Source organism: Gavia stellata, chromosome Z, assembly GCF_030936135.1.
Source record: "Gavia stellata isolate bGavSte3 chromosome Z, bGavSte3.hap2, whole genome shotgun sequence".
Lineage (NCBI taxonomy): Eukaryota > Metazoa > Chordata > Aves > Gaviiformes > Gaviidae > Gavia > Gavia stellata.
In genome coordinates, this window is record NC_082637.1 from 24,206,983 (window position 1) to 24,423,343 (window position 216,361).

The window sequence follows — 216,361 nt, forward strand, 5'->3', positions numbered from 1 at the left end:
TGTAAGGAAGGCAATTTTAATAGGCATCCCTGTTATAATTTTGTCTTCATTCAACCCAGTGAAAAAACTTACCTAGCACTAGAGGCTGGCATACACTACAGTATGAGAACATCAGAAATGTGTTAAAACTAGCAGACAGGTGATCTCAGTTAATCAACTGAGAATCACTTAGAAATGGGCTAAGGTGTCTAAATTTTACTCATTTCACTAAGGCAAAAGTAGTGCTGCATTTCATTTAGATGTCTGGAGCAAAGTTACGAAAAGTTGGTGTCAGAAGCACACTCTTAAGTAACTGTCCTTAAACCCAACACCGAAGAGTAAGAACCTCAAAGAAAGAGGTTAAAATGATGACAGTTTTCTGAAACAACTGGTTTGCAACATCACAGCTAGCCCCCATACTGCCAGTAACAATCCTGTTTCCCATACTGCTAGGCTAGCAGAAGCATCTTTTAACTCAAACCTATTTCATTCATCGTCTGATGTTGCTATAGTTATATGAAGTGTTGAATGCTACAGGATTGTGGTATTTTTTATGGCCTATGAAATACATGTGTTCAGAGTTACACCTTTTATTTGTCAATACTGAAAAGCAAGTGGGAAATGCAGTGTGGGCAGGTGTCCCCCTCTCCGTGAAGCAGAAGTCTTGTGCTAGGTTAGTGGCTGAAAACTGAAGGAACAATCAGTTTTGTGGCTGTAGAAAGAATTTGTTCTATGGTAGTGAGATTTTTCACTTAATATATTTTCTTGAATCTTTTTATTAAGCAGCTGCCATGTTCCACCCTGGTGGCTAGCACCTCACCTGTCTGTATAAACGTGAGCATAATTTCTACACAGTTGTAACATACAGTTAGGAACATTTGCCTATGCACTACTAATACAAAAACAGTGTTTTGACATTTACTTGTGAAGTTTTCCTTCGTAAAACATGCTAATTATGTGCACAGATCACCCAGCTTGAAGATGCACACCACAATGCTGGTATGTAAATAATTTCTGTGAAAAAGTCACTGTTTAAAATTGCAGGGTATGCTCCGCTTCCCCACCACCACCACCTGCTTTTTTGATTACTCATTTCAATAAGCTAAAAATGGTGTAAAAGTCCAAACTGTGACTGAATTTTGAGTTAGAGCACAAAGGTCAGGGCTACCTATTTTTAGTGGCAGCTAAATTGCAATTTCAATACATTAGTTTTGCTGCCAACACAGGGGGCCAGTGTCGACAAACAGTTTGTGAGACAAAGGGTCCTTCCAGTGCTGCTTGCCTTCCATGTAATGGGGCCTTTCATTTTGTTAGAGGGAATTAAACTTTCCGAAATTAAAAGAAAGGATGGGGGGAAAGTCTTATGTCCTGCACAGAGCATTCTCTTGGTAAAGTTGACGTTTTTGTTTCTGGACCAGCTGGATTTCAAGTAGATAAAGTCCTTCTAGGCCACATCTGGTAATAGCAAGATCCTCAAGAACAGCTTAAAGGCTTGCCTCGTGAATCCTGTCGGTGATGCCAAAAGCTAGCACAATGTGCCCTTTCTGCTTTGGAGCTAAAAAAACCCTGCCGTACAACTGAAGCTGGTTTATTTCTGCCAAATAGCCAATACGCCTAGGCTGCTAGGGGTGTAGTCTGCAATGCCACATTACGTAGCTTTCCCCAAGCTGCTGGCTTGCAGCGTGAGCAGGTTTGGGAAGAGGTTGTTCCCATACTTTCTCCTTTCCCCCATATAAGGGTGTCTGAACTCTAGTGGTTAAAATAACTGCACACCAATGTTGTCTGCTTTCGTCCAGAGTTTGCAGGAGACACAGTTATGTTTTGGCAACATAAAAACTAGCCTCAGACAGAATGGATAGCTCCAGACTCTGCCTCATTCTGGCAGAGACATGTGTGTCTGTCATTACTTAAATGATGACAGACTTGGGCTGTTAGAAGATGAGGGGACTCCTACGTGTGTATTCTCAGTAAAAGATGTAGACATTTGCTTACATCTTTCACTGTAACAAAACATGAGCTGATCATACAGTGGCTACACTTAGAAGGTTCCTGCTGAAGTATATACAGCACAGAGAATGTAAACCGAGAAGTGAGACTACTTGTCCTGATGTTTCTTATCCTGATGTAGAGTGTTAGACCAACCAGGAATATCTACCAAATGTTCCCAATTAAACACAAGAGGCTGAGTGCATTATATAGACAGGACTACATTGGAAAGAGATAACACTGAGATTCCTTGAGGAGGACTGGGGCCACTAGTGACAAGTATCCATCACTACCCTGAAGTGCAGCCTCCAGCTCCCTGCTTCTCCCAGCTTCTTAGCATACATGTGAAGTCATTCAGGCTGGGTAGGAGGAACTGCCTTACCATGGTGCTGTTGCTGCTCCTGTGGCCTCCTCTTCCAGCAGCTACATTACCCAGGGTCAGCTCAACAGCTAATTTACCTTCCTTTTCAGGCAGCACCTTGGAGCAAAAGGTCTCCTGGTGAGTGCATGCTTGTGTCCATCAACTCTCATTCCATTTTTGAATGCAGGTGATCATCCTTTGATAACACACTCCTGCGCTGCCAGTACCATAAGCTCGCCATGTCCCAGTCTAATGCCGTAAAGTGACTCCCTTTCAGTTATCCTGGTCAGACATGCCACTTTCCAGCTTGCTAGTCAGAAATTCCTCATGCAGACAGACAGAAACCTCGTACCCATGGTGGGGCTCTCAGATCAATAATCTGGTCATAAAATCTGCAAGGCATCCAGGACAGGTGGCACCCAGCCTGTCAGTGGCCAACAGCCTGTGCACCTCAGCTGCTGTCACAACAGAAAAACTTTCCAAATTAATTGTTTTTTTCACAGTACTGTGAAACCAGTACTTGTTTTTCGTGACAGGATTTCTCTTCCACTTCAGTATCCATCACAGATGGGGTTTTCCATTTGATTTTCCACTCTTCTTTTTTTTTTCTTTAAGAACCCTCTCACGGCATAGGTTTCATTTATAAGACACAGATTGGAAGAGCATGTTTAAAAAGCTACTGCACACTTGCGCAGGTCTTTCTTATGCGTCTCACAGAAATGTGTAAGAATTGCTTTTTGCTTCCCCAGACTTCACCACCACACTCTCTCGTCATCATGCCTTCCCTGTCAGCCACTATTACTGAAGGGCCAGAGGAAGGATTTGTACCCTCTTCCTCCTGCTTTCGAAATGGATAGCTATTACATTTATAGCTACGCTCTACCCCACTGTCCTCACAAACTATCTTTATGTCTTTGTGTGCTTGGCTTCCCAATGCAGAGCTGGAGAACCTGTACACCTTTAAAAAAGCCACACTTAAGCTGAAGCTGCATTTTATTTTATTATGTGAATGTTTAGTTTCTGTACATATCACAAATGCAAAGAAAATGAAGTCAAAGCTTCAGTGAGTAGACTTATAATTGATATTCTAACTTTATTACATTTAAAACACTTTCTTCTTGTATCTCACTTTTTTTATTCCTGAAACACATACCAAAATAGCATTGTACCAAAAGTGCTTTCTCTGTTCATTCCTGGTCCTAACTTTAAGTCATACTTAAAGGATGAAAGCTGGATGCTCCTAGAAATACCTAATATGCCAGGCTGAGACACTAAACTGATGTTACTTGACTAGGTATGAAGTGTCTGCTACTCAGAAAAATCTGACCACGGAATGAGGATCTTCTGATTGTAACCTGCAATTGGTATCTGGCACTCCTCCAAAACAGTACAAAAGTCGAAAGCTAATTTTTGGGAAAAAAATTCAAACCTATCGTTTTCCATTTTTTAAAATATAAATTGGTTGATAGTAACCTTCTACTCCTAAAGCACTGTTAAAAAAAGGCACAAGGGCTCTACCTTAACAACTCTAAATTTGCAGACATGAAAGGAGACTACAAATGAGACAGCACCTTCTCAAAAAAAAAAAAAAATCTGTTCTTAAACCTCAATACATCAGAAAAAATCTTGCATTTTTATGAATAAACTCTCCAAATCTAAATGAAGGCATTTTGTAGTATGGGGAAGGTAGAGGGAAAATCTACTGTTCTTGACTTTGAAGATCACATGGAAGAAAAAAACAACTCCTGATATAAAGACTTTCTACTATGGTTCCTATTTTTAACTTATGAAATGCACTGGCTGTGGAACAAAGCAAGATACAACAGTCATATTCCTCAGTCAATGAGAGTCATGAACTTGAAAATCCAGTCCTATATTCATAAGGTTATTTAAGCTGTACACTTGCTTCCCTTTATGATTTTTTTGTAGTAGTAAAAGGGCATAGTTACAGAATAGCCCTAGGTTAGCCTTTTGTTTTGGCAGCTTCATTTGGGTATCAATAAAGCATTAAAAGCTGAAGCTCTTTATATTGAACACATTCTGGAAGATCACGTTTTTGCAGCAGCTATTGAAAACTTGGCTCCAAAATCAGTATGCTCTTCTTCAGAAGTAACTTCTGAGTCAAACAGATTTTAATACAACATTGCACTGGAAGGATACTTCTTTCACCTGCTTGGACTGAGTGCCTCTCTATATTCTTGGCAAGCAGTGAGAGACACTGATTCACAAGTGACCTTGTATTTTTCCCATTTCTTCTTTTTTGCAGCTTCACTGTGTGAATGGCCTGTATGATCTGACCTGTATTATCAGGTATTGCACCCTTCTGTCTCTAAAGTTATTTCACTGGAATGGCAGAGAATCACAGTCAATATATGTATAGTCATTTTAAAAAATATTTCCATTACAGATACACTGTACTCTCCTTACATTTACAGAATATACAAGCCAAAAAGTTTACACATTAAGCACAAGAATTATTTCAAATGATAGAGCATGGGCTGGTCCCATTTGTTCTTATGAACTGGAAAACACTTGGCAACATGGTATAGTAAGCATGAAGATCTGAATAATAATTTAGGGGGATGAGCTGGTGAATGGGATGGTCAACTATAATATCTATCCCTGCCCTACAGACTAGGAAGACAGTTTTTAAGATGACTGACCCTTGAGGGGAAACAGAAATAGGCATGTTTTAGTAGAGAGCAAGATGTTGTCATCTAGAGCACCCAAATAATCAAGTTATCTCTGAATAACACAGAAAAACATTTGAGAGAACTGTAAAAGACAGAGGAAAAAATACTTGTGACCCAACTATTCCAGACTTACGTATATTTATACTTGTGTTTTTATTTTTTACATATATATTATAAAGTAGGCAGAAGAGTCTCCTTCCAGTGTTTCATAATATCAGACAGAAAAACCACAGTAAGCAATGTTTGCCTTTGCCAAACAAAGAATTTACATAAACGTCTGCAACTAAAAAAAACCCCAAAACCCAACTTACTTCAACGTCTAAATCTGATGCACACTACTGGTTTTTGTTTAATTTCAGGTGGTTTCACTGCTACAAGATGAGACCTCATATACCAGAGGGACCAGAATATACTACCTCACTGTCATATAATTTAGGCTCAGTCATACCTCAGACAATATTTTTACAAGGTCACTTTGCAAAAGTATGTCTAGCCTATCCAAATGACAATATTATTTATGCCAAAGGTTTCACTTTAGGGATGGAAGTATTCCAACTACTGTTTAATAGGCTATATGGAGAGGCTAAGAAAACATCATCTGTTGCACACACAGCTTATGTATATAATATAGAACTAAAGAGTACAGACTGATCATTGGCAATACAGCCTAAAACTGGCCTCAGTGAAAAAAGCCACAAAAGCAATGAGCTTTTGAGTTTTCCTCTGTGATATTATTTTTGGAATTCCTGAGCTTAACCAGAAATATGAACGTACAAGTGAGAAATACATCTGAATTCAGTAGCTACCTGGAAATTCAAAATGCAAAAGATATTTTTCAAAAGAGAGTTTGTAGCACAGGCATATGACTTTTTACAAGCCGATAGGACAGCATATTCTCAGGTACAGTCGTCGAACAGGGAATGGACAGGAGAGGAATGGCAGGAACTCCGATAAAAAGGTTTTTAGAAATACTGAGGTGAAGACAATACACTCTCCATAGCCAAAGTAATTAGTACCAGATCAAATGTTTCAAAAGGAGATTAGAAGATAAAGTAAAACAAGGACATGTCTTTCTTCTCAAGCTTTGTTGTCAGAAGACAACATTCATGGACTTCAGTCAATTTCTAACAGTTTTTCTGTTAAACTACACGTCAGGGGCTGAAACCTGCACTGCAAATTCATCATTGTTACTGACTAAAATTATGGTGAGAATGCAATATATTTTTATAGTGTGAAATCTGTCCAGATATTAGTACTGATTCTTCTAACCTGTGCTGTTTAAAAGGTTAATTTATTCACGAAGTATGGTGTTTTATTGCAGTAACAGGATTTCTCATTGAATACTTATCTGTTCATAACGCTCAACACTTATAAACTAGAAAAGGTGTTTGTTCCTGTGACTCTATTGTTCTTATCAAGGACGCTGGCATTATTCCTTAAAGAAAGCCACTTGCCTCCTGTCAGAATCTCTTCAGTTTGCCAAGAAGGATCCTGATTATCATGCTGTGAGTGACTGAGATTACAAAATCCACACCAGACAAGCACTGCCATATGCACCAGAATATTACAGCACTTGAAAATCAACTAGCATCCAAACAATCCCAGTGCATCAGACTCATTAGGATAGTGTAAGGAAGATTTGGAGGAACAAAAGGACAAGAGGAGACCCCACAGATTGAGGAAGGAGCTGAAAAAATACTGCAACTGTGTAAGGATCTTAGCCAGGCAACCATGGTTCGTAGGCATGCGAAAACCTAGCCAGGTATTTTGAGTAAAAGTGCATGACATAAGAGGCTTCACAATATGGAATATATCCACTACGTAATAGTCTATGACAGTTCTGCTTTCAATCTAGAAAATTAATGTTTATTTACCTTACAGAACTGTGGAATAGCTGTTGTTCTTCCTCTGTTACGGTGCCATTTAAGTCCATGGTTTTTGACAGCACCAAAACATGCAGAAATTTGGGGCTTTTTACCGTATGAGAAAAACTACAGAAGGGTAAGCAACCATTTTTTTGGTTTTGAGAATGCTTTTTATGAACTATTAGTCAAAGCAGCTACATTATCAAGACTGGCAGCAGACAACAGAGTGTTGCTGTCCCACATCTGGCCTTTCTAGTGTTTAAGTCTGATCTATATTTCACAAATATCAGTTGGCCTTTCAGTTGTCAGATGACAGGTCTAGTTCAGGTTCCAAACAGGAGGGGGAGAGGCAAGGAAAGAGCTTAGATAGTGACAAACTATTTGCTATTTCCACAATAATACCATGTGGCTTTTGGACTAGTGGCCCCCTGTGACCACAGAAGACCACAAGCATTCAGATTCATTTGAGCAAGCCAGTATAATATCACACAGCTTTGGACAGACAGCATGTAGCTCCTGGTCACCCTGTGTGACTGTAGTTTTAGAAGAAAAATGTGTTGAACTACTCAGCTGAAGGGCAAGTCCAAAGACATCTTGCACAAAGACTCAGTGCCTCAAGTTATCTATTGATTTCTACCTTGAATACCTAAAGTACACATTTTCTGGATGGTATGAACACATATAAAAAGAGAGCTTGGAGGCTGAGGTGATATTTATTCAGACTAGTGAATAAATATGCACTATACTGCTCAGAAATACAGGCAACATTAGGAATGGAGAAAACAGGCAGCAGCTCTAATCATGGAAGAAAGGATGATATTGTACAAAGGTCAAACTTGACTGAACAAAAGTTAAGTCTAGACTCATTTAATACTAGTGAATTAATCAAGAACCTTTAGTGCCAGAGCTACACCAGCAGCAAGTGGGGCTTCATATAACAGAAACATTCCTGAAGCTTCTCTTTTCGTGCTTTCTTGGCTTTGTGCTTACATAGAGCACCCTCTTTTTACTGAGTTTTCCAAATAGCAGTTACATAGCCACTAAGTGTGGTTTCAGGTCAGAACAGACAGGACATAATCAAATGTACCTACATAATTTGAGAGAAGTTTATCTTACCTCTCTCACTCAATACTCCATCCACACTTCCCCAACATGATCTTTTCCAATGTGTGACCATTCTTGTCTTCAGAAATATTTTTCTAAAATCTTACCTAAATCTCCCTTGCTGTAGTTAAGCCTGTAGCTTCTTGTACCACTCTGGGTGAATAACCTTTTCCTCTTTGCAGCAATATTTTGCCTACTGGAAGATTTATCATACCTCCTCTCAACTTTTTCTTCTCTAGAATAAACAATCCCAAATTTTTAGTTCTTTCCTTAGCAGTCATGTTTTCTGTATCTCTAAATCATCCCTACTGATCTTCTCTGGCTTTTCTCCCAGTTGGTCTGCATTCTTCTTTACCTGTGGTACCCAAAGAAGGCAGGACACAGCAGTCTAGCTAAAGCCTTACTAGTGCTAAGAACAGAGGAATGAATCTTAACCTACAGCACCCCTGTCTATTCATCCAAGCATGGGCTTTGCTTCCCCCTTCTCCATTGACAATGTTTTTTTAATTATGTTCAACTTGTGAACCATTATAATTCTCAAATCCTTTGCTAGTAACCTACTGGTTAGCAGTTATTTTTTATTTTAGCAATTGATTATTCCCAAGAGTGGTATCTTGTATTCTTCTGCATTGAACTGCATGCTATTTTTTTGGGGATGTTTTTTCAATTAGTTGCAATCATTATGAACTCTAGTCTTATTCTCCAGCGTGCTTGCAGGCCCTTCTAGCTGTAGGTTCGCCTAGGCAATACTTCCTAGATTGCTTATCAGAATGTCATATGAGCAGGTCAAACTATCAAATAATTAAACTTACATTACTTCTCTGCTGTCTGCAAGCCCTGTTACCGTACACTAGAAGGAAATTAGGCAATCAAAGTAAATTCATGCTATCAAAGCTAAATGCAATTTCATCATGTTCTGAAGAATAATATGAAGTAAAAAAATCTACTCGTTGGAAGGAAAATATTTGATGAAAAGCAGTTTATCCTTAATATGATATAGTCTGTGTAAGATAAAGAGTGCTTTTCATAGTTGACTAAATCCAGCAGCATGAACCAAGTTAACACAGAGTTGAGGCTTAAAGCCTGATTAGCCATTCAGTCCCAAGCATTTCTTTTCCCCAAGTGTGTCACGACCAGTAGCAATATAACCTCTGGCTGCAAATTGCAAGAATATACATATCCCAAGCATCAAGTCCTTTAAACTGGCTGGATGAACATGTGAAACTGAATCAAAAGCCAGGGCTGGGTCTGAACAGACAGTATGATGGAGGTAAGCACTACTGAGTTTTCTCAATCTTTGTATGTCAGCAAGGCTACAGAGCTCCTTCTGAAAAAAGGGAATCGGTAGAGGCTTCTTCCTTGTGTTGACATGGCAAATTGTGTCATCCAGACACAGTAATTAAAAGAAATTAATTTTCTATACATCCTCATATATGTCCTCCTTCTTAGCAAAGAAAAAGTTGAAAAGGCAAACAATTAAAGTGTCAGAACAACTCTTCTCATCTGTCATTTGAAAACTGATCTGCCGTGTCTGCACAAAGGAAGTGAAACGCCTCCAGCAATTGTTCTTAGACTGATTTCCTCATGGCTCTTTACACTTCAGTCAAGTGTACTGCCACTGAAAGGAAGCCCACATGCTACAGAGAAGGAAGATAAGCTAAAAGTGTGTGAAATACTTAGTGGTGACTGTGAATGTAAAACAGCATTTCACATTTGTGAAAGCCAGCTGGACTTAAGGTGAGATAATGGGATGTTCTCTAAGAAGACTCCCAGCCTTGCATGTGAAAACAGAATCTATCAGTGGTCAGGCTGACGGTGGCTCTCGTCTTCATCTTCTCAAATACTGGACACATAATCAGGATGCAGCTTCTATTCAAATTGTTGTAACTAAGCAGGTCCAAATACCTCTGTCCTATGCAGTCTTTGCTATTATCTAGCCCTTGATTGTGGCACCTTGATTTTTCTCTGCACATCAGTGAGATTTTAGATACTGTGATTTGGCTATCTTCTCAGGATCAAAGAACATACTTTTCTGAATGAGGCCTGACAGTATATTAAGCAGAATCCAAGAAAAACAATGGCCTTTCCTCCATCCCTGGAAAGATGATGGAACAGCTCATTCTGGGTGTCATCTCAAAGCACCTGGAGGAAAAGGAGGTTATCAGAAGTCATCAACATGGATTCACCAAGGGGAAGCAATTTCTGACCGATCTGATAGCCTTCTACAATGGCACGACTGAATGGATAGATGAGGGGAGGGCAGTAGATGTTGTCTACCTTGACTTCAGCAAGGCTTTCGACATTGTCTCCCACATCATCCTCATAGGCAAGCTTAGGAAGTGTGGGTTAGATAAACGGACAGTGGGGTGGATTGAAAACTGGCTGATAGCTCAGAGGGTTGTGATTAGTGGCACACAGTCTAGTTGGAGGTCTGTAACGAGTGGTGTTCCCCAGGGGTCAGTACTGGGTCCAGTCCTGTTCAATATATTCATCAATGACCTGGATGAAGGGACAGAGTGTGCCCTCAGCAAGTTTGCTGATGACACAAAACTGGGAGGAGTGGTGGGCACACCGGAAGGCTTCGCTGCCATTCAGTGTGACCTGGACAGGCTGGAGAGTTGGGCAGAGAAGAACCTTATGAAATTCAACAAAAGCAAGTGTAGGGTACTGCACCTGGGGCGAAGTAACCCCATGCATCAGTACAGGTTAGGGGCTGACCTGCTGGAAAGCAGCTCTGTGGAAAGGGACCTGGGAGTCCCGGTGGACAACAGGATGACCATGAGCCAGCAATGTGTCCTTGTGGCCAAGAAGGCCAATGTCATCCTGGGGTGCATCAAGAAGACTGTGGCTGGCAGGTTGAGGGAGGTTATCCTCCCCCTCTACTCTGCTCTGGTGAGGCCACATCTGGAGTACTGTGTCCAGTTCTGGGCTCCACGGTTCAAGAAGGACAGAGAACTGCTGGAGAGGGTACAGCAAAGGGCTACCAAGATGATTAGGGGACTGGAACATCTTTCTTATGAGGAAAGGCTGAGGGACTTGGGCCTTTTTACTCTGGAGAAGAGAAGACTGAGGGGGGGCGGGGGGGGGGGGATGGAACTTATTAATGCTTCTAAATACTTCAGGGGTGGGTGTGAGGAGGATGGGGCCAGTCTTTTTTCAGTGGTGCCCAGTGACAGGACAAGAGGTAATGGGCACAAACTTGGTCATAGGAAGTTCCATCTAAACATGAGGAGGAACTTCTTTACTGTGAGGGTGGCAGAGCACTGGAACAGGCTGCCCAGAGAGGTTGTGGAGTCCCTTTCTCTGGAGATACTCAAAACTCGCCTGGACGCATTCCTGTGCAATCTGCTCTAGGTGAACCTGCTCTGGCAGGGGGTTGGACTAGATGATCTCCAGAGGTCCCTTCCAGCCACTACCATTCTGTGATTCTGTGATACATATTGTCTTGAAAAGTCTGTTGAACTGGGAAGCAATTGCCTTTCTTGTTTCTGCTGGCATACCAGCACAGTTTAGGGGAGTAGTGTTTCCATATACTGCTCTAATCCTGGGAATTAGTAGAGTGATCCGTTGCAAAGTATAAGTAAAAAAGAATGTGGTTGCTCGCTGGTATCAAGACAGTCATTAATGCTCTGCTGTTGATGCTGTCTGTAGGACTATCCCACCCCATGCTCAGAATTTTGACTGTTCTTAAATCAGAAACTTCTTGAACAGAGCCACTGCTTTCCTCAGGCACAAATACAATATCTTCTGACTAAATGAACACTTCTGCATTTCTTCAACAACTCTTTTTCAGTGGACATTACCTAATCAGAACAGATGTAGCTATTGTAAGAATAGTTTATGCCTTAGATCTCCAAATTTTTGTTCCCAGGACAACAAGAAACAGCTGGTCAAACAACAGTCAGGGATGCATCCCCTAGAAACGGCACACACTGGACTCTTTTTTCTGAATTGAGAAATTTTTTAACATGACAAGCAAGGCTGATCCTCCACAGTAGGATCCACAGAAAAGAACCTCTTTTCAGGTCTAAAGAGAAAGATTAAGTGTTCATCTCTTCATAACTGGATGAAAGCAGTCCTGCATCAGGGTTGAACTGGAGTCAGACTGTACCACCAGCATCTCCCCTCCTAAGCAGAGCTTAGAACCTGTTGGGCAAAACATGGCCATGACCAAGCACTGCAGTCTGGGCTGCGCTTCTGAGAAGCATGTTACAGAAGCTCAGTCTGTCTTAGCTGGAAAGACTCACATGCTGCTTCAAACACAGGGCTAACTTATCTGTCTGCTTGCACCTCATTTCTGCTTTGATGCTGCGCATTGAAAAAAAATTGTTTTCTTGTCAGAGCAAAGCACTAGGTGTCAGAAATAAAAAACACTACTTCTTTATACACTGGTTTCACCAAAACAGTTGCTTCTCTTTTACCTAATATTTTTACTTTTTTGATATTACAAGTTATTGTTACCAAGTAGCTACATTTGTTTTGGGGTTTCTTTTTTGGCCAAAACCTGTCTTGGAGGAAGATCAAACAGAAAAGCATATTTTAAACCATCCATCTTATTGCATGGATTTTGCTAATGTGACATTTTTCTCTTTACACATGTTTTTCCATAGCACCCATGCCAAACTTACTCTTAGGCTGCAGGGAGGCAGAAGGCAGACAGGGATAACACTATTGGAAAGCAGTTCAACTCACCTTCAAAATAATGCAACTGTAATCTCTTGCTACATTGGCCCATGCTCACAAACAAAAATTAAATTAAGTGCTTGCGGACAGCACTTTGTTCCGCTGGAAGCCAAAAAGAACATATCCCGCTCAGTACTTGGACCTTGTTTGTTTTTTGCATCCAGGTAGAACTATGGGAAGTCTCAGGTATTGAGTACTGACCCGGTATTTCAAGGAGACCAGCACTCAAGCTCCGGACTTCAATTTTAGACTAGTTAGAGACATGAAAGCCATTCTGAAGTACTTGGGAGTTTCAAAACTGACAGAGTCTTGAAAACTTTAAATATTAAACTATACTTTTTAACATTGAGAAAAAATATAATCATGCATTATCATGGTGTTTAGAGGTTGTTTTCTGAATTCCCTTTCAATGGAGTTCTGAAAAATCTGAAGATTTTTATGGATCAAATCCATTTGATATACATAAAATGAACTGAATGCAAATACCATTAAAATAGATTCAGATGGTTTTGCTTCATTCACTAACTATCTGAAAAATATCATCAAACAGCAAGCTTGGAGATTGCTGAAGAAACAATCTCTGGGCAGATTACAGAAAGCTTTTTCCTCCTCTCCACAATCAACATCTTATGGCAAGATTACAGAGTTAGTACTCAGTATTGCACAAAAATTAATTTTGAACTGTAAGGCATATGAATGTTTTCTCTCTGAAGTGAAATGTTTAATAAAATAAAAACATGTTTAAAAGCTAATGGTACAGAAAAATTCCACTAAGGGCTCACACAATGTGTCCTCATGTAAATCAACCTTCCAGCTGTATTTGTGCTAAAAAAAGATACTGCTTCTGTAGAAAAGAGTTATTCTCTCTCTCCATCTTATTAGAAGCTGTTGAATGGAAAGTCAGCTCCCTCCAAGGAGTGACTGAGGAAAAACTTCATTCCTAGCCTTTAAACATAATTGCTGCATGAAATTAAAAAAATACCATATGAAATAAGTCTTAGTCATTCTTCCAAAATAATTTTCATCATGCTGTCAATTCTGGAGTCACTACTGTATTTCTTTATAGTACAAAAGTTCTATTTAGAGTTATATATAGCACTCAGAAGCAAGAAAAGGAACAAATACGAGGGAAAAAACCCAAATAGATTACACAGCTTCTCCCTCATTTTCTCTCTCTGCTTCCACCTGTCTAGAGTTCTTTAAAAGCCCTTTTACCCTCAGTCTTCCTTATTTTCAAATAGGTTTCTTCTGTTTCTTCTTTCAGCCACTTTCAATCATTTGTCAGCGGTCCTGGCTAACGGGGGAGGTCCCAGCTGACTGGAGGTTAGCAAATGTGACACCCATCTACAAGAAGGGCCAGAAGGAGGATCCAGAGAACCACAGGCCTGTCAGCCTGACCTCAGTGCCGGGGAGTATTATGGAGCAGATCATCTTGAGTGCCGTCACACATGTACAGCACAACCAGGCAATCAGGCCCAGCCAGCTTGGCTTTATGAAAGACAGGTCCTGCTTCACTAACCTGATCTCCTTCTATGACAAGGTGACCCACTTAGAGGATGAGGGAAAGACTGTGGACTTTAGGCACTCTACCTAAACTGTAGTAAATCCTTTGACATCATTTCCCACAGCATTCTCCTGGAGAAGCTGGCTGCTCGTGGCTAGGATGGGTGTACTCTTCACTGGTTAAAAAACTGGCTGGATGGCCAGGCCCAAAGGGTTGTGGCGACTTAAATCCAGCTGATGGCTGGTCACAAGTGGTGTTCCCCAGGGCTCAGTTTTGGGGCCAGTTATGTTTAATACCTTTATCGATGATCTGGATGAGGGGATTGAGTGCTCCCTCAGCAAGTTTGCAGACGACACCAAGTTGGGTGGGAGTGTTGATCTCCTTGAGGGTGGGAAGGCTCTACAGAGGGATCTGGACAGGCTGGATCGATGGGCCCAGGGCAATTGGATGAGGTTCAAGAAGGCCAAGTGCCGGGTCCTGCACTTCGGTCACAACAACCCCATGCAATGCTACAGGCTTGGGGACGAGTGGCTGGAAAGCTGCCCGGCAGGAAAGGACCTGTGGGTGCTGGTTGACAGCCGTCTGAATATGAGCCAGCAGTGTGCCCAGGTGGCCAAGAAAGCCAACGGCATCCTGGCCTGTATCAGAAATAGTGTGGCCAGCAGGACTAGGGAAGTAATCTTCTCCCTGTACTTGGCACCTGTGAGGCTGCACCTTGAATACTGTGTTCAGTTTTGGGCCCCTCACTACAAGAAGGACATTGAGGTGCTGGAGTGCGTCCAAAGAAGAGCAACAAAGTTGGTGACGTGTCTAGAAAACAAGTCTTACGAGAAGCAACTGAGGGAACTGGGGTTGTTTAGTCTGGAGAAAAGGAGGCTGAGGGGAGACCTCATTGCTCTCTACAACTACCTGAAAGGAGCTTGTAGTGAGGTGGGTGTTGTTCTCTTCTCCCAAGTAATGAGCAATAGGACAAGAGGACATGGCCCCAAGCTGCACCAGGGAAGGTTTAGATTGGATATTAGGAAAAATTTCTTCACTGAAAGGGTTGTCAAGCATTGGAACAGGCTGCCCAGGGAAGTGGTTGAGTCACCATCCCTAGGGGTATTTAAAAGACGTGTAGACGTGGCTCTTAGGGACATGGTGGTGGACTTGGTAGTGTTAGGTTTATGGTTGGACTCGATGATCTTAAGTGTCTTTTCACACCTAATAGATTGTATGATTCTATGATTCTACCCTTTCTCTTTGCAAAGTCATATACTTGTCTTCTCTTGCTGCACTTATATATGGCAGCCTGACTCCACCTGACTTCTGTGACTCCTCTATACCTTCCCCTCTGCTTCTTTGCTAAAAGTCTTCTACATCTGGTTACAAAGGTAGAAAACCTCTTTCTTCTGCACCTTAAAAAAAAAAAAAAGGTAAAAAAATCCCAGGACACTGCTGGGGCAAGCAATGACTCTTTGCTAATCATAACTGCATTCTCATAGCCCACCTCACCACCTGTCAGACCTTCTCCCTTAGTTATATCACCACTGTAGCTCCTGGCCAGGGGCTGTTTCTTAAGGGTAAGCCAGCCAATACACCACACACTACTGAAAAGGCCAAGTAAAGACCTCTGGACATTTACCATTCCCCTGCCTCCTTGGCATAGAGCCTCAGCTGGCATCTGTTCTACGGGAGTCTCCAGGCTTGCTGCCAATTTAGGGACAAGACAAGTTAGATGATGCTCGTGTCAAGGTAGAAGCATATTAAGCTTTCCTTTAAGAGAATTAAGACAAGAAATCAGATGCACATTTTCACTTCAGTATGTGCCATTTTCCAAATTGTTTAGTGCAAGCTAATGGCAAAGGCCTCACACACAGCAGCTGCTGTCAAGGAAGATACAATATAATTCTACAAATTTTGTTCGCAAAGCAGACAAATCAGGAGATTTTGTATTATTTACATCCCCACCTTCTCATTGAGACTAGGTCACACTGGTCAGAGTAGCAACAAAATGCATCAGGATAGGCCAGTTCCCATCTAGTTAAGCCATTTCAGAATGGGAAGAATTCACAGCTAGTCATCATTCCTAGGAGGACCACACTGGCTTATGAGGACCAGCTCAGGTTAGGTACAGTCCGGTTGCAAACACTGAGAGAAAGGTCCCTTTTTATGGGATCATCCCTCATCATCCATCCAGAATGAAGGACCACTACTGCCCCCCCAAATGGGTTTGGACAGTGGAAGATGACTCAGAAAGGACACAGAACGTACACAAGGACCATTAGACACATTTGAGAAATAAAAGATGCCCCTTTAACACCAAATGCATGACAGAAGTACAATAAACCAGTCAGGACCAAAAGTCCTTTTTGCTTTTTAACTAGGAATTTCAAATCCAGATAACGGGCCACTGCCCAGGAGCTCAGTGAAACCTGTTCATCATCACAGTCTCCAGAGTGATATAAACAAGGCATTCCACCTTTGGGGAGGGGACAACTTATTTTGAACAATAGAAAGCGACAAAAATAGTAGACATAACCTCCTGTCCCTGAGTGCTTCTGCAGGTTCCTATGACAAGCAGCTACTCGCTCCCACCATCTGCATGTACCAGTCCAGTGACTTCACCCAGTCTCTCCTGGACTAACATAATGGATGCAGTAGGTGCCTTCTTCTCAGGTAGCCTGCCTGGGTTTCCAAGTGCCAATGCTGGTAGGACAGCTCACCCTTTCAGCTGCTCACAGGAGCATGAATCCAAAAATGGGTGGGTGGGTGGGACAGCTCTCCCAAAGAAGAATGCTTGCATTTGACTGTCTGCTCCCAGTCCTGGGTAGTTCTTGCATTCCCCACAATCTTTGTAGAAGCAGCGGAATTCCTAAACGTACTGCTTAGCACAGGTTTCCTCCCTTGGAGAGAGATCATCAACCACAGCCCAGGTGACACAAGCTCCTTGGAGTGGTCTGCAAGATGCCTCTCTGAAGAAAACATGGAAGAAGTCTGCCTTGCTGATTTTACTACTGTGCCCTTCTGGCCACAGGGCCTTCCTGCACGCACATGCAGTTGCTGGGCAAGGTAGTTTGCTGAAATGTGTAGATGGTCAGCAGTTCCCATGGTGGTGGCCCTGTCCTATACTTTGTCGCTACCCTAATGCCTAGCGGATGGTGAAGGTCACTGTGAAGTTCAGTTCCAGGCCTAACATCAGAAGAGCAGCTCCCCTGTCTGCGCTACAGCAGTATCACAGAATCACAGAATAACTAAGGTTGGAAAACACCTGGAAGATCATCAAGTCCAACCATCAACTAACACCACCATGACCATTAAACCATGTCCCACAATGCTTCGTCCACACGTTCCTTGAACACCTCCAGTGAGGGTGACTCCACCACTTCCCTGGGCAGCTTATTCCAGTGTCTCACCACTCTCCCAGTAAAGAAATTTTTCCTAATATCCAGTCTAAACCTCCCCTGGCGCAACTTGAGGCCATTTCCTCTTGTTCTGTCACTCGTCACTTGGGAGAAGAGACCAACACCCACCTCTCTGTAACCCCCTTTCAGGTAATTGTAGAGAGCGATGAGGTCTCCCCTCAGCCTCCTCTTCTCCAGACTGAACAACCCCAGTTCCCTCAGCCGCTCCTCATAAGACTTGTGCTCCAGACCCCTCACCAGCTTTGTCGCCCTTCTCTGGACAGGCTCCAGCACCTCAATGTCCTTCTTGTAGTGAGGGGCCCAAAACTGAACACAGTATTCAAGGTGCGGCCTCACCAGCGCCGAGTACAGGGGCACAATCACCTCCCTACTCCTGCTGGCCACACTGTTTCTGATACAGGCCAGGATGCCGTTGGCTTTCTTGGCCACCTGGGCACACTGCTGGCTCATATTCAGACGGCTGTCGACCAACACCCACAGGTCCTTTCCTGCGGGGCAGCTTTCCAGCCACTCTTCCCCAAGCATGTAGCGTTGCATGGGGTTGTTGCGACCGAAGTGCAGGACCCGGCACTTGGCCTTCTTGAACCTCATCCAATTGCCCTGGGCCCATCGATCCAGCCTGTCCAGATCCCTCTGGAGAGCCTTCCCACCCTCAAGGAGATCAACACTCCCACCCAACTTGGTGTCGTCTGCAAACTTGCTGAGGGAGCACTCAATCCCCTCATCCAGATCATCGATAAAGGTATTAAACATAACTGGCCCCAAAACTGAGCCCTGGGGGACTCTGCTTGTGACCGGCCACCAACTGGATTTGACTCCATTCACCACGACTCTCTAGGCCTGGCCATCCAGCCAGTTTTTTACCCAGAGAAGAGTGCACCTGTCTGAGCCACGAGTCACCAGCTTCTTCAGGAGAATACTGTGGGAGACAGTGTTGAAGGCTTTACTGAAGTCCAGGTAGACAACATTGACAGCCTTTCCCTCATCCACTGTGCGGGTCACCTGGTCATAGAAGGAGATCAGGTTGGTCAAGCAGGACCTGCCCTTCATGAACCCGTGCTGGCTGGGCCCTTGGTTGTCCTGCACGTGCCCTGTGAGCGCCCTCAAGATGAATCTCTCCATAATCTTCCCTGGCACTGAGGTCAGGCTGACAGGCCTGTAGTTCCCTGGATCCTCCTTCCGGCCCTTCTTGTAGATGGGCATCACGTTGGCAAGCCTCCAGTCGTCCAGGACCTCCCCTGTTAACCAGGACTGTTGATAAATGATGGAGAGTGGCTTGGCAAGCTCCTCCGCCAGCTCCCTCAGCACCCTTGGGTGGATGCCATCAAGCCCCATAGACTTGTGAGTGTCCAGGTGGCATAGCAGGTCATTAACTGCTTCCTCCTGGATCATGGGGAGTTTATTTTGCTCTCCATCATTGTCTTCCAGCTCAGGGAACTGAATACTCTGAGGATACCTGGTGTGACTATTAAAAGACTGAGGCAAAGAAGGCATTAAGTACCTCAGCCTTTTCCTCATCCTTGGTGATGATGTTCCCTCCTGCATCCAGTAAAGGATGGAGATTCTCCTTGGCTCTCTTTTTGTTGTTAATGTATTTGAGAAAAACATTTTTTGTTACCCCTTACGACCGTGAACAGATTGAGCTCTAGCTGGGCTTTTGCCTTTCTAATTCCCTCTCTGCATGACCTAACGAGGTCCTTGTATTCTTCTTCAGTTGCCTGCCCCTTCTTCCAAAGGTGATAAACTCTCCTTTTTTTCCTGAGTCTCAGCAAAAGCTCCTTGTTCAGCCAGGACGGTCGTCTTCCCCACCGGCTCTTCTTACAGCACATGGGGTCTGCATGCTCCTGCACCTTTAAGATTTCCTTCTTGAAGAAGGTCCAGCCTTCCTGGGCCCCTTTGCCCTTCAGGACTCTCGCCCAAGGGACCCTCTCAACCAGTGTCCTGAACAGGCTGAAGTCTGCCCTCCGGAAGTCCGTGGTAGTGGTTTTGCTGACCCCGCTCCTCACTTGGCCAAGAATTGAGTATTCTGTCATTTCACAGTCCCTAAGCCCAAGACAGCCTCCGACCTTCACTTCTCCCACCAGACCCTCTCTGTTCGTAAACAGCAGGTCAAGCAGGGCACCTCCCCTGGTAGGCTCCCTTACCAGCTGCGTCAGGAAGTTATCTTGCACACACTCCAGGAACCTCCGGGACTGTTTCCTCTCTGCTGTGTTACATTTCCAGCAGACATCTGGTAAGTTGAAGTCCCCCAGAAGAACGAGGGCTTGCGACTGTGAGACTTCTGCCAATCGCTTGTAGAACGCTTCGTCAGCTTCTTCGTCCTGGTTGGGTGGTCTGTAACAGACACCCAGCAGGATATCCGCCTTATTAGCCTTCCCCCTCATCCTCACCCATAAGCATTCAACCTCATCATCACAATTGTTGAGCTCTATACAATCAAAACACTCCCTAACATACAGAGCCACCCCACTGCCTCTCCTTCCTTGCCTATCCCTCCTGAAGAGCTTATTGCCATCCATCGCAGCACTCCAGCCATGCGAGTCGTCCCACCATGTTTCTGTGATGGCGATTACATCATGGCTGTCCTGCTGCACAACGGCTTCCAGCTCCTCCTGTTTGCTGCCCATGCTGCATGCATTGGAGTAGATGCACTTGAGCTGGGCTATCGATTTCGATTTCACCCCCAACATCGGCACACCGGTCCTAGACTCATCTCTAGGCAGCCTGGTTTCATCCCCTTCCCCCTTCAGATCTAGTTTAAAGCCCTCTCAGTGAGGCTTGCCAACTCATGAGCGAGAATCCTTTTCCCCCTTGACGACAGTTGAACTCCATCTGCTGCCAGCAGGCCCTGTGCCATGTACACTGCCACATGGTCAAAAAACCCAAAATTCCTCTGATGGCACCAGCCTCTGAGCCACATGTTAACCAGGTTCGCTTTCCTGTTCCTTTCAGTGTTCCTCCACACCACTGAAGGGATTGAGGAAAACACCACCTGCACTCCCGATGCTTCAACCAGTCTCCCCAGCGCTCTGAAGTCCCTCTTGATCACTTTTAGGCTTCTTTGCTCAACCTCATCGCTGCCAACCTACAAAACCAACAGCGGATAGTAATCAGTGGGCCGTACCAAACCAGGGAGTTTCCTCGTGACCTCTCTCACCTGGGTCCCAGGGAGGCAGCAGACTTCCCTGTGGGTTGGGTCTGGTCGGCATATTGGATCCTCTGTTATCCTCAGGAGGGATTCGCCTAAGACAATTACCCTCCTTTTTGTCTTAGTAGAGGTGGTTGTGATGTGTGGGGCAGACCGTCTCGCCCCAGGCAGCCCCCTGGAAGGACTTTCAGCCATATCCTCGTTGTCCTTGGACTCCCCACTGCAACTCCCCAAACACCCCATGGCAGATGCCTGGCAAACGCAGCGGAGTCTGAGTGTTCACAGAGCGAGTAACGCCTGCTGCCAGACAGCCTTAAAGGAGGGGCCTGTGATTCTCTCTAGTACCTTGTAGGCAGTAACCCATACTAAATGCACCTAATTGGAAGAGAGGCCATCCTAACACCACCACAAAGTAATCAACACACCACCAGATCACCAGCTTGGCGAAGAGGCAGCAGTGAGTCTCACCATCATCCATGCTGGAGACAGCATGAGAATGGAGGCATGGATGTTCACTTTGAACTGCTTTTCTTCCCCTCCCCAGCAGGTGACAAGGGATTTTTCTCACCCCACAAGGATGGTGTTTTACAGAGTCACAGGGTGAGCAGTGATGTTCTTCCTCCAGCCCTCCTGGTGCCATCTCAAGTCTAGGAGAAGGGCAGTAAGATGTTACTATTCTTTACCTTGGAGAGACTGTTCTTCAGCAGTTCATTTTAGACTTTTTTTTCCCAACTAAGTGGTGTCAGCTGCCTCCAGGCAGTGGTCTACATGCCTTCCTGAGATTGTATACTTGCTCTGTATGGGGCCATGCTGTGCCTCTCTTTTCCCCTCACCAAGCAGGAAGTGCATGAACACAACAGGATGGGCACTTCAGTACCTTACTAACGAAAGAAGAGGCCTCTGCATTATGTCTGTGCCACTGACTTTGAAGAGGCGTGTTATGAAGTGCTGGCAACACAACATGTGAGTGCGCTGGTGCAACTGTCCACACGTGCTGTACACCATGAACACAGGGAGCTCTCCAGTAAAGGCTACACAAACTGCATGTGGGTAGACTCAGTAAGCACAGACTGGTTGCCAAGGCTTCATCCTTGCTCCATCCAAGCATACAGGTGCTCTCACAGTGTCCTAAGGTTGGGACAGGATAAACAGACAGAAAGATTAAACCTCTGGGAGGCTATGTCATTGGCCTCACAGGACAGCTCACCCATGGTCGAAGTTAGGCCTCTCTTGAGGAAGAGTATAAGGATTTTAGGACATCAGTCCGAAGAGGACTACGATTACAAAAAAATTGCAATAAAGGCTTGAAAAGCAAACTCTGAAAGGGTGCAGAATATATGTAGATGCTAAGCACTTATGAAAGGGGATACGTTACTGAAAGTGCCTGGAAATCAAATCATTCTGTTTCATCTGCAAGTGACGGATTACTGTTCATCATTTGATAGATCTCAGAGGGAAAGAACAAGTATAACTAAACCTTTTACAATTCATGCTTTTATAGTTCATTTTCATATGCCTAAATTGGATCTGATCATTTAGATTGATTTTGCATTTCCCAGTCTCCTGTGGGATTTATTTGCACTCAGCCAATTTTCGTTCCATTCCACCTCCCAGACCAAGTAACCTGCTACCACACACAAAAAAAAGTACCAATGCCATTGTAAAATTAAAAAAACAACTCCAAAAAACCGAACCAAAACAAAACACACCAGACAACCAACTTTAGACCATGCAGACAGAGCTTTTAAAATTGCAAGCAATGTGATTCTCTTTCTCACAGAATCACAGAATCATTAAGGTTGGAAAAGTCCTTTAAGATCATGAAGTCCAACCATCAACCCAACACCACCATGCCCACTAAACCATGTCTCAAAGTGCCATGTCTACATGTTTTTTGAACACTTCCAGTGATGGTGACTCCACCACCTCCCTGCACAGCCTGTTCCAAAGTTTGACCACTCACTCAGTAAAGAATTTTTTCCTAATAACCTGTTCCCTTTTGTTTGGATAGTGATAGGAACAGTAGGATTTCTGGCTAAGCCAAAACATGCAACAGCAAAACATAAAAATCTGGAAAAAAGCAGAGCAAGGAGCAGAAAGGAGCAAGGGCAAAGGGGAGCAGGTTGTCAGAAATTCATATTTCTCAGAGAAGGAAATGAATAAATAGATACAGGACAAAAGCGAAACAATAGAACATGTAAATAAAGACAGTGCCTAAATGGGAAAACAACAGAGAAAGGATAGCCAAAAAAAAAAAAAAAAAGCATGCTATCAAAACAAAAAGAAAAGATACAGGAGGAATACTAGAGAATCAAAGAAGAAAACTAGTGATAGATGGTTAATATGCTGCAGGTCTAAATTATTTTTTCATGACAGTATACACAAAAGGAAAGAAGATAACATCCTAGGGACTGCGGCATGTTTTCCTAGAATTGGGGGAGTGAATAATTGAAAGGCTTTACCCTCATCATAAAACAGATAAGAAGGCAATTAGAACTACTGAAAGCCAAAGAAGCACTAGACCCAGATGACTTAAATCCCCAAATTATGAAAGCGGAAGAAAGGGGAACTGGAAACCTTATGGAAAAGATTTATGGCAGCTCACTGAGAACAGGGTATTACTAAGGAGCTGGAGAAAGAATTGATGCAGTTAACCACATTTAATAAAGGAAAGAAGGAGCCTGGCAACAGATGTGTTCAGCTGTAGGCACAGATATAGGAAATACTCACTAGAAAAGACAAAAAATTTGTATGAGGCTGAGCTGATATATGGAAATAATAAGGAAAAAGGGAGGACCAGGAACACACATTTGCAAACCTCGTTATTTTTGGTTTCTTTGGATATCTATGCACCTTCAGTATTGATCACCTAACACTAAGAAAGGACATATGTAGTAATGGCCATTTATCTGGGTTTGAGGCAAGAATATAATGTGCAGCCAGAGACAGTGTCCTCCAGATCTGCATTCGTGGTTGGTAGTTGAAGATAGCAGTTCTTCCTGATAAAGGATCCAGCAGAGGCAGCTGCATCAGTCAGTGGAGCATAAATGTATTCATTCCAGTGGCAGACTGCAACCTCACAGAAGCAGAGGTTAATTGAATAACCTGTCAGACATATCTGGCCACTTAAGAGCAATTTCAAAAGTGCCACAAGGCATGAAGACATGTAAGTAATTCTTCTGAGACTACAGAGCAGCAGCAGAACACCACTGAAAGACATATGAGTCACAAGTCAACATTGAAGGGACATTTTCAGAAGTGCCCTTAATAAGTAAGCACTTTTACAAGTGCAGACACCACAATTTGAAATTATTGGCATGGTCAAGGCAAGATATAAGGGGAAAATATTAAAGAGATTAATTTTATTTAAGTTTAAAACACAAAAAGCAGTAAGCGGATGCTTGTAATCCCTTCCCTCTCTCCCCAAAACACTGTACCAAATTCATCCCTCTAAACTATGCTGTTAATTTACTCTGGACATTAATTTGTACTTTTAATTTGTATTTTCTACTTATAAAGAATTACTAGCTTCATAAAAAGCAAAATCTCTAGGATCAGAAGGTCAAAAATGCCTACTTACACTTTCTATTTGTGCACTTAGATTCTTGAGGGCAAAATTAGAGCTGCCAAATTTAAAAATACTCCAAACACTGATTTTCTTGCCATAATGTGATTTGGCATATGGAGCTGAGAGTCGGGTAGTCCATTAGCCCACTAACTCCTTTAAAGATCGTCTTACACACCACTTCACATTACAAGTTGAGAAAAGTACTATACAATCAGTACACTGAGGATATTTTTCAAAACCAGAAGTATGAGCATTTTCAACAAAATGAGACTTGTAAAAGCATAACCATAGCACAGCCATAAGACAGTCTTTTTACTTAAATAGATGTACAATCTTCAAAGGCCTTCACCTTTCTTATCAGCAAGCCTGTGCACACTCTTGTCCAGACTTTGTCACACAATTTATCTTTTCTAAGGGGGGAAAGAGTTTCTGGGGGAAGTGCTGTTAAACGACTGGCACACTTCATCAGTGTGAAACAATTTAAAGAAATACTACTATTTTTAGTTTCAGTGAGATGTTTAGTTCATTAAGTGACACTTCTAGCTGTCTTAATCACCATGTCTACCTATTCTTATGGCCAACATTTCTGATCATCAGAAAACTAAAATAAACTTGCAACATATACATCGTCCCCAAAAGTAAGAACAGGGATGAGAAAGGGATGGATTCACTGAGGAAAAGAAAATCCAAAACCAAAGAAAGTTTTACCATGCAGCTCAAAATGCTCATACAAGCACTAACAAATTAGAACCTGGTACCACATTGGAGTCAGACATCATGTTTTATTTGTTTTCTAAAAAGTGCCTAAAATATTTGTGTACTAAATCCAGGTACCAAGATCACAGCAAGAGATTTCATAATAAGGTCACACAGCAATTAACACACAAAATCAGCAGAACTACATTTACCAAAAAGAATTCTTGAAATATAAGATAGCAAAAGCAGCATTGGAAAAATTATTAAGTGCACCAAAATAGGAAAGTTAGGACTTACAGGTAAGAGGAAAGCTGGAAGTTCAAAATAACTAATTTTTAAATATAAAGACTGTGGGAAGACAAAAAAGTAGCCATATTAGCATCTCCAATATTTTACAAGGACAGCTCTTTATAGCTCCATTCTGAATAGTCATCATCTGTCATTTAATATCTGTGTATTCACAACTACACAGTCAACCTTACAAGAAGCTAAGAATCTAAGGAGTGGCTCTCCACTCTTTATTCATACCACTGCCTTTCAAAGCACCAATTGGACAAAGAACTTAACACAGCTGGCATTAAAAGTGCTAAAAAACAGTCAGAAGCACACTTGCTGGTTATTTACAATAAGATCAAAACCAAATAAGAGCTGTGATGTTTTTTGACTCAACACAGAATAGTTAGCTGCTAATTCAACTTCTGACACACCCTCTCTGCACAGCTTTTCTTTGCTGTTTTGTTTTTACCTGATATTTTGACTTATCATTTTACCAGGTCAGACCATATCATCTTGGACAGCCTCAGGGGCCTCTGAGCAATCAATGGCACAGAGTACAAAGGTTGAAAAAGCAACTGCAGGTGCAAACTCTGCTATCTCTGATCCCATTTGGTGCACTGTAATCATGCATTGCTTAAGGCTTCAAAAACTCCGAAGCTGACCCTGTGCCTTATAAATCATGCTGCTTTTACAGAACTATCCCCTTCAGCTCTTAAATGAATTGTTTTGTATAAACATGCATCAAATCTTATTGTTCCTTGCCAAGTTTCCAAAATGCATACCTTACCCCAGAGGGGAGAGAGCCTGAGAGAGACTTGGAAGATCATAACCAAAAAAAAAAAAAGAAAAAACAAAACCCCAGCTACTATATATTGGCTAGTCAAAAACTGTACAAAACAATGCTTATCCTCAGGATTTATCCCTGTTAAAACAGTTTCTGATATTATTTGAATGCAGCGTAAGTTTTCCAAGAACATTCAGCTCTCCAATGCAGTAAAACAGATTTTTTTTCTCATTCACAATCACATTTAATTAGCATAAGCACAGGAAAATGCTATAAGGCTGGCCTTCAGTCAAACAAACAGAAGTGTTTTATGGCTACTGTCAGGGCAGGGGAAGTCAGTATATTAGGCTCATAAGGAAGCTCAAGACTTGCATCCATTTAGATGCCCATCAAAACCTAGTTCCTGAACCACCACACTTATGCCTGTAAATAACTAGTTAGCAAAGTTACTAAGAAACTACACTTTGGTTTAGGTATGTACCTAAATACATACCACTTTAGAGGCATTAGGCAGAGGGGGGCTAGGTTATTCCTTATTTACAGAATAGAGATGTTGAATCTTTCTCACTTGTGGGTATATGCGCTCAGACCACATTTATATCCAAACAAGATACAAAGGAAATATCATCATTATCTTCTACCCTGTGATTAAGACTGTCATCCAGGATGTGGGAGACCAGGGTTCAGGGCCCTTATCTGCCTCAGGGATTAGAATCCATACCTCAGCTATGCTTTTTTCTTTTTTTTTTTCCCAAACACCGAGCTATGGAATACCTTAAACAAGGGGTGAAGACAAATGGCACTAAAGGGAGATATCCCGTTACACTGACACAACATCCTCTTGTGCATCTAGCCATTACACACTCTTGGAAATTCCCTCCCCATAGCATTTGTTTACATGGCATTTTGCAGGCAGGCACATGAAAATTCCACCCAAACTGAGCCAGCAGGACACGTGCCAGCTCTGAATGAAAAGCCATACTGTTGCATTTAGCACATCATTGAGCCTCAAATGATAAACTCTGCTCCGCAGTAAGCAACTTTAAATCCTGGCATTGCTTAAGTTTTCACTGTTTAAGTATATTAAAACCAAAAATGCCTGCTTGCAATATATTAAGTAGCAAGATTAGGAATTTTCCTCTGTAGCACTTCCCTAGGACTTGAGCTAATGGTAGTAATAAAAGACTGGCTTTCTTTTTGTGGCCCTATCTGTAGGGGTAAAAGACACCCACCTTGCCAATTTGTTCTACAGTTTTTTGCAAGACACTAATGCAATCTGAGATCTGGGAGGAACAGTTCTGCAGGGAAGCAGGCCATAGTTAATGTGCCAGGCAAAATGATCTAGCTGTTTCTGAGAAAAAGGTTAGAAAACATGCAAAGCTTAAAAAAAAATCATAACCTTAATGAAAACATTTATCATCTTTGACTTCCCTGTTCCCTTACTCACAACAAGATCTATGAAAACCACTGCTAAAACATGCAAGATTCCCAGAGGACAGCGACCTACTCTTGCTGCCAATTACTTGCTTACTTCAAAGAATTTGCTTCTGTATGATAGACCAAAGATTTCAGTCTATTCAGAACCAAAAAAGCACCTTAAAGAAAGTAGTATGATTTTTAAAATCTGCACTCAAGAGTAACAAAGAAATGAAACTAAGAACTGCTTATGGAACATTAATTCAACTACCTGTTCACATATGCTCAGATGAGATCTAACAGGGAAGGAGCTAAAAGGACACCAGCCTTTTACAAAGACAATTCTCAAAGTCAGGGCTAGTAATATTCACTGCAAAATTATTACCATCCAGAAAGTTACAACAATCCTGTCTAGTTTCAGTTAAGAAGTAGCAATGGTTTGTGTATGCTTTTGGAATTTTCAGTTTGCCTATATGAAAAACGGGTTTCAGTGCGTAAAGAAATTATACGTGCACTTAGAGGCAAATCCCAAACCACCAGTCCAACATTCCCCTCACAATAGGTTAACAGTTTGTATATATTTCAGTAGCAGGGCAGTCATTCAAAATTTCTGCTTGCTGTTGGGAGTCTGAGCCTTCCCCAAGGGTCCTTCTAGTTTAAGGCAGGTAGGGGTTGTGAACAATCCACCAGCAGAAGTGTGAAGCCTAACATTAAATTCTGAATGTGCTTGTATTACTAAGAGAGGGGGCTGAATCTGAACAAAACCTCAGAAGTTCAGTATTACATGTATCATTTTATATCCAAAATAGATTTTGCAAGAGGATTGAATCTTAGTCTTGATGTGAAGTATGAAAGTCCTCACCAGATGAGAGATGAAAAAATCCTTCAGGGGTTCACCTAAGTTAACCTTGTAACTATGGAGTTAATACTGAGTTAATACTGAGGTTGGGTAAATACCTAGTTACTTACTTGTCTAACATTTTCTTGTGTAAATGTTGATTCCAGTCTAAGAGACCAAACACCACTGCATTCCTTTCCTGTGAACGTGGCAATTCCTAAAACTGAGGGAAATACAGCATTTCAGCAGGGAGAGCCTGAACCTCAGGACACTCCCTATGAGTCTGCAGCACTCCCTCACTCCCCTCATCTGTCCGTGATGTTATGTTGCATACTTTAATGATCACAAAACAATTTTTCTTGAATGACCTCTGCCCCATTCTGTATGTTCCAGAGTTGGAGGGTGAATCAAGGCTGCACATGCAGTACAAAAGGCTGTATTCTGCAAGTATTCAGTTTGGCCAAAAAGCTGGAAGAAAAATTTTAATGAAGCCAGAACTGCAGAAGGAAGAGCCTGGTTTCATAGTCAAGGCTGATAAGTGATAATCTGGAGCATTTTTCTCTGGACATGTCCCTGCATAACACTTTTTTAAAAATTTTAGTTAGTGCTATACAATGCCAAGTACATGGGGAAAAAAACATAAAAAAAAATAATTCCAAGGCTTCTGAAGCTGGACACCCAAAGTGGCTTATAGCATTGAACAGCAAGATTTAATTCTAGTCTATTAAATTGTGAAATATGGGGCCTTTTAACCTGCTAAAAGTGTTCTGAAAATATTAGTCATACCTGACTAATATTTGAGATTTCTCAAATACCATTGTGGCAACTTCCACATACGAAACTATCAGGAAGTTAATAAATCTGTTTACTTAGCATAACTTTAAGAAAGCACAGTAAATATGGTCAAATTTAGACACTGAATTGCTTGTTATTTCATCATTAGTTATGGTATACAGAAGTAGCACAGCAGATAAGATAGGATAATATATTTGGCCCTATATGCAAAACTGCTACACATTGCATTAAGAAGCTGTTTAAAAATGTTGAGTTTTGTTAACAACAATTCAGAATTCTGAACAGTTTTGCTGTTGTCACAGTCACGTTAGTTAGGCATGATTAAATTTCAAAAATGTAAAAGCAACAGCAGATCTGTGGGGGCAAGTTCTTATTTTTTTATACCATCATTAACAAAGTGTTAGAGGAAGATGAGAAAGAGCCCACTTTCTCTTATTCTATGCAAAGCTTCTGAAACTCTAAAACATCTAAGATGATCTTCTTTATCTTAAACACAGGAAACTACATTTACATTTTTACATGTTGTTCTAGAATTTCATTCATGAAGTTGCTCACACTAAGGAAATACTACTGAGAGGTCTGTTTCTTTTCCAAGGATTCACAGAAAACGTCTTTAAAACTTTGTAAAATCTAAAACTTTTTCAAAAAGTAATGTTAAATAGAAGCAACTCAGCCGTTTTCAGTAAAGATTCTTTCTCAGGACAGAAAGTACATTCCTTCTTTGTGACCTGTAAAACACAGAGAACTCTATCACAAAAATTGACAAGTAATTGCAAGGTAAAAAAAAGATATTTTTTTCTTTTTCTTTGTTATAAACTGCCTTCAGCTGATACTGGTTTGACCACAGGACTTCAGGCTACATATATTCCAAAATCATTGTAACATGCTAAACAATTAACTTGTGATTTTTCTTGTCTTCACAGACAAATTGTGGTTTTCCTACATGGATAAATCTTGAAATGAATTGGTTTCTTCTCCTCCAATGTTATGCTTACTTGACACTTCATACCTTCCTTGCTTTGTTTTTTGGACTAGATCTGGGATAAAGAAACTTTCCTCTCTAACACTAAACTCCAGGCTGCCCATAATTCAGAAAAACCTCCCTAAAGATTGAGAGAAAGTGAAGTGTGTCTTCTTTGGTTTTGTTACTATGCCTGCTAGTGGTAATGCTTAAGATTCTGAGAAGCTTCATGCTGAGTCTAGACTGAAGTACATCCTAATTACCATAACTGTATCAGGCAGTAAAAAAATAAAAGCCCCATACCCATGGTCAAGAGGAACAATTTGTAAGGTACATAAATTACTTTTTCTGGGTGAGTATCATTGTTATGGCTAGATTAAGAGAAAAAAGTTCTTTTAGACTGCAAATAATGGCAAACTTGTTCCAAGGTTTATGAGATTATTTACTATTTTGGATGTTTTTTCATTGCTCAGAAGTTATTATCATATACTCAGAAGCCTTTGAGCATGTGCCAGAGTAAAGCATTTAGCACGATAGTCTTTAACTGGCATATATCCATATTTCATATTTTAAATTATCTTATTTATCATCTTCTTATCATCTTCTTTTGAAGATCTGAGGTTAGATTTTACTTTCTAGGCAAATAACAATGCACAGATTTTTTTTTTTATTTCCAGAAAAATCGGTTACAAATTCCATGTTACATATAAATTTGCTTTGAAAAAGCAAATCCATTGTGTTTGTACTATGCACAGATCTTTAATCCTATTTCATGCCAGCAAAAGGAGACATTTTAACCATAGCATGGAAATATTTTGCAGGTACTGAGAATGAAGTATGATGGAATAGTTTAACTGTTGGAAAGATCCCATTAAAAATTCAAGCAAATTAATATTAAGAAAAATAACATTCTGTGACATTTGAGATTTTGTATATCTTTTTGATCTTTATCCAAATGTGTTATCAGGACAGGATTCCTACCATTACACAAAAAGAAACTCTCAGCTTCTTCAAATCTCTTTCAATTTACTCTATAGCAAGTGTAGTCAGGAATTCAAGAATGTAACCTGTGTGGCATATTTTGATGGACGTATCCTGAGGCTGCAGTTCCATAAGTGATTAACAGAAAGGAAACAAATGCCTTCTTGTCACCTATTGGCTGAATTAATTGCCATCATGGCTGTCAAAGGAAGCAGCAGAAGTTACGGAAAGGAAGAAGAAATGAGCATCTCTCTGGGCATCAAGTTTACAGCGCTAAGCTATTTCACTTCAATATATAGAGTAATTCAAAATCAGATAATTCTTCACAGCATGAACAACTGTATAGAATAACTTTGCACACTAAAAGGATATTAACAATTTCCATAATGTATTATTTAATCCCTTATTTTTTCCTAAAGTAAAGAAAACTGTTGAGAAGAGTCTATCATTAACTAGGAGGTGATCACACACCTGTTCTTTTGTGACTGTTGAAAATGGAAAGGAAATGCAATTTTTAATGTCTTCATCAGAATATTGTCCTGGTTATTGGTACTGATTCCTTAAAAAAATACTGACAAGTCAAATGAAACATCAAAAGAGAAACAGCCTGAAAGGAGTTTACTTTGTGAGGGAAGATTAGAAGACTTATAGATTGCAACCTCTCTTCCCACACCTCTCGAGCGGATGGACCTCAAGACAGGGACTGGAGAAGCGAAGTCCCTCCCACTATAAGAGAAGGTCAGGTTTGTGACCACGTGAGGAATACGTAAGTCTGCAGGACCTGATGAGATGCATCCCAGAGTCCTGAGGGAATTGGCTGATGTAGTTGCCAAGGCACTCTCCGTGATATTTGAAAAGTCATGGCAGTCAGGTGAAGTCCCTGGTGACTGGAAAAAGGGAAATATTGCAGCCCTTTTTAAAAGGGGTAGAAAGGAGGACCCTGGGAACTACCGACCTGTCAGCCTCACCTCTGTGCCTGGGAAGATCACAGAACAGATCCTCCTAGAACGTATGTTAAGGCACATAAAGTACAGGGAGGTGATTTGAGACAGCCAGCATGGCTTCACCAAGGGCAAGTCCTGCCTGAGCAACCTAGTGGCCTTCTATGGTGGAGTGACTACCTCAGTGGACAAGAGAAGAGCTACGGATGTCATCTATCTGGACTGCTGTAAGGCCTTTGACACGGTCCCCCACAACATCCTTCTCTCTAAATTGGAGAGGCATGGATTTGGTGGATGGACTGTTTGGTGAATGAGGAATTGGCTGGATGGTCACATCCAGAGAGTAGTGGTCAACAGCCCAATGGCCGGATGGAGATCAGTGATGAGTGGTGTCCCTCCGGGGTCCGTACTGGGACCAGTACTGTTGAATATCTTCATCAATGATAATCCATAGAGAGTGGGATCGAGTGCCCTCAGCAAGTTTGCAGATGGCACCAAGCTGAGTGCTACAGTTGACACACCTGAGGGACAGGATGCCATCCAGAGGGACCTGGACAAGCTCCAGAAGTGGGCTCGTGTGAACATCATGAGGTTCAGCAAGGCCAAGTGCAAGGTCCTGCACCTAGGTCGGGGCAACCCCCGCTATCAATACAGGCTGGGGGGTGAAGAGATTGGGAGCAGCCCTGCAGGGAAGGACTTGGGGGTACTGGTGGATGAAAAGCTGGACATGAGCCAGCAATGTGCCCAGAAAGCCAACTGTATCCAGGGCTGCATCAAAAGAAGTGTGGCCAGCAGGTCAAGGAAGGTGATTCTGCCCCTCTACTCCGCTCTCATGGTACCCCACCTGGAGTACTGCATCCAGCTCTGGAGTCCTCAGCACAAGAAAGACATGGACCTGTTGGAGCGAGTCCAGAGGAGGGCCACTAAGATGATCAGAGGGATGGAACACCTCTCCTATGAGGAAAGGCTGAGACAGTTGAGGTTGTTTAGCCTGGAGAAGAGAAGGCTCCACAGAGACCTTATTGCAGCCTTTCAATCTTAAAGGGGGCTTATAAGACAGATGGGGACAGACTTATTAGTAGGGCCTGTAGTGATAGCACAAGGGGTAGTGGTTTTAAACTAAAGGAAGGTAGATTCAGACTAGATATAAAGAAAAAATCTTTTATGATGAGAGTGGTGAAACACTGGAACAGGTTGCCCAGAGAGGTGGTAGATGCCTCATCCCTGGAAACGTTCAAGGTCAGGTTGGACGGGGCTCAGATCAACCTGATTGAGTTGAAGATGTCCCTGCCCATTGCAGGGGGGTTGGACTTGATAACCTTTAGAGGTCCCTTCCAACACAAACTATTCTATGATTCTACATCTCAAAATCCTGACTAAGGAAAGAATGTCTGCAAATACTTTGTAATAATTTGTGACACAAGATTATGTTCACTCACTCAAGCTAGACCATCAACATTCATATTCTTGCTTTTTCTTTCTTTCACATCCTTTTCTTCAGAAGTCCACGTGACCATTTATCCAATGTGTGTCCTAGCTGTTTGTTAAGTATCCATATTAGTCTAGCCCCATAGCTTGGATAATGTAAATAGCTTTTGTCCCAACAAAATCCTAGAATTATATGAGTAACAAAACATAAAGGCTGGTCACGTTGCTTGAGGAGCTGGAAGGTCCTTCTTACAGAAGTTCGTTCACAATCTTAGAGATGTTCGGACTCTTCAGCCAAAATAGGGTGAGATTTTCATTAAGGATCAGTTGTAACCAAGATCTTCAAGGTCTTCAAGGGATCTTAGGAAGTTTTTTCCACATGATGGAACACAGTGAGATTTCTAAACATCCCACAGCAGTAGTGAATGTTTTTCTACCTTCCTGTCCCCAAGACTCTGCTTATCAAAGATTAGATACAGACCACAAGATGCAATTAAGTGGAACAGACAGGCCCACCAAATGGAAGAGGAATTGTAGGCAATCATCTGTTACTGTTGTACAACTATTTCCACTCCCACTCCTCCTTCCGTTCCTACTTTACTTTCTCGATTTATAAAAGAAGTAGAATAGGAAAAGTTTGTCATACATACAGTTATCTCCAGTGGCTTACACAGGACAGCATCTAGCAAATGAACAGTTAAACATTTTTGTCCATACCCTCAAGCTCTCTGAAGGTAATAATAAAAAAGCTTGTTCTTAATTTTTTTCTTCCATTTTAGCTTAAGTATTACCTAAATCTTTTTACTAAGGAGACACAACGATCTAATCATCTCAGAGATGACAGTAAGAATGAAGCTGAGATAGCAATAAACAAATCTGGATCCAGGATTTTTCCTCCTTTTTAAAAATAGCAGAGACATTGACTATCCAAATTAGACCTGAAACTCAGGTTTTATTTAAATAAAAGGTACAATATTTAAATAAAAGGTACAATAAATTAAATAATTTCTTTAAAACATGAAAGTTTGGCCACACAGCTACAACATCTGTGCTAATCTAAGAACAGGAGGGTAGACCTATTAAAAAAATGAAGATTGCCAAGTCTCAAAGTGTGGAATACGGTCTGGATCCAGACTTCGAGGAAAAATATTACATCAAGTGATAAGTTCATTCTTAGTCTCTTTACAGTTCAAATTTCATATAATCATTGAAAGATCTTGTGCAACCTGATGCATGCTTAATGCACATACTTCCAAACATAGTATTTTTACATGACTGCACTTACAGAACTTAAAAAGCTGTGTAATTACAAAGACCCTTCCTGACTCATTATAATCTCATTGACAGTTACAGAGCATTATTTCCTCTATTAGCCAAAGCCTCGCATTGCTAGAATGTTTATATATGATCAAAAATATATCAGTATAGTCAAAGAACACATTTCACTTGTGCCAGGCTAGGATGGAGAATGAAACACACCTCGCAGTCTAGACTTTAGTGAGACACTGAAAAGTGGACTCTCTATTATAAAGCCCATATTTTGAATAACAACAGAACTTAATTGTACTAGTAATTTTCTGTCGATTAGCTTACTTTGGGGTACTGCAGCCAAAGCAAAGAAAGATAAGAGATGGGTCAAAGCTATTTAAAGAGGAACAGAGAAATTTCTACTGTATTGTTTGCTCAGACCAGGTGGGATGTATAGGAGACCTTTAAGGTCATTTGGGCAAGGAGTGTTCTTGGCCATTTTAGGTGCTGACATTGTTTTTCCACTAACAAGATGGTTGAGAATGGTTAGCTGGAGTACTGAATAGTTTCAGTAAAGAGCTAAATAAATGTAATGCACATTGATTAAACCTTGAAAACTAAGAGCCATGAGATTGCTTTCTAATCTGCACAGAGCTTAAAGTCATTTGATTTGGTATTGGTATATTTTAAACTTCACCTTTACATCAAAAGACAGATATAAAAACTGGGATGTTTTGCTTGGGTGCCTTAAGCCTCTGGGTTAAAGTACAGGTTAGTTCTTAAATTTTGGTAGTATAGGAAACTTGTACAAAGCATCCCAGACTAAGACATGGGTCTTCATGTCTCAGTTTTACATGCTTTGGTAATTGATTTGAATCACAGGACTGTGTTTTATCTGCAGATGTCACTTCATAGCATGGAGGTAAACATCTGGCTAATTGGGTTGTACTAGACTCCTTTTTTTTTCCCTCCCATTCCTCAAAACCTGTGTCTCTATGTTTGACAGAGGGCTGCCTCCGTTTCTCAAGGCATAGGAAGGTAACATAGTAAACAAATACATAAAAATCCATGTGGCTAGTTCTGAATGTAGAAAGCTGTATTTCAATAAATGCTCCTTAAACAGAAGTTTTCTCCATGTTGGCAACATCAGCAATGCTATTCTTTTAACTTATGGAGAACAGTTCTAACATATATGGTAGACGGACCATTTACAGATGTTCAGTCCCAAAATATGTCTTCATTTATAACACAGTGTAGTATGTTATAGAAGTATTCATCTTGGTCCAAGGTAAACAAGAAGTACAAAATAGGTATAAAATTTGTCACCAAATAAAAGTATCTGCATATATGAATCACAAGGTACAGAGAAATAAAATCAAAATAATTTTCATCAAGTTTTGGTCTGTCATTTACAAATGAAGTAATAATATTGCTACTTCATCATCTTTATCCTGGGCATATCTGCACAGCTTGTTTCTAGACTTATTCTAGACTTGTTTCTGGACTAGAACCAAAGATCAAAAGATAATGCTAGACCCAGATTTACAGATGTTAAATCCCACCTAAATTTTTGTGACATATTTCTTACTGGCTAGGTGACTACCAAGGCCACAGCAGTTGATCAAAGGCTGTACAAGCACCAGGTACTGGCATCTAGGTGGAATGCTTAGATAGAACACTAGGTAGGCATGTAGACATTTAGGTAGAGTCCAGATGAATCTGCGCCCAAGAATCATATTCGAACAAATCTCATCTTGCAAAGGACCCACCTTTTTATGAGACAGCTGCTGAAAACACACCTTTGTCTAATTTTCACAGCTCTGAAATAAAAAAATCTCCCTCTGGTTTAACCTAGTAAAAGAGAATTTCAGTTTAGCAGAAGCGTATTAAGAGTGCAGATTTCCACTTCATCAGGAATAATCCAGAAAAGTCCTGTTTTTCTGTCTGCCGTGTCTGAACATGGGAAGTTGTATCAAGCCAAACCACACTGTGAGACTACTCCTTACACAGTTCTGGTCCTCCCCTTCCACTTAATTTTTTCCATTTTTTGGGAGGGGCTGGAAAAGGTGGTCATTCCTCAGGAGTCCTTGATTTGGATTCCTGCCTGCCATTGTGCATCCCTGAGCTCCTCTGGGCTTGTGCAGATGGGCCTTTAGTGAGCTGCTGGCTCCTGTGATGCACTTGGCAGGCTATTATTTGGCCTCCCCCTCCTGCCATTGTGTCTCTGAGCTCCTTTGTGGGTGTTTTATCACATAACCTACCACTTAGATTTAAAAATAAAGAAATAGGCAAATAATTTTGAAAAAAAATATTCATTTTTAAGGATGTTATTCAGAGTGATAAGACATCTAGAAAATGGCTATTTACAATTTAAGCTTTCCACTTATCCTTACAGTCTCAAGTTGTAATGACTTACAGTTACAAAAGCACTGGTGGAACCAAAGGACGTAAAGTGGAGACAAAGTAGTACTTAAAAACTAAAGTTGCATCTGGTTTTGCACCTTTCGGTTTTTTTTTTTTTTTTGGTCTCATCATAGTTCTTCCTTATTCAGCAGATCTTAGAAGACTTATATTTTGAATGTACTCTGAGCTATATTTCTCCTGAGCTTATCTTACACTTAGCTACATCTTTTCATAAAACTTCTGCCTGTTTCAACATCACATAGCAAGTCACAGATAGATGGTGGTAAGTACTGGCATTAGATGGGATAAATACACATTCTGACTGTAGGTTTCAAATACTGACATTGTGCAACCACACTTGGACACAGACAATCTGATTAGAGCCAAGTGTTTAATTTTTTTTCTAGAGCTCACACGTTCTGGCACAAACAGCAGGTACCTCAGCTTCTTCTACCGCTTTTAGAATAAGACAAAGTTCAGTAACACAGTATAAATTCAGTAAATACAATACCGAAGGATTTTTGGCTTCATATTAATAGGGAATCCAATGAACAGATTATAAAAAGACAAGGAGGGGAATCTCACTTTACTGACTTTGGCCTAAGATTTCCTGAGATAGGGAAAAGAGAAACCATAATTGCTTTTCTCTAATCAACATAGCATAAGCTTGACTGGTAGCAGTGCTTGTTCTTAAGATTACTAGATTTTCTCTGTTATAATGCCTTGCTCCTCAAGTGATTAGCTACTCAGCAAGACAGCAGATTTAAATACTTCTCTGTTTCTTTTCACCAAAAAAATAGATAGCTGGATGATGCTGGGCTTGCAGCCACCAAGAATCTTTGACCACCAAGAATCCAATAACAGATTAAACCTAGCAACATTTAAGCTGCTGCTGTTTCAATTTATTACCAGATGTTTAAAAAGAAATAATTTAATATCCATATGAAAACAGAGTATTAATAGAATTTCTGTCTCTCTATCCCTGCTAACAGGGCTCAAAATAACTAATCACACGAATGCAGGACTTAAGTCTCCTAGACTGTAACAAAGCTCAGTGACGACCATTTGCATTGCCTCTTAATGTGCACACATGCCAGAGCACTGCTTGATTTCAAAGCAAAGACTCCGTCCAATTGACACTATATCTTCTGAAAGCAGGCATGCATTGTCAGACCTAGTCAGTCAGGTCAAGAGACCAAATCTCTACTTATCCTGCTAGTGTTTGCATGAGGTACAACCTCTGAAATGTACATTTTCACCAAATTACCAGATATAAAATACTCGCCTCTCACAGCAGTGAAGTGACCTCCCTTGCTACCCTGCAAAACAACATCAGTAAAACTGCACTAACTACCTGAAGACCAAGAGTATCTCAGCTCTAATCACTGTAGTGCCAAAGGAGCTGTTGGCTCCAACTGCTTTGGCACCATCAGCACTGAAGGTCTGACTGCTGGCAGGCTTAGTAATGAGTTCCCAGCGCTAGGGGATTATCAGACCATGCCTGTTTTACTACCTTTTTAGCAGAGATCTAAGAAACAATTAATTTGCTAGGGAAAAAGTGTTACTCTCCCTCAGTGACAAAGAACTTTTTCTTCTAACCTTTGAAAGAGATTACAAACAGCGACCATACCCTCTATCTTAACCCTTTATTGAATGCCCCCTAGGGTAAAAGATTAACTGTTAAAATTTTATATATATTTTTTTATATATATAGAGAGAGAGAGAGGAAAAAAATAGGTTATAAGACTCTATGACCCCACGGCCAGTCTGGGATCTGCCTGTGTGCCTTCCTATTTGCCCTCATGCAACTTCATTGAGTAATACAGAATGTCTAGAATTGTCTAAACATGGTCACTTCCTCCACACAAATCCCCATGAGCTCTATGGATTTGCTGCTCTTCACAGCTCCAGGTATCAGGCATCCCCTGGGAAATCCAAGCATCCCTATGGACCGCTTTATCATTTCAAGAAGTCAAGTCATGAGACGAGCACAAAGACTTCCCGAAAAAGATTTGGGAGCAACTTCCTCTTCACTGGAATCGTATGATTGAGCTCCAAGTCACAGGAACACCACCAAGAGGTTCAGTCTTCCTTCAGGCAGAATTGCTCCAGCAGCAATTGCAGAAATACCCTTCCAAACTACAAAGAAAGCATCGAAGAGCCTATCGACAACCCTCCTTAACATCCTTTTCAGAAATCTCCCAATGGGGACAGCCACCTAAAGGCAGTTTTGAGAGGAACTGTAAGAGTTCAACCCACTTCACAGCCTGACAGCTACTAGTTTTAGAAAGTGCTTGGGGTTAACTAGGACTAATGCTTTCTCAAAACTCTTAGCAAAGGGTTCACAATTTCCGAACTCTTTCAAACCTTTCTGTGTTTCCAATGCCTAGCTGGAGGATGAGTGACGATGAATTAGTCTGTTCCCTAATACACCCGAAGTAGCAAAGGAAGCACCTACGGGGTGTCAAGGGGAAGAAAGTCTAACTCTGCTTCTGTTGCACAAGCATTTTGGAGTCTCTTCTTTCCAAATGTACAAGTACTTAACTTTGTTTGTATACAGCCTAAAATCTACCTGTATATGGCATTTCTCACAGCAGCGATGACAGCACCAAACCAGGCAGAGTAATACATCAGAGAGACTATTTCAGTGCAACATCTTAAGTGTTTGTAAATTAAGCAAACACGGTACTGCATCTCAAATGTATTATCAAGTCACTTCCCATATGCCTTTTGGGTTAGTCATGCAGAATTACTGTCTCAGAGCTTCCTGAATCAGGAAAAGCTGTTTTGTGCTGAAACCCCTCCACTGAAAGCCTATTCAGCAAGTGTGTTCCCTCCTTTCTATGGCATCACTGCCCCTGTGTCTGCCTCTGCTGACTTCTATACATAAGGAACACAGCACAAAAGTAAGAGTTATGCCTTGCCTAGAGCAGGTTCTTCATAAAGGTAACAGAGGAGTTGCTGTGGATTACACAGAACAGGAAGGTGAGCTCAGTATTGATAGAGACCTTTTAAAGCTGCATCAGGAGTGAGATTTGTTTCTTTTTAGGGAAAAGGGAAGATCCAGCATTGAACTTGAAAGCAAAGAGGAAAAAAACTGTCCAGACATAGGAACAGGCAGTCAGGTGTGTGACCCAGTCTGAACTCATTGATTTAAGTACCTTGAGATACATCATGTGGCATAAAGCCCAGAATAGGTAAAGGACTATTTTAAAATGAGCTCATTCTGTGACAAAGTAGTTCTGTTAAAAAATGTTTGTCAAAAAAAATATATTTCACATTAACCAGAAAGCAGTGTAAACACACCTTATGACACTGTATTGGTTCTTTCTAATCACCAGGAAACTTGTAATGAGTCTGAAGAGAGAAGAATGTTAAAATAAATGTCATAACATGCAACTTACGTAATTTGGCACTTGGTTCCAGGTACCAATGGAATAAAATGCTTATAACTTTTAAGGTCTAAATATGACTGCTAGTGGCCAGTTTTCAAAAAGAGAGTGACAGGGTAACTTCTGGCACAAAATCATTCCCAAGCTGATTTTCTAAAAATGCCTCTTTAACAGGAGAATATACCTGTGACAACGTAGCATAAGATACAGCTGGAAATTCCCAAAGGTTTTGTGTAACATGGATGCAATGCTTATGTAATCATCAGTGAATAAATACCTCGATGCCTGGGTATGCTCATTTATACATGATCTTGAGAACACTGGTGAATTAATTTTCTGAAGCATTAACTGATTTCTGTAAAATGCATCAAGATCCACTAAAGAACAGAGTGAGCTAAGAGTAAAATCACTCAAGGAGCAAAGAAGGGGGGACTGAAAGGAGGCCTTAAGTGGGTTGTACATTTTTCTGCTGTCAATAAACTGCAATTGCATGTTAGTTATGCAATATATCGGTCATGGTGAAAAACTTTTGATTTCAAAATTGTTTCTCTAAATAATGCTTTGTGAGTATTCTTCCTAGTGCATGTATATATTTTTAAAGGAGACTGCTAACAGCTTTTAAAAACTTACTTGTAACTTAGTTCTGTTTTTAGTTCTGAATGCTATCTGTGCTCTTTTTAAATTTGAACTGAAATTCCAAGACATTCTTCAAATCTCTGTACCCCCAACACTTCTTCAACAGCTGCCTATCAGAAAAGTATATTCACTCTGTAACCACATGGTAGGTTGCAAAAGAATCTCAAAGAGAAGAATAAGGAGACAAAATATATTTCACATTAACCAGAAAGATGTCTGTCAGTTTGTAACTAACAACACTGAAGGAAACTCAGACCTTTATCTAACAATTTCACAAATAAGATAAAGAGTTCAACGTATTCCTTTTTGTTAAGTTTTCAGAAAACTATAAAACAAGCCTTCCAACTATTTGTTAATCATTTTCAATGAATCACAGGAGCACCCAGATACCATCATATCATCATAGTCCTTCATCAAATACTTACTTATGAAAATGGGTCAGACTATCCACCCAGAAAAATCATACTCTTCTTTGCATGTTTACTTCAACATTATTACATACTTGTATGGAATTGTTAAACTAATCATATTTTTGCCAAACTGGATATAACATAATCCATCTACAACTGACCAACTACAGAAGAAAAAGTAAAGAAACATTTTGCTGTTGTTAAACCTTTTTGCTGTGGGTTTGAGCTTCTGAAGCCAGAAGGTCACTTGGATTATGTATACAATGTTGGTAATTGCATTCCTTACATCTACAAAATGCCACGAAGCTCACTATTTTCCAAAATAGCTTTGCAAACAATAACAATTACTGCCCAGACATTTTCAAACACAGCAGGTTACTGGCTTAGGCAGTGATGGAAACCCTAAAAAGAAGATAAATATTTGGAAACGCACTGTAAATCAAATCTGTGCACTGGACTAAGAATGGATTATCTGCCTCTAAACAGCAAAAGATGTTTTAGTTTGAGGGTCTTTTTCCATGCTTATTTACTAGAAATGATTTTAAATTGTGTCTCTGTGATTTTTTTTATTCTCTCAAGATTTTTAGCAGTTGCACTGTAATAAATACTCTGCTATAATTAGTTATACATACTTTACTCATTACATTTACTGATGTCCAAGAATTCACTGTTTCTCAATCTTTTAATAAAAAGTACATTTTTCAGATTAAAAATTGATTGGGAACAATGCTATGTCGGCTTCATGCTGCTCTGCAAGTATTTATAGCAGTTGTATCTACAGTCTCAACTGGGCAAATTTGTACCATGTAATTAACTGAGCCCTTGACTAAGAATGAGTCTGTGAGGAGGATTATTATATTGTGATGTACTATATTCTGACACTGCAGTACCAAGACAAAGGCAGACACCTTTTGCATTCTTCATTTCAGAAAGTAAGTATCTGGACAAGAAAAAAAGACAGCCCAAACGGGAATTCATACAATTGACTGTGCAAGCAGCTTTGGCTAGTATTGATAGAGAGGAACCCAAAGGCACTGGTTTTATATATGTACACTCGAAGCTGGTTATTAATTATCAGGTTTCTGACTTCGTGCCAGATTCACATTCTCTGGCAGAGCAAGACTGTTGTAGGATGAAGACAACATTACCTTCATACTCTCCAAGGAGTCCTTCAGCAGACCACAAGTTCAGGTTCACTGGGCACCTTCATGAAGGAAGTCATGTAAGTAAGACAGGATGCTGCTAGCTTTTTCCTGAGGGTTTATCAATTAGCGTAGAGCTGGTATTGCATCCTTCTCTTTTCTAGCAGATCACAGATGTTAGAGACAAAGAGAACGTGGGCAGAATACCCCTGGGCTCTGGCAGTTTGCAGCTGTAAGACAATCCCTTAAAATGACCCAGAAGGAAGCTGCATTTCACTAAGTCAGGTCATTACTTTTATAAAATGGGGATCAAAGCTTAAAATTTTATAAAACAGTTGCCTTCACTGGGAAAGATAAGTATAACTGACACTTCCTAAAAAGTGTAGTGAGCATTCCATTCTTAATCAGAATGGGATATTTATCCCCCCTAGCCCTTGTAATTTTACAATGTCTGAAAGTATTTCTGTTTTCTACTGAAAGACTACTACAATGACATGAATCCAGCTGTTGAGTTTCCTAGCTTTCCTCTCACCCTTAAAGAAGTAGTTTTCTAGCTTTCCTCAGTATACAGAGGGGGAAAAATGTGAAACAAATAAAGCATAACACTTAAAAAAAGGCTAATAAGAGAATAGTAACTCAGAAGTTTGGGTTTGGGTTGGTGGGGTTTTTTTCCCAAAGACAGTTTCATGATTTTTTTCAAGTCCTGGCTCAAGAGTTTTGAGCAGTGGGTCTGACTATTCATCTGTGCATGCTTTCCCAAACTTCCACAGACTAAGTCCAGGTAAGTACGGGCCATTAAATGCAACCTCCAAGAACAGCATGAACTTGATCAAAATAAAGATAAACATACACTGTTGAATGACACACATGATATAAAAAGGAAAACACAAGCAAAACCAAGCTGACATTTTACATGTAACCACAGAACTCCATTGCACAACTCTGGACACCCTCTGCAAGGTGACTGCTTTTGTAATCAAGTTGCTCAAGCCACAGAGGAATGCTCAAAATTTCAGTCCAAAGTTTACCAAAACATGTTACTGCTCTCTTACCCTTTTATTTTTAAAGGAGATTCAAGGTTTATTGTTTTGAAGGCTTTAAGTCTCAGACTGTTAACAAGCAACATACCTCTTGGCAGCTCTTCACTACCCTGATGACCAGCTGAGAGTCAACACACGCTGTAAGCGTTTGTTCATCAGCTCAGCAGAATTACACGGGACGCAGCGAGCATCTGGCGTTCGAGAACACTGCTGTCTTTGCAGCAGGCAGATTTATGGACATCATTTTTGCAACTGCTACTTTTCGTGATCATTTGCAGTTCACTCATCTGCTAAATACAGCATAGCCAATTAAAACAGGCTATCCAAAGAGGTATAGAGTTCAGCTCACTGCTGCAAGTCACCGAGAGAGTCACGGCTTCTTTCTTTTAATAGTATAGATAGCCTTTCAGGATTTCACTGAAGGGATTAAACTGACCAAGGGTCTCCCTGCCGCCGCAGTCCTTGCATGAGCCCTCCTGCTCACATGCAGGGCCTTCTCCCTTCGGAGCTGTGTGGCTGTCCACTGCGGTGTCCCCTTCACTTCTCCAGGCGAGGAGGCAGCTGCCGGGAGCCAGAGGCCAAGCAGCGGCTACTGCTCAGCCCGGCCCAGACAGCCGGCGAGGGCCATGGGCGCTCCCTACCCAGGGCACTCCCCAGACCTGGGGCTTCCCAGTGTGAAGCCAGCCCACACCCAGCTCTCGGCCTCCCCTCGGATGCAAGCTGCTGCCGGAGGGGACCCGTCACAGCTTGGAGCTCAGCAGCTCCCCACACCACACACAAGCTGCCAGGCCAACCCCCAGCCCACCCAGGCCCCGTGACGGGCTTGTGCACACCAGCACCCTGTCCCGGCTGCGGCTCCGAGCTGCCACGGGCCACGGCTGGGCTCCAAAAAGGGCTGAGGGACACCCAGTGCCGTAGGCAGGAAGGCTAAGAGGAGGCTGGTGGCCAAATTTGAAAGATGCCCTGGAAAGAGCGTGTTTCTCGAGTGCAGCCTGTCCCCGCCATGCGTGCCCGGCGACGGGAAGGCCACGTCCCACGGAAACCAATTTGATGCAGTGCTGTCCAAGGCGCCACAGGCAGAGGCAACTGCCATGTCTGAAGCCACATCCACCCATTTTACTGAGCGTCTGCCCACAGCCTGGGAGTGCGGAGGAGCAGCCAGCGAGGCTGTGGTGCCAGAAATCTGTTTTGCTCATACTGCAGGAAAAAGGGCCACATGGCAGAGTTTTCCATCCAGTCGAGAAAGGGAGTAAGGGGACACATCCAGAGCCATGAAACCAAGCCCCCAAACCCATATTTCTCTTTCATTAAAATTTGTGATCACCACAACTGCAAGAAGTGGCAAAAACAGCATAGCAACTTCAGAAATCTGTGGGGGTGGGGGGATACTTTACAGCAGGATCTTAATGCTTGAGACTTTTCTTAGGCTGATTAAGATAAGAAAGTTGAAAAAAAAAAATCCATGTTAATAGAATTCAGGCCATCCTCCTTTAGCTTTACAAACATTTTACCAAGGATTTCAGTGAGCAACCAAAGCTGAGCCAACTTCTTAAACCTCACTGAAAATCCCAAGATAGGATATTCCTCCCTTGTATTTTCCCTTTGTGGCTGGTGCAAAATGCAACTTAAATTCTTTTTTCCTTTTATTTAAATAGGCTGTTCTGCACTCTGTTTCTTATTTCACAAGGACTCTGAGCAAGATATAGTTAATTGATACGTGTAACTATAGCCATCATATGTCCCCTCCTCCCTAGAAACTCAGTTACCAGCCCTATCCTTGACAAAATACTTGTGAAGAATAATACATCTGAAGCCAAATGTTATCTGCTAATTAACAGGATGGTTTCAACAATGTAACCTTATCTTATGTAAATAAACTTCTAAGGAAACTTTGAGCCAGAAAGGCCAAATGAGATGTTTGAGATTCCTTTTTTCTGCAGAAGGTCTTGTTTTGATAGTGAGTTTCAATAGCAAAGGCTAAATGTGAAAGAGAATCTGAGAGACCAAAAGAGAGGCTCAGTTCCCTTTGTTTATATTTGCTCCTAACTCGGTGTTCTTCATAATAGGAAAAAGTGTCTTGAGAGGGTCTACAATTATTGCAGTAGAAAAAACATGAAAAATTATCTTTATCTGGTATCTTATTTGAAAAAAAAAATTAATGCATCTTTAGCATTTGTTTCTTTAAGTTCTCATTTAGATTTTATATTCCTTTTTACACTTCAATAAATAATTCACAAAACCAGCCTAAATTAGCATTTTTAACATACAGCAGTCTTAAGTTACAGATGTGAAAACTCTTAATAACATTCACATTAAAATATCAGATCAAAGACAGCAGTACTGTACACCAAACATGAGATTCACAGACACGTGAAAGTAGCAAGAAAGAGGAGAAGTCATCACCGGGGGTAGACGATGATGGAGGGAGGGGAAGTTCTGTCCCAGTGTGAGGATTCTGATGAATGAAAGAGAACATCCTGGAAATGGACTGCAAACTTTTCAAACACGTTGTCATGTGTGCGTGAGGCCCTGACCCTGTCTCTGATCAGTATTTAAAGATGTTAGAAGGCAGTGACCCTATCAAATGCACTGCACCTCTGTAAAATTATTTGCTTCATAAAGCATAGCTGACCTCAGGACAAATGTAACCATAATAACTTAAAATGCACTCTGAACTTAAGTTTGTCTCCTGAAATTCCAGTTAACTCAAGGGTCTGTGTCTTTCCATAAAAATATAATTGGAAGACATTCCCACACGTGCAGAACTGCTACCTCAGCTTACTTGCACATGAAGCATTACTCAGTACCAATCTGCTTCCAAGGGGAGGGAGATCTTGAATCATACACAGAAGACTGATCTTCATGGCAAAAGATAAATCATATTGCGAGATGAGTTTTCAAACAATATGAAAGATAATTTTGTTATGTTATAAACATTGCAAGAGTGTGTACAGTTATAAAGACTTTGATGTCAAGGTGGAGTGGGGAGAAGAGTAAACAAGTACACTGATTTTGATCTGCTTAGCATTGAAGAAATCCAATTTCCAAAAGCCATGGCTTATCCCTTATCAGCAGGCCAAATCTGATCCCTCTGGGTGGTCATAGCGACCGAAGCCTGGAGCACTCTCTGGCTGAGTCTTCACTTCTAGCTTCCAAAACACTTCCTTTTCTATCTCAAGCTGTGATCCGATGAATTTGTTCCAAACAAGATTAGTAGAGAAGTGAGATTATTTATCTAGTGATCTTGCTAGGTCTTCTCAGCCTGTTTATAGAAATGGCATCTTCCCACTCTTAATGCAGAAATACATACTTAGATCCTTTCCAGGTCAGATTTCAGTAATTTTCTGACTGGCAGCTATACGACCTCTGAGCATAAACTATGTGTCCTGTAGCCTGTCCAGTTCAATGAAAGTGTCAGCCCTGTGCAGAAACAGAAGAAAATAAATGACGTGTCGTGCTTAGGTGATATGTCAGTTTAAGGGACGCAGTATCCTTAAATGCACACCATACCGCATTCTGAGTGGCTCAGTTTCCTAAACTGGACATGAACTCCCCCTTTAGCTGGGCCAAATACACTTGGGAAACTACCAAGTTGCTAGTGCTGTAGCAAACCTTGTTCTGTGGCTGACTGAGCCCTTATAAATCTGTTTGGGATTCCATCCTGATTACTGCATGCAAAGGCTCTTACACCATTCTGTCTAGGACAAAGAGCGGAGGGACCACACAGAAGCAACGATCCACCCCTTCCACCTAATTGTTGTTTGTGGTGAAGGGAAGATGGCCAGATAGGGTGTCACTTCTCGCAGAATGACAGCCTCAGCTTAGTAATGGCCTTCTCTTAAGACTCTTAGATTGATGACTGACTGACTCCAGATGAGGCTCACAGGACTCATCCAAAGTCTATTGCAGTAAACCTCCACAGAAGAGTCCTGGATCTTAGTTCCTAGTAATAAAAAATAATAATAATAAAACAGTCAGCAAAATAACCAAGGCCTATTCAGCATTCTACAGAGGATATTTAAAAGTCCTTCTTGCAGATCATACAGCTTCAGGGAGAATAGGGAGTTTACTGATGAAGGAACAGTTGTGGGGTATAGCAAGGGAAATCAGAGAAAGGAAAAGCAAGTATTTCAGGTAAAAATGGTGTCCATTTCCTCAAGAAATAAACTGAAAAAGTGTAACAGAGAGTTATAATAGGAGGGCTGGCTCCAAAAGGAAGTTCAGGCACAGAAAGAGTGCATTTTAAGACTGAAGGGAATTTTGTGTGCCACGAATTCTATAGTCAGCATGGGTGATGTTAGGTTTAAGGTAGCAGGAGGAGAATAAGAGAGGGGAAACACAACAGCATCTGTTTCAGTGTACCCAGTTTGTCATTATAATCTAAAATACAAACACTCTGGGAGGAAGAATAATACTCAAAACTTAACAACAGTGGGAAAACTATCAGGTAATAACTTGTAGTGTAAATGTACGGGAGGAAAGTCTAAGAGTTTTGGAATGACAGAGAAAACTGACTGTGTTATTTACTGAGGCTACTCCATCTTTAACTTCTGAACTCTAGGGCAGTAAAACCTGGTGATAGAGCACAGGCAGAAATCCCGTACCTTTAAAACAGATAAATGTTTTTTGAATCCTCATTTGTAAATAGAATAAAAAAGAATAACCAAAATCAGTAAATGCGTTATCAAAATATTTAAGGTTCTCTGTACTTTCTTTAACTTCTTACTCATAATAGTGATTAGTTTCATTAAACCAGAAAATAGATTTTAACTGAGAAACAAGAAATATTTCACAGGACTTGATCAGAGATTTCCATACAAGATATTTTTACTGTACCAGGTAAAAAAAGAAGCATCTCTCAGCAAATGACCTAAGCACCAAGTCTTCCAAAATTACTTTCTTCTTTATATTTAAAAACATCATGGCTTCAGATAAACTTCAGATAAAACCTTAAAAGCTCAATGCAAGAAGGACATTTTATTGTTATTGTTATTATTGACGGGCTGTTAATGAAATCATTCCAAGAAGTACAGGATATTTTTGCTGCCATTAATTTCGTTCTTGATCTACATTATTGCTTAGGCTAAAATATTATCTAATAATGTACATGACCATGTTCTTGACTTTTCCTTTTCCTTATTGTTTTGCTTATATATGATCAACATCACTGCTGCCAAGGACAGGATTCTAGCATAACATATAGATGTTACTTGAAAGAAAACATCTCTTATATATTCTGACGCATGTGACGAAGCAAACGTTAAGCATACAGAATTCTAGTAAATTTAAGTCAGGGAATAGACAACTGTACCATGGATATCATTCTTAAAAGCTGCAGTTTTATTTTACTAAATTATCTATGTTAAAAACAAATCTGTGCCTGGTGTGGAATTTCACTGCATCAAGTGTTACAATATTTTTGTTTTCATTACAAGCAGGAGAATGCATGTAGAACAAGTGTTAAGAAACATGACAATAAATTAGAATATAATTTACAAAAGCAAAAATAATAATAATAAAGTAACAGTGTACCACATTAATACTGAGTATAAAATAATAAGCAACTAATCACAATAATACAAAGGTAATTTCAGTCTGTATTATTAAGAATATCTATGTGACATTCACTCCATTAAAAAGTTCCTAACAAAATGGACTGGTTTTGGGTGTATACACCTTGAGGGGTTAATCTATAGATTTGTCTTTCTGTTTTGATCTTCTTCAGCTGATAGTAATGTTTAGTGGAAGTACTGGCACCAGATTGATTTTTGCATTTCGATTTCTACTATTTGATTCTAGGCCTGTCATATTTATAGCCTATACAAATAGTCCTTTTGTCACTATTTAGGAATATAACACTATTTAGCTTAGATTATATAGATGGCTACAGTGTAGCAGCAGCAATGAACTGTGCTGTGGAAACCAATTATTTTTCTTTGAATTAGCTTTCATTTTTCGGTCTTAGTCTGAAACATTGCTTAGTTTGTAAATCCACATACATTCTGTGTTTTGTTCCCTTTAACAATACGATTCAGCGTTGCTCCAGGGAGTTCTTTAAATTCCAATCTCAGTGCTGTTATATTGCAGAGTAAACATTGGACTCCCTAGGGTTCTAGCACCAGTAAGAGAGCAAAATGTGTCTTTGGAATCACTCCTTACAATTTTAATGTCCTAAGTGAGGTAAAAAGCCCAAAAGGTTTCTTTTGAATACATAGAAAACCCTTTTCTTGTTAGCTGAAAAGACACATTAGCTGATAAACAAAATCATGCCCTGGAGAAAACCAGACCCTGATACAAATAGGCCTCTTGCGTAAGGAATGCCATAGCAACCCCTTTCCCTTTCATCATATTTTTGACCTAGCCAGGGCATGCTAGCACCAAGGTGTTTTGTCAAAAGGATATAGAAAGTCGATTCACTTAACAGAGAAGGACTACATACTGCCCTTAATCCCTATAGGCAGCTCCCAAAGATTGGGGTATTTTTATCTACTGGTGTCAGTTTTAACAGGAGTTGTTTACATGGTGATGAGAGCAGGAGATAAGCATATGTGAATACATGCAAGCCAACTGAAAATGAATTCCACTGGTCACAGGCGTATGGAAGTGGAAATACTGGGAAGAGGTAGCAGATGACAGGAATTTGATGGTCATGAATACGTGGGCTACACAAAACCCCACGGATAGATTGTCAATATTTTGGGGGATTTCATAGTATGAGTCCTGTTACCAACATCTACTGTTCCATGTCAAATCACATTAGTAAATAGTGTGCAACACATTTGGCTTGTTATTGGTAAAATACACTGGTACACTTCAATCTCATGATATTTTGGAATTATTTTTCACTGAAAAGAGTACTTTTTTAAAAAAGTGCTATTTGAGTTAGAATTTGTAACATGTTATTATTCATATAATTTTAATTGCACTACAACAAAGGAGGCATAGTTGGACACAAAAGCACATTCACCAAGTACCTGCTGCAAAATGCAAGTGTTCAAGTACAATATATTAATATAAACAAGTACCTACTTTCCTTATCTCCTTGTTGAGTCTGTTACCGAAAAGTGAAGGGGAAGAGGAGCACAACAAATAACTTTTTTATGGTAGATTCTTGAATGTGACTTGCCTAAGTAGTTTGGTTTCTCATTTAAAAAGCAAAGTATTTGGTGAATATTAAAAATATGGTAATATGAAATAAGCGGAGTATGGCAGCAGAATAGTTAAGGCATCTAGCTACTAATCCAGAGGCATGAGTTTGTTCCGGTCTCGTGATGAAAGCTGCCCCTCGCTTTAAATATGTACCTGGCCATTTACACAAAGGTGGCCAGACTTCATTCTAGCTACCGCTTTTCCAGTGTGCCTTACTCGTGATAGCCCAACAGGCCTCTTGGCTCAAGCACACTTTTGACTTCTCATTTGAACAGAACCTAGATACCTCAATGAGTCGCTTATTCTTTGGTTGTAATCCTTCCCCACTCGGACGTGGTCTCCTGAACTGCACATTCACATACTCTTTCTCATAAACGAATGCCCTTCTGCTATGGTATCAAAGAAGGGAACATCTGGAATCCATTTTACATTTCAGCTTTGCAAAGGATTGTTGCTATTACACAGTAGGCTTATCTTTTGCATTGGAATTCCCTAGTTTTGGAGACTTGAAAGTAACATGTAAACCAGACCTAGACGTCCACAAAGGTGTTTCTTCTTTGTGGATGGTGTTGTAAACAAAAGTGAGCTGGAGTCAAAGTGTAAGTTCTAAGCAACCTGTATGGTAGTAGTGAAGGAGCTGGCAATATGGTCTTCACTACTGTTGGGAGTCTGCCTCCTCCATGATATTGAAATATGTTCCCTTTCAGTGGAAATCTCAGCTTCACTTGTACAATGGTAAGATGGCTATAAACCTGCAACACAGATTTAATTTCGTTTCATAGCACACTTGTATTTCATGCACCACTGCAATAACTGTTGCACCTCTTAAAACTAAGTCCCTCATGGATGTTCTGTTTAGTATAGCTTTATATATGGCTCACAGCAGTGTTCAGGAAATACAGACTACTCCAAAGGGAATTAGGTGGAATGAAGGAAAAATACTTTTTTTTTAAAATTTCTGCTCCTTAAATAACATTTCCAAGCTCATTTTATAATTTAAATTGTGGCGCTGTGTCGTGAGATAAAATAGTTAACATTTTTAAGCTATGACTTAACTTTTTTTTGATTCTTCTTTACTTCCATAGTAGACCAAGTCATAACAGCTACATTTTAAACAGTTTTAAATACAAATGGATTCAGTGTCATTGCTAAGTCCATAATAAAAATTATTTTAATGGTCCAAGGAGGTAAACAGACTATTGGATTTAGTCAAAAGAACACAAATGTTCCACAGTAAGCTATTCTATATGAGTTGTGTGCATCTTTCCAATTTGGCATCCCCTCCTTATACTGTGTCCAGCACTTTGGATTAATAAATCCCACTTCACAGAAGTTAAAATAATATTGAAATCCTGTCAGCTGGGGCTGACCAGTGGTTACGTTTTTCCACAGGGTAATGCGTTTGCAAGGACGTCAATCTCATTCCGCTGTGTGGCTCTCTTCGATGGACACTCTTCCACATGATAATAACAAGGCACATTCTTGTGCTTTCTGTGGGTCAGTGTCCTTGGCAGGTCTTGCAGCACATCTGTCTGAAGTATGCTCGACTGCAGAACTTGAACTTCAGCACCAGTGGGCAATATGCCACTTTGTTCACATCTTTGCACTCTAATAATTAAGAGCATTAAAGAGAAAAAATCAGTAATAAAAATTAAAGTACAAAGAAAATTTGACATTTAACATGCTGCTTCTCTATCCATCCACCTTGCCCTCTTTTTAACTACTCTTTCTAGTCCAGCCTAGTGCACACAATATATTTCAAAAAGCCATAAAAATGTTTCAGGGCTTCTCTCCCAGACATTGAGAAGTATGCCCACTTTGTCTTGGAAGAATTATCATTTATTGGGATAAATGATCACTTTAGACAGCTAGGAAATGTGAGTCATTTTTCTTACAATACTTTTATGGCTTCTTTCTCAGGAGTTATTTTATCCATCCATGAGAGGTTATCCAAAATCTAACACTATTCACACTATTTGGTACCATGCCTCTGCATTTGTAAGAATCCTTGAAATAGACTGTGCATTGCAGCTAACAGGGATGGAGAAAAAGATGAGTGTTATGAATAAAGGCACCAACAGTGTGAGTTCAGAGACTGGACTGAATGGTGGATTATACTTTAGGCTTGGTTCCACACACCCACAATTTATTTTATGCAGGAAGAAAAGCCATTTTTATGCCTGTAATAGACATGTAAGAGCTTTTTTCATAGCGGTGTTTTCCCTATATGCTGGGCTTACTGCCTCAGCAGCCCTTGTCATACTGGCAGGTAAGTCTCCCAGGAAGGGAGAACAAGAGTTCAACCATGCGGAGCAAGGATTCCTTCTTTTCCATCCCACACAGGTTGTATCTAAAGTGACTTGTGGGGGTATATTGCAGTAGCACTGCTGGAATATGCTATGGTTCTCCTCTGGCTCAGTTTCCTTTCTGTAGAAAGAAGGTGGGACTAGGGAATGGAACAGTTTGGTCCATGCCCAGTTCTTATTCTGATACAGCTGGAGATACTGCTGTATCTGAGAGCGCAGGGGTACACTCAAGTTCTACAGCTCAGATGTTGCTGATGCAGATTTCCTTTGCACTGGAGTGAGTATTGTGACAGATGCCTGACAGTGGCTTTTTAGTTAAAAGCATTTGCGCAGTTCCTTCCAGACTGATATTAAAATAGGACTTTGGCAAGGAGCTTTGCTTCACGTGTAGGAAGATGGAAGAGATGTATGTGGAGAAAAAGTAAACCCTACAAGTTTGAGTTACAAAAATTAAGTGATGGGAAGAATGAAATTAGATTAATTTCTCAGAAAACTATTTGTCTCAAAAGCATGCTGTTAAGTTTTTACTCTTTTAAGGTTGCATTTGACACTGGCTTCCTCCTACAATCTTTCTCAAATTACAACAGCTATAAAGAAAATGTGACTAAAAAGGAGATGAACTAGCAGTGCTTTGACCATTATTGTATTTTGTATTAATTTGATATCTAGAAGACTGGAGGCCAGGACACTGTTGCTCCAAGGCCTGACAGAACAACAGTCCTTGACTCTGAGATGTCTGTAAGCTAAGTATGAAAGAGACAAGAGACACAACAAACAGGTAAGAAAAGAAAAAAGTAATGGTGAAACAAACACAATCAGCATGTACAATCATTCAGCTACTCCAATCTGTCTTCCTTCTACATACAATCTCCTAGTATATTATTTTTGCTCTGGAACAGGTAGTTATGGACAGTGTGTTCATGTTGTGAACAGACTGTAGTAGCAAGTTATGTGCAGATGAGAATTTTTAGTATTTGAACCTAGGAAAGCATTAGTGAGGCTGAACTTCAGGGTCTGTACTGAATGGTATTTCTGATAATGGCAATATGCATGCTTTTAGCTAGATAAGCAGAGGTCATGAAATGATTTAAACTTTCATTTCATTAACACAAATATAGTGCTTTCACTGCAATTTTTTTACTTCACCTGCCCAATGTTTTATGTACTACATTTCTAATTTTTTAATTCTCAATGTGGAAACAGAATTGGATGCCAGGAGGAAAGACATTTGGGGAGCTGGTTGAAACAGACATATTTCTCTATCAGCAATCACACATGGTCACTGTGTTTCACTCAGTTTCAAAAACTCTTCCCAAAACAGGTCAAATATCTTCCAGAAATATTTCAGGTCCTTGTGTTTGTGAAGACTGGGAATACAGGAGAGACAGATGGTGAATTATAAATGAAGTGAGGAATAAAAAGGTTCACTTGATCTTGATGAGATGTAAAAAGCTCACTCAATCCCAAAAATAACCCTCATACACATTGTATTTAGTTAAATACAGGTAAAGCCACTAACTGCATTTTTGCTAAAAGTAGGATTTGAAATTATCCTATTTCATGTTTCTTTAAGTTATTATTCCTCTTAACTGAAACTGGACCCTGTTCAGCCAATGCCATTTGGACAGCAGTGAGACAATATTCTGGAAGTTGCCCACAACTTCTGTTTTAAAAATCAGTTTTGAAATAGATATGGTGGCTGACAAAGTAGACGATTCTTCACAGGACTGTGGTTGAATGGAAGAGGTTTAGCAGAGCCCGTTTTGTTCCTAGTAACTACTGTTAACAAGTTTCAGTAAGCAACATGTATTAAACTCTCCCTTCCTGAACTTTGTGGCTAGATCAGACAATATTATGGTATTAAGTATCATGTTACAGTAATAGAATCACAGAATATACTGTGCCTTCAGCTACAGAGACTGCAGAGACACACCACACAAAGTACAAGGAAAACTGAAATGACATAAAAAGAGATAAAATAGTTTTTCAGGTAAAGTTTCAGACTGCCTTTAGCAGTCTAGATTCAGCAGACATATATATACTTAAGAGAATAAAATAATTCTGAATACATTTCAAATCTTGTGGTACATGCTGCCTATAGTTCACTTCCAGCAGCAAATGCAATGTTACCCTCATCAGTGGCAGCCCATCAAAACCCTACCCTCTATTCTAAATCACCAATGAAGAGTTTAAAGAAAACAAAGAGCTAAAGCAGATGTAAAATGTGCTAAGATATATCATAACTTTCTTTTACTATTTCTGTATCACCATAATTTTGACTCTTATTTTACATAAACAACCCATACTTTCCCCAAGAAAGTGCTTCCAAACTTTACCAACATGATCATCATACCGCAGAGTGTCTCAAGCTTCCTCAAAAAGATGTATGTTCTTATCTTGCATTAGCAAAATTAAATTCTCCAGAAATCGTTGAATGGGTTCCATAGGCTGTAAGCACTGGAGTTTGACAAGTGAAGGGAATCAGGTTTGCTGGGGTTTGAAATAGGAAGTGAATCCCCTCAGCTAGTCTGACCCTGCTGCAAACCGATGACCTGTTCTTGACGTTGCTTTTGCCCCACAGCGGGGCCCAAAGCACAAGACAGTGCTACTAGGTGGCATGTGGACAAAGTCTCCGTGCGAAGCAAGTATGCTCTGCTATGCACATGCACTCCCCAAGGGGCAGAACCCTCCCTCTAAAAGACCTCACTCCTTCCCTGAAACCCAAAGACTGATACACAGTTCACATCCCACTGCACCTGGAGAGAGACAGAAGCGAATGTACAGGCACAGTATGCCCCTCTCACAATTACATTCACAAGGAAATACCTGAACTCAAATATTTCTTTCTTAGAAAGTATTACCTTTGCAAGAATAGCTGTGCTCTTTAGGATTACTTAGTTCTTGAAATCTTACAAGCTTTCCATCATCTCTAGTATGCTGAAAAAGATATTCCTCTCTGTTTAAAGGCTAACACTTTACTAAGAGGATTTTTTAAGGCAGAAAATGTGCAATACATGCACAGTATTCTGCAAATCCTCAGTTTGTGTTTCTTATATTCAGTATTTAATAGCAGCTCTGAAATGTGTATAAATTAGAATATATATTTAAGAAATCCGTGCAAAAGCATTGAAAAAAGTACCTTGAAGACAAAAATTTTGTCTAATTTTGCGATAGGGCACCCTTAGTATTTCATGGATTGCAGCAAGGTTCTTCTGAAAGGATGTAAGTATTTTAAATTGTATTTACATTTACTTTTGAGCCATTTGAGCCACTTAACCCCTTACAAATAATCAGTGGTTTCCAGTAAATACCTTCAATGCAGGACATAAACAAAAACGGGATGCTAAGTGGCAACGTGCTGGGAACTGTATCTATTGGAGGAGATTGTGCTGTATCTTTTTCCCCTCCATTCTCCCTAACTGCGTTAACAAGGCTTCATGGCTGTCAGCAAGGAGCTGGCTCACACCTGGCCCACTCAGAGTGCAGGCCAAATTGCTGAAGTCCATCTGGAATACTATGTAAGTGATTTTCAACATTTTCTATTTGTAGATCCCAAAAATTTTCCAGTGAAGGTGTAGGTCCCTGAAAAACACTATTGCAATCAAGCTTACTTTTCACAGTTACCCTGCACAGTTCCACTGTAATGAAGTCCATGACCACCCAGCGTACATTGATCACACACAGAAAACTTCTGCTTGTATTAATCTACAGGAGATTAGCCTATTTTCCTGATAATATTGAAGAATTACTAATGTAATGACTATAAATAACAACATCTCCCTGTCATCTTGAAATTAAGAGGAGACTGGGACTAAATCATGCCCACTTATACTTTATTACCTTCCTTACTTCGGAAAAAGTCAACATCTGTGTTTGGAAATGAAATATCATTTAGCCTTTGAGCTTTAAAGGGCACAAAGTTTCCTAGATTGATAATCATCACGTAAAGATTATTTGAGAGCACTAAACATAAAATCGGGAATTAAAATAACCAAGGAAAATTCTATCACGAAGATGTTTTTCAAATGACAACATGGGATGATAAGCCTCTATTTAAAATTAAAACTTCCAAGCAGTAAATTATGGTGCTTATACACTGAATCATCAGTGTATTTCTGGGCAGACTTTAGTATGCTCCCATTTCATCAGAGACATCTCCATTTGACCAACTTTTATAACAACTTTGAATCTATGGCATGAACCTGAATGGATACACTAGGTATTGAATGAACACTAAATTAGGGCACATTGTAACATAAATTTGCCTTTTTCTTAAAATTTAAAATCAGAGTATTTGCTCCATATAAATAGGTTACTGAACTCCAATGTAGTTGGAGAACCTGTGCAAAAGATACTCCATTATTTACTGCACAGAGATTAGTTATGTTAAAAGGAGCAGTGTTAATGACATTACAGTCAAGTACTCAAAATTTAGGGAATATCAAAATTTAGGGAATAGCTGTTTTAGAAGAACTACTATCGCTGTGCAATCTTTCTTGATTTTTGGACATGTGTGTTTTGGTAATTTTTTACTCCTTTTCCCCTTCAACACAAAATGAAATGTACTTACCTGGTGAGCAACTATTCTAAATTTTTACAATCAATGAGGAATTTTTATTTTTTTTTTACTGCGTAGCCCTCCAATTCTACTTTGAAGACAGCATTTCCTAATAGCTTGGCTTGGACAATTTGTGAGTTTGGATCTGGAGCCTTTCATAAACATTAATAAGCTTATTTTGACATTATTATCTAATATATCCTCTAGCAAAAATATGTTATGATGAAGCTAGTTAGTATTCTGATTAAATTAGACTGTATCATGTAAAAAGTACTGTAATTATTTCAAACAGGCATTACAAATCCAAGAAATTAAAAGTTAATTAGAAGAAGCTAAGTAAGTCGAAGTAGAAGACCAGGCTTGTAGCACCATGTAGCATTAAATCTGTGGTCCTAGTCTTTCAATGAACATGTAATTAACTACATTGTTATGTTGATCACTGATTGAGCAGGTAGAAGGTCAGTGGATGAGTAGTATACCATGGTTCCCCTGCTACTATGGACATTTCCATTGAACCAATAAAGAGACTGGAAAACTAATCACACAAAACAATAGTATTTTGTCCATAACTTAGGCTATGTATTTTTAAGGGTGTAAAAACCTGTATTTAAGGGTGTAAAAACCTGTATTCAGGTTTTTATTGAATTCACCTTTGAACTACAACGACTAATTAGAAAATAGTTGTAAAAAATTAATTCACAGTCTGAGAGATGATGTCATGTAGACTTTTATTAATAAATTAATGCAGTAATACTGACCACATCACTTTATCCTTTCCAGAATAAATTATATTAAGATTGCAAACTTACCTTCTGTGTTGGAAATGGGAGTACTGTCACATTTACTTTCACACTGCTGCATTGATGGAGGTCTAAGTGTTTCTGGACATTCGCTGGATGCTTGTCCGGTGTATGAGAGGCACTGCACTGTTCTCATCTGTTGCCCAAGACCACACTGTGCAGAACACTAAAAATAAGAAAGATAAAAAAGTAAAACAACTTGGATCCAATTTTTAAATCTAAAACAAGAAAACAGCAAAGCAATCAGGAACAGTCCACATGCACAAATTTTAAAGAAGACAGGCATCTGAAGAGTTTTGGTTAATACAGAAAATAATTTTCATTAAACAGTTTAGAATTTTTCTTTTTTGACAGTATATGCGAGCACTTGCCTTTCAAAGAAAATAAAACACAATGCAATGTTGGCTCCCTGAACAGTTCAGATTTGAATATAATTTAAGAATATAATTTACACTATTTCATATATCACGTCTGAGTTTAAGTGCATGTTTTCAAGAGAGAAATAATCACTTTAGAATAAAGAAGATAAACCAAGGAGAACAAGAATTCACATCTGCTACAGGACTTTTTTTCAGAAAAAAAGAAACCATCTTTCAAAACAAAAATACTTTGCTGTTTTAAAAAGTTCTTTAATTTCTATAACTAAATGGTGGTTTTAGTACACTATCAATTTAAGATAAATGCACATCTGAAAAACTAAAGAAAAACTAAAAGAAAAGCTGATTAGACTCAAACACCACAAATGATTGTCCCCTGGTTAGTTAAGCTAAAGTGTTTTATTTTCATTAGTGGCAAATTACTCAGCAAACTTAGAAACTAAAATAGCCATTTATTATTTTTAAAACAGGCCATTGATCATAACTGAGCTGCAAAAACATAAAGAAAAAAGGAAACTCAGTATATCATATTTATAAACACTGCATAATGGTAGCACTATTCAGCCCGTCCTGTAACAATTTAGCTCCCTGTCCTGTAATTCAGCGTGTTTTAAAAATACTAAACCTTGCAACATTACTGTATCCCAGAATCCCCTTCCAAAATAACTGTAATAAGAACTATTTAATTTTTTAAAAAATGCATATAGAAACTCATCCAGTAGAAACTAGACTGCTGTCAGCAAATCCTTTATAGTTCAGCAGACAACTATAATTCAGAATCACATTTCAAGCTGAGACAAACTGGAGAAGCTTTTGTTTCAGTCATGGAAACCATCTCTTATCCATCTCCAGCAACACCTTATCCTCAGAAGGTGCAAATGTGTAGGAGACTATCTTACCTGTCCCCAGTCTCCAGTAACCCAGCGAGGAGGAGGACATCGGCCTAAACTACAGCGGATGCGGACTGGCGGCTTGCTTTCCTCTTGGCATTGTGCGGCTGGAAAAGTTTTCAAAAGATCGCTGCTTTTGCACAGAACAATTCGGTGTTTGAATCCTGGGCCACACTTTGGTGTGCACTGAAAAAATATTGATATAAATATATAGTGAAAATCTCAGTAAAAAGTCAGTTAAAGTGTCAGAAATGTTATTATGTAAAACAGGAGAATATATTTATGGTCTTACAATTAAACTATAATCACAATTTTCCCAAGATGATAATAATAACTTAAAATGTTTAGAAACACAAGCATGCTGACTGGTGATTGCTTTATTAAGTTTTAATTAAGTTTTTATTAAGTCTACTTTGCTGCAAAGTAGAAAGTTCTGCCACAGAAATTAAAAGTAGAACTCTCTGTTCTTAATACGACCTTAGTACAGACTCCCTCCACCTCACTTACAGACACTGAGATACAATGAACACGTTTTTCCTCAATAGACATATGGGAAGATAAATGCTTTATTGGACTCCATAGAAACCAGACAATTCAGATAGAAATACTGCACCCTCTCCTACAATGCATGCAGTTTTAGAATTCCCTGTTGGCATGTTAACCTTTATCCCATAAGCATATCTGCAGTATTTGGACTAGAATCAGTTTCTGATAGCATAAACTTTACATACAGATTATGCTAAACCTGTCAAGAGTGGAACTGCCTTTCATACAAAAGCAGCTGTAGAGACAAAACATTATCTGGGAAATACTACTATGTGGAACTGAAGCAATATTCAAGAGGTTGCACACCAAAGGCCTTCCACACATCCAAAACAAGTCAGTATACAACTGGGAAAAAAAGAAAAACCCCTAAGATTAGTTTTCAAAAAAAATACTTGAGTGATCCAAACTTTACTGTTTTATGCCCAATCTTGAAGCATCTCTGCCTAACTTGAAAACAGTTTCACAGTACTACGTAAGATATCAATATTCCCCATACATAGGTAAAGGAGTAGGGGTGGGTGGGTAGGGGGGTATGTGTGTATATACACCTACCTTAAAACAAGATCTTTAAGAAAATCTCTCAGTGGAAGCCACCTAAACTAGTCAATACAGAATGCACAGGTTTATCCTAAATTTATCTCCACTTACATTTAGGGTCTTAAACTGGGCTGCAAAGGCATGGGTCCTCCATTTGCAGTTTATAATCCAGAACTGCAAAATGGATATATAATCCCCTTCCTTAAGATTTAACCTTTCCTTCCCTATCCTTTTCTATCCTTTCCTATCAAGCTACTGCCTCTGTATCTACAGCAGTCAGTGTTCAGAATTCTGATACAGAATAGCCAGGTTCAATCGTCCTCATACTGAAGGGGCTTTAAACCCAAATCTTGTGTACCCTAAGTACCTGCCTCCTAGAAAACTAGGGGAAGGAGAGAAGTAAAAGAAGAAAGTTCTCTATCTCTCTGGCTGAACTACAAAAAGAATATTAATGCTAAATAGAGACCAAAAAAGAATGACAACGGGTATGTGAGGTCTTCAGCATCATGATCATGACTCCTCAGTTCTGGTCCAAATTCCATGGAATGTTGCGTGTACTTTCTCCCACAAATATTTCATGTAAAATGCATGACTTTTAAGCAGGAACTAGAAGCAAGTGCCCCTTCCTAGCTGAGTGCTTACACATCACTTGTGCTCAATCTCTTCTCACTGAGCATGCTGTCAAAAGCAAACAGAAAAGAGACAAGGTTGAAAGGACCTTGTCAAAAATGTCAAAACCCGATGTGCCTATGCTGTTTCATAATCTCTAGAATGTGTTAACAAATAGGCAAGAGTTTGAGGATCAAAATTTGAGTTTAGGTGCATCCATTTTCTAGTCCTGCTTGAAGACATACTCTTTTATCTATGTCTAAGCTGCCATCTGAGAAAAATCTTCTTTCAGCAACTGGTACTGGAAGAAAACAATGTCCCTTAAAAAACCACTTTTTTGGAGTCATAGTCAAAATTCCACTTAATAAGATGGACTACACCCTGTCCCCAGAAATGAAAGTGAAGTAAGGAAATAGGTTGCCTACAATAATACTGAATCACCAAAAATGAAAAGCATCAGTAGAATTTAACAAAAAATGTATGTCTCCAAAACAAATGCAAGACAAAATACCCAGACAAACAAAAACAGGAAAAGGTGTCTTCCATTACTAAATGCTTCTAGAATTTTTGACTCACTCAGTGGAAGTCATGATTAATGGCAATATGAATGCAAAATAAATGTTCTTGTCTGATAAGGCTCTTCTCAAGAAATCCTTAGATTATTTTTTGCCCATTTATTTTATTATCTGGAAAAATATAAAAGAAGTAATTTACAGTGGGCAGAGTAATTCAGTCAAAGCTCAACTACTGCAAAGCATAAAAAATTTTATGGCAAAACCGACGTTACCCAAGAATGACTACATTCTGCTGGGCAAGACACTGCTAGCTTTAATTACTATTCAATGAAAGCACTTTTACATTCTCCTAAGGACTTTATTTAATCTCTGTGTTTCCGAAATGGTTTTGTTTCACTGACCAAAAAGATATAGAATTTCTTGTTAATCATCACTGAAAAGTAAAAAAATGTGTAACTATATTGATGCTCAACAAGTGCATTAGCATATAAGAGTTCTATACTTGTTTAATTTGTATCACGTATTGCCCAAGTATGAAAACAAAACTTTAGAACTTGTATTCCAGAGAAAAGTAGCAAGGTTTGCCATTGTTTTCAATGGCAGTAGCATTCAACTCCTCACTTTGAGTTCACTCTTGCTTTCATTTTCATGCTTCTGTCAGAAAATCATATAAATACATATATATAAATTTTTATATATCTATTACAACGGGGATTTTAATACATTATATTTCTGGGAACCCCGAACAGAAAAAAAAAAAGCTATTTTTCTGATTATATTAAAATGATATCATCAGTCAAGCCAGTTTGCCAAGCTACACCAGGCAAAATTCATACCAGAAAGAAGCTGGTGTTTTTTCACAATCCTGATGAAGTACCATCACAACCAGAAGCTTAGCAGAGCTTGAATCTTTAGATTAGAATGATTTTGTTCAAAATTATAACACGCTCCTGCTGTATAAAAGGTTGGATATGAAGGCCTTAAAAAGTTGTTCAAGCTTCTTATGAGGGTGGCAATGTTGATAGCTCTACGGATGATGCATTAGTGAGCAATGTCTTGAGGAGGTAGCTAAAGGGCAATGGTATATAGACAACGTATATCTATGGCTCTAGAACTTGTCACATGGATACTATTATTTGTTACTAGTGAGATGATGCCTAGATGTTCCAATCAAAAATAAAGTACTGTGATAACGGATGCAAAGAGCTTACAAACTACCAATGCCACAGGTGTGGTATGATAGAGTCTTCAACTGAACATCCCCTCCCACTCATCCATCCTTTCCTTCTCACTCCCTTCCTTTCTGCTCTAAGTCAGACTCATTTTCAAATGGCTGGAATACACTGTACCTTTTCAGGTAGGGACAAGGACCCTTTAATACTTTTTCTGCCTTAATTTTGGTGCCCTACTTCTTGTGTGAAACACTGGCTAACGGTAGGGTAAAAAAATATTGTTCTGCATGTAGAACAACACACACTTTAATATTCACTGTGCCACTAGGCTTCTTGAGGTCCTGATCTACACTGAGAAAACTTGCTGAAAGAAACTGCTTTTCTACAGGTTTCAGGATATAAAGCCAACAATTTTATATAGAACTGATTCCAAAAAATATCTGTTATCTTAAACTGAATAAAAGTAGAGACAGATTGATGTATAATCTGGGACTGACTTACCTGTTTTATGATAAAGGTTTATTAACAAAATCTGGTACAAGTAACAGGAGATTCAGAACATAAGCAAAAGCATCTGTCTAATAAATTAATGAAAACAGAAAAATTTCAGAAGTTCGCATTATATTTTAGAAGATTTTTCTTTGATATAAAAGCTCACTAAAATGGCATTTAATTCATAATTCCTTACAGAACAAAACCAGCTGAACAGCAAATTGACGCATTTTTCTTTTGTTCGAAGAAAAATAATTTGTATAATAATAATAATTTTAAAATTGTCTACAGAAGTAGTTCTTCAGCTAAGAACAACAGATGGAGATTATGCAAGTGTGAAATTCAGACAGCAAGGAGGTGAACAACAGCAGCCTCCATGACAGCTCACAGCACTGTAATTTAACATGCAGATATTACTACTCTTAAGTACTGCCATAATGCTTATATTATTATTAACTAATAGCAGATGGAGTCTCCATCCTTGGATATTAAAAAGCTGTCTGGACATGGTCCTGGGTAACTGGCTCTAGGTGGCCCTACTTGAGCGGGGCGAGGCTGGACAAGGTGACCTCCAGAGGTCCCTTCCAACCTCAACCACTCTGTGATTTAGTGAACTATATCACCTGCATTAACAAATTATGGTAAAAGCTGTTCTGTACCACTTCTATGGGTGCTCACAGGGATGCTAATAGGCTTCCTTCTTCATGCTTTGAATTTCCAGAGACTGTAACAACTTTAGAAGCTAAAAGTATTTGCACATAGAAGAGATCTGTGCAGCTACAGGCACATCAACCTTCTTTATAGTATCCAGTGATATATCATTTACTTTTAATGAAAGACTGTTTAAAGGCAAGCAAGTACACTGAAAATGGGATACAATGAATCATGGGTATATCATTGGCAGATCATTCCAGTTTATTCTAATAGCATCCTTTCGTTTTTTTAGACAAAGGAAGTGGAACAGTTCTAACCTACCTGGGCTTCAGTAAAGTATTTGAAAGGGGGATGAACTGGGTAAAGTGTAGGATTTGAGAGATGCTACCTGCAAAGACCTGCTAGGATCAGTCACAGGACTAATCTGATTCATATTTCTTTCCAGACTACTTAATGATGTTCATACAAAAGCAGTTTCAGTTGTTCACTGTTTCTGAAATTACTGGAACTAGCAGATAGCACAGGTAACTAACTGACTTTGATGCTACAGAGGTATGCTCTACAGAAAGAACTGGACAACCATCAAGACGTTAATAATTGAAATGAGGTGAATTTTGGCAGTATGACATGCAAGAGCATGCATTTCGGGGGAAAAAAACCAACAAGAAATTAAAAAAGAATTATAAAGATCTGGATCTATTAACAGAGTGTAAGATGACTTTACGTAATCAGTGTGTGATAGCTGTGGAACAGAAGCAGCTTATTTAGGGTATACCGATACACTGTAGGTTACGGGTATTTTCAGTAGAGGCAGGAAACAAAAGAATGAGGTACACGTGACAACTCCTCTGGTACAATATATACATTTAACTCTAGTCATCCATTCCCAAAAGGATGACTTCAAACTGAAACATGAAAGCAGAATGTGATCAAGATTAATTAATTTCTGATGAATCCCTGGAAAGGAAGAAGGGCTGTTTCAGATAACAAAAGCAAACAGACATAAACTGGCATGGAACTAGAACATTAAAACACTTCTCGCAATTCAAAGATTGAAGTTCAGGAATAGTTTTTCAAGAAGCAGTGGGACAAACCCGCAAATTAACTAATTCTAAAACATAGTTTAATCAATTTATGAAAGGGATTATATGATATGGCTGCATTTGACAGCAAGGACACAGACATGGAAACACAGGAAATCCTAACTTGTAAGTACTCCAAAGGGTACTTTGAGATAAAAAGTAGGGTGAGATGGGGGTCCAGGATAGCAAGGATTTGAAAAAGTATACTGACATTTTTGCACCTTGATTTGCATGTGATGCAGTCCCGTTCAAATGTATCTGCTTTTCCTTTCAGCTCCACTGGTTCACATTCTTAATACTTGAATCAGTATAAGGTGTAGTATAAGCTTGGCTTATACTTTCATTAAGTATGGTGATACCTGCTATAGTATAAGCCAAAGCTTATACTTTAATAAAGAGAATATACTCTTTAATGAAGAGAATACCAACTTTCAGGTTGGCCTCTTGAGGCATGTTGCTAAGAAAGGTGATGCTTTACATCAGCATGGTTACTTCAGAAAAAAAAAACCCACAGTTTATTCTGGCTTCTGATATTGTAAACCCATCATCTCTACTATCCAGCTATTTGCCTGTTCAAGAAACAATGGAAATGGAAATTGCTTTTTTCTTTAAGACAGTTATCTCATACCAAATGGCTATTCTAGAGTTTTTTTGTTTCATGGGGTCTTTTTTTACTACTTCACTATTCTATTTCATATTTTACTATTTTTCTACTTTGATTCACAGAAACAGGTCATAATCGCTTGTCAGAACAACAGAACTGACAGCACAGAAGGAATGAAAAAAGAAAAAGCTGCTTCAATACTAAATCTATGAGGTTTTGAATTTCTTATTAATCCTTTACTTGGCAAGCAGTGATAGAAAATGTACTAATATTCCACGGTCAGAACTCTTGTCTCCACTATTACAAATGAGCTAACACAGCAAAATTTCCTTACTTCTGACCAGTCCAAAGTGACCCACTGTGGGGGACAGGACTGATTGTTACAGGGCTCTTTTTCAATAGGTCGGTGTGTTAAACAGTTGGTATTGTCCAGCGTCTCCTCCTCAGAAGGTCCAATCTTTCTGATACAGAGAACTGTTCGTGAACGCATTCCTCCATCACAAGTCTTACTGCATTCTGACCAATCTCCTATAAACCATCTGGATAGAAAAAATTAGGAGACTCAGTTAATGAATGCATTTCGGAAACAGATCAGATAACTGCACAAACCCAGAAGCCAAATAGTTTAAATTACTAAACCTAAATCATCATTAACAATACACGTATTCACAGTGAAATGGTCTTTATTATTATAATAAAGATAATATAATATAATTTATGCCTCATGCAGTTGTATCTTCCAATAATAATACTTCTTTGTATTCTTCTAGAGCAGCAATTTCCAGCCTAGGCTACAGCAGTTAGAAAGGACTTGAGCCTGACAAAACTGCAGCTATTTAAGTACATTTGTACTGGACTTGCCTGGAATTATTCCTCTGAAAGTGGTTTGCAACTGGAAATGTTTGGGAACCACTGACGTATGTTACAGCACAAGTTAAAAACCAAGACGTTTGCCTCTCTAGTATCATTACAATAAAATAATTTGATCCCAAAATTGGGCTTTCTGAGAGTTAATTCTCATCTGATTATGAAACATTTCTAAGCTTTTTTACAAAAGGCTATACTGAAATGCAAAATATTCTTATTTATTAAAGTAAAGTGAACACTAGTAAAACTGTATTCATCCCACAAAAAATTACCTCAAGAAATATTTAAAAATTTAAAGCACTGCATGATGGCTGCTAGAGGGAACGTCTGAGTGTTTGCATGTACATAGTAAAAGTCAGGAGTTGTACAGTATATTTAGATTACTTCGTGTTGCCGCAGAGATTAAAGCAGCTGTTAATCTGGCTGTAATGTTTTTTTGGTTTTTTTCTACTGATGAATGGTTAATGCAGCTCAATTCACTGGAAATATCTCTTCACATTGTCTTCACATTTGGTTTTCAATATTTCCTATGTTGATTAGATACACTCTCCTGAATGATCCTTGCAAAGGATGAAGGTGAAGTCTAGTACGCTATCCCGTTGCCAACATGCCAAAAATGCCAGGCATGTCAGTCACTGTGGATGCTCCTGGAGGTATGCTTGGAGCTGCCTCATAAGATTTGTCATTTTCTGAAGGCTCTGTCAAAAAAACATGCGCTGCTATCCTGTCTTGTGTTACAGAATGTGTAATATATTCCAGTATGACCCTAGATCAATGCAGAGATGCAAACAAATATGCCATATTCTGTCATTAATTTCCCAGCAAAAGATAATTAATTTGTGATTTTTCGCCACCAAACTTACACTTTTACCACAGCAGGGAGAATTAGAAGCTCTTTAGAGCTTCGGAAAGGCTGAGGTGTTAATTTTTAGCTTGTACTATGATTTACTTAAATGCATTCTCAGATACCTTTTATGTTTATACTGTATGACAAGACAGTACTGTTCGTGATTCATAGAACTATGACAGTTACCTGTATCAATTCTTGAAATCTGGAACTTCAAGAGTTACTTATCATAGCTGCTCAGGGACATCAAGTATAATGTAACTGGCTTTCAGTTAGGAAGAGTAATATTTTCCTAACTTTTGGTATACACCACAAGGAAAGCGAAATTGTGTTAATTAAAAAAGGAAGTATTTGGCCACTCTGTGTAAAGAGCAAGTCTTACTGGGTGACAGATCTTCCAGCCAAAAGGATCAAAATGCTATGGATAACTATCTGTTATTTGAACAGCCTTCTTCTAGACTACTTACATGATCAGGAATCAAGAACCCTTCCTTAGGAGTTTGGCACTTTGTATTCACTCTGTGGGGAACATCAGAATGGAGGCAGATATGGGCTGAAGTGCTCTGACATATTCAAGCAGATGCTGATTAATACACAGTACCCACTTTCAGAATCTTGATGATTTGAGTTTCACCATGTTCATCAATGTCCCTCCTGTACTGACTGGAGAATCCAGAAGTGTCCTGTTTTGTGGGCTGGGTTTTTTCTTGTTTTTGTTTTTTAAATAATGTCAGTGCAAAAAGTAAAAATTAACTAGTTTGGAATAACTATGTTAACACTACTTTTTAAAGTGCTACTTTGTTAATAGCTAAGCCACACAAAGGCAGGGGATAGGGATGTATTTAGTAAAAAGGAAATGACCAAACATGACCATTTCCCAAGTTCTGCTTTCAGGTACATCATGTGAGAGTTTAGTCAGTGCACTTATAGCCATGCTAAGCATGCTAAACAAAGTGTTACCCAAACAGAATCCATGTGCATATCCTTGCACGGTAAACATATATTTACACATAGACTGTGGGGACAATGATTTAGACCTACTTTAGACCTGTTTTTGAGACAGCAAATTCACATTCAAACACACTCAAGGTGAGAGCAGTGTAATGACTTCACTTCTGTTTATGTCAAATGAGTATGGTACATGACACAGGGTAAGTGTAGAAGACATCGCCCTGCCATCCTGCAACCAGTCACCACACCAGGGAAGCAGCTGATACTAAGAAGAAACTGGCTTCATGAAGACCTGTTGGTATTTTAATGCATTACAGTCTTGTCTCATTCCTCCCAGTGTCCTTCATGCTACAATTCTACAGTTTCTAAGAGACATTTAAAAGAGACCACAGTATTTCTTTATTGTGCAATATCTACATTTAATCAGGATTAATGATTTTCATGCCCAATTAGAACATAGCTACAGATTATCACCAAACCTGTCAATCAATAAACTGTTGTATCTCTTCCATTTCTTCCAGAAGTTTCATTTGTCTCAAAACATAAGAAGGAGCTGTTGTGCATATGCTGAAATTATTTTCTAGTGCAAAATATCACAACTGTTTCTAAACAGCTTTTGTAGTGAGATTAAGCTATGCTATAGGTCCTTGCCAAATTAATTTTTGAACAAATGAGCTGCTGTGTTTTTAATGAACTTTTCAGTATATAGCATACAGCTACCCTTAAAAATAAAACTAAGTAGATGTAACCAAGTAGGCACCTAATCCTGAAGGCACACAGCATTACTGTACAACACTGACTATCCTGGAAAGTTGTTTGACAAAACTATTATCTACTAAGCCGTTTGTATGTTTGCGATTTCTCATGTGAACACCTAACACAAATTTTAATATACTTAAAAATATGGCAAACATTTAGTATGTAATATAAATATCTATGGCAAAATCAGTCTCACCTCAAGATTCTTCTGTCATTGTTGCCTTAAGAATGGTCCCCAGTTCTACTCTGAGCACTACTGACCACATCTGACATTTACACCCTAAGAAACTGCTTTGCTAGTATCTTTTTACTTACAATGTCTGAGCTGTTTTGTGTCATTTAAACACCACCATTCCTCAGTCAAATCAGGCCTCCTCTAGTTCAAAGTACGTATTTTCCACAACTGATTTCAGAGGAACAAAAAACCATAACCAAAAACCAAAACCAAGTATCCTGTCTGGTAAGACAGGACCCTAATACCAGGTCAGAATTTTACACACATTTTGTCAACAGGATTTATAATAGATTACAAAGATTTTTCTATCTATGCAAAACACATGTCCCTCTTAGTGATCAATGACTTACTCAGGTGGGCAAGGCTCAGTGTTGCAGGCTCTTTGGTTTTCTGGAGGCTTACTGTCAGGGTCACAGTAATTGTTTTGTACAATGGAGTTGTCATCCAGCCTTTTACACACCACCTCTTGTTTCTGCACGCCTTGGGGTGAAATGAAACACCATTAATTAATCATTCTTGCTCTTCTACTTGTTGAGTAAAAGTGTATTTCACCTATTGATTATTAATCCTACCATCCAACTTCAATTGGCTGAATGCTGCAGGGGTGTGAATTCCAATTGACTGAATGCCCCCTGACCACAATAAATCTTTCATTTTCCTTCAATTTTAGGCCACCCCACTGACAGAGATTTTAAATTGCTGTTGTTTTCTAAAACAAAGGGAATATATTTATAGATTTACTAACAGATTGTTTTTATTTGTATATTGCACAAAATCAATTTTCTGTCTACCCTCCTCTCCTAGTAAAAGACATTTAAATTTCCAAAGAAAACATCACCAAATAGAATGTGGTCACACTTCAATGCAGAATTGTTTATATGCTCTGCTTTAAAACAAACCAGCAATACTGGGAAACAGTGTTGCATTTTATACATGTCATCCTATAAACATTTTCTTCATTAAAATAAGTGTTATTTATTCTGAAAGATGCAGCTTGTGTCTGTGAATGCTCATTTTATCCCAGCTCCTCTTTCACTGTTAACCATCAAGTGGGCAGTTTAAAATTGATTATTATTCCCAAAACACCATGATGTATCACCACCAAGGCAACATTATAATGTAGCGTATTAAGCAGATTTTCTGATTTTTAAAAAACAGGATTTAAAGAAAGGCGTTAAAGGACCATCAACAGTGCAGCTCAGATTATTGTTGTAAAGAGTAGTACACATGGCCTCCTCTCTTTTAGAACAAGCTGTATGATGTTTGCTAGCATAAAAAGACTGTGGATCTGCAATTCACAGGCAGTTATTGAATGTGAGTAGTCATAATACTGAAATAATAGAATTATTTGTATGATAGAAGTTGCAAAAAACTCTGAACCTTTCTTAAAAACAGAAGCAATTATTTAACTTTTTCCAAAATGTGAAATGCATACAATTAATTAGGGATTAAAACATCCGGGCTTCAAGTATCTGCCAACTTTACTTTACTGCACTCTCTTCATTTTAAGACAAGCTTTTTATAGGAGATAGACATGCAGTAATAAAATTGTTTATGTTTTTCAGACACTAAACATCCCACTAAAAACATGGATTTCTTTCACAAAATATTAGTAGTCCTTTTGCTCATTTTAAACAAGCTAAACAACTTACCTTGCAATTGCTTCTTTTGTTATTCATTATGGACAAGAATCAAATCTCCCACTTTGGTTCCTAAAATGTGACCTATACAGAATTCAGGTATTTAATTCCAACAGTGAACCAAGCCTAGCCTTGAGATGCCTGAAGTTTGGCCCACAAAGCATCCTGCTTGGCTATGAACAGAAGTCTCCCAGTCTACACACAGAGGCGTGTGAATGTCTTCATGATGTTATGTGCAAAGGACATGGGGAAAATGGTAACCTGCTTTTTCATGAGTCTTGAGGATGGCATGCACTCCCCCATGAGGCTGCAGATGCAGGAGTGGGTATGATCCCTTCTCACCCTGAGGGGATTCCTAATTCCAATGAGCACACTGTAACTTCTGTGACTTAGTGGTTGATTTAGCTAAGGTGGCAAGACTGTGGTTTCTAGTTGGTAGATTATTTCTAGTTTTCATTCAATTACAGTCTGATGTAAAATGTTTAAACCATCTTGAGAGCAAGAACCCCTTTCTTGTCCTTCTGCCATGGGCCTCATGAATCTTGCATCCCTGGCTGCACTGTGGTACCCTCTTGGACCCCTCAACTTTCTACAGGACACAGTTAAGAGTAGTCTTCTGGAGACGTATGCCTAGCTGAAATCTCTTCACTCTGCAATAGGGAATGGCTATTTCATAGATAAATGTCATGCCATCCTATAAAACATGGTTTAAACCATCTTGAGAGCAAGAACCCCTTTCTTGTCCTTCTGCCATGGGCCTCATGAATCTTGCATCCCTGGCTGCACTGTGGTACCCTCTTGGACCCCTCAACTTTCTACAGGACACAGTTAAGAGTAGTCTTCTGGAGACGTATGCCTAGCTGAAATCTCTTCACTCTGCAATAGGGAATGGCTATTTCATAGATAAATGTCATGCCATCCTATAAAACATGGGTATTATCCCTCACGCAAAAACAGAGCCTTGTTAATTCAAATACTGGCAGGAAAACCCAGCAGTCTGGATCCTAAGCACATAAAAATGTTCCATGTGTCCTCAACTCTAACGTTCATGTTCCTAACAAGCAGAAGAGAAGTTAGATTCATCACTCAACATACCGTTTCTTACAGGATGCCTGTTTAACAGGTGAGAACTCTGTATCAACCCTTAAAATCACATCTTCTCACCTTACCTCAAAATCATTAACCACGTTGAGACCAAAGATGCCTAATGCTGGAGTCTTCAATCTACTGCAATACCTAAATCCAGAGTCCGGAGCTTTGCTGCTGGGATATCTCCTTTTTGATTACAGCTACACATAACCTTGTCGAAGTAGGCACTTTAAATCAGGTTGTAAATCATTTCACAAATGTCTGACATCTCAGGTTATCCATAAACACTACAATCATTTCAAAGTAAGCTTTATTTATGAAAAAGATACTGATTAATATGAGACATATGTCTTACAGGTGAGCCAGTTACACCAATCAGTTTCTTCTATTTGCTCTTCTTTCTGCATGTACCTGGATGCCACATCAGACAATGGTAGGTACCACTAAACAGCACAGACGGTTGCCAGACTGTTTTCCAAGTGTACCCTATGTACACAAATCTACATGAACAAGCTAAAAAGAAAATACCATTTTTGAACAGTATTCAATCTCAATTTTTTGGCTAATTTTTTTTTTTTTTTTTTGGCTAATTTTGCTAGATAGTTAGGTCCAGTTGGAATAGAGAAACAACTCAAATCATTAGCATGGGGGACCCTCAGGGGCCTGAAGTACATGCCTCCACAGCTTTTGGTTGATTGTGTTAAGATATATATATCACATGTATCTTTCAGATATTCATCCATCACGTACCAAAGATTTTAGAGCTTCACGTAAAGATGTTCCATTTATAGCATTCTCAGCACCTAATATTTCAATTACATGAAACGATACAAAGCTGAAATTCAGTAAGATCTTGCACTATAAGGGCAATTAAATAACCTTGGAGCACAGGAACTTGGAACACACAACTAGAAGCAACACCCTTCTATTGCTGGGAACTACTCTATGTAACCCCTTTCATAAACTGATCAAGCTCCACTTTAAGCCCAGGCACACATATTTTCTCTGACCTTCACACCCGTGACTGCTATAAGAATTTCAATTTCCATTCTAGATGCATTAATTGCCAATTTAATTTTTCCAAGTCAAAATGTCCTTTCAGTTTAAGTAATTTTATGGTGTTACCAAGTCAACTCTTGCAGTCTCTGTGTTGTTAGATATGCCATTGCTTTGGTCAACCTCACAACCCTTCCGTGCATCTGCTCACACCTGAGCTTATTAAAGTCACAATACAAACTGTGCCTAGTACTCCAGAGGGATTTTACTAGTGCCTTATCCAGTGACATTAATACTTTTAAATAATACATCCTAAAATCAAATCATTACTTTATCATGACTGCAACATATCCCAGTCTTCCCCATATGTCTCCTAGCGCTGCACTGTCAGCAAATTTCATCAGAGATTTCTACTTTTTATGCTGCCATCAGAGCAAGAAATACTGAAGTCTCGTGAGTCATGTGAAAGGTCTTGAAGCCGCCCACTAGGCTCACTGCCTTTTGGCCCAGTAATTTACATTTTAAGCATGCTTCTTGAAAGACATAAAAGACTTAAAAGTCTAGACCAATTAATCTACTACATTTCCTTGGTCTAGAAAATTAGTTATATATTAAAATATACCTGGCTAGTCAAGCATGACCTATCATGTTACACTTTGCCCCATTTGTCACTTATTTCTAGATCTTTATACTTTTCTTATGTTGTTTATAAATTTTTATATATATATACACACACATACATACACACACACACACAGTGAGAGATGGTTTACTTCAGTTCTCTACTCCTTTAGCACTATTTTAATAGAGAAAAGACGTATCAATTGCAGCATGAGAGAGAAAAATGTTTACCATATTAGGCTCTCCTTTATAATATCTTCCTCTGGTTCTTGACAAATAAGTGGAAGATCTAAATATTTGAGAAGCTGTGACAAGATGATTCACTTCAAATTCTATAATCTAGGCAAACACTGCCAACAGATGTGAATAATTAAAATCAGATCTGACAACCTAAGTAGGAGTATTTCTTTTGCAATCTTCTACTCAGACTTCACCATGACAAGAAATAGCATTTAAAAGGTCTAGCCAAACAGCAATACTAGTAACATGGAGCTGCTAGTAGACATAGAATTTATGTTCAGCTCTGACTGATGAATAATCATTTATCCTTTCTATCACAAGCTGCCTTAATTCTCTTGGTGGCTGATAAAATATGCTGAATGTTGCCTTCATAATGATATCCACCTCAAATATAATTGCTTAAAAATAATAATTTATACACACTTTAGAATTAAGCATTTTAATGATGCATACCATTCTTGCAAATATATATATGGGATAGCATAGATATTAATGTTATGTTTTCACTGAATTTCCTACTGGCATCAGACACATTTCCTTCTACGCTTTGGCTAAAAATTGGCAGCCTCAGTAAATTCATTTCTGAGGAGCTATGTAATAAGAAAGTATTCTAAAGTACTATGAACACAAAGTATCATTGTGCTCAGTTTTCAAAAAAATTTAAGTCAGACATTATTTATTGAACATTGGTCAGGTAGCATATCACCCATAAGAGAGTATTCACCACTATTCACTCACACAGTGAAGAATCTTTAATCCATGCCAGGAGATATATTAATCCAAAATTCAGATTCTAACTTTAAGACAAGAAAAAGAAATGAAAAAAGCTAGAAGTGCAGTTTTTACACAGACAACATCTACAACTTGCTTAAGCCCTGTGGGCCCTGAAAAAATCTTTTTAAATTATCAACTCTTCCCTGAGTATATACTCTCTCTTAAAATAATCTAAAAAGCACAGCGAAACAAGTTCATTTAAACTCTTGGGGGAATAATTACAAGCAGTTAGACAGAAACACTCTGCTTTCAAATCTACAGATTTATAGTTTATAATAAAAGGCATAAAATGTCCTCATGACTGGTCAATGCAATTCTAATAGAAAACAAAACTCCAGTGGTTTAGTGACCATAATCTCCAGAGAACTGAGATGTTTTGCAGATTTCAATTCACAAATGGTCTGCATGACTTTCAGCAGCCAAATTTTAAATTACATGGAGCACAGTTTATTCTTAAATTAAAATTGCAGGCATGTAAATGCTATATCTATTTTTAAAAGCAATCCCAAAAATTGTGGTTTGCAATTGCAACAGTTAATTATAAAGATGCCAGTACCAATACATGGTGAATCCTGCATCACTAAAACTAGTGCATGCTGGTTAACCCAGACATACTTTCTGAGCTCACTCATCAGATCACAAGATGTTCATCACAAAGCCAAACTTACATTTTCCTTGATGAGGACAAAAATGTTTTATTTGTCTAAAGACAGTTTCATAATTCAACTGAGGGCATGAAAGAAAAACATAGTAGGCACCACTCTACAAGAGTGATGAGCAGCAAAAAAAACTGAACCGCGATCAATTTACTTATAATAGTATACTGACTATTTCATTAAAAACCATTAATATCTAAGACATTTAACTTATCTGGAGATGAACTCTAATAAAAGGAATGAAATCAAAACCAATGCTTAGGATACCTGGTAAATTCCAGCTAATAAATGCTGTCATTTGTTGCCATTTATTGATAGAATTTATTAAGCGTGGAAGAAATTTAAAAAGGGTGGTATGCACTTATTGGCGTTTATTTTTAAATGTATACAAAAGTAAAAACACACAGAAGGATTTTTTTTCCTTTGTTGGATTTTTTTTAAACACCACCACCAGCAGCAGTTCACTTCCTTATTAAGAATACTTAAGGATCTGGGCAAAGTCATACACTTGCCCTTGGAAAGCTACAAGATAACATGTAAGGAAAGACAGGCATGACAGTAAATACACTACAATTCTGTGATATACATCCCCCTTTCCTATTTTAGCACCTTATTCTTCTCTCTCCAGCCCTCCTTTTATTATTTCCTATTTCTACATGTTCTAGTTTTCCCTTTCTCAGACTTTCTCATTAAATAATAAAGTAATCAGGTCCTTAAAGAAAATCTTCTGTTGTTGTCATCAATTTTTTCTGAATTCCACTGAACTGTTCATCCATCCCTTCTGAATTTCCTGTGTTCTCTGCTCTCCCACTCTTCTCTCTAAAGATAAACTTGCACTGTACATTCTGGTATTCTCTGGCATTGTTTTTCCGCAGTCTTGCCCAAGTCTGCCACCAGCTATAAAGACCTATATAAGGTAGTAACAAACTTTCCTTCTGAAAACTCTTGACTTCACAGTTATCAGTGAACTTTCAGGAAAAAAAGGGAATTAATGTGGAGAATACATGTACCTCAGTTTTACAGAACGTTCCCAGAGAGGAAGACCTAGCTCATATACTATAAATTTGTATTTTAAAGAAAAGTTTTTCAACACAGAAAATACTAGGTCTAGTGTACAAAAGAAAAAGCTGCAATTCTGGATTTCCAAGCCTAAGAACAGACACTAAGAGATACTAAAAATGAAGTAAATTATATTCTCATCCTACATATAAGTACATGAATCCAGGAAAATAAAAGAGTTGTCTGTTACCAGGCAAGACTTTTTAACTACCTGGTAAATCTGAAGAACCTAATTTCAGAAAAACTTAAGAAAATACCAAAATAAACCTCACACTTTGGAGACTTGATTTCTGCTTGGTTCACTGTACAGAACATGATGCTTACTAGCAGAGAAACTATGGAATATTTTGTTCTTTTGTCCTTTAACATGAATGACACTACTAAATACACAGTTTACAATCTCACATGAATGAAAGACTAACTTTCTTCTGCTTTTTAGAGGCAATCTAAACATGTAACTGTTTCTTTTACAAACTTAAATTTATCTCCTAAACGACTCTATGAAGAATACAGGAAGAGAGGAGGTATAATGTCTACTGTGGAAAGGGTCCATTGATTTCTGGTGCCTGACTGAGTTTTCAGAATACTATGCTTTACACACACTTCATGCACTGATGAAATTCATTGCATGCTTCAGAGGTCAGACGTTCCAGAGAGGTACCCATATAATGTTGAACTGATAATTACCAAGTAAGACTGTAATGTATGCTTCGAGTTGCTCAATATCACATGAGAACCACACAAGGGAGGCAGGAATGGAATCCAGAGCTCTGGCATCGCATTGAGTTGTCATAAGCAGGAAACCCTCCTCCTCCTTCCAACCATTCCATTTACCATGCTCTTCCTAGTCTGCAAAACTGAGACAGGCCCTAGAACACAGGTCCTGTTTGAAAAGTTAAAGTGCTTCTACTCTTCAGATATGACTCATCAGCACAGCAGAGATGAACAAAATATAGAAGTCCAGTGGAAAAGACAGCATGTTACCACCTAATTAAAGATTGTAGGTTGCTCCGAGCTTGCTCCTTGGCTCCTGACTGCTCTAGTCATCCTTCTCCAAGACAAGGCCTACAAGCAGCTCTAGGAACAGCTGAATGCAATGGATTGCTCTCGAAATACTGTGAAGAAGAGACTGCACAAAGATCGGACACTTCTGCAATATACAATACTCCAAAACTATTTAAACTTTGCACTGCCAAAATGCTGCTCTAGCCTTTGTGCTCTACATCATGGCATTCAACACATATCCTCAAGTTCACAATACAGAAACATCACTTTGGTGGGCTGTAATGCAGTCCTCACTTTTCATTTTTTTAGATTCTTTGAATTAAAAAACATACATCAAATAATATCTATGTTTTAAGAGTCACAGACTTGGTCAAATGGCATGTAACGGAGACACAGTCAGTCTGATTTAGAGAGAACTGACTTAAGTAGTGTGGAGTGGACATGAGCTAGCCTGTGACGCGGCCTCAGAGAATGGTCCCTGCTCAACTGGTCCCTGCTTCACAGAGCAGCCACAATTACCAAAAACAGTTTAAGATTTCATATTCATCCTTAATTCTGTCATTTCCTGGCTTCTAAATACTTGAAAATTTGATGTTCTTTTAAGACAGCTTTTTAAGTGTTACATACACCTAGACATAACAAAATACAGACAAGTTCAGAGATGGACAGAAGTTAAATGCGTTGATAGAATTTAGATTTGCCTACAACTTTGATATAAACCCTATGCTTTGATATAAAAGTATATCTGGCTCTACTTCATCTAGAGCTTTCCTGGATCAAGATAGAATATCATACGATCAAACCTTGATCAATCCATGCACTACATGTGAGCTACATCGACTGCAGTAAGAGTCAGGAAAAGTTGATGTCTTCAACTTGTTCACACAGTCTGTCCCAAAGTCACTACATAATTTTAACCCCATAAATAAAAAATAATTTCCATTCTAATATTCCACACACATGCTTATTGTCCTTTTTTTTTTACTTTCAGTGAGAAGTTGTTTAACTGTTTAATATTTTGTTATCCTTTGATGTAGAGCAAAATGCCTCTTCTAAAGACAGAGTTCAAGTAAATAGAACTTCAATAGCGGACTTCATAGCATGTCCTACACGAATAAACAAAGCCATGCAGTGGTTTCATTTCTAAGTTTTCTCAACACTTCATATTTATATTAGCCAAATTTTCCAGTTATGGTCTCTGTCTCTACAACCTTTGTCTCCCTTCTCTTTTTCCCTGACTCAGCTCCTTTTTAGAATTGTGTCTTCTTTTGGCATATGGCGAAAGGTGTTTCATAAACTGGGGAGACTAACAGGTACTCATATGGAGAAAGCAGATACAATTTTTAACATGAATTATAGCTACAATGAAATATTTATGCCCTGAGCACAGAGCTCAGTGAAAATAAGTGACCACAGTATATCCTCATACTAAGCTGAAAGAAAGGACAGAAAAGTGCCTAGTTTAGCCACCACAGGCTACCGAAGAAAATCTTTCTCCCCCAAAAAAAGTTTCAAGTGAATAAATGTGTGCAGTTTTCAGGGATCCACAAATCTTCCCTTAAAAGTTAATTAAGTCAAAATGCTTTAATCTAGACAAGTGCCTATTCCTTCAGAGCCAATTATTTTTTCCATTGTATATCATCAAATCTGTGAAATGACAATGACCTGCATGACAGAAGATCCGTGGCTAAAGTCTTGTCTCTACCTAAATCAATGGGAGTTTTCCCATGACTTCAAAAAGATCATGAACTCATTGCCATCATAAGAATAGGGTATGGCAGTATTTGTAAAGTTCTGATACTTGGTACTGTCTTTTGCTATGAGCTAGGCACTTCCCCGCTTTGTATTTTTTCTTTAAAACGTTCCTTTTCCTATCAGACTCACGATTACTAGAATAGTAGTTAAAAAAGCAATCTGTCACTCAGGAATCTAACAAATGAACAATAAAAATATCAGAGAAAGTTGGCACCTTCCTCTGTTTTGTTTCAAGACTTTCTCTATTTAGTGGCACAGAAGAAAATTTGCGCTGTCCTTTGTGTATTACATATGGCTAAGCAAACAGCTGTATTTAAACAGCAAACAGCTGGTAACAGCCACAGCAGGCTCCAGCAGAAAGATGAGTCAAAATGGTTCTACACATGAATACCTCCAGCAGCCAGAAAAAAAAGAAAAGGACAAATACTTGGTCTAAATGTTCTTTAAAAGAATACGATGTCTTCCTCTTGCTATGGGCAGTGCACAGTGAAGTAGAAAACTAACATTTTGAGGCGGATTTAAAGCGCTCTCCCATATCTTCTGAAACAGGTATGTTGGGGAGATGATGGTGTCTCCAGAGAGAAGAAAGACACGGCACTTCTACTCACCAGTCCTTGCAGCAGCAATGGTGTTGGCTTTGAAGGAAGCCAACTGTTCTGCTCTCCCAGCCAGAGGTAAAGAATTGCATTGGTGGCCACTAGAGGGAGGATTAGGAATATAGTAAATTGTGGGCAAAAGGCACCCATGATGAATCACATGGGACGACCTACAAATCCCCCACTGCTGCCAAAGGGCAACAATTCTCAGATACTGCTATGGGCTGGGAAGTATAATCCAGCTGTTATCATCTGCTACAGAGGAGCTGCCAGTATGCAACCTAAACTTTGGTGGCTGGAGGATAGAAGGGCTGACTAGGATCATGTGAAGCATACCTACAAACACAGAAAGACACATCCCTTTAATTACAGTTGCCTTATTTGCCTTCTGGTTTTTAATCTCCTTACTTAAAACTTCTGACGTCCTTTATCAAGAAAGCTCCTGTGAAAAACAAACATACCAGCTTCAAGAGAATCTTGGAAGAAGCATCAGCAGAGAGAGACACACTGTCCCAAGATACACTGTATTTAACAAAAACATCTGAACATATTAAATGTACTTGAAAACAACAATAAAATAAATGTTCTTTCACTAAATTAAGGTTTAAGGCACGTCTGAAAGAAATGTTTTCAATTAGTTACCTAGATAATTATGTAGTAAAGTGTATCTTGCAATTCAGTTTACACTGTAGCTTGACTGCCTGGTGTCTTACCTCCAGCACAAGTAGCAGAACATTCTGACCAAGGCAGATGATTCCATGCAAAGCCAACTTCATTGTCTCCACTGCCAGTGCGAGAGATGGGAACATTGAATTTATACCTTATACCCAAATTTTGTTCCTGTAGCAGAATCTGTAGTTGAAAACAACTGGTTATACCATTAAAACAGGCAAGCAGAGGGCAACTACAGTGACATTTAATCTAGGTATGTGTTATGTCCTGTGGAAGGGAAAAAAGTAATAAAGGAAGCCATAGTAGTTCTTTTAGGTATTCCCAAAAGAATCTGAACTAACTTTTAAGACATATACAAATGAAAAGTATTATTGTCTAAGGTAAGCTTTGTCTTTTTTCCCCCTTAACACTACTTTATCACTTCTGTCAGTTCTTTATGCTTTATATAATTGTTCTAAAAAGCCAGTTTTCATAAAAATTAATGTCTTCATGGAAATTAACTTGACAGCTGAATCATTACATGAGGTCAAAGTTGGTTAAGGACATTACTGTGAAAACATGCAACAGTCCTCACTGAAATCTTGTGAGGAGCTACCCACACAGCAGTTATGAACCTCGCTCTGCCCTCGTTTGCACTTCCAGTGACTATAATTATAGTAATAATAGTAACAGCAACAGACTGTGCTGAGGTCATTGTTTTCCCCTAATACACCAGCCAACAGCATTAGCTTGGTGGAATCACACCTGTGATTCTTTTAAAGGAATATCAAAAGTCTGACTGCAGCCATATCACTGCAGGTGATATAGAGAGCAGTGCAACAATCACCATGGTTTTTGTCTACCCTCACTGTTGAACTGCACTTCCACATACCACCTGTCCCACAGCAGCCTTTAACTTTCTATCAAACTTTTTCTTTCTGTTGCTAATAATATATGTCATGTTAGATGCAGCAATCTGAAACATCTTAGAGCTACTTCTCATCCCCTTCTACTTTCTGTGATGTTTTGCAGAGGCGTATCTGCATATCTCCATTGGACAAAAGAGCAGAGAACTTTCAGTAAGAAATTCAGTGGCACTGACTGAATGAGAAAAGGCACTATAATCATTGTGGAACTCATTCTGCATGGACTCTCTAGCTTATCCACACCTACAGCAGAAAAACCAGGATTCAGGTGTTTGAAAATGCTGCCTAAAATGTGAATATCCAGGCAACAATCATTCTAGACAGAAAAACATCCCATCTGGCTCAAGCAATCCCTGAATTGCAAATCTGGCAGCAAACGGAATATACTGGGCAAGTATCACTTTGTTCTTATACTCCTCCTCAACATAGCAGAGCAACAGTAGGCTCACTATTGCCTGCTGTCAGACACAGGGTATCAGGATCCTGGTCACATCTTCTGTTACATTCTCATGATTTGTACAATCTGTTCAGAGAAATGTATCTCACAGCAACATACTTTAACACGGGTCAAATCATGATACTCTTGCTGTGGTAAGAGTATACTTGACACTCAGGCTTAAAACCAGGACATCTACAGCACTGTCACAGATACAATATACACCCCGTTTACAATTTTGGCTACCATTATTCTGAAACACATTGAACAGAGATGGGGCATTTTCTATGAGATTTCCTGGGCCTCATCTGACTTTATCCCTGTTTCATCACAATGTTTGCCAGTCAGTTCTGAAAGGCAAGAAAGCTGTGTTAAAACACAAATGCAAAGTCCCAGCTAGGCAAGCGTGTGAAAACACAACTTATTTTGATTTCATTCATGGCCTTGTCTTTTCTCAGAACACAAATACATATTTCATATTTCAGAAATATATTAATTATAACTTTACCATGACTATGAGATTTTCTGAAGTAGGACCTAGTGCTTCCAAAGACTCTGGTTCATCTGTTGGCCTCTTGTAATGGAAAGCTGTTCCAGCAACATCAAACTTTCTTGGCCAGTCAATAGTCCAGGCACCATTAATATAGTAGTCATCCTCTTCAGATTTTAAAGCTTAAAAAAAAATACAAGCCACCTAAAAATTGGAAGCAGCATTTATAATGGAGAAGCCATAGCAAATTAATCTATTAATCTGTTAGATATATGTGAGCTCAACTCAATATCACTATTTTTTCAAGCAATATAAAGCCTTTTCTTTAGCCCTGGTCAAAATATCCCTCATGCAGTTTGACAATATCACCTCTGCAATAATCTTCAATGTGCAGGTACACTTTGCAGATTTCAACATGCAGATGCTACATGGAACAAAACAGAATGCCTCATGCAACTTGCAATTTATCTTCAACACCGAGCCCATGTGCAATGTATGCTGTTCTACAGAAGATATATGTAGATCTCAAATGTATAATCAATTATCAAACTAATCTTTAGATTAAGAAGTTGGGGCATGGGATAGATATCTCAGATAATTTGCAGAGGAAAAAAAGAGAAAGAATATTGAATCTGAAGTATGACGCCAATCAGCTCTTGCTTTGTTGCCTTTGTCCATTGTTTTTTTTTCTTCTTCTTTTTCTTCAAGCATAAATCCAAGATATTTCTACTACCAACCCAAATACTAGCTACTTAATCTGGTAAGACATTTTATTATTCCTAATTTACAGCCTTAAACCATAAAAGTATTGTAAACAAAACATACATTTTCTAGCTAACCAACCAATTAGGCTGGAAAAGTGCATATTACTCAAGTATTTATATTTGATATTTTATCCAAAGTTCCTAAATATGAAACTGACTTTGTACCTTAAAGTGAATATTCTGTTAATTAGATATTGATTTCTTCAGTTGTAAGGTGAATATTCTATTAATTAGATACTGACTTCTTGACTTAAGGTGAAGATTACCAAGTTATTCAGCATTCATATTTACTTTAAATAAAAAATGTTCTTAAAGGCAAAATGATGGTTGAAAATACATGATCAAACAGCCATGTCATTTTTTGTTGAGACAAATAACTGACTTTACTACACAGGGAACAAACTCATATCACAATCATAAGGAATAAGACAAGTTACAATCAAGGTTTATTCTCAACTACGTCTGTGTGGGCAGACGGTTTACCTTAAACAGTTACAGAAAATGTCTCAATGATGCTCAAATTTTCTAAAACAGATCACAGAGCATTCATATGAGCAGGAGACAGTTGGAGAGGCAGTAATGTTCTGTTCGTGACAGCCATATTCAGCAGGTATTAGTAACCATTTCCATCAGCACCATAAGGTCTGAAAAGGAATGTCCTTCCACAGCATAAATCTTATTCCATTGAATTCCCTGGATTTACTCTGGAAACATTCATGTGCTTTGAGTGAAGAAACTAGCTCTGACACATTCACTTATCTGGAATTCTCAAAGTAATTCAGATTCCTTATTGTCTATATAGGTTATGTAGTACAGAAGGAGATGGTAAAAAAGTGAGTATAGGAGAACAACAGAAATTGCAAGCAGTACTGTACTAAACAAAAGGAACAGTACTTCACTATTTATCTATTTTATACAGGTATATGAAATAACTGTTAGAGCTGAACATCAGTATTTTGTTTTATCAGCAGTCCTATTTCCACATAGCCAAAATTTCTATCCGTCCTGCTTTTACAAAATCTAGCTTAATTAAAAGAAGGTCACAAGGTTTCCCAAAGCTACTGAGACATATTAAAGTCTATCCCGGTGTGCCACTCAATACCAAACATTTTCTTGTCAGTACGTCTAGTATCTACTAAAAGCAAATGATGAAGTGAATTCTTCATTTACATTATTTGAGACATATGAACAACAACAAATGAGAAATATAAATGTGCACAAGAGAACAAATGTTCTCATAAATGTTTACATAATTAATAATTCTGAAATTATATGCTATCATTTGTATGTATGCTATATGCACTTAAACTAACATATAACCAGAAGCAAAGCACTTCATTTTTTACCTACCTGACTGCCAAAGAAAAATGCATTTGCATTCTGTAAATAGGTTTACCTAATGTCAGTTGTTACGCATAAGTGAAGGCCATACAGTTGTGAATAGCATTCCAGTAATATAATTACATGACAATGATGATGCAGTGTCATAATACTATTAACATGTGAGACAGAAGGAACAAGTTAATGTCCTAATTAAATAATTTATGAGAACTTGAGAATGCAGGAAGCCCACAGAAAATTAGTACACAACACCCTGTTGCATAAGGGGAATATAAGGGAAGGTAACAGCATTACTAAACACGTTTTTTCAGCAGCTCTGAAAACAGGCAATTTTGTTGTTGCTGGATTATTTGTTGGACAGATCAGTTTAAAATACTGAATTATTTAAGCAGCTGCAGAAACGTGCTTTTGCTGTCACAACACGAGGAGCAATATTGGTGCAGAAATGATCAGCCAGAGACAGGAGAAGGGAGGACAGGTGCTGATTGAGCTAACTGAATTGCCAAATGTTTAACTGCAGTCTAAATTTGAGGCCATGACTTGCAAAAGAACCAGATCTTAGTTTAAGGAACTGTAGAATGTTTGCTGCAAGGTAGTTTAAATGCCTGCTAACTGAAATGAACAGAGCAGAAACTTTGAAGCCAGTGTGACAGCTACAGAGGAAGAGGGGTTTATTTTTTCCTTTTTTTGTATACTGCCAAATGGAAAAATTGATTACTTAGACCGTGGTCATGTATTTGGCAGCAGTGCACATAAAACAAAATATAGTAATATGTGCAAATGGTTATTTTCAGCTGAATCAGTTGTCTAATCTGGTTCATGGTGTGGCCACACAAACAGGTGTTGTGGAAAAACAGAGGGAACTTCACAAAGGCAGGGAAGGAGCTGTGAAGCTGACACTGCCAGGAAACAAATAACCATAAAACAATACCCTTGAGTTATGTATTCTAACATAATAAACTCATTTTTAACTATCATTGTGCTTGTATAGTTCTTTTAAGGGAGCAGACAAATTAGAAGCCTTCCTTTCCCCAGAAACTGGTGATCCTAAAATAGTGATCCGGTTCACACTCACAGACCAAAACATGCCATCACAAAATGAAATGATCCCTGCAACTTAGTAACAGTATCTTTCATTAGGATATAATGGCACCTTTGAAAGTTGAAAACACAAGAAACTAGCGAAGGACAGGAATCCCCCATTTGTGTAGTCAGGGCTTCTATGGCATGGAGCAAGGTAGTGAGGTGAGAGCCTGAAACTCAGGAAACCCCTTGAAATTGTGACAAGCTCATGAAAAAAGTGTTTATGTACTAGTTTACATTTTTAGATCTGTGGCCAGATTAAATAGCAATGTGTCCGTATTTTTTATTTAAGCCAAAAAATTTACATTTTTCATCCATTTTATACAGATGGTGCCAATCTAAATGCTTTTCCAAATCACTTTCCTCTGCTTATAGAATAGAGGAATAACAAACGTAATTGTTTGTTAAGCTAAGAGTCGTCTTCTTTGTTCTGGTTTTCAGCTGCCCATGGAATAGTTCTGAGCAGAAAACGACCACGATAGGATGCACTGTATGCCTCTCTACCACCACTTTTGTTTGAAATGTCAGTATAGGATATATGAGCAACCTTACCTGCAGTATATTTTGACATGGGGGAGGGGCCATGGGGATTGTGATGCTGAAGGAATAATAAGCACTCTACTGCTGGAGTAGTGCTGTTATTATTTCTGCAGAATGGAGGGAGATTGATTATCTGCTGAATTACAGAAGGGTGGGGGCAGGCAGAAAGTGAAGTAGGCATCCAACAGTAAAAGGTACCATTATTATCAACATAATCGATTTAGGAATTAATGCACCTAGGAGGATAACTGCCCTTCTAACTCACACTTACAGGCATCATAAACCTTTCCAACATGTTAGTGTTATATATATTAACGACATGGAGTACAGACTGACAAAAGCAGCCTTGTCAGCTGCTGTTCAGCCTAAACAGGTAATAGCTTTTGGTTGTGTTAATCTGTTAGTTCACTGTACAACTAAGCAGCTCTCTGATTTATTTTTGATTAAGCAATGGGTGTTCTTGCACTACTGTGAGCTGACTACTACGCAAATCACGGTACAGAGACTTTCAGAAATGCATGTTGTCTTGAGTTTGACAAAGCCAGATTTGTACATATCAGTATTAAAAAAACAGAAAGTAAATTTAACACAGACTTAAAAGAAAGGAATAATAATCTGGGAATTTGAATTTCATTCTGTGCTTTATAACAGGCTTCCTGAAAGATCTCAATTAAGCACCCAGTTTTTCTGCACCTCATTTTCCTTATCTCTAAACCAGGGATGGCACCTAGTCCTTTCAACACAGAAACACTGAGGAATTAATACATTAAATTGCCTTAAGATAAGGAGACAGTATTGTTAGCATTTAAGGAACTATGGCTGTTGATGGATAATCATTCCAAGAATAAAATCGCGTTTTAAAACAGTATAATCCCCCAAGATCAGAGACTTCCCAGATGGAAGACTCTACCTCAGACTGAGACAGTAGATCATTTGAGTGTTCCTCATCCACTTCAGCTCAAGTCTGACACTGTAACTATACTGAAGTTGACCTGATTTTACACCAAGTGGACAAGCGGGAATCACATTATATATTTCATTAGTTCCATTCAAGAGAATACATCCTAACCAACTGCTGCAAATGTCTGATCACAACCTAATATTAACAGCTAACAATTCCCTCTGCTGCTTCTACTATGTGAATGGTTTGGCCAAAGCAGAAAAATGTACCTTCAAATCACAACATAAACTCTGACTTAATAACAGTCTGCTATTTAAACCATGCTCTTACCAATATAGTTCTTTGACATTGCCACTTCTCTTATTTCAATGTGCACAGAACCTCTTGGAATTTGAATCACTTCCATATATCCTATAAGACAAAGGTAAATTTTATTTGTTGTTATTTATGTTAATCAATATTAGTCATGAAACTAACCATTAATAAAGTATTTACTACTAAAAATTAGTATGAGATAGGGGATTCAAATGTACTTGAACATTCTCTTTCACATGACATAAAGGAAAACTCATTAAATTTCATACAAAAATTTGAAAGTGATAGCAAGAACTTACCATGTAGTCAGGAATTCCATTTTAAGTGCTGATAAAGTCTTTTCAACAGTGTATCACAAGTAATTACCGTATAAAATTACCTTAGGATCATAGGATAATTCAGGTTGGAGAGGACCTCGGACATTTAGTCCAGCTTCCTGCTACAAGGAGGGTCAGCTAGGAGATCAGACCAAGTTACTCAGTGCTTTATCCTGTTGGGTCATGAAAAATTCCAAATATGGAACCTTTCTGGGCAACCTGATCCACTACTGGACTGCCTTCCTGGGGAAAAAGTTCTACCTGCCATTCAGTCAGCACCTGTCTTGTTTCAGTTTATAGCCATTGTCTCTTCTCCCACCATGTACCCACCACTGTGATGAGCCTGGCTCTGTCTTCCCCATAACCTCCTCACAGGTATTGGAAGGCTGACACTAGATCCCCCCAAACCTCCTCTTCTCAAGGCTAAATAACCCCAGTTCTCTCAGCCTCTCCTCACAGAGGGGCAAGCGCTCCAGACCCCAATAATTTCAGTGGTCCCTCACTGAACTGAACTCATTCCAGTGCATCAATCCTTTTCCTGTATTCGGGAGCCCAAAACTGATAACACTAAGATCGCAACACTAATATTGTCCTTTCTGAGCTAAGCTTTAAAGTAATTGCCCATATACATTTCCTGAATTCTTAATAAGATGAACTTAAGAGACATTTCTGGATTCTTTCTATTATAAAATTCCATGTATGACTAAGTATCAGATTCTACTATACACATTAAAATCATACACAACATTACTCTTACTATACCACCGTAGCTAAATAATAAAAAATCCCCCACCCACTTCTTTTTAAGTGCATTAAAGACAATGAGAACTAAGAATTCAATAAGGAAACATATTGTTGTATTTGATATATATCCAAAGGCAAAAGGAGTCAAAGAGAATGACCAGCAGCAATACCATGCTGGAAATCAATGCAGCACTGTTATTTGCTAAACAGTCATCTAAATGCATTGTGCAACAGAATGGACATATATGTGCATACCTCCTCTGGGCAATGAATCATTGAAGAAACCTTCAATGGCTTCACATGTACTCCCATCTCCTCCACAAACACGGCATCTATCTTCCTTAGCATCAGACCCCAAAATATTATCACAACCTACATGCTGAGAACAGATAAGAACAAATATTTTAACAGGATGTTGGTCTTGCACCACTATCGTCACAGTTTATCTTGAAGTGTTTCTCTCAAGTTTGAGATACTCAGTTCTTCTTTTTATCTACTCTGTTTTTGATAGCTGTCTGTTACCATAAGCGGGTTTTCACTTACCAGAGAAAGAAAATAAAAAAGACAACAATCCACATTTTGGGCTGTTACCAAATCTTGATTAGTAAGTACTTTGTATTTCTACTATGACTTTCAGGAAGGGATCCCACAGCTTTTTACAAACAACATAATTATTACAGTTATCAATAAATGATTAGTGATGTTTTTATTTAATATTACAACAGCTAACTGTGTTCCATCTATATTCCTTTGTTAAAGTAAACATTTGCTGTGTGCTCCTTAAACATCTATGCAGCACAAATAGTATTATTGTTTCCAAAGGCATTTACAGCTTCATAGACCATATTTCCACATCCTCCAGGCAAAACTTGCAATTATTTTCTTAAGTGTGAATGTAAAGTGTAAATGATTTCACTGCAGGAACAAATACAGAATGAAAAGTAGCGAAAGGCTGAATTAGCTGCTGTATTAGATAAGATTCAAAAGCCTTGGAAAAAAGAGGTGTCTGTAACGGATCATAAAAAGTACGTTACATTTCTGATTATCTACTCAAGAAATCTGTGTACAGTGAACAATGATTAACTCCCTATAACTTACTGATTCAACCTAATAGGGTTGAAATGCTAATGAAAAGAGACAGCTGGATCCTTACAAACACCCCAGAAAATAAGAGAGAATGAACAAGTAAGATGTAAACAGAATGAACATTGCAGCTTGCCATTTTTTTCTGGGATTTATACAAAAAAGGAGGCAGCTACATAACTTTTTTTACTGTCTAGCAATATTATCTACCATTTTGTAAACAGGTAATACCTAGATCATAAGAGAAATTAAAATACTCTAAATAATCAACAAAATAATATTATTCTAACCATTTACATTTCAACTTTCTGATTCACCAAGAAGACAGAGGCCCAACTTTATTACAAAGCTCATTCTCAACTTGAGATTTAGTCTGATTATTAGTTTAAAAAGATTTCTCGAAACTACTAAAATCTTATGTATAAAGTACACCAGAATTCCACAGGTTATTTCTTGTGGTTTTGTTTTTGTTAGTTTACCAATACATGGCAAATGCTTTTGATCTCATCATGTTATTCAATAAACATATATCTTCAGGCCTCCATTTAGCAAAGAACTTAAGCATCAGGTTAAGCTTTAGTTATGTTAGTGGTTTCAGTGAAATCAAATAGTTTTTAGAGTCGCCAGCACTGGTCAGACATCTAGACTTAAGTACATAATTAAATGCTTTGCTAAACTGAAGAAGCAGTGAGATATATAACCAAAAATATGGCACAGACCTCCAATTCTATTCAAATTAATGTAATGCAGTTCTATAGGAATCTTGGAAGATAATCAGATTTTCAGTAAAAGGCAAATATTTGCATCATTATACACTGTTTCTTAGAACTACAGAACAACAGTGACAACTTTCTGTTTCAATTACAATAATAGCAGAATTAGTTGCAAAAGGATGAACTAGTTAGAGAGAAACAGATTAATATGTTCACATTTACTGTTTTTCAGCCAGAGTGGTGTTCTAATTGGAATGATGGAACAATCCTTGGAACAGTGCAAGGAATCTGTTCATCTCCTATTGCCCTTTCCACCAATTCTTCAACAGAAACCACAAAGCAAGAAAAAAGAATACAAAATGAAGGATTCTAGGAATGTCTGTGAGAAGCTACCGAAAACCAAATGATTTATCTAATTTATGCAAAACCTATTTTATCTTTTTCTCTCAATCTTACTCTTTCATTAACAACTTGACTTGTCAACACTCTCGTTTCATGTAAGTAACAAGCAAGTACGATATATAAATGTAGGAGATAGCAGACACAACAAAGTAATCCATAAGTACTTTATAAAACATTTGTAACCTTGCATTCTCCATTGATACAGATATCCAGTGAATCAGCATTGCACTGAGTCCCATCTATTACTGCAGGAGCACGTTCAGTGTAAAAATTATAACCTTCAGCCAAGCAGTTTAATGCACATGGTTTAACCCCACCTGGACAACAAAAACGAATGAAAAAAAACCCGACAGAGATCTTGAAAAGTTAACAATTAGTTAAAATTATATATGCATAAACATACCTGAAATTTATAATCTTATCTCACACCTAACACATATAATGTATACACTTTACTTAACTTCCCTTTCATGATTTCTCTACTTGACTCTTCTTTCTTGCAAAAAAGATTATTTCGCATACTAAGATATGGCAAGGTTGGTGGGCTCCATACTAATTCCATTATGTTAATACAACCCTAATGATTATTGAACAATTTAAAACAGTAAGGATACCATTTCACCATTTGAAAAACAAAAATAACAAAAGAATATAGTGCTAGAAGTATATCAGGGTAAATTTCAAAACCAAGATCAGACTATTTCAACTAGGAATTTAATCCTATTGAATTACATTACAACTTAGACCATGTGATCATAATGATTGTTTTTAGGCTTTTAATCCAAAAAACTAAGAGTAAAACCATTCAAGTTAATAAAATACAAAAACACAAGGGGGAACATGGGCTTAATCACTCTAGGTTTAGAACAGGAAAAAACAAAATAGTAAAAGGGCAGCCTACAAACTTTGAACAACAGAAACATAACTAAACTTGATTAAACTGTCTCAAAGAGAAAAAGAAGTTAGAACCCTCTTCCCTGCTGCAGAATACCCTTCTATTGCACAGTGCAATTATTTATAATTCAATTATTAAAGTAGTCTTTAGAGACTTTTATAAATGCTTTTACTTCTTTCTCCTTTTCCTAATATTCTAACCTTAAGAAAGGAGAATTTATTGTGAGATTGTATGATATCAAACTCATAACTGTAGCATGAAAGGCACTCATGGATCACCTATGAAATCTGTAATTCTGTTGCAACTGCAGGTGGAAAAGGGCTTCATATTTTTAAAGTGGAGTCCCTACAATGATGCTCACTCCCCTTTACAGTAAAACAAAACTCTACCAGAATAGAGATGGCTCTTCTGCAACATTTTCAGCAATTGACAAAAGTACAAGTTTATCAAACTTAGCTCATTATATTCTAATCAAAATGTTCTACTTACAAACATTACTCTCTATATAACATTTATATAATTTTGAAGACCTCACATAGGATAACATTTTTGCAAAGCTAACTATTACCTCCAGTGTAGGGTTTCCAGTTATAATACTTTCCCCGGAAAGGCATATTGTCAAAATCTGCACATTGCTTTTCTCGAAAATCACGGGCCCCTGAAGGACATGGCTAAAATAATAAAGACAAAAAAAGGTTAATTTCTTCCAAACATCAACGTAAAAGGAAATGCTTATATGGTTATATTGCAAACATAATCATGCAAGAGACTAGGAGGTGGTTCCGTGCTTTATCTTGCAGCTCTGATTCTGAAACTTGCTTTATTGCTTTACAGTTGAAGTGTCTATTCTGCAATCTTAACCTGGCATGAAGTAACTGAAGTAGTTTAAACAAAGGTAAGTGTTATGTAACAGTTTCCATGAAACTGGACAATTAGAACCACGCCAAGCTATGCTTCATAGTAAATCCATCAGCTACCTCCTTATACACACACATTAAAAACAGCTGAAAAAATTAAAACAAAATCATTTTGGTCAGAGCTGTAGGCTCAGTTATACTGTACTAAGCAGCTGTACTAAGACATGTTATTAAGATATCAAGAAAAAAATTAAAACACTTTCTAGAGAGCCATATCACTTCTGCTTACTCGAAGCTTTAACAAAAGCATTGTGTTAAGGCTGAGAATGAGAACAGGTATGATGTTTGGCTCTGATTTTTACCAGTCTCCAAGCATGAAGAAATATAAATGGCTATAATTTAAATTTTCATTACTTCCCACTACCAATTACAAAACTGTAAAGTATCTTTTTAACTTGGAATAAGGGTAGATGTAAGTGAAATTCATCTCAAAAAGAATTATAGGAGAAACAGAATTCTTTGCTATTTCTCACATTTTTCATTAGCAGGTTCAAAATAATAATGACAATTAATCTTGAATACACCCAGAATTAAGATAGCACATTAAACATTGTTATCAATGTTTAAGTACCTGCTGAAATTGCAAGCGTCATCAGACAAAGTATCTGAAATGCAGATTAATATAATTTTTAGACTGAAAGAGAAAAGAATTTGTTTCATAGAAATCAGAGATGTTAATAAATATTACTATTGTATGAGCAACAGGAGAGTCCATTTTATGGCAGTTTTACTTGTCTTCCTATGTATCTAAGCCAGTTAGCACTGTTCAGGAATCTGAAATGCATTCAAGTAAAAGGGTGTCTATAAACACGGATGATAAAAATTTATTGCACAATGCAAATATTAACGTAATAATTATGATTCTCATCATACATTAATCAAGCTTTTGTAACAGCCAACCCATTGCAATAGGATTCAGAAACTAGAAAATTTATTGCTGGTTTTGATGCTGTTGCGATATAAATTGAAGTAGTAGACATTAGACAGTATTTAAATTTTAAATTTTCTCTATAAAACACTCTATTATCTCCTTCTAGTTAAAAATACACCTTTGAATATAATATTTACTGGTGAAAAAAACCCCTAGTGTAACTACTTTAATTTAACAATCCTTCAGATGATACCAGCGAGAATAAAAAATAACTATGTAAATAAAATAATATTTTTTTAAAAGTTTTTTTAATAGTAACACAAATTAAATCTGCCTCTTTGCATCATATTCTCTATGCAGTAAAAGGATCAATGCTTGAGTCCAAATCTCTCTGATACTGGTCACTACACCCTATTCTTCAGTCTCACTTGCTTAGGTACAAATTTAGATGACTAGTATTTTAACTGCACCAAGTTCCCCTTACAAGTTAATTAAATCACCCCCCCAAATGAAATCCTTTTTTTAAATAGTTATACTAAGACAAAACAATAAAATACAAAGATTAGTAAAGAAGGATCAAGACTTCCGTAGTTATACTCTTAAAAAAAATTCTCACAATCTGATCTTTGAGATGTAGTCTTACTTGTCTTGTTTGATAGTGATCTTGGATGTACTTTGAGGCAACAACATCACTTCATAAGCAATCTGGATAATGGGGAAGAGCATACCCTCAACAAGTTCGCTGATAACACAAAACAGGGAGGAGTGGTTGATACACCAGAGGGTTGTGCTGCCACCCAGAGGGACCTTGACAGGCTGGAAAAATGGGCCCATGGGAACCTCATAAAGTTCAACACTGAGAAGTGCAAAGTCCTGCACCTGGGGAGGAACAACCCCATGTCCCAATACATGCTGGGGGCCAACAAGCTAGAAAGCAGCTTTGCAGAAAAGGCCCTGGGAGCCCTGGTGGACACCAAGTTGAACATCAGCCAGCAATGTGCTCTTTGGCAAAGAAGGCTAATGGTAGCCTGGGCTGCAATAGGAGTGTCAACAGCAAGTCTAGAGAGGTGATCCTTCCCCTCTACTCAGCACTGGTGAGGTCACACCTACAGTACTGTGTTCAGTTCTGGGCTCCTCAGTACAAGAGAGACATGGCCATACTGGAGAGTCTAATGAAGAGCCACGAAGGGCCTGGAGCATCTCTCATGTGAGGAATGGCTGAGAGACCTGGGACTGTTCAGCCTGGAGAAGAGAAGGCACGGAGGAGAACTCATCAATATATACACATATTTGAAGGAAGAGTGTAAAAAGGATGGAGCCAGGCTCTTGCCAGTGGTGCCCAGTGATGGGACCAGAGGCAATGGGCACAAATGGAAACACAGACTCCTCCTGAAAATCATGAAACATTTTTTTACTGTGAGAGTGACCAAGCACTTGTACAGGTTGTCCAAAGAGGTGGTGGAATCTCCTCCTTGGAGATACTCAAAGGCCATCTGGACATGGTCCTGGGCAACCTGTTTGAGGTTTGAGCAAGAGGGGCTGTACAAGATGATGTCCAGAGGTCCCCTTGTAAGCAAAGCAGTGTCTTTCTTTAACCCTATTAAACATCAATTCAGTTTTTGCCACAGTTAAAAACTGCTAAGAAAGATCACTGTTTGTATCCTCTTTTCTTCTTGAACACAGCTCTGGCAGTCTGACAGAAAACCAGCTACACACAAGTATGTACAGCCTGCAATCTCACTGCTGACAAGAACAGTGGACAAGGCTGAGAATACCTGGGAGCAGCGAAAGGAACTGTGGGAGCAAAGCCCCTCATACAATGTTCCTGCTTTCTTGATATTTTGTATGGTTTTGGTAGTCCTGCAGATTAAATCCTGGTTTCCTACACTGCAAGTATTGTTAAATTAATCTCACAAACTAATATACCAATTATATCAAAGCTTTTAAATAACCCGGTGTCTTTGGCTCTAAAAACACAAATCTGGCAATCCACAGGCAGATTTGGTGACATTCATAATAAAGTAAGTTTCCATTTTAGTGGCAAAGTCCTCTCAGTGAATACTGAGAAATGCTAGCCCTCATCTCAGGGTCTTGCTTTTTGTCCAAATCAATAGTTTGAATCCAGCTTTCAGATTGATTCAGTAAAGTTTTCAGGCAGTCCTGAAGACTTAAGTTACCAAATGATAACCTGAAATCTGAAGCATAAAATGCAACTTGTAAATTTGTTGTTGCTGCATAATTTTCCTATCTTTTTTGGTATCTCATCAATACTTCACAGGAAGTGAAACTAAAGGCTGTGACCTCAAGAAATGCATTCAAAATCGTGCTTGACAAACCTGGTCCATGACAAAGTAACCTGCTCAGCTGATGTGGGGCAAGCAGTAGACATTGACTACCTGATTTCTCCAAGGCTTTCAATACGGTTTCCCACAGCCTCCTCCTAGAGAAACTGATGTGTTATGGTCTAGACAAGCAGTCTGTGTGGTGGGTGGGGAACTGGCTGACAGGCTGCACCCAGAGGGTGCTCCTTTTCAAACTGGCAACCTGTCACCAGTGGGGTCCCCTGGGGATCGATACCGGGCCAACGCTCTTCAATATCTATCTTCATAAGTGATATGCATGAGGGGATCAAGTGTAACCTGATGAAGTTTGCTGATGATACCAAACTGAGTGGTGAAGCGGACACTTCGCAAGGGAGAGCCACCCTGCAGGAAATCCTGGATGGGCTGGAAGAGTGGGCTCACAAGAACCTTATGAAGTTCAACAAGGATAAATGTAAGGTCTTGCACCTGGGAAAACAAAATCCAGGAGTGCAGCACAGGCTGGGATCTACCCGTCCATGGAACAGCTCCGTGGAAAGGGACCTGGGGGTCCTGGTGGACAATAAGCTCAATATGAGCAAACAGCGTGCTGCTGCGGCAAAGAAAGCCAACAGGATGCTAGGTGGCATCAACAAGGGCATCACCAGCAGAGATAAAGAAGTCACTATCCCACTCTACTCAGCAGTTGTCAGGCCACACCTGGAACACTGTCTTCAGTTTTGCTCCCCGCTCTACAAAAAGATGGGGACAGGCTCGAGCGGGTCCAGAGCAGGGCCATAAAGATGATCAAAGGACTGGGAAGCCTACCATGTGAAGAAAGGCTGAGAGAACTGCATTTGTTCAGCCTTGAGAAAAGAAGCCTTAGGGGAGACCTTATCACCATGTTCCAGTATTTAAAGGGTGGCTACAAAGAAGATGGAGACTCCCATTTTACAAGCAGTCACATGGAAAAGGGAAAAGGAGAAAAAGGGATAATGGGTACAAGTTATTCCTGGGGATATTCTGACTGGACACAAGAGGAAAATTTTTCACAATGAGAACAATCAGCTATTGGAATAATCTCCCCAGGGAAGTGGTGGATTCCCCAACACTGGGCACTTCAAGCATTCGGCTGGACAGGGTGCTGGGCCATCTTGTCTAGACTTTGCTTTTGCCAAGAAAGCTTGGACCACATGATCTTTGAGGTCCCTTCCAACATGGTAGTCTGTGATTCTACAAAAATCATGGGTATAGAAATGCAAAAGCATTGCTGCAAGGTAAACTACAATATGCATTTACAAATGTTGGCTCTTTGGCACTGTCTCTTCGTGTAGGTACTCTATTGTCAAAGTAAATGTGCAAATGTTCTCTTTATTGGGTAAGATATTTCACTTTTTTCATGCAGTTACAGTACATGGATAACTCTTGTCAAGCAACAGGCTGCTTGTATTTCCCAATGCTCTTTTAGGAGACTAAATCATGAGGCAGGAATCTAACAAATGTATAAGCACTTAAAATCAGGTCTGAAGAAGGTCCTGAGAAGAAGATGATGAAATAATGAAAATTTTGAGTTAAAAAAAGCGTTGACTTTAATAAGGACATAAAAAATTTTAAGACTTAAGCAAAAATAAATCATCTAAAGAGCGTTAACAGATCATTGAACCTACATTGACATGACACCAAACATCTTATCTCACAGAAATCTGTTTATCTTGGAGCTTAAAGTCAGGTAGACTTCACTGTGTGAAATCATTGCCTTTCCTATTAACAAAGGGCTATACTACACCTCACAGAAGATGAGAAACACAGCCAGAAGGGTGACAGTTGAAATGCAGGTACTGTTCCAAGATGCAGCTCCTCACATAAATATATTTTTAAAAGGCTTGAAAATATTAAAATTATGAAAGCAACAAACAGTATCTCTGAATGTATGTATAATGGAAGGAAGCAACAAAAACCATTAGCTTACATTCTATTAAGAGAAAAGACTGAAGAACAAGAATCTTTTAAAGGTATGTATACATACATACTTTTATATAGATAAACCCTCACAGAACTTGTAAGCAAAACATGTTTCTTATCGTATATAAAAAATTAGAAGGCTTTTATAGTTTTAGATGTATATCAAATTAAGCTTCACATCCTATATTTAAATCAGATGATTATTTACTTTATGTAATTATGTGCCTTGCAATTCTATTAGCATTTGTTTGGGGTTTTTTAAAGATTAAAAATACTTTGGTTGGAAAAATATATTTTTCTTAGAGATAGTGTGGTTGGTGATAGAAAATAAGTTTCTGATGAGTGTATTCTTTCTACAACCCTTTTGTTTCAAGAATTCATTAACTAATGTTCTTTTCTGCTGATCTCAATGTTTCCATTAGTAGATGCCTTTTGAATTAAGAAGTCATACATGGCTTTGGAAGCGTTTGATGAGAAATAAGCCTAGCAGGAGTGTGTGTGCTGTTTCCAAAGAATTAAAATGGTGAAAAGAAAGGGCAACAGAACTAACTTATCTCTGAAAGAAAAATGAAGTCAAAATGAGGTTTTTTGGTTTATGAATAGTAGGAGCTTTAGGGAGTTCTACATTGAAAATTACACATGGGCAATGAATGTTGACACTGCAAAATAAACTTCAACAGAAAAGATGTAAAACCAACACATTTTTCATAAAAACAATGACAGATTTTCATGCTCTTAACACTTACATTAATCAAACATACCATTGTATTAAAAATGTCAAGCAGTAAGGACTATCATTAATCTTGAAACAAAATCTTCTAGTCTCAGCAGTTCTTAGTTATGTAGAACCCTAAATATTACTATAAAAGAAATAGACTACAATTGTCAAAACCATTAAGGCAGTAAATTTAAACTCCTGTAAGTACCAATACGTTTATGCACTTGAAAACCATACCCAAAAAATATGCTAAAAAAATTATTCACAGTCAAACTGTAAGAATGGCATTTCCAAATTGCCTGGCCTGAGTCTGCAATTGTTCAAGATTTGTTTTTAAGATCTAGACAATGAAATAGGAAGTTTCCTTTTCAATATTTTGTTTAAATTATTGATTGAAATCTGAGTATAGGTAGGGAACAAACACTTTGGAATAGAAGACTATAATTTTAAAAGATTTTGATAAATTGGAGCAGTGGTTTGAAATAAAGCAATGGACACAAATTACCACACTTGAGTAGGAACAATCAACTGTGCAAGAACAAGCTGAGGAATGACTTCTAAACAGCAGCTCTTAAGAAAGGGATTTGGGCATTACGGATCAACACAGACTAAATAAATATTGTCATTCCTGCAACAAAAATGAACACACCACTGAAATTAATAAACAGAATCCCACCACCAAGATGACAGACTAAGTTCAAAGTTATAATTACCTCTGACAGGCCTCAGGTAGAATCCTGTGGAGAGGTTTGGGCACCACATTTTAAGAAGATGTGTGCTACTGGGATCCCAAAGGCTATTAACAAAGAGACTGTCTAGTGTAAAGAAGACTAAGAAGAGACATGATAGTAGTCTGCAAACACAGGAAAGGCTCCCCATAGAGGGAATATTATCAGCTCTCTTCTCACTGCAGAAAGACTAAATAAGGGTCTTAAAGGATGGGAAAACATAACACTGTATTTTATGAAAACTGTCATGACTGTAAGGATATTGAAGAATCCTATGATATCCCCCAGACTGGAGGTATTTCAAAACAGGTCAGCTGTCTAACCATCCATTAAGAACGGTTTGACAGTTGATTCTGCCTTTGAGCCAGGGAATAGCCTGAATGGCCTCCTCAGATACTTTCTAGGTGTTCCTTCTGTGACCCTATAAGCTTCCTCTCAGTAATAAACAAATAAAGAGAGAATAAGGGAAGCACAACCGACTAAGAATAGAACTGTCTGAGAAGTGTCTGACAATAAGAAATAAAATACTATAAGAATAAACCAAATTCAGGCAACATTTCAACAGTATCACTAGGTAGCTATGGTACAATTGTTAATAATAAAAAAGCATTAAAAAAGTGTTGTGTATTTGTGAGGGAGCAGGATTACGTATTATGTAAACTTTCTTGTATACCACTTACTGTGGCAGATGCTAAATAGTATCTATTGGAGACAAACATTTTAAATAAGGATGCCTGGACAATTACCACACAAGAGTCCTCAAAGAGTTAAGAGAAGAGGACTCCAGTGTGCAAATGTGAATTTTTTAACAAATCTATGTGTACAAACTGCAACAGTGCTAATGTAAAAATATCATTATTTGAAAAGGACAAATAGAATATTCTAGGTTACAGTTTGCCTGATATCAATCCCAAATAAACAGAGAAGTTGGCAGAGACTTGACTGATACAGGTTTAAAAGAAAGATATATAACAATACAAATCAGTATTTTGTGTAAGAATAGGTTTTATCAACTAAAACTTTTTACAATTCCTGGTTAAATTAAAAGGTTAATGGAATATGCTTAGATTTTGATAAAGCACTTAACTTAGTAGTACACAACATTCTGACTGGAAAAAACAGAAAGAAACCCGTACTAGTTCAGTAAAGCATACATTAAATTTATTAAATATTGAATGACAGATTTCAACAGACAGATTTCATTAAGGAATCATCACTTAGTTGATTAATTCATAGGTGAATTTCCTATCAACTCTAAGAATAAGAAACAAAGTGTTACTCAACATTTTCATTTCTGAATTGGAACTATGAAAAAATTTCATGCTTATGAAGTCTTCCAATTACAAAAAGACCATCTGAGTGAAAATAAAGAGGAAGGTAAATTAATTACAGCGGATGGTCTGATAAGCTGGATCCAATCAAAGAAAAACTGCAGAGAGACAACCGAGCGCAAAGATACACATCTACAGAAAAAAATAAGATGCTCAAAGTTTCAGAATGGTGCACTGTAATTTGGAAGGTTGTATGACTGGAAAAGTTTTACAGCTCATACTAGACAAGCAGCTCAGCTTCAGTTTCTTTTACCACACTGTAGCCAAAAGGCCTAACACACTTCTTGGCTGTGTGAACAGAGCAGCTGTGATAAGCAGTAGGAAAGTAATCTTTAAATTGGAAATTTGTAATACTGCCTAAAAATGAGAATAACGTCCACAGAGAAGTTCACAGAACTAATATTCGTGATAATTAGTAACAATCACAAAAACAAGTTTTTTTTCAAGGAATCAGCATATTAAGTATGGTATTTTTTCCTGAAATAAATCTAAAGATAAACAGGTGAAACAACACCTTTAGGTACAGACTCTCCCACTGTTATGAACTTTCTTGATTTAAGAAGAAAATAAAGATTAATTTGAAGCTAAAATAATATGTTTGTAGTGCTACTGACTTGGAAAGTTACTAGTGAAATTCTTTATTGGTGGATACATTTTTCTGGTTCAATTTTTAACTTACTTGAATTCGTAATTTAGGTTCATATTTTGATTTTATACGTTTTATACTCTGCCCCACCCCCTCATTATTTGATGGGCTCAGCTGTAAAATAAAACTGCATGATCATTGTGGTAATACAAGAACCAGCGGATACCTGATGGCAAAACAGCAGGTTTAAAACACCAAAAGAAATATATGTTCACAGAATGTGTAAGACAATTGTGTAACATCTAGCACTGGAAGTTATAAAGATATAAAAAGGGTAAGAGGGTTTAAAAGTGGATTTATGGAGCATACTTCCATTTGTGGCAGTTAATGTGGTACAGATACAATGTGGAGCTCAAGAAATATTTAGACACCCAACTTCTGGAAACTCCTATGGTATATCCACAGGAAAAGTCATGCCTTGGCTGCAAAAAGTTTATAATTTTCCCTAAACACCTGTTACCGGCCACTGCTGGCAGACAAAACAGTGGGCTAGACTGACCTTTGCTCTGATGTGGAATGCTCCTTGTTCACCTTTAACATGGATGCTCAAATTGAACTCACTCCAGGCCTTAATGTGAAGGCATCAGCTGGGCATCACATTGAGATAGGGATCCTAACATTTAGCAGAACACATAGTGTGCCTGCAATACAGAAGTGCCCTACAGGACTGTTTGCAACAAAATGCAGAATTCACAGCTTTTCTGAACTGGGGAAAACCACATCCATTGCTGCTAAAATGTAAAACAGACAAGTTGATTATACTTTTACAGTGGAACAAAATTTACTTACATCAGTATTACAGGAGCGGTACCGCTTCCTTTCTCCAAGACAATATTTGCCTCCACCTGAAGGCCTGGAAGAACATGTTTTATGTGTTAGTACATGCACTACTACAAACACAAGTTCACGAGATATACTAATACATTATTAATATAAATACAAGTCCAAGAAAATATATATTATATAATTAAAAATAAAAGTACGTGGAAGTTTTTAAGGTGAGATTTTGAATTATTTAATAAGAATTGTAGCACTGACTTGAATTGGAGCAGATACAAAATAATACTGGGTACCTGAAAATCCCCACTTATGCAGTATTTATATAGTCTGCATTAATCCCAAGCAATACAGTTTAATTGTATTTTGAACATACTATAAAGGCATTGTTTTTAATTATTTGCTTGCTTTGTAAAACTAGAATGAGAAATGTGAAAACAACCTATGTGATACTTTTTTTTGTTAATCTTCTCATATTACACTTGAAAATATAACAAAATGAAGAAACACTGCCTGCTGAATCCTGGAGCCATCGACTGCATTTTCTAGTTCACGAATGTGATTCTGATTTGAATTAAGCAGTATTAATCTGAGGAAACTCCAGAGTAAGCAGGTTTCTATTGTGAATATGACATTGGCTCTTAAATTCCAAAACTGTTCAAGAACCTTATCTATCTTCCACACAGATCATATAATAAATTAATATTGACTTAAATGGGAGATTAATCAGACATCAACTCTTTGGCTCATAACTTGAAAGCAGAAAGGAAGAACACTTGGTGATTGTTATTATAATACAGAAATAAAAGAATTTACAACTAACTAAAAAGAAAATCAATACTATTTTTCACATTACAGATGTTTAACCAGGCAATCCTATCCTTGAACCAAAAGGAATTTTTTCCGAATGCAGACATATCTCCCCCTCAAATGCATTTGCTTGCTACACTGTTAAACGTTTAAAATTTAATCACCTTTAAACATACCAACCCATATGGGTGGTGACAGGAGTAGTTATAAAATCTTAGGAAATTACTCATGCTCCAAACAAACATTTCACTAGCATTTTTACATACTGCTGTGAAAAAAATAATGAATTAAATTGATTATTATCTCAGTAATATAATCTGACATGTTATCAATGCATATGGATAATTTCTGCTTTTGAATCCATTCAGTAAGCAGTGCCATTTGCCAGATTTGATAGTTATTGCTAATGATAGGAGGTGAACAGACCACCTTAAGCAGCAGTAATGTGGCATTATGATGTCTGTCTTGCAGAGTGCAGTGGAAAGCTGATGTACAGCCTGGCTTGCAAAACACGGGTACAAGCAACAAAGAACCTAAGTGCACAGAGAGGAGAAGAAAAGAAAGGAGTGACAAAAGCCATAGAAAGGATTTTCATGAAAGATGCACAAACACTTAATGTTTTCACGAAAAAGTGGGCTTAAAAACTAATAATGGTGATGGAAATAGAGATCATGTGACATGACAAAAACAAAACACGAGTAATAAAACCATCCTTCTGCAAAGACCTATAACTGTGATGAGGTAACCAGAGCAGGGCAAGCAGCAACAGAAAAAAACCAGTGATTCATTCAGCAAAGAACAGCAATGGAAACAAGTAAGCATTCCTCATCTGAGAAGAACTAGTGACAGAGAGAAGAGCATTTACCTGACAAGACCTTCTCTGGAACAGTGCTCAGGACATTGGAAAGCAGACAGGTTACAGGACCACTACAGATACACACAACAGATCAAGCTGTAGTGGAGAAGCTGGCCCCTCTTGAGAGAGAGACGATGGACCAATAGGGAGTAGTGGCAAGGAGAGAAGTTGCTGAATTGTTTTAAAAGTCAGTGGAAAGTCACAACTAAGTGTTGGACATGACACCATATGCAAGTATTGTATGCAACATAGTATTACTATTTATTGTTTATATGTAAGCAGTTGTATGCAAAAGCTTGGAAATACTGTGTTGGTTTTTTAGTAAGTAACTGGCAATAGTTACTTTATATTCTAGACAAGCACTAGAGGTAATATGTCTTAAGGAAGAAATCTAAGGCATAATTTCAATATATTTTGCATGAATAGCAAGTTGCAGAAAGAAAACCATTCGGGTTACTGCTAAATATACAGCCAGCTATCTTTACAGTTCATATGATACATCAAAAATGTTAAAAGTATGTCTAGTGAACTTCTCCTGTTTAAGTGGTTTTGTCTGCTATTTTGAAGACAAATGTTGGCAAACTAGCAAAACATTTTTACAGATAACATGTGAAACCACAGTTTTGAATAATTTCCAAATGTGTCTTTTTGTTGGCTCCGGCTTACTTTAGCTACTTACGCTGGACTGTCACAGTGTCTTATAGATGAGGAGACTCCTCCCCCGCAGGTCCTGCTGCACTCTCCCCATATTGACCATGGACCCCAACCCCCATCTATGCTCTGGGGCCAAGTGCCAAAAGGTACGCACTCTCCCTGATAACACCACTGAAAGATTTCACAAGAAAACACAAAATTAGCTTCCAGGCTGACAGAGTTATCAGGACAGAAAAATATAAGGGTCAGGCAATGACCAATTATAGGCATTAGCATTCTCTGTATAGATAACAAGGCTAATACTTTACTTTTTCTAGCCATGTTTAGACATTGGTGAGGGTGTGTGTGATTTGTTAATTGTCTTCACTAAGTCCTGAATTATAGGGCCCTAACACACACCAGAACTTAAAGCAAGCTTAAAATAAAGATTTTTTCCTTTTTCTTCATACATTCTCCTTAACATTTCACATTAAAGGAACTGCAAGTTGCTTACATTCTTTTAAACACTAAGATTCATTTCTAAGATTAGTTTAGTAAAACACTCCACTTAGGATTCATGTAAGGGCTTCATTACACAAAATGAAAAATTCCCCCCAATAGTGTTTTTAAGAAAGTGTTCCATTACATTTTAAAAAAGAAAATTTGGATGAGGTTACAATGGAAGAAGAATTTGTTGCAGTACTTCATTTATACTAACCCTACAGACATAATAAAAGTAGTGCCAAAGCATTAGACATGGTACAGAAAATCATTATATAATATTGACTAGTCATTTGTTCAAGGACAGAATGAACATGTGTACTTCACTCATGCAAACATTTAAACTTTGCAATATCATTACTTACATCGGACATACAAAATGACAAACGATTTGCACAAACAGCTAATTGTTAAAATAAGTTTATAATTTCCTTAGTCAGAAAACCGACTAAGGAACCATTAAACCATTCGGAAATAATCCCGGAGCCCTCAATTTGATCCAAGTTCTGGTATCTACTGCTTCACTGAGAATGTGGAGTAGCTCAGTTAGGTAACCCTTTCCCACCATTATAGGCTTAGATGACAGAGTAGAGCGTGGCCTGAGGTCTGCTGTGACCCGAATCAGAACATTTCACTTCCAAAAGGTGGGCATCTGCTGTTTAACTCGCTTGAATGCACATGACACAGTATTGACCCTTTCCACAAAGAAACGCAGACAACTTCTGTGTCCAAAATCAGCCATATGAATTTGACAAAAAGCACTGAGACATGCACAGAAGACATGGACAGACAGATAAATCCCTGTCCACCCATAAGCACTACTGGAAGACTCAGTGTTGACTTGATACTAATAGGTACAGCAAAGCCAAGTTTTCTCTTCTGCTGAGTCCTAAGGCCTCAGTCCCAGCAATGTGGGTCATAATGTAAACAAGTACATACAGCCATCCACAATGACCTGAATTACTCTAGATTTTTCTGAAAGCAACTGAAAAGATAATTTAACCTTCAGCCATTACTCATGGAAAAAAAAAAAAGAATTAATAGGCGTTTGATATTAAGAATGATTGTACATTGTTAGTTAAAGAAAATGAATAAAAATCCTTGGGTTCTCATTAGAAATTTTATTTTGAATAAAAGGTACTTCTAGATTGTCAAACATGTCAGAGTCTAAGTGTGTAGTGTGCTAGGGGAGGTTTAGACTGGACATCAGGAAAAACTTCTGTACTGAGAGAGTGGTCAAGCATTGGAACAGGCTGCCCAGGGAAGTGGTGGAGTCACCATCACTGGAAGTGTTCAAAAAATGTGTAGACATGGCACTGTGGGACATGGTTTAGTGGGCATGGTGGTGTTGGGCTGATGGTTGGACTTGATGATCATATAGGTCATCTCCTTAATGATTCTGTGATTCTGTAATGTATATCAACATGTGTAGCTTATCAACAGCAAATGCACTTAAAGACAACATAGTTTTGCATACAAACACATGCTACCATTTAATAGAATATTTCCTTATTATATTATTTCCTTGTTATTTCCACATTAATAAATGAAAACTGTAGCATTATTATCCTAGCCACAGTCATTCTTGTTTCTTCTTTCAAAACATTTTTATCCTCCATGACCTTTTTTTCCCTCTGTATGTGCTGTACCTATTTTAAAACACAGCTGTTATAATCCAGCACATTTCTCTTCACAAGCCTCATCCTCTATCCATTAGAGAAACAAAAAAACAAGCATTAATGTGTCTACAGAAAAGATCAAGCGGACTATTTTAAATCTCAAGTCCAAAATGCATTGCCCTTTCTACCATGTCTGGCAGGACAGAATTTTCCTCATAGCAGCCCGTACGGCACTGCATTTTAGGTTTGTGACTAGTATGGGTAACACATCGATGTTTTAGCTGTTGCTCAACACTGCTTGCACACCATTAAGGCTTTCTCAGTTTCTCATCCTGCCACCCAAGTGAGTAAGCTGGGGGTGGGCAAGAGGTTGGGAGGGGACACAGCAGGGACAGCTGACCCAAACTGACCAAAGGGATATCCCATAACTTCATACTCAGCAGTAAAACTGGGGGTGGGGGTGTTTCCAAATTAGCCACTGCTCAGAGACTGGTTGGGCAACAGTCTGCTGGTGGGATGTAGTGAGTGATTGCCTTTGATCTCTTGTGCCCTTTTCTTTTTTTTTGTTTCATTTACTGAACTGTCCATCTCAGCCCATGAGTTTTTCTCACTTTTGCCCTTCTGATTCTCTTCCCCATCCCTGGTGGGGGTAGTGAGCAAGCGACTGGGTGGGGGTCTAGCTGCTGGACAAGGTCAACCAACCACACCTTTCTTCAGAAAAAATACCAAAGACACAAGGTTCCATGGAGTTGTACTGAGGAAAGGAAGGTTTATCCTTCTTGGAGCTCTAAATGTATAAATCAGAGGTTTATGCCAATAAGCAGGTATCCATCAGAGGAACATACCCTTCATATGGAGCTTCTCTTAAATCCAGACTACCACTGAATGTATGCATAACACATAATGCAGTCCATACAGTGAACTCACATTTTTAGCTAATATTGATATATACATATGGCACAGTGTTTCACAATGCCTCTAATGGTACAATTATGATGGAGAATGAAGTACTTCTGTGAATTACACAAGGGACTAATATCTTCTGGTTTTCTTCTCGTTAGAGTGATAAATAAAGTGACAATGATTTTATTAACGAAAGACAATAACCTCCTTGCAGCATTCTATTAAAGATGACACACAAGTACACGAACAGTTATCTAAAGGTAAAGTCAAAAGCTAAAAATTAACATGCTTTTAAGAATAAAAATGTATGCTAATAATTTAATTAAAAATACATTCTATATATTACAAACATGTAAAAATCAAAGTTAAGAAATGAAAGACATTCAAAGTTAAACCCACAATAATATCACATACGTAAAACAGAACATAGAAACCATCCTAACTCTATAATATTATAACTATATACAATAGGCAGGTGCATTTTACCTGCTTTATTTTTCCAAAGCTGTATAAAAATCCCTGTACTCCGTAATATTTCTGCCATGTAAACATTGCCTTAATATTCCCATATTCCCCTGTAAAAACTCCTTAAATGCTGTTTTTTCTCCTCCACTGAAGTTAAATTTGAGGACTTACTGCTCACTTCAGTGTCTCTTCTTAATTTTCTAGTGAAAGTGATGCACAGAATCTCTGCCAGAGTAGTTCAAAATTACCAAAATCTTCATTATTTCTAATGGGACTACAGAAATATGCTTCCTCCACAAATTATAGCAACCTCACCCGATATGATGAGGTACAGACTACTGAGTAACCAGTATATGAAGAAACAGAGGACGTGACAGCTATTTTAAAAGAACAGTCCTTCATGAAAGATTTAAAACTGAAATGTTAATTCTTCTCTAACATTGAATAAATAATGTTCGATTAGTTCAACTAGAAAGACAGTGGTGGTGCATGTATTCATGTATAAAATGTGCAAAAGCCTCTGTGAATAATGTAAGAAGTCTGAAATTTTTCTTATACAGATCATTAACAATAAAATGAAACATGATATTGTGGCACATTTGAGATCACTTTTATATGACTATTAGCTATTTAACAGAACTAAGATTTACAATATGCTTTTAGAAAACTCACACAGCAAGTACTCTAACATTGAGGAAAACTCATTTCATCTTTTGTAGAGGGAAAAAAAGAAGATTAATTAAATTTAAATTTGCCATCTCAATTTTAACAATATATTTTCAGTCATTGCTACAAGTATTTTGCAAGAAAACTTAATGTCCAATAATAACTTAAGTTTACTTTAACTTAATGTCCAATAACAACTTAAATCATCACACAATCTAGCTATTTAAACTGTGCTTTCAGCACACCGTGTTTTCACTTTTTGCACAGTTGCCCCTCATCCCTAGTGTGGATCTGAGCAGTGGTACTAGAAAAGGTTACTTTTTTTGTTACTTTAAATTCATATTCGTATCAGGTTTTTTTTTACTGTTTTATATGCACCATTTCCTCATCAGAGTATTTTTTAAAATCTATTAGTTAGTTGAACTTCACAAACATGTATCTGGATATACCAGAGAGAAACTTCATGTATATTTAAAATTATTATTACAAATTTGGAAGAAGGGTACCTTTGTGAACCCAGTCAATACATAAAACCCTTCACCAAAGCATGAATGTATTAAAGCTTCAAAACAGAACAGAAAAACAAGTTCCATCATCAGCAAGAAAACACTCTGTTCTCTTTCCCTGTATGCAGAAAACAGCTGAGTAACTTCTATGGAAAACACTCTAAAAACCTTCCGGTGTAGGCAGACATCTGCTGTCGAAAATTTCAACCCAAAGAGTTAAAAGTCTGGCAGGTTTATATAAGCAACTGAAAGAAGGTTTTCTAACCCTCCCAACTCTGCCAATAAGATATTAATGCACATTGCATCAAAATTTGCTTCGAGTTAATAGTTACACCAAATTTACATTAGTGTAACTAAACGCAGGAATTGACTCTCCAAATATGATGAAGCACACTGAGATCTTGTTAGGTCTTTAGAGCAGGGAACACTATTTATTATATATTTGGACGGAGCACCGTAAAATAGGGCCTAATTTGGTTGTGGCCTTTAGGCGTGACTGCAATATAAATGTTGCAGTAGCAGTAGCAGTAGCAATAATAATAACAATAACAATAACAATAACAATAACAATAACAATAATAATAATAATAATAATAATAATAATAAATGTTATAGAATTGTAACCTATTATTTTCTCCTTAGCATGTGGTAAAGAGAACTACATGTTTGGAAAGAGCTCATGTTTTCTGGGTTTTTTGCTATCAGGAACTATTAATTTACAGGAACCTTTGAAGGTGCAGTTTACAGATGCAGTTCTCTGCTGTTAACAGGCATGAACGGTTTACGTTTGTAAAACAGTACAGATTTTCTCATTTCCCTCTAAAATCTAATGATGGAACAAGATACTGATGACTGGAAAAAGATGTTTTGTAGAGAGAGAACTGTTTAAAGTCTCTGGCAAACAGACACAGCAACAGTGTCTTAAAGCATCTCAACTTGTTCATTGTAGTCTCATGATTTAAAAAATATAAATTGAGGTAAATTGCTCCTTGTCATTGACAAGGAGTCATGGTTCCAAAATAAACCTAGACTGTTGATTTAAGAGTAGGGCTTTTAACATTTTCTATTACTCTAATAAAAGGTAACATTTTTGGTAGAATGCTAAGGTCTCTCTATTTTCATTGGCTAACTCTAAGCACTCTATTTTTTTAAATGACCCCTTCAATGAATTTATTTAACATGGTTTACTAATATTTCCAAACTCAGCATGGAAAAGCTATCAGTACGATGCCAGGTCACGGGCTCTGAATGAAGCCATCAACAAGCATTAATAAACTGTGACAGCTGCCCAAAAGCTTCCATTCTTTTTGTTTAAACATCAGATTGCAAGTCAAAATGCAGTGTAATCTTTGTTGAAACTAGCCCAGCCAGCATGGCAAAAGTCAGAATGAGAATAGATGCCAGTAGTTGTTGTTAGGAAAAAATCCAATCTGGAGCAGTAAATCTTACGGACAGATGCAGCAACTTGCAGACAGATACTGAAAATTGTTTAATATAATAAGCTCTCTTCACTTTGTACAAACCTGCATAAAATATATTATCTTGAAAAAAGGCATATGGAATTAACTTTTTTCTCTGGTACATGTCCTGTAAATTAATAATTTAAAAAATTTTTCTCTCTTCTTTTAAGATCTGTATAGATTTTGCCTTGTAACTGAGAAACACTCTTTTACTATTCTTAATCTAAAATTAAGTTTCAGAACTTTGTCTGAAACTACTGATATACAGACACTGTTTTAAAAATCAAAATTCACATGTTCAGACAGATACAGTAGCACTAGACTTGTCTATTGCAACATTGATTTTCTGTACTTTTCTGTTAGGTAGAAGACTTTATCAGACTGCACAGTGAAGTCCTTTAAAGCTAAACAGTTATGCAAGTATAACTGAATACTAAGAATAATTCAAAGTCAAAACAGAAAGGTCATTGGGAAATATGGGCTTTTAGAAAACCCTTTCATTAAGGCAACATTTCTTCTATATGCTTATATGATTCAGCTTATATCTGAAGAATAAAGATTTTTTTATCTTCTAACAAAATAACACAGTTCAGGCTCTAGATCTATGTTACACATTTTCATAGTCCATGCCAGACCTAGAGTTGTAACAGTCCTTTATGGAAAAGTGCTATAAAATTTAATAAAGATTAAACTAAAGAGTTCTTACAAAATATACTCAAAAAATACACAGAGAGTATGTAACAGGGTTGGGTTTTTTTTTTGATCCAGGCTATAGAATTTTATAGCAAGGATAAATGTTTTATTAAATTACACGTATAAAATAATTGTGAAATAATTCTGTAGGACACTTACATTAGGATGCAAATGTATTCTGAAATAACAAATCTGCTTTTTAACTCTTATAGTTGCTCATAAGAAGTTTAATTTTCTAGTCCTTTCTTCCTGTGGTCTTTAAACAACAAATTGCTTCTTCTAACAATAAATTATTTGTACTCACCCCCTTTTCAATGCTCCCTGTTTGGCAAAGAGTACCTTCAGCTGCTGGAATGCTGTTGGTAACACAGCGGTTACTTTTGCTGAGGCACCAGAGCTCTCTACACACTTCCTAGGAAAGAAGGCAGAAGCAAGTTGATCAGAATAAAAGCCTAAAATTGCTTCCCATCCTCATACACACATGTATACACAAATTTGTTTTGAACAGAGACTGTTAAGAACTGGGCTAGAGAGATAAATCTATAGATGGTTGTGAAATAATCTGGAGCAATATCAAAGCCACCATATTTTACCTAAGAATATTCTGCCAAAAAAAATTCTAGAAGCATCAAATTGTAGACTACAAGTATGTGTTTTTCACACCTGCCATGCAAGTTTTTCACACCTTACAGTTGCTTTTTTCTTTATTAGTGCTAGTACTGGGATTAGTATATTTTAGTGTTGCTGTAAAAGTAGTCTTCAGATGTGCTGTAGTATCTCCATTACTGTCATTATCTGCCTCAAAATTACATGGTAAAAGGATACCATTCATTTTGAAATATGAAACAGCAACAATTATTTTTGTTTCCTTTAGTTAAAACCAAAGTTTCTGAGCTCAGACTGCTTGCACTCCCTTTCTGTAACACTTGATAAAACAGTGCACATGTATTTAGTACTAATTGAGAGCTATGTACAAAAATACTTCCTTTAGGCTTTTTAGATTCGCAGATGGTATTTCATAAATTATTTAGCCTATCCTATTTCTCTATGTTGTCAGTGTTAAACAAACACAGGTTGTCAGGTCATCTTTTTTCCTACGACATTTTCTCATTTGGTTTTGCACATTTTCTCATTTAAATTAAGCCAGTCCTGTTGACATTGGAGATACATTGTTCAAACCATCTACGAGTTGAAAATTCATAATGTGGGCATGATCCAAAGTTGGCTGGACACCGGAAATCTTCATAGTTGCTTCAGTTGCCCTTGGATTCGGCTATGTATGCAGAATGGAATCAGAAGTGTTTTGCTTTTACAGTAAATGACTTACACAATAATCTTTGTTGTATTTCTTTGAGATCTGTGCAAGAGTTCACAAACTGCTTATAGACATTTTCTATTTTTAAGTATTTCTTAAAATTTGAAAGATACTCAGATCTTTAAAATGATCTTACAATCATTACAATTTCATTTTACTTAACTACTGCTTGAAATCATATCCTACAAATAATCCTTGTACAGATTCTATGGCTGAACCTTGGTACAAAGAGCAAAAAGGAAGAGACAGTGTGAGTAAATTAAAGTTATCAGGTGCCCCCACCCTCCGCCCCCCACGAAGTTCATAGTTTCTCTGAGGAAATTAATGAGTATCTGGCACCTAGGCTATCTTTTCTGTACACGTCAACAAGAACAACTGTGAAGTTTTACACAAAGATTCATGTTTCTTGCATTGTACTGCACATACAGATGGATTTATTTATACGTTATTCACTAGCAGCTGCAGTAACAGTTCAACAGTATAAGCTTTTTAGGAATAATGCAAAATTCATTTCCAAGTTTAAAATCAGCTGGTGCCATTCTTGCAGGACTGTATTTAGTTTCATGATTGGTAGAAGCAAGGTATCTTTTTTTAAAATCCATTAAAAACACACCATATTAGAATGGTCTGAAATTATGAGGAATGAGTACTGATGATTTCTGGAATTTCCATCCAATATTTTACAAGTAGGCCTAAGCTATTTTGTCCTATTTGGTGGGTGGCTTTATGACAACTTTAGGGAATTGTTGAGCCTCTTTTTAGGAGAAATACTGCCATTTGTAAAATCATACCTGCAGCCAATGTAGAACTATCTTACTTTTCAGTTTAGAATTTTTCACTGAAGAAGTGCAAACAGTATAAATATCTACTCACTTAGATCTCTGAATAAAACACTTGCTTTTGCCATTCAGCTGATAAAATTTTTAGAGTAAGATACACACTCACAAATAAATATATGGTTTATAATATTAAATAGAACAAGGGAAGAATAGAAGATACATCACAAAGATTCTTAAAAAATCTAACTAGATGACAAGTTTCACAGCCATTAAGGTGCTAAAATTCAACACTAAATCAAATTCACATCTAAATCAACCTTGGATCCAAACTTCAATACAGTATGGATTTTAAAGTGAAAACCTAAAATTGGTTCTTTTCAGACACAGTATGAGGTGCTCATGTCATAATCCTGCCTTATTTACTTTTACATTTAATTTACTTGCTCATTTTTTGGAGCAAAATTAGTGTAATTTACTTGCTTATGTTTCATGTGTGGTTTATATTGCCAAAAAAAAAGTGTCAGACTGCGACAATTCTGCTTATGACCTTGTGTTTATTTTGCATGTGATCAAGTTAAAATGTTTAAATTAATAGCTGTGCTGACTTTGTGAAGATTGGTTCAATGTTCTGAAAAGCCAAAAATCCAACTGCATTAAGAAACAAAGATTTCAACCATTCCAATATAGACAGAAGCAAAATATCAGATCTGGATAACTGTCTGGAATTTGAAAACATCTGTATTTCAGGGTGATTGGAATCCAGAATTCTGATTTGTGCTCCAGAGTTTACATGCAGAACTTCACTTCTGAAATGCCTGTGCAAGTATACCACCTATATATTAACATATAAGGGGAAGTAATAATTAAAACATGTATTTCACTGGCAGGCTAACGTATCCACAAATGAGAGTATTTAACAATTTCCTTCTGACAGGATTCTTTCTGTATACTCAGGCTTCTTCGTGGCACTAGACTCCTCCAAATTCACTGAAGTAACGTCACCCAAACATTTTAGTTCCAAACAAATAATCAGCTGAACTGTGTGACTTAATGCATACAGCACTCCAAAACTATTTCAGTCATTCATCTGTTTGCAGGATGATTCTAAACATGTCAGCTCAGCTCCCCACTCCACAAAATAAGAAAAATATTTTCCTTCTTCCTAAATTGCTTTGGGAGATAGAATGAAAAGCACATCAAAACTAGATATTATTACTGACATAGTCTGGTAGTCCTTATTCAGACCTTAATTTCAGCAGGAGTTTGCCTCAGCAAATCCCTAAAGACAAAACGAAAGTAATGTAAAATTACTACAGGCTGTATCAGACTACTAATATTTGAGCAGAAACCTCTGCTTAAATCAGAAAGGAGTTCTATTTGAGACAGACATACAATATCCCAAAATCAACAGAATATTTCCGTACGGAAAACTATGTGAAACACAGAGGATTTAATTAACTGAAATAACACAATGTATCAATTTGTAGAAGTAATTTATATTAAAAACAAGAAATCAAAGTATTTTTGTAATTTCTTTTACATATAGCCAAACTTATTTAAGAAGTTGTTTATTTTCCCCTGCTGTTTGGCATTTAAAAGAAAGAGTAGAATCTTAAGTACATTCTCCATTACCCTGTACATGAAATGAAAAATAACATTGATAGTCATTTGAAAACAAATAAAATATCTAAAAAGAAGTGGAAAATTGATCTATGCTGTTATTTCAGTAAATGAAAATGGAATTATACCAGGTACTACTCTGGCTATGTCTTCTTTATTTTCAGCTGATTTGGAAAGGTAACAGAGAAATTCTGACTAAGGTGCATAAAGCTTTCTGTTCTTCAGCTCAAGCCTACACCTGATACTACCTTAGTTTCATAGTTACTGATTTGAGCTATTTCCTTACTACCACCATCCTATCTGTAACATCTCTAAGCAACTGTTTTCAATAAGCCAGCCTTAAAAATATGTGAGGAACTGCCCTGGAAAGGTGAGGCCCAAAATCACTAGTAGAAAGTATACTGCTTTTTTTTCCACACACTAACACACACACATGCACGCACAGCCACCCACCCACACCCACCCACCAACATAAGTTGACCCTTTAGGGAAGTCTTTTCTTCACTGGCGGACACAGGATGAAGCTAACATATCTTTTGCCGACATTAAATTTGTGTGAATAATTTACTGAAACTAAGAGAAAGAAGCATAACCTGCAAATTAGTCAATGACCTCAAAGTCAATCTCCAAATGTGTGGATTTAATAACTATTAATTTGTAAAGCAAACAAGGGAAAGGGTTTTAAAAATCGATGAAACATAAACTGAAGCTGAGGCCTTTCAGAAGATCAAGACAAGATAGATGACAACCTGTAACGGTGTATCTTAGGGCTCCATGACTTCAGTTTGGAATTCGGATGCTTGTATTTGCAGTAAATTAAACAAAGCTGAACCCATCTAGAGAAAAAAAACAGCAAATCAAATTATCTTCCTTTTGCCTGAGTGTTATCAATGATGGAGCCTCTTTCTGTTGTGTCATGCAGAGTTACATACAGGCATTTCAAATTATGTAACATCTAAGCACCCTATATCATAATCATCACAAATGGTTACAATACAGCACAATGAAAACTCAGTAATATGAGCAAAGATCAAATTGCTGTGCTGTTCTTAATGTTTTCAACACTAATGAAAGCCTCCAACAGAAGTTAGCAGTTTGGCCCATAATATTAAAAAAAGAGATTTTAAATACATTCACAATGCATCTTAAACTATGATAATTTGGGAGTTTCATGTTTTGTTCACAAAATTTTAAAATTTTAATTAGGATTTTGTGTTACTTCAGCACGTTTAATCTGTAATATGCTGCACCTCTTGATGAGCATTTGCTAAAATAGAGCATAAAAATAATTAACTTGAATTGTAAGTTACAATTCAGACCTGAAAAGAATCAACCTAGAGTATTTTCAGCCTCACTGCTGAAATACTGCTGGCAACATGATTAAAACTAGAAGACTATAATTATGGGTGAACTTCAGAAGGTTCAAAGTTTAGTTCAGATAAGCACCCAAAAGTTACCATTTCAGTGCTCCACTACCAAATGCTCATTAAGTGGTGCAACATGTTATCAATCACAACATGCTGAAAGGATGTGAAATAGAATTTGAAGCTTAAGTCGTACATTCGTATTATGTTACCAGCATTCTTTCCTAAATATTGGGTGCTTATGTGAACCTTATGGAAACTACAGAAGTCCCACAAGGTCAATCACCTCCAAGTAGCACCTTCCCTTTCAAACCCATGCAATCTATCCCATCTTTATTCAAACCACATTCCAGTATCTGGAATCTCATTGCTTCTACCATCATCTAATCCACTCCTCCTGCTTTGATCGCTAGCTTCCCCTTGCACTTTTTAGACAGCTTTCCTAAGACCCAGGCACATTGGTGTTACGTCTGTGTCTCTTGTAAAAGAGAGAGAAAGAGAAAAAGAAAGAGAGAGAGAAAAAGAGAAAGGGGGTTTAGAGACAAGATAGTCCTAGGAAAGAAGAAAGGGGACTACGGGAACTTGTTAGAAAAAGATACAAAAGGGATGTAAAACTACTTTAGGATTCAGGAAGAGGGAAACAACTGGGATTTCCCTTGGCTATACACATCCTAATCTTAAAAAAAAGAAAAGAACAAAATTCACTTTAAGAATAAAGCTGAAAGTGTTCCAAATGTTCTTCATTACAGCAGGATCCTGTAAGTCCTTATACAAGAAAAGCTCAATACTTTAATCATTCTAAGGCCTGCACAATAATGATGAGAGGTTTTGCATTTGACTGGCAAGACCTTATGAAATAAAAAATAACGTAAAGGTTGATAAAAATGACAGAATATAATACCAGAATCTTCAATTCCTGTCTTCGCCTACACATACTTTTAACACCAATTTGTGAGCAACGTAATATAAATCCATCTGATCAAACTACTTATGCTCTGCTAACAAACACAAAGTATAAAGCAACTTAGCCATGGTATGACGTACCATGGAGGGGAGGGAGGGAAATGTCACTTTTCAGTGCGTTACTAAGTATTATGTACAGATTCAACTGAATGCACAATCCTATTCATAGTATCAACAGGTAAGGGAACAAAAGGAAACTGGTAGCTCTGACACAAAGATACACCAGTGGTTTCTCTGCCTTTCCTTCTGAAAAAACAGCTTCCAGAGTCTGCTTCCACTGTCCTATAAAAGCCCTATATGAAGCTTAATACATCTCTTTATTTAACTGGAGTAAATCACATCAGTGTTTCATGAAAAAAGTGACAGTTTAATTCACTAACATTGACGTTTGTATCACCTGATTACAAGAGTCAACTGTAATTCAGGCTATTTTGCCCTAGATAAAATATTGTAGAACCATTGAGTATAGTAATTTGTTAACTCTCCTCTATTTGAAAGTTAGTTGACCAATGCTGTTTTGTTTTGGTCATTTGTAACTAATTCAGTTAAACTATTCTGTCTCTGAGTTGGCATGTGGGAAACTAGGAATCAGTGAAGGTATGACAACTGCGTGTCCTGTATTTCTGTAGTTGACACTTTCCAGCAACTTTCCATTAATGGTAAGTAACTTTACGGCCACTCCCCATAACTTGTTAAAAACTTCCTAGAGACAACTAACGCAAGGGAGCTATTGAAGGCAGCAGGAGGACTCCTTATTCTGAGAACGTATCTTCATTCTTCCTGTTTACAAGCAGTAAGTTCATAGCTTGAACTCTACCTGTCCCAAAATGCACTAACAAAATGTGACTAAAAATCTGTATTTCAGTTTAAAGCTATCTTGGCTGGCTAACTAACTCGAGAACTTAATTGCAAACATAAGACTATGACAAAGAAAAGAGCTACCTGTCATCAGCTAAAATACGTTACCTGGTGTGTTAAATTCTGTTGTGAAATACAAAGAGTGGTCCTGCTTATTTCAGTGAAGCCATATATGCAAAGGAAAGGCGAGTTTGTCCCCTTTTCCCCCTACTCAAAGTATTTACTGACACCAGTGATGGTGGGAAAGCATAAAATGCAAAAAAATATACCAAAGAATTGTAAGGCACTACTTCTGAAACCCATGCAAGCAGCCAATAGCTTCACAGATCATAAAATGCACCACAGCAGTATCAAGCATATGCATAAAGTATTAACTGCTATTAAAATGTCTGAGGTTTTAGCCTCTGTCCTAAAAATGTGGGGACCAGCTCTAAAGCAAAGCATTATTCTGAACCATGAAATCTGTAAGTTAGTCAGGCATATTCCAGGTATTATTTAAACTCATAAAACAGAGAAATTCAAAGTCAAGACTGGAATTCTTTCCTGAATTAACCCAGAGACAGCCAACAGCCAACTGTTATCAGACATACGCTCAAAGCTGAGGGAGGTAAGGAGTCAATGAAAAAAGTTCTCCTTACACTCACCTAAACAAAAGGATTGAAAAAGGTTCTGAACTATCAGAGGAACTGGCATACAAACAGAGCAAAGAATTGAGACACGCTTGACGACCAGCAGAAGAGAATTCGCTGCATCACCCTAGAAGATGTAGCATATCCAGTAGCTATACAAATGAACAGGAACTAGCACTGTTCCTAATGACCTCAAAATCTCCCACTGCAGTGAATCCAGTAAGATACCTGAAAGCATGTATTGCCTTGAGGAAAAAGCTATGCGTCAGTATTATATGGTGAAATTTCCACCATTACAATTTGGCTCACTGTAAGTCATAAATTTAATGTTCTCTTGAATCTGAAAGGGTACCCAAAAAATGAAATAATTTAAGTAGCTTGAGACATTGCCTCTCAATTCTTTATTCAAAGTATCTGTTTCTTCACTTAAATTCTCTAAAATTGCCCCTGTATCAGAAATGGTGGAAAGTATATTATAAATAACAATGCACACGTAACATTAGAAGGATCACTGTCTACTTGCTAACATTTTTTCAGCTTGAAGACCTAAAGTATCTCTTTGCATTCTTGTCCAACTTAATGTGCTGAACAATACAGGGAAATCTGACCAATAGCCACAATGCTTTTGCTGGAACATTTCTGTCCATAAGTGACTGAACAGTTTAATTAGGTCTAGTACTTACAATAGTATCAAAACAACTACCAAAGAGCTCCTTTTAAGGTCAAATGGGCTTCTTGTCAGTAAACACACACACAGAAAGGCAGAAACTTGCAGCCCCTTTAGTTCTGATGCCTTAATCGTTCAAACACCTCTCCGTGTATTTAACTTCAAGTCCCTAAGTGAGAAAGGCTTCAGGTACTTAAATGTGCAAAATTCTTTGCAGGATTAGGACATGATCTATGATCAAAAGCAACAAACAGTTCAAACAGACGGAGGGAATGGATGAGGAAATATGAGAGAAAAGGCAATGAACCCAGATTAACATTAAAGCTAGATGGTTGAAAGAGGTAATTTTTCTAAAGGTTATTAAGACATTGCGACAGAATTCCAAAGCAGAAAGAACATGAAGATTTTCCAAGTTACTTTAAAAACACCAACTATCTGAACAGCTACACCAGAGCCCAAAGGAAACTTGTAATTTTTTGGCCTTTGATTTGAGAGTTCGACTGTTTCTCTTGTCATGTCTCGCCATCACAAATCAGTAAAGAACATAAACAAGAAAAAAAAACAAGCAATTTTCTCTGAGATTTCCCTTTGGTTTAGAATTTATTTCCTTCGGGGTCACTAAACCTCATGCTGGAAAACCTGTTCTACCCCGTTTTTAGCAGGCATTTAAAATAAAAAGGGCTAAAAGAAGTGCTAAAAAGAAGTTCATATACAAACTAGGTCCACTGTTAATTAGGGATTTTTACTATGTTTTTCTGTCCATAGTTGCACATGAGTCTGTTAGAATAAGATCAATGAACTATTAATGGCGTCTTCATGTGAACAGTACAACAAATAGGAATATCCAAAGCACTGACTGTTTACTTTTGATAATGAAAGAGTTGAGCAGAGTATTCAACTTAGTTTTTTCTGGTATTTAGATCTAGTTCCACTACTCAGTTCTAAAAACCCTTTCACATGTGAATAGGTCTTTATTGCGTGGATATTTTCCATCTGCACTACCAGCTTCCAAAGACTTTTTTTTTTCCCCTTCAAAATTATCACTTGAAATCTGTACTCTCATAATCATCAAGATCGCATTTTCAGAGCATTATGGCCATGGCAGATCATACTTTTAAACGTAGGCACTATTTTAAATGCATATAATTTCTTACAGTGGGCATTACCAGACTTCTACAATAACCTTTTATATTAATATATGCAGTCTGAATCCTATTAATAAAAATAGGGATTTTTTTCTGAGACACTTGTAAGTTTCGCTCACATTGATGGCACACTGATGGAACACAACACACTGCATCAGTTCAGAGAACTGATAATGTCCATGAACACTTAACTTCTTTTAATTATTGCCTCAATTAAGTGCTAACCTCTTTTTTGTAACTCTAAGGGAAACCCAATAAAAACTTCAAAACAAGAAGAAAGCAGAAGGCAGAAAGTCAAGATTACCTACACATCTTCATTACTTCCAATTGTTTGTGGTTTAGAACTGGTTTAAGAGTGTACTGTGCAGCGTGATCATCACAACAATGATTACATAGTTTAACAGTGTTTGAAAAAAAATAACATACATGTGGAAAAGCCAGGTTTTGCACATTATTAACTTTCCAGTTTAATTTAAAATGCAGCATATCTCCAAAGGCTGTGCTATAAATCATGGATTAAATATCTGCAGATTTCCTTAGTCTGAAAATAAAAGAGTGTGTGTGGTGAGAATTTAGAAGAAAAAATGAAAAAAAAAAAAGGTATGACTTAGATGTAGTGACAGGAAACAGGGCCCTTAAAGAACAGTGGTGGGAAGTGAGAACTTAAAGAGAAACAACAAAGGCCAAAAGAGGTTTGATGAGGGATCAGGAGTAGAAGAGCCAGTGAGCTAGTCAGCCAGCTACATAGAGCTTTTAAATCCTTTGCACAATGCAATCTGCCAAAGAGACATCCCAAGAATAATATTGTATTTATCACCCCAGGGATATTAAAAACGGACTTTCTTTGTAGCTAGCCTTTAAAGAAGTAAATAGAGTATAAATTCAATGATTACATTGTTTTATTTGAATAATCTAAAAATTAAAATATTATTAAAACTATTTACTTTTAAATCACTAGATACGTTTTCGTGGTTTATTTAATTTAGTCTCAGCTGATTATTTGATGATAAGCACAGCAGAATGCATCCTTTTACTACATACTTTGGGCTGCAAGACTTTAAGTATTTATAAGTTTATTGCATAATGGCCTAAGTGTGCAGGTTTTTACTTCTACTGTAAATTTATTTACCTTAATTATTGCACACTGGTACTTGCAGGCAAAGCTTCACTAGTACTTAGCTATTCAGTATTCTATTCAGCTATCTAGCTTCATATTCCTCTGTTCCCATAACCATAATTCACCTTTCCAAAAAGAGATGTGAACAATGTGAGAAACAATAAACTCAATGTCAGGAAATAAAAAAGAAAACCAGACCTGACAAATAGATACAAGTACAAAAGTAATGTCAAAATGTAGCTTTAAATTGAGAAGTTAAAGCCAACACAACAGATTTCATGTTTCAAGATTAATACAACATGAACCTGATCTCCTTTAACTGAAATCAAGGAAAATTCTGTAGTACACTTTGCAAGGAGCAGGATCAAGTGTTCTGGGCTCTTTTTTTTCCTAAAATTAAGGAATGCTTTCCCCAGCTCATTGTTACCCACACATTTTGGTGTACAGTGCACAAAAATGACTCAAGCAAAAGATGCAGCATAAGGATTAAAATGTACCCTTTGCTTACGTATGATGACACCAGACATGCTATCAGAAATCTGTAACCCACTACTGCATCTAACTAAAGATTTATGTTATAAAGGAATATATACAAATGACTAAGCAGAACACTCAGCATAAGGATTAAGACTTCTTACCCCGTATTTACATTGGCGGGATGTTGCTCCATACTGGAAGCGACACTGTTCATCAGCATCATACACCTGACCTGGGGCCACAGCTGGATAAAGAAAGTCACGCTTGGGAGGCTCATTATCAAGGCAAGTACCACGGCCCGAACTGTTCAACATAAAGGACCAAATCAATTAGGAATTCTACTGACTGTAAATCACAGTAATGATATCATGTATCTAGTTCTTACTTTTAACAGCACTGGGTGTGAAACAAATATGATTGCAATAAACAAACAGTAAGATGGTACACCCATAGTAAAAAGAAAAACTAATTAGAGGTAATTAAAAGATTAAAATAATTTTTCATCATTAACAAAAATGCTTATTTTAGATTGTGAAATAGATTTCATCTATTATCCTTTTTTTAAAGTGCGATAATTTCTGAGCCACACAAGACTGATTTTCATTTTTGTTTTAAGATTCCTATTTGTTTTCACTGAAGAATAGCTACATTTGGTGATAGAATGAAAAATAAACAAATTAGGCAAATAAAAGAAATTCAGTTTACAATTCTTAATGAACCTTCTGATCCTTCAAACAGCTAAGTACAATCTTATAGATATGAGCAGCTCAATTGGTTTACATAAAACACATTTAAATTTCAATATGACTACATGTTTATAGGATTAGGACCTTAAAATGCATGCTCTTCTTCCATTTGAGTGAACAAAATAGTGAACATAATATTCTGGAGGATTTTCAAATTTACCTATACGAGGGTAAGTGAAAAAATTTGTATGGATCCAAGATCTTTTCTATTGTATTAATAATACTTAGTTCTAACCTGAAATTTTTAAGACTAAGATCATCATCTTTGAAAACTTCAAAAATTTTCTTCTTTTATATTCACAGTTTTGTTTGGTGGTTGGTGGGTTTTTTTCCAAAATATGCCCATATTCAACCACTATATTTTAGTGTAGTGGAATAAATATCAAAGAAAGCCAAATGCAGACAGAGTTGTTTAGAAAACTTTGTATTTTGCTAAATATAATTATTCACTTTTAGTGAATAATAATAATTAGTCAGTGTGCATAAAAGAGGACAGATGCTTTTTGACTTTCATTTCACATGTGAGTGAGGATTTTTAAAGAATTTTTATGCCAACACTTTAAATTTTTTTCCGACATTCCTACAAAATTTGCCAGCACTCATGGGTTTTTTTCCAAATCTTTTCCATGCACCTTGCCAGAGGAACATAATTTCAGAAGTGAATGTTCTACACTGTTTTTTGGAGATCTCCTTTTCTATATTTTTCATCTGCAGATAAAAAAAGAGCAAAAAGTCTCCTTTAACTACATATTTTATGTACTTATTTGAATCCTATTTTATTCAATTCTTTGAAATACTACAATAAACCCTTTGGAAAAACAAAAACCCAAACAACTGCCAACCATTTCAGAAAAAGGCAAACAGCAACTAAGGCAATAACCAGGTAAATACAGAAAAAAATGAGATATTCAGCTATTAATCCCAACGAATTTAGTGTGATTCACCTGAAAACATGGACACAAACACACACATCCCCCTCAGCTGAAATCTGCCTTTAAAATATCAACTGTGTGGTTCTGACATAAAAAAAATAATGTACTTGCCCCTTTATTCCAGTTATAATTATTGCAAGCATACATACTTTCTAATAGCAGAAGTTGGGAAACTATCCTACATTCTTTTGAAATATTTCAGTGTTGTATTTTACGTGTATGAGGAGTACATGTTAATAATTCCAATATGAAAATAACTCAAATACAATCTGATTTTTCTGCATTGTTTGGACCAAACTGCAGATAGGAACTTTACTTAAACAAGCAGTGGGAAGTTTAGCAATTGACATCAGCTTGAGCTAGCATTGCATATGATGGGAACATTTCCATAGATTGCAATAGTGCAGAGTTTGGTCTGTAAAATGCGATCCTGAAAACAGACAGCTAAGGGCACAGCATTTAAAAACCCTCATTACCTTTGGTGACTCTCTCCATAGGCATATGTACCCCTGCACGGATCATAGTACAGAATCAGATCTAAATCTTTAAACACACCAAACTTGTAAATTAAAGTTTATACCTACTCTACAAGACATATAATTGCAGAAATATAAGTCAAAATCCTTGTAGTAAATATAAAAATATACCTCTTCTGCTCTAATGAGAGGATTTTCACCATAATGAAATACTGATGTAGTAGTAAAAAAAGCAAGAAAATTACTACTAAGCAGTCGTTCACTTACTAGCTACATTACATCACCACCTCTCAGACTAAAAACTTGTTTCTCTCTTTCCTTCTGCTTCAGTTCTATTATTTCTCTCAAGTAGTTGAACAAAACTGACACATTTTACAAACCTAGTGTGAGAACCCGATATTGTATTGTGCGAATTGAAGTATTTTGGAAAAGAAATAGCGTGTGTCATAAAACACATTAATAAAACCAGGGACTTTCCATTGGTAATGAAAGGTCTCACCAAAGCTGTTCAAAGGATGAATACAGGCTGAGAACCATATAACCTTTCCAGACAACTTCTACTGGATGTGTAATACTCTTGAGTCTATGTCCTTGTGCTTCTCCCTTTCCCTTTGCTCCACCAAAGCAAAACCCAGACACTTGAGAAAAAAAAATCTGCTAAATCTGGGGGAATGAATGAAAAGGGTGCAAGAAGAATAATGGTATCGGAGCACTTTTTATAAAGAGATATCTAATTGTTATTATCAATCAGGCCTACAAGAGCAAAAAAAGCCCTTTGTGTAAATATAAAAAAGATAATAGAAAGGAAAACAATCCCCAAATACCTTCATCTCTGCAATTTTAGAAAATTTCTACTCACAATCGCTTTTGTGCTTTCTGATTTTGTCTTACATAGGAAGCATATACAAAGTCAAAAAACATACAGGATATCCCTGCAGAGCATTTACATTTTTGAACAGGGAGTGGATAAGTGTTTAGTGTCTGCAATAGAAATAAGATGATCTCAAACTCATCCTTACATTCTATTTACTCCACAAGATACTACTAATACTCTTAAGACTTTCTCATTTTCCTAATTTTAGGTTAATTTCATGAGGTTTTATGGGACACAGTGGGACTGATTTCAATTATAAAATAGCTAAGCTTGATGTCATTTCATCACAGTATTCCAGTGTAGTGTCTCACGAGATCTTTGTAAAACACTCTACAATATAATTTAAACATTGTTTTGTATTTTAATATCACAGGATAGCAATTTAATCTTCTGTTTTGAAAGACATCAGATACTAGGTATCGGATACTACAGCATTCTCTGAAAGCTTAAGATCTCAGACATGCTATCACTGCTAACTGCTTAATCAAAATAACAGCAACCAGGGATTCAATGTTAGAATCTTCACAAGCTGAACAATGCAAAACTGAGGATCATCATCTCTGTACAGACATTGCTGCTGTTTCCAAGGCCAATAAAGAGAAAAAGCAAATCTATGGATGTAGACCTTTCAGGGTTTATGCTTCTGTTACAGTATCTATTCCCAAATATCTCAGTAGTATACACAGTACAACACAACTCCTTCAATGGCTGAAGAAAATATCCCAGAACACTGGCATTGAAAAGAATTTTTGAATGTTACAGAATTGGCTCATTCATAATAATGACGTGGACTATAATGCAAGCTATGATTAACAATCATAAATTAAATTTATTATAAATATTTGTAATTATCTGTTACAGCTAAACAATCATACATCGATATATGGATAGTATACATAGTATTTTATTTAATTGTTACCAAATTACCCATAAAAAATGGAAAAATAATAGTAAAATTTATTAACTATAAACACAATGCATTTTATACATACACATAGATATAAAAGCAAGAATTATTTACATGCCTATATGTAACATTTGGCTCCTAACAGAATCCTTACTTCATCCTTCTTACACACATTTCCTGAGTAAAAACTGATTTTTAGAGTGCACCAGGATACATTTCTGTACAGGTACCAAAGCTGCTTAACTTGACATCAATGAATAAACTCTGCAGATTGCTCAATAGTCTACAGGTAATAACATAAACATTTGCAGAATCAAGGCATAAGTAATGGAAGGGTGATTTGGAGGGGTATATTTAAAATGAAAATGAACCAGAATAGGATTACTAAATGAAAACATTCTTGAATGTTAGGGAAATTCAGATATTGAACCACTCACTCAACCACTCACTCTCATAATAAATTCTACTTCTTTCCAAGCTTTTATGCAAGGCTGGCTCTATGTCTTATTATCTCTTTCATAGTGAAGACCCTCTAATTTTGCACAATCTTTTCATAAAACTCATTTTTTCTTTTGTTTGGTAGTAGATAATTTGCTATTTCTTTAACGTATACTTTCCTCCACAATATGGTCTGTGTTCCAAAGTATTCTTTCATTTTTTTGAATAATTATCCAGCAGCCATATTAGGAAAAATCTATTTGTCCATCTGTCAAAATCATCCATCTACCAAAATCTACTGGTATCTGGCCTTGAGAGTTTGGGAGGTACTAAGCTATAAAACATCATGCCAATTTGTTGTTCTGTATTTATTTCACCAAAAATTCTACAAGTAAGTTAATGGGAATCTGCTGCTGATTCTGCCCTTCACAATTCCTTCAAATTTAAATAATCCAAAAGGTAGGCAAAGAGTAATACTTGCAAAGTTAACACTCAAAAACATGTTGCCAGCCCATGATTACAGAAACTGAGGGGTTTTATAAACTGGGTAGCCTTTTAAGCAAAACATAAGACTTTCAAAGTTTTAGAAATCTGAAGTAATTGGGGACATATGCTTTTTATTCAATTATCTGTTAGCAAAAAAAAAAAAAAAGAAAAAGAAAAAAAAGAAAACTTTAAAGAAAAAAGAAGCAAATCACAATCCAAAGTGTAGGTCAACAGAAAATACTGAATGCAAATTTTCTCCATTGATTTGTAAAGAGAGAGAGGAAATTTTGATACGATTGGTGCAACCTCATCTTTCAGAACTAATCTTGGCTTGTACTGTTTTTAAAAGTTAATTTAGATTTCTGGAGTACCAGGGGACTGACCAACCTGCCATAGATAGCATATGAGGCATATATAGACATATCCTGTATTTATCTTGCATATCTACTTGTACGAACAAGATTCTTGGATAGATGATCTCTGGGCCCAAACACTGGATGATTTTTTATATTATCTACACGGGCTTGCTTAGACCAAGGTAGTTTTGGCTCCTTTCCAGAGTTAGAAAAGTGTATTCTCAGATCTAAAACGTGCTGTATGGCAATCCTAGAGACTCTCTAAGAGATAGATCTTACTTATTCAAATAGTTTAAAGACTCTTGGTTCTTCTTGGGAAAGCTGCCCAATGGTAAAGGACCTGGGAGTGCTGATTGACAGCCGGCTGAATATGAACTAGAAGTGTGCCCAGGTGGCCAAGAAGGCCAATGGCATCCTGGCCTGTATCAGAAATAGTGTGGCCAGCAGGAGTAGGGAGGTGATTGTCCCCCTGTACTCTGCGCTGGTGAGGCCGCACCTCGAATACTGTGTTCAGTTTTGGGCCCCTCACTCCAAGAAGGACATTGAGGTGCTGGAGCGTGTCCAGAGAAGGGCAGCGAAGCTGGTGAGGGGTCTGGAGCACAAGTCTTAGGAGGAGCAGCTGAGGGAGCTGGGGTTGTTCAGCCTGGGGAAGAGAAGGCTGAGGGGAGACCTTATCGCTTTCTACAACTACCTGAAAGGAGGTTGCAGAGAGGTGGATGTTGGTCTCTTCTCCCAAGTGACAAGTGATAGGACAAGAGGAAATGGCCTCAAGTTGCACCAGGGGAGGTTTAGGCTGGATATTAGGAAAAACTTCTTCACTGAAAGGGCTGTCAGACATTGGAATAGGTTGCCCAGGTAGGTGGTTGAGTCACCATCCCTGGAGGAATTTAAAAGACGTGTGGATGAGGCACTTAGGGACATGGTTTAGTGGTGGACTTCGTAGTGTTAGGTTTATGGTTGGACTTGATGATCTTAAAGGTCTTTTCCAACTTAAATGATTCTATGAGTCTCCATTCATCTTCAAAAGACAATCCTGCTTTTGAAAGACAGAGTTAGCCATTTGGCTTCTTCTAACACCTTCTCCTATCTGACAAGATTAACAAACTATGATTCCAGAAATCACCCAGATTTTGTTACTACAAAACATAAAAGTAACTGAATAAAGAATTATTGTCATCCTTGAAGCTGTATTTACCCTCTATCCAGACATCCCGCAAAATAAATTGCTTTCCCAACTAGTGCCTGACTGAATTGAAACCTTCCAGGTGATACTTAATGGCTATTCCTTAGTAGCCTCAGTCTGGAAAATTTGTTTCTGGGTGTAATTTTACGCAAGTCTTGAGGAGCACGATGAAGGTGAGGCTCTACTTTGAGCGTCACCAGGATGACTTCTGTTTCAAAATGCTTCTGCCTGATGATACAGGACAATGTGATATCTACAATACAAAATGGCAGACAGTGCGAAACTGCTGTAGCAAGTGGTGAACCAAGCTGGTAAACTAGTAAATCCACATTAACCTACCTTGCTATACAATAGTGCAAACATGTAATGAGCTTCTAGCAAAATTCATTCCAGGTGCACTATCCTGGTGCCATGACAGCTCTGCCCAAACTTGTATCTAGATTCAAGCCAATAAATCTAAAAGGTGTTGTGGTATGTCATACAAACTCACGGCCTCTCATTTCTGCTTGGGTATCTGCGTTTCATCCCATCATGTTCTATCTTTCTTGTTAGACATAGCTAAACAAATCCTAAACTAGCCGTACTCATTCAGCACAGAAAAAACCACTTGTCCTCCTTCTTTGTAGTCTACTGGGTCCTGTCCCAGCTGTCTTCCCATTCTGGAGGAAAAATGGAAAGAAAGGGGGTGGAGTCTAATCTATCTGCAATAAACATCTGGCAAGACAGATGACAACATCTTGAGGCTTTGCCTCTAAAGCTCTAGATCAGAAATTTCCTCATCTGTTGCTAAGTTATGAAGATGCATCAGAAAAAATTGAATCATTTTTCTTGTCTGGATGCAGACTGCTCTGCTCTTACAGGAACAGTCAAGGAATTGCTACCACGTGAAACTTGCTATTTTTCTTTGCTTCTTGCTCACTGATCATTACCTGCAACAGAAAAGTATCTGCTCTTAAAGCTGTTCTGCCTTAAGGAAAGGTGTGAATTAGTAAAAAGAAGTGATCTAGGCTTCTGACAGCTGTCCTGCAGGTACCTGTGCAACTCTATCTCAACAGCTTCCCGCAGTCATTGAGGAGATGACATGAAAAGCTGGGGAGAAAACTAGAAACTGGAGAAAAAACCTGCAGACTATTCTACTTTATGAAATACTAAAACAACTATTTTAAGAAAAGAAGTATCAATTCATTTATAGGATATTAGAACCACAAAAAATAAGAAGCATAGATTTATAATTAACTGATCATGTTTAAGAAATCTGACATTTTTAAAAATAGACTGCAAAATCAGTAGATGAAAGAGAAGTTATCTTCGGCTCTTAGTACGTTATTTAACACAATATCCTATACAATTGGAAAATCTATTCATAATTGCAATGCATAAAATAATGTTTATCCAAGGTGGCTTTGAAAAAAATAACATCTACATTCCAGGTTACAAAAATACAGCTAAAATATTACAAAAGATAATTTATTATTGAAGCTGCTATGTGTAGATTTTTTTTACTCTAGCTCAAATATCACTTAGTATCTTCAGTAATGATTTTCTTACGAAATTCACAGATTTTAGTAATTTGAGTACAGTTGCAAACACTGGCAATGATAGAGAAGTATCTCAAAAAACCTGAAGATATTAGAACTATGGGAATAGACTCACCAGAGGACTATTCTGGCTTTATGCTAACATAACTACAATTTCACTGGCATCCCACAGACTTAAAAATGAAACTTAACATGAATCAAATCTAGAGAATGGAAAAGAATAACAGAGATGCTAACAGTAAAGCATAAAATAAATTAAAAAATTAAACATAAACATGTTTTCAACTGGCAGTAAAAATTTGAAAGATCACTGCATCCACATGAAGTAAAGAAACAACGAAGTTTGTTCAGGCTGAAATTTAAAACTGCACAGGAACATTATGAACAAATGTTCAGCTCTATTACATTTGCAGCATAACACAAGCCACAGAATTTTACCACGTTTCTTTCTCTAAACTCATACATAAGACATTAATTCTTAGCTATCTGTTGAATTATGCCTTCATCGATACACAACTTATTGTCAGGACAATTATGGGATCAAAATGGAGTTCAGAGGAGAGCAACAAATAGAAGTAAACAAGAAAGAGAACAACAGAACTGTAACAGTAAGGAACAAACCCCCAAATTCTACAAGAAAATACCTGAACTGTAAGCTTACAGTCAGAACTACTAAGCTGTAAAACAATCTCTCAGAAGAGATGCGAAAACCATATTCTTTGTCATAGTCAAAACTAGGTTGCATGACATACTAGAAAGACTACTAACGGGAACAGTGTTGAATTAGCAGAAATTATTGGTAATGATGAAACAAAACTACCTTGTATTTTTTTTTATAATGGTAGTGTTAAATGAATACATATATATCTCTCCTGAGAAAAATCAATTTATATTGTGAGAAACCTGTATCACACATGTATGTAAGGATGACTTATTCAGTGTGCTTTAGTTTAGACACTCAAATGCTCCAGTAGATAATATCGGGTGGGTGCACAGCTCAGTGCGGTGATACAAAATGCCTTAACCTGATACACTAACTGAAGAGAAGTTTTTTTCCTCTGAACAGCGCCAACATTAAACATCTGTCTCTGCCCACTGACTCTATAGGGAGCTCAAACACCTCTTCAGACCAATTCAGTGATCCTCTATATTGTGTGGGAAGCTACGTTTGAATGACCTTAAAGAAAATTTATCGGTCTGCATGAGTGCCCTTCAGGTAAGATTCAGAATACAGCACTTTATTCTGAGGTTAGATCCCTTAAAGAGGAGGAGAAGCTTTTGTTCCTAGTAGTCTCATGCTTAGACCACTTGACTGGTTTAAGTCCATCTCCCAAGATACAGTAAGTGTCTGAATTACTGAACAACCCTTCTTTCTTAAAGGAATTATCGCACTGATCACACTGAACCTACCAACCAACTGCCATTTGCTCCCATAAAGCCTGTCTTATGCCATTTAAAAAAATCCTGTTATTAAGCTGTTCTCAGTGAACTCATAGTTCTGTCTTTGTCTTCCACAATTTAAAATACATACAAAAGCTTCATTATGCCTCATATATACTGATGTATACATTGGTATGAGCACATTTTTGAGACTAACGTATTTCGACTGTTCAAATTTTTTCATACAGAAGTGAAATTTCAGGGAGCAATCTACTTCTGGATAAAAATCACCACAGAAGTATAGGTTAGCAAAATTTTAAGGTATTAATAGAAAGACATATGCCATCCTCTCCTATAATCTTTATATTCTCACCAATGGTATCAAAGAACGTTGATAAATAAAACCCCACAAGACTGCATGAAAAAAATCTGGAGAATGAAATGTACAAGGAACAGGGCTACAGCCTTGGTCCCTTCATTGGCTTCCCTCACATTATGCACGTATTTAAAAAAAAAACTTCCCATCATTCATAGACAAATTCCACCCTTCTCTGTTTCTCACACTCAGATTAATGAAGTAATGAGATATGATCAGCACTTCAAAATGTTTTGAATAGATTAAAAATGAGAACTGTAAGGTGGGGAATGGAACAGAAGAAGCTTTTGCCATTACATAGAAAAATAAATACTTTACTAGATAAAAATCTTAAATGGCTTGCTATATTTCTGTTTGTTCATTCTAAAAATGTAAACCATCGGAACAGGTCACTGTATCTCTACTACTTATCCTGAAAGGTGTCAATTTTTTGAAAACTCAGAATTTGTCTTGAGAGATTACTTACTCTAAAAAACTGGTGATGTAATCCCGACTGCAGGCTGACCAAGAGAAAGGGTTGGTGTTTGCTGTAATATGAGCTGCCATTAGCTTTGCTGCTTCATGACCTTTGGTCCCACAGGAATTTCCAATTCCATCATGATTCATACCAAAACTGCCCAAAAGAGGAGGAGAGAAACAGCCCATTACTCTTCTACAGCATCTCTTAAAACTTAATGTCACCTTTACGGAAATCATGTTGGACATAAAAGAACACACTAAGTACAAGAGAACTCTTAAGTGGAGTATCAGGATTAGTTAAGTTCTGTTTAGTTTATTCACATCTCAGAATACTGCACAATTACATAACTTTCTTTTCTCCCACAGACTTTTGAAAGTATTTTACTTAATTTTTAAAGCTTTTAAAGAAAATTTAACAATATTCCTGCAAGCTAAATACAGAGCACTCAGTCCTTGTTTGGAATTGTACCTGGGTAAGGAATATACATTGTGGCAGTGAAACTTGGATTAGTAAACAAGAACAAACAAAGAATAGGTGATGTTGCTATAACAGTACAGTATAAGCACAGAGCAGCCAATAATAATTCAAGCAGAACATGGGTTTTGCAATTCCCAGGCCCATGCTGTACGCACACTCCCCCTCTGTAACCACTCACAGCGTGACTTGGAGCTCTTCTATTAGAGCTCTGCTTTGTCATGGAACATCGGAATGAAGACGACTAAAAATCAGCAGAAAATACAGTAAGAAACCTCTGGGTGGCACTTGGCCAACAGAGATTTTCAGGCAACAAATTAATTTTCAACAAAAATTATATGACTCTGGAGAAAGAAGTATGACAAAAGAATCCTTATGTCTTAGAAATCCTGCGTTACTGAAATACACCCTTGGAGCTAGAGATTGTCAATATAACCATCAAATTAAAACTAGAAGTAAATTCGCAGAGCATCTATTTGAAAATACTTTCATTACAGACTATCTTTAGTTAAGCTATTACTGTTATTCCTAAACAATCAACAATGTATACCTGACTGGCCTGACATAAATGAAGCACCATAACAGAATATTTAATAGTATACACTTTTCTGTAACTCCATTTTCTTAGTCTGCCTTTGATTAATTTCCATTCAATCCCTTGGGGGGAAAAATTTACTTCTTTAAGTATCCACCTTTGGTGAAATTCATTCCTTCTTCCCAAACATGGCACAAAGCTTATGAAATCAGAGGGACAGGTAGTGAGACACATAGGAGCCTCCCTGACCATGAGACAAAGAAGTAGTTAAAGGGAATGCCAAAACTGAGCTTCTGCACACCCAGGGCAGCGAAACTGTCACTTCTTGGTGTATCATACAAAGAGGTCAGTCTTTGAAGCCTTCTGTATTACAAATGCTAAAAAGACTGACTCCCTGATTTCTTACTCATCATTCAGGAACACAAATGTGTTGAGGGACCCTGTTTTGATTTTCTATAAACTTTCAGGACTGACTGCCAGAAGATACAAAAGGTGGTAGATTAGAGGCTGGCCATTTATTTACTGACAATACCACTTCATACCAGTTCATGCCACTTTCTTTACTGAAAACAGTGATAGTGGTGTTATATTAATCTGAACATCCAGAATGTGGTACAAAAATACAAGACCTTCATGTTACTCTGAGCTTCAATACACTGGATACTCTTTCACCTCTTCAGCTGATCGTAAAACCTAAAGCACAAGGTATAGGCAACCATTCCTCCCAAAACCCATTCATTGCACAGATATAAGAAAAGGAACATCACTGAATGATGGATGTTTCCCACAGACTGGGAAAGGACTTCGTCATCAAAAAAGCATCACTTTTTTGCCTATGGGATGTCTGCCTATGGAATACCTAGTCTGTATCAATGCCTGTATGTATCTAGTTCAGTGTATGATATCTCATAAATGCAGAAAGCCATATGCTATATTATACATGGGAGAGGTCTGACTGACACCTTAGATTATTTTATCATCAAATGAGGAATACCTCTTGCATATAAAAAAATACAGCTTTAAAAACAACTCATCTGAGCAATGTATGTATTATAATGAAAATTTCAGACCAGTGTTAATTATTATGATCAGTCTTCAATAACAATATATATTTTGGGAGGGAAGAACTTGGATGGCCAATGCAACAAACCGAACCAGAGTTTTACAATGAAAAATGTGCTTTATTGATCTAGTTCTCAACTGCCATAATTTCCTAGAATTAGGGGTACTTCAGATAGAAACATTTCCTTTTGAATTGCCTCTGTACAGTTTCTTAAAATAGAAAATCTTAGTTTTTAATAATGTCTATGAGTGACTCCTTTATAGAAATGGGCATTTGGGTATGGGGGAAAGAGCTGAACTGGATCATGCTGACTATATCTGGTATTCCATTTGTCAAAAAAATGACAGACTTCAACTGTCTGGGAAACAAAATTTGTATCTTTTGGGCCTATAAAAAAAAGAACAAACCTTGTAGTTTAAGAGATTTCCTTCTTCTACCAGCTCTCCTTATGAAAAAGATGATGTTGCTGACGGTGGCAGTGAGATGCCTGATAAAAAGCATATCAATGAATGGAAGCTGCGACTCCTGATGCACGCAGGAACTCAATGCCTCTTCAGGAGCTGATGGTATTCTCATTTTTTATAAATATTCATTCACCTAAATCATCTATTCCCTTCCAAGAAGGCTCTTCTACTTGCCCCTGCTTCTGAATTTAGGAGGAAATGGATCATTAGGTACAGGTACAGCATTCTTTCTGATGCTTGGAAAGGGGTTTTGCTATTACTGTCATCTACTTCCAACGATGGTAGTGGCAGTATGCCATTACAGCCCAGTACTTTGCACTTCTATGGCCAGGATTGCAGATGAAAATATATTTCTGTCCAAAGTACCAGTTTTATTTCCATCAGAACATGTTGGTTATATTTGGGCATCATTACATTAAATCTATGTTTTTTACAAAAGCATGTTTGCAATTAGATTGGGGTGGGAAGGCAGGCATTAGAGGAAGGAACATAAAATACTCTTCATGGAGCCACTGTTACAGTTTACTTACCTTTTTAAAGCTCACTAAACAGATGCAGACTGTATTTCTTTCACTGGCTTAAAGAGCCTGTCTAAAACTGCCAGTATAATTCTGCTTTAAAAGAACAGCCAGATGAGCAGGGAGAGAGTGAAAAGTCTTCTCAGGTGACACAGGAGTTTTTCCATAAAGTTACCTCTCCACCTACCAACTCAAGGAAAGATGTTTAACCCAGTAGCTCTATTTTTTCAAGCATTATGGCTCCTCTTTTCCCAAGAGAGCACCTACATTATGTTTAATAACTGCAAAGCAGCAACACTAAGAACTTTAAAACTGTAAATGAAACTTTCCTGCAATTTCTCTGTAGTTTGTATACTTCTTTTAAAATACTAAGGCGGCAACACATCTGACTAGTGCTCTGTGCCTGTTTCATTTACTAACATCTGTAATGGAACAGATGTTTTTTTCCTTGGCAATCCATTTCTCCTTATATCTGAAAAAATTATCTGAGGGAATTATTTGTAATACACATCCAACGTAAGATCTGACCTCAAAAATCACAGGGGACATAACTAGTCTCAGCTGCACTGAATAAAATAGCAATAGATAACCAGAGATCCTGGTATATAAGCAGAGGGAAGGATGGGAATGTAAACTTGTCTGTCCTTCCTTTATCTTGCGAAGAAAAAACACTTCAGGTCCCAACAATTTAATTTGTATTTAAGATGAGGTTACTGATTTGTTGGGTGGTGCTAAACTATGATGGTTATGGTTGCCAAAACACTTACTGCTGCTGTAGCTGAAATGACAGCAGTTATTTTTGTGAGACAGCCAGGATGCTTCCATCCTGATTTATTACCCAAACACTTAAGATTCAGAGAAGACAGATCCAAACCAATCTGAATGCTCCTCAGTACTATTCATTGAGGTTTATTTTGTATACCATGTACTTTTATAGCACTTAAGTTATCTGAAATGTGCTACTCAAGTGAACTGCTTTTTCTTGTTAATGATCAATTAATTATCTCTGCTTTCTAACTGTAGCATTAATGATCTGTATATCAAACAATTTCCTAGCTTTCTTATGGTTTGGAGCATTCAGAACTGCAGAGAACACTAATGTTTCCTTTCTCTAAATGCAACAGAGTATGTTCATTTTTTAAATCACTTATCGATTCATGAGTTACATGGGTTTGACCTAATTCTTTTAAACCAGTGGCTCTTACTTTGTTCTGCCACTTGTTTAACAGCATAAGGAAGAAGTGTACCAGAGACTGAGAATCTTGACTCAGGTGAGGCAACAAAGTTATAGGAACACAAGCTAGAGAAATACTGTAAAACCAAGCACTTGATCTTCCTGTCCATTATCTGAGGCTGATTTACAGCTGCATGACACGTAACTCTTTAGGAAAAATAAGCCTACCTTTCCAAGTGAGAAAAGAAACTTTAACCTTAAGAATTTTCATTATACTAATTATTTGCACTAGGAGAGACAAAAAAAATATACATTCTAAGAGTGAAATGCATCATTTTCAAGCTAAGTATCTTGACCCAGGTACATTGCTAGAACTTACTCCAGTGCTTCAGCATGTTTGTTAGTCACACTGCTCTCATAGCATTTATGGAGAATGAAGCAAAAGGGCAGAGAAGGGTCATAAAGTGCACCAGTGAAGAATACTTTAAAAATTTCTATCAGTAAATCTCCACTACAGTGAGAGGATGGAAGGCATGCTTGAACAATTATTCTTGTATTAGGTATAAGACCTAAAGGGTGAATTACAATTTGCTTGTAAAAACTGCCAGTTTATTTTATTAGATACCAACTTTTTCATAAACTTCATATTCATTTATTTTTTGTAGTATGTTGTACTTAGTCTCATAATTATTAAAAAGGTGTCACTTCAATCTACATATGTCTTTCATATAGCTTAGAATGTCTACCTAAAGCCTACATTGAAAAAATAAAATTGTCAGCTTCCCTGTATTTGTAAATGTTACCATAGCTTTAAATTGCCTTTTCTTAGTGACATTAGAAAATGTACAAGGAGAGAAGAAAGGGAAAATCAGCGTATTTTAGCATTATTTTGTTCAACAAAAAGTGTATGAATGTGAACATAATCTACTATTAAAGGATTTCCCCCTCCCACCCCCAATATCAGAGCTATGAACTACATGTAACAAAGCACAATTTCTGTGGGCATACATGGTAATTTTCTTAATTATTCTCATATCTACTAGCAGTGAAATATTTGTCAATTGATGTGATGTTATGGTAAATTTTTGGAGAAGATACAATCTTCATATTTTATGGTTTAATAGTAATAGGTTGTCAGCACTTTTTCTTTAGTTTTTTAACCATATCCCCCATACCATGTCATAGAAGAAAGTTCTCTTCTTTCTATGTGGTCCTCCATATATTTCTAGCCAATGTTATAAAAGTATTGGTTATAGCTTCATAACAGCATGCAAATTTTAAATCACCCTTAAATGATATTAGAAATAAAAGAAAAAAATAATAAAAAATACTGTCTTGAAAAATCAGTGTATTTTCATTTAGGATCACAAATTTTGACAGCATTTATTGAAACTTGCTGAAATTGCATCGTCCCCCTCAAGGGAGTAATCAAGGTTAATTAGTTACTTCACTTTCTATTTCCATGTCTTAATGTGGATTTTAACCTTAACTTCTGATTTCCTGCATTTAGAGACCATTACATAGTTTGGAGCATCTCAAACTCTTTATTCTGAAGTAATGCAGAATTCAAAAGTTCCCTGAAATCTTGGGAAACAAACTAACTGAATAATGCTAACGTTAAAATAGGTATACTTTTATCATAACATTTTTCCCACTTCCTAAGCGTAATTCTTCTCTGAGTTATGGCTGATGATCAAACACCCCATCAAATAAAATTCATTGTATTTTAGCATAATTTGGTGTTAAATAATGTATGAAGCTCTTAAAAGCTCAGCAAATTCTAGTTTACTAAAAAAAATGCAGCCTATTCAGAAACCTGAAATTTCTTACGGGGAAATGACAGACTTCTATGGGAATATTAGAAAAAGCAGAGCACAAACTTGTCCTCCTGGTTTACACTGCCATAGCTATCCAGCTTTCATGACACAAGAATAACATCAAGTAAGGTTTGTGTGCTACACAAAGCCAGAGTATGAATGCATCAGGTATCCACACTGTAGGTCAAATTGGAAAGTATTGGCTCTAATTAGGAAGCAACCTTCTGAGATCAGATTTCCTTTGGAAATTCATGATGCCTGAAGTTTATGATAACCTTCCTCTTCACCCCTATTTATTCTTCTCACACTTTTGTGAAGGTCTGTGAAGCATTATTACATTCCTTTTCCTTGATTAGAATGCTTTAATGTTGGACAAATTATTTTAGTATTGTAAATTCTAAACTTCAAATAATATTTCTCAGATATTTAGACACAAGCCTTTTTCATATTCTAAATATAAACATGTCACAGAAACCAGAATTGTTTTTCTAGCCTTACATTTATGACATTTCATTTTATATGCACAAAGCATCATTAACACTGAAGTCCCAATGAAGACTTTTTAATAGAATTTGTATGCTTTTATACCTGCAATATTACAAAGGCAAACATAAAACAATGTTCCTTTAACAAAAAAAATGGGGGGGGGGGGGGGGGGGGCCCCAGGGCGGGGCAGGAGGCAAGAATAAGAATATGATTATGTGTGTATTACTATTGCAGCGAGAGAGCAAGAATATGATTATCTATGGTCTTCTGTGGCTTGTCCAGCCAAAAACTGGACACATTTTGTTTTGTTTTTTTTTAACTAAAAAAAGTTACTTCAACTGTCCCTAAAAATTTAAGGCATCGTTCTCAGTCAATTCTAGGCATCTAGCAGGACCCTAGGCATCTAGCAGGCACAAGTATTAACTTGTTCTGGGTGATATTGAGGTGTTCATACACTGTAGATTTGAGACAGTCCGTTAGCCCTGCTATAGTTGAAGATGAAAGACAACATCATCATAAATAAAACAATGATGACAGCATCAACTGGAGATCTCTTCATGGGAGAGCTGACAGGAGGTGGTGTTAGTACAATTCATCCCAGTTGTGTTTCAACTATTTTTGAAAGCTATTTTGAAGTTTGGTATATGTATCCCTGTTACCTCAGATTGGAGTATTTTCCTTCCAGTTGTACAACACATACATTCCTTGTATTTCTTGAAGAAAACACCTCACTCAAACTCAAGTCCTATAACGCAGCTGTGGTTTGACTGATCAAACACGAAGCTCACTGATTGCTGAAGAATGACAAAAAGACAACCAGCCTCTGGAAGTACCTCTAGGATTTCCTAGACTAGAAATTTTTATTCCAACACTGAAGACCAACTTTCTCATATGGGAGGAGGGATGTTTATGCTATTTTTCTACTTTGCATACAGACTAAAAAAAATACTTTAAAAAAGTGCTAGAATTGCAGGAACATTTTAGCTGTATGAACTAATTCAGAACTAAATACATGCTTGAAAATATTGTTGTTGTTCTTCATCTTGAAGCCAGTTCACTCCTTGAGACTGTAATCTACCTGATTATTCTTACACCTCTTTTTCACCAAGATGTGACTGCCAAACCCCTCTAAATTTCAATTCATTACATCTTCTATAAGTCAAGACAATTCTGACTTTTCAGAAATTACTTCAGCCACCAGCCTTTCCTCCCTGCTTCTTCCATACAGCCCTCAATAGCTGTGAAACATTAGTAAATTCTTTCATTACTCCAAGTTTTATGGGCAGCTCTCTGTTCTAAGCGTAGTCCACTACACTCATGTTTTGACATTTCCTTCCCCCCGCCCCCCCTTTTTTTTAATTTGTTCTTTTTCACTTTGTTATTTAGTTTCTGGATCTCAGCTAACTCCATAGGACTGCAATAATGAATGGCACAATGCATTTCTTTGAGTGATATACCCCTTTCAATAGAACCTGGAATTCCTTATCAGTTCAACTAAGCATTCTGTATGATGTGCATGGGAGAGGCTAGGCATTTTAGAAAGTATCCAAATTAAAAAGCATAGAGCAGAAAGGCACCTAACCTAGTTGGCAGGGAAACAGAAAATGGGACTGGATCTTGAATCTTACAATTTGTCTGAGCATAAGACCATATTCAAGCCTGCAAATAGTTCCTTTCTTCACTAAGAAGAAAAAGGCAAACTTAGCTTGACAATGCAGGGGATACACATTCAATTCTCACTCCCACCATGAGAAATCACTGGTTGTGATTTTTGCCTACCAGGAATCTTAAGCATTTCTTCGGTGTGAAATATATAATGTTAGGAAAGTAAGCATTCTGTAAGTCAAGCATCAAATTTCCAGAGACACTATTCTGATTCACAGAAGTATTAAGAGTAATACAAGGCTGTTCTCAGAACCATGCACAGGGAGAAACAACCATAAAACTGTTACTCTAACACCATTCTTCATGCCCTCAAGAAACACAGAGTTAATCACAGTGTACGGTCATCTTCAATAGAAACAGCTGGTTATGAGTCTCAACTGCACACAGCTTATCTGCACCAAAACTGGGTTATACACATATAAAAACTACAAGTGGTAAGGAACAGAAGCCAAAAAAATATTTTAAAAAATACTTACAAGTATTTAACAGAAAGTATGACTGACCATAATAAACACATTCACTTTCAGTCTCTTTAAGTCTTCAAGGCTAAGTGCTTTTCTGGATAACATCCTTCAACCAAATGGAAGTTACTTGGAGCAATACAAGGTTAAATGAGTTAAATTTAATACACTACATTACACAGAAAGTCAGACTGAATAATCTAATGACTTCTCATCACTATGATTTAATAAACGACTAGAAACTAACAACAAATTGAGCCATACTTCCATCAGGGAATCTTACAAATCTGATTTTGGAGAAACTGGATAATCTTTCAAAATATATGTATCATCATTACCATTCTCCTTTAATCACAACAGAATTTTATTCCTCAGTTCAACATTTTTTTAAAAAACTCAGTATTCCATTGCAACTATATAATTAATAAAAACATGATCTTTCAAAGTGCAATCCTCCCATTCTAATTTGAGTGCTTTTTTGTTGTATGTTATATATTCTGTATAGACATGTCCCTTAAATGCTTCTATTTTTCATTTTACAGTGAAGCCAATTTCCTATTTCCCATGTATGTCTGAAGAGAAAAGCAATCATGGTAGCCAAAGAAAGAAGTTTACAAGGCTCCCCAAAATAAATATTTTACTCATATATGCAAGTACCTTCTAGCAGGTACTAGGAAGCAGGAAATTGAGAGGAAATAACAACTTCCTTAATTTAGACATACAGGCATTCAGTCACAGTGTGGGTTAAGGGGGGGGTAATGAGTGGACAGAACAAAACATTATAAACCTTGAAGATTTTTTGCCCACGTATTCTTCCCAGCTTTTACTGAATGTATCTACATGGCATGTTCATTTTTAACACCAAGCTTGCAGTGCAACTTTCTTTAATCACTGTGTATTGGATAAAAGCTAAAGGAATATGATTTCTACTTTCTTTTCAAACCAGCATTTGACATGTCATGCCAGCTACAGGATGAGGTGAAAGCCTCAAAGAGCTGAGATTTCAGAATTTTAAAAGACCTTATATACAAGAAGCCAAAAGATATGGGATGTAATAAAAACAGATGTTTAAAAAAAATTCCAACGATCACAGGATATATGCTATCACTATATTGTTTTTCTCAGATTCTAACCAAAGTCTAAGCTCTTCAAATCAATTCTTGTCATCATGCCAGCTTTGCATGATAAAATAGCTGCATATATTTAAATTCTTCTCATGTATCTGTAGAACAACCTGCATAAAGTATGTAGTTGCATGACATATGGATTAGAATGAATATGTGGTATTGGAAGAACGTTTTTCTTGTTAAACATGTGACAAATTCACAGCAAGGTCGCCTACTGCTATAAGAGATGTTGTTAACAAGAATTTCAGAACTATGAGTAATTTGGAGGAGCTCCTTCCTCAACAGTGGAAATACATTTTCCTTTACCCCATCTTTTTCAACTCATGCAAGTAAAGGAAAAGAAGGAAGGAAATAAAGATTAGGAAAATTACATGTGTTTTAAATTATTTTTGTTCAGATCTTATACAAGTGCTTTTGGATTCCAAAATCCATCTATTTCAGTGCAACTACAGTGGTTTTTTCATACATAATATAAATGAGATCATACTTGCCCAGTGATTATCTCGCATGATAGGTGGGCTGGAAATAACTGTTTACTTCCAACTCCTTTTTTTTGATGAGCAGATTGATAGCTTCCATTTCAGTCTGCATTGGAACTTTTAGCAGTTGCATCAGCTAATGATTGGAAAAACATGTCATCCATAACTCAGTGTTGGTCAACCCATGTAAACAAAGAAGGAAACCTCTTGATAATAGAAGCTGCCTAGTCTTTTTAAAGGCATCACAATGTACTAACAATGCTGTCTTTTGAAGGAAGACCTGAAGTATTTCCAGACCAAACTCTACTCAGATTTTATCAGTCTCATAACATCATGCTCTTTAAAATGATATGCTGATGCTGATAATGTAAGAAGTGATGCTATGACTGCTCTATGACTGTTTTATATACTTCATGCTTGAGTGAAAGATGACTAAAAGCATATGAATACTGAACACAGGATCAATGTTTTAATGAAAATAGTCTGAATTATATTTAAGACAAAATAATAAAAAAAAATTACCTTTTAACAGCTTTTCATAAAGAAAGTTAGACAAAAGTAAGAGGGGGAAAAAAGAAAATTTTCAAAGCCAAGTATTGAAAAATATGAAAAGGAGTAGGAAGGTTGTGAGATAAATCTCAAAAGCACACATTTAACTGGAATCGGAAATCAAAGGGTAAACAATGAGTCTTCAGTTCTAAATTTAAAGCCCTTGGTAATATATACTAAATAAAAGGTACTGCCACTTACGAATACTATATACAGAAACATGGAGCACCAGAATAGAGATGGTACAGCCATGCAGGGGGAAAAAAAAAATCTATTATTAAACTAATATTAAAAAGGTGATACATTAAAACATATTCTTTTTTTAAACTCACTCACTTGTGACCAATCTCATGTGCAATGGTAAAAGCTGAACCTAGGCCAATGTCTTCATTAATGCTGCAGCTCCTTTCAGGCTCACACATTCCAGCCACAGAGGCCAAGCCTGAATAAACAGAAGGAGACACAAAGGGTCATGCCAAGGTGTTTCAGTCTTAAAAGCCCTAGTTATAAATGCCTGGATTCTTTTTAATAACCTCTATGCACAGAAGGAGCAGTTGGCAAAAGGTTAACTTTCTAGTCATTTGCAAAATCACTGGGGGGAATTTCACTTTGCCGGCTAGACATTAATATTTTTTGAACTGCAGTCAGTGCTGGAAAATGTCTAGACTAGGGGTTAGATTTATAAATTTTACTTCTGGTAACTTGGGACCACCTAGTAACTTGAGCCAGGAGAGGGAATTCAAGAAAGCATTTCTATTTTAACATTCTTGAGCCTGAAGAAAGCAAAATGTATCCACATTATTTTTCTGAAGAAATCTGTTTAAGTTTAGTGGGTTCATAAAAACATACAAGCAACTTTTTTAGCTATGAAAAGCCCCACATGGTACATTAAAAAAAATTTAAAAACAAAACTGAATGCATCAATGAAGAAAGAGGAGACACGTTAATAACAAGCATTCATTTAACCACGGAAGTCTTTTCCATTTATCACCCATCATCTTCTGGAATTAAAACCTTATTGTATTACAAGCGCTTTTAAAAACTTTCTTCAGCGAGAGAAAGCCACTGGCATTTACAGAATATGGCTCTTCCATATCTTACACATTCTTCAGCAACAGATTATCACACAACATACTGCAGTCATAATTTAGTGCCACTAGAGAAAGCTCTGAACATTGGATTTATATAATGTATTCCTCCCTAGAGTTTCTTATCTGAAAGAAGAAGTAATCCTTTCTTTAAAGAAATTACCTGCTCAGTTAACTACAGTGTAACAAAAAAATGACTGGAAAAAGTGTAACTTTGGTTGGGGAATGGGGGGAATGGGGCAGAGAGGGGGGAAGAAAGAAATCATACTCTTTGTACAAGCAGGCACTTCAAATAATTCTGTTTGGATTAATAGTAAGCAAGTAGTAAGATGACAAGTGTTTCCTGGCTGTGTCTACATTAGCAAGTAATTTGGAGCTGTAGGAGTGGGTCAACAGAGTGAAGCACTGATATTGAGGCTCCTCACATATCTTTATATATGGGTTGGACACTCTACTTTGGACTAGTTTAATCCCGTAGGTTGAACATATTCACTACAAATGTGGTTCAAAGCTTTGTAAAGAGAAAAAAATATTACAAGATATCATGAGAATACAGCCCATGTAGCCATTTCGACCCTAACATCTCCTGTAGGCGCGTATGGAGCATTTGAGGAGTATGTGTTCTGACTTAGTTTTCTCCAAAACAAATCTAGTTTGCACACAACAAAACTACTCTGCTAACCAGGCTGACATGGGCAAAAGGTGACAATATGTGTCTGTAGAATATGCATCAAAACAGTACTACGGCTATAAACAAATCGTAGGTGTAGACACACCCAGTGAAGACAGGACAAAACATCAGAAGAAAAAAAACTATCCATGGAGAAAAATCTATATTTTTTTTGCAGTGTGCAACCTGTAGAAAATACAATAATTACAGTTCACCTATGCTATTCTAATTGAGTAGGACGTTCTGAAGACAACACGGCAATACTTATATACCAACTGTCATGTTCCCCTGCAAAGTCCACCACATTTGAGTGATAAAGTCATCTGTATCTTCAGATCTTACAACTGAGCACTTGCTTCAGTGACTTCCAGGACCAGATTAATGTAATTCCATACCATGCTTACAGGCAGTGACAGAGACCAAGTCAAGAACTCAGTCTATGGTTCAGATTTAAAAAAGGAGTTGTCCTTCACTGGAGCTACAGACATGCTGCAAAGACATCTGAGGTGTCTAAGAGGTTCCATGAAAGATTCCGTGTTTCAGGGAACTGGAATAGGAGAGAGATGTTCTATGCCACACGAAATCCTTTACCTCTGTTTCTTTCTAGAATACCAATGATTCAGGTTTCTTTTGACCTTTTGAGACCTGTCTGAGACTTTTGTTCACAGACTCCTTAATTATATGCTTAACTTTAGTTACTGGAGGTCAGTGGGACTTAAGCCTATTAAATGCCTTGCAAAGGAGGGCCACAGGGCCTTACCTCTTCTCCAATTCAATGCCTATAGTGTAAATAAATTGTCATGGTTGTGTTGCCAAGGGTCCTACAACACTGAATTGGAACTGATACCATATGTGGGGTTTTTAAAAAAAAAAAATAAAAAAAAAAATCAAGCCTTCTGTTTAATAAAACATTTGCCAAAGTCTATTCTCTGTTATGCTGGATTGAGGTGAAGCAGCATTTGCCTTTATGCCAAAGTCTGCTAGAGTAAGAACTAGTACACTAATGATCTGTGTTAAAAATATCACGTAAAAATATCAAATAGCTCGTGCGTGAATGTACGCTCTTTCAAACTTTCTTCCTTTAACACTTGCAAAGACAATTCTATGACATCAATACAGTCTCTTCAGTTTTGCCTCCTCCACACAGATGTCAAAGAAAATCCATTACATTTAGAAATTCATCAGCATCATTTGCCTTTTACTAAAACATGCTGTGGATATTGTTTATATTTATAGCAGGCAAAATTCTGGTACCTGTCCCCACGTAAACTACATCCCTGTGCCAGAAGTGTTGTGCTGACTTGAGCGGGACTTGTAGAAAAATTAACACAAGTTAAGGCTATCAAAGCATACAGTAATACAGGGAAAGACAAAGCAAATACAATTATGAGCTCTGATGGAGAACAGTACTAATAATATGAACTAGCCAAATTAGAATTGTATCTTTAATTACTTCTGAGAAAGAGGCTTACGAAAAGGTGCAAATTGAAAAAAATGTAAACGTTACATTAGTCTTTGAATAATGTTTCTTTCGTGTATTAAAGCACTATTAAAGATAATAACTATACTATAGTAAATATCTTTTGGTGGCAAATTTAGGTAAGTAGAGAACAATCCATCCTGCACCTAAGGTTGCTATGTGTGCTTCTCCATTGACAATGCATTGTTTTAAGGAGTTTCAATGTTACTGTAATTTATATGACTGTGGTATTTTTCTCTAAGTCTGTAAAAGGAACAATCTGAAGCTGTACTCCCTGTGTACAACAGAGCAACAGCGTAAACCTCAAAGCCTGTTTCTTTTGTAAGGTGTGGGTTTTTTGCTTTAGTTTTTAAGTTCCCTGTGGTCTTTTACTTGTATTTTTCTAACTAGATCATGGAGACAGGTTAAATGGAAATAAACAGCAAGTTCTTTTCTGTAAGAAGTAAGTTTGAGACATCTGCTAGGTTTTATGAGAACTACAGCTGCCAGAGAAGAAATAGACAGCAGAAGCTCACTTAATTTAAACTTCCATCAATGTATCAAAGCCAAAACCCACCCAGGTTACCTTTTATTTTTCATATTCATAAAACTGCAAAATTTTTAAAGCATAAACTTAAAAAGATCTAATCAGTCAATAAATTAATAGCTGAGTATAAAGCAAGGAAACAGAAAATACAAGCTGAAATTTCTCTATAACCTTACCTAGTGTTCCACAAGGCTTGTTCTTGTAAGTGCAAATATCGTATCTGTTAAAGAGAAAAAAAGTAGATAAAATATGTCAGAGAATCAAATTAATAAGATATTTTGTTTATTTATCACATATCTGTATCATAGTTCAAATTGTCAGACCGCAATCAGCTTAATTATGTGCAGCCAGCTGGTGTCGGCATTTTCTACACCCTGGTGTAAACCGCAAACTGCAGTACACTCACAGCCGCTGGCCTCAGGCCAGTGGGACACCTGCCAGTAAGAAAAAAATGGTTAAAGTGGATCTTTGTAATCACCGTCTCCATACAGCAGTCTACCATGCTGTTACGAAGTTACAGCAGCATGTCTACAGACTGCTACTGATTCAAAACACTTAACTTTCACTTTTTGAACATAATTGGAATCCTCTTACAGTCTCACACTTATCAACTAAACAATATTAATTGTAACTCCTACAATTTAAAGTTTGATTCTAATTAAAAACTATAACTCTCAATTATTACACCAACAATTATATAAAAAAAAAAATCTTATGAACTGCCATTATAGTTCCCTTCCCATTACCTTTCAATGATTATATGTGCCTTATGAGTATACTGTAACAAACTAAAATGAAAAACATTTTTGCAAAAAGCTAAGTAATGTCTTTAAAGGAGACGTTTCATCATTTTAGATACAATCCTTCAAATACAGAAGCTCACTGAGTTTTTGCGTAGTTAACATGTAAGTATCTGGAGCTGAAAATGGAATTAAAATGTTTTCTGTAGCATAGCTAATAATAGCAGTGGTCATGCTGCAGTCAATTCATTAATTACACTTTCATATTTTGAATATGCAATCCTATGATATGGCTAGTGATATGAGAACACTCCTACAACGCCTTTGATTTTCAAGGATTTATACAGATTTCCTTGCAGTATGTTTCAGCATAAAAGCTATTCTTTTTAACAGTGAGTGAAAACAAAGATTAAAAGATACTGTCTTTATGCTTTAATTTTTAACCCAAATACTTACTAATTTCAGGCCACCAGACTTTTCTGTTAAAAATAATGCAAGGACTGTTATCACGTAGAGTCTGGTCACGAGATATGTACCTTTCAGTGCTAAAAGAGTTAAGGTCTGTCTGTAAACCAAATCCATGGACCAAATAACAAAGCCTAAAATTTGGAACAAATCCAGTAAACTCTCTATGCATGTAGACTGCTGTGACCACATGGAATTCCTGCGATTTTTAAAGGTATTCAGTCTGGAGCCGTTTGTGGGATTAACCCCTAATTTTGAACTCAAATGTTCATATGCACTGATCTCATCAAGGTGGTTCAAACTCTGCCATTCTATATGCACATAAAGCTCTCACTGATTTCCCATTTGCTGTTTGGAGAGGGGGAAGTAATCAAATCATCATTCTCATATAAAATATGTTGGAATATATTCAGGTTTTGTATGTCACAAAGCCTTAAGATGACACAGATAGAGAGAGAAAGAAAGATTTTTACTGAGTATTTCCTGCCTTTTACATATTTAAGAAAGCAAACTTCTTATTTCTGCATTTAGGACAGAGCCTGAACCTCATCCTATTGAAGTTCACGCAAAATCATTCCTCAAAGAACGCAGACAGGGCTCAGGCTTATTTATTGAGAAAACCCAAACTTGCTCAAATTCTTTCAAATGTAGTTTAGAACTGAACAAAAGGAAATCTATGCAATACATAGGAAGTGTTGGTCTTCTAATGTTTTTTAATATCTCATGCTAATAGGGAAAAAACAACTAAAGGCATACATCCTTAGACAAAATGGATGTTTAAGAAGAAAGCCAGTTCCACTAAACTCAAGTAAAATGTCACTGATTTCAGCAGGGCTGAAAATTTGCCCTTATGGCCTGAATCTGCTTACTCTCATACAGTATGAATCTGAAGTTACTCACCACCTTCAGTTCAGTTTCACAAGGAACTGTGATAAGAGAGAATTATATGAATTAAGTACCTCATTCCTGTTATATTTTTGAAAAACAAAGACCATGGTATCCTTCTGTTTATGCTGGGTAGTGAGTATTCTTCCTTACGCATAGGCTAGCATTTGTAAGAAAACATGATGATAGTAAAACTTAAATTAGACAATAAAACTAAGGAAAACATAAATTTTATTTTCCAACACACTAATTATTTTTGACAGAACATACCCAGGTAGTAATGTACTCTAATTATGGCTTCATTAAATATTCAAATTTTATAGGCAATAATTAATTTCCTGTAAGAAGCACTCATACGCTCTCTTATGCCTCAGTTTAGCAGAAAAAAACCCTTAAGTTTTCAATGTTCAATGACTTACTTTATCTACATCGTCTTCAAGCTCCATTTTTTTCATTTTTTACCTTTCATATGGGTGGGTTTTGCTCATGATTCGTTTGAAAATTCTTATCATTTTTATGTACCAAAATGCTCGATTCCATCATTTGCTTCTCTGTAAGATTTAACCAAACCAGCCTAACTTGTCTTTTTTTGGTTTTGACACCACTTCTTCTAACTTTATTTTGAATTTCCAAGGAATCCATTTAACCCACAGATGTTGGGTTCCAAAATGCAGAAGACTACAAAGTCAGTACTTGCAAGATAGTAGCTTCAAGCCCACAAACCCCTCAAATGACAAATCATCCAGATTACGCATGAGATTAGATAGGTCTAACTGCTATTCAAAAAACCAAACCAAACAAACAAACAAATAAAAAAACCCACCACAAAGGTGAAGATGGGTCATAATTGTCACCAGAACTTCAGTAAATACTTCAGGAGCCAAAAGAGAATGAAAAGGTAAATTCTCAAGTCATCTGAATGTAAGAATACAGATATGCAGGTTGAAAAACACCTTAGGATGAGATGGCAGCCTGATCATTTTGAGACAGCCAAGGAAATCCTTCGCCCAAGTTGGAAGAGAAGATCATATGCCCCCTAATAAAGTGGGTGAGTATGCCACCGAAATGCGATCAGGCTGGGGAAGTGGAATGTGGAAAGAGGTATAAAGCAAGATTGTTGATTACGTGTCCATTTCCACCCTGAATGGATCAGAAGTCATTTGATCAGGCAAATGGGGAAGAGGTCTGGACTTTGGGCACACCTGCAGGGCTGCTGAAGAGCTGCATCGGACAGGTGGGAAATGCATGACGGATGCACAGCTGTCACTGACAACTCTGACACATCAGCCAGAAGGAAACTGCAAAGATAGACTAATGTCAGTTCAACAGGATGGTCAAGAATTGGAGCGGCAACAGCGTCCCTCATGCAATGAATCAAACAGGAAGCATTAGTGTGCCCTCCAAGGGCACTTAAAAAGGAAAAATTTCGAGCCTTTTTTGGCAGGATATGAGCATGCCCCACGCTAAAATATACAACTATACCACTGAATTAAAAAGTGAAAAGGACCACACTACTGGACACTGAAATTCTATTATCTGTATTATCAAACTGATTTAAAAGTCCACTAAATTGTTTAAAAAAAAAGTTCCTTGCACAGATTTGGCCCACGACAACAACCTATCTCAAATAATTCCCAGGAAAAGTTCAGAAGGTGGCCACACACAATTATGAACAGGCAAAACATAAGAAGTTATTCTGTTCTGGAGACGTCAGATTGTTAGTGTGGACACAAGAAGTTCTGTGCCAGTGGTCCTCAGTGCAAGAAAAAAGTCACTGACCTGTTAATTTAATTTACCTGTGTAGATGTAAGCTACGGACTATCTCTTGAAGAAGCCTCAGTTATCTGAACTCTGACTTCAGAAAAATCCCTTTCCTTTGCAAATCTGATGAGTAGTATGATCCTGATCATTTCAACAGGACACTTAAGGCAAATCTATAAGAAAGATGAGTTCTCTGTAAATACTGTAAGCACTGCTCAATCTTGCCAGGTAAGTTATTTGCAGCTACAGCCAATCCCAGACACCCTAGAGGAAGACCGACATTTCTCTCCCATCTAGCAGAACATTGCAGGGAAAGGAGAAAGGATTCTTCCTGATCCCTGCAACCTGTCAGCTTGCGGGCCTAATGCATGTAATTATGCAACTACAAAGTTCACACAGCGTTCTATGCAAGCAAGTGTATTCCCTTATTTAAAACAAACAAACAAACATACAAATTCACAGGTTTGAAGGCTAGAAAGCATCACGATGATTCAATCATATCTCAATCCACCCCTAGCATAAAAAGGTAAGTTATTTATTCTAGAAGCTACATAGGATAAAAAGCTGTTCAATCTCACATTAAAAGATGTTAACCTCAAGCTATCTAACAATTCCAACTCCTATTTCTAAATTATGGAAAATAAAAATGAAAAAACAGTGAATAGCTTGTAGTTTCACCATATTCTTTTGCATACATATATTTGGCTATAATTAAAAAATAGTTATTTGACAAGTGCTAGAGAATTGTGTGGAAAAAATAGTTATAAAACAAATATTGACTTTTGGTCATTTTTTATAAAAAGCATTGTATCACAATTCTTCAACAGTTCATCACTCTTAAGATAATCCATTCGTTCATTAGGTTTGCACAGGTTACAAACAGCAATACTCTTTCTAACACAATACTTTTTGATGTCTTTCTGGAAAGCTTTACTACAGCATATTCTTAGCCATACAGAAAGTGGTACACCGCAACAGCATTCTGCCTTAAAATAAAGTACACGTCTTATTTGGTTTCTTCCTCAAAAACCTCAAACCAAAAAGAGCTATTTAAACCAAGGAAGGAAAAGCATAATATACATGTTACACATCACTCAACAGAAATAGCTTTTTCTATTATTAGTTTTGCATGTCTTTAAAACTGCCATAGTCAACCAAAGTCTGGCTCTATTGGACTTTCTTCTGATACTTAGCTTGGGTGGATAAATGAAATTCTGAGTTACAGCTAGAAAAACTATTACTGCTATTAAGTTCTAATTCTCCTGATTTATATGAAAAGAAATATTTTAAATAATTGCACTGTAGATGAAACATTTCCATACTACTTTTCCTACACTGCAAATGCAGTCAGAACAGTAAAAATAAACTCTGTTCTGAAACAATTTTTTTTAATGCTGTCATTTGCCTTCATCAATTTTGGCAATGTAACATTAGAATAGCAGTTGCAAATTTACCATAATCAGTAGTACTATCGGTATACTTAGGACAGATGTACAAAGCTGATTTTGAGATTATGATTTAATAAAAGATTCTCTCAATGCAAATCCCACCCCTAGAGTGTCTAAAAAAATTTTCAACTAGGTTCATGAAAAATACATCAACAGAGACGTTTTCCTTCAACACTATGTTGATGTGTCATGCAAGCACACAGCAGAGCTATTGCAGATTCTAATTACATGAAAATACAGGACTTCATAGATGAGTCTGTAAACAAAAAAAGTTCTAAAGAAAAAGATGAAGACCCTGAAACAGTTCTCAGCTTGAGACATACCCTAGGCCATGATATGCTGTTTCAAATCACTGATAAAAAGTCATCACACAAAAAAATCAGAGGACTAGCTTTAAATTCTTGTAATTTTGAGGAAATAATACATTCAAGCTTTTTAGTCATCTTCTGCTTTCTAAGACTATCTGCATTATGCACATTTTTGGCACTTTTTAGGGTTTATTCTACAGCCATTCAGATCAAAAGCTTCCTTTTCCAATGTAAGCCATGATTATCACATAGAAATGTGTACTTACCAGCTACAGCAATAAGAAGAGAATAAAATAATGGAAAGTACAGAATAACAAGTACTACGAACTGTTAGATCACAATCTAGTTAAGTATCCAAGACAGACACCTACAGAAACTTAAAAGAACAATGCCAGTATTCTGCTAATATTTAAAAAAAAGACTCAAACAGCACCAATACTGCTGACTAGTTCAGATATGACAGTTAATCCCAGAGCAATCTTTGTTCCTATGAAAGTACTAATAAGCGGATTAAAATTAGGTAGCATAAACATACAGACAATTCCTTGCTGTCCGCTGACATATCGTTAACATCATTTGAAACTCTGGAAAAGTCAGAATACTTCCCTTGCTGCATTCTTCTTCTAATCAGAACTTCTCTGTAGACTATACATGACCACAAAGTAAGGAAGTTATCAGCTGAACCACAATATCATGAAGGGAAATGAACATTGTACAAACTTATTAGACTATTTTAGTTGACAATGTAGACTCTAGAATTACTCTAGAGACAGCTTTATAAGCAAACTTTAGCACTGAAGAAACAGCCAGGAACTCAAGGTTTCTGCCCCTTGCAGGCCTTGAAATAGCAATGTCACTTCACACTCTGCTCTGCCTTGATTTCTCCATCACTAGAAGTTACCTCCTCCTTTTTTCTATTCTGTATCCACCATGTACAGGCTTCCTGCTCTAACTCATTCCTCTGTCCTCCATGTATTCTCTTTTGTGATCCTCAGTGAATAAGTTCCAGCAGAGTTTTCTCTCCACAACTTCAGGATTACTAGAGACTGATTGATGGTTCAAGCTATCATCAACTAACTTACAGAAATAGGCCTGTCCTACCATAAACATACTTTTGAGGGATATTCACATGGCAGTCATAGCAGCATCAACAGGTTCAGCCTAGGGTAGCTACCCAAAGATCCATCTTGCTTCTTTCCATTTGTACACCCTGCACCAAGTTCTGTGCTTCTGCATTTAACATCAGCACCCAAGCTAGCTAAAGAGGTTTGGCTGAGTCTTCAGTATATTGGAATCACTTTACTGATAGCAGTACAGACAGCATAAGCCATCATACAGAAGGAGCTCCAGGCCTTCTAGCAGTTGCAGCTCAATCTTAGATTAATCCATCCTTCTTCTTTATAACATCTTAATTCTATCTCAAGCTAGGCTTTAGGTCCCCTTCAACACTGAGACTCCTCAACCAGGCATCTTTGAACAAAATCACTAAAAACCCCTTTATCTGGATAAACCATATGTAGATGTCAAAATTGTAGGAATCTGAAAATTAGTTATTATAGTAAGGCACAAAGCTTGCAAGCTGGAGACTGTAAACCCATAAAAATAATCAGACAGTTTAAATCTAGCAGAAGTACAACAGTGTTTCAAAACTTTTCTGTTGTACATCTAATTTTCTTTCTGTAGGATAGCTCCTGATCAACAGCAGAAAATTTTATACTAGTGCATCAGAAATGTAGAGCTACCTACCTCAGTGACAATCATGATTTCATTACCATTCAGAGACAATTGAGATATTCAGCATTTGCACTATCACCAGAATGTAGGTAATACTTGCTGTATTCTGTTCCTCAAAAGTGATTCCATAGTTTTATTGCATTCTCAATATTGAGCCAAAATTTAGATGGAGTTACATGGATGTGATTAACTAAAGCTGGCCTAGAGAACAGAACAGAAATTTCTGCATATCTACTCCAAGTACACTTCTAATATTTTTTCTATCAATGCATTCAGGAAAAGTCTGGCAACTAATACATAAAGCCTTTGTTCAAGGGACATTCACTCAGAGCAGCTCAATCAGCTTGTAGAGCAATGCTTTTTAGAGTGTGCTAATGCAACAAAGTCTGGGAAAAAGGAAGACTAGCAAAACTAATTACATAGGCGTGGTTGGGGGCATCCTGCCACACAGCAGAAAATATTATGCTAAACCATTTATAGGAAGCCACTAGTCTAGACCTTTGGCAGGAGGGAAATACAGCTAGCAGCTATGATTACTAACCAGGTTTTAGTTCCGTTGTACAGAAATAAATAAGATTAACTATAGCAATAACATATTGCAAATATATTTATAAGTTTTGCTGTGATTGTGGCCTTTCTTCCTTTTCTAACTTTCTGAATATTGTATGTGATTAGTTGACAAGCCTCTCAGAAGATCATACACGTCTTTATACACAAAATGTCCACTTTATCTGCCCTTACTTACACTGTATATGGGATAAAAGCGTTGGTACTTGAGGTAGGTTGTAAAGAGTATAAGTTTATCAGGATGACAGACCACACCTGGTCAAAAATAAGAATATAAGTATTGCAACATGGACCATACCAAAGACTCCACCTATCCCAGTACCCTCCCTTCACCATGATCTAAGAGAATGCCCAAGAAAGAATAACACCAGTGCAAGCATAAAATGGCAATTACCCCAATACTCTCCACACCTAAAACTATTTTCAGCTCAGATTTTTTGAGACAGATGTGCTTTTATGTATTTAGTAACTCTCAGTGGATTTTTCTTCTGTGAACTTGCCTAGTCAACCTTTCAACCTATGCATATGTCTAGCTTCCATAAAGTGACTTGCCAAGGAGCCTCAGCATCAGCTAACTCTTGCATAAAGGGCTGCCTCCCTTCCCCTTGTTTTGAGCCTTTCTTCTGCTAAGTTTACTGGGCAGCCTCTAGTTCTTGTAGTGAAAGACACAACGAATGATTGTTCCTTATTTATGCCCTCCATATAATCTGTAACTTTGTAGATCACTGTAACATCCCCCCAAATTTGACTTTTCAATATTTTGACTCCTCCAAGTAAGAGAGTCCTCAACTTAGTAATTCTTTGAAAACAAAGTCCCATATTTTTTTATCATACTTGCTTCTCTTTTCCAATTCTCCTAAAACCTTTTGAGATAAGAAGGCCAGACTGACACAAACTATTCAAGACGTAGGCATATCATGCCCTGTTTATTCAATGGCATAATAAGGTTATTTGTTCTTTTCCCAGTAATTGTTAATACTTAATTTACTGGATTAACAATATATATTTTACATGTAGCCCAAATCTTTTCAGTAAAATCATGTTATCATCAAATAATAGAATCAAAAGAGGAAAGAAAAGCAGTGATTTCTTCTGTTACTTCTGGTTGGTATTTTTACAGAACTTCTGAGAAAAGGATTGAAACTCTTAAGCATGTACTGTTACAACTTATTTTTCGTGAACATGATGAGAACAATACGCCCTGTGCTTGGGCCCAATTAAACAATCACAAACTATTTGGGTAATCATAGAATTGTACTTACACAGAGAGCTAAATTTCAGTAGTTTAACATGGTAATTAAAAGCTTCTTCAGTCAATGGAATAAAATCTATTCATTGATTTCTCTTTAAGGTCGAAAAGACAGACAATCATTCCATTCAAATGACTTTTTAACCCTGACCGGTATCAAAAGGAATTTTCGTTTTAACAGCAAACTCAAAACAATCTATTTTACAAGTTTAGTGTTTGTTTCTATAAATGCATATTACAGTAAATTACAATAAAGGATTTCTCCTCTTCAAGAAACGACAGCAACTAATTTGATTGCCAGTGCTGAAAGAACAATACAAAGCCAATCAAGTGCCGGACATCTGTGGTAGTTCTCCAGATGACATGCATAAATTCCATCAAACAGGCTGCTGCTGTGTCTACAGCTAACAAATTTTGAAGCTAACAAATTTTGTAGACTGCCTATGAACTGAGAGGAAGAGAAATGCAGAGTGACAGAATGAAATGGCAGCAGAAGCAATGACTGTTGTAACAAAGATAAGTTTAAGAGAAAGGAACATAGAGTAAGTCTACAAGAAGGATAACATGACTGAGATCTTGTCTAAGTTTGTGAGAGCACATCTACCCAAAGGTCCTGTCATGTTAAGACCAAAAGGAACTTAATTTGTTTTTTTTTTTTTTTCAAATGTGCTGGCAAATGGAATACCTGCACCTCAGACTGATTTCTGAAGTCTGTCTGTATCAAAAAGTAGAACCCATGCATGCAATCCCGAATTGCACATCAATCTTTGTTTCATCTTCTTCTCCACACAATACACAGCAGGGAGAAATATTTGCTGTATTCAAGACAAAAAAGTCTATGTGGTATACTTTATCATTTTCTGTCTAGCTTATTTTTTACAAACCATTTTAAAGACAACAGCAACTAACTGCTGTGAATGAATGGCAGAATACCATGAGAACAGTAACTTGCTCTACAGCAGTGGCTCTTCACAAACCACATTACTCTTACTGTATAAAAGTTGGGATTACTCAACAGTGTCTATCCAGACTGTCTGCACGCACACATAGTTACCCATATCTTAAAGAATGTAAGAGTGGAGCAAGTGCAATTTATTTTAGTACTTCGGCCAATAAAGAATCACAGAAGACTCAGTAGTAGCCGGGAAAGAAAATGGGCTGCAGCAACAACAATCTGTCTTGCAAAAGGATGCACCAGTCAGATTCCTTCCCCTGTGTATGAATTCTTCAAACTAAGTTGTTAATTCCATATTAAAACTAGCCAACTGTCAAAAGGAATTCGTCACTATTCCTTAGTTTCATCCTTCCATATATTATTCAAGTCTTAATTTTGTAAACTAGTCTTTCAAAGCTAACCTATCTTGAAGTGGGAAAATAAATTCCTCTCCAGTACTTTATTAAGCCCACTAAGCATTCACCCACTTTTTTTTTTTTTTTTTTTTTAGGAACACCTGCAGTTGAATTTCCAAAACTAGCTTGGTTTCCTCTACAAATGTTATGAAAAAATAATTCCACTGTTTTTTGAATCGACAGACTACTCCTTTGTATTAAAAGTGACCTGAACTTATGTTTTTTAATTTTAACACATACCGAATATTAGCATAAGACTATTAAAATAATTATTCCCCAAAGTCTTATAAAATTTTAAATGCTGAGCAGAAATTTTGACTGGCTATAAGGAGAACCTTTTTCCCCAAGAGAGCAGTGGAGCAGTAAAGTGGATTGCCCAAACAGGTTTTGCAAGACTTTATTGGATACTGTCTTGTGCAACCTGGTTTGATCTCATAGCTTACCCTGCTTAGAGGAGAACATTGGACTGAAGACCTCCAGTGGTCCCTTCCAAGCTGAACCCCATAGATTCGAAGTAGGTGTTATGTGAAAATCTTCAAAAAGTTCATTTAATAATCATGGAATAGTAAAAATGACATTTTAATATAACTCTTCACAATATTCATTGAAAAGGAATGTAAATTACATACTCAAAATGAAAGCTTCATTACAGCCGTAATTACTGTAGTATGAATATTTTATCAATATAGAAAACACGGGGAAAAAAGTCCCCCTCCCCATTCCACTCTTGATTGGAACAGTCCTACATCTTACTAACAACTACACATGAAACCTCTTGAACCACACTCCCCAATTAGTTGACTGTTAAGTTTTAAGCACCTGACGTTGTCCTATAAAAAACGTTCTCTTCTGCAATGCCAACAAAACTGCCTAAAACATTACCTGTAAGAAATCCAAGAAATTCAAGCTGAAACAAAAATAAGTATGCCTTATTTTTTCCAGCTTTTTTGGCAATTAATGTAGTTAAACCATTATAAATAAAAGCAAGTAAGTACCGTAAGATCCGCAAACAAGAAAAGTTAACATCCAATAAAACATTTCTCTCCATTGTGGCTGAAAAATAGAGAGAATTTCATTGTTTTAAAATCACAAAGTTATCTTGTTACTTTGATCTATTGAAAGTTAGTGAATCTAAACACTTGATTTCCACCCAGATTATACAGAAGCATCAATACAGAAATTTAATAAAGTAAGGATGTTTGGAAAGAGGTTAGATAACATGCAAAAAATACCAGTATTTGATTTTTTTCTCAACATATCAAAGATGATTTCTGTTGTACAAAATAATCTGGTTCTTAATTTGTTCAGTTTTAGTTACTTTAGTGTTTCTATTAATGTTAAGTGTGGCTTTATTCAATAAATACAAGTAATTCACAAATATAAATACTTTAATCAAATTCCCACTTTTGCTTAGAATTTGTAAAAGCCTAAAGCAACAAATCTGAAACAAAAAATATTTTTTATTAGTTAAAAGTGTAAAAATATTAAGATTAATATATGTATTTGAGTTCTAGAGCTACTTAAAAGAATGTGCAGAAGTAGAGTTTCCTTCCAGTAATGCAGGGAGAGAGCACAAATTCAGCAGTGCAAAGACTACAAAGAAGAGCCACGCATTTCAGTGAAGTTACTACCCATAACATAGCACCATACCATTTAGAATCCCATTTTTAAAAAGGGTCACATACAGCAACAAAGTTTTTTGGATTGCCAAACAATCCATTTAATTGATTCAAGACATAACCAAAAATAGAGTTGCAAAACATCACAATTCTCCTGACCCAACTGCATCTCTTACTACTGCTATTGTTTACTGCTAATTTTTTTAACCACTAAATAATTAACAATCTTAGCCAAAATATGACTAAAATGGAATAGCTTCAAAACCAATCTTGGTCAAAGACCCATAAATGCTTTCATGGCTTAACAGACTGCATTTCACACATCTGAAAAATTCCTTGGTTTTGTTAGTGTTTGGAGTACAAGTTCTTGTTCTTTAGTGTTTCCAAACATATTGTTCAGAATTGCATAATGTATTTCACTCCACTTTGGCAGGTGGTTGAAAGAGCTCATAGGGTAGACATTTCTTCTGAAGGAATCTGGACAATTAATATCTGTCAGCATTAGTTATGACCTTGCAATTTTTAAGCAGGACTAACTGTCCTAAAATTACAATATAAGCAAATACCTTTCATTACAGCTAAATTAATGTGCAAGCTAAGGAACTGCCTGTACCTCTTCCTCCCTATTTATCCAATCATTTAGCACTCCCTTTTTCAAGCTGCCGACAGTAATAAATGAGAGATTTGCCATGGGTCTGGCTGAAGGAGTGTGAAGGCCATCCAAATGCAACCTCAGCGCTATCCAAAGAGCCATCTTAGAAGGTCTGGAAAAGAATCCCGCTCATCTGGAAGATGAATGTGATCAGCTCTATAAAATACCAAGTTCCACAGTTTTCAGAACACAACCTGAACAAAATGTTCAGAAATAACTAAAATAATGATACTACTACATTTAATAATGAACACCTGATGCCCTAACATAGTATTACAAATACCTACAACAGAGATTTGACTCCAACAGCAGCACTGGATAGGCATGAAGTATCATCCCTTCAGCAACTCAGTACAAAGCTAATTTTAAAACAAAGATTTGTAAGTGGCCATATGGGAAAGCAATAATGAATTTTGGCAGTTTCTATCCTTCTAGTTCTGACATTAAAGCATCTTTTCCTTCAAAATCATAACTGCATAATTCTGAGTTTATTGACAATGAACGATTAGCTGAGTCAGCTTAATGTGTGACAAAATAGGGCTAAATTAACTTGCAGTATATTGCTGGCACTTTGGAGGAAGTTGCTGATACGTCTAAACTATTACACAGACTCTTACTTTTCCCTGGCAACAGTGTTACTCTACGTAGGTCTAGCATTCTTGCCACAAAAATCATGTAGGTCAACATGCTCTTAGAACACCAAAATATATCAACTGTAAGTCATCTCAGCTTTGGAAAAGAACCTAAACAATAAAACACATGAAAAAATACTTTAGTCACATGATCTGAGTATTATTTCTTCTCCACAGACTAAGGCCATGTTTTGACACTCCAGTTAGTCTTATACAGAATCTAAAGCCATTACTAAAAGAGCTCTTAGGTTTCACCATTCTTGAGTGACGAATTAGCAAGGTTACATGAATTCCAGACTACAATAATCACATCTCACTGCAAAACAGAAAAATCTTACTGCCAATGTATTGGAATTTTTTAAATTATAACAGATCAGAAGTTATCTCAATTTTTTGAAAAACACTTCTTGATCTTTTGATTTTTTTTGGCAAAATTAAAAACAGAGGGAAAAAATCAAAGTAGTATTTGATCTGAAAAAAGGCAGTATGTCATGGGTTTTAGTTTCTACTTTTTAAATATTCTTAATTGACTCCGTTATTCATAAGAACTAATCATAACTTGGTTTTACAGGGAAAAAAAGTCTCCCCATTTATCCGCAGACCAGGTTCAGTACCTGTAATGCCAGAGCAAGTGTTTTCATAACACCCCTCCAAAACTGATACGAGACTTGGGTATCAAAGATCACCAATATATTTGTGCAGTCTAACTGATAAAAACAATGCCAGTCACTCTAACAACTTTTGTAATACGAACATGTATCTTCTTCTACCTGGAGAAACACTAATGATAAAGTTGAAGTTCCCCATACAGAATTGTCCTGAATGGTAACTATGTTCTGAGAGATAATACAAAAGCTTTCAATTCCAAATTATGAAAAAAAAGTCACAATGATTGCTCCTTAACTGGAAAAGATACTGGTAAGTGCACATGCATAGAAGCATCCTTTTTCTGCAGTATCTAAAACATAGTACATTTTCCTAGCAAGCTGCATACCACATGGACAAAGACTCAGACTGCACACTAGCAGTAAACTGTCGAAACTCTGAATACTCATGTAGGTATCCATCCAAAATTATTATGGGCTTAAGCTGTGGGGGCATTTTCAGGATAATCTGTTGGACCAGTAAGGCTCGGGCAAAAGAGCAAATAATTAACTATTATTTACAGAATCACAGAATCACTAGGGTTGGAAAAGACCTGGAAGATCATCAAGTCCAACCATCAACCAACACCACCATGCCCACTAAACCATGTCCCACAATGCCACATCCACACGCTCCTCGAACACCTCCAGGGAGGGTGACTCCACCACTTCCCTGGGCAGCTTATTCCAGTGTCTCACCACGCTCCCAGTAAAGAAATTTTTCCTAATATCCAATCTAAACCTTCCCTGGTGCAACTTGAGGCCATTTCCTCTTGTCCTGTCATTCGTCACTTGGGAGAAGAGACCAACACCCACCTCTCTGCAACCCCCTTTCAGGTAGTTGTAGAGAGCGATGAGGTCTCCCCTCAGCCTCCTCTTCTCCAGGCTAAACAACCCCAGTTCCCTCAGCCGCTCCTCATGAGACTTGTGCTCCAGACCCCTCACCAGCTTCGTCGCCCTTCTCTGGACACGCTCCAGCACCTCAATGTCCTTCTGGTAGTGAGGGGCCCAAAACTGAACACAGTATTCGAGGTGCGGCCTCACCAGTGCCGAGTACAGGGGCACGACCATTTCAAGTCACATGAAGATTCCTTAAGTTGTTAGGAGAGAGTAAGAAAACAAGCCATTTTCTTTGGGGGGTGGGGTGGCGCCAGAATCTAAAAATATAAAAACAGAATCTAAACATCTAGCAAAAGAGAGGTCTTCTACCATCCAGTCTGGAGGACAACAGAAGTTGTGACCAGTAGTGCATTAGAAGAGGATTAAAACAGCAAAGGACACAGAACTATGATTCTGCTTTCAAAATCACCACAGAAAAAAGTTTGATTCTGGGAAGACCTACTCCTCAGTGCTCATCACCATACCACGGATCACAGCTCACCAACCCTGATGGCACTGATAATTGATGGGTTTTAATAAACCAGCTACAGGTTGCTGATTGAGAATGTATCACAGGGATCAGGACCAAAGTGCCAGGGAACTGGGGTTGTTCAGTCTGGAGAAGAGGAGGCTGAGGGGAGACCTTATCACTCTCTACAATTACCTGAAAGGGGGTTGCAGAGAGGTGGGTGTTGGTCTCTTCTCCCAAGTGACTAGTGATAGAATGAGAGAAAATGGCCTCACGCTGCACCAGGGGAGGTTTAGACTGGATATTAGGAAAAATTTCTTTACTGGGAGAGTGGTGAGACACTGGAATAAGCTGCCCAGGGAAGTGGTGGAGTCACCCTCACTGGAGGTGTTCAAGGAACGTGTGGACGAGGCATTGTGGGACATGGTTTAATGGGCATAGTGGTGTTGGCTGATGGTTGGACTTGATGATCTTACAGGTCTTTTCCAACCTTTGTGATTCTGTGAAAACATCAGAGGAACACATCTCAGTTGTAAATTGCATTCTGTTTGGGAGGCTGAAGAGTATTTATCTTTTCATTTTACCAGATCCCAAAGAAAAGGAAAAAACTCACTTCTACTCTTAAAGAGTAAAACAACATGCAGGAGGAATAGCAGAAGATGCCTGTTCAGCATAAGCTAGCATTCTTTTCTGCTTTGAGGAAGCTCTCTCTGAATACTATAAAAAGCTTAAGCTGGACTTCCCTGATCTTTCTGACTTCTACAAAGAAAAAAGAAGATAATACTTAGGATGTGTCCAATAATGCCACTTCAAATCCATGTCATAAAATGAAATGAGCTGCATTACAAGAAGGGCAGATTTCAAAACCTAGTTCTTATTTCCATCTGTAACTGGCTAAATTCTCTTTACTGTGGAAACTAGAGAAAAAGGTATGAAGATGGTGTGGATATTGTTTTTCAATGACGAGGCTGCACAAAACTAGAAAAAACAGGACCACCCTAATCTGCTACATAAAAGGCTACAAGAAAAAGCACATGCTGTACAAATCTGTGGATCATATGAGAGTTCAGTGTCTCTGGTATAAGTAGTAAGAATAATGAAAAAGATAATGAAGCCCAATTTCCCTTGTTGCCATGGGTTCAGGGGACACAGACATCCACAGCATGGCATGGACAAAGGTACTGACAGTCAAAGTTATAAGATTGTAACTTTATATGACCCAAGAATATTGTCAGTAAAATTCAATTTTCAAATTAATTTCAATAACATACATGTGAGGAGCATGTATTCAAAGACTGTATTTTACAGTTAAAGTGGTTTATTGGTGATTTGCGTTTACGTCTGTAGCAGCAGAATCAAACCTTTAAGAAGATAAGAAGTAAAGGCAGAGTATAAGCACAACTGCAGGCCTCAAAGTCTCACATAAAATTTACTAAAAGGTAACTGATTGTAAAGTTTTAGACAGGGAATTTTCATCTTAGTATGAAAACAACTCTACTGAAGTCACAAGGCTTAGTTATGGGAGTAAAGACCTTGACAATCAGGCCCTGTTAGGTGCAAGTTGGGGAGTGGAGAGTGGAGGAATGTACGGGGGGGTGGGGGTGGGGGGGGCGGCAGGGGCGTGGTGTGCGTTACAACTATTTTAACACTAACACACACAACAGTTCAGAGAAAAAAATATGTTATCCAGCAGCAGTAATAACCAAGATTGAGACAAGCAGGAATGTAGTAACTAAACAGAAATTTTGTCAGAATATGACAACTGATATTCTTGTTCTAATGAGCAGAAGCAGTCAGGATCAATTCTATACTGTATTTAAAAAAGGGAACCTTAAATACAGATGACCTAGGCACCTTGGTGACTCAGAGCGAAGAGTGCCATCTACTGAGTCAATAACTTAATTATAATAAAATCAACAAATCACATATTTGTCATAAAACAGAAAAGGACATTTTAAATTATATTTAAAGTGTTTTCTACCTCCTATTGAAAAACTAAAGCTTTTTTTATTTTGAAATGTTACTGCAATTTATATGATAGTGATTCTATGTTTCTATAGAAGTGAGCTAGTATTTTAGCCAAATTAATACTTATGTCTAAAATATTTCTGAAAGGCTTCTGACACCTCCATTTCTAAGTAATTTAAGGGCTTTAGTTTCCAAAGGGAAGATGTCACTTTCTGAATATTCTGCCTCTTTAAAATCCCCCATAGTTAGACACAGAAACAGGAAGATGCTCAAAATTACACATCAAATTATGTCTGAAAAAGTAGGCCTTTATTCCTTTTTTTTCCTTTTTTTTTTAAAAGATTCTGGAATATGGGTTTAACTACGTTAGAGGACAAAATATTAAAAAAGAAAAACATTGAGAATCAGTTACAGAAGATAGTCTTAACTTATTTGACCTTTGGGTTAACAAACTTGTTGATAATCAACCTGCAACATATGAAAACATACCTTTGCAGAAAAATTAACTACTTCTAGAAATATGTGCACTGGTCAAAGAAAAGTATGTAACCTTTAACTGTGTTCTGTGTCTCACTCTTTGCCAAATATAGAAGAACGTTATTTATCTATAGATTCCAAATTCTTTAACTTGAATTGTAGAACACAAGTGATCAGTTCTGGATGTTTGTGAACCAATTCCTGCTGTGCCCTTTATACATTTGCACAGCATACAATACACACGTGAAATCTAGGCAGTGAAAATTATTAGAAATGGAGCATAACTTGCATTGCCAATGTCTCTTTGAAAGGAATGGTTATATCTTAAATTTTGTTTTAAATTTACTTCAGAAATTACCTCCTCTTTAAAAAATACTCATTAGTACACAAAAGCTATTTCAGTAAAAAGATTAATTAAAACAGAAAATCATCCTACCATACAGGCTCTGAAAGAGTATGTCTTCCTGTGTGATGTTTGTAAAGGCAATATTTATGAGTGAACTGATACTATGGCTCCTATTCTGAAACATTTAAGAGTATATACAGAAAATGTTATTTTGTCACTAAGTGCCCTAAGCTGCTATACCACACAAAAATCAAACCTTTACTTCCACACAATACTCAGTAGTGAACAAGCAATACAAGGGAAAAAATACACAATGGGGTAGAAACTTGGTCATAATTTAGATTCTGCAAGATTCTAGACATTAAAAAATAACCCTTTCATATGGACAGTCCTTCCTTGTAGACGGTTTGCCTTCCACAAAGAACTCAGAGTAATTGGAGGATCTGAGAGATCAGCTGGATATGGAGCTTAGATAATACTGCCTCTGGCATGCCCTAATTGCTTACCAGAATCTTCTGTCAGATTTGACAATTTTAACAACTGCATATTTGACAGAATCACAATCTTACTTTATTATTTGCCAAAAGTGTTTCTGAGAATAAGGAACTCTTAAAATAAAAAACCTTCCACACTGGCAATTTGAAATGCTTCAAAAGTGCTTAGCCCTAAGCAGCTTTCAAGTTCAACAGAGGTGGAAACGTGGAAAAATTTTACAAAAAAGCACACTATAGAGATCCTTTATTTTTAAAAGCTTTGCTAGGAAATTTTCACTTCTTTACTACAAATATAGCACAGTAAAACAAAAGGAAACTGCCTTACTGGAACCCCTGCGGAACTTAAAAAGCTGTGCGAAGACTATTACAGTACTTGCATAGCGTTCCCTTTCCAGTCCTTCAGCTCTCTCATTACATTTTTCAACCAAATAGCTCAGCCTCACTTGTGTTTTACTATCTTAGTGGAAAAACACATAAAAACACATTCAAATACATACAGATGACAGTTTACTCAAGTATAATCAACAGCAGTTTTAAGATGGCTATTTTTTAAAAAAAAAAAAAAAAGGATAAAAAAAGAGTCATCTGTAGAAAGCAAAACTTCAGAAACATCTGACCTTGTTTCTAAAGTTTCATCCAAAAAGCTGTATTTGAAAATATGAAGCAATCATGAGCTGACAGTCTTGGATTTGACCTCACCACATGGAACAGGAAATTACTTGGTAACTATTTGGGAAAAATAGATGCATGGAGTAGGGACCATCAAGATTTTGTTTTGAGAGCAACTATAAAATTATGTCTCATATAGTGTTTGGGGAGCCTATACTATTGAAAAACAAGTGTTTCTCAAGCTTGGTTTCAGCATATAAAACTGACATAATTCGTAAAGAACAATACATACTGTGACAGCCTTAAGGGCAAAATGACAGTCAAAAAAAAGTAAGAGATCTCGGTGGATTGCATAATCTGTTGGTAAGTAGCTTCATTTAAGTTCTTCAAGATACATTGTCCAAATGCACAGTTTCATAAAAATGATACAACCAATATGATTATGGACCTCTTTTTTGCTGTAATATTGACAGACAACCATTCTCTCTCTCCCTGGCCTACATGGTATGATTTCCCTCCTCCACACACATGCACACTCATACTCATACTTGCCCACACCTTTTTCTCTCATCTTCAAAACCCAGGTTGCGTAGAGACTGAGGAAGCAGAAAGGAGGATGGGAAAGCATGGTGCATCAAGGTAAGTTCTGATGCACAGTAGATACCAGTAGTGATTTTGCTGCTTCTTTTCTTTCTTTTTTTTCCATTATACTCTTTTCCTTAATTTGTATCCAGTTTTTAACCTAGCATCTTATGAAGTACTTTATGTACAAAAATCATAGTATTTGGTACAATGGAAACACTAATTCCTTGGGGAAATAGCTCATCTCAAACCTATTATCCAAGTGTCTTGTCTCTGAAAACACACACTGATAAATTCTATCATATGCTTGCCATTTACAAGCATCAAATAAATTTACAACTGTGTACAAAAACCAAAATTCATGCACTTATATGAAGAAGGTTCATACAATGAGGACAGTACATTGTCTTACTAAGAATGAAAATGTTTTCCCTTAGTGCCTCTGAACAGAGCTCACAGACTAGATACCTTCTAACTACATCTAATCCAGGGACACCAGCATTTCTGAAGATGAAGACAATGGTCTAGCAACAGAAAGGTTTAAATTCCTAATGGCATACCCTATGGGGATGGAAAGAATTTTGAATGAGAAAAATCCTTTACCGTAGAGCATGAGTCCCCATTGCCAAAACTTCCACAAGACTACAGCGTAGCACAGGAACTAAACTCTCAGCCAAAGGGCCTTGATGAACTCTTCAGCTTTGTTAACTTGATATATATGTGAAGTGAGAGATAACTTTGGACTTAATTCAAGTACTACTTATTGTCTATCTATTGTCTTAGAATTTAAAAAATAAAAGTCTTTCTAAAGTACGTATTGATTTTACACTGCTATGGGTCTGTGATTCCAAATAACTGTTTAACAATAGAGCATTCTATTTCTACAGATGAGGTGATTTTAGAAATAGGACTCTAAAACACATCTGTATCACCAGTCCCACAAAACACTGCTCCAGACCACCTCACAGAAAATACTTCCATACAGCTGCACCAGACACTCAGGGAACAAGTGATTCAAGATCTGTGTCGAAAAAGAATCTCTTTAACATGCAGCAGGGGAGCAGAGGATGCACCTGAACCTCAAGGATAACGGAAAAGCTTAAGGCACACATTATTTGCAACATATAAGTAGATCAGTAACAGTCATCTTTACCAGAAGGCATAGCTCGAAGTTAGATCAGTGAAGTAGCAAAAATAATTTTGCAGACTTCAAGAAAATACCATTAACATACTTATTTTCCTTCCTAGTTCTACGAAAGTCATATCATTTGAACTAGTCACAATATCAGCGTGGCAGGAAAAAAAAGCCAGCAAAGTCAGAAGAAATGCCTTTTAAAAGTAACACTATGACATTGTAAAACAATTCCTAAGTACTACAGTTTTAAAGACTGACACTCTACTGTTTCAGGCTGAGGAATCCTCAGGGTTTGGGGGTTTTGTTTGTTTACTTTATAAAGTGTGGAAAGAAAAAGAGGGTTTGGGTCTTGTTCCCCACACATCTGTCCACACACATACACAACGTTCTCACGTTCCTTCCCCTCCCTCCCATACACTAAATCTAGTAGTTACCACCAATAAGCAGGAATAAGAAAGTACTCTGCCCTCTATATGGCCTAAATTCTTCAATATGATATACTCGTGCAGGGTTGGGGTTTTTATAGATATATATAATTGTGCAGAGCCAAGTTAATATTTAAGGAACTTGGCATAAGCATGAGAGTTGGACTTACAAATCAAAATGCAGGACTGCAGCCATAGTAAATACTCTTCCTGATAACTCACTAAACAGAACCACTTAAAAGAGAAGTTAAATGCATAGAGGTCATAGGCAAAGGAAGGTAAAATTATATATTATTCTGATGGCAGAAAGGTCTTTTGCATGAGGTTGAGGAAGATGAAAATCTTCTTTTACCCCACAGTATAATGTGCCTGATATCTAACAGCTAAACAGGTTTAGATTATGTTTTGGATTCTTCTAATGGTCAGAACAGTTGCAATTTCTCCATTACACATAAACATATCTAATTTATTGAAATAAAACTGCTGCATGTAACAAATAGTGACTCTGCTGCAATTAGAATGCAGTACATTTCACTGCATTGTGTTAATACCAAAAAAAATTTCATACTGTGGTATAAAAAGTATTAAAGGAAATCTTAATCTTCAGACAGGCAAATACATATTGAAAAGAAATACCTCCCTCTCTCTAAAAGAATGCAAGTTCACCACTACATACTTTCACCTTAAAGTACTTGTTATATTCACTGCTTGCCTGAATAAATTGTTTCAACTGAAAGCTTCTATAAACCATTAAGAATAGAATACAATATTTCAGTTGGAAGGGACATACAACAATAATCTAGTCCAAAATAGAGAAAAAATAGAGAAGAATAGAGAAGAAATAGAAAAGAAGGTACAGAAGGACTTCTGGTCCAACTTAATGAATGCTTTCACCATGCATGATGAAAAGTAGATGACAAGAGACAGATGCAAAGGTGACAAAAAAAGAGTTCTGTGGTTTTTAGCTGGTTAAGACTAGTCTTTGCAGGAGACTACCTGCTTTGTATACAAAAGTAAATGCAGCATACTCGAGGAGTTATTCTGAAGGTACAAATCAGATACTTAAAACCCATCCAAAATAATTTTTAATCATGGTTTTCAGCTTGTTTCCACAGAGAAAAACAGAAACAATTCTGACCTAAAATGATATTGAGAAAATTCACTATTTTCATCTGTGCTCAAAACTTAGTGACTGCTGGTACAATTTTGCAAAAGTCAAATTATCAGCAACAACATACATGGCAGTCTGAGTTGACATCACCCAAGGGCTCCCCTCACTGTGTCTAATATTTACTGTTGTTAATTACCACATTGCTGGAATTTACCATCCTAACTATATATAATAATACATGTTAAAATAAAGGATGCATATTCCTACTCATTTTATAATTTGTTGCACTTAGATAAAATTTCATGTTTATACACAATATGCAAAACCTAAATTTAAAGAAGCTTCTTTAACATAAAAGTATTTTCCTATTTGTGATAAATATTTGAAACTGATTTTGACCACTGTTCAAGTCTAGTTCAACAGCACTTATTCAGAAGTTCAAAAGTTACTTCTCTCTTGCTATATAATACTTACAAAATGCAAGAAAGGAAAAACATATGAAATATTCAGTACAAAGGATCTACACACAGGACTGTGCCAAAGCATCAAATATTAGAAAACCTATCACTATTGACAAACTAACATTTTGACTCACTAAACCATACAAAATTGCTTGAATAAAAGTATTGCCTGTTAAAGAAGTGATCAGTCATTACTCAAACTAAGACAACTACACATAATTTGAAAAAAAATATTTAAATTCTTGATTAAATGTATTAGCTTGGGGTACCACTACCACACGTATCCACGGTGGTAGACCCTAGCCATGCACACAAAACAGCTTTTGGCTATCTCCATAGTGTTCATGGACTACTTCGATATAGTTTTGAAATACTATAAATAGTGGTATGTATATTAAGAGTTCAAACAAGGAGTATCTAGAATTTTGTGTAAGTGCAGGTGTGATCGATTGATGATTGGTGATCTAAGAAAGATATTTGATGATGCAGCATTAAAAAAGATTTTTTTTTTATTCACACTGTTGATGATGTTGTAATTGCTGGCCTGTATTAGCTTAGCCAGTAGAAATACAGCTAGTAAAGGCCAAATCATCACAAGTACGAAGAGTTTCAAGTCTAGAAAGAAGTAAAAGATAAAGCATAAAACAGCAAAAAATGTCACATTTGCTGAGTATATTCCTATTTGGAGTATTCCCATATGCCACAGTTTCACCTGCTGATAACAGGTCAATATGGCAGCAACAGAAGGGCACAGAAAACAAACAATGGTAGGAAGAACTGGAATATAGCACATGAAAGAGCAAATCTACACAAGACTTGTTAGTCATTAAACATGTTTACATTTTCATATTTAATTCTTTACAGTTGGCCAGACCACGATTCCTTCATACGCTGTTGCAAAATAAATGGTTTGACCAGAATTTCAGTTAGTTCTCAGTGTTTGTATTTCAGCAACCATATTTTCCAGTGTTTACTTCATATAAAGACTGTGAAACATAAATCTTTAGAAAAGTAGAAGTGTCAGTTAAGAAAATAATTGAGAATGCAACACAGGTGGTAATCTAATTCCGAATATACCACATGTCAACAAATGTGATTTCTTATTTTCTTCATCACATTTCTTATTTATTAAAATGTTTTGAGTTGAAAACAAGAGTTTGATTTCATTTCAGTTTAAAGGAAAATTTTATCTGCTGTTTAGTAGATCTGATTTCAGCATCAACTTTAGTACCAATTAATCGAGCACATGTCCTCAGGCCAGCATGGCAATTACAAAATATTCAAGTATGGAATTTTAACTTTGGATTTTTACTTTACCTCCATCATCCAGTTCTGTCAGAATTTCAATAGCCTTTTAAGCTACATTTCACCATACATTATGAAAGTGAAACTGAGCAGCTACAACTGCAGACATGAACGACAACATATTTCTTTTCTTGGGACAATTCTGTAATATCCTCTGCTCCTGCCTACTCACACCTGCTCTTTGACTGGAAAATTTCCACACATTTCCTTTCAAGTGTCACTTCTTTGCTGTAAATTCACTAATAAAGCAAGCAAGCAAAAAAAAAAAAGATTAACCTGCAAGTAGTGCTAATCACTTTGGAAAGTACTTTTAACACACTGAATATACTTAAAAATTAGTTAGAAAGCAATCTATCTCTATGCATAATGGGTGTTTATAAAAGCAGTGAATTTAATATGGAAATGGGTACAACTTCAGAGAAAATACCATCCCTAATTTTAAAAAGGTTAAGACACTCATGCACCTAACTTCATCAATCCACATTTTAAAGCTGCAAAGTATTTCAAAAAGTTATTAAGCAGCATGGAACAAACAGTGCTCACTGAGGTTTTACACGACTATTTCCATAATTAGAATGAACAAGCTATGAACTCAAATTGAAATCTTACCCAGATCCTACTGAAATAATGGGCATGCTGCCATTGACCTCAAAGCATAAATAATCATGTCCTTCGTTAGGACAGATGGGTGTAAACTAGCAGAAACTGAAGAATACTGAATACTAAAATTAAATGGATATGATGTTGCCACTAAAAGAATTAATTTACAACCTATGTCCTAATTAAAAGCACATGTTTTTAATGTATTCCCATGTATAAGCAATATAATAAAATGTAGCTATAAAGTTGAGCTAAATAGTCCAGACTGATGTTTAAAATGTGAAGAAAACATGAAAATGTAGTATATTCATGTGTGGCAAGAGAGAGAATTTACGCAACACATCACAGGCAAAATCCAAAATTGGTGAAAATCCAGGGTAGAAATTGGCCTAATATGTTTTTCTGGATTGTTAAGAATGAGGAGCACAGCTACTCACTTGCATATGTATTATTCTGCCAGTCATTGTAAGTTGTGAAAATAATAACAGCCCTGATTTTGTACTTAAGCAAGAGAGGGGAAAAAAAGAAAAAAGGTAAGAATGCTAGGATTCTACTCAGACTACTAAGAAAAATTAAAAATAAGATATTTTTAAACTAGTCTATGTTCTTTATAAAAAAGAAGGCAAAATATGTCGTTTCAAACTGCTAGAAAGCCCTTCCTCAGATATCTGGCCAAGCAGTAACTGAGTGTTCTAACAGATACCCCAAACTATTACCACCAAACATTTCCTGGAAAAACTATCATTTGAATAGTTTTATGACCCTTTGTGCAACTCAGAAGGTAAATGCCTGGAGGAAAAAAAAGGTGAAAAAAATAGAGCATACGAAGTATTTTTCATTAATTTTTTTCTTCTGTAGTAAGTCTAGCGTGTAAAAGTAAAAGTTTTGTTTGTAAACTACAGCAGGCATTAATATACCATTACTATCAACAGCAAATGTAGTTTGATTTTTTTTATGGATTTATTCCAATGCATTTTTAATTACTGAAGATTTCATTGCCTCATTTAGAGAAAGACTTTAACTGAGGGCAGTAAGGAGTTGCACTGCCCACATTGTGCACTGGTAGGTATTCTCAAGTTTTCCAGTTCAGAAAATCATTAGATGTGTAACCAGTTCCACTCAGTGAGCACATCTTCAGAGATGTTTGTGGGATTACACTCAAAACTCCTGTCTTCAACTGAGATAGGAGAATGTTATTTGTCTTTTTACTCAGTATCAAGTATTTCAATCAATCTACCAAAAAAAATTTAAAAAAAAAAAAAAACCAGCTTTCAGACTTGAAGTCTCCAGTCAGAGCATGAAAGTCTGAGCTTTACTCCATGACACCGGTCACTCTTCTGGATTTGGTATTAAATAAAACACATTTTGAACACATTTCGTCCATCTGGAATGGATTAGGCAAACTCTGGGTGTACCTTATACCTTTTCCACCCTTCCACCCTCACAGACTCAAATTTTGTAAATTAAATCAGAATACACATCATCTAACTAATCATCTGTAAACTAAGAGTCAACTAATGGCATCAGAAATTAAAAATAACAGCCTTTTTATTGATTAGAAAACATTCCACTCACACAGTGTGCTTGTTAATTAGCAGCAAATCATGTACTGGTTGACATTTGCCATGCAATAAGCAGTTTTTCAGATTCACATTCTAGCTACTTTATTGTTCCATGTGAGTTCCTTCAAATCCCACAGAGTCTATTTGATTCCTTTCAGCTACAAAATCTAGGAATAAATTTTAAAGATACAATTTACACTAACCTCCTCCCCCCAAACCCCAAAAAAATTCACAGCCAAGAGTGGAAACCTGAACAACATTTCAGGCCTTATTCTGTTAATGTGGGGTGGGGAAACAAAAAAACCCACCCAACAAGTAAGTGTATAACTGTCACATAAAGGGGAATTACGTAATATGCCAACCGATTTTATTAATTCCCAACTATTTCATATTTTTTCTCTATTGCCTGTGTTATCTAATATGATTTTCTACCATCATTTCACAGCCTACAGCCTCTCAGCTCACAAAAAAGACATACAGAAAATCAATGAGGGAGAATTCTCCACTGAAATCTTTGCATATGTTTTATCTCCCACTGAACATGCAGGGCTTGCAACCTTGGAAATCTTTGCAAGAAGTTAAGAAGCCCAGAAAATAGTGGAAAAGTGCCTCAGAAAAGAAGAATAATAATCTTGAACCTGCAGGAGGAAAGGAATGTGCAGAGTCCTGGCTAGACCCACCTCACTATCAAACGCCTTAACGAGTACAGAACCTGATGGGGAGGCATTACTTGTTATTACAGGATAAAAATAGACCAGTATGTATCTAAAGCAAATCATCTACATGCAGAGACCCTGTATTACTGTAATGGCTCACAGTTGCTAACGCTGCATCTCTCAGCCACATCTTCTCTTTTGTCAATCTTAGAGTAGTCATTCCAAAGAATATGCCTTAGGACAGTGGAGACCCACGAAATGTTTTTGACACAAGAGTAAGAATATGTGAACTGTGGTACCAGCGCTACATCTAGCAACATACTCATTCTGTCAGTGATCAGTAGCAGGTCTCTAAAAAGGAGTGAAAGGAACATACCATGTATAGAAACCCTAGTACATATATCCCTATTGTGCAAGCACCACGCAAACAACATCAAATACCATACTTTCCTCAATCTGCTGTAGCAGAGTCCTAGTACATTTCAAGTTTGTTTGGGTTTTTTTTCCAAATACATCACTTTGAATATGCTGATAGATTTTTCACTTACACCCCTTTAATTCCCTGAAAACAAAGAGGCATGGGGACCTTACTGTTATTATTTTGAAAGTGGTCTCCTCACATTTTAAATATCTGCAGAGACAGACATTAAGGGCAACATATATATCTCAGCTTTCCAATCCTCTCTCTCAGAGGAGTAATCTTATACACTTAGTCTCCAGGACACTAAGTCAATGGACAATTTTATGATTTTTGCCCAAAAATCAACTAAGGAAAAACAGCCTCCTGTCAGGGGCTTAAATTAACTGCAGGGAATTCCTGCAGAACAAGTTGAAAAGCTGCATAAAAAACAAGGGTGAAAACTGCTTAATGAACTAAGTGTTAAGGAAGTAAGAAGCAAACAGATACAACTAACATCAGAATTACTTCTTTAAATCGGAGCCCTTCTCATTAACAGAGGAAGAAACCTTAGAATAAGGATCAGAGACAGGGCCTTCATGGGAACAGAAATGCTTTGAATGTCCAAATTTCTTGGACAAGGCTAGGAAATTGTCCTGACAGAGCAACGTGAAAGTACCTTGTATAGAAAAGAAATCTTTGCAAGAAGTTAAGAAGCCCAGAAAATAGTGGAAAAGTGCCTCAGAAAAGAATAATAATAATCTTGAACCTGCAGGAGGAAAGGAATGTGCAGAGTCCTGGCTAGACCCACCTCACTATCAAACGCCTTAACTAGTACAGAACCGGATGGGGAGGCATTACTTGTTATTACAGGATAAAAATGTATTACTAACCTACAAACAACTGACTTGCAAAAGGGTAACTGTGTCCATAAAATACATTTCCTTTTAGGACTGCTATAAGGACAATGCAACTACCAAGTCATCCCCCGCTGCCTAAAACCCCTTAATGTTACAAAAAAATGAAAGGCATGATTGTGGTCAGCTCTGCACAGGTATGCAAAATGAAACAAGAAACTTTTTGCCCTTCTCAAGGATCTACAGCAATGCCAGAAACATTGCAGTTCTTTAGATTAAGAACCGTAAGATTTGCAGGAGTTTAGGATTGCTGCCATATATATACAACTCCCGCCCCCTTAGAAAAACTGGCAGCACTGGCCTGCACAGGTGATGCATATCTCACAGACAAATGAAAGATAGTATACCTTGCCCACAAGGGCACATCAATGAGGGAATGACTAACTGAAGCATTGTGAAATTAATCTAGTACATAAAAAATAAACATAAAACAGTTCTGTAAAATTTCTCTCCTTGAAAGATTTGAAAAATCCACCAATTGTGTAATAATGCTAATGCTTCCCATATGGGCTTTAGCAGTGTTGCTAGAGACGTGTTGCATACTAACACCAGGGTTAATGCTAACAGCAGCCATACCACACTGCTTAGCAAAACACTTGCTGAATTACAAGTACAGTGGTACCTGGCAAAAATACAGGAGTCTGTATTAATAGAGAGTTCACAGAATCACAGAATCACTAAGGTTGGAAAAGACCTGGAAGATCATCAAGTCCAACCATCAACCAAAACCAACACCACCATGCCCATTAAACCATGTCCCACAATGCTTCATCCACACGTTCCTTGAACACCTCCAGTGAGGGTGACTCCACCACTTCCCTGGGCAGCTTATTCCAGTGTCTCACCACTCTCCCAGTAAAGAAATTTTTTCTAATATCCAGTCTAAACCTCCCTTGGTGCAGCTTGGGGCCATTTTCTCTCATTCTATCACTAGTCACTTGGGAGAAGAGACCAACACCCACCTCTCTGCAACCCCCTTTCAAGTAATTGTAGAGAGCAATAAGGTCTCCCCTCAGCCTCCTCTTCTCCAGACTGAACAACCCCAGTTCCCTCAGCCGCTCCTCATAAGACTTGTGCTCCAGACCCCTCACCAGCTTCGTCGCCCTTCTCTGGACACGCTCCAGCACCTCTATGTCCTTCTTGTAGTGAGGGGCCCAAAACTGAACACAGGATTCGAGATGCGGCCTCACCAGCGCCAAGTACAGGGGCACAATCACCTCCCTCCTCCTGCTGACCACACTATTTCTGATACAGGCCAGGATGCCGTTGGCCTTCTTGGCCACCTGGGCACACTGCTGGCTCATATTCAGCCGGCTGTCAATCAACACCCCCAGGTTCTTTTCTGCCGGGCAGCTTTCCAGCCACTCTTCCCCAAGCATGTAGCATTGCATGGGGTTGTTGTGACCCAAGTGCAGGACCCGGCACTTGGCCTTGTTGAACCTCATCCAATTGGCCTGGGCCCATCGATCCAGCCTGTCCAGATCCCTCTGCAGAGCCTTCCCACCCTCCAGCAGATCAACACTCCCACCCAACTTGGTGTCGTCTGCAATCTTGCTGAGGGTGCACTCAATCCCCTCATCCAGATCATCGATAAAGATATGAAACAAGACCAGCCCCAAAACTGAGCCCTGGGGGACTCCGCTTGTGACCGGACGCCAACTGGATTTCACTCCATTCACCACAACTCTCTGGGCACGGCCGTCCAGACAGTTTTTTACCCAGCGAAGAGTGCACCTGTCTAAGCCACGATTTGCCAGCTTCTCCAGGAGAATACTGTGGGGGACAGTGTCGAAGGCTTTGCTGAATTCCAGGTAGACAACATCCACAGCCTTTCCCTCATCCACTGGGCGGGTCACCTGGTCATAGAAGGAGCTCATTCACTGTCTCTCAAAAATTAACATGTACAAGCCCATGTAAAATCCAGAGAAACAGAAAAATTACACCATCTCTGGTACTGAACATTTTTACTGACATTAATCTAATCTACAAATCGAGTTGTATTTGGCTTAATCAATAAAAAAAATCTTATGTCCTTGATTCTTTATTCAAGCAAATAAAGATTCCTCCAACAAAGTACATCAGTTCAGTTGGGCTGCGGAATAAATTGTTGCTAAAGCAGTAAACCACTCTTAAAACTAACTCAAGTGGACTCCAATCCAAGTAGAAGATTTTTGTATTTCAAGATATAAGTCATTAATTTCAGAAGCTGTACCTACATAAATGCATCTCTAACAGTATACCAGAGGGGGTCAGGGAGGAAAAAAAAAAAAAAGAAAGGATACAGGTTTACAGACTCAAAATTAAAACTTTATGACTTTTTTTGCATGGAATCACTTATGTTCTTATAAAAGCACTGTAGCTGCATCAAAGAGGTCTCAATGCTTTTGTCAAGCATAGTGGACTTGGTTTTCTTTTTAAAAAACATAAAAGAAACTCTTGGTATGTGATGCTACCAACAGGAGATGACATTTCATGCAACAACTTTTGAGAAGTACTATGTCTTTAAGTGAGTAAGGTTTCAAATACTTCTCTGTTTAATTGTATCTCAAAGATACAATTAAAAGACCGGTTTTGGGACCGGTCTTGTTTAATGTCTTCATTGATGATCTGGATGAGGGGATAGAGTGCTCCCTCAGCAAGTTTGCAGACGACACCAAGTTGGGAGGGAGTGTTGATCTGCTTGAGGGTAGGAAGGCTCTGCTGAGGGATCTGGACAGGCTGGATCGATGGGCTGAGGCCAACCGGATGAAGTTCAATAAGGCCAAGTGCCGGGTCCTGCACTTGGGTCACAACAACCCCATGCAATGCTACAGGCTTGGGGATGAGTGGCTGGAAAGTTCCCCTGCAGAAAAGGACCTGGGGGTGTTGATCGACAGCCGGCTGAATATGAGCCAGCAGTGTGCCCAGGTGGCCAAGAAGGCCAACGGCATCCTGGCCTGTATCAGAAATGGTGTGGCCAGCAGGAGCAGGGAGGTGATCATGCCTCTGTACTCGGCTCTGGTGAGGCCGCACCTCGAATCCTGTGTTCAGTTTTGGGCCCCTCACTACAAGAAGGACATAGAGGTGCTGGAGCGTGTCCAGAGAAGGGCGACGAAGCTGGTGAGGGGTCTGGAGCACAAGTCTTATGAGGAGTGGCTGAGGGAACTGGGGTTGTTTAGCCTGGAGAAGAGGAGGCTGAGGGGAGACCTCATCGCTCTCTACAATTACCTGAAAGGGGGTTGCAGAGAGGTGGGTGTTGGTCTCTTCTCCCAAGTGACTAGTGACAGGACTAGAGGAAATGGCCTCAAGTTGCGCCAGGGGAGGTTCAGGCTAGACATTAGGAAAAAGTTCTTCACTGAGAGAGTGGTGAAACACTGGAATAGGCTGCCCAGGGAGGTGGTAGAGTCACCCTCCCTGGAGGTATTCAAGGAGCGTGTGGATGTGGCATTGTCGGATGTAGCTTGATGGACATGGTGCTGTGTGGTGTTGGGTGGGTTGTGGCTTGTTATTGTTGTTGTGTGGCGTGGTTTTTTTTTTTTTGTGGGTTTTTTGATGTTGTGTGTTTTTTTTTTTTTTTTTTTTTTTTTCCCCAGGTTGGACTCGATGATCTTACAGGTCTTTTCCAACCGTACTGATTCTGTGATTCTGTGATTCTGTGACCAAGTTCTGCCCCTTTAGAGACACCCCCAGCATCTCAACTTCCCCCTGAAACTTTCCTTTCTATGGGCTGTTTCGTACACCTTTTACTTGATCTACTGACACACCAGGAAGCAAATTAATAGCTCCAGATCTTCCCTCCCAGCTGCAAAGTTTAGAGAGTCAGTCACACATGTCATTTGGAAAACCAGCTATTTAGTACCTGGACAAATCAAATTAACCAGCTTGAGCTATATATAGAAATGCAGTACTAGAGAACTCTTAGGGTGTAAAAGGAAAAAAAAAACAAAGGCATTTTTAAAATTTTGTCATCTTTTCCTCCACCCCTGCTACAAAGTGTAACCTAGAACACAACCTTCCGGCCCTTACCATTCTGTGCAGGTTCACAGGACAAGGAATAGTTTTGTTCATAATGTATATGCTTGCAAGTTAACCAAGGTATTGCTGAGGAATTCCATAATTCCTACTTTAACATCTGTAAGATCAAGAGAAGGAAGCAACTGATTGAAATGGAAAGGAAGCTGGGTTATGTGTTCTTCAAAAATAAGTAACAGTATCATAGTGTACATTATGAACTCCGAAGTTTCGTGTTTTTCAAGCAAACTATGGAGACTATTTATTTGAGAGTTTCTGAAGAAACAACAAGAGGAAGCAGGCCACCAATGAAGGTTAAAGAAAAAAAATAACTAATAAACAAGAACTAACTTCAAAAAGGCAAATGGATACTTCTACGCTGGGGGTAGCATGCACAAGGAGAATATACAGAGACTCTCAAAACTTACACTGAGTCGTAAAATGACAAATCTGAGAATCTGACATTGTGCTAGGAAATAAGATTATCACTTCCGTGATGCAGGAATACAGGAACCAAGTGCAAAGACTACTGTTCGTCTACCAAAAATCTGGAGATATGAGACTCACACAAGTTTTTATCCTACTTTTATTAATTTGTAATATGAACAAATTTTAAGGATTCACTAAGTTTATCTAAAGTCAAAGTCACTTCATGGAGAAAAGAAGACATTGTCTTAACAGCATTACACTATTAAATCAACTTCATAATTAAAACCTGTCTGCTTAGTATTTTACTTTCACCTGCCCCCAAGAACCCAATTTGGACAATTACAGGATAAAATATTAAAGTCTGAGACTTAAACATAGTCTCCAACAGGAAAAAGTACAGGTGAAATTTCAAAGTGTGAGCACTATACAAAAAAAAAAAAAACAGATGTCACTGCTTTAGAACATTAATTCAGTCACAGTCTTATCTTGAAATAACATTAAGCGCTTAAGACTCAGAAAATACAAACAAAAGTTCTGTAAATGAACAAAAGAAGGCAAAAGCACAGTAACACACACAAAAGTACTATCAGTGTTCCGGGTAATTGCTATTCTTGTTATACAAAGTCACCCAATATCTCAAGACTCTGTAATAAGCCCTCTGTATAAGGCCTACCACCTACCCTTGACTTCCCATTATAAGAAGGTATCTAATTCTTACGAATTTCAGGGATGCTCAGAAGCTCCCCAGTGAAACTGAAGGAAGATGCTTCTGCTGGCAGTAGTATCAGGAAATGTTCCTACTATCATTTTTATGCCCACAGCATGAAGTCTGGCAGCATTAAAGAAGCTAAGCCAGTCCAAATACTCACCATCGTGAGGTGAGAATGCACATTTTTGTTACCATATTTATGCAAGTAACACCATATTTCCATCACCATGATTTTGCTCTCCTGATTGGGAATCAGGCTTTTGCTTGGACCAGTCTCTTACCTGCCTTATATTTTATTAGCAGCTAAGAAGTTTTCTGCAATCCCCTACCCGCTTAGTAAAATAAGCGCTCTGCAGACTGCAGGGTGCCTGCAGGACCACAACAGAGAAGCCCGTACACCAGGCACACACATGTAGGCTCTTGGCCAAAGACCAGTAGCTTAGCAGTCATGGTAACGTCTCCATGGGACTTACTAGATTAGCTTGGCATACCTCCATGCCAGTGAGGCTACCTGGTTTTAGTATACAGCTAGTTTAGGGTATAAAAGCCTGTCTACACTGGTCAAGCAGACACCCCTAGTGATTTAGCACCCTTAATACTGTTGGGTTTTTTTTCCCAGATCAGAGCATGCCATCTTTGAAAGTGTCATGGAAGAAAGTCATCTGTTGGTAAGAAAAGCTGAGGTGCTGTCATCATTTGCACAGATGAAGATAATGGCTCCTTTCTTAACAACTTCGTCCCACTTTTCAGATAAAGATTGCTGTAGTTGCAAACTGAAATACTCAGCTAGGACTAGGTAATATTTTCAAATACATCAATTACTTACTGAAAAATCTGGTTTTGATCAACACAAAACTATTCATAATGTTGAACTGAAACTTTCCTACTTTCCATAAAACAGTAATACACACAATGACCAAAAATGGTTCCAGTGTCAAATTCAATGAAAATGTAATTACCCCATACAAAGCAGAGCAGCATCAGTGGGACAGATTCAAGAAACTGCTTTCAAAACACTACTAACAGTGGCTAAAAATAACTTAATATTTGGTAGTATAGGTTCAAATTCCTTCAGGTAGAAGAGGATATTAAAAGCCCTCTCCAACACATTAGGAGTTTAAAGCACTGTAGCTATAGCCTTCTCTTTCACATATCATGCATTAACTCTGGTTTATCAGGTGAGAGATCCAAAACAGAATGCAAACAAGCATGTTACCATTTCAGTAATTCATTTAGAATTAATTTAAATTAATGGATTTACATGTTTATATTAATATAAATTGATCTTTACTCATTCCAACCTAAAAAAAGAAAAATCCATTCTTCACATATGCTGATACATTTTATTGGTAAGAGCCAGGATAGGTAGCAGTTTCAGTAAAAGCCGGACTGATCCATTCAAATTGATTCCTGTAGCCTTTGGGACTATTTTTAGAAATTACAATTATTATAGTAAATAAATGAATACAAGCATTCTATCGTGAAAGCATACATAACTGAACTTAAAAGTTCAGCGATGCTTTATAAAGGTAAGTATTACGAGCCTGCAGATAAAACACTGCGGCACTTTGTTGATTTGAAATATAGGTATGTACTTAGAAGTGTAAATTTCTTATAAAAATAACTTCCAAGTTTACTTCTAACTCTTATGCCCTTTTTATAAGATAGCATACACAAACCCTAAAGAAACTCTGCAGCATACTTACATAATTACTAAGCCCCCATAATGAAGAATAAAATAAGTCCTCAATATTTACTACTTCTTGCTGAAGAAACTTAATTTTCAGTGGGTATTATTCATGTTTTCTGAAAACTTCCTCCTTGTGCAGTTAAAGGCCTGCAAGTTAGCGCTGACTTAAGCCTTTGTCTGAACACAGAACTGTTCATAACTACACTGGGAACATCCTACCAGAACAGGGAAGCCAGTACAGAATATACAGTAATAAAACATATTAAAGCACAACAGTGAAAGAAAATAAACAACTGTGCTTTGCAGTGCCAGAATAACACTAACAAAACATCAAGCTATTCAGCCGTAACAGTAAAAATACAGTGTTGCAAACGCAGCTTATACATACCAATGGAGGGGCTTCAGCTGACACAACCATACCACCTACAGATTATACTTTTTCACTCACTGCCTAAATTATACCAGTAAAAGCTTGATGTGTAGCACAACTATAAAGTTATATTTCATTTCACATGTAAGCAGTCTAGTGAAGGAATTACTTATATGCAAAAAAATCGAGCATAAACGAAGGCTTTTGTGAAAAATAAAGATCTTAGAATGCAACCATATTTTATTTTGAATTTCATTCCATTTATTTTTATTAGAGACTTTAATATTTTTTTAAACTTCTTGGACTATAGCAGCTCTCTAAACTACTCTGGTATTTAATCATTCTAATTGTTACTATATAGTATTAATGACTACATGTAACAATTACATTTGAAATATGACTGCAAAAATACATGCAAGTGATTCATTAGCTCTTCTTTGCTCTCCAAAAAAAAAAAAATTGTTCCTTATACAAAACAAAACCAAAAAACACCACCCATCCCAAAAAAATCCAGCTACTTTTACACCTTTTACACAAAATTCTAGAAAAGATCCATTATTTTAATCACTATTTAAAGATTTTCTGCAGTGAACACAACGATTCCACAAATTGGTCACATACAAAGCAGTAAAGAATTTGTCCTGGAAAGCAGAAACTATAATAAAAAGATCCTAATCCAAATTAGTGCTGCTGCACCTGCTGCTATTTAAACAAAACAGAAAAGAATAAATAGTGTCTTTAAACAATGGGGAAACTGATCTCCTAATAAAGTACAGTAGCCTATCCATAACTGCAAAGGACAAACAGGAATATGTTTATCAGGATTGCAAGATTATAAACTGTGTTGAATTTATCACAGTAATAGTGGAATGGAAGCAAACAAATGGGCACATATGCAGGCTTTGAAACTACCTATTAAAACTGTCAGTTCTCATCTTAATTAAGCATAATAAATGAAAACAGCTACAAAGCAGATTCTCACAGTGCCTGAATCTGCAAGAACCTGTTTTTCAGAAGAAATACTATTACAGTAGTTGAGGTTCTGGCTTGAAATTCTTATAAAAACATTACATACGGTTAACAGAACATTTTCCATACAGTTTTGTTCTCCATAATCTTAGGAATTCTTTTCAATTATAAAAGTATAAAATGTTCAGTAGGATCCATCTGTTCTACTGGAATACTTTGCATTGGCAATTATGAAGCAAAAATAACAGCAGAAGCAAGTAATTTGCAGATCTTACTTTCCCAAATTCTTAAGCTGTAGTTTAATAGTCTGATATATTTAAGATAAGCCATCTATTAATCTTCCTCCTCTTCAGATTGCCTAGCAATTATATTACTTTACAACTAGCCTCTAAATATATATATATCAGGTAAGAACAAGAAAGCTACAGAAATAAAATAAAATAAACACAATACTTATAATAACCATACCTAGTAATAAGAACCGCATTATCATGGTGGGCAATCCCATTTTCTGGAATGGTGTTTCCATCACTTTGGTGGGAGAGAATGGATTTCTGCCACTTACAGAAGCTATCGAGGGACTTGTCTGCATGGTGGTTTATCTCCAAGTTTGGCTGCAATACAACATGCATACCAGAAATGTTCCAAACAAATTACTAAGGTCAGTTGTTAAGCCTTTTGAAAACTAAAATGGGACTATAATTAGAAGCAGTGGTTTCTAGGAATAAACTCTTCTTGCCAAATTTTATCTCTGCAAAATCTGACCCCAAGTTCAGCTGTGTATTACTGAACAGGCATTCTTTCTGCTCCAAATTTAATAATGATTATGTCAACACAAAAAAAATCAGAATATCAAAATATAGATCTAAAAATACAACTGACTTCCCCGAAGGTGTATTAATATTCACCTGAAGTAAGAAAGATATCTTTGAGATGATACATGAAGAACTGTTTCATCTTGATTAAAGTAGCAAAAGATTACAAGATAGGTTTTGTACTCAGATGCAGCCATTTCAAGCAATAATTAAAAGAAATCTATATTACACAGTAACGTAACTTGTATTTCAGGGATATAAAGCTTAGTGCAACAGCTCTTACCTGATCTTCAGTGAGGACAATTAAACGTGTTACTATAATATTCACAACGTTTCCTAGACTGGAATCACGATAAAGTTTGGCAACCTGACCTCCAGAAAATAAGAAAAGGCAAAAAGTCAGACAAGAAACACTACTTGTTTCCTAAATGGTTAAAAATTAACCCATTTTCTTACTCAGTGTAATTTCATAATGTTAATTATCATTATGACCTAAGAGTTATTTTGGATCAAAAAATGACCATTCAGCAAAACAAACTTCTTGGGTCACACTTTTCAATCAAAATTGTTTATACCTTGTTTCATAATTCATCCAGCACAAGGAGCATTTAGACTGTTGACTTAAACAGAATAGAACTCTATAATCTACATGTAATCATATGAATTCAAAACTAAAGACAAACAATTTAAAAGTGATCACGGCATACTTCTTGACAGAAACAGTACTGCATTTTTCCCACGATGCTAACATTTGCCCTATTTCAACCATTAATTCCTGCAAGCTGATATATATTTTAAAGCATTATTCATGCCAATAAATAAATATTTTACAGTTGCTTTATCATTTCAGTACATGCATATTGATATGAACACAGAGAGGGATGAAACTTACAATATTCATTACACTCAAAATGTAGTGTTCAATGTCTTTGCGACCATGGTATCCCACCATCATTTTGTCTGCTACTACCAGTGTTTCCACAAATCGTTCAAGGCTTACTGATCTCTTCTGTCGACTATGACTACTTAATGTGTCGTTGACTGGAAGTGAAGTTGGAAAAGCAGATGCATCACTCATCCACCAAGGTTTACTGCTTCTTGTGAGGTCTTCTAGGAAGAACCAAAATAATTAAACACTTCAGATGGGTCACCAGTAAAACTCATTCAAATGCACCTGTTTTATGTAGAGAATACCATCCTCAAGCTTCTAAAAGGAAGTCTTTCTTGAGGCAAAAAAAAATTAAATTTATTATCTAATTTTTTTTTATTTTAAAATACCTTATATAATGGAAAACCAACTTTGACTTCTAATATTCTCAACTCTCCTTAACTTGACTTAGGATAATAAATCATCCATCTTCTCTTAATGGATCTGATTCCACACATCTATGTAATTTATGTTAATACTAGAGATTAGTTATAATTAACTACAAGCACACATCAGAATTTTAAGGATAAGAACCTTTGGAAAAAACATACTGAAAACCAAAAACTCAAAATTAAGGTAAAAGGTACCAAAATATACTAAGCTGACAAGGCACCAAAAAAGCTTTCTCCTTCCTGTGAACTCTGCAATTATCAGGCAATTATGCTTACATGCCTAATAGTTTCTGGGCCAAATAAATTAATTTTCTCTTCAGAAAGCTATCAGATTCTGTTTTATCTACCTTGTGAATTAACTATAATGGGAAGTTTAAAACGGCCTGACTTGGGATAATTGCTAAAGTTATTTTTAACACTGATTTTAAATCAAATATGTTGATTCTTGTACTTGTTTCACCTAAATATATAGAAAAAATATTTCTTGCATGCAAGTGATTGATTATTAAAAATCCAAACAGCTGTAATTATCAGCAAAACAAACACTACAAACTTCCTTTCAATTTGAATTCCTGTCCTCAGGACAAAATTGAACTCATCCTTCCCTGCCAAACTGGCTACTTTTGTAGGGCCACAAAGGCCCACACAAACCTCAACCTTAAGTTTATCAAAGTATATTACTAGTCTGGGTTTACCTAACTAGGATTTCAAAATATCTAAGGTATTCTTGCTAGTTATGGATGAACATAAGAACATTAACAGTTAGATATATTTATAATTGTCTGAACAGGACTGCTCAAGTGAGCAATTTCTGAGATGCATCCTTACCTCTGCTAAAACAGGTTCAGTTAAGGATGAGTTGAGATGCAACCAGTACCTTCCGTGAAAAAGCAATGCTTTATGCACTTCAACTAAGCACACTATTTTCTAAAAGCAATAACTACACCACAAAGAATGCATGTTCAGGTCAAAACCAGGAATACAAAGCTTCAGCATTCCCACTGTTCCAGTGTTTCATAATTTTTGAGGCCACAGTGTTGGCTTTAAAAGGTGCATATTTTAGAGAAGTCAAAGAATGAAAATAAACCCGGTAGTTGAAAAAATGCCGCTAAGAAAATTGTCCTCATTCTGCAATGGTTATAATCCATTCTAAAAAACTGTATTAAGTATTAAAGTCTGTTGAGGATTCTATAATGAATACTAAGCTTTTTCGTGTTTTTCATCTTTAGTGTAGGAAATTCAAAGTTGTTTTAATTGTTCAAAGATTTTCATCTCACTTAAACAGTGGTTTAGGAATGTCTGGAATTTTCTCTGACAGCTTCTGTACTGAAATTTCTAAAAATCTACTCTTCCTTTTCAAATAACAAATGGTGACATTTGAGGGTTTCTGATGCTCTTAAGAGTGATAAAAGTACTTTAGAAATGCAATACTGCTTCCACATTCATTCATAGTTTTTCACTCAAAGTTGCAAATCTATTCTAAACATTTGAAAACTGATGAGCTCATGCAGAAAACTTTCAGAGAAAAAAAGAAAAAATTATTTTGGACTCATCTTGATAGTGTCTTTCAAACAAAGGTCTCAGAAGACTTCACAAAAACAAACATTTCTCCTTTTCTTACCACATGAGCAGCTTAGGCTTCAGCTGGTCTCAAAGTAAAACGAAAGCTGGGAACAATCCTGACTACTTAGGCTCACACTCCAGGATCTATCCATGCTTATACTGTTTTACTTTAAAAACACTAAATAATGCTGACTGAACTTATTTTAAGAAGCTAAAACATGTCAATAAAAGTTTGCAATATATTTAACAAAAACAGTTCTGTGGCATGTTATGTCATTTTTCCACCATATTCCCAGATATAAAAAGAAAAAAATTAAACTTCATTAACATCAAACATAGCTATCAGGAAGTAAAAAAAGCAAAAATGGAAAGAAAAAAAAACCAACCACAGAAAAACACTGTAATTAACCCCAAAATAATGATTACAAAAGCTGGCGATTAGGTTTTAAATTGCAACTGAAAAGAAATCCAAATGTGTATAGACATAGAGTTCACAACTATGGTACCCAAATTTTCCTAAGTCAGTCCTCTAAAGGAGTTAGGTGGGGGTAAAAGTGGAGAGAGAAGAGAGACCACAAACAGAAAAGATATCAAAATGCAATAGAAAGCTACTTATGTAAGATGCAACTATGAGAATATTTTGAAGTGAAGCATTACGTGCTGATTTTTTCTTACTATTTTAACATCATTATTTAACATACATACAAGCAATTTTTCATTTTAGAATACACCGACTGTAAAGTCTGGCATGAGAAAAACCACTACATAAGGCAGCATATAGTCGAGCCATCCCTAAATAATCTGCCACTCTGCAGCTTTCATATGTCAACTTTGTTGTTTCTCAATCCCATCCAAACACAGCATTCTGCAAGATAACCCAGTGGCCTCAAATCCCATTGATGCAACTGGATTTTGACAGTGGTCAACTTCTTACCAAGGCCTTAACGATTTCAGCTATATGTAATAAAACATAGTTAACTTGGTGACGATACAGACATGAAATAGTAATTTAACGTTTTTTTTTTTTTAAACATTCTTACATCTAACTGCTTAAAATCTAATTTAGGTTATGAAAATGTATTCCATTATGTTCTTATCTGAATCTGCCTGCCTCTCCATTTCTTCTCTTGTATTAGCCACCATAATTCTACTATCAACTATGAAGTAGTCTATCGCTTGCTCATCCCAACCAATCTGACCATCCTTTCACCAAATTCGCCACCCCATTTTCTATTAATTATTGCAATTCTTTTCAAAAAGGTCAGAAGTAACACTCCCCTTGTCTCCATCCACACTTCAAAATCCTGACCACTTTCCTGATACAGAACAGGTACGTGATAAATTTAGGTCTAGATTACTGTAAGGGAAATTTGCCACACCATGAACAGTGGCACAGCTATACAAGCAGATACCTCCCAGCATACTATACGGGCAAAACTGTTTTGAAGGTAAAGTTAAAATCAGTCTCCAGACAAAATAAATTATATACTGCCGAAAGGCAGCTACAGGTTTGTTACGACTGCATTTTAAAACACAAAATTGGACTGCTCAAAACTTCTAAAACCAGTCAAATGCCCTGAAGATTACTGTAAACCTGGCTTTAGTCCTAGGGTCTGAAAGCTCTGAAACTGAAAATTAATATTTGATTTTGCTTTTTAGAAATTCTGGGGATGCTTTGGATGCCATGTCACTTTGAGATAAAGCTGCAACAGTGCTCAGAAAACAAGTTTAAATAGTTTTGGTACCCGTGAGAACATTAAAATAGCACATCATCTGGAAAAGTAAGACCTTGCAGTTTTGAGGGAGAGCAAATTTTTTCAGAAATTTTCATGGAATGGAAGTAGTATACAGAACAACAGGAAAAGGAGAAACTGACATGAATGAGCATGATAGTAGTCTCAGGCTTGTAAAAAGCAGTGCTTTAGTACTTCAATAATTAACGACTTCAGGATGTGACAGATATGAAAACTCAGGAAATACACAGGAGCTTCCAAGAACAAAGGCAGCATCAAATATGCAAAGGAAAAAATGCTGAAGATTACTGCACGTTTCACAAAAAATGCAGGCAAGAGGCATAGCTCTGATCAACCTATGATCCATACGACAGATACCACTAGAACGACTAAATGCAACCTGACCAAACTAGCTGCCACTGCTTTGTCCTCACTTGGAGGAGAATGACTTCCTAAGCATTAATCTAGGAGATAACATCTGGCAGAGGCCAATATCCTTTCTTTTTCTAGGGATATAATAATGGTAACAACTGCATCATCCTACACTTCATAATCCTTCCACTTATTTCAAGAGGCTTAAGTGACAGCTTTCCCTATAAAATGAACATACATTAGTACTTTTATTTTACAATCAGTTAGCAGGCAGCAATAGTTAGGAGACTTGTTTTGCAATATTAGAAGCACATAGATGGAATAATGCTTCCAAACCAAAACAGAAGTTACATTCATGAAGTCTGACATTCCCTAAACACAGTTAACTGAAACAGTCAGGAAAAACTGTCTCCCAAGCATGGGCCTTTGTAGACAATCTGTATTGTAAGTTTAGTCAGCTGGTGCCAGTAAAAGTTACAACCTCCAAAAGAAGCTGAAATAAGTTACATCAATGAACAGTGATATTATTTTATTTTAAGACTGGTATTTGTCAGCCTGCCCTGTGCACTGAATCTCATGGAATACAACTGTGCAGGAATGAACTTTTAAGAACAAGCTATTTCTGAGATATAAACAAATGACAAGGTTAGAACATTTCTCTGTTATGTAAAAACCCCATCATTTTAGTGCTCTAAAATAACTTGAAGACAGCATGGAGTAAATCTGTCAAGAAGTTAAGTTTTCAGCTTCAGTTTAAACAAGTGAAAATCATGTCAAAGAGTACTTGAAAAGTGTGTTTGTGGAAGTTAAAACTGCTTTACAAGGAAAATATCTCTCAATCAAAAGTATATAATCCTTCCATAACACATCTGTAAATCACATACTCAACTATTACGGAATAATGTTAATCCACTGAACCAAAAGCCAGTATCAAAACACCATAAACCTCCGTAAACAGGAAATATGTAGACTCCAGTTCCAAATGTATTACTAATCATAACACCAACACATTTCTTGCATGTCAAGTTTCCTCAAATGAGATGGAACACTTACTAAACATTGAGCTGTAATACTTAGTCACTCAATCATGCATTCCAGCTGGGGAACAAAGTACATGTATAGCACTTTAAGGAGGAAGCTTGTACTCATTACTACCACTGTACACAACACAGGTATAAAACAACAGTGTCTCAGTTTTTGAAAGAACTATAGTCTTGAACTGAATCTGAAAAAAAAAGCACAGCTACTTTTCAATAGAGCACACTGCATCACCAAAAAGGACGATTCCCATTGCTACGTTCTCCACTCTCTTATGTGTGAACCAAGCAAGACTTCAAAATACATCTTAAGTTATAATTTTTTAAAGGAATGACACTCGTACTAATTTACCTGAGACTCCACAGTGACTGTGATCATAGAGATGTTGCTGATGCATGGTAGATTTTTTGTATATAACATGAGGATGACCGTTCTCATAATTAAAGTTACTAGAATCTTCTGTAATATTCCTTAAAGGCTCAATAAAATACTCTTCCTCTTCTGTAGCAATGACTCCATGCTTAAATAAGAAAATAAGAAAATAAAAACTTGCAAAAGACAATATAAAATGCCTATTAAAAAGCTTAACTTTAAAAAAAATTTGACTATCATCTGTCTCTGAAGAAATCCACAACTATAAGGCAACACAGAAAACAATGCATGAGCCAGCTCTTCTCCACTGATTTTAGTGGGAGCATGGGTAAGCACCTGTAAGCAACACAATGAGAAAAGAATAAAAGTATCTTTGCCCTATTTCTGGAGTTCTTTCCCATAATTTTTGGTGGATGTGCTAAGAAAGCAAGAGATATTCTTGGTACATGACAAATAATCTCTTCACAGAGATGTTCCAAAACTACATGATTCATATCCATTAAAAGTTACACCAAGCCAAAATGGCCTTGCTCAAATGGTGAGACCTCTATGATGTCATACTGGTAGATGCTTAAAGTACATATTTCATCAAAGAAAAACAGCATGAAGGATTAATTTTAGAACATATATTCAGGGAAAACTTTCAGCATTTTACATCCAGATGCTTAATTCCAAAACTGAACTAGTTATTAAAATTAAATTATTAATATTAACTTAGGATACACTATCTACAAAGCATTTATTCCTTAAAAGGTCTTGCCACAAATCTGCCAAATCCGAGTTGTTGCAGACTGTGCACTAAACCTTGTTCTCCGTAACAAATGAACATTTTTTTCCTCACACTGCACTGCAGAATAGTAGATATTCTACTCTCATAACTTTCACATTTGTGAACTCAGCTTCTTCCAAACAGGAAGTGGTTTATGGAAGAAAAGGGAAATTTCAGACCAACTATGCGATTTCCTGAACCTTCAGCAATTAAAACTGAACTTTAGCAGAAAATCCAGTTTGGGGATCCTTTCAGATATAGAAATATCAGAGAATAAGCACTGACAGAATCCTACACGTTCTATGTGATAAATAAACAATTCTGGTATCTGTATCTAGAAAATTCTGAATGTATGAACTTTCTACACTACGAGAAAGAGCTACTCATCCGGTAGGAGACTGGAAGCAGGAACTTCTGCATTCATATACTAATTTGATGAATCACAAATTTCTACCACACCTTTGATCTGTAAAGCAAGTACTATGCATGAGCCTTTTTTTAAAGGGGTTATTTTTTTCCTCCGATGAGACCTCTACAATCAGCCACAACACCGCTTGCTCCATATCTGCTCTAAATATCCTAAAGCTGTTTCTAAGATCAGGGTTTGCCATTGTACTCGTAGTCAAAGCTCTCATTCTGCTGCTGTTTTGTACATCAAGTGTCTGCTGTTCTTCACTCCTGGAGTAACCAGATTTCAGTAATAGCCTAAAACTTACAAAATAAAAAACCTGTATAACACATGAGAAAGAACAGTGTTTTCCAAACATAACCCTATTATAGATTTTGAAAATATATGTATGAACAGACTACAGCTTTCAATTACACATTCCTTACATAGTGATTATAACAGTAAGTGTTCCTCTTCAGTGGTATTTTTCATTATGAACTCAATTATTTACCCAAGAAGATAGCATCAGGGTCTATATTCACCTGTAAAATGCTGGAATCAAATCCCCCTCACAATGTCTTCTTGTTACTTGGAGTCTAAGATTTTACGAGAAAATAAATCATTTACTGGTACACTGCTGTTTAAATAGTATTGAAAATATAAACCAAATTGTAACTGGGTTTGCCAGATGTGCAGAAAGAACCTTGACAGTCTGGACTGCATGTAGTCTGGATGTCAGACATCTGGGTTCAAGCAAATCCTGAGCCATTATAAGCTCTGGTATTACATTCCCACAGGAAAAGAGTCCTGCAGAGTGGTTCTGGCCAACACCATCGGGCTTGTCCGCTTGCTTCATGCCAAGCCGGAGGAGACAGAGATACCATCCAACCTGTGGCTCTGTCTCTGCAACAGAATGAGTCTTAACCTAAATCTGACTACTCCAAAGCATACATCCTTCATGTCTGTACTCAAGTCCAGCCAGGTTAACAAGTCTAAGCATGAATGAGACATTTCTATCAGATACTGAAACTGATAGTTTTAAGCAGTGAGATGACCTCAGTGGGAGTGAGTCAATTCAGATGCCATAAACAAAACTTAGTTGCAGCATTAATTCTCTAAACAAATTGCGTATTTGCAGGAGCAAATAAGCAAAAACTATTATGAATGTCTGCAAACTATGATCACAGTTCCTACAGGTACCAGCAGTGAAAAAGGTTAGGAGAGTATCACTAACCTTTCCCATGCCTAGTTGACATCTGATCTCATCTGCCCGAACACTACAGTGGTTTAAGGAAAGAGAGACTTTAATAACATTTAGTTGAGGAACTGCAAACAAATTTAGCTTACACCTCCCACCAGGTAGTCCAAATATGTATGTGGTCAGCTGCTGCAGCTAGCCAAGTGATTTGATTAACACTGGAAATGCGCTTGCCCTGCATACGCCATTCACATAAGCCCGGCATACATATACCATTTTAAACCTATTAATTTTGCTTGCAGACAAAACTGTTCTTCTATATTAAACTGATGCAATTGGTCTTGTTGAATCACAGTGACTGATTTTTAAGAAGCGGTCTGAATTCTATACAAAAAAAGTACCTATATCAGTGACAACCACCATTTATTCCGAGCTTAGAAAATTCACATGGCTAGAGATACTTCCATTGTATATGTATTCAGCAATGCCTGATTAATAAATACTGGGAATAACGCTATTATACCCAAACCAACATTCTAAACACCGGCTTTGGCTTATAATTTACTATTTGAGCAAAACACAATTTCAGTTGAAAAAGGAGACTGAAATAATGCCCTTTTAAAGTATTAAAAGGATATTTTTTTTTTTAGTTTTGCTATTTTATTTGAACAGTTTGTAAATTAAACTTCTGCTCCAAAGCATAAGAAATATCATTAAGACATAAGAATGACCAGCAAAAGGTTTTGACAAAATACCACAAATTTAAGAAACAAGCTGAATGCCCCAAGTAGGTTACTAGAAGCAACATTCCCAAGATTATTATCTAAAACAGATTGTTTGAGGTCCTGCATTATCCAATCCCACTACAGACTGCCAACTCCTGCTAACATATATAAGGTCTGGATCCAGCAGTTTGACATGCTCAGACAAATCTGTGAATCCACATGGAGTTCCCCTGAATTTGTGAAAAGGAATCTTTTTCTGTCAGGCTGTCCAGCTGGGGCCTTAACCTCCTTCAGATGGGGGATGTCCATCAGTCACAGAAGCAAACTGAATTATGGAGGACAAGTAACTGCATGCCTTTTCCACACAGTACTACTGTTTTACAGTTTCTGCATGCCTTGAACCTTTCTAGACTTTATGCTTTATCCATTTTTAATATAAAGTAGTAGTAATGGAAGCTTCTGAAAACGTGACAGTGTTGTTCAGTATGCCTACAGCTGGCTATACACTTCAGTGTGGTTTTATGACTGAGGGAAAATATTGCATTAGCTTACTGTGTTCTTAAAGATGAAAAAATAGTGATCTGGCCTGAGACAGTATATCATGGAATCTAACAAGACACCTTAAAACTAGGACAGGGACAGTTTATATATAATTTTCTGAATACTAAGTCTATACTGCAAATACATAGTAGTACCAAAGAGAACTCCAAAGACACTGATCTAGAACACTAAATCCTTTTCAATATAATTTCTGATCTTTAGAAAATATTTTATAAACTAGACACTATTTTAAACATGATTCAAAAATACTGTACTATATGCAGTTTATAATCCATAAAAGTAGATGCATTCTTTATAGTAGAATCAGCTTTCAAATGAGCCAATTTAAGAAGAATATGAATAACATACATATATGAATTTAGGAATACATGAAACAAAAATACATGAAACAAACATGAAGTCTTCCAGGCAAAATAATTCCTCCTTTAACCAAGTAAGGTCATGCTTTTAGCCACAGCCTACTTCTTGTGCTTTCTTTATTGTTTCTGTTTGGATAGAGACATCTGCGCTACCCAGCACAAATGTTACTCAGTGCATGGAACTTCACATGCCATGGAAATACTTGGCCTTTCACATTAAACATTTCCTTGGAACCACAGTAGCCTCAAAATGTGATTTAACCTCTCATTCACCTTCCTAACAATGATCACTTTCCACACTTTTTAAAGTATTTCCCACTACTGGGCTTTTCAGCTCAAAATGAGAAAATCTGCTACTGTGGAAAACTTGTTTGAGCACTCAGTTAAGAGCTTTCACACCTAGCAGAGGACAGAGGTAGGTCAGAAAGCAAAAAGTTTGGTTTCTGCTCAATTCCACTACTATGAGCTCTGAAACTTCTTTTCTTTAAGACTTGCTCCCCTCAGAATTAAGACAAGTTTATTTCCCTTAAGGTGAAGTTCTCTCTTCAGCCAGTCTACCACTGCCTCTTCTCTTCTTTCCTTCAGTATGACATGCCCAGCTTAGGCAACGCCTCAGCCTTATTGCCTTGCACCCAATATCCAAAGGCCCCAAAAGACCACTCGTTGCAGGCTCTTTCATGAGAAGGCCAAACCTGCAATCCATCCACAAATGTAACATCCACTAAAGTAAATACGAGTTTGGAAGCCAGCAAGCCTGCCGGACAAGACCTTCAATTTCCTCACATGACTGCTCACTGGATTATAGAGCTTTCCTCATAACTCCAGACAATTTATGGCATAATCAGGGCCCAGCAGATGGACTGCTGGAATGAAACTTCAGTACGTAGCAGCCTGTAATTCTGGGGCACTTGGTAATGAGAAATATAGAGGGAGAGGCTGAAACAGGAGGGAAATGAACTGACTGCTTGTCACTTTTATTATAATGAAACTGAGAGAAAGCCCTCCTTGTACTCATCTCAGATACAACAAGTGTTCTTCAAAGTCATACAACTTATGTTAATTAGATCATGGTCTTGCCTGACTACCCTGAAAAACTGAACAGAATATCTCAAAACATTTACTAAGGGCAAGAAATTTGACTCATTTGGCAATACTGAAGCCTAACAGAACAACTGGAATAAATGGAATGGTTAAATTTAGCTTGTGAGCAACACTCACTGTTAAAGATTACTACTTGTTTTAGAGTTAAACTTAAAATGACTGGCTTTGAGACAGACATTAATCAAGGACTATGCAGAATGTGACTGGCAGTCTCTTACAGAACAACAATCAGACTGGAAAATACAACGAATGCCTTAAACACGACATACTCTGAACTACCACTCATTCTAAAATAAGCAATATCGTCTTCAATATTCACTGCCAATTGCTTTATTAAACATGTTCTAACCAGCAGCTGTATAAGAAAATATTCGTCAGTAGGAATCATCATTTAAAAATAACTCTGTAATGGATTTATCTGAATGGAGTGGTAACTCCCATACTCTGTGCTCTGGAAGGCCCTGCAGAAACAGAGGGGTTTCTGTACAGCAGAGGATGATACTGAGTCGAGCCTACCACCGCACCCCTCTGCAGGATTCCTGCCTCTCTGAGAAAGAACCTTGTGTCACCTCTGCTGCTGCTTCTGGAGCGTGACAGGAGCCTCACATGCTTGTGACCAGGCCTTTCTAGGACATGCAGTGGACACCTGACACTTGCAGTCCCAAGCAAGAGGCATGACCTTGAAGAACTTGAGAGAACCAGTCATGGTATGCCCAGAGACTGGGTTCAGGCTGTCTTAATACCTGGAAGAAATACGAAAGAGCTGACTACGACTAAAAGCACTGAAGATGACAACCTAACTGGGAAGCACTCCACACTAAAGTTAACTTACAAACACTAAGCTAACATACTGACACCTAGAACCACAGAACAACAGGAGGCTTCACTCCACCAAAACAGCAAGGCTGAGGGCAGAAGGAAAACACACAGCAATGGGAATGCTAAATGTCACCTCAGCGTGTGAGGCACAGAAGCAAAAAAAAAAAAAGATTCTGCTTCACCATGACACCTTCCCATGCCGCAATTCTTTGAAGAAAGTAAGTGCTATGAGGAGTGAGAGATGGGCAAAGCGGATAGGAAAACATGGACTTTCTCCTGCTTCATCCCACTCTTGTTTTCCTAACATGAGAGAAAGACAAGAGTGGGCTAAGGCAAAAGCAGGTGTTCTTGGCTCACTCCCTGGCCAAGGTCAGAGAGGCACCAAAATGGGAGCACCACGGCTCTGACTGCAGGCTCCAAGGGGGCCAGCCAGTCTGTGCCTCAACAGGCAGAAACTCCGGAGATACAGAGGCATCCAGCCTCTTTTAGAGAATTGAGTCCTAAAAGGAGGGATTTGGTAGAACTCAAAAGCAAAATGAGTGAGTATGTTAGTTTAAGAGCTTAAATACTATGACAAAAAGGTTATTAAATGGGAACTGCAAAACCAACGTGAAAATTGTACTAAATTCTGACCTATCCGCTACAAGTCTGCGTTAACCAAAGTGTACCACACCCAGTGGAACACCATTTTAACTACATTTCTTTGGAAATGTTCACTTAGCCCTGGAAATCCCCATTAAATTCTTTGTCCTCAAGAGTACTCCAAAATGTTACCCTAGACTGTATCAGGGATATCACAAGTAGCTGGGTGTAATGCAACCTATCTAGGTCCGAAGCAGCCGGCTTTTGTTTGTAAATAACATCCCAAAATGCATTACTCAGTAGCACTTCCAAGGACAAACAGGAATTAGTCTAGCAAGTCTGTATAAATTTTTTTTTTCCCCTAAGCAGTTAGTTAGATCTGTCTATTCCTAACACGACGACTGACCAGTATTTTACTATAATTAAAACCAGAATGAATAACCGTAATATATACATATAATTTTACTAGAGAAATTACTGGCTCTTGATTTAGTATTTCCTACTCAGGCCCTTCTATTTTAGTATGTTGTTACTCAATAGTCTGTTTTTTTATTTTTTGCATTTGTTTTCTAATTTCTGTTGAGAATAAAAAAAGCTCTTTCCCATGCAAGCACTACCACCATGTGATCAAGAGATCAACAGTAAAAGAAGAGATGAGAATAAAAGAGATGAGAATTTCTAATCCTACTTTTAAATGCAACTCCCTACAATTTGTAAACAAAGCATTTCTAAAAAAAAAAAAAGGTAAATAATTACTTTCTGATGCTGGTACTTGCAAAGGATCTACTTTCCAGCTCACTCTTTGAATTTATAGCAATGATGAGTTCTACACCAAACAATTCCTCTTCCATTATTCACTCAAAGTTTCTAAACCCAAATTCTCAAAAGACAACAAGCAGGTGTTCAATTCAATCCATGTCTCTCTGAAGAGACCCAGCATCCTAAAGGATCCACTGTTTCCTCTTCCCCACCCCTTGAGCTTGCAACATTTTTATAACCTGTAAGGATCTCAGGTCAGACCTAATCTTGCAGCCCTAGTGCAGACACTGTAAACACTGAAAATGTTGCCTGCTAAAGGACTACAGAACTGGGTCTTAGTACTTACAATTAAGCTTGAAAAACTGATGACTACTTTTCCCCAGGACCCAGATCAGGTTTTAGGGGTTTTCTGCACCTTCCTGTCTGCTTGCTTCCCGCAGGGACTCAAAAAACTGAAAGATATGCCAATTAAGTTCTTCTTCTGTAATTTGAAAGGGACAAGCACACTATTATACTAGAACATGTAATGTGCACTTACCAGACCATTGCAGTTGCTTAAGGCCACTTTAGTTGTACTGTGTTGGTCTTGCAAATATCCTGTGTAATGACAGTGGTCTAAAAAATCGTGCTTCCATTGCGGTCCATCTTTCCCCCAGTATTCTACTGTAAAATGTCTGGACACCAAATCTGTGTTGAGAGTCAGGTTTAAATGAAAGTGCTTGCCATAGGCAGAAAGTTTAAAAAATAATTTAGATGCTGCCAGTTCTTGGTCATAAGGGTCTGTGCTCCTCCTCCTTCTTGAGGGTTTAGCATTTTTCACAGTAAAGCTGAGGAAGGCTCCATTCTGATCAACCCTTATTGGGATTGTTAGTTGGTAGTGTTCAAGGTAAGACAGGAATTCCTCTTTGTAATCACAAGGTAAGACAGTCCAGGGGGTGGGCATAGAAGAGAAAAAAATATAACAGGAAACAACAAGTAGTAGTATAAACATAAACCATGCTTGGCTAAATCTCATCACCCTCATGAGTAAAAGTCATTTTCAGGTAAACGCAAGATGTAGTGTTTTACGAAATAAAATAAAACGTTCTTTTCTCTCTTTTTAAGTCAAGAACATGTGTTCAGTTTCCTATTAATTTGATGTCACTGGAAATAAAGTTTTTAACTACATATCTTTTCCTATTTAAGCAAAATATGTTAACATTTGAGGCTAAATTCTAACCTAAGAAGGACACATTCTTCCCAGTGATACCATTCAAAGACAAAAGCTATTAGATCCACCTGCAAGAATAAAAACAGTAGTCATGAAAAGTACTATATTGTAAAAACATGTAAACGGCTCTTCATTTTATTAAAAACCTATAAATTTTAATGGATAAAAGTAAGATTAGATCCTTACTTCCTAGTATAAAAACATGTTAATGTTGTTATGGCAAGTCTCTAAACTATTATCAAGTACAACATTTTACTAGATTTAATTTGCAAGGCTTTCCTACAATTAGAAGTAGATAGAAAGAAATTAAAACACAAAATTTAATCAGATTTGCTATATTTAAACTTCCATGACAATGAATCATAACAAACCTAAGAGCAAAGCCCATATGATTTCATGAATTATATAAATGTGGTTCAGAAAATATTACCCAAATGCAATGCAGAAATAGATGCTTCTTGTCAGCTAGAGAGGTTGGACCCCTACCTTGAGAACTATATGAAAGCCTGTTGTCACTGTGAAATTCCGATGAAACCATGACTAGGCTCAAAATCCATGTCCACGTCTTCCAAAAAATTTCCATAATTTAGAAAGGCTTTTTTTTAGAAAGCTCTTTTTTTTCCTCCTTGGAGAGCTACCTGTGTGCTATAGAGTTAACTCCACTCCAGAATCGCACCATAACAGGTATATTTATTTTACACTACTTCCAAATGAACTATTGGATGTTCCACTTTTTGACAGGTATTCTTTTCCAACAACCTGTACCTTCTTCTATATCTGCAGTCATTTTCTCAATTCAAAACAAGTATTTGTAAGATTCCTTAAGATATCAGTAAGATGTTAAACTGGATAGTTATTGAATGTGCTCCATTTCTTTTCCTGAAAAACAGAAGAAAATTAGTCAAGGCAAATTCTTTTTTGTTAAAACAGATCTATACTGAAAACAGTAAGCCATCATAGTGAGCTACGCAATGTAGCATTTTGGAATAATATTCAACCATTATCACTTTTATGGTCCAAGGTCCCAATCTTGAAAAAAACATGAATTACCATTAACCTTGAACAGCAGATTCATACAGCTTAAGATGCACATATCGACTTTATGTTAAATAGGCGAAAGAATTCATAAAATTAAGGTTTCTTGTTGCTAAAATACAGTGTTCAGACTTGTTCCAGCTATAATCAATGTTATGCACTCATTGATTTCAGCAGTGAACAACTAGACCCAATACACTGATAGACAAAGGAAGAACCTGGGAAAGAATCCAGAGTACAGTTATCTGATCTTTCTGCAGCATGTATTTTGTTATTACTTGGGCCTGGGTTCTGCTTATGCAGGCAGAATTCTCATTCACTTGAATGGGAACACTGCACGTTCTAATACCAAAGAACAAATTTCCGTATCTGAAGCTATTCATCACACATATTTTATTTTTTCAAATATTTGTTGTCAAAAAAGCTTTGTATATATCTTAACTACGGTTTGATGTAGTAGACTATATTTTTATTTTCATTTTGCAGGTCATGGGATTAAGCAAATAACATGTTACTTCCCTCTTCTTTTTTTTTGGCCTTTAAAGCACTCTTGGAGTAATTCTAAAAAGCAGCTCTAGCTGTGGCCAGGGATTAAACGGAAGATCTACGCAGTCAACGAACAATCCAGTATCATGGGATACCAAACCATGTGTTGTGTCAGCTGGTACTAATCAGTCCTCTTAAGCACTCGCAGCACACCTGTGCATCGAGGAAACTGCTGAGGCAGACAATGGAGAAACAGAACACCTAAGAAGGGGAGACTGTTTAAAAACAAATTTCCAAAAGCATAGAGTCACTTATGCATGCACCAGATAAATTTGCCTTTCTAAAATTCTGGGAATGATTTACAACATTCATTCAGACATGTAATATTCTTGCAGCCAGTGGATTATTTGTAAAAGTTAAAAAGCTGTAGCATATCACCTCAAGAAAGATCAACGTCATGCAAATCCTATTTACTAACATCACAGTGAATATTAGGAAACTTCTCAGCCAATTTGCAACGCATCTAATTATTACTGTGTAAATGAAGTTAATCTGATCATTCCAACACCTGCTTTTTAAGTACCTTTCGGGAGAGCGCACAGGATTTAATCAAGTTTGTAGAGGGAATAAAAGATGTTTTGCAAGCACAGCTTGGGCTTAGGAGCACTTTTTTCTGGGGAAGCGTAAGGATTTAGTGATGCCATTCACATGTGGCAAGGCCTCAAAGCACATTAATAAAATCTCTGGTCTGGCCTTCCATGTAAAACCTTTATTTCCTAGCTGATACACAGTTACAGCTTTTAGACTTTTACAAGTTTTGGAGAGACATAATCAACCCCTACTCTTCAGCTACACTAGTACACTAAATAATGTGCCTTATTTCTAATCTGAGAACGTCCAGTTTCAAATTCCTGTTACTGCCTCTTGCCCTACCTCTGTCTGCTAATGAGCTGCTTTGCATGGATAGTTATAATCTGATACAAGCACCTCTTGACACTTCCTGATAAGCAGCTCAACCTATTTGGTTTACCTCACTCTACAAGCCAGTTCCCAGACCTCCAAATACTTCTGCAGTTTTTTACTGAATCCTTTCCAATTCGTCAGCATCCCTTTTCACGCACAGACACCAGAACTGGACACTGTAGTCCAGTAATGGCTCGTTACTGCCATATATAGAGGTAACATTGCCTCACAGCTTTTACTTAGCCAAAAAATCATAACAGGGAGCTCATATTCAGCCTGTTAGGCTGATAATAAGTTACCCTAACATTAAGATCTCCTGGAACTGTAGTACCTAAGGAGCTAGGTAGGTCTGAACACTAGACACAAACTGCAGTGCCCGTTATTTAGACACCGATGGCCCACACGGTGAGCGTTGGTCCGTGTCCAACGCTCACCCACGTCTAGCGTCTTCGCAGGGGTCTGCGTGAAATGGTCTCCCTCATTCCAAGCTTCACACAAGAAAAATCTCCTTTCACATTAAGCGTGCTGGAAGTTTCAGCAGAATTTTTAAGCTCCTTTCCAGAAGTATTATAGCCAGCTTGAGCACTGATACAAGCAGACCACATATAGCTATATTAATGCTCTGAATTAAGGAGTAGTAATGGACAGAAAGGATAAAGCACTCAGGTAACTCCAGATACAGTACTTCCAGTATGAAGTTCGGTCGGAACCTCAAAGTGTCCACCGTCTACGCCCTTTTTTCTTTCCATATTCCTCAATAGCATACGTTCAGCATTCCACTTTTTATTGTTGTCAAGATGACACATTTGGTCAACACTAAGCTTACAATAAGAAGCGCTTCCTCTGGCTCGTGGTTGGAGTACACGTTCACCCACCGGTAAGGGCAGGTGTGGCTCCAGACCTAAAAGCTCCTGCCTAATTGTAAAAGCTCTGCCAGGCAGCAAAGCACAAGATGATGCTTTTTCAAAACCGAGGTTGCCGACGACAAAGCAGGTGCACAGCACTGGCATTTCTGTGGAGGCACTGATGACCAGAGTGGCAGTCCTGTCACTGGTGCCGTGAGCTTCCTACCACTGAAACTCAACGAGGAGAAAAAAGGCCGCGAGCACATACTGTAAGACGTCGGGGCAGAAAGGGGGTTATGAGGAGGTGACTAGCCAAACCGCTCAGACCAGTCACCTTGGGAGCCTCCATCGAAGCGAAGGTGCCTTGGGCAACTAAAGCATCCCTGAAACTGAAGGTAGCGGCAGTTTTAGGAGAGACCAGCTGCCAAGAGACCGCCATCCCAAGAGCATCACCACACGTGCCGCCTCCCCGGGGACTGCCACGTCCCCCACCGCTGCCGGGGTCTCCACACCAGGGGCGCCCGCCACAGAACCGGGAGGCTCTGGCGCGCTTGGCGGCGGCGGCGGCAGCCGAGGTGCCGACACAACACGACACCGCAGCGCCGGATCACACAGACCAACCGGGGGTTACGCTTCGGGGCGGCACGGCGGCGTCGAGGGGACCGACCAACGCGGCGGGCGGGAAACCGCCCCGCGGCTCCCACCGGGCGGGGCGGGGGGAGAGGTCTCCACGCGCCGCCTCGGCCCTCCGCGCCGCGAGTGGAGGGGGGGTCCGCGCTCGCCCCGCCGCCGCGAGGTGCCCGCCGCCTTCCCGCCCTCCCCAGCCCGGGCGGGCGGCGGGGAGCGCCGCGCTGAGGCGCGGCCAGGGGCGGCCCTCCGCGCCGGCAGTACGAGTGGTTGCTAAGGAAATGGGGAGGGCGGGCGGGCGGGGCGGGCATCAATCACACAAATTCAATTACAGGTATCGGGGCTGGCCGTGAAAAGCGTTGCGGAGCTTCAAAAGCCGGGGATTAGCCGTGCCCCTGGGAGCTCCCCGGGCGAAAACAGCGACGCGCAGACCGCGCCGGGAAGGGCTCGGTGAAAAGAATCGGGGGCCAGGGGGGCGGCGGACACGTACAAAGGGGAAGGGCGGATCCTTCCTCCCGGCAATTAACCCGAAACCGAGGCGCGAGGAATAAAATCGCTGCTCTGCGTGCCCCGAGGTGCGGCGGGGCCGGACGCCCCCCCGGGGGGGGGACGGGGACGGGGGGGACACGGGACGGGGCTGCCGCCGAGTGAACAGCCTTCCCCCCCGCCTGCCCCACGGCTCCCCGCCGGCCCTGCCTAGAGGTCAGCTGTCATTGCATTTCGGGGGGGAATGCAAAAAAGCAACACCACCCTCCCCCCCAAAAAAAAAAGTCAACAGACTAGAAAAATGCATGGCTACACACACAGCCCAACACGTACACACATGCATCTTACATACACACGTCTGCACGCACAAAAGGTTAAAAAAATCCCTAGTGTTGAAGCAAGTTGGAGGTCACCAGACACACATCCCTCAAAGAAAATTCAGAAGGAAAAAGGAAAAAAGAAAAAAAAAAAAAAAGCCCTCCTCCCTGGAGAGGCTGAAGGGAAGAGTCTGGTTGCTGTGGTGGAGCTGATCCCAAAGTTAACTTTCAGCAGCCCATTTCCAGACAGCAGCGCTGAATCTATTTGGATAAAACGCGTGTGACCCAGACACTTGGCGTTTGGCCCAAACGCGTTGCACCGGCAGCCCAAATAAAAACAAGAGTCTGACTCGCCCTCTCCCTCTCTCTCCCCTCTCTCTTCTCTCATGTACAACAATGAAAGAAAATAGCGAAGAGAAAATCCGCACGCACATCGCCAGGGAGCGAAAGCCCACTTACCTCCTCCCACCAAACAAAGTCCCTTTGAACCCCGGGCCGCCGCGGATAAACACGGCTCCGCGGGGTTAAGCGTCTGGCAAATCCCAAGCGGCTCGAAGTAAATCAAAACCACACGCTTCCATCTTCCTGACGAGCCCGGCGAGAGCCCGACATCCCCGCCAGCATCGGGCTGCGGGACGGCGGCCGCGCCGGCCCTCCGAGCCCCGGCACAAAATATGCACTTGTCTGACCGCGGCGGCGGGCGGACAGCGGCGGAGGCGGCACGGGCAGACGCTGCCGGGCTTCCTACACGTCCAGCGATCCGGAGTGGCGGTGGGCTGTCGTGGGGGGCTGCTTTGGTTTTCATCTGTTGCTCGATTACCTTTTTGTCTCCTCCCTCGACCAGCGACTTTAGTAGTAAAAGTAGGAAAAACCTAAAAAACCCGCACTATTCGAGACCGTACTTCATAAATCGCTGCTCTTTTCGGTTGAAAATCCTCGCACCCCCTTCCCCCATCCTCCAAGGTTTCTCAATGAAATTACTCCAAATCCACCTCGCCTAATGCAATACCAACCTCCCCCCGCTCCCCAAAGCCCTGCACGCACCATTATTCGGGACACACGAAATGCAAAAAGTTTCATCGAATAGCGTGAAATCTTCCTTACCGTTTTCATCTTCAATTTCTGACATAAAGTAAGTTTCAAACAATAGAGATTGCACAGGACGATCCCCGTATTCCTCTCTGCTTTTCCCCTCTGTGCAAGCAACCATCAGGGTTACATTCGCCAACAGAATAAAACTCTCTATAGCCTTCCTAAGAGGGGTTTTTAGAAAACGGGCTGGCTTGGCAGAAGGAAGGATGCCATCAATTCACCCAACCCATCACCCTGCACATTTTGTCTTTCCAACAAAAAGGGGGGGGAGGAAGGAAGGAAAAAGAGGCTTATATTGGGGTGGGGGTGGGTGCCCTCCTCTTGAGCAGCCTCCTCTGTGCAGAGTAACCATGTGAATATCATCTGAGTTGGGGGGGAGAGGGGGGAGCGAGAGACAGAGGGGGGAGAGAGGGGGGAGAGGGAAGGCAGGCAGAGCAGGAAGGACTCAGGAAAGTTTGGTTGAAGTAGCCCCAGACCTCCTCTCGCTGCCGGCCCGCGGCCAAGCCGAGCGCGGCAGCAGCAGGGAGCCTTGGCAGCCTCGCCCGGGGGACGGCGCGGAGCACGCTGACGTCAGCCTGCAGATGTGCCCCGGGCCGGCGGCGCCGCCGCGCATGCGCGCCGCGTCACGTGGCGGCGGGGGGGCAGGGGTACAGTCGGGGTAACGCGAAACGGCGGGGGGCGGGGAGGCCGCGCGCACCTCGCGGCGGAGGAGGAGGGGGCCGGGGGGATGGGGGTAACGTCCGCCGCGCGACCCGCGCCCGGTGCCGCGGGGCGAGGCGGGAGCCGCGCCGCCTGGCCGCAGGGAGGTGCCGGCACGGCCGTGCCACCGCTGCCGCAGCCCCCGCTGTCCAGCCAGCTGGCGCGGGGCAGGGACGCTGCCGGTGGGCCGGGGCGGCCCCCTCCGCCCATACCCCCACCTCTCCCCCCGCCTCCCAGCCGGCGGGGCCCGGCCCGCGCCCCGTAACGGGCCTTAATAAAAGAAAAAAACCTAAAACAGCAGCGTTTCCAGCCGAGGGGAGGCGGCGTCTGAAGCCCGCGCGGCACGGCGCGCGGGGCGCTCGCCGCAGCGGGGCCGGGGCCCGCCCGCCCGGCCGGGGGTCCGCCGAGGCCCGGCCCTGCCCCCGCGGCCCGGCGCGCAGCGCTTTCGCTTTCAGTTGCGGCGGGGAAGCGGGTGGCGGGGGTCGGGGGTAGCGGGGCCGCCCGGAGGCCGTGGCCGCGTCGCGGCATGGCCAGCCCCGTCTGGAAGCGGGAGGAAGGTGGACATGGCAGCGGGGAGCTGGCGGTCTGCGGGATCGCTTGTGTTCCGTGCAGCTAGCGGTGGCGGGGAGGATGGAATCTGAGACTTGCTCTCCTAAGCGCCAAGTTAATTTCCGATGGCCAAAAAAAAGAGAAAAAGGGCGAAAAAAAAAAAAAAATCCTTCCTGAATCTAGGTTCTAAGGTTTCGAGCTTCTGCTAACAGTATTTCCCCAATGGTGCGGGTGCGGGTTTTCCTCCCGAGCCGGACGTAGTAGGTGTAATTCTTCTGGTGAACCGATAATAGTTGGCTGGCCTGTGAAACGGTCCGCAGGGAAAGGTCCAAGAGCACGGCCACTCCGGGACTCCTCCGAGGATCGAAAGAACAGGAGCGGGCTGCAGAGCCAATAGTCCGCAAAGTAACCCTCGTGGTCACCAAGAGCTGGCTGCGTGCCCTGCGAGACCGAGAAGTCGGACCTGTGGTTGGCATTCACCGTTTCCAATAAACGCTGCACAGTTATCTTTGAGTTTGAAGCACTGCTGCACTTATCTTTGAGTATGAAGCACTGCTGTAGTGGAATTAGCTTCTGCATATAAGCATGGGAAATCGCTTTTAACAGTGGCTCTAGCAAAATCGGCACAACCCCCTCAAAGGCTAGTCACGTTTGTCATCATTCATACCGAAACTTCGCCCTAAATACACACTTATTTGAGAGATCCTTTCACAGTCGTTGGGCAAAGGAGCGTTGCAGCGGTTCGGGGAGTAGCGGAATATACCAGCGCATTGAAAACCGGAGCTGTACAACCACCGCTCCTTGGGAATACGGGCGTGCGGGGAGAGAATCGCTTTACCCGGCGGTGCGCTGCCAGCCCGCTCCCCGCGGCTTAATTGCTCATACCGAGGGCGCCATCCTGCGTCGGCGAGCGGGGAGGGAGCGCGGGGAGCGGCCGGGGCGCGCCGGGCTGCGCGCTGCCCTGGGGCGCGGCCGGCGGTTCCTCCCGTCCTCTTCTTCATCGCGTACCTGCGCGGGTTAACTGCTGGGTCTGGCTATGTCTACTTAATTAAAACAGGTATTTCTAATGGTGAGACGAGTGGGTTTTGTTAATATTCTGCCGCAAATTAATGCATAAGAAGGTGACACGGGTAAGCCCAGCTCACCGAGCAAGCTCTACGGCAGATGCAGCCAGGTGTACCTTAGCCGCATCATCTGTCTCCGTGGACAGGCATTGAGACATGTTCTGCTCAACCTTCCCTGGAAACTCAGTGGTATATACGGAGAACTGGGAGAGTCTATCCTTTTGAAAGAACGGACTGTGAAGAGAAAGTTTTTTCCCCCTTCTGCATCAGGACCAAAAATAACCTTCTGAACAGACAGGCACAGATCACAGCCAATTGCCTCATGCTTATGCCCATGCCTCATGGGATTTGGGAGACCTGCCTTCAAATCAGACCCTGCCCGAATCAGACTCGGGAATGCTCACGTTGCTGTCTGACAGCTAAGCTGGGGGCTATTCTGGTGTGGAAGCCTGGCCTCTCCGTGGCTGTAGCTGCCCCACTGTGCATAACTGATTAAATACTCATCAAGCTAAAAAGAAAGACAGCTTATCATTGTCTGGTTACGGCCCTCACATGGATTCAACTCCCTGCTCTAAATCAAGCAAAGCAAAGCAAAGATATATGGGCTCTGCAAAACCCAGCTGCTTGCTCAGACCAACAAGTTATTTATTCCCAGTCCCAGACAGCTACATTTTCTTGCCTACACCCGCTGCTGGAGCTGAGAAAATGTTTCCAATAGCAATTTTGTCAAAACTGGTGTATTACCAGGAAAAGCTTTGGCTCCAGTTAAAAAATTCCTGACCGTATGTGATTAGAATTTCTGACAGAATTCCCAATACAGTTTGGCTTACCTGTTTTGCTGTATTGCATAAAATATTTTTTTTCTGAGTAAACCTCATTCAGACAAAAATAGTGAGCTTATGTGATGACTTTTATTTTTGTTTCATCAGCCCAAGTAATATCTATACACATTTTTTATGATCTGCAACTTTTTAGAAAAGAAGCTTGGACAGAAAGTGATGCAGATTCTTAGCATAATTTTTTCTTTGCTGCAAGCAGAAGTCTTTGTAGCAGGGATAGAAATTGTACTGTGGATTCTGATAATACGTGTTAACCATTTGGGCAACTGTGTCTCAGAAGCTCTGGACAGTATTACACATTTATTGAGCACAGAGCATATTACTCCATGTCTTAACCAGTTTGTTAGTCTTTGCTGAGCATGGAAGTAGTTAGCTAAAGCACTCTTGACTTTATGTTAGGCCTTTGAATCCTTTAGTATGTCAGTCAACAACTGATAAGATTGGCAAGCACACTTTTTTGTTTAAATAAATATTTATACTAAACTTCAATTTAACATTGCTAGATATATTCAGAGGTATCTGGGGTTGATTCCAGGAATCTTGCTTTTAACTGAAATAAATATAGAAGAGAAAGCTACAAGTCTTTGGTGAGCAGTGCATTTCTGTAAGATGAGATTCTTGTTACCTGTACATTTGGATGGACATGCTTGAAAGTATGTTTTTTTCCCAGCATGTATTTTTACCTGGTCAGCGAAGACCTGAGGGTAATAACCTATCATATTTAGAAATATCCCAGCAGTGTTTGGTGAGAGAATAGTCATTTATAAAAATTAAATATAAAATGGTGTCATAAATTACATAAATACACTTGCTAAAATACTTTGGTTGACCATATAGTTGAAAAAAAAAAAAACCACATTATAACCTTGCATTTATATGTGCTGTAGGTTCTGTGCTTCATGTGTGCTTATAGGGAGAAAAAGTTCTTGGTGTGCATAAGGCCTTCATTTTTAGTCCCCTGAACTAAAAGATTCTAGGGGTGCTTGGAGGCAATGGTGCTACTGAGTTCCAGTATGTTTCACTGATGTTTCCTTGTAAATAACCTGAATTCAGATTGCTTACAAATCTCATCTCCCCTTGCAGGAAGAGATCTAAAAACATCTCTAGAAGTGACCCTGGGCCATGTGTTCAGCCTAATACAAACCACTTGTCATCAGAAGTAGAAGCTATTGTGCCTGGCACATTGTATTTCAGAGAGAGAATGCATATCAAAGTGTACTTTGAATTGGAAAACCTTCTGAGTTGAGCTGTCCTTGATAGCCCTCTAAAACAAAACTCACAGCGATGCATTTGGCTTCAAGTATGGCTTTGAGGCTACTTCTGCCCAGCAATGCGGATATTGCCAAGAATGTCTTCATTTAAATACAAAGAGCCTTACCAAAGGCAGGATGGTAGACCATCCTTTTCTAGGATGCTCCCTGCAAGCAACTGTGTGTTATGCTGATGCAGGGCTTATTGTCACCCAAGCCTCCTTGTTTCTGCAAGACCCTGTGAACCTGGCCAACCCGATTATTTCAGTATAAGATTTGGAAATAAGACTGGAAAACTTCATGTAAGCTTGGCATCCTCTAGCATGTCCTGGCCAGTTTCCTCTCTGGTGGAGCACAGATGAGGCAGGGCAGAGAGATCAGACAATACGAATGTGGTAAGAGTGGTGCTCAGAGCTTGCTCAAAACGTGGGAGGGGTGGATGGTGTGAGGGGTAAGATGAAATATCTCTCCAGTAAACTTGAGATGAGGAATCTAAGATCACTCAAGCTGATTAGGGAATCCCTATAGCAGAATGGATGTTGGCCTCAAATTTTGCAGGCAAGTAAGAGGGAACTGATCCTATCCTTATTAAGATTAAAGCAGAAAGTGTAGAAAAAACAATACAGTTCCATGCAAGAACAGGAATAGTAGTAAGCAGAAAAGAAGAAGTAACTCAGATGAGGGAGTTGTTTTATTTCAAAGACAGCGTATTTTTTCCTGCTTTGTCTATTTCCAGCTTTCCAAGTCAAAGAGATAGATACCAGAAAGAAGATTAGGTCAGTATGCATAACAGTTTGTTTAAAGGGAGCATTTTCCAACTCTTATGTATTATGGTTTTTCTGTGTATTCTTGTTTTGTTATTTTCCTATTTCCAGAGAAAGTTATTCCTAAGATCTGAACAATCTTTAAGACTTATGGAGAACAAAGCTGAGGCAAGTTGTATAATATGTGGAAAATGTGTATGGAAAATCTCTATGGAAAAAATTGGGCAGATGATATTCCCCAAAGATTAGTGTACACAGAAACATATAAAAGCTATGCAGAAAATCTTAGCAAATACATAAGAATTGAGTTATTTTGATTTTAGAATAAAAAATCTGGAATTAACTCACAAGACTTGGCTATTACCATGCAGAGCACTGCAGCGTTTTGCAGTCTGGCACTCAACTCTAGGAATGACACTCCCAGTGCAGAATTAGGCACCTCGGTCTCAGGTGCCTGAGTGACTTGTTTAGTTTCTGAATTGAAGGAGAATTACGGTAGTCACACTGATGAGCATCACAGACTGCTCATTTAGCATCTGCTGAACTATGTGGTGATTCCCATTTTCTTGGTGTGCTTTCTATAAAAGCATGAACACATACACTAATGTCAGAGATTGTAAAATTGGATCGTGAAATGAGCACAGATTTATTTTGAATGGAAAGAATTGGACTTTCCTTTCCATATTCCTGGACTGTATAGCTGGAAAAGATTTATTAAAAACTCTAGAGCATACGGTGCATACTGCTTTGGACACAGATTACAACTTTGTCTAATTTAGATGGTTTTCTGGCATTCTTTCTACCATAGTGTCTTGCAACAGTTTATAAATGGAAATATCCTTAATAAAAGCTGTTAAGCCAATGGTCTGAAGAAGAATTGGAAAAAAAAATACAATGCTCACCTTTCCCCTTTTAACTTTTGGGTATCCCTCCAAAATGCAGAGACTTATTGTGAACGCAGTAAGGTGTTATGTGAATGTGGTTAGTAAATACATTTCTTTCATCTTACCTCACAAGTAACTTCATTGTTAATTTTCTTACAGGATTATCATCGCACTAACAGCCCCTTGGTTAGGGAAGACAGTGTTCTGCTTTGAAGGGGATTGTTAAGGCCCCTTTAAAAAGTCCAGCATTTCCCTTTTCCAACTTATTTAGGATTGGCTAGTTTTGCGTGAAGATGGTTTGTGCAGCAGCAAGGGCTCTGACCCTCATATATGTCTCTAATCTGGAACTCGTTAGACACTGGAGACTGGAAAGTAGAAAGGGGAACTGCCATATATGCTTGCCCTGTTCTTTCCCCAGTTAACCCTGGTTATCCCCTTGTAGCCACTCTTGGAGACAAAATCCAAGGCCAGATGAATCTTTTGGTATGACCCAGCCTGTGTTTTTATGTTAAGAGCAGTCTTCAACTTCTTCAGTAAGTGGCTTAACTTAAAAGCACTTCCCACTGATTTCCACTGCAATCCACTGGCATTCACAGGCACCCATGAGAGTCCACTACACTGTTGGATTTCACACTGAGGCCGCTCAGGAGCATCCATATATTGCATTTAGCTGCTCTGCTGTGAGAGTAGTGATCTCCCATGAAAGAACAGCAATAAAAAGAAGTCCCAAAAAAGAACAGTTACTGTTCCCCTAGTAATGACTGCAGCTGTTTGTCAAATGAACCTCTCAAAGCCCTCTGCCACTGACACCAAGCCTGGGAGCAAGAGCAAATACCGTGATGGCTGAAATTTATATAACTTAGTCCTATGGATCTTCTGTTATTCCACTAAGTATTCTTGAAATACATTCGGTCTTGCATATATTTTTGTTTATTGTTTGTTAGAAGGGTACTGTTATAGTCTAAAGATAAAACTGAAATAAAGAACTTTTATTGAAAGATCAAAGGTTACAACATAAGTTTTCTAGTATCAAAAATGTCTTTTTCACATTTTGCTGAAAACTCAGCTGTGCATTACAATCACAAACAACTTTTTGTTTCTAAGTAGTCAAAAGATTGCATTTCTTAGTTACAGGCCTATATTCTGGGCACAATCTGTGAATTGAAATATGAACTGGGTTTAGCGTACTTCTGTTCTTGCTATAGCCATTAAGTGATTATTTGCATCAATAGGCAAGTCATACTGGAAAAGGATAAGATTCAATTTTTCTCAAAAAATTTCAGGATGCTTAATATTATGGTTCAACAGACTTGTACAGTATATGCTCTCAGTTTTGTATTCTAATATGAAATAACCATAAAACCATCCAGGGATATGAGGATGATGGTGTGTGGCTGTTCACAGACGTTTGAGGGCAAAGGAGGAGGGAAAAGCGACTTGTTCCTGTGTTTGTACTTAAATGATGAGCCAAGATCAAAAGAGACCTCATCCTCCACATGGTCGTCACTGGAAACTCTGATGTGGATTTCAAGCTGATTCTAGCAGCAACCTTCTGAGCTCCTGAAAGACTAATTTCTCCTGACTTCAGTTTTTCTTTTTCTTTTTTTTTTTAAAAAAAAAAAAACCTCACTCTCTGTATTCCCACCATGCCTGAATCTCAGTTGGTGGTAATAACTTCTACGTATTGTTTTTGGAAACTTTGTAATTAATATATCGAGAAATTTGTTAGCCAAAATAAAAGTACTTAAAGCAAATGGAGTAACAGCTATAAGAAATCTACAGGCTTGCAGAAAATGCTGGACATTTATTTTTAGCTCATTGCATCCACAATTACAACCGTCTATAAATCTACACAATTTCATCCACAGATTAGGTTATCTGGCAATAAATAGAGTAAGCTCCTAATAAATTATTGCATGAACAGTTTTCTGCATAGATTTAATTATAAACATAACACAACTTTTCCAGTACTGCCAGTCTGTATAAAGTTTGGCTAATGGTAAGTACGTACAACCATCTTAATTTAACAGTGTATTTACAAGGGCAATAAGGTATACACATAAGGAGTACAAACACAGACGGAGATATCCCACTTGCAAGTGTGTATCTACGGTGATTTTTTTCTGCTGTCTTTAAAAGAAGGGCTTAAAGGTTTGCCTGTTTCCTAAGCCATTTAATGCTCATCCCGAGTAGTGCGGAAGTTGAAAGTTTAGTTTTGCATTTTATCAGATACGGTTGGTATTTGCTAAGAGATGGAATGGGACTACAAGGGACCTAGGTGTAATTAAGCATTAATTACTTCATAATTCAAGGGTCTGCATAACTTTAACAGTTTAAACTCGTGCACCATCACACCTCAATTCAGCTGGTACAAATTTTAAATCAGGACAAAGGACATTTTAGTAATGACAAAAATGAGGTATTTTACAGGTACTTCCACCCCTGCAAGACTGCTTGTTCCCCTAGCCTAGGCTCATACCTCTTCTGAAGTATCATTAATTTTATGCATCACCTGTGGATATAGCCTGTCAATTCTATTTAAAGTCTAGACACAGAGCATTTTTATTTCTCGTTTTTGAATAGCTGTCCCTGGGCCGTTCTCTTTCTGTGTCCCCAGATACAATGTCTGACTTTCAGAGGTGAGAAACAGAACTGGGATTCTCTCTGAATAGGGTTGGGGGAGGGTGCAGGGGTAACCTTTGCTCTTGCTCTGCCCCAGATTCTCGGCTTTGCACATGAATGGATAGTCTTCTATTGGGGTCTTTCTTTTGGGGGATGAAACAAATTAACTGCAAAAGAATACCAGGGAATTCACTTTGTGCGCTATCTCTGCAAAGTTTTTTTCTGACACTCCTCGGAAAAAAGACATTCAGAAGCTTGAAATGCCTGATACAAAACTTTCATAATAGGCAGGGCAGCCCAGCATCCTTTGCGCACTGCTCTACAGTAAAACTACACACAAATCTCTTACCAGCTATGTGGTTTCCCACCAAAGATAGATTGTAAAATACATTACTATAATTCTTCTGAAGCCCAACAGTAGTTTTTAAGATAAAAAGTTTCGTGCTTGTTTGTTTAATCACTGCTCTCTAACTAAGAAGGACAGAGACTAGGTGCCTTTTTTATTTTTAGTTCAATAATTTGGGAAAGTTAACAAAATATGATGTGCAGAAAAGGATTTTTTCATCTTGAGAACAGAATTCTGGGTGACAAAATGCCCACACTCTCTACAGAGTATTAGATATTACAACTGTTTTTCTCAAAAAAACCTCATTATGCTTGTGCTATTAAACATGATATATGTCCTAGTAAATGTGCCTGGGTGGAAGTGTTGCTATCAAAGTGTCTTCTGCCCCTTGGTAGCATTTAGTCCTTTAAGCTTCTCAGAAGTTCTTCTAGTTCTTTCACGTACATATTTTACGTGGAACCCAGGAATGAATCTTGTGTGACTCAATATGAAAAAGCTGTAGAAAAAGATGACCATCGCTAATTTTTGTGTTTTCTCAGTTACGAAGCACTTAAGCATGTAATATACACTTAATGAATCTTACAGTGTTTTCTGATGAGACAATGGCACTGTGATCAACAATAATGAATTCTGTGCTTTGTCCATCCACAGCGAACTACCATCAGCAGTGGAATCAACAATGTATCAGGGCTATCCTAATTCTCTCTCCTCTGATCCTGTTCAGGGAGAAAGTGAATTCTCCCCTGACCTCTGAGGTGCATTAAGAATATTAATGGTAAGTATGTGTGATATTAATGGTAAGTGCGTGCAATCCAGTGGTCATTACTTCTTAGCTTATTAAACAACTTTTCACAAATGAGAAACAGTTTACTGTTTATTAGTTGGCAAGGTCACATGGGCTTAGTGACTTCCATACATATGAAAAAATTTAAACTATTTTCACAGAATCACAGAATCACTAAGGTTGGAAAAGACCTGGAAGATCATCAAGTCCAACCACCAGCCAACACCACCATGCCCACTAAACCATGTCCCACAACGCCTCGTCCACATGTTCCTTGAACACCTCCAGTGAGGGTGACTCCACCACTTCCCTGGGCAGCCTGTTCCAGTGTCTCACCACTCTCTCAGTGAAGAAGTTTTTCCTCATATCCAGCCGGAACCTCCCCTGGCGCAACTTGAGGTCATTTCCTCTTGTCCTGTCACTCATCACTTGGGAGAAGAGACCAACACCCACCTCTCTGCAACCCCCTTTCAGGTAGTTGTAGAGAGCAATAAGGTCTCCCCTCAGCCTCCTCTTCTCCAGACTGAACAACCCCAGTTCCCTCAGCCGCTCCTCATAAGACTTGTGCTCCAGACCCCTCACCAGCTTCGTCGCCCTTCTCTGGACACGCTCCAGCACCTCAATGTCCTTCTTGTAGTGAGGGGCCCAAAACTGAACACAGGATTCGAGGTGCGGCCTCACCAGCGCAGAGTACAGGGGCACGATCACCTCCCTGCTCCTGCTGGCCCACTGTTTCTGATACAGAAATCACATTCTGATTTCTGATTTTATTCAGGTCTATTTATATAGATTCAAATATAGATTTGCTTCATAAAACAATATGTATGTATGAATGTAAAATGTGCATATGCTGGCATTTGGAGGGTGGGCAGGGCTATTATTTAAATTAATTCTTTATAATTTCCATAAAATAATGCTTTGCTATTTAAAAAAAATCAAACTGGTCTTGTCTTATGGTTAGAGCACTGTATTTCAACTCAGATTCCTAGCTTTTCTCATCTTTGTTTTTGAATAAGCGTTTTCTGAAACATTCAGATGGTTTGATAGGAGTGAACTTATAAGCACTGTAGATTTACAATTAAGAAGCTTTTAAAGCTGACAATGGGGAAAGGGCTTTCCTGTTACTGATTATCTACTTTATACTCAGCTTTTCAGACAGGTGAACAAGCCCTCGCAGTAAGAAGTTCTGCTTGTGAGGCTGAATAAAAGTAGTCTAGATTACCCAAATGATTTTTTTTAAACATAGTCAAATTTAACTTGTACTAATTAACTGTATAGTTAGAAGGTAATTCATGTTATTAACAAACACTGCTTTTTAGCCTTTGGGGGGGAAAAAAAGTAATTAAAAGGAATTCCCCTTTTAAAATACAGTTTATTTTGGATATACTTTTTATCCATCTTTCTTCCTGTTATTTTACTAGAATAAACATACTTAATTGTTTTTTCATACTAGTAACAATATCAGAATCTCCCTACAGATATTACAGCTCTGTCAGAGTAGGTAATTCGTATTTCCCAACTTCACACTTGGTCATCAGGCAATCATTCCACATCAGGCAGCATAATAATTTAAACCCCTGAGCTATAGAGTAGTATAGTGTATACAGCATAATAATATAAACCCCAGAGTCATAGACTGGCCAGCTGGAAGCAAAATAGGTTTCCCCTTACCCATTGCCAATGTGCTGGACTCCACCAATTCCCTGAAGAAAAATGACTATATACTTGGCACA

At 38.1% G+C, this 216,361-nt stretch overlaps 1 protein-coding gene across 1 annotated transcript; it reads right to left on the bottom strand.

Moving 5' to 3' along the window:
* Positions 1-52,329: 52,329 nt before the first annotated feature.
* On the bottom strand, positions 52,330-199,559 carry ADAMTS6 (ADAM metallopeptidase with thrombospondin type 1 motif 6). The gene is made up of 24 exons (XM_059833778.1): positions 199,463-199,559; positions 198,305-198,669; positions 190,485-190,653; positions 185,000-185,214; positions 184,391-184,474; positions 183,761-183,906; positions 146,865-146,908; positions 143,261-143,366; positions 132,119-132,265; positions 122,122-122,263; positions 111,331-111,438; positions 104,260-104,405; positions 101,927-101,990; positions 92,233-92,335; positions 90,953-91,086; positions 88,827-88,950; positions 87,526-87,606; positions 82,585-82,748; positions 80,777-80,915; positions 69,983-70,112; positions 66,308-66,512; positions 59,772-59,948; positions 58,505-58,661; positions 52,330-52,439 (listed from the first exon to the last, which is right to left on the bottom strand). The coding sequence occupies exons 1-24, from the start codon at positions 199,557-199,559 to the stop codon at positions 52,330-52,332; spliced, it is 3,357 nt and encodes a 1,118-aa protein (XP_059689761.1).
* Positions 199,560-216,361: the final 16,802 nt, after the last annotated feature.

Coding starts and splice junctions, on each gene's coding strand:
- ADAMTS6 (XM_059833778.1), bottom strand. CDS start 199,559: ATGGAAATTTTTTGGAAGACGTGGACATGGATTTTGAGCCTAGTCATG. Junction 122,264..132,118: donor TACATCACCAGTTTTTTAGA/GTAAGTAATCTC, acceptor TATGTTGAACAG/TTCGGGCCGTGGTACTTGCC. Junction 52,440..58,504: donor TCCCATTTCCAACACAGAAG/GTAAGTTTGCAA, acceptor CTTAATTATTAG/AGTGCAAAGATGTGAACAAA.